Below are 288,358 nucleotides of genomic sequence, written 5' to 3' on the forward strand. Positions count from 1 at the left end.
TCACTTCCCGGTTCCCTACTGCGCATGCACGAGTCGCGTCGCGCAATAGGTAATCTCCGCGCTGTCACTGGGACCCGTGTGTGTCCCAGCAGACAGCGCGGCAGGGCAGGAAATGGCGTAGACTCCCACGGTATCTCCACCCCCCTCCCCCCTGAAAGGTGTCAATTGTGACACCGGAGGGGGGGAGGGATCCGATCAGCGGAGGTTCCACTTTATGGTGGAATCCCGCTTTAAGAACAAACCTACAGAGCCTATCTTGTTTGCAACCCGGGGACTGTCTGTATTTCTAAAACCGTTCTTCCCCTTCATCATATCTACCCAGGATATACCTTTTTTTAATCCGGACTTTTTAAAGAATAGTTTGTGTTACACACGATTGGACTTTCCGACAACAAAACCATGCACACACAGTCACACAAATTGGCCAACAAATACGAACGTAGTGACGTACAAGACGTACGTAATATCTCCATTACAAACGCTAGTTTTACAAGACCGAGCACTTCCAGCTCGTACTTGATTCCGAGCATGCGTGGACTTTTGTGCGACAGACACATGATCGGAAAGTCCGACAACAAACATTTTTTGGCGGAAAATTTTAGAACTTGCTAGCCAACATTTGTTGGCGGAAAGTCCAACAACAAATGTCCGATGGAGCGTACATGCGGTCGGACTTACCGCCAATAAGCTCACATCCAACATTTCCCGTTGGAAAATTTGATCGTGTGTACGCTATATTAGGCTTTTCTTCCAGTTTAAGTAAGCTTGTGAACTGCACAGTTTGATATTTATTTACTGTAACTGTATAAGCATAAGTAATGGCAAAAATGCCAAGCTAAATAAGATAACATATTGATGTTCATTAGATGGTTGCTAACCGTGGACAAATATGTCCCTGATTCAATACTCAGATTGGGCTATTTAGGAAATCTCTGTGTGCTGGCCATTCCTTTGCTCTTATGAAAAAAAGAAGTAGGTGCTGAACCGTGCACGCACTGCTTCCTATCACAAATTAAGTCACATAACCAGTGATGAAACAGTAACAGGTGCCAGTGCTGCAGAGAAAAGTCAAATGTCTCTCGTACTTTGAATGACCCCTGCCTGTCTATGGTCAGCTTAAATGGATCCTTTAGTAGCTATATACGGTAAGTTGGCATGAATAAATTCCAGAATTGTCAGCAATCCTTGAGCTCCAGTTAAATAACTTTGCCTTGGCTAAGAAAATGTGATCTGTCTGCTGCAGGCAAATGGAAGTATTTGCTCTGTCTCCTCTCCCAATGTGATTAGACTGTAATTCTGTAACTTTTCAAAACTAACAAAAAACGACCTTATGTACAGTGCCCAGAAAAAGTATTCACGCCCCCTGAAATGTTCCACATTTTGTCATGTTACAACCAAAAATGTAATGTATTTTATTGTATTTTATATGATAGACCAACACAAAGTGGCACATGATTGTGAAGTGGAAGAAAAATGATAGTTTTAAATTTTTTTTACAAATAAATATGTGAAAAGTGTGGCGTGCATTTGTATTCAGCCCCCCTGAGTCAAAACTTGAACCACCTTTCACTACAATTAGAGCTGCGAGTCTTTTCAGGGATGTCTCAGCTTTGCACATCTAGAGAGTGACATTTTCGCCCATTCATCTTTGCAAAATAGCTTAAGCTCTGTCAGATTGGATGGAGGAGGTCTGTGAACAGCAATTTTAAAGTCTTGCCACATATTCTCAATTGGATTTAGGTCTAGACTTTGACTGGGCCATTCTAACACATCAATATGCTTTGATCTAAACCATTCCATTGTAGCTCTGGCTGTATGTTTAGGGTCATTGTCCTGCTGGAAAGTGAAGCTTCAGCCCAGTCATGAGTCTTTTGCAGACTCTAACAAGTTTTCTTCTAATGTTGCCCTGTATTTGGCTCCATTCATCTTCCCATCACCACTGACTAGCTTTCCTGTCCCAGATGAAAAAAAGAATCCCTACAACATGATGCTGCCACCACCATGTTTCACAGTGGGGATGGTGTGTTCAGGGTGATGTGCAGTGTTAGTTTTCAGCCACACATAGCGTTTTGCTTTTAGGCCAAAAAGTTCAATTTTGGTCTCATCTGACCAGAGAACCATCTACCACATGTTTGCTGTGTCCCCACATGGCTCTTCACAACTACAAATGGGACTTCTCATTGCTTTCTTTCAACAACGGCTTTCTTCTTGCAACTCTTCCATAAAGGCCAGATTTGTGGAGTGCATGACTAATAGTTGTCCTGTGGACAGATTCTCCCACCTGAGCTGTGGATCTCAGCAGCTCCTCTAGAGTTGTGCCTCTTGGCTGCTTCTCTGATTAATGCTCTCCTTGCCTGGCCTGTCAGTTTAGGTGGACGGCCATGTCTTGGTAGGTTTGCAGTTGTGCCACATTCTTTCTGTATTCGGATGATGGATTACAGTGCTCCGTGAGATGTTCAAAGTTCGGGATATTTTTTATAACCTAACCCTGCTTTAAACTTCTCCACAACATTAACCCTGGCCTGTGTGGGGGGGGTCCCTTGGCCTTCATGATGCTGTTTGTTCACTAAGGTTCTCTAACAAACCTCTGAGGGCTTCACAGAACACCTGTATCTATACTGGGCTTACCCACTTTGCATCCAGGCCAATTCTCCTACATGTAAAAGTCAGAAATTTTTTGCTATAAAATTACATAAAACCCCCAAACTTTATATGTTTTTTTAGCAGACAACCTAGAGAATACAATGGCGGTCATTGCAACTTTTTATCTTGCACAGTATTTGCGCAGTAATTTTTATTTTTTTTAAAGCATGAAACGACTAAAAACAGTAAAGTTAGCCCAATTGCTTTGCTGTGAAAGATGAAGTTACGCCGAGTAAATAGATACCTAACATGTCACGTTTCAAAATTACACACACTTGTGGAATGGCTCCAAACTTCAGTACTTAAAAATCCCCATAGGCGATGCTTTCATTTTTTTTACTGGTTACATGTTTTGAGTTACAGAGGAGGTCTAGGGTTAGAATTATTGCTCTCGCTCTAACATTCGCAGTGACACCTCACATGTGTGGTTTGAACACTGTTTTCATATGTGGTCAGGACTTATATATGCGTTCGCGTCTGCGTGGGAGCACACGGGGACAGGGGCAATTAAAAAAATATATTTTGCTATTGTTAATTTTACTTAATAGTTTTTATTTTGACACTTAAAAAAAAAAAAAAAAAATATGTGATCACTTTTATTCCTATTACAAGGAATGTAAACATCCCTTGTAATAGGAATATGACATGACAGGTCCTCTTTACAGTGAGATATGGGGTCAATAAGACCCCGCATCTCACCTCTAGGCTGGGAAACCAAAAATAAAAAATAAATAAAAAAACAATCCTGACTCCCGAGCCAAGGCCACCATTTTTTTGAATGCAGAGGCTGGGCGTGACGTCATAACATCGCTCCCGACCTCCGACGATCATAGAGACTCCGGCGACCATCTGGTCTCCTGGAAATCTCTATGGTGGACATCAGGGGCCGGTGGATCCATCCTCCAACTCACCGATCGCTGTGGTGAGTCGGTAGATGCCGGAGGGCGGTGGGAGGGGGGGCAAATCCCCTTTTGCTACCCGTAAGAATGATCAAGAGGCAGAACAGCTGATATGATCATTCTTATGGTGTAGGGAATTTCCAGCTGAAAATGTTGATATCTGAATAATGCCTGTAGCCTCAGGCAACATTCAGATATACTACCACAAAGACGAGGCTGCCATATGACGGCCTGCCAAAGGCAAGTGGTTAAATTACACACAGATGGTCTCTATTTACTAATTAGGTGACATCTGAAGGCAATTGGTTCCACTAGATTTAAGTTAGGGGTATCAGAGTAAAGGGGGCTGAATACAAATGCACGCCACAATTTTCAGGTATTTATTTGTAAAAAAAATTTAAAACCATTTATCATTTTCCTTCTACTTTACAATTACAGTATGTGCCACTTTGTATTGGTCTATCACCTAAAATCCCAATAAAATACATTTACAGTTAATAAACCTCAACAGGAGCATGTTATACCAATGCTCCAAGCCCATTATGACCTAAAACTTCACTTTTAGTCACATCTGTCTAAAAATCTATAATATAAAAAATGAAAGGAAGTCATAAGAATGCAAGGTGTATAACTTTATAGGGCAATGTGGAATTAGTGCAAAAATACAAACTGATGGAACAGTTGCCCTCATGAGTTTGCCCTCAATATAGGGAGATAACCAGACAGCAAGTATGTCTTTAGCTGCCGTTGGTCAATCTCTCTGTCTGGAGATGTGTATAGAGTAGGGTCAGTATAGTGGCCACATAACACAACCCAAAGGCATGGATTAATATTAAGGGTTACCGTGGTTACTAAAAGGCTCAGATGCCCATCAAAATCAAATATTCCACGGTACCCTTCCAGCCTGGGAAAATAATGCACTCCTATCAATCCACTATCTCCACCAGTCCACAAATTCTCTCTTTTCCTCCTACAACTAAATCTACATTGCCCCAATAGATTTAAGTGCCCATAATGAAAAATAATTAAAAACCACAAAAAATCTCTTAACCCAACATGTTTCTCCAAAAAGCAAGGCTTCAGAGGTGTACAGTGCATAAAGTTTGTTTAATGAAAGCACATGACTTAGTGGGTTTGGTGCATGGGTATAGTGCCCCCTGCTGATTTTTCTTTATTAGCACTGTAACTTTGTAGCATGTCACAAGGTGAGGGGCAGCACCAGGGGCAGTTTCAGACATTTGTGAACCAAGATCTACACATGCACCTGGATTTACATGATTGTGTCATCTCTGAGACAGTATCTCAATGCCGAAAGTGGTTGCTGACTCTTGATGATGCCTTAACAAAGATTGCTTCCACCTTCTGGAAAGAACAGATAAAGGAATTGCCAGGGGGAGTTATTTTTATCCCTGTAAGAGGTAATAAATAACTGTAGGATTTACTTACATTTTAAAATATGTGCATTTGGCTCATGCGACACTGTCATTTGCAGGGCCATGGTGCATAACTTGGCATTTCAGTTTTTTTTTTTTGTAAGAAAAATGTTCAAGATGATTCCATATTGGTCATATCATTGATCTTGTATTCATAACATTCTGGAAATAAACCACAAAAAATTGTTATGTTGGAAGAAAAGCAAGCCCAAAGGCTGGAATGGGAAAAAAATAATGGGAGTCTGGCACCTGGAAGAAGTCCATCAACTGGCTTCTGCTTTTTCTCATCTTTTCCCCCACTGCTTCATAAATTCTGTTTATAAACTCGCTTTTGCTCTTAAGCTGCAGAATTAACTTTTTTATGTTTGCTAAGCGAGTGACTAACCACTAATTTATCATTTTGCTATTTGTGAGGAGGAACATCTGCTCTTCTCTAATTGACCTACTTCCTACATAAAATCCATGCATACAGTCAGATTGGTTAGTGGTAGGCTACTTCACAGTACAGTGACTTCATATAGATTCATCCCACCTTTTATTTTTTTTATAAAAAGCATTGCAGATTTTATTTTTATCGCTCTATTAGATGATTGTTTTTTACATAAACATCAAGTAAAGCTGAAGCTAAATTATACATGATCTTTCTTGTCTCTTGTTATTTTTTCAGTATAATTAATTGCCTAATACAATTTAAATGGAAACCATTTAAATGCTGAGAGTTATCTGCCAAGGAAAAATAAATTTAGTGCCAGTAATTGTAGTGCTTATTTAACGCAGACTGTAAAAATAGTATAATGATGGTGGTCTATTATGTGGGTATCCTATAAAAGCGTAATTCTCGATCAGTGTGTTGTACCCCAATGGGTTCCTGAATGTATATAGACAATCACAGTTTGTTGCTTCTTTCTGTTAAAGTAAACTTGTCAATTCAAACTTAATATATGATTGAAAAATACATACAGCATGCCTATAAGCAGCCCCAAAACTACACCCCACCTCTGAAGGCAGGCACAAAATAGGTGTAGAGGTGCATCCCACGATGTTAATCCCCAACAAGTGATACTATACCAATATACGTAGGTAGGCAGGGGCGGACTGACCATTCGGGCATATCGGGCTCTGTCCGGGGGCCAGCAGGAGGCCCGCCCCTGACTGTTGCCAATCATATGGAGCGGACACAGAGAGAGAGCTCTATTGTCTGTCAGCATATACCCCTGATCTGAAGGTTTCTCAGGTACTGCACACACCCTGATGACACTTCTCTCCCTCCAGCACTACTTCCTCCCTACAGCACTAAGGAGGTGAAGTCCGTTCAGGCCAGCTACTGTCTCTTCTGATCTCCCGGGAGTCCCAGCCGATGCACGTTTCTCTGTGTTCCTTCCTGTGCTCTCCCCATCCTCTTCTCTGGCTTGATAAGAGGTCATGCACTGGCTCCTTCTCAGCATTCCAGCCAGCACATCTCCCACCCCTGAGCTCCCTCAAACACCACAATAGGATTGGGGTGGGGACATTAAAGACACCTGTCTTTGCTCAGCAATAGCTTTGTCTGTCATTACAATTTCTGGCCCTGCTACCTACTGTGCTGCAGGTGAGCAGCAAGTACATCTGGCTCCCTTGCTGGCCTGGCCACATAAGGAGAGGAGAGCTGATAACCGGGTTCTGTAAAAGGGACATCTACACTGATATGTGCAGTCCCAACAGTGCCCACCAATGCTGCGAAATCAGTGCCCTCCAGTGCTTACAATCAATGCCTCCTCGTCAGTGCTGTCTCATCAGTGGAGCCTATCAGTGCCACCCATAAATGGCTATTTATTTTTCAAGTGCCCATCAGTGCCTCCTCATCAGTGCCACCTATCAGTGCAGCTTCATCAGCACACATCAGTGAAAGAGAAAAATTACCTGTTTGCTACATTTTATAGCAAACTATAAAAAAAATGTTGGCCTTTTTTCGTTTAGTAAAAAATAAAAACCCTGCGGCAATTAAATACCACCAAAAGAAAGCTATATTTGTGTGAAAAAAATTATAGAAATTTCATATGAGTACAGTGTTACATAATGGTGCAATTGTCATTCAAAGTGTGACATCGATAAGAGCTGAAAATTGGCCTGAGCAAGAAGGGGGTAAAAGTACTCAGTAGGCAAGTGCGTAAATAGGGTCACCCTGGAGGAGCAGAACATAATAGGGCACTCTGAAGGTACCAACTCCTCCAGAGATTGCCTTAGTGCTTCTAAAGTGCCCCCTTATTTCCACCAGAGTGTCCACTCCTTTCCCTTACCACTGGCAGCAGCTGCAGGTATTTGTGTCTTCTGCTTCAGTTCCTGAATGGGCAGGACTCTGTCTTCTGTTAATTCATTTGCAGTACAGCTAATGCCACGTACACACGATCAGACTTTCTGGCGGACTTAGTACACTGGACCTAGTCCGGCGGAACACCCGCCGGACTTTCCAAAATGATGGACCTGCCCACGCACACGACCAGACTTTTCCGGCGGGCTAAGTCCGGCGGACTATGGCGGGAGTCCACTGGACTTTTGAAATTAACTGACTTGCCCACACAGGGAGGAAAGTTTGTTCATTTTGAACACGGCTCCAGGTAGACGGGACTAGCGAAGGAAGTCAATGTCGCCGCCTCCATTGGCAAGAGTGACACCTCGCGAGCCCCGTCAGCTGGTATGGACTTAAAGGGGAAGCCCTACACCGAAAAAACGGTGTGGGGGCCCCCCCAAAGTCCATATCAGACCCTTATCCGAGCACGTAGCCTGGCCGGTCAGGAAAGGGGGTGGGGACGAGCAAGCGCCCCGCCTCCTGAGCCGTACCAGGCCACGTGCCCTCAACATGGGGGGTTCTTTGGGGAAGGGGGCCCTGCAGCCCCCCCACCCAAAAGCACCTTGTCCCCATGTTGAAGAGGACAAGGGCCTCTTCCTGACAACCCTGGCCGTTGGTTGTCTGGGTCTGCGGGCGGGGGCTTCCGGCCCCCCACCCTATGTGAATGAGTATGGGGTACAATGTACAACTACCCATTCACCTGGTAAAAAAAAGTAAATAAAACACAACACAAGGTTTTAAAATAATTTATTGCACAGCTCCGGGGGTCTTCTTCCGTCTTGAGGGGGTCTTCTCGCCAGACTCCGCTATCTTCTGCTAGCTCTTTTACTAGCGGAGGAGCCCGGATTTCTTCTTCGTCGCCGCCGCTGTCCAGGGGTCTTGTCCCCCTCTTCGGGGAGCTTGTCCCCCTCTTTGGTTCTTCTGCCGGGCCTTGGCTTTCTTCCTATAGCTCTTTTACTAGCGGTGGCCCGGTCTTCTGACGCCGCCGCCTCTTCTTCCGACTTCGGGGGTCTTGTCCCCCTCTTTGGTTCTTCTTGCCGGGCCTCCGCTCCTTCTTCCAGCTCTTTTACTAGTGGTGGCCCGGTCTTCTGACATCGTCGCCACCGCTGCTGTCGCCTTCTCTTCTCTTCTTTTCTTCTTCTCTTCTTCTTCCTTGAGATGTTAACTTGACGCTGTCTCTGGCCATAATGACAGGGACGAGTTGTGCGGCGACTTATATAAGGACAATGGGCGGGGTCACCGGGTGATGTCCCCGCCCCTTATGATGTCACAGACCCAGCATCCTCTGGGAATTTTGAGTCAAAACTTCTTTCTAAGTCCGCCGGACTTTTGTGAAAAAAAAAGTCCGCCGGAGCCCACACACGGGCGGATTGTCCGGCGGACTCTGGTCCGCCGGACCAAGTGAATGAATGAATGAAATACTTGTATAGCGCACAATGTGAACTGAATCGCCTCTAGGCGCTGTGGCGAGCTTTGATCATCTGCTAAAAGAGGAAGGTCTTGAGTTTTTTCCTAAAAGCCAGGTGATTTTCTTCCAGGCGGATGTTTGGTAGAGCATTCCATAGCCGAGGCCCTTGGACAGCGAATCTCCGATCACCCTTGGATTTATACTGGGCTTTGGGCACGAGGAGGAGGTTTTTGTTGGCTGATCGAAGACTGCGGTTTGGTGTGTAATGATTTATTTTCTCCATTAGGTATTGCGGAGCTTCTCTATGCACGCATTTGTGGGTGAGGCACAGGGTCTTGAACGTGATCCGATTTTTTACGGTTAGCCAATGTAAGCTCCTCAGCGAAGGAGAGATGGATTCCCAGGGTTTTTTTCCTGTTATCAGCCTTGCCGCCGTGTTTTGGATCAGTTGTAATCGCACAAGTTGATATTGTGGTAATCCTATGTAAAGCGAGTTTGCGTAGTCCAGTCGTGAATTAATGATTGTTCCAACTACCACTGCTTTGTCATTCTTTGGGATAAAAGGGATGAGTCTGCGAAGCATGCGCAGCAGATGGTGAGATCGACTGACTACAGATCCTATTTGCGCATCCATTGACATTTGTGCGTCTAAAATAACCCCGAGACTCTTCGCTTTGGTCTTTGGGGAGATAGTCTGCCCAAAGACGGTTGGTGGAGACCAGGAGGTTTTGGTTGCGGGCTTATGATTTGGGTGTAAGATAAGAAGCTCTGTCTTTGATTCGTTCAGCTGGAGGGAGTTGGTGGTCATCCAGTCCTCTATTGATTTGAGGCAGTTTTCAAGTTGTTGTTGGTGATCTTTTTTTCCATTGATCCAGAAATAAAGTTGCGTGTCGTCAGTGTAAGAGTGGAAGCAGAGATCTGAGCATCTGATGATTTGGAGAAGTGGGCGAATGTAAATGTAGAAGAGAACGGGTGACAACGGAAAGCCTTGAGGGACTCCGCAGGTGACTGCCCGAGTTTCGGAGAGGAATTTTCCTAGTTTCACTGTCAGATAGTCCAATCGTGTGTACGCGGTATAAGGCTACAGAGAAAGGGACTGTGGATTAGTCTTAAGTCCCTTTCTCTGATTCAAAAATGAGACTTGGGAGTCTATTTAGTCTATTTAGACCCCTGATACTTCATCAAAGCCCCCCCCCCCAACATCATTGTGAAAAGAATGTAAAAAAAAACATATTAAAATTAATTAAACATTAGAATAAAAAAAATTGTAAAAAAACATTTTTTTTTTTAGAAAAATCAACAAAAATTTCTAATTAGATTAAAAAGCCACACTAAATGCACAGCATAGTTTAGCCACACATACTGTGTACCACAGCACGCTATGCACACCGCAGGTCACGTTAATGTTGCGTCATAAAGATGGCTGCTGTGTGGTGGCCATCTTTAACAGCTTCAAATCTGCGCTATAGCCAAATGACTGCCACAGCACAGACCTACTTTGCCGCTCGAGCGGCCTGCATGCCCCCTGCAGGACGCACGTGGCACGCTCTGTGATCAGCAAGTCTATGGGACTCGCTGGATCACAGATCGGAGTAATGGGTCGATCCCGACCCCTTACTATGTCATCAGCTGTCAGCCAATGACAGCTGATCATGTGATGTAAACAGAGCCGGTAATCGGCTATTTTTTATCCTCATGCTGACAGTGTGAGGAGAAAAAAAAAGCTGTTCATCGGCAGCTGTCAGACATAGGTCCCGATCAAGGAGAACAGCCGCCAGCTCATCTGTGCCACCTACCAGTGCACAACAGTGCTGCCTACCAGTGCCACCCATCAGTGCCCACAGTGCCACATATCAATGTCACCAATCAGTGCCACATCAACAGTGCTTCCCATCAGTGTCACCTACCAGTGCCCATCAGTGCCACCTATCAGTGCCCATCAGGGCCCATCATTGCCATCTTATCAGTGGCCATTAGTACCGCATTATCTGTGCATATCAGTCCACATCAGCGCAGCCTATCAGTGCTGCCTCATCAGCGCATATCAATGAAGGAGAAATTTTACCTGATTGCAAAATTTTACAAACAAACTATGGAACTTTTTATTTATTTTTTTCAAAATTTTCCAGCTTTTTTTTGTTGGTTTAGCAAAAAATAACCACAATGGTGATTAAATACCACCAAAAGAAATCCCCATTTGTGTGGAAAAAAAATGATAAAATTTAATTTGGGTACAATGTTGCATGACTGCGCAATTGTCATTCAAAGAGTGACAGCGCTGAAAGCTGAAAATTGGTCTGGACAGGAGGGGGGTTTAAGTGCCCAGTAAGCAAGTGGTTAAACCTGGGGGCCCAACGATCTCCTATTGCCCGGGGGCCCCATGAGTTGTCAGTCCGCCCCTGGGTAGGTGCACACCAGACATATTTCCTTGCAAAAATATATCTTTTATTAGAACAACCGCTATAATTGCAGCAAGAGAAGCTTACATGTTCCAGCAATCAGCCTTAAAGTGGTTGTAAACCTCAGTCATGAAATCTGAACACAGCACAAATATCTGTAGTGTTTTGCTTTTCTCTCTCCTAAGCTCTAAGTGTTGTTTCTCTCTGGTGCTTCCTTCCTCTGTTATCAGCATGAGTCACTTCTGAGAAGTATTCCTGGCACATGAGATAAATTTGTGATTGGGGGGAGGAGAGCTCAGCACACAGCTTGTCTATTCACAACACAGCTCTGCATGTTCCTTCATTCCTGTGCGCTGTGTGGAGGGGGCTTCAACAACTGTAAGGTTGTCAGTCACTACTGAAAGCCAGAAACAGACCTCTAGAATCCCACACCTAACAACCGATGACCTATCCCCGCATGGCACATTTAACCATTATCCTGGGATTCCCAGCTGACAGGTGACTGTAAGGCCGGGTTCACACCGCTGCGATGCGGGAACGCCGCGAATCCGCAGCGTTTTCCCGCATCGGATTACTCCTGCCGGCAGTTCACACTGCCCTATGCGGACGGCTGGGAGTGTCAATGATATGTTAATGACACCCCCAGATCCGTCCGCATATCGCAGTGCGATCTGCCGACTCGCACAGGAATCGGATCGCATGGTGTGAACCCCCATGCGATCCGATTCTGTTGCGGACCAAAAAAAGGGTCCCGTGCGAGTTTGCTGCGGGAGCGATGCGAATTCAGCCATACTATCTGTATGGCTGAACTCGCATCGCTACGGAGATCGGATGTGATTTGCGGTGCGAATCACATCCGGATCTCCCCCCGCAGCAGTGTGAACCCAGCCTAAAGGGTAGGGACAGGAATAGAATAAAGAATAGTATGTAGTCCACAAAAAAAAAAAAAGGAAGAAGTGTGCCCCCTACCTGCCAAAATCCATACCAAACCCTTTTATCTGTCTGCAGACAATGACTTCTTCCCACAATACTGGCCCATTGGTTCTGGCTAAATGTTCGTAGCTATTCTCTCTATCAGTCAAATGTTTTTAAGGCTATCTTCTCTTAGGATCAAATGCTTGGGAATGTTATATTATGTTATGTTTTTGCTCTGTGAAAGGCAACAAACACAAAACTAAGTTACAGACATTATGGGCATCATTCATGAGTTTTGTATGACTGCTTAGATATTCACAAAGCAAATTTATATATATATATCATTTTTAAATTTAAAAATAAAGAACAAATTAATTGTATTGTCATGTTTGACAAACATTACATACTGTATTTGCTGGCGTATAAGACTACCTTTTACACTTAAAAAAAATGCCCAAAAATCGGGGGTCGTCTTATAATCCGGGTATACAGGTATACAATGCTGCCCGATGGATGTCAGCCCCCAAATGTCTGCTAATACTGTATGTGGCTTCAGCTACAAACAGTATACGCCGTTGAGTCAATCCCGGCGAGCGATGTATTCTATTAATGAATACAGAGCCTGCTTGGATTGGAGTAACAACCTCTGCCAATCCGAGCAGGCTACATAGAGTAGCCTGCTTGGATTGGCTTTGAGAGAGAGAGAGAGAGGCAAGGGCTGATGATGCTACAGCCTCTGCCAATCCAACCAGGTGTTATATTCATTACAATAATACACCGCTCACCATACTTCCCTGGGTAAATCCATTCACTGATCTCCTACTATTATACATCCTGCTATTTGCCTTTGAGGTCTCAGGCACCCAAGAGGGACAGGTAAATCTGGGACATATGACAGGGGGGTTATTAAATGCATTTTGGTGGACAATTCCCATAGAATGTAACCCAAAAGTGGTATAGGTTTGGTTAGTGAAAAATTCTACTTTCCAGAGTTGTGGCATTCAATAGTTCTCTGTTTGTTATTATTGTTTGATTTACTTTATGACATAAAACAGCATGGTGGATGAGTAGTTGGCATTCTTGCTTTGTATTTTTTAATCGTTCTAATGTTTTTTTTTTTTTAAATGGTGTTGCCTCAGAAGGGAGGTAGTCTTATACCGCGAGTATTGCCCAAAACCTGTTTTCACTTGAAAAATAGGGGGTCGTCTTATACGCCCAGTCGTCTTATACGCCGGCAAATACGGTATTTTAGAGTAATATTAATTTGTATATTTAACCACTTGCCTACCGGGCACTTACACCCCCTTCCTGCCCAGGCCATTTTTCAGCTTTCAGGGCTGACACATTTTGAATGTCAATTGCGTGGTCGTGCTACACTGTACCCAAACATTTTTTTTTTATTATTTTCTTAAAACAAATAGAACTTTCTTTTGGTGGTATTTAATCACTGCTGGGTTTTTTATTTTTTGCAAAAGAAAAAAAAAGACCAAAAATATTGAAAAAAAATTTTTTTCTTTACTTTTTTTCTGTCTGTAAATTTTGTAACTAAATCATTTTTCTCCTTCACTGATGTGCACTGATGAACACTGATAGGCTGAACTGGTGGGCATTGATGAGTTGGCGCTTTTGGGCACTGATGAGGTGGCACTTATGGCATTAATATGAGATCGGGGTCGCGTTGTGTCCTAGCGCGGCCGCAATGCGAGCCCCCTTGGGCGCACGATAGCGGCCGTTCTGGTACGCCGTCATATGAGGGCCTCCAGAATGAGAGCCGCACCGCCCCGCTGTCATTTGACGGTGGGTAGACGGCAAGCAGTTAAAGAGCCCCTGTGGGCAGGCTGTTCATTTTGGCAACTATCTTCCCATGAGATTATATATGCATTTATTTATTTTAGGCATGTTCTATAATTGTGGATGCTGAGGGACAGTCCACCACTGGAGCATTGGAGAGTGCCGTCTGCCGGGGAGTAAGTATAAGAATTTTTAGCCCTCTAGACTAAACAAGCAAAGATTTTTTAGTTTTACTGGAGATGGGCTTTGAAGTTAAAATGTTTGTTAAGTCTTGTTATACTTACCTGCTCTATTGCACCCGATCCAAATCACAGCTCCCTGTGTCCATTCAGATATGGAGCCCCGACCCAGCCTTGCACCCTCTCTCTCCTGATTGGCTAGCTGACTTTGATTGACAGCAGTGGGAGCCAATGGCACCACTGCTGTGTCTTAACCAATCAGGAGGGAAAATTTTGGAAGGCTGAGACACTTGTGGACATCACTGGACAGAGAAGGGACCTCAAGTGAGTATTGGGGGGGCTGATGGGGGGGGGGGGTGCCGCACATAGAAGGCTTTTTATCTTAATGTATAGAATGCAGTAAGATAAAAAACCTTCTGCTTTTACAATCACTTTAACCACTAGCTGACCATCCGCCGTCATTCTACGGCAGCAGGTCGGCTCTCCTGTGCAAGTCACCGTAGCTGCGCGTCTGCTCTTTAAACAGCTATAGCAGGCATGTGCCCACTACACAGTGATGTCCGCCAGCCACGCATGAGAGGAGAGACAGATCTCTGTTCCAACTAATTGGGAACAGCGATCTTCTGTCTCCTCCTCCAGTCAGTCCCATTACCATATAGTTAGAGACACACACAAGGGAACACATTAAAACCCTAGATCGCCCCCTTGTGTTAACCCCTCTCCTGTTATTGACATTTACACAGTAATCAGTGCATTTTATAGCACTGATCGCTGTATGAATGTCAATGGTCCCAAAAATGTGTCAAAAGTGTCCGATCTGTCCGCTGCAATGTCGCAGTCCTACTAAAAATCGCAGATCTCCGCCATTACTCGTAAAAAATAAAAGAAGATGCGATTTGTTTTTTTTTTATATTTTTGGGGGGCTATTTATTATAGCAAAAAGTAAAACATATTGCTTTTGTTTGAAAATTGTTGCTCTTTTCTTGTTTATAGCGCAAAAAATAAAAACCGCAGAGGTGATCAAAGACCACCAGAAGAAAACTATATTTGTGGAAAAAAAGGACATCAATTTTGTTTGGGTACAGCATTGCACGACTGCACAATTGTCAGTTAAATTGACACAGTGCCGTATCGCAAAAAAATGGCCTGGTCATTAAAGCGGTGACTCTTTTTAGAGAGGTCCAGCTCCCACTTTCTCCGTTGCTGGAAGGAAGGTCACCTCTCCCCCTTTTGGCAATTATCTGGGACACGTCACAGGTCCCAGATGATTGCCGTCCAGTCACAGCACACAGCATGGCTCGCGCATTCAGTGCCCAGCTGTGAAGCCACAGCCAGGTGCCCACAGTGCCGCAAAAAGGAGGGAGAGACGAGCAGGGCTTTGTTCCCCCGCATCGCTGGACCCAGCAGCTGCAGTATTTGTAGCTGCTGACATTAATTTTTTTTTATTAGAACTCAACTTTAAAGGGGCAAATCTTTCCGGGGCTGAAGTGGTTAAGAGCATAATGTAATCTGTTGCAGTTTACCAGCACTAATAGTCTACTTTAAATCAAAATTTTATATAGCAATATTGAGATTGATAAATTAGCCCTACTCTATGCTGTTGATCTAAGACAGGGCTGCCCAACATTTTGAAGAGCGAGGGCCACTTAGGCGTCTTGGTAATCGGTTGTGGGCCACAATGAGAGTAGTGGGCAGATGACAGGTCTGTGTCAAATCTGAATATGCAGAGTGGACACGGACATGGACACAGTCTGCACTACTTTACTCTATGGGCCCTTCGATCTGCCCATACAGAAGGGAATGGAAACGCTTCTGTTTTTTTTTTAGCTGATCAGATTGGAGGTAGGCAGGTGTAAATGGACACAAGTGCGTTTACATCTGCTGCTCCATAGAGGTGAATGGAGGGTCTGATTGGGTCAAACTGATCATGTGAAAGGGGCCTAAGGCTGCTTTCACACTGATGCTCTGTGGTTTACCCACACTGCGTGTACAGCGCAGTGCACTTGTGGCTTTCCTGAAGGTTAGCTGCACTTTGCCATAGACTTCTATTATATCCTGCAAGTGTGGTGCACTTTCTGAAAGTGTACTAAACCTGCAGGTAATAACAGAGTGCATTTGGTATCAATCCACTTGTGACAGAAGCCGGTGCTATACAGGAAGCATCTGCTCATGCGGCTCTGCTGTGCAACCGCTTGCTTCCTTTACCGCTGACTTTATTCACAACACTGATGCTCTGGGATGTCAGGTCGGCAACCATAATCTGGGCTTGCCAAACTGCCATCCCAGAAAAGGAGGTCGTGGGCCACATCAGAGGACTTGGTGGGCCACATCAGAGGACTTGGTGGGCCATATCAGAGGACTCGGTGGGCCATATCAGAGGACTCGGTAGGCCACATGTGGCCCTCCGGTCACTGGTTGGGCACCCCTGATCTAAGATATTAGCCACAGAGGGAGCACATTGGTTTCAACAAGTTAAAGAGGAAGTAAACCCTGATGAGTTTACTTCCTCTTTCATTCCCTGCAAAGGCAAAGCATAATGCATAGTAGTCCATTATGTGTCACTTACCTGACACAGGAGCCAGCGAAGTCACCGCTGTCCCCTGTAGTTCTGAGCGTCCATCTTCTTGGTGGGTCTCCGTGGGTCTCGCTGCTCCGGCGCTGTGATTCGGCATCTTCATCATCGACGATGCCCTGCTCAGTGCGCCTGCGCGCCTCTATCTAGGCCCATGCGCCGTAGATAGTGGTGCCCGTCTTCGGGCAATAATCTCCTAAACCGTATAGGCTTGGGAGATATTTCTTGGACCTACAGGTAAGCCTTAATCTAGGCTTACCTGTAGGTCAAAGTGGTTTGTAAGGGTTTACAACCACTTTAATTGTCCATACATTTACGTTGTGAGAAGAGGCCGTAAAGCACAATTGTTTCGTAGCACTAAAAGCATTGTATGTGTTGAGGAAATATGGTTGCCCCTATGAGTGTAATTATGAAATTAGTTAAAGATGATCTCTTTTACATACATACATACATATATATATATATATAATATATATATATATATATATATATATATATATATATATATATATATATATATATATATATATATATATATATATATATATATTGTAAAGACTAAACATTCCCTTTAAAACTAACAAGACGTTAAGAAATGTCTGGTAAGTTCCCTCGGCATACTTCTATTTAATTACCCCAGATTCTTTGACTGTGTGTTCTTTTTAATAGGAAATAGCAGTGTGGCAGACTGCTCAAGTCTTTTCCGTTGTTTTCATGCTGTTATGGTGGCATAGAAGCAATAAATGAGAACTGGCGAAGGAAGAGAGGGAATGAATAGAACATTTAATATTAAAGTAAAATGAAATGTCCTTAACTGCCAATTCTTGCAGGAAAATGAGTCAGATAAAAAACATCAGTGATCTATTTACAACTTGCTAGTTCATGTGCTATTTTTTTATGCCATTGAATAGACGGAGAAAAGAATTTGGCTGATGGAGACAAAAGTCTGGTAGAAAAATAATATTCAAAAGGCGTTCAGACAGAAGGACCATAACATAGCTAGGGCCATAAATTAAGATGTTCAGCTGTCCATCAAGCAAAACTCAACTTCTGTTAAAAAAAAAAAAAATGATATAACATATATAATCACTACACAATACACTTTATAATTTAGGACTGATGAAGGACATAAAGCGTAAGGTGGGGCAAATGTGAGGTCATCATGCTAGGTGCATTCCCAAGAGTTTGAGGAAGCAGGCGTGATCTGTATTAGCCCCAGATAGGGTAGTCTTTGGGAATTAGATAAGCAATCCATCTGCCTATATTAATATTCTTAATCTTTTATGATCATGTGTTTAATGGAATGCAGGATAATGTGACTTTGCTTTATGGAGCTGTGCTGGGACTATTGCTAAACCTGTGGAGAAGGTGTAACCCTTGAAAGGCTGGTGTGACTATAGTCCTGAGAGCTGTGCCTGGAGAAACTGTAATTAAACCCATTATCAAAACTGTAATATATAGCAGCTTACCAATCATTAGATGTGGTTTCTGCATTTGTTTTCTTTTTTCTTGGGCTTTTTCCTCTGTTTTCACCTAGTGATCTGGCCAGTAACACACCTCCTGTATTAAAGATCTCCCACCCCACTCTGGATGAAGGAGCACAGGGGGCACTTTTAGACAGCAGCATTGTTAACCGGGGGGGGGGGGGGGGGGGGTTGGGTTAGGTGGACTAGCAGATTTAGATACAATAAATTGAAGCCAAAACCCATCTCCCACTGTCTTTACACAAGCAGTTTAGGGATAACATTTTTACATAAATAAAAGCTGATCACTGTAAGGACCACTGTTAGTGGTAAATGGTTTGTCTCAACACTCTAATTTGCTACATTTGCAGGAAAGCTTGTTCTGTTGAAAAACAACAGACTTACTGGCCAAATCACGAGATTAAAACAAAAGAAAGACCTGAAAAGTAAACTAATCCAGCTATTACATCTTATAATTGGTCAAATTAGATATAATAAAATATTGCTTTTGGGTTTAATACCACTTTAAGGAGAGAGGAGAGAGGTTTAACCCCTGTGGGGTATATAGCTTATGTTACCTTTATGTAATTTAAGAGGTCTAATATTCCAGGTATGAGAACACACAAAAGACACAATTGGTTGAAGTGCTTCAATGTGTGGCACACATGAGGTTTGAGGTTTAACCACTTATCCAATTTCATTGAGCAGCCATGTGTCTTCCCAAAGCTCCCTGAAACAGAATGATTTCCACCTTATGGTAAAATTGGCATTAAGGTATTTGTATATTGCTATCATATCTAAATGTCATATGTCATATGTATATTGCTATCATATCAAATCGTGTAATAATATCTCCTTTCAAGCATATCTTCTCCAGAGAGAATACATTTAATGTTTGTAGTCATTCCTCGTAACTAAGGTCCTTTATTAGCTGTGTTGCCCTTCTCTCGATGCTCTCCAGTTCCAGCACATTCCTTCTGAGGACTGATGACCAGAACTGGACAACATACTCAAGATGTGGGAGGATCAAAGCCTTGTAAAGCGGTAGAATTATAGTTTTATCCCTTGAGTAAATCGTTGTGGCCGCTTGCCATTGCATGCTATTGCTGAGCCTGTGAACTATTAGGACCTCCAGATCTTTTTCCATCCTGGAATCCCCCATTGGTCACTATTGCTAATAGTGGTGGGTTGTACTATTACATTCAGGTGGAAGTAGGGACTGTGTATTTAGGATCACTGCACTTTCTTTATCCATGTGCCTAGGTGGATGAAGAAGTTTAAAGAAGGAGAAACCAGCTTTGAAGAAAAATCACACATCAATGTTAGGCAGCCTGCACTCTTCCATCAAAAACTCAATGGCAGCTTGTTGCTTCTGCTTGAAATCTATTATTTTCCTGCAATGAAAAATAAGAATAAGAATTACTATAGAGAAAGTTTCTCTACCAACATGTAAAATTCGAATGACCTATGTATCCTAGATTGTAAGCTCTAACGAGCAGGGCCCTCTGATTCCCCCTGTCTTGAATTGTATTGTATTGTAATGTCTACCCTAATGTTGTAAAGCGCTGCGTAAACTGTCAGCGCTATATAGATCCTGTATAATAAAAATAATACTAATGTAAGTAAAAAAAAAAAGATAAGACTGAAGTTACACTTTAAAAATGGTTTAACCACTTGCCGACCACTGCACGCCGATCTACATCATCAAAATGGCAGCGGTGGGCACATGGGCGTACCTGTACGTCCCCTTTAATTGGCGGGGCTAGAAGGTACCCGCCGCACACAAGGTGACCGTGCCCGTGGGACCAGTGGACTCAATGTGTCACAGAGCTGCAGAAAGGGGAAGTGCTTATGTTAGCAAGGCATTTCCCCATTCTGCCTTGTGTCATGACAGAGATCACTGCTCCCTATCATCAGGAGCAGTGATCTCTGTCATGTGAGTTGCAGCCCATCCCCCCACCGTTAGAATCACTCCCTAGGACACACTTACCCCTTCATCACCCCATTTATACAGTAATCAGTGCATTTTTATGGCACTGATCGCTGTATAAATGTCAGTGGTCCCAAAATTGTGTCAACAATGTAGGATGTGTCCGCCATAATGTCACAGTCACAATAAAAATCGCAGATCACTGCCATTACTAGTAAAAAAAAAATAATAATAAAAATGCCATAAAACTATCCCCTATTTTGTAGACACTATATCTTTTGCGCAAAAATCAATCAATATAGGCTTATTGCGTTTTTTTTTTTTTTACCAAAAATATGTAGAAGAATACATATTGGCCTAAACTGAGGAACAAAATATTTTTTTTAATATTTTTGGGGGATATTTATTATAGCAAAAAGTAAAAAATATTGTTTTTTTTTTCAAAATTGTTGCTCTTTTTTTGTTTATAGTGCAAAAAATAAAAACAGCAGAGGTGATCAAATACTACCAAAAGAAAGCCCTATTTGTGGGGAAAAAAAGTACGTTTGGGTGCAATGTCGCATCACCGCACAATTGTCAGTTAAAGCGCGCAGTGCAGAATCGCAAAAAGTGCTCTGGTCAGGAAGGGGGTAAAATCTTCCAGGGCTGAAGTGATTAAATTAGCTTTAGATTTAAGAGGGCAATGCTTGACAGAAAAGGGAAGAGCTTGTTCGCACTGAATCTGCAGAAACAAAATGCTGTGGTGACCTGTGTTGCCTGTAATGGAGGTGCATTGCCTTTAGGATATGCTGTGTTCATAGAAATGCAAAGAAAAGCAGGTCAAAGGCAACCTTAGAATTGCCATTCATACTGCACTATGGAGATTTACATGTCAACTGCGGGTAAACAATGCCCATGTACACAAGCCCTAATAGGAATTACTAGTCTTACTTTTATATTGTGACTGTGAGCCTTATGTATAAAAAAAAGAATAAAAGTATGTGCTGTTCACAGCAAGTAGAAAAGGTAGACTCGGTTGGTATGGATAAACCTCTCAGACTAAAAATTTTTTTTTTTTTTTTACGTTGACTTTGGGGTTTGAGAAGGTGTGGTTGAGAAAATAATGAAGAACATCTTGTGATGTTAATCGGTGAAAATATTTTACAGTATACTCTCTACTCACATCTCTTTTAGGCCTTGAGTAGGCAAGTCATTATCACTACTGCATTTCCAATGTTGTACCCTTATTTTATCCAATCCAGTTTTCTAAACTTTGTTAACTTCTTCTGGTATTAAATAAGATCATTCTGAGTACTCACTCTACTTTTTGATAGTTACTGCTTAGTCTATCTGTTGTAAATTGTACAGGGCTGGCTCGCAGGTGAAATCAGAGACAGAAGCAAACACTGAACAGGTGTAAAGGATTATAGTTTTAAATGGACCCTAGGGGTGACCTTACTACGTTATAAAAAAAAAAAAAGAAAAATCAGATACGCAATTTGTAGGCATAGTGTAGTCTTGTTTTTCAAGCTTGTGTAGATCATATTCTAAATGTTGCCTTTAGGCAGGAATTCTATGTGGAAGTAGCATGGAAGGTCACCACAAATAATGTAGTTAAAGAGCCACAGACCCTTCAGCCTGTATCCTCTACTACCATTACATATTATATCACACAAATTTCATTTTAAACCCCCAGCAACAATGTATTTTCTTCAGCACTCTGGCAGCATCATTATAACACCTCCCCCCCCCCATGGCATTTTAATGAACCAGGGCTATTATGTATAGTCCACTAATATACCCCTGTACTCCATTATTCTAGTTGAAGTGGAACTTTACCCGTAACAGTTTGATAACAATTATTATCCTTTAACAAAACAACATACATTTCAGATTAATAATTATGCTACCAAACTTAGTGTGTGCTATAAACTGCCTCCAGCATTGTTTCTGATTCTTTCTGCTGGAGGCAAAAAAATTTTTGAAGCCCAAAGCGGTCACTTCCTTTTTAAAAACTCTCCTCTCTCCTTGGTATCAAAAACTCTATGTCAGTTTCGTTAGTTAAAATATATGCATTTCCAGCCTTGATTGTATGTCTTGGCTCTGTTAAAGAGGAAGGCTGACATAAGCTTTAAGCCAGGCATAGGTTCAGCAGGGACCAGCTGAGATTCAAACCGTCTATTGGCAGGCAGATTATACCCAGGTCAATTCATCGATCAACCTGGGTACAACCAGCATGTCATATTTTTACATGCAGTTATTGCTGGCCACTAGCAATAATCAATGTGTTCTCCCAGCAGGGGCGGCTTCACGCACCCCCTGCTGGTAGAACATAATAGCCCGCAGGAGGGATTCCCCCCATCAATACTAACTGTGTTGATGGGGGAATAGAGCAATTTTTTCCCCCTGCAATCCATGGTTGCAGGGAAGAAAATTGCATCATCAATGGCCTGCTTTATCATGCTGAAGTTCACAAGCTGCCAATGAGGAAGAAAAAAAAGAATATCTAGGAGATAAGATAAGACATTCTCCTTGTAAAAAATATATATATATATGTGCACAATGCAAAACTATCTGCAAATAGTGCATTCTTGACATTAACCACTTAAGCCCTGGACCAATTTGCACTAAAGGACCAAGCCCCTTTTTGCGATTCGGCACTGCGTCGCTTTAACTGACAATTGCGCAGTCGTGCGACGTGACTCCCAAACAAAATTGGTGTTAAGTAGCAAGTTAACTTGACATAATGGAGCAGAGCGTCCCTCTTCACAGAAATTTCCTCACTCAGTTTACATGTGTAAACCCAGATCGCATCAGTAATATAGTGCCAAAACCATGTGTCAACATCCAAAACCTTACTAAGAAAAAATGAAAATAAAACAAAGTCCCAAACAATGTCCTATAAGTCATTCAGTGAAAAAAGTTCCTCCTGCATAAATCATGCAATAACTCTAATGGCAAACCCTAGAGGACGATAAATCCAACGTGTAAATGATACAGTGTAAATGCACACTCACCAGACGTTGTTGATTCCCTTGTCACATGGCAGGAAGGATCAAAAAGGTTTGTGGGTTTCCAGGACCTCCCGAAATCCCTCGGCCGATTCCTTAAAAATCCTCCTCCCAATATCGAAAATCGCTTCAATACGAGATGTCACCAGCTGTACCAAGGAAAGAAAAGGTAGTTTATTTAAAATCCTCAGGAGTTATGCAATACAAAAATCAGTTTTTCACTTGAGGGTTGGAACAGCAGCTGCAAATTCATCAATTATTGTATATTATTATTTATATAGTTATTCGTTTTTTTTGGCACGTGTGTAATTTTTGACACATTATCATTGTAAGTTTAACTCTTGTGTCTCCCTCGCATCTGAGTTTGTCCAGTCACTGATCCTGCTTTTCTTTTCCCCCCTCGCTAATCTGTGTTTCCTCTGCACAGTCAATTCAATTCAAATAAGCTTTATTGGCAGGACCAAATACACTTTTAGCATTAAAAATAAATAAATATACTAGTGCCAGAAATGTTAAATAAATATCACATATGAAAACTAATGCGACTTTGAAAAATTGCTAAAAAGTCCTATTCAGATAATTTACACAAATATTACATAGATATCTTTGTGGCACTCAGTGTAAATTATCTGCATAGGACTTTTTAGCGATTTTTCAAAGTCGCATTCGTTTTCTTATGTGATATTTATTTAACATTTGTGGCGCTAAGCACGGTATAATTATTTATTTTTATTACTAGTACCATTTTACGCTTGCAATGTCTTATTCACTGCAGCTTTTAATTTATATGCTATCACTTATTCCTACCAATAGTTAGATTCTTTTGGGGCTTTGGATTTTTTTTATTTTTACCTTTTTAGCTTTGCCAAAGCAGTTGAGTTTGTATGGGAAGAAGGGGGTAATGGGTAATATAAAGGGGAATGGGGATGAGTCCATGTAAAGGATTTTTAAATCCACAGTTTTTCATGTCCCTCTCAGACACGCTGTCATATATTGGGCAGCTTGTTAAATCAAATACAATTGGATTGTCCTGTTTTCATGCTATGTTGCCAGATACTATTTTTATTTTTTCTGAAATTGTTCCTCGGTTACTTTGGTTGGTATCTGCTGAAAATAATTTCTTTGAGAAAATTCGGAAACGTATTAATAGATCGTGATGAAATTTATGCCTACCATTAATGGATTTTCTTTTCGACATTTTCAACTGGAAGGTGGCTTACCGGGTCTATATAGACCTGATAAAGTTCATCTTTCAGATATTGCTTTAGATATCTTTAATATGGACGTACGTTGAGATGGCTGTGGCTTGGGGGGTAATATATGTTGTTTTTTTGAGTATTAGCTTGAGCTTATAAAGCTGAGCTATTGAGTTGTGCTAAATATATTTTATGTTATATTATATGAGTATTAGTTTTTATCTTTAATCTTAATATTTAATTTAATATTAAACCTATAATAAAGGACACAGCCTATTCAACCAACAGGTATTGAGTCTGATTATTATTTTATTAATAGTTCTTTATATGATGCCATAATAGTGGGGGATGGGGCATAAAGTGTCCCCGTCCCCACCACTTATGGGATCATGAAGAGACTAAGTAATTTTAATAAAGTTTTAATAAATATAAAAAAAAAAAAAATACTTACCTAAGATTGGTTCGAAATTTTTCAGTTATCAAAAAATGGTCCTCTAACACGAGCAGGTACCTATAAAAGCAAGAGGATGCGTCACAACAACTGCCAGAAGAAAGAAGACAACAAAAGCAGCTTGTCCCACCCTTCCTCTCCCTGTTGTGGCCCTATTTATGAGGTTTTTGTTCTTTAGTTGTTCAGGTCTTTTGTTTTGCTGTCCCATTGATATATGGGGGTAATATATGTTGTTTTTTTGAGTATTAGCTCGAGCTTATAAAGCTGAGCTATTGAGTTGTGCTAAATATATTTTATGTTATATTATATGAGTATTAGTTTTTAATTTTAATCTTAATATTTAATTTAATATTAAGCCTATAATAAAGGGCATGGCCTATTAAACCAACAGGTATTGAGTTTGATTATTATTTTATTAATAGTTCTTTATATGATCCCAATGATGATACAATGTCCAAGCTGATCTCTAGAGGGAAAACCAAATGCAACCTTTGTTAAAAAATGTCCCATGATGACACAGGCAGACTAGCCAGTGCCTGGCTACATTTCCTGTTAACTCTCCAGCGCCATCAGTATTATCCTTGCTAGTGCAGTCTGGCATATCTCTCAACATTAACATCAAAGCCACTGTAACACACCAGTAGCAGAATATTTGTTATATTGCCAGTCAGCAATGCAACCAGCAATACTGCTGCTTTGTGCTGCTTAACATCCTCCATGTCCCAAATTGCATTGCATGGACAGTGGAGTCTTCTTTGATACCAAGCCCTGTTAAGGCATAGGCATCTTTGCTACTTCTTCTTTCCTGCTTTTCAGAAGGTGCGCTATGGAGATATATGCTGGGCATTTACTGAAAAACTGTAGCAACTCTGTACCATATACACCAGTCGCTGAAGTAGAAGGACTGCCTCATGTAGTCTGGTGGACCCAATGTATCACCAGGGCTGACAGCCACAAAGGGTTAGATGCTAGAGTAAGTTGGAAAATGTTATTCAGCATATTTGTTTTTTTTACTGACACCAACTTGCTGGGCATTGTAGGGTCTAATGATAATTATGTAACAACCAGCTCGCAGACAACCAAATTAACCTGTGTAACAAAATATGGACTGCGCTAACTACCAAAACGTATCTAAATAATTATGTATATATCATTTTTACCACTGTGCTCCAATGCAATGTGCAAAACAATAATAATACCACCAGTGTTATTTAGCAAAAAAACACAATTAAATGCTTTCAATGCCCAAAACAGCTTTCAAATTAATAAACCCCACAATAGTGACAGTTCATAAATAAAATAAATTCCAAAATATAAGTGGAATCAAATTCAGTTCCTTCATTACAGTCCAAGATAAAAAGAGAATTTTGTGAATGATCAAACGCTCCTGTTTGTTTGTGTGTGATTCCTTCCTCCACAACACAATTCACCCTACGTGCCACAACCACCTTGCAAAATGGACACTCACCAGATACTAATAGAAGCTCGCCTTTGGTTCACTAAGCGGATAACCACTCCTTATACACAATCTCTCTCCAGACAGTAATCCACTGATTATTCAAGCTCATAAGAAAACATGTAGAACTATCATAGTGTAATATGTCTCAACTTATTTATTAAAAATGATTAAAAACTGATTGCACTCACATATTGCAGTGTCAATAAGCCGACACTAAGCTCAGCCATGTATGCAGGGTACACTTTAGACCAGCATGTGTTCCAAGCCTCAGTCCTCTGTTAACGGTGTTTGCGTTGTGCACAGTCCCAGCAGCCTCTACGCGTTTCGCAATCCCATTTGCTTCATCGGGAGCTTAATGAAGGAACTGCATTTGATTCCACTTATATTTTGGAATTGATTTTATTTATGAACTGTCACTATTGTGGGGTTTATTTGAAAGTATTTTGGGCATTTAAAGCATTTAATTGTGCTTTTTTACTAAATAGCACTGGTGGTATTATTATTGTTTTGCACATTGCATTGGAGCACAGTGGTAAAAATGATATATGCACAATTATTTAGATACGTTTTGGTAGTTAGCGCAGTCCATATTTTGTTACACATTTCTTAACCCCAAGTAAGAGGTTTGTTTCACTGCAGCACACCTATATGTAATATATTTTGGGCACTGGCACCTTTTTTCCTCTTTTTGAACCAAATTAACCTGTCTAACAGTACGTTAAAAACAGGGGTTTAGTCCACACGCATTTTGCTAACGCATGTGTAAGCCACAGAGCCTCGTCAAGGCACCCTGGTATCTGTGGTCCTAACATTAAAATTTGAGTGTCCCCACAGTAGAGGCTCATGCATTCTAATGGATAGATGAATAGATGAGGGAAAGTGGACTGAAGGGGAGCTCACCCCTTCTTAAAGGTACATGCAGCTCACCAAACACCCAGCATGTAGCACAATGGCTGCAATGGTGTTGGTGCATTGCTGGACCAATACAAATATGAAAAACCTCGCCACTGCCCCCATCTACAGCTGGCTACAGCAGTAAGCGGCATTGGCATTGGTGAGTTTTTTCATAATGATAATTATGGAGAGCCTAGAGAAGTGCATATAATTAAAGAATCCTTAAAGAGTGTCTGATCGTCCCCAATGGAACAGATAGTTCTACTTAAAAAGATAAGGCATGGGCTCATTTTTTTTGTCAGATGCTTCTTCTAAATGTTTGGCATACCTAGAAATACTCAGTTGTGCTTAAGTCCCATAGGCTAGTCTAGACTATAGCAAGACAAGAAACAAATTATTACAAGGCAAAGTCTGCTTCATAGGTGTGCTCAGCCTATTACATCAAGGTGTGCACCCAAAAGCTCAAACACACATGCCTTTCTCTGCAGCCTCAGCTGCACTGGACAGTGAATGAATGGGAAGTGCTCTGTGCTGAGCAGCTTCTTGTTCGTTCACAAAGTGAAGCATAGTAAACACAGTTTACTATGGGGGGAGGGGGAGGAGAGGAGGGAAGTCAGCAGCACTGCAGTAGGGGTCGGAGCAACACAGGGGGGAAGCCTGGGCAGTAGGGGGATTTGGCACTACTCAGAGAGTGATTAGAGTATTAGAGTGTGCCCAGGCACACCCTCTGCACACCCCAATGGTCTCCTTACTAAAAAAGTAACCAAACCCTATGGTTCTCCGAAAGTACTGATCAGCCACAAAATATTCAGCCATTGATTGCAATACATGTGGCCCAGTGAGGCTAAGTGATCAAGTGCTCATTTGAGCAAATGCAGCCTTATGCAATGCATAACCACTTGAGGACCGCCGTATTGCCATTGTACGTCAGCACAATGGCACAGGCAGGCATAATCACGTACATCTACGTGATTGCCTTCCAGCGGGTGGGGGGTCCCATCGGACCCCCTCCCGCTGGATACGGCGGTCCGATTCGGTCCAGGAGCGCTCCGTGAAGAGGGGATGGCCGTTCGTTTTCGGCCACCCCCTCTGGATCGCTCCTGGCCAATGAGAAGCTTCCTCCCCTGTGTATTGTTTACACAGGAAGGAGGAAGTGATGTCATTCTCCTCGGGGCGGTCTTTTTGACCGGACTACGAGGAGAAGAGTAAAAGTAAGTCTGCACGAACACTACACTGACATGTAGGTACACACAGGCACACAAACCCCCCCCCCGATCCCCCCCCCGATCGCCCCCCGATCCCCCCCCCGCCCCCCCTCCCCCCCCAGTCACAGTGTCACTGATTGCATTGATCATTTCTTTACTGATCAATGCATTCAGTGTCAGTTGTGACAGTAAAAACTGTCAGGACAGTTAGTGTTAGGTCCAGGGTAGCCCCCTATCACCCCCCAATAAAGATTTAACCCCCTGATTGCCCCTAGAGTTAACCCTTTCACCCCCTTTTGCCAGTGTCACTAAGCGATCATTTTTCTGATCGCTGCATGTGTCGCTAGTGTCGCTAGGTAGCTAGTTATTTTTTTAGGTTCACCGCCAGGTTTTTATATCGCTAGGTACCCCGATATACTACCCAATAATGTTTTTAACCCCCTGATTGCCGCTAGTTAACCCTTTCACCCCCTTTTGCCAGTGTCACTAAGCGATCGTTTTTCTGATCGCTGCATTAGTGTCGCTACAGTCGCTAGGTAGCTAGTTATTTTTTTAGGTTCACCGCCAGGTTTTTATAGCGCTAGGTACCCCGATATACTACCCAATAATGTTTTTAACCCCCTGATTGCCGCTAGTTAACCCTTTCACCCCCTTTTGCCAGTGTCACTAAGCGATCATTTTTCTGATCGCTGCATGTGTCGCTAGGTAGCTAGTTATTTTTTTAGGTTCACCGCCAGGTTTTTATATCGCTAGGTACCCCGATATACTACCCAATAATGTTTTTAACCCCCTGATTGCCGCTAGTTAACCCTTTCACCCCCTTTTGCCAGTGTCACTAAGCGATCGTTTTTCTGATCGCTGCATTAGTGTCGCTACAGTCGCTAGGTAGCTAGTTATTTTTTTAGGTTCACCGCCAGGTTTTTATAGCGCTAGGTACCCCGATATACTACCCAATAATGGTTTTAACCCCCTGATTTCCGCTAGTTAACCCTTTCACCCCCTTTTGCCAGTGTCACTAAGCGATAATTTTTCTGAACGCTGCATCAGTGTCGCTAGTGTCGCTAGGTAGCTAGTTAACTAGGCTCCCAAAAAGTCCCCCACATGTGGTATCCCCGTACTCGGGAGAAGCAGCAGAATTTATTTTGGGGTGTAATTTGACTTCTGCCCATAGCATGTGTGAACAATATATCATTTAGTGACAACTTTGTGCAAAAAAAAAAAAGTTTGTAATATTCCCGCAACTTTTGGCAAAATATAAAATATTCCATGGACTCAACATGCCTCTCAGTAAATAGCTTGGGGTGTCTACTTTCCAAAATGGGGTCATTTTGGGGGGTTTTGTGCTATTTTGGCATTTTATGGCCTTCGAAACTGTGATAGGTAGTGAGGAGTTAAATCAAAAATTTGCACCCTTAGAAATCCTGAAGGTGGTGATTGGTTTTCGGGGTGCCGTGCGCGACTAGACTCCCAAAAAGTCCCACACATGTGGTATCCCCGTACTCGGGAGAAGCAGCAGAATGTATTTTGGGGTGTCATTTCACATATAACCATGGCATGTGTGAGCAATATATCATTTAGTGACAACTTTTTGTAAAAAAAATTTTTTTTTTTTTTTTTGTCATTATTCAATCCCTTAGGACAAAAAAAATAAATATTCAATGGGCTCAACATACCCATCAGCAATTTCCTTGGGGTGTCTACTTTCCAAAATGGGGTCATTTGGGGGGGATTTCTACTGCCCTGCCATTTTAGCACCTCAAGAAATGAGATCGGCAGTCATAAATTAAAAGCTGTGTAAATTCCAGAAAATGTACTCTAGTTTGTAGACGCTATAACTTTTGCGCAAACCAAAAAATATACGCTTATTGACATTTTTTTTACTAAAGACATGTGGCTGAATAAATTTTGCCCTCAATGTATGACTAAAATTTAGTTTATTCGATTTTTCTTATAACAAAAAGAAGAAAATATCTTTTTTTTCAAAATTTTCGCTCTTTTTCCATTTATATCGCAAAAAAAAAAAATCGCAGAGGCAATCAAATACCATCAAAAGAAAGCTCTATTTGTGGGAAGAAAAGGACGCAAATTTCGTTTGGGTGCAATATTGCATGACCGCGCAATTACCAGTTAAAGCAGCGCAGTGCGAAATTGCAAAAAGACCTCTGGTCCTTAAGGTGTTTATTGGTCCGGAGCTGAAGTGGATAATCTGGTCAAAGGATGGAGGGACTCCAAAGAGGGTTTGAGTGAAATTCCAATGCATATAAACGTGGAATAATCACAGAATATCACTGCTGAACACTAGTGTTAAAATGTTAGGGCCATATTGCATAGAGTAAGCAGCAATGTAGTATGCAACAATGTAGCCAAAAGATTATATATATATTTATAATATAATATATAGTTGTGCTCATAAGTTTACATACCCTGGCAAGATTTATAATTTCTTGGCCATTTTTTAGGGAATATAAATGATACCACAAAAACTTTTCTTTCACTCATTTAGTATTTAGTATTTGGCTGAAGCCATTTACTATCAATCAACTGTAAGCTGTTTAAATCATAATCGGAACAGAAACTACCCAAATGACCCTGATCAAAAGTTTACATACCCTGGTGATTTTGGCCTGATAACATGCACACAAGTTGACACAAAGGAGTTTAAATGGCTATTAAAAGGTAACCATCGTCACCTGTGATCTGTTTGCTTGTAATTGGGCCCCTTTCACGCTGAGGCGCGAGCAGCGTCGGTTGTAAAACGGCGCTATTGTTAGTGCTACTTTACCGTCATTTTAGCGGCGTTATTCGGCCGCTAGCAGGATGGTATTACCCCCTTCTAGCGGCCGAGAAAGGGTTAAAACCACAGAAAAGCTCTGCTGCAGCAGCACTTTGCCGGTGGTATAGCCTCGCTGCCCCATTGATTTCAATGGGCAGGAGCTGTGAAGCAGCGGTGTATACACCTCTCCTTCACCACTCCAAAGATGCTGCTAGCAAGACTTTTTATACCGTCCTGCTAGCGCACCACTCCAGTGTGAAAGCTCTTGGGGCTTTCACACTGGAGACACATCAGTGGCTCTTTCGGGGAGCTTTGCGGGCTCTATTTTTAGCGCTGTAGCGTCTGCAAAGCACCGCAGTGGGAAAGGGTCTAATGCCACGTACACACGTAGTGGACTATCCGCCGGACTGGCCGCCGGACTTTCCGAACGGGCTACTTGCCCACACACGGAACTTTTTCAGCGGACTAATACGGCATCCTCTGGGACTGTGACATCATAATAGGTATGTGATGTCCCTATAAAAGTCACTGTGCGCCGCGTCTGTGCCATTGTGAGCGGAGGATGCGACGAGGCAACATCTGAAGAGAAGAAGAGAAGAGCAGAAGACGGCGAAAGCGGCAACAGCGGTGACAGAAGACCGGGCCACCGCCTGTAAAATAGCTAGAAGAAGGCGCGGTGGCCCGGCAAGAACAACCGAAGAGGGGGACAAGACCCCCGAAGTCGGAAGAAGAGGGCGGCGGCGGCGAAGAAGAAAGCCGGGCTCCTCCGCTAGCAAAAGAGCTAGTAGAAGATAGTGGAGGAGTCCGGTGAGAAGACCCCCGAAGACGGAAGACCCCTGGAGCTGTGCAATAAACTATTTTAACCCTTGTGTGTTGTGTTTTTTTTTTTTACTTTTTTCCACAGGTGAATGGGTAGGGGTACATTGTACCCCATACTCATTCACATAGGGTGGGGGGCCGGTATCCAGGGGGCGCTCTTATTAAAGGGGGTTTCCGGATTCCGATAAGCCCCCCGCCCGCAGACCCCGACAACCAACGGCCAGGGTTGTCGGGAAGAGGCCCTCGTCCTCATCAACATGGGGACAAGGTGCTTTGGGGTGGGTGAGCCGCGTGGCCCCCCTTCCCCAAGGCACCCCCCATGTTGAGGGCACGCGGCCTGGTACGGCTCAGGAGGGGGGGGGGCGCTCGCTCGTCCCCCCTTTCCTGGCCGGCTGGGTAGCGTGCCCAGACAAGGGTCTGACGTGGACCTAGGGGGGGGACCCCACGCAGATTTTTCGGCGTAGGGATTCCCCTTTAAGTCCATACCAGGTGACGGGGCCAGCGACACCTCCTTCGCTGGCCCCGGCTACCTGGACACGTGCTCAAAATGAGCGGACTTTTCTCCGGGCGGGAAAAGTCTGTTCATTTCAAAAGTACAGGGGACTGGCACACGCACGACCGGATTGTCCGCCGAAATGCGAGTCCGGCGGTAAGATTGGAGTGCAAAACTACTTTCTAAGTCTGTGGTACTTTTGGGTAAAAAAGTCTGCCGGAGGCTACACACGGGCAGATTGTCCGGCGGGCTTGAGTTTGCCGGACTTTTCCACCGGATTGTTTGATCGTGTGTACGCGGCATTAGTGTGTGTGCATAAAAAGTCAGTGAGTTTCTGGACTCCTGACAGAGCCTTGCATCCTTCATCCAGTGCTGCACTGACATTTCTGGATTCTGAGTCATGGGGAAAGCAAAAGAATTGTCATAGGATCTGTGGGAAAAGATAGTTGAACTGTATAAAACAGGAAAGGGATATAAAAAGATATCCAAGGGATTGAGAATGCCGATCAGCAGTGTACAAACTCTAATCAAGAAGTGGAAAATGTCAGGTAGACCAACTAAAATGTCAACCACAACCACCAAGAAAATAGTTTGGGATGCAAAGAAAAACTCACAAATAACTTCAGGTGAAATACAGGACTCTCTGAAAACATGTGGTGTGGCTGTTTCAAGATGCACAATAAGGAAACACTTGAAGAAAGATGGGCTGCATGGTCGAGTCGCCAGATGAAAGCCATTACTAAGCAAATGTCAGAAAGAATCCTGCTTACAATATGCCAAACAGCACAGAGACAAACCTTCTGGCACATGTCATTTGAGGGGTTCTGGGTTATGACTAAGGCCTTATAGGCTGAAATGCATCAACGGACTTTATCTGAGTTTGTTTACTGTGGCTATTCAATAAAATGAAGACATTTTAAGAGCAACCAGACTACGGATAATTTTTTCCACATTACTCTACTCAGCCAGTGACTATGGATCAAGTACCTGGGAGCTCTGCTATCTATGTGGTGTATGGGTTGTAGCACTAACTTTTCTGTTTATATAACGTCATTTGATGTGATGAGACCAACGTTGAACTTTTTGGCCACAACCATAAACGCTACATTTGGAAAGGCGTCAACAAGGCCTATGATGAAAGGTAGACCATTCCTACTGTGAAACACAGAGGTGGATCGCTGATGTTTTGGGTATGTGTGAGCTACAAAGGTACAAGAAATTTGGTCAAAATTGATGGCAATATGAATGCAGTATGTTATCAAAAAATACTGGAGGAACATTTGCATTCATCAGCCAGGAATCTGCAATTGGGACATACTTGGACATTCTAACATACAATGATCCAAAACCACAAGGCCAAGTCGACCTGTCATTGGCTACAGCAGAATAAAGTGAAGCTTCTGGAGTGGCCATCTCAGTCGCCTGACCTCAATATCATTGAGACACTTTGGTGAGATCTCAAACATGCAGTTCATGCAAGACAGCCCAAGAATTTACAGGAACTGGAGGCTTTTTGCCAAGAGGAATGGGCAGCTTTACCATCTAAGAAGATAAAGAGCCTCATCCACAAATACAACAAAAGACTTCAAGCTGTCATTATTGTTAAAGGGGGCAATACACGGTATTAAGAACTGGGGTATATAAACTTTTGATCAGGGTCATTTGGGTAGTTTCTGCTGTCATTATGATTTAAAAAGAGTAAACACAGTTGATTGATAATAAATGGCTTCAGCCAAACACTAACCATGAGTGAAAGAAAAGTTTTTGTGTTATCATTCATATTGAAAAATGGCCAAGAAATCATAAATTCTGCCAAGGTATGCAAACATTATGAGCACAACTGTATGTATCCTTATATATACATGTTTTAGATTTTGATGCAGCTTACCACTAATACAGCTATGCCATTACTTACTGATATGGGTGGATTTATTCTCTAGGGGTATTACTATGAATCTTTAAAGTTTAAATTGAAGAAATAAAAGAAAATGAAAATTGCCAATAACAGCCAGCCAGCTTTATATTTTTTCCATCAATATTTCTTTATTAAGTTTTCATCATTACAGACCAAATTACATTCTTTTGGAAAATATAGCACATTTCTTAGTATTAAACTAATGCAAAAATGCCATAATTTCCGAAACATCACATAAGGTCAAGCCATAGCTAATTCTGAAATGCTTTCTTCTTTTTCTTACACATATCATCTATACAACATAACAAGCATTATAAACATCTACAGATGGTACCAATAGACACACAAATATACAAACATACACACAAAACAAACAAAAAACCCCCCCAAAAAACCCACACAAATAAATAAATCAAGCAACTAATCCAATATTCACTAGGGATGATGTAACCGAGTGACCCCGCCCACCTCTGACTCTACGGGAAAGCCATAGTGATGTCCCTGTGCATCAGAGGGGGTCGGGGTCACCCGGCGACATCATCATGTAGCCCTGCCCTCAGTTATAAAAGAGCTGTCACCTGAGAGGCGGTCATTATGGCGGGTGATTCCCATGGAGGCAGATCGATGGCGGCGTGCGGCTTTTTTTTTCGGTCCGTCGGAGCGAGAGAAGAGGAAGATGAATGGACTTCGTGGGACTCTTTTATTTTTTAATTTTTTAATAAAGGAATTGTCTCAAGCTGTGTCTTGTGTTTTTTTTTTTTTTTACCATTTTCACACTTTTTTGTGAAATATACATTTGTACCCCATTACCATTTCATGCAGGGGGAGGCCAGGATCTGGGGGTCCCCTTGTTAAAGGGGGCTTGCAGATTCTGATAAGCCCCTAAAGGAAAAGTTGTTATTTAAAACTGACCGCGGCTGTAATGAATTGTTGAGTCTCGGCAATATAGATACAGATAATTTAGAAAAAAAGAGCGTGGGATTCCCCCCCCCCCCATCCATTACTAGACCCTTTGGATTTGGTATGAATATTAAGGGGAACCCCGGATCAAAATGTAAAAAAAAAATGCGTAGGGGTCCCTCTAAAATCCACACCAGGCCCTTCGGGTCTGATATGGAAATGAAGGGGAACCCTGCACCAAATGTAAACAAAAATGGCGTAGGGGTCCCCCCAAAATCCATACCAGACCCTTATCTAAGTAAATAACCTGGCAGGCCGCAGGAATAGAGGAATAGAGGGAGGGATGAGAGAGCGCCCCCTCTCCTGAACCGTACCAGGCCATATGCCCTCAACCCCGTCCCCCCTGACGCCACGAGGAAGCCATGGGGAAGCCCCTGTGGCATCAAAGGGGGGCAGGGTCACCTGGTTACATCCCCGGGTGTCCTCACACTCAGTTATATAAGAGCTGCCACAGCGAAGACACTTCAGTCGGTGGGAGCCTCCCATGGAGATGGGTCGGTTTTGGCTTTTTTTTTGTCAGTCCGTCGGGCGGCGTGAACATACACTATGAGACATTTTTTTTTTTAATAAAGGTCTTGTCCCAAGCTGTCTCTTGTCTTTTTTACCATTTTGACACTTTTTTGTGAAATGGTACCCCTTTACCAATTCACATGGGGGGGCCAGGATATGGGGGTCCCCAGTTAAAGGGGTCTTCCAGATTCCGATAAGCCCCCCCAACCGCAGACCTCCACAACCACTGGGCAAGGGTTGTGGGGATGAGGCCCTTGTTCCCATCAACATGGGGACAAGGTGATTTGGGGGGGCTCTTGAGGGCATGTGACCTGGAACAGCTCAGGGGGGTGCTCTCTCCTCCTCCCCTCCTTTCCTGTGGCCTGCCAGGTTGCTTGCTCGGATAAGGGTCTGGTATGGATTTTGGAGGGGACCCCTATGCCATTTTTTTCATTTTGGCACAGGGTTCTCCTTAAAATCCTTAAAAAGTGGGCACTGATTGGCATGTATTGGGCATTTGTTTTCTATGTGGATGGCCATGGGGTACATACCTGGCCATCCACATACTGGGGGCTTCCCTGTTGATCCTGGCAGCTTCCCTGTTGGTCCAGTGTGGGCATCCAAGGAGGGGCTGTGCTGATAAACAAGCAGCGCAGACCCCCCTGTCAGATGCGTGTGAGTAAAAGTCGATCAATGGCTCTTCCTGTTTACATCGTGATCAGCCATGACTGGACACGGCTGATCACATGGTAAAGAGCCCAATGGAGGCTCTCTACCAAGATCGCTGTAGCGGTGTGTCAGACTGACACACCGCATCACCGATCGCTGCGATGTGCACCCCCACGGGCGCTCGTCGGCTGTTATCCTGCAGGATGTCATATGACGTCCAGTCAGGATAACTGAAACACTGCCCGGCCATCATTCTGCTATAGGTTGGGTGGGAAGTGGTTAAAAAAAGCCTCCTTAAAGGAATAGCTGTAGACTTTGTAGGGATAAAACCAGACTGATCTGGATGAATCAAGACCTGTAGATATCTGCTTAGTCTTGTTGCCAGAACCCTGGCTAGAATCTTAGCATCCATATTCAACAATGATATTGGGCGGTAAGATTTCGGAGCCAAAGGGTCCTTTCCTGGTTTTGGTAACACAATAATACAGGCATCATTCATAGAGTCTGGAAGTGTAAATGATTCTAAAGCCTGGCTGAGGATTTTTAACAATTCTGGAAGCAAGATATCCCCATATTGTTTATATACTTCTGATGGTAAACTGTTAAGACCCGTGGTCTTATCATTTGGGGGAAATCTGCCACTGCCTTGGCAAGTTCCTCTACTGTCAGAGGGCATTAATGGGTCTAAAAATTCCTTAAGGCTTGTCTTAGAATATTCAGCTTTACATTGATATAAATTACTATAGAAAGTAACAAAAGATTGCAATATTTAATTCTTATCATAGGAAATAATACCCCCTACTGTACGAATAGAGGAGATAAGTCTGGTATTTTCTGGAGACTTTGCAATTACTGATAGCATTCTAGCCGACTTTTCCCCCTCTAAAAACCTCAGCATCTGGACAGAAAGCCAGACCGCGCAGCTTTATTCAACATTGCCTGTCTATACAATAATTGTGCATCCTTCTAGACCCCACGGTTAGAGGTGGTAGGATCCTGAATATACTGAGCTTCTTTCAGCTGCACCTCGACTGCTAACAGGGATTCCCGTTTCAACACGTTTTTTTATAAACACTTATGGCTTTAAGCAAAACCCCCCTCAAAAAAGCTTTGATAGTATCTCATACCACCTGTGGTGAAGCTGAGTTATCATTAATATGACATTTTTTTTACTAAAGCCAGACCTGTTAAGTCCCCCTGGGGCAGTACCTTAAAGTGGATGTAAACCCGATTTTTTTATTTTTTTTTGTCTGGCACAATATAGAGTATGGGATTTCAGATCAGCTGTGCCCAGTCTTGCCACAAAGAGTTAATTGAGCTCTGAGCAATCCTCATATATTTTTTCAGTGAAATAAAACAGACAAACTGTAAAATCTTTGTCTGTTCTCCCCCCTTGCTGTAATTGACAGGTGATTTACATATCTTGTGCACTAGCCTAAGATGTGCATTATTTTTTTAATTCCCACCCCCACTCCTTTATTCAGCAGCTCTGCAAGGATTGTCTGTTCCACACCTCAGCATGATTTGGCATGCTGATGTCATGTTTTCTGGGTTTTGACTGGATGTTAGTGATCATAGCAGAAGTTTAGTGTAAGAAATACACAGGAGAAAATGCATGTTGATAAGGGGAGTGTAGAGGTGGGTGGGGAGCCCTGGAAAACAGACCCACCCACAAAATCTGCAGTTTTTCAAGTCCTCATAGCAGACACAGGGGAGCCATTTGACAGATAAGTATACATGCAGGAGGCATGTATATCCTTCTAGATAACCAATATTGCAGGAGTTTAGAAAGGATGAGAGTGGGTTTACATCCACTTTAAGCCAAAAAGCAGGAACCCACCAGCTATTCCTGATTCTGGGCTTAATTTTATCTAGCGTTATTATTACTATAGGTAAATGATCTGATAAACCCCTAGTTAGATATTGAATATTAGACACCCAGGGAAGAACTGAATCTGTACCCATGGACATATTTATTCTTGAAAAGGTACTAGAACAACAGGAGTATACATTAGAAAATGGATTCTTAAGACGCCATATATCCTGTAGACCCAGCTCCCAGATATAACTATAAAAGGTAGTAGTATCTACATTAGGGCGTGCTGGATATCTATCCATACTAGAATTGCATATGCTATTAAAGTCCCCCATAATCAACAGGGGGATCCCTGGATTATCTGCCATTAACAAACCAATCTGTCGCATTACTTCACTATTATATGGTGGAGGAATATGAATAGACCCCAAAATACATTGCATAAAAAATTGTGTACATACCAACAAAACAAACCTGCCCTGTGAATCTACTGTAGCAATGCTTGCTTGCAAGAAAACTGAAGCTTGCAAGAAATCAGTATTCCTCTTGAATAGACTGAGTATACAGCATGATATTGGTCAGCTTTATATTTTAAGCAACAAATATCAATCACTAAAAACTATTGTTTTCTTCTTGTGAAAAGGTAAGTGAAGAGAGGGACGTGTGGTGATGTCTGAGGTCAGTGGCTGGTGAGGCACTGGCTAGTATCAAAGCCTAAACTAGGAGAAAAGAGAGGTAGAGCAGCGCCACTCTGAGAGTAGTATGTCTATTAGAACATGCCTTTATTTATAATTTAAAAGATGTGCTCTCACATTTGAGTAGATAAAAACAGGCATAATAGATCTCTGTGGCTATCCTCAGCTATCATCCGGTGTGTTTTGCAGGGCTGTAGTAGGGGATCAGACCACAGTCGCTTCCGGTGGTGGTGTCCGTCGCTCCGGGGTGTTTGTGTACTACAATGAGCACGTCAGCAGGTGGAGAACGTCAGCCACTTGAGATCGAGGGGCGTGGCTACAGCAAAACATTATAGAAAAAATAAAACATGTCTCTTTATTTTCTTTATTTTTCGGTGTAACATCATCTTTCACTTTATACAAAAAAGCTGGCTAACTTTAGTGTTTGTTTATTTCTTATTCATGAAACCCATTTTTTAATAAATTTCTCCAAAAAAAAATCATTTGAAAAAAATCTGTGCAAATACTGTGTGACATATCAGGTGTCCCCATCACAGTGCCCCTTTACATCAGGTGTCCCCATCAGTGTCCCTTAACATAAAATGTGCACATCAGGATTTCCCTTAACATAAAATAAGTGTCATGCTGATGGGCACATTTTATATTAAGGGGCACTCTGATGGACACAACAAAACGTGCCCCTTAACTTAAAATTTGCCCATCAAAGTGCCCCTTTTAATATAAAATGTACCCATCAGTGTTGCTCTTAAAATAAAATCTGCCCATCAGCGTGCCCCTTAACATGAAATAAGGGTCACACTGATGGGCACCTATTATGTTAGGAGGCATTCTGATGGACAAATTTAATTTTAAGGGGCATGCTGATGGGTATATTTTTAATGTGCACATCGATGGGCATATTTTGTAGGGCACATTTTGTTGTGCCCATCAGCGTGCCCCTTAACAAAATGTGCCCATTGATGTGCACATTAAAAATATACCCATCAGCGTGCCCCGCAAAATAAAATTTGTCCATTGGAGTACCCCTTAACATAAAAGGTGCCCATCAGCGTGACCCTTATTTTATGTTAAGGGGCACACTGATGGGTATATTTTTATTGTGCACACCGATGGGCATATTTTGTTAAGGGGCACCTTAACAAAACATGCCCATCAGTGTGCACATAAAAAATATACCCATGTGCTCCTTACAAAAAAAGCCCAGCATTGTGCATATTAATAATACCTATCAGTGTGCCCCTTAAAAACAGTCTCTTGAATGATCACTAATGTGCCCACATACCTTAACTGCAGGAGCGAGGGCACCTTTAAGGGGGGAACAGATACCTGTCTAATCCAGGTATATGTTCTCACTTCCAAAAAAGAGAATCGCAGAATCTGTGGCGAACTACGCCATGTCTGGCCCCTCCCCCCCCACGTTGTCTACAAGGAGACACACGGGTCCCAGAAGACAGCAGGGACCATTCAAAATGTGCATTGCGACTTGCACATGTGAAGTAGAGAATCAGGCTTCACTTCCTGATTCCCTTACTGAAGATGCCGGTGTCTCCACCTGGAGCGAAGGGACAGGTCAGCTTTGGGTGAGGACATTGCGGGCTCCCTGGACAGGTAAGTGTCCTTATTTTAAAAGTCAGCAGCTGCAGCATTTGTAGCTGCTGACTTTTATTTTATTTTTCTGGCGGAACCTCTTTAAGAGGGCTGAGCTGCAAAGGAGCATTTGTCTTTTAGACACATGCCCCCTTCTATGACACTGCAGTGAGGTGAGAGCCTCCACTGCAGCGTTTTATTGGACAGCTTGGACCAATGGTGCTTTACTGTTGGTCCAAGGCTCCAAGCTGTCCATTGAGCTCAGTCTCTCTGACATGAAGTCAGAGGCACTGTGAGCTCATTCACTCAGTTTGCTGCAAACAAGGTGTGCCAGCTTGTATTTAAACTGGCCGCTCTGTATGTATCTTCTGACGGGCTGCACAAAAAGCCCAGTAGCTCCAGAACCATAGGTGCTGGGAGCACCAAATAGTGACCAGTGGTGGGGTTACGAAGTTATGACACTTGAAGCTTGATTTTTTAATTTTTTACATTTTTTTCATGGCAGGTGCGGCTCTGCCTCACCTGCCTCCCCTGAATGAACATCCCTGGTGCAGAGTGCCCATTAGTATGTATCAATAATATAATAAATCTTGTGTACTAACTTTTCTGGACTGATATGGTTTGCTCTTTCTATTAATATTAAATATTTACCAAAGTCCAGGTTAACAGCAAATATTTCCTAGAAGCCTTATCTCTTATTGACATCTTTTGCTGATGTCATCCCTCTGGTTGTTTCCTGGATCTCTTGAGCGTTGTGTTGTGGGGATAGGCTGATTATTGTAATGTCTGCACTTTTATTTCCACTAAAGACTAAAACTGGCCATAGCAAAAGCATGGAAATCAGCTGCCCTAAGCCCCAGCAGGTTAAACAGGGTATTTTGGTTAATGTTTAATTAAAAGTTGACTGCAATATAGAATAATGATGGGATTATATAATGTGAAAAGGTGATGTCCCCAGGTAGGCAATACTATCTACCTCCAAATTTTGATTATTGTTGTAGTGGTGCCCCCATGGGTCGCTGAATGCAGTAGTTCCACACGTCACCCTGCTTGGCCAGGCATTCACTTCAGACATACATTGTCAGTAAATGAACAGTCCTTTTAGCTTGTTTTTGCTGTTTTTCTTTAGGGTATTTAACTTGAATTGGGGAAAAGGGTCATGGGATGCCCAGATAATTGATCTTGTTGAATTTAACAAACGACAGTGAATCTATATTGGCAGTCTCTAAAGTTCTCCATAATCCTCCAGCACATCACTTGAGTAAACTCCACTTTCTCTACTGCGCAATCATAGTTTCCTGATATAGCTAGCATGCATTTAGGCCTTACTCTGAATAAGTCCTAACAGCCATTTGCTGGCAGGGGTCTACAGTCCCCATTGATTTAGCAACCAATAGCAATGAAAAGAATACTTTTTGTGCCAGCTGCAAAGCTTGGTGGATATTGGTCCCAGACAGTCTTGTGCAAGTCGCGCCAACCCTCCTGGCTGCAGCAACTAGACTTAAACACCAGTGTCATCATAACCTCTCCCTCTGACTTCACATCCACTCCTGGCATGTCTCTTCCCGAATTCTCCACTGTGCCTGTCACTCACCAATAATAAATGCCTAGTAACTTGCCTGGCAATGTCCCCCGCTGTCCTCTTCCTGCTCCTGTTCCAGACACTTCTTTCTCAGTGACGTGTATGGAGAGGTTCCTTCTTAGCTCCCGAGCTCCAGAATCGGGTTAACCCACCCCAGAAAGGGGGTTCCCTCAAGGGCCACAACAGCCTAACACTCCATCCCTAGTTCTTCCACCCGACAACCCCTCCCCCAGCAGGCTGACCATGAGTATATATAGGAGGCCTGTCCCCTGCCAATTCTAGTTGGGGATTGGTCAGGGCTCCCAGATACACTCCATTCCCCTCCAACCCTCTGCCCTGCCTCTTTTTCAGTGCCCACTAGAAACAGAGGAGGCGCCAGAGAGATGAAGTACATGTCAGTCACCTACTGCTATACTCAAAACTATTCCCAGTCCCCAGATCAAAAACAAACAGGCCTAGCTCACAGCTAGGCCTGCCTAAATTCACCTGGACTGACTGTAACAACAACACAACTACTCTATCAACCTACCTACCTAAGGTAGAGGGCACTACACTCCAGGTTCCCAGCTGAGGAAAAAAAATTGAAAAATGACTCCTGGGCCCAGGAGCAAGGGAATCCCATTGATTAAGTTGGATGGGGGAAGGGAAACATCTTGGAATAAATGTCAGTACACAAATAGATATATACTATCCCTATCCCACATCCACCTAACAAGTGTCCCCGAGCCACCCCCATCAAATCATTCTCTGCAACTATTACTTTTTGTACTACCACCACCCCCTCCCTTTAGAATGTAAGCTCTATGAGCAGGGCTCTCCTGAACCTGTTGTATTTAATTGTACTGTAATTGTGTTGTCCCACCTACACATTGTAAAGCGCTGTGTAAACTGTTGGCGCTATATAAATTGTGAATAATATACATACTTAAATATACATACATATACATTTTAGGTAGATATTTATGCTGTACATCACAATTAGGACACATACAACATTTTTGACCCAGAGCATTTCTCCCTTAGGAAAAATACTCTACTCACAGCATTCTTGTCCTCTGGAATGATGGGGATGGACAGTCCACCCATCCCTGAATATCCTAAAAGAAAACACAAACCATACATCCTACAATTACATTCTACCTACACACTGTACAAATCTCCAGCAATGAAAATCAGCAACACAACATACTGTACATGTCTGCTTGTTTTGTTCTGTCAGAAGAAAACTATTAACCTAAAAATAGAACAACCACAACAAAATATATACATTACAACTTGAGAACAGTACTTCTTTTGCTCCTGATAGCAGGACCCCCTCCCCAGACAAACAGGCTCCAAAAGAGGTGAGCAAGAACAGTGCACCAAAGTGTCCATTAGGGATGGCCGAACTGTTCAACTGGCGGTCGGTTCGCGGCGAATTTGGCGTGTTCGCGATTCGCCCGATCGCCGGACTATTTCCGCTGTTCGCCTGGCGGACATATGTGTTTACAGTGTGAAAGAACTTTGGCCCATGATGACACATCCATCATGGGGTACAGGACAGCCAATTGAGACATTTCAGCACATGGACAATTGGACATTCCCCCTACCTTATAAATAGACCTGATCTGGCGGCTATTTTACATTCTGTCTTATGTCAGTTTAGGGACAGGACCCTGTGTGGAGCAGGGAGAAACTATAGTGACACAAATCACTAGCTATTAGGTCCACAAAAGTCCTTTTAAGGACTGGTATAGGTGTAGTACAGTATATAGGGTACAGTGCACTGCTGTGCTGGTGATTGCAGCAGCCTGTCTTTTGTCAGTGTAGGGAGGGACAGGACGCTGTGTGCAGCGGGGACAGTCAGTTTAATCACTAGCTAGCTATTACTATTAGGTCCACAAAGGTCCTTTTAAGGACTTGTATAGGTGTACAGTATATAGGGTTCTGGTGCACTGCTGTGCTGGTGATTGCTGAGTGCACTGCTGACTGATTCTGCAGCTGTCTTTTGTCAGTGTAGGGACAGGACGCTGTGTGGAGCAGGGACAGTCAGTTTAATCACTAGCTATTACTACTAGGTCCACAAAGGTCCTTTTAAGGACTGGTATAGGTGTACTATTTGGTGTGCAGTATATAGGTGTGTAATACATGTATAAAATACTTGCACATATAGAAAGCATAGTATCGTGCATTTCCACTGTGCAGCATTGTGACTGCTGAGCAGTTCTGCAGCGATACTACAAAGAGTGACAAACGCAATAAAAAAAAAGTATTATAACTGGTGTGATAGATCACTGGCCCCCAAAAACGACAGATTGAAGCGGGGTGTTATATACCTTCTTCCACATACATACAGCAGGGGTGATAGTGACCGATAAATGCACACCTAGCTCATGACAGTGTTGACTACCTTACATTCATAAAAATGAATGAGGCATGGATCTCGGAGGAATTCAACACATGTGACCAGTAGACCATGTATATCTCTATAAACGATTTATTTAATCAAGCACACAGACTTTTTTTCTACATTTGGCTTACTTCCTACATTTGGCTTACTTCCTTGTACAAAAAAAGCACACCGTACTATATGCCCATACCCTCCTGTTTGAAGAGGTTGAGCGGTGTCATATTTTTGGGGCCCAGCAGCGAGTTGATGGTATCAGTGCTGCTGTCAGTGCTCTCTATCTCGGTGCTGGTGTCAGTGCTCTCTATCATGGTACTGGTGTCAGTGCTCTATATCACGGTGCTGGTGTCAGTGTACTCTATCACAATGATGGTGTCAGTGCAGTCTATCACGGTGATGGTGTCAGTGCACTCTATCACGATGCTGGTGTAAGTGCTCTATATCACGGTGCTGGTGTCAGTGCACTCTATCACGGTGCTGGTGTCAGTGCTCTATATCACGGTGCTGGTGTCAGTGCACTCTATCACGGTGCTGGTGTTAGTGCTTTATATCACGGTGCTGGTGATCATCTCCTGCATCCTCTTCATAGCCTACCCTGACCTTTCCTCTCCTCCATTGCATTCATGCGCTCTTGAGTCCTGAATTGTCAAAATTTCACAGATAAAAAAAGAATACTTGTAGTTGTCGATCCCAGATTCACTTCATACATGTGTTATGTCAGTGGCCATGTGGTGGGACTATGTGTGCACAGCTAGTAAGTATTTTGTGGCTGGAAATTTGACCTTTAGGTTTTTAAAGTTCGCCTGCCATTGAAGTCAATGGGGCCTGCCGCAAACTTTGTGGTTCGCAAACTTTTGGCCACGTTCGCGAAACGTCCCGTCGGAAGTTTGTCCATCTCTAGTGTCCATGACTAGACAGTTCCTCCATCAGGTACACTGGGTGGCAGGCACAGTCTGTTCCTGCAAAAGTCTGAAAGGAAAACACACACAACATTCCTACTCATGCATAGAAGTGGGGATCCGGCAATCTCCTCCTTCCATCCCCTTCTTCTCTGATGGAGACCGAATGGCTCCTGATAGGCCGACCTGCCTTTACAACCAGGACTCGATCCCTGTAGATGGCATGCGCCAATTTCCACTGCTCATGAATATGCACAAATTGGGCCCGAAATTCACTTTTTGGTACCCGCAGGAGTTTGGAGATGTGCAGAAAATCCCAGATAAGGTCATCCTCCCACTCTCCCTGGGAGTTCTCCACAATCTCCATTATCTGGGAGGGGACATATGGATAAACCGGACCCCACTCCAGAGCAAGCCTTCACTGTACCTCCCTCTGGAAGTGAGAGAACCTGGGAAATTCCTGAGGCCTCCCCTTCCCATGCAAGACAAGCATACTGGGATCTCACCACCCACTGAATGTAGGTGAGCCCTCTGGTCTGGGTAGTGGAGGGTCTGTTAACTGCTTAAGAACCGCCTTCTGCACATATATGTTGGCAGAATGGCACGGCTGGGCACAAGCACGTACCGGTATGTTGCTCTTTAAGTGCCCAGCCGTGGGTCGGGAGCTCCATGACCGTGACCATGGCCGCGGGACCAGCGGACCCGATCGCCGCTCGTGTCCTGTGATCAGGTCACAGTGCTGAAGAACGAGGAGAGGTCTGGGTAAACAAACCTCTCCCCTTGCTTCTTACTGTGGCTGTCACCGATCGTCTGTTCCCTGTTATAGGTAAAGACGATCAGTGATGTCACATGCCAGGCCACGCCCCCTACAATAAAAAAAAACACATAACGTCACACATAACCCCTCCTCGCCCCCTAGTGGTTAACTCCTTCACTGCCAGTGTCATTTACACAGGAATCAGTGCATTTAAATAGCACTGATTGCTGTATAAATGACAATGGTCCCAAAAATGTGTCAAAAATGTCCGATGTGTCCGCCATAATGTAGTAGTCACAATAAAAATCACTGATCGCCACCATTACTAGTAAAAAAAAAAAATTAATAAAAATGCTATAAAACTATCCCATTTTGTAAACGCTATAACTTTTGCGCAAACCAATCAATAATCACTAATTGCGTTTTTTTTTTACCAAAAATATGTAGAAGAATACGTATCGGCCTAAACTGAGGAAATTTTTTTATATATATTATTGGGGGATATTTATTATAGAAAAAAGTAAAAAAAATTAAATTTTTTTCAAAATTGACGCTCTATTTTTGTTTATAGCGCAAAAAATAAAAACAGCAGAGGTGATTAAATACTACCAAAAGAAAGCTATATTTGTGGGAAAAAAAGGACGCCAAATTTGTTTGGGAGCCACGTCGCACGACTGCGCAATTGTCAGTTAAAGCGAGGCAGTGCCGAATCGCAAAAAGGGGCCTGGTCCTTTGGCTGCAAATTGGTCCGGGGCTTAAGTGGTTAATGAAGAGTTTGCTGCATTGAATAGGGGTCCATACTGTAGGCTGAGCATCTTCTCCTGCCTTTGACTGGGTCACTGGGGGATGAGAACCTCCTGTCTCCCACTCTTCCTCTGCTGAACTTTCCTCTGGGGATGACCACGCTATTAGTCTCTCCAAAGACCCAAACTTTTTCAGTATTCTGGGAGAACCCCAATCTATGACCTAGCCCTCACTTACCTCATCCAGCTAACCTGAAGGCTCACCTCCCTCTGGCAAAGGCTCCCTCCGGATAGGTACAGCAAGGGACTTAGCACTGGCTGGCTCTTCAGGGATGTCATCCGGCTCCTGCACACTAGCACATGCAGTCGCCAGACCTCTGGCCAGGCCACGGGTCGTGGCAGCCTCCTCTTCACCACATATGTCCTCTGTCTTCACGGAGGGGTTGCCAGGCTACAACACCTCTCTGGCTGGTGATCTTTGGCCCTCTCTGGCCTTCTGAGTCTTTCACGGCTGCGGTGTACAAAGTCCTAAAAGCAGGTTGACATTATAGTACCGTGGCTCCTGCCGAATGGGTCCCAGTCTAGTAAGTGGCTCCCCACAATGGCCGCACCGGGACCAAGCAATCACCTCCGCCGTCAGAATCTGACACTCCAGGCAGAGCAAACAGAGCTGCTCAGCTCCATCAATCATCCTCCAGGATGTGGCTCTGCCTAGAACCTGAGGAACTGATAAGCAGGCTCCTTTCTGCATGCACTGCTTTAACCCCTTGTTGGATAAGCTGGAGTTAGCAGGTATGCTGATGCTAGCAGGATTTGCCCAGACATGTTGCTCAGCACAGGCCGTGCCAAAGTAACTAGAGACTGATAGCAGGTGAATTGTCCAATGGTTACAACCATAAAGTCAATAGCCAATGCCACCCTGTAAAGAATTGACTTGACATAGTCCTGCCCGCAGGCACCCCCAGGCTGCTTCCTATCACCGGGGGTAACAGTAGACATTCTCAGGCACACTTTACTGTCTTTAAGCAGGAGTTTGGAGCAAAGATCAAGTTTCCTATAATCTAGTGGGAAATGCCCGCCAGATACAGACCGCTGGACATATTTGTAATCCATGGGCGTGATCGCCCACTGTGGTTGTCATGGGCACATATTTTACCTATCTCCTTGCTCATTCCCAGATGCTGCAATTGGGCAGCTAGGAAGTAGCTCCTTGGGTGTGGTACTGCCATTCCCCCTTTTCTTGTTGGTGACTGCAGGGTTTGTAGGGCAATCCTTGACACTCCCCCCCTCCATATGAGTTCTCGGAATAGTACCTCTATTTTCCTGAACCATTTTATATCTACCCATATCGGGGAGTTGTGTAGCACGTACAGTAACTGCGGCATCCATAACATTTTAATCAGATTGCATCTCCCTGCAACCGATAATGGGAGTCTCTTCCAAATTTCAATTTTATTTTTAAATTTAGCTATTAATGGGGCTATGTTATCACTTATATATTTATTGGGATCTCTTTGTATATGTATCCCCAAGTATTTTATTCATTCCACCACTTCCATCTGCGGCATTGCCGCTGGACTTTGGCTCCTCAATTTATCCACCGGCATAAGGGCTGATTTTTCCCAGTTTATAACCAATCCCGAGAACCTACCGAATTCCACTATGACTTTCATCCCCTGCCTGAGGGACTGCTCTGTGTCCCCCAAGAAGAGGAGAATATCATCCGCATACAACGCGATCCTCTCTTCCCTCAACCTCCTTTGGAAGCCAACCATATTTATATTGGATCTTATTGCAATGGCTAACGGTTCCATCGCCAGGGCGAAGATCAGGGGTGACAAAGGGCACCCCTGTCTTGTCCCCCTCTCTAAAAAAATCTTATCTGAGTACTCATTATTAACCCTGATTCTGGCACTAGGACCATTATACAGAGTTTTTACCCATGCAATGAACGTGGGACCAAATCCAAATTCACCCAGTACACGCCAGATATATCTCCATTCTAAACTGTCAAAGGCTTTAACCACATCTAAAGCCATAATTGCCTTTTTGCCTACATTTTCTGTTGGTAACTGCAGCCCCCTGCCAATCCTAGTGGGGGATTGGTCAGGGCTCCCAAATACACTACATGTCACTCCCATCCTCAGCCCTGCCTCTTTTCTGGAACCCTCTAGAAACAGAGGAGGTGCCAGAGAAATTATGTACATGTCAGTCACCTACTCTATACTCAAAACTGCTCCCAGCCCCCAGATCAAAAACAAACAGGCCTAGCTCACAGCTAGGCCTGCCTAAATTTACCTGCACTGGCTGTAACAAAAACACAACTACTCTAGCAACCTACCTACGTAAGGTAGAGGGTGCTACACTGTCTTCTAAGGCCGCGTACACACGGGCGGACTGTTCGCCCAACTTTGTCCGCTGAACAGTGTTTGGGCGGACAGTCCGCTCGTGTGTGGGCTTTTAGCGGACAGTTTCAGCGGACAGTTTGACGGACAAGGTTTTTCGGAATTTCCGAAAAACTGTCCGCTGAAACCTTGTTTCAGCGAACAGTCCGCTCGTGTGTAGGCTTGTTCGTCAAACAAAGTTGCGCGCATGCTCAGAAAGGATTTTCACGCCGAAAGCTATAATGCAGTGTATAGGACGTCGTATTTTTCGTCCCGTCGTACGTGCCGTTCACGTCATCGCGCACGGTTTCAGCAAACTGTTCGTCCGTCGTGTGTGGCCATGTCCGTCCATGCTAAGTTTGAGCGGACTGTTTGCCGAAACTGTTTGACGGACAAAGTTGGGCGAACAGTCCGCGCGTGTGTACGCGGCCTAAATCTTTAAGGCCTTATGAACAAGGAGTGTCTGAAAAATACCAGAACTCCTGGCATAAGAAATAAGACAAAAGCTGTGAATTGCACATGCGTTTATGTACGCTTACAGACCCTTTCTGGGCGGCACAGTGGTGTAGTGGTTAGCACTCTCACCTAGCAGTAAAAAGGGTCACTGGTTCAAATCTCAACCATGACACTACCTGCCTGGAGTTTGCATGTTCTCCCTGTGCCTGCATGGGTTTCCTCCAGGTACTCCGGTTTCCTCCCACACTCCAAAGACATGCAGGTAGGTTAATTGGCTTCTGTCCAAAATTGGCCCTAGTATATGAATGGGGACCTTGGACTGTGGGCTCCTTGAGGGTAGGGGCTGATGTGAGTGTGCAATGGATAGGGACAATTGTAGACACTCACTCAGGATGGACTGGTGTCTTTATGTAACTATGTAACTATGTACTATGTAACTATGTAAGTGTACATTTATAATATACTCCCCTCTGCTTATTTTTATATTCCAAATACACACAATGCATTGCAAAACATAATTTATTTAAAGCAATTGTGTAAAAGTTATATTTTTCTCTCAAAATAACAAACATGTTATACTTACCCGCTCTATGCAATGGTTTTGTGATAGCTGTATTTCTTCACTAGATTCAGCATGGATTTGTTTATTATTATTATACAAGATTTAAATAGTGCCAACAGTTTACGTGGCACTTTACAATATAAAAGGGAGACGTTACAATACAATAAAATACAAGAGGGTTAAGAGGGCCCTGCTCAGAAGAGCTTACAATCCAATGGGTTGGGGCAGGTGGTACAAAAGTTTGTAACTGTTGGGAATGAGCTGAAGGCTATGGTAAAAGATTAGTAGGAGGTGTGATAGGCTTCCCTGAAGTGAAGTCTAGTGCCTTCCTGACATTGCTTCTTCCCTACGGGCAGCCTCCAGGTGCCCAGCTGGCTTTTCTTCTCTGGGTGGGCTTGGAATAAGCTCATACCTCATTAGGTTCCTCTTCACTGGGAATGGACCCCAAACTGAGGTTTGTTGTAGACAGCCATACTTGGTCATGCCAAAATTAGGGGCTTACACGTGCACATGCACATTCACACACAGTTATGCACAGAAAAATGGTGACACGCTGCATCTGCAATGGTGGCAAGTGACATGTACGCTGCATCTGGTGACAGGCTATGGGTGGCAAGTGACAGGCTGCATCTGGTGACAGGTGATGGTGGCAAGTGACATGCTGCATCTGGTGACAGGCGACGGAGGCAAGTGACATGCTGCATCTGGTGACAGGCGATGGTGGCAAGTGACATGCTGCATCTGGTGATAGGTGATGATGGCAAGTGACACGCATGCTGCATCTGGTGACAGGCTATGGGTGGCAAGTGACATGCGGCACCTGGTGACATGCTATGGGTGGCAAGTGACATGCTGCATCTGGTGACAGGTGACGGTGGCAACTAACATGCTGCATCTGGTGACAGGTGACGGTGGCAAGTGATATGCTGCATCTGGTGGCAGGAGATGTGGCAAGTGGCATGCATGCTGCATCTGGTGACAGGCTATGGGTGACAAGTGACATGCTGTATCTGGTGACAGGCGGCAGTGTCAAGTGACATGCTGCATCTGGTGGCAGGAGATGTGGAAAGTGATATGCCCAGGGATCCCACTGATTCTGCATTATGGTGAGTTGAACTACTTCATTATATATTACAATGTAAGAAGAGAAACAATGTGCTTCAATCACCCTGACACCATATCAACCATGGTGCCATGATGATGAAGCTGCTGTCAGCTATACAGAGAGATCGGTGTTCACAGCCATCCCTCCTGCTGCACCGATCATTCCCGAGCAGCACTTGCGGGTTTCCGGGAGCCGCCCCCGAAATGTGGAAGGCTACTGTACCTCGCAGGAGACTTGGGATGTCTGCAATGAGTTCATCTGCGTGCTTGTTTTCCGTAGTCGCCCTCCTGAATTAATTTGTTACAAAAGATTCATTGACAATTTAATAATGGTGTGGGAGGGTGACCAAATTAGTCTAGACAGGTTTGTGGGTATCTTGAATGCGAATACCAAGAATATCCAGCTGTCCTGGAATTTCAGCCGGGACAAGATGGTATTCTTGGATCTTGAAATCAGAAGGGAGGGGGAGAAATTGCGTCTTAATAACTATTTCAAACCAACTGATCGCAAATCTTATATTCCTCTGGGGAGTTGCCATCACAAATTGTGGTTGTGCAACATCCCCAGAGGACAGTTTGTGAGATTGAGACGCAATTGCTCTAATGTTGAAGACTACATTGGTCAATCACAAATTCTGTCCTCTAGATTCCAAGAGAAAGGTTACATTAAATCAGAACTTGACAAGGAAATTTCTCGAATTCAACAGCTGGAAAGGTCTGTATTGGTCTCTGATAGGGTGAGAGAGTCTAATGTAGATGGGACCAATTTTAGGATGGTACTAGATTATAGTGTCCAATATAAAAAAAAAATTGGTGGCAAAAAACTGGTTCATTTTAAGACAGGATCGCATTTTGGGACCTCTCCTACCTGAACGCCCCTCTTTTGTATATAAAAAAGCCCCTTCTTTGTGGGACCGACTAGCCCCCGGTGTTGTTGACTCCCTGTACAAACTGAGAGCAGGCTATTTTCTTTTTTATCTGGGTTCTATGCATGCGGACGATGCACTGCATGCAAACATTCTAAATGTAATGTTAAAAAGAGAAAATCTTTTGTGGCCGCAGCCAATAATAGGGAATATAAGATTGACCAATTAATTACATGTGCGACCGTGGGGGTCGTATACATGCTCCAGTGTGGCTGCGGCCTTCAATATATCGGCAGGACCTCTAGGCCCCTCCACATTAGGTTGGGGGAACACGTCAACAACATTAAAAAAGGCCTCAAACACATAATGTGTCCTGGCATTTTCAATTGGTTCATGCTCAGAGTCCGAAAAGCTTAAGCTTCTGGGGTATAGAAAAAGTCAACAAACATTGGCGTGGAGGGAATTTTTTGCGACAACTTAGTCAGAGAGAATCATACTGGATCCACGAAACTAAAGTTCTTACCCCTGGGGGCCTTAATGTAGAATTTGATTTAAATTGTTTTATTTCGGATAGGTAATTATATTATTATTATATATATTTTTTGTTTTTGTTTTTGTTTTTCATGCACAGGTCGGGGGTTGCCACGGGTGACGTCTCGTGTTGTTGTTTTTTTTGTGATGTTGAGCTGAAATGTCAGTTTAGAGCATATGAGGAATTTTTATCCCTTGCATTGAATTGATATTATGTGTCAATTTGGTTGGATGAGATTGTTAGTAATCTCTACAAATTGCCTTAACCTCATTGCTTTTTAAAAATGTTATATCACCTTTTTAAGTATTATTCCCTCATTCACTTTTGGAAATATGCATATTTTGTTTTGTGATTTGGGTACAGTAGGAGATTTTGTTTTGTGATCCTATATACCCTTGTTTTGGTTTGAGGCTTGTATAGCCCTGCCCTATAGGGAGCTAGGTTTAATCTGTACCTACACCATTAATTTGGCGCATTGTTTGAATCTCTTTTTCGTTGTCTCTGATGCCAGGCTTTCTGTGAATTGCCTATTTTTGGGGCCACGTTTGTAATGTTCGTTTTATGATTCGACTTGCGCATGGGCGATCTTTTATTGCCCATCGAATTTTGGTTTTGACCATTATTTTTCGACCAATGCATGGGCGATCTCTTATTGTCCATCGAATTTTGTTTTGACCATCGAATTTTGTATTGACCATCGAATCCGTCATTGGTCATCGAAACTTATTGACTATCGAATAGCGTTATTAGTATATAAGCGGGTGCATTTCGTTACGCCGTCACCGCTGATGAAGTCCTGCCTACTTTGAGGGGAAGCAACGCGTACGGACCACGTGACTTTAGCCATGACGTCACCCGCCTGTTTACAACACTGATCCGTGCATGGATGGTCTCTGTGACTGTATTATTACTCTGTCTGCAACTTGGCACTGGAGAGCAGTGCCATACCATGTGAGTGTATTATTTTAAATTCGTTTTTTTAATAAATTTTGAAACGGAGAGCACTATTTGTTGCCCTTTTATATTTTTTATATATACTTCACGGGATTATGTTGGTATAAGGGACATGAGAAGGATTAACCCTTGGAACACCGATGTTGGAGAGCTGTTACCTGTGATTCACCCCTGGTGAGGACATGCTTGTTTGACCTGCCTGAGCTGTCAGGGGTCCATTGCCTAAGGGGAGAGTCCATCTTATCCCCCGGTGGAAGGGATCACATCATCACTTCTCAATTTTGATTGAAAGAAGACACTCTGCACTTGTGGACTCTTAATACTCCCCTTATCTATTCTGCACTCCATTTATTTATTTTATTTATTATTATTTTTTATGTTTTAGTTCTTGTATCTGCGGTGTACTGTTGTATTTTTACTTTTGATTGTGGGATTTGGTATTTTGTCCTATAGTATTCTAGCTGCAGGATTTCGCTTTGTGTATATTTTATTAGTTTAGCGCTGGTTGATCTATTTTTGACATCTGCGTGCTTACTCAACATTTTCCTCAATGTGTTCCTTGACCGGTTGTACACCTGCTTGGTCCTTCTCTTGCCCAGGAAGTTCTACTGTACAGGGAAGTACAAGAGGCTTATATTAACTCAGGATATTTCATGTTTTATTAAATACATAACCGGTAAGCTGAGTCTATTTTTATCCAGCAGGTCTATTGCACTGGATTTTTTTTACACATGCAAGTGAAAACTACCACATTTTTTAGACACAGGGGGCTCATATATTATTGGTGTTCTTGCATGTAGAGATGCAGTTTTTTGTGTCCTCCACAACACTTTGGTAAAAGGGGAAGTATATTTATAAAATGTTACTTGACATTATCCATTTTTGACTGTAGGCTGCTGAGCAAAGGAAATTACACAAGTAAAGTGTTGCTCGGTGTTTGCAACTCTCCCCCACACACTAAAGCAACAAATTAAAGCTAAATTCCAGGCAAACAGCTAAACACACAGATGAAATACATATACAGGCAGTCCCCGAGATACAAACAAGATAGGGTCTGTAAGTTTGTTCTTAAGTTGAACTCATATGCAAGTTGGAACAAGTATGTTTAACTCCAGTGTAACTCCAGCCCCAAATTTTTTTTCTTTCATTTTTTTGGGTAGCATAGGGGAGGGTTAAAACCCCTGTAACACTTGTTTTGCTGTCTTTGCCCCTTTTTGGAGATTTTACCTCACTTCCCCTGTGATAAATGGATTAACAAAATTGTGGGTTGTAGTGGAAACAGAGATTGGTGATAAAATTTCAGTGGAGACATTTTTCTCCCGTGATAACTCTTAGACCCCTTTAACACTGAGGCAGTTTTCAGGCATTTTAGCATTAGAAATAGCGCCTGTAAAGCTCCTGAAAACTGCCTCCCATGTTGCCAGAATGTGAAAGCGAAAGAGTGCTTTCACAGTGGGGTATTGCGCTTTCCAAGCAACATCTTTGGGGCAGTTCGGAAATGGAAGCGCCTGAAAAGTGCTTCTGAATTGCCACAACAAGGGCGTATTTAACACCTTCTTCGGCCGCTAGCGGAGGTTAAAAGAGCAAAAACGCCTCAGTGTTAAAGGGGTCTTAGTTGGATGTATGTAACTCGAGGACTGCGTGTATGGGGACAGTTTTACTTGCCAAAGGATTTGTAACTTTGTCTGTCCAATTCTAAGATTTACACAGAATGACAGGAGACTTGATTTTGATTTGCTGCCGTGAAAGTGGAAGAATGATTCTTGTTATCACATAAGCAATGCAGCACAATTCAGAATCAGAATCCAGTATTGGCCTCTTAGCACCGTCGCCTCCCAGCTCTTTAAGATCTTTATGATGCAGAGAGGTGGGGCACGGCTTAAGATCACGTGACCGCTGCTCATTGCGATCAGGAGCTTTTGGTTAGGCAACGGTAACTGTGGCGGGAGTGATTAGCACGCACGCTCTCGGGAACAGGTGTATTAGCAGCAATTTGTGCAAATATGCGGCCCCTCAATGCTAAGGACCAGACTCTGAGAGGCTGCATATTGGCATACGGCTGGCGCCAAGTGGTTAATACCAAAGGGAAATTATTAAGATATACTTACATTCAACATAGACAGCACAAGTCCACCAATAACGAACTGAAACAGGACACAACACAACAATAAATGTACCTATAACAGCAATTAATACCAAACAAAAATGAAATTAATACTATATTGTAAATAACCCATAACATCCTATTAATATACTACAATGAATAAATAACGCAGATTGAAAAATAACAGAAAATCAAACTACAAAATGCAAATATTACACTACTTTCTCTAATATTACTCAATAATCATAACACATAGTTAACCTAATATCAACATATTATAAAAACTACATATAAATCTGGATTATAAACCAGATTGAATCCTCACATCCAACACTCACAGAGAAGAATTATATAGTTTGATGGCCACAGGTAAAAAAAAAATTCTGCCTTGCTCTATGGTACATTGTGGTTATAACAATCTGTCACTGATGGTACTCCTCTAACTGACCACGTATTGTGGAGTTGGTGGGAGTGGTTTTTCAAGATTGAACGTACCTTGGGCAACATTCTCCTCTCTAACACAGTTGTTAAAGACTTCTACTCCAATCCTACAACATCAGTGGCCTTGCGTGCAAATCAGTTTATTGAGTATTTTGGTGTCGGCCCCTCTAAGGCCAGCAATACACGTTTCAAATCTTGTTCCTGCTGAACCGGGCCAAGATTCAAACCATTAATGGGCAGGCTGAATGTACCCAGCGGATCAATCAATCAACTTGGATACAACTAGCCTGCCAGATTCTCTTAGCCCTTGTACACACGGTCGAACATTCCGACGGAAAATGTCCGATCGGACCGTGTTGTCCGATAATCCGACCGTGTGTGGGCTCCATCGGACTGTTTCCGTCGGAATATCCGACCGACAAAGTTTTAGAGCTGGATATAAAAATTTTCCGATCGGACTTTGATCGTTTGTAGAGAATTCCGATCGGACAAAGTGCCACGCATGCTCAGATCAAATTCCTAGACCAAAGCTATTGGCTACTAGCCTGAACGTAGTCCCGTCGTAATGAAATAACGTCATCACGTTACGAACGATCGGATTTTCTGAGAACTTTGTCCGACCGTGTGTATGCAACACCAGTTTCGGACAAAATCCGATGGATTTGGTTGTAGGAATGTCCGACCGTGTGTACAAGGGCTAACGATTATCACTGCTATAGCCACTAGCGATAATTACTGCCCTCTTCTGGGAGCAGATAATTGCTTGGCAGGAGGGATTCCCCTGTCAGCACTTTCTGGGTTGGTGGGGGAATCGTGAAAATTTCTTTCCTGCAACCCGTGGTTGCAGGTAAGAAATTCACACTGTGTATGGCCTGCCTTAGTCTGCTTCCCCAGCATGCAACTGCACACAGAAGAGCACTGGCCACCAAAAACTCATAAAACATCTTTAGCATCACCCGGAAGATGTTAAAAGACCTCAGCCACCTCAAAAATTTGAGGTGGCTCTTGTCCTTGCTGTAGAGCACTTCAGTGATTCCTCTGATTACCTCTCCCTGTTTAAGTGCTGCTGTATAAGGATCTTCAAGAGGCCAAAACCAGGTCAAATTCAAGTACTAATTGCTGGTTCACACTTCTTCGCTCTGCGAGGTTGCATGTGATTTTCACCGCACTGCTGTGCAAATCACATGCGATATCCATGTAATGCGATTTCAGCCATATAGATAGTGTTAACACCCACGTGATCCGATTCATGTCCGAACTGACAGATCGCAATGCGATATGCGAGCTGAAATAGGGGTGTCATTAACAATGTATTGATACTCCCAGCAGTTTCCATTTGCAAAAGACAAATTCCATGGCATCAGAATAGCAATGGTAATATATATATATATATAGTATGAGATGAAATAACTTCATGCAAGATACAAAATCAGCAAACATAACCAAGGATATAATCTGCACAATACATGTGTGAACAATGAAAGATTAGAATTGAACATTCTGTCGATCCGTCACCTCAGGGCTGTAGAGAGTCCAGCTTATAATGAAGCATAGCAAACACCAGGAATTGGAGCGATGTTTCATTTTCCAGAGTAGAGATAAAGAGAAAGAAAAAGAAGGAAGAGACTGAAAACAAAGAAAGAGATTGGAAGAAAGAGAAAGAAGAGAATGGGGAAGGGGAGAGTGGGGGGTTAGGGAAGTGTTCAGTCAGCGGTATCATACTCAGAGTGCCTGTCCCTCTGCAGAGAAGAGAAACACATTCCATAAAGTCCAGGTTTTGGAATATCGTTCATGTTGGTGCGTAGACAATAGAATAAGGTCTTCCATTTTGTTTATTTCTTCTACTTTTTTTAGCCAAGGGCCAATGGTCGGTGGCTGTGGACTTAAAGTTGAGAGGAATGCACATTTTGGCAGCATCAAGGATATGGCGGATTACAGATTTCTTGTAGATTATTGCGGGAATATTGGAGGCCTGGCGAAGAAAAAAAGCTGGATCAACTGTTCTGGGAATTTTTGGATAATTTTTCAGACCTCCTTCCAAAATTGTCAGAGTTTGGGGCATGACCAAAATATACGCAGAAGCATCCCCCGCTCCTCATGGCATCTCCAACAGCATCTCAGAAAATAATCTATGTAACTGTGATGGAGTATGATACCGCCTTGCCAGAATTTTAAAGTTGGTTTCTTGTATCTTCGTACATATAGATGATTTATATGTGAAACTAATTATGTGATTTTGGTGCACAGAGAAAGTGCAATTTAGATCTTGTTCCCATTTAACTAGGCAAGGTGGCTGGAAATTTTCTGGGGTGATCAGTAATTTATATGTAAGAGAAGGCATGTGTAGCAATGTTCCATCCTCCAAGCAGTATTCCTCCAGCGTAGTAAGTGGTTGACGATGGTTAGTCGGAGGTGGCAAGGATTGTAAAGTGATGAAGTTGGAGGCCTCTCTAGAAGTCTAAATTAAAGTGACCTGACCTGAAGGGCTCATAATTGTAATCACCGATGGCCACCCTTCTGACGTCAGGAAATGAGAAGCTTGATATCGGCCTGAAATACATTTCGGAAAGTTCTATCCTGATACCCTGCCACAAAGTGTGGGTTCCCCAATATCGGGAATAATGGTGAGTTTGAGGAAGAAAGGGAAGCTTTCATAAAAAGCTGTGAACATATTTGTGTCATGGGGCCAATAAGGGGGTGTTGTTTCAAAGAATCTGGCCATTATTTGTAGCACCAGGGTGCCCTACAAAGAGGTATGCCACTTTGAGCTTGCTCTAATTGAGACCACAGTTTGGTGTCCTGGTGTTGACAAAAATCAACAAACCTACCAAAACGTGTTGCCTGATAGTATCTGCGTAGGTCATGAACGGCCAATCCCCCGTGATGCTTGGGTAGCGAGAGTTGTCGTCTGTGAAGTCTAGGTGGTTTTTGGGCCCATATGAAATCAGAAGAGTAGTGATTGTGTTTGTTTGAATTAATGACGTGGGATAAGTATCGGCAAAAATTTTTTGGCATTTTCTTCTACTTTCAGTTTTGATGATAAGGGGGGATGAGATAAATGGGGCACAAACAGCAATAAAAACTGGTATTCTAATCCCTCTCTACCCTATCCAAAACTAAGAAAAAAAAAGTTTTCAGTCGATTCGGTTTTCAGGTCCGATTTGCGGTGCGTTTTTATTAATTTTCATGCAGTTTTCATGCATTTTGCTATTTTTTTCCCCTCTTTAAAAAACTGTGAATAGCTAGTTGTTAAGGAGCAAGCTGGGAAGCCGGTTTCTTGTCCTTAACAACTGATGAGTCATCACCTGAATGTAAAAAAAGAATTGCCAGCGAAAAAAAAGGCGTGGGGTCCCCCCCATTAATACCAGGGAATCCTTTGCCAAAATGTTTTTAAAAAATGGTGTGGGGTCCCCCTCAAAATCCACACCAGACCCCTATCTGAGCATGCAGCCTGGTAGGTCAGGAAAGGGAGGGGATGAGCGAGCACCCCCATACTATACCAGGCCCCATGCCCTCAATATGGAGGGTGCTTAAGAGTGGGGGTGGGCTTTTCCCCCAAAGCCCCTCGTCCCCATGTTGATGTGGACAAGGGCCTCTTCCCCACAACCGTGGGTACTGGTTGTGAGGGGTTGCAGTCAGGGGGCTTATCAGAATCTGGAAGTCCCCTTTAGCAAGTATATTGAACCCCTACTCATTCACCCAAAAAAAGTGTCAAAAAATAAATAAACACACACACACAACTTTTGACAATTCCTTTATTAAATATATATAAAAAAAATGTCCCCCAATGTAGGTCCGTCATCAATTACAATGCCTGCCGCACTCTGCCAGACCCCAAAAAAAAGAAGCTCCACCTCCGATGAAGGCTAACTGCCCTCTGCCTGCTCCTCCAGCTGACAATTCTTAAATTGGTAAGGGGCAGGGCCGCCCAGTGACGTCACCTGATAAAACAAAAAACGCAGTGGAGATCAAGTACCAGAAAGCTCTATTTGTTTGGAAAATATATATATAAATTTAATTTGGGTACAGTGTTTTAACCTCTCGCCGACCGCCCCACGTACATTTATTGCGGGGCGGTGACTCCTCTGTACAAAAATCACATACAGGTACATTATTTTGCACTTCCGAGTCTGCGGTACGCATATGTGCCCCCAGAGAACCACTTTCACTGTGATTGGACACCGCAGGAAACAATCGGCAGGTTCGGCGGACATCGGAACCCACCAATGGTTCCCGACAGAGGCAGAACAGCATGTAAACAAGGCAGAATATATATTGGTACTTTTTATTTAGGTACATCACAAACAATGGGCAGGTCATTAAGAGGTTAATTCTGGAGCTCAAGTCGTTAACCACTTGACCTCTGGAAGATGTATCCCCCTTCCTGACCAGGCCACATTTTTTCGATACGGCACTGCATTACTTTAACTGATAATTGCGTAGTTGTGTGACAGTACCCAAATTAATTTACTTTTTTCCCACAAATAGAGCTTTCTTTTGGAAGTATTTGATCACCTCTGTGGTTTTTATTTTTCACACTATAAACAAAAAAATACCGTATTTATCGGCATATAACACGCACTTTTTTTCCCCTAAAATCAGGGGGAAATCGGGGGTGCGTGTTATACGCCAATCCCCCACTATTTATCCCCACTATTTTTAACCCTTTCTGCCGCTCTCTGCAGCTTCGGGGTATTTTCGGCCGCACTCGGCTGTTTTCGGCTATTTTCGGCCGTTCTCGGCTATTTTCGGCTGCACTCGGCTGAGTGTGGCCGAAAATAGCCGAGAACGGCCGAGTGCAGCCAAAAATAGCCGAAAGCCGCCGAGATACACAGGACATCCGCTCTGTATCTCGGCGGCACCATTTTTAAATGGCAAAGACACAGACAAGACTACAAATGACTGACAAGGCTAAATGCGAGGCTGCAAGTGACTGACAAGGCAAAATGCAAGGCTGAAAATGACTGACAAGGCTGCAATGGAAGGCTGCAAATGACACTGATAAGGCTGCATTGATGGGCATTTAAATGTAAGGTTTTTTCCTTAAACTTCCCTCCTAAAAGTTTTTTTCTTTTAAATTCCCTCCTAAACTTGAGGTGCGTGTTATACGCCGGCGCGTGTTATACTCCGATAAATACGATACTGACAATTTTGAAAAGAAAAAACAATATTTTTTACTTTCTGCTTTACAACATATCCAATAAAAGAATTGAAAAAAAAAAATCGAATTTCTTCATCAATTTAGGCCAATATGTATACTGCTACATAATTTTGGTGGCAAAAAATCACAATAAGCGTATATTGATTATGACACTAACTGACACTTTTTGGGGACCAGTGACACTAATACAGTGATCAGTGCTAAAAATTTTACTAATGACACTGACTGGGAAGGGGTTAACATCAGAGGCGATCAAATGGTTAACTGTGTGCCTAGCCAGCGTTTTACTACGTTGTGGGAGGTGCTTTCACTAGGAGAAGAGATGGAATTTATTCCTTGCTTTGCAGGGACACAAATTCCATTTCTTCCCTTCTGTCAAAATGGCGATCTGTCCAGCACCTGTTCAGTTTGCACTGTGTGTAATGATAGCGGAAGAGAGCCACCAGAGGCTGCATGCTCGTTCCCTACCTGGAAGTGTCGGATCACATGCCGTCCTGTAGCAATAAAACTGCTATAGGGTGGTTGGTAAGCCGTTAACCACTTGCCGACTGCTGTCGGCAAATATACATTGGCAGAATGACACGGCTGGGCTAAGTAACGTACACGTACGTTACATTGAATCGTGCCCACGGGACCAGCGGACTCGATCGCTGAGATGCCGATGTAAACAGCATCTCCCCGTTCTGCCTAATGACAGGACACTGATCGTCTGCTCCCTGTCATCGGAAGTAGCGATAAGTGTCATGTCACACAAAGCCCATCCCTCAGACAGTTAGAAACACTCCCCTAGAACACACTTAACCCCTCCCCATCCCCTAGTGGCTAACCCCTTCACTGCCATTGACATTTTTACATTAATCATTGCAATTTCATAGCATTGATCGCTGTATTAATGCCAATGGTCCCAAAAATGTGTCAAAATTGTCCGATGTGTCCGCCATAATGTCGCAGTCATGATAAAAATCGATGATCACCGTCATTACTAGTAAAAAAAAAAGAAAAAATTATTAATAAAAATGCCATAAAACTATCCCCTATTTTGTAGATGCTATAACTTTTGCGCAAACCAATCTATAAACCCCTATTGCGATTTTTTTTTTTACCAAAAAATATGAAGAAGAATACGTATAAGCCTAAACCGAGGAAAAAAAATTTTTTTTTATATATTTTTGGGGGATATTTATTATAGCAAAAAGTAAAAAATAATGCGTTTTTTTCAAAATTGTTGCCCTTTTTTTGTCAATAGAGAAAAAATAAAAACCGCAGGGGTGATCAAATACCACCAAAAGAAAGCTCTATTTGTGGGGAAAAAAAGGACGTCAATTGTGTTTGGGAGCCACGTCGCACGACCGCGCAATCGTCAGTTAAATCGATGCAGTGCCGAATTGCAAAAAGTGCTCTGGCCAGGAAGGGGGTAAATGTCTTTCATGTTTGCCTGTAATCCAGCTTTAAACAGAGATATGATAATGAGATCTTCTAGTGTCAGAAGTGCACATTATTGCACATATTTTATTCCCTTTTTGTTTCTTTTTCCTCTTTTTTTCTCAGAAATTAGCTCAGAAGTTTATGGTTGACAAAGGGTTTTCCATCCTATGCAAAACTAGAAGCTCTACAACATCTGCTATGCCAATGTGTCATGAGCCAGGTATAGACTTATTGCAATATTTAATTTGGCCCACTTATATCCTATAATCTAAATTTAAAAACAGTTTTATAGATACATCAATATTTGCCTTCCCAACTGCTGGGAACAACCCCAGGAAATCAAACGCAGCCTTTCTTTGCTGGCAACAGTTACATGAACGGCGACACAAGAAAATGACCCCTAAGGAAAATGTACTTTGTTCTTCTTACTGAATCTTATGGGTAAACAAACACCCAGGGCCAGATTTAATCTGCATGCTTCTTTTACTTGACCACAAATCTTTGAAGTCATCTGGTTCTGCGCACCTCAAATTATATACTTCCTCTATGTATGTGTATGTAGTGAGCTTAAATGTTTGTCCTTGAAGACCTACATAAAAATACATAGAAATAATAAAACAAGAGTCTGTCCATTCACACTATTGTATTGCCATAACTTGCATGTTGTTACAGCAAATAGCAATGCATGTCACATGCTTGGGTGCCATGCAGTGCCATTTATTTGGAAAAGCATCCCAACTAGGGTTGCCATGTGTCCGGGATTCACCCGGACAGTTCGGGTTTTGAATCATGTGTCCGGGTTTCAGACCACCTGAAACCCAGACACATTATTCAGACCGGACTCTGGCTTCCCAGCAGGGTTGCTGGCTGCAGTTGTCTAAGCCAAAAGTGTAATGTGCTCTCGGTGTTCCTCCTTAGATCAGGGTTCCCAGAGCATCCCTTAGGCCAGAGTCCCCAGAGTTCTCCCTTACATCAGTCTGCAGAATCTCCTTTAGGCTGGGTTCACACTGCTGCGGGGGGAGATCCGGATGTGATTCGCACAGCAAATCACATCCGATCTCCGTAGCAATGCGAGTTCAGCCATACAGATAGTATGGCTGAATTCGCAGCGCTCCCGCAGCAAACTCGCACGGGACCCTTTTTGGGTCCGCAACAGAATCAGATCGCATGGGGGTTCACACCATGCGATCCGATTCCTGTGCGAGTCGGCAGATCGCACTGCGATATGCCGACGGATCTGGGGGTGTCATTAACATAACATTGACACTCCCAGCCGTCCGCATAGGGCAGTGTGAACTGCCGGCGGGAGGTGTGCGATGCGGGAAAACGCCGCGGATTCGCGGCGTTCCCGCATCGCAGCGGTGTGAACCCGGCCTCATGGTGTAAGGAAACTCTGCAAGTTCAGTTGTAAAAGGGAAACTCTGTGGATTCAGGTTGAGTGGACTCTTCACTCATGTGATTAACTTCACATGATTATAAATGTTATTTAATCACAAAATATATGTACTGCATAGTATATGCTGTAAAAAAAAAAAAAGAATAAATTGCTGTGTGCCACTAAATTGTTTGGGTTTGACTTGAAGAAAAGGTGGCAACCCTAACCCCAATGCAACTTGCTGATTAATGTGTGTAGCGGTACCCCCGCAAGGGCTGCTGAGTATTTTGGTCCATCTGTCACCCAGCCCAGTCAGGCACACATTCACCTTCAGGCACAAATCCAGTCCTTGAACTTTGTTTATGTATTTTTATTGAGGGGTATTAAACATGGATGGGGTGATGGAGTATGGAATGCACACTTGATTGAAGAAAGTATACTGGACTCAAGCTAGATACACTTCCTATATATACCTGCTTGCAGACTATCTCTCCTTAACACCTCCAGCACATCACTTGCTTGTTCTTCCAGGACCAGCTAGCCCTGAGATTTAAGCCTGACACAGGCCTTAGCACAGAAGTCCATCTCCAGCTTCCTCCCGAACAACTCCTCCCCAGCTGGGCTGACACTGTGAACCACTTCAATACAGGGCACATACCCCCCTTCCTGCCCAAGCCAATTTTCAGCTTTCAGCGCTGTCACACTTTTAATGACAATTGCGCAGTCATGCCCAAACAAAACTTTTTATCATTTTGTTCCCACAAATAGAGCTTTCTTTTGGTGGTATTTGATCACCTCTGCACTTTTTATTTTTTGTCAAAAAGTTTGAAAAAATAAGGTTTTCTTTATTTCTGTTATAAAATTTTGTAAAAATTTGATTTTTCTCCTCCGCTGACAGGCACAGATAAGGCAGCACCAATGAGGTGGCACCAGTGAGATGACACCAATGGGCACTGCTGATGGGCACTGGCGATGGGCACTGTTATGCAACACTGATGGGCACTGAGGCGGCACTGATGGGTGGCACTGATATGCAGCACTGATAGGCATTGATAGACTGAGACTGATGAGTGCACTCATAGGTAGCACTGGTGGGCACTGATGGGCACTGATAGGCAAAACTGATGGGCACTGAAAGGCTGCACTGATGGGTACTCATGGGTGGCACTGATAGGCAGGACAGCTGGGCACTGATGGGCACAGATAGGTGGCACTGCTGGGCACTGATAGGCGGCACTGATGGCTGGCACTGATAGATTGCACTGATAGGCATCACTGATGGTACTGGCAGGCATTATTAAAAGGCCCCAATTGGCAGCTTCCTGGGCACTGCTTGGCATATCCCTGGTGGTCTAAGGTGGCATACCTGCTGGGGTTCCTTTGCAGGCATCACTGGTGGTCCTGGGCGGGCATCCGCGGGGGGGTGCTGTGCTGATAAACAATCAGCACAGACCCCCCCTGTCAGGAGAGCCTCCAATTGGCTCTCCTCTACTCATGTCTGTCAGACGCAAGTGAGGAAAAGCCAATAAACAACTCTTCCTGCTTACATCGTGATCAGACGTGATTGGACATGGCTGATCACGTGGTAAAGAGCCTCCGTCAGACGCTCTCCATCTCTAACCTGACAGAGCTTGAGCTATTTTGCACAGAAGAATGGGCAAAAAATTCACTCTCTAGATGTGCAAATCTGGTAGAGACATCCCCAAAATTGCAGCAAAAAGTGGTTCTAAAAAGTATTGCCGGGGGGGGGGGGGGGGTGGTGACTAAGGATGAGCCGAACACCCCCCTGTTCGGTTCGCACGAGAACCTGCGAACAGACCTAAACTTTGCGTGAACTTTAGAACCCTATTAAAGTCTATGGGACTCGAACGTTCACAATCTAAAGTGCTAATTTTAAAGGCTAATATGCAAGTTACTGTCCTAAAAAGTGTTTGGGGACCTGGGTCCTGCCCCAGGGGACATGTATCAATGCAAAAAAAGTTTTAAAAACGGACGTTTTTTCCAGGAGCAGTGATTTTAATAGTGATTAAAGTGAAACAATAAAAGTGTAATATTTCTTTAACCACTTACAGACCGGACCATTTTGCTGGTCAAAGACCAGACCACTTTTTGCGATTCGGTGTAATATTCCTTTAAATTACGTACCTGGGGGGTGTCTATAGTATGCCTGTGAAGGGGCGCATGTGTCCTGTGCTTAGAACTGTCCCTGCACAAAGTGTCATTTCGCAAGGAAAAAAAGTCTTTCAAAATCATTTTCCATTGTCGGCTCCCGTAATACAGAAAACACTCAATGAGTGTTCTCTGAATTAGCTGACAATTCATTCATTGATAAAAAAATAAAAATAAATAAATAAATAAAAAGCGTGGGGGTTCCCCCAAATTCAATTACCAGGCCCTTCAGGTCTGGTATGGATATTAAGGGGAACCCCGTGTCAAATTAAAAAAAAATTGACGTGGGGGTCCCCCTAAATATCCATACCAGACCCTTTATCCGAGCACGCAACCTGGCAGGCCACAGGAAAAGAGAGGGGATGAGAGAGCGCCCCCCCTCCTGAACTGTACCAGGCCACATGCCCTCAACATTGGGAGGATGCTTTGGGGGTCTGTGACCCCTCAAAGCACCATGTCCCCATGTTGATGGGGACAAGAGCCTCATCCCCACAACCCTGGCTGGTGGTTGTGGGGGCCTGCGGGCGGGGGGCTTATCAGAATCTGGAAGCCCCCTTTAACAAGGGGTCCCCCAGATCCCGAGCCCCCCCTGTTTGAAATGGTAAGGGGGTACAAAAGTACCCCTACCATTTCACAAAGAAAGTGTAAAAATAGTTAAATAAGACAAACACACTTTTGAAAAATTCCTTTATTAAAAATAAAAAAATAAAAAAAAGATTCCAGCGGTGCTAATCCACTCTTGCTATCCAGCGACGGATGATCATCTCTTCGGGGTCCAGCGATGGCTGATCTGATCCAGAGACGGGGGATCTCTCTGTCCTGCGCTGTCCATACATGCATCTATCTTCTGTCTCCACTGCAGAGACACTGCGGGGATCCCAGCGCTGATGTTTCTTATATTAGGAGGGCGGGGTCAGGTGACGGGTGGTGAGGGAAGCCATGGGGTTCCCCAGTGACATATGGGTGACCCGCCCCCTCTGATGTAACGCAGAAACCCCGTCCCCCCTCTTTTCCTGCGGCCTGCCAGGCTGCGTGCTCGGATAAAGGGTCTGGTATGGATTTTTAGGGGGACCCCCACGGCAAATTTTTTTTTACATTTGACGCGGGGTTCCCCTTAATATCCATACCAGACCTGAAGGGTCTGGTATGGATATTTAGGGGGACCCCCACGTCAATTTTTATTTTAAATTTGACACGGGGTTCCCCTTAATATCCATACCAGACCTGAAGGGCCTGGTAATTGAATTTAGGGGAACCCCCACGCTTTTTTATTTTTTATTTTTTTTATTTTTTATCAATTAATGAATTGTCGGCTAATACAGAGAACACTCATTGAGTGTTCTCTGTATTACGGGAGCCGACAATGGAAAGTGATTTTAAAAGACTTTTTTCCTTGCGAAATGACACTTTGTGCAGGGACAGTTCTAAGCACGGGAAACATGCGCCCCTTCACAGGCATACTATAGACACCCCCCAGGTACGAAATTTAACCGGTTCCCGACCAGTGCACGCCGATGTACGTCGGTAGAATGGCACGGGCAGGCATATTGGCGTACAGGTACGTCCAATCTTCAATGCCGCCCTGCCATTGCGAGCGCGCCGGCGGCGGCGCGCTCGCGTGCTGGACGGGACCCCCGTGAGTCCGGTCGCGGGTCCCGCGGACTCGATCGCCGCAGGCATACCCGCGATCGTCTCACGGGAGGGCTGAATGGAGGAAATGGCGTGTAAACATCATTTCTCCATTCTGCCTAGCAACTAGTGACGCTGATCTCTGCTCCATGTGATTGGAGCAGAGATCAGTGTTCACTAAATGAAAGCCCAACCCCCCCCACAGTTAGTAACACACCCCTAGGAACACTCAACCCCTACACTGCCACCCACTGGTTAACCCCTTCACTGCCAGTGTCATTTACACAGGAATCACTGCATTTATATAGCAATAATGTGTCAAAAATGTCCGATGTGTCCGCCACAATGTCGCAGTCACAATAAAAATCGCTGATCGCCGCCATTACTAGTAAAAAAAAAAATTATAAAAAATGATTAATAAAAATGCCATAAAACTATCCCTATTTTGTAAACGCTATAACTTTTGCGCAAACCAATCAATAATTGCTTATTGCTATTTTTTTTTTTTTTTACCAAAAATATGTAGAAGAATACGTATCGGGCCTAAACTGAGGGAAAAAATGTGTTTTTATATATTTTTGGGGGATATTTATTATAACAAAAAGTAAAAAATAATGCGTTTTTTTCAAAATTGTCGCTCTATTTTTGTTTATAGCGCAAAAAATAAAAACCACAGAGGTGATCAAATACCACCAAAAGAAAGCTCTATTTGTGGGAAAAAAAAGACGTCAATTTTGTTTGGGAGCCATGTCGCACGACCGCGCAATTGTCAGTTAAAGCGTCGCAGTGCCGAATCGCAAAAAGTGGGCTGGTCTTTGACCAGCAAAATGGTCTGGTCTGTAAATGGTTAAAGAAATAGTACACTTTTATTGTTTCACTTTAATCATTATTAAAATCACTGCTCCTGAAAAAACTGCAGTTTTTAAAACTTTTTTTTGCATTGATCCATGTCCCCCGGGGCAGGACCCGGGTCCCCAAACACTTTTTAGGACAGTAACTTGCATATTAGCCTTTAAAATGAGCACTTTAGATTTCTCTCATAGAATTGTACAGGGTGTTCCGGCTTTTCGAATTTGCCGCGAACAGCCCAAATTGTTCACTGTTCGCTGAACAGGCGAACAGACAATGTTTGAGTCGAACATGAGTTTGACTCGAACTCGAAGCTCACCCCTAGTGGTGACTACAAATGCACGCCCCATTTTTCAGATATTTATTTGTTATTTGTAAAATATTTTGAAAAGCATTTATCATTTTCCTTCCATTTCACAATTATGTGTTACTTTGTGTTGGTCTATCAATCACATAAAATCCCAATAAAATACATTTACATTTTGGTTGTTACATGACAAAATGTGGAGAATTTCAAGGTGTATGAATACTATTTCAAGTCAATGTATATCAAAATATGTTTGGATACTCTCATGAGCAGTATGCTCCAAACTCTCTTATTTTTTGTTTACAAACGGGTTTTATTATGGGTAAGGTCATATTACAGGGTATGGTCATACATAATACATACATACATTGGTATATATTCATGGTGTCATATAACGTATGGTGTATTCTTTCTGATAATTTGATGTTTGCCATACGGTTGAGAACCTGAGGCCATGGTACGTTGGATGAATGCCAATTGAAAGCGATGGTCCAGTGGATAGAGCTAAGTAGAGTATGGATTAGTCTAGAACTGGCTATAGGTATATCCTGTAAGAATAGAAGGCACATTTGGGGTGTTAATAGGATCTTTCTGCCTGAAATTCGATCAATCATTAGATTAGCATTGTGCCAAATGTCTTTTAGATGGGGCAGTCCCAAAATATGTGTAGTAGTGTCCCATGAGTGGGGCAGCCCCTGAAACAGAGTGGAGATGTTGATGGGTAGAATGAGTTGAGTTTGGCGAGGGTAAGATACCACCTATAGAGCAGTTTGATGGCAGATTCCCTAATGGTGGTAGTTTTGGTGCATTTGTGTAAGTTTTCAAATATGGTATCCCATTGTTCGGGGGAAAATTAAACGTTTAAGTCTGATTCCCATTGAAGCATTGGGTGTGATTTTTCAGGCATATTGAACTCATTAAGATTTTTATAAATTTTGGAAATTAATCCTTTATCACGTGAGGAGGAAATACAAAATTGTGAGTGGGCGGTATGTAAAGTGAGTGAGATTTCTTGGCGAGATTTCTTGACAGATTATCGGGTCAGTTAACAGGGAGCAATTTATTCGCCATTTATGCGTTGTGGATGCCTATGTGTGAGGTGTTGAAGGAAACTATGTGGTGGTCTGACCAGGGGCATGGGTGGATCTCTGCTTTTGAGGAGTTGGCTAGTAAGATTGGGGTACAAAATATATAATCCAGCCGAGCATAGCTGTCGTGTGGGTGAGAATAGAATGTGTAGGCTTTGGTACCTACATAGTGGGCTCTCCATGTATCTACTAGTTGGTGGTTGTATAATGATCGATTCAGTGATTTAGGGAAAGCTTTGGAGGATGGAACTACTCTGCTTCTAGCTAAAGCTGAATGTGCCGCTAGGTTAAAATCACCCCCTATTATTAAGTGTGTGAAGTGAAATCTATGTAAGGTTTCAAAGAATTTAGAAAAAAAGCTTGTTTGTGCGTCATCCTATAGAGCATATATTGAGGCAATGGTGACCGAGCATCCCTTAATTGAGCCTTTCAAAATAAGATATCGGCTGTCTGGGTCTTTAAAAACACTTTGGGTTTCAAAGATTGCTGTGCCCCTAGATTTAGTGTTATATGTTGTGCAATAGAATTGACTGTAACCCTTGTCAAAAAATGTAGGATGTTTATCTGTTCAAAATGAGTTTCCTGCAACAGAATAATGTCAGCCCCCAAACTCTTGTAGTGACGGAAAGCTTTTTTCCTCTTTTGAGGAGAGTTGATGCCCTGGGCATTGTGAGATATCACCCTAAGCCCCACTGAGCAGATGGGGGAAACTGTAGTAGCTATTGTGTGATAGGAAAAGCACAGGGGCCCAGGGCACAGCACACATGTATAAAGATATAGAATTGCTATTGTTGTCATCGCTGTAAATATTAGGATTTTTATAGAACCTGGGAAAGAGATCAAATATTCTTTTTTATGATAATGTGTAATTTGTCACATGTATACCACATTCTTAAAAACAAAACAAAAAAAACAACGTAACTGTAGATTTACTATGGTTGACCTTTTTATATAAGAGAACTTGTAAAAACATTTTCTATAAAGTAGGGAGTCAGGGTGTGGGTCACATCTGACAAAAAACATTTCGGTGTGGACAAAATTGTCCAAAACTCGCAAAGGGAGCCCTGTCTATAAAAATAACAGATAATATGATCAGTTGCATAAAAAACGTCTCACTGAACCATATCTTGGGAACCCATTGCAAGTAGGGGGACAAACTAACCGAGACGGAGCAGATCAGCCTAAGCGAAGAATCTGTAAAACAGAAAAAGTACATGCCGTGAAGCATATATTGAAAAAGTGAAGAACAAAATATATATATATATATATAACTTCATATAAAAGGTAATACTAGTGTCCTTCTAGATGGGTATATCAACTGTTTACTTTTCAGCTGCTATAATAACTTGCAGCTTTCTAGAATTTTAATAACCTTTCTTTTAACTTGAAAAAGTAAGTGGAAAACTTTGAATAAGACAGCTTTTTCAGGCATCAATATTTCTGAAGGATTGTCGCCATCTTCGCCATCTTCTTTGATCCCGTTGTCTTGCAGGGGTGGCCCAGATAGGTGAAGCATGGGGAGTAGCATCCAAGAGTCCCAGCTCCACCAGAAGATCTTTACCTTCGGAGACATTAAAGACGGTTTAGGTAGTGCCATTGTGGGGCACTGTTAATTTGAAGGGAAATCACCATCTGTATCTGATGTGAGCCGATTGTAACACTGAGGTTATTTCCTTCATTTTGCGCCTTCTCTCTAGGGTGGCCTGGGAAATATCAGGAAATAATTGGATTTTTGTGCATGTTTCTGGAAGCTCTTAATATGCTCTCCTTTGTGATGATGTCTTTCATGCATAGAATGATGTCCCGTGGGGGTTTGTCAGGTGGTGGTTTAGGACACAAATCCCTATGTATTCTGTCATATGCAAATGCAGACGATGGTGACTAGGGATGAGCCGAACACCCCCCAGTTCGGTTCGCACCAGAACTTTCAAACGGACCCCAAATTCGTACGAACGTTAGAACCCCATTGAAGTCTATGGGACTCGAACGTTCGAAATTAAAAGTGCTAATTTTAATGGCTAATATGCAAGATACTGTCCTAAAAAGGGTTTGGGGACCTGGCTCCTGCCCCAGGGGACATGGGTCAATGCCTAAAATGTTTTTAAAAATGGCAGTTTTGGCGGGAGCACTGATTTTAATGACGATTAAAGTGAAAAAAAAGTGAAATATTCCTTTAAATATCGTGCCTGGGGGGTGTCTATAGTATGCCTGTGAAGTGCCACGGGTTTCCCGTGTTTAGAACAGTCCCTGCACAAAATGACATTTAACGGAAATAACGTCATTTAAAACTGCTTGCGATTTTAATGTTATATCTGGTTCCTGCAATATGGTTGAAAATCATTGAGAAAAATGGCATGGATAGCCCTCCCTGCCCATTACCAGCCCCTTTGGGTCTTGTACGGATATTAAGGGGTACCCCGTACCCATATTAAAAAAAGGAAATACGTGTGGCCCCCAGGCCCTATATACTCAGAACAGCAGTATACAGGCGGTGCAAACAAGACAGGGACTGTGTAGGTTTGTTGTGTTAAGTAGAATCTGTTTGTAATTTTCAACTGGTACATTTTTAAAGTGTAGCTCCAGTCAAAAAATAAATTTTTAAGCTTTTTGGAAAACATAGGGAAGGGTTATCACCCCTGTATAATTTGTTTTGCCGTCCGTCTTTTTTCATCTCACTTGCTGTTGTCTCCTTCCGTTTGCAAGTAGGAGATGTTTGTAAGTTGGATGTTTGAAAGTAGGGGCCTGCCCTATATGCTCTGCAGAAATGGCGGAACAAGGTGTTGGTTTTGCCACAACATTGTAAGCCCTCAAAGTGACTCTTGGTGGGCGCTGGAGCGCCCTGCTGTGAACGATTATATCAAGAATTGTAATTACATGCCATTGTTGAACAGTGGTAGAAAAATTGACCTTTGGTGGTTGTGGTGCTGGTGCCACAACACTATAAGTCCTCACAGTTACTCTGGGTGGGCACAGGAACGGGCCCTCCTGTGAAATATTATATCAAGAATTGTAATTACAAGCCCCTGTTAAACAGGGGCTGAAAAATTGGGCTGCTGGCACTGGTGCTGGTGCCACAACACTGCAACCTCTCCCATATACTCTAGTTGTAGTGCAGGAATGAGCCCTGCTGCAAAGCATTGCATCAAAAATTGTAATTAAATGCCCCTGTTAAACAGGGGCAGAAAAATTGGGCTGGTGGCATCACCCAGAACCAAAAATGTTCTTCCAACATATCAGCGGAGGAGGAAGAGGATAGACAATCGACATAACAGGACAGTCACTCAGCATCAGCATAGGCAGTCTTGAAGGGATGTGATATTTCAAAAAAAATTATTCGGTTACATCAGCTTCAGGTGCTTGGTAGCTGTGGGTGATCCAAGACTGATTCATCTTGATGAAGGTCAGTCGATTAACTGATTCGGTGGACAGGCGCACCCTGTGATCGGTAACAAAGCCACCAGCAGCACTGAAGGTGCGTTCCGAAAGAACGCTGGATGCAGGACAGGCCAGTAGCTCAATTGCATACTGTGTAAGCTCTGGCCAGTGATCCATCCTCAAGACCCAGTAAGCCAGAGGATTTTCGGTGGGAAAGGTGTACAAGTCTGACCTTGCCCCCAGGTATTTCTGCACCATGTAAATCAGACGCTGGCGATGGTTGCTGGAACGATCATACCTTTGGGCTGCGGACTAAAAAATTGTCTGAAAGCATCGGCCCGTAATGGTCCCTCTCCTTGATCCGAAGAATACGAGGATCCTTCCGCAGGCTTTGCAGGATCAGGGAGGCCATGCAGTGTAAGTTAGCTGAGGCATTCGGTCCAGAGTCCTCTGGGTCACTAAGGACAACATGATCCGCAGCTACCTCCTCCCAGCCACGTACAAGTCCAGTACGTGCTTACCTCCCCTCATGTCTTCAGACTAAGAAGCCAGCCACTTCCACCTGGTGGTTTTTATAACCTCTCCTCTAAGCATGGCTCCACCCCAGGCCCTATCAGGGAGCCCTATATTAACCTGTGCACTGCAAGCCAACAGTGCTGATCAACCATTGTGTATTCCTTTGTGTGTTAGATTCCTGTTTCCTGCCGTGTGCTCTGCTACTGTTTTCCGTTACCGACTTTGGCGTGTCTTGACTATCCTTGTTTGCCTGTGATCCTGACCTTTTGGCGTGTACCCAACTATTCTTGTCTGCTTGTGGCCCCGACCTTGGCTTTGTCCCTCACCATCCCTATCCTCCTGTTGCCTACTGTGGGTGTGAGCTGGGGGACCCTGGGGGTCGCGACCTGGAGCCAGTTGCAGCCAAGTCCATCCTCACCACTCGAGGCTCTGGTGAACACCTGCTGGCTCTTAGACTCCGTGCCCCAGGGAATCTTATGCTCTAACCCCAGTGGGATCTGTCCCCCGTCTGCAGCAGTCAGCGGTAGGGTCCACAACCTTGCGGTGCACCCCTAAACTCTACGGTGTGCATCTGTCACCTGGGCTCTAGGTGACCTGACAGGGTTTCTTGGGACTGTAAATCATCCCTACATTACTGCTGCTGCTGCTGATGCTGAGTGCCAGCCTCCACCTCCATGCTGAAACAATCATCCTCCTCCTCCTCCTCCTCCTCCTCCTCATCCTCTTCCTGTGTGATGGGTGGCACAGCAGGAACACTGTCTGGATAAAGGGGGCCTTGAGAGGCAAGGGAGTCCTCCTCTTCCTGCCTCTGTTCTGCCTCAAGTGCCTTGTCCATTATTCCACGCAGCGTATGCGTGGACAAGAGGTACAGTGTCACTGATGCATGCACTGTCACTGCTCACCATCCTTGTGGCCTCCTCAAACGGTGACAGGACAGTGCATGCATCCCTGATCATGCCCCACTGGCATGGTGAGAAAAAACCGAGCTCCCCTGACCCTGTCCTGGTGCCGTAGTCACACAGGTACTCATTGATGGCCCTCTGCTGCGTGTGCAGCCGCTTCAGCATGGCCAACGTTGAGTTCCACCTGGTGGGCATGTCACATATAAGGCGGTTCAACTCCTTTTGGAGCTCAGCCAGCTGAGCACAGGCATTAAATGATCAGCGGAAATGCACACAGACTTTCCTGGCCTGCTTCAGGACATCCTGTAAGCCTGGATACCTGCCCAAGAACCGCTGCACCATCAGGTTAAGGACGTGAGCCACACAGGGCACATGGGTCAGTTGTCCCTGTCGGAGGGCGGAGAGGAGGTTGGTGCCATTGTCGCAAACCACCATTCCTGGCTTAAGCTGGCATGGCGTCAACCACCTCTCGGCCTGCCCCTGCAGAGCTGACAAAACATCTTCCCCAGTGTGGCTCCTGTCCCCCAAACAAACCAGCGCAACCACGGCATGGCATTGTTTTGCCTGCGTACTTGCGTAGCCCCTGGAACGCTTACGGAGCACCACTGGTTCTGAGGATAGAGCACTGGAAGAGGCCATGGAGGAAGAAGAAGAGGAGGGGGTGGAGGAGAGAGGTGTGTCACAACCAATAGTAGCATTTTGGAGGCGTTGTGGCGGAACAACCTCCAACACTACTGCACCTTGTCCTGCATCCTTCCCAGCTGCCAGAAGAGTGACCCAATGGGCTGTGAAAGACAGGTAACGTCCCTGTCGATGCCTGCTAGACCATGAGTCATGGGTCTTTGAGGTACGCTTGCCAACGAGCTGCATGGCAGGTCAACATATGTCTGGTCAAGCATTAGTGCCCAAGCGGCTGATGTTTTGGCCCCGTGAGATACGCTTGAGACATATGTTGCAAATAGCAGCGGTGCGATCTGATGCACTTGTCTCAAAAAAGGCCCACACCAAAGAACTTTTAGAATAACGCGCTGAGGCAGCGCCTTGCACAGGCAGAGCTCTGCGGTGTGATTCAGTCGGTGTGCTGCCCCTAAGCTGGCCCCCGTAGGGCATCTTGCCTCGTTGGACATGTGCCTCCTCCTCCTCCTCTCTCCTACCAGGCACCCACGTGGAGTCAGTGCCCTCATCATCCCCTCCCTCTTCATCGCTGGAGCAAACCTGGCAGTATGCTGCAGCTTGTGGAACATGACTGCCAGATTGCTGTCCTTCTTGAGCATCCCCTCTCTCTGCATTCACGCTACTGCCTTCCTCTAGCTGAGTATCATCATCAGAGCCTACAAAACCCTGGGCATCCTCCTGGAGCATGTACCCAACACTGTGCTCAAAGAGTTCAGGAGACTCCTCAGGAGGACGTGGTGGGTCTAGGGAAGGAGTCACCGATGATGACATTGAGAGGAGGGAAGACGATGCGTTGGCAGCTGCTTTGCTAGTACCCTGAGCCTGGGTAAGAGAGGATGAGGAGGATGAAGAGGGCTTGGTCATCCACTCTACCAAGTCATTGGCATGTTGCGGCTCAACATGTCCAGCTGCCGAAAAGAAGGACAAGCGTGTCCCATGGCCACGTGCTGATGATGACGATGTACCGCGTCCCCGACCAGCACTGTTGTCTCTAGACACAGAGCCTGCTTGCCCTCTTTTATCGGCCCACGCCTGTCTGCCTCTCCTTGCTGGCCTTCCAGACATGGTAATGGCCTGAAGGGAGATGGGAAAACCAGCAATTGGGTAGTGTATATTGTGCTGGAGGCACACACAACATCCACTAACTCCTGCAGATGGCTGATGGCTCAATTAGAGAAGAGCTATGTAGGTGGATATAACGGTGTATACTGTGGTCAGGGCACGCAGACAGCACGCACAATCTCCTACAACTGACTGCAAGCTCTATTTAAAAAGAGCAAGATAGCTAGCTATATAGATGGATATAGCGGTGTATACTGGGTTCAGGGCATGCAAAGTCTTTCCTAAGATCATTATGTGCAAGTGATAGCTCATCATGTTTGGTTTCAAGTACATCTGTGCGACCCCCGAGGGATGCTATTTCTTGTGTATGTGTGATCGTTGTTTTTTGGACCTCAAATTGTATTTTATCCACAAGTTTTTCATAGATCTTAGTTAAACTGGCATCTAAATCGGCTTTTGTATTCTGAGCGGGGTTCTCACTGTTATTTTGTGTGGAGGCAATCACCTGTGAAGGATCACTTGCTGCATTAGGTGACTGTATATTCTTTGGTGTGCCAACACCCTTTTGAGCCATTTTCCTCTGCTCCTTGTTGCGCAGAAGGTATGTGGTCAAAGAGTGTTGTGAGTGGCAACGGGGAGTCTTCTTGCCCGACGGCATGCACTGAATTGCCCTGCAGGGGAGGTAACTGAAACAGTGATGATTTGTTACAGGGTTTTTTTCTTCCTGTTATCTCCCCCTGCAGTGTGCTTTAATTCTTCGCTAATCCAATGGAGCTCCTACATACTGCAGCTGATCTGCATCTCTCCCGTATGCGCCCCCTTTTAACTAGAAGTAAGGTTTTAGTTCATCCTGTCAATTCCCCCACAGGATAAAAGGCATAAATGCTGCCCAATCAGAGTGTGGAATCAAAGTGTCTGGTTTGAAAGCTGTGGTCCCCAACTGAATGAATGAATGACTTGTATAGCGCTACCTATACGAACTGAATCGCCTCAGGGCGCTTTTTTCTTGCCACCGGTGTCCATCTGCAGCTATTTATGCGGTCCTTAACCTGTAGAGTCCCGACACACTTACAACATTGACATACACATACACATATTATGGCCAATTTTTTGGACAGGGTCTAATTAACCTACCAGCATGTCTTTTGGAGTGTGGGAGGAAACCGGAGTACCCGGAGGAAACCCACGCAGGCACAGGGAGAACATGCAAACTCCAGGCAGATAGTATCGTGGTTGGGATTTGAACCAGCAACCCTATTGCTGCTAGGTGAAAGTGCTAACCACTTCACCACTGTGCTGCCCCACTGGAGCAAGGGGCAGGCACAGAGGAACCAAAGTGAACAAATGGGGATTGCTGTGGTGTATCAATATAGCTGCTCCACTCCAGATCACCACCAGGGACTTGTTCTGTTTGCGGCGTAAAAATAGAGGGGTTCTTCTGGTGGTGATTTCAGAAATCGATTGTAGGCTAGACTATTTAAGGTTGGTTTTGGCAGGTGGTTTAACTTGCGATGCTATGGGGTCTGGACTGCCGCAGCCGCTAATTCTCCGTATAGAGGGGAAACTCCCCGGTCCTCAGCTGGAGTGCCGCCCCGTCTGGTCAGGGGGCTCTGGTGGGGGGATGGGGTCAAAATCGAACACCAAGGGGGGTGAATGGTCCCAGGTATCTGTTGAAGTGCACTAAGATGGCTGCCATATACCCACTAAGGCCAGAGAACACAGGCTAGCACTGTTATGCGGTATCACTTATGCCAAAGACAGAGATGCTACCCAAGCTGGCTGTCCCCAGTCACAGCAAGAAGGACAGGCAACCAAAGTATATAGGTAGCCCCCTTCACACAGCAGCCACACCGGCAGGGGCATAGTAGAGGTAATATATCAGGGGCTGCATATTGGAGACACCAGGCCCAGTGCAGCATAGTTCCTGACAGCACCCACCGCTGTAATAGGATCCCGAGTGGGCGATCAGGCAGATGGCCAGGGTGGGGCTACTATTCCGAAAGCGGGCCTGGACCGGCCGCAAAGCACCCCAGTGGGGTGGCAGCTCCAGGAAAGACCGGGATACACAGTCCCCACTAGGCCGCACAAGGCCGAGCCCGGCTCCACGAATGTCCCAGAAGCCTGGAACAGCCTCCGGAGTACCCGTGGCTTACGGGGGGGTTGGATGGGGATACCTTACCTCCCAAAGCCGCAACAGCACAGTCCACGAGGGAGGCCCCAGATGGTAAAGATGGCGGTGGCCGCGGGGGTCCAGAGGCCGCGATATAAGGGTGTCCAGGGACGAACTTAACACAAAATACTGGCCTGGGACTCCACAGTGTGCCAAGCTGACGTAGATGGCATGTTTATTTGAACTTTGTAGGTGGTCAAATGTATGGATGGTGATGGATTAATCCCAGGTCTCTGCAAGAACGTCCGTCGCCGTGCACGTCAGGCCACGCCCCCCAAATCCTCTTATTTTGAATTGTATTATACAGTTTGTAAAGTGCTGTGCAAACTGTTGGCACTTTATCATTCTTGAATAATAATAAAATTACTAAAAATAAGACCATGATTAAATTTTTTTTTTGCTTAAGCACTGTGTTTCATAAATAATTGTCTTTTTTCTGTAGCAATTTATTTTTCTAATTTCATTTTAGTTCTATCTTATTTTTTGTCTTTTTGCAGAAAAAAAAACAGTACTTCATGGAATAGTACAGAATATATGCTGGGTATGGACGGGTAAGCATAATACAATGTAGTATCAGTGGTTTATTCTAACATTCCTTTTTCACCAACAACATTGTCATGGAAAACATGCATATATCACACATTATTCGTTGAGACAGAGAAATAACCCAGTGTGGTTATCTTTTTTTAATTTAATTTTATGTGCACAAGAAAGTATTACATTCCTTTGTCTGGCTGGTTTATTCAGTCATAACACAAGATAATAGGAGATACAAACATTTGCACAATGTGAGTTTAGTAGGTTAAGCCAAGGGGGAGGTTTCGGGTCCAGACAAAGGTAAGATAACAATGAGTTGTTGAGTGAGTCTGAAATCTCATACTGAACAGTCAACTTTCTGGTACCATTAGGGTGTTGATTCTGAATGAACGAGAATAGTAAAGTGAAGCAAACGGCTCCCAAAGTGAGGGACATTGGTAGAGAAAGTAAAATAAAAAAGGAGGAAAGAGACACACTACTCTTGGGCAATATATTACTTCATCTCTGCCCCTGTCTACCCTCTTGAACCTAAATAAAGATTGTACATATTGTATCCAGACCTACCTGGTTTGTCCTTTAGTGTATTTGCTCATATTTCATAGAGCATGATTCAGAAGATCTTGTTTTTATTTGCTGCAGCATCAACCACAGGCAATTTCCATGCGTTGGCTATAGACATCTTCACTGCTTTTATGATATATAAGATGACACTCTGAATATGTCTGGGAATTCTCTCTGGTTCATTTAGGAGGACTGTTCAGGCATTCTAGAGAAAATTCATATTGGTAAGAGTTGGATCATTTAGTGTCCCTGCTCTGAGCTGGCAAAATTTACCATATACCTCTACTGTATTTAGCTGAGCTGTAATCATTCTTCAGATCTGATTGGGGTTTCCCCAAACCTGGTGGTTGATTGTTTCTGTCTGTTTGTGGAAGAATTTTCCAGAAATAGAATGGGGGGATCAATTACTGTAGCTATGAACAGTTGTCTGACACTATCCAATCCCTGGGAAGCTGACCCAGAATGTGTGGCTAGGAAGAAGATAAATATTTGGGAGCATCTGATCAGTCTTACTTTTACTTGGGAGGTAGTATGTGTGTGATGCAGCAGAATTACTGCTGTTAGACCTCAGCAGGTGCTATGGCTGAGGGCCTGTAGACGCTGGACTGAAGGAAATTTACTGGAGGACACTACCTGTGGAAGGAGGGTGGTAGAGGAAACCCCTTTTATTGAAAAGTGCTGCAGAGAGGAGCTGGTTGTGAGCTGTCCCCTCCACTATTAGTATTATAGGGCCCAATACCGCTAAAACAGGAATTTTCAAGGAGTCTGTCCTATAATACTTACGTGTACTTTGAGTATCCTGCATCCTCATTCCTCCTTCTGGCCTATGTTCAATATCTTCAAAAAAAATTCAAAAGAGCACACTAGCCTGAATTTTGTCTGTGTGTTTCTGGGGCTGGTATCAGGGTAGGCAGCCTCTGAACAAGTAAGGGAGGCTTGGTTTATTTCCATCAGCCCCCTTGGGGATGAGCGCTACATATATATTTGTAGCGCCGGCTCCTGAAGAGCACGCACTATGTGTTTTTTCATTTAACATTCCTGGAACCGCAGTTTGGTTTTGGGTTCAATTACACTAAATTGTGGTCTCAGTACCAGTCTAGCTGGATTGCACTGTGTTCTGCTTGGCTATAGGTGGTGCTGTCATCTCTGGCAGGTGTGAGAACGCAGTTCAGCTGGGTGCATTGAGTGCTATCTTTCTCGGAATCAACTCAGTGGGCGGGTCATCCTGCTGTGCATTCTGGGAGAGGGTACTTAAGGTACTGACATCACGTGCTTCAGGGTTTCGGCCCAGAACTTTCTGTCTGCTTTGTCCTGGTCTTCCCGACCAGCCCCCAGGGCTCTAAAGGCCTGGGGTGCGGATCCATCCAATTCCGAGTCTCGGGGCTGGCTAGCCCGGGGCAAAGTAACTGGGAGGAGGATTTGGAGGTGGTCCGGTGCTGTCTCATCTGTGGAGAGGCACAGCAACTGAAAGAGCAACCAGGAAAGGACTCTTCGGGAGAAGGCCACGTGGAAGGCTGGCTTCTCAGAAAGAGACTGGAGGCTTAGTTAAAAGACCCTCAGCGAATCTACACTTGTATGATATCGCCGGACCGGCTGCAAGATACTGGTACCATAAGAGGGTTCTCTAAGTTATCTACATCCTTCAGTTATTCAAGTGTTCTATAACAAGTCTGTGGCAGAGACTTAATTCAAGTGTTCTACAACAAGTCTGTGGTAGAGACTTTATTCAAGTGTTCTACAACAAGTCTGTGGCAGAGACTTTGTTTTATCTGAGCATTCTATCAGCTGCTAGGCCTGGGGAGAGGAGGTCTATCCGGTAAGGGTGAGGATCCAGTTGTGAATGGCTATTCTCTGGATTTCTAAAGTGAGAGACTTCCTATTTGACTAAGTTCCAAGAGCACCTGAACTTTCTACCTAAAACCCTCTAACCCTCATTGAGAGACTGTGTTTTGTCGACTCCGTTTTGCAAATAAAAATTCCTTAAGCGGATCTGGTGTCGGTCTCTGCAGTTCTTGGGCCATCAACCTTGGGAAACCCTTATGCCGCGTACACACGATCAAACAAGCGGGTGGAAAAGTCGGGCAAACTCAAGTCCGCCAAACAATCCCCCCGTGTGTAGCCTCCGGCATACTTTTTTGACCCGAAAGTACGGCGGACTTAGAATGTAGTTTTACACTCCAATCTTCCCGCCGGACTCGCATTTCGGTGGACAATCCGGCCGTGTGTATGCCAGTCCGCCGTACTTTTGAAATGAATGGACTTTTCCCGCCCGGAGAAAAGTCCGCTCATTTCAAGCGGGTCTCCAGGTAGGTGGGGCCCACGAAGGAGACGTCGCTGGCCCCGCCGCCTGGTATGGACTTAAAGGGGAACCCCAACGCCGAAAAAAATCGGCGTGGGGTCCCCCCAAAGTCCACAACAGACCCTTGTCCGAGCATGCTACCCGGCCGGCCAGGAAAGGAGGGGCGAGCGAGCGCCCCCCCCTCCTGAGCCGTACCAGGCCGCGTGCCCTCAACATGGGGGGTGCCTTGGGGAAGGGGGGGCCGCGCGGCCCCCCCACCCCAAAGCACCTTGTCCCCATGTTGATGAGGACAAGGGCCTCTTCCCGACAACCCTGGCCGTTGGTTGTCGGGGGTCTGCGGGCAGGGGGCTTATCGGAATCTGGGATCCCCCTTTAATAAGGGGGTCCCCGGATACCGGCCCCCCACCCTATGTGAATGAGTATGGGGTACAATGTACCCCTACCCATTCACCTGTAAAATAAAGTACAAAAAAAACACAACACACAAGATAAAATAATTTATTGCACAGCTCCGGGGGTTTTCGGGGGTCTTCTGCCGGACTCCTCCGCTATCTTCTTGTAGCTCTTTTACTAGCGGAGGAGCCCGGCATTCTTCTTCGTCGCTGCGGCCTCTTCTTCCGACTTCGGGGGTCTTGTCCCCCTCTTCGGTTCTTCAGTTGTTGTTGTTGTTCTTCTTCTCCTGGAGATGTTGACTCGACGTTCTCTCCGGCCGCAATGCCAGGGACGCGCTGCGCTGCGACTTATATAGGGACAAGGGGCGGTGTCACATGGGTTGATGTCACATGGGTTGGTCACATGGGTTGATGTCACATTGGGACAGTCCCAGCATCCTCCGGGACTGTGACATCATAAGGGGGCGGGGTCACCATGTGACACCAACCCATGTGACATCAACCCATGTGACACCGCCCCTTGTCCCTATATAAGTCGCAGCGCAGCGCGTCCCTGGCAGTGTGGCCGGAGAGAACCTTTGAGTCAACATCTCCAGGAGAAGAAGAAGAAGAAGAACGGAAGGCGGCGGCGGCGACAGAAGACCGGGCCACCGCCTGTAAAAGAGCTATAAGAAGGCGCGGTGGCCCGGCAGAAGAACCGAAGAGGGGGTCAAGACCCCCGAAATCGGAAGAAGAGGCCGCGGCGATGAAGAAGACTGCCGGGCTCCTCCGCTAGTAAAAGAGCTACAAGAAGATAGCGGAGGAGTCCGGCGAGAAGACTCCCGAAGACCCCCGGAGCTGTGCAATAAATTATTTTATCTTGTGTGTTGTGTTTTTTTTTGCACTTTATTTTACAGGTGAATGGGTAGGGGTACATTGTACCCCATACTCATTCACATAGGGTGGGGGGCCGGTATCCGGGGGCCCCCTTATTAAAGGGGGCTCCCGGATTCCGATAAGCCCCCCGCCCACAGACCCCGACAACCAACGGCCAGGGTTGTCGGGAAGAGGCCCTTGTCCTCATCAACATGGGGACAAGGTGCTTTGGGGTGGGGGGGCCGCGCGGCCCCCCTTCCCCAAGGCACCCCCCATGTTGAGGGCACGCGGCCTGGTACGGCTCAGGAGGGGGGCGCTTGCTCGCCCCTCCTTTCCTGGGCGGCCGGGTAGCGTGCTCGGACAAGGGTCTGTTGTGGACTTTGGGGGGACCCCCACGCCGATTTTTTTCGGCGTTGGGTTCCCCTTTAAGACCATACCAGGCGGCGGGGCCAGCGACGTCTCCTTCGCGGGCCCCGCCTACCTGGAGACGCGCTCGAAATGAGCGGACTTTCCTCCGCGTGTGTGGGCGAGTCCGTTCATTTCAAAAGTAGGGCGGATAGTACGACGGACTTAGTACGCCGTATTAGTCCGCTGGAAAAGTGCCGTGTGTGGGCAAGTAGCCCGTTCGGAAAGTCCGACTGACAGTCTGGCGGGAAGTCCGCCAGACTAAGTACGTGGGACAGACGGCTACGTGTGTACGCGGCTTTAGACATACATGAGGTGAAGAAGGTAACGGTAAGCCCAATCAAATCAGCATCTCCTTTGGGGGTCAGTGCTGCATATTCTTATCCAATATCGTTTGATTTTAGGACAAGTCCACCAGGTATGAAACAATGTTCAAACTTGTTCGCATTCACTGCAAGGAGCTTGGAAGGCATCAGGGTAGATCTTAGCAATCCCTATTTTTTTCTGATAAAATACTTTTTTTTACCTTTTCTCATCCTTTGTTGCATATTGCACTGTTGATCTTCTCTAGTCTCCTTGCAGCCACTACCTATCTACATGCATTCTAGTGATGACTACATGGCTTTTCTCAGGAAGTGTTTCCTGACAGTTATAATGGAGGAACATGACTGTGCAATGAGCATCAATGCTGATGTTTATAGTTTCTAATGTGGAAGATTGGGATGACCCAGTAAAACAATTAGGTAATAAGAACACATCATCATTGTCATGAACAATGGGTGGTGCCTGCACAACAATCTAGGACAGTGATGGGAAACCTTGGAACCCCAGATGTTTTAGAACTACAGTTCCCATTATAACTACACTGCAGATCATCATGGGAAATGTGGTTCCAAAACATCTAGGGTGCTAAGGTTCGCCATCACTGATCTGGGACATTATTACCAGGTTTTATGTTATTAAAAGCTGCAAATTTAACAGTATTGAAAATACTTTTTAAAATTAGTTCAGACTTTACACTCTTGTGCCCCCTCCACTCCCAACTAGTCACATGACCTGCAGGGTCCTCTTTTCTGGCACTACATGGTTAGCGATAATGCAGAAAACAGTGTTGAAGTGCAGCTCTCCGCATAATTGTACATGAATGCAGTTTGAGGCAGGCTCTTAGGCTGGATTCACACCTATGCATTTTTAGTGCTTTTTGCATTTTGTAGATTTGCACTACAGTCCATTTAACATGGTTTCCTATGGAACATGTTCTGTAGTACAAATCTTCAAAATGCAAAAAGCACTAAAAATGCATAAGTGTGAATCCAGCCTTAATGCCCTGCACTCACAGGATGTCCTCAATTTTCTGGGTTGAATGATGCTGAGCATCATTCAACCTGAAAGTCTGGCGATATAAAGTGACGGAAAGGAAATACTGCAGGGGACAGTGCCAACGTGGAGGTGAATGTTGTAGAGCCTCTCTTTTTTTATTCTATACCTCCTGTGGTCACATTTTTAAAAAGTGCCTGTAGTTGGGCTTTAACATGTTAAAACTAATGAGATTTTAGTGAACAAGTGTACATATACTTTAAGATTTTGTAATGATCAGCTGTACTGCTATACCTTTCAGCCCTTTGCAGCATATTGTTCCCTTTAATTTGACAAGTAAAGCAGAAATAGATGCAATTTTTACTCACTAAGTAAAATCAATAGGTCATTTGTACTTTTGACCCATCATATTAATACACAACTCTACTGACAGATCATAGGAAAACTGTCATTCCCAATAATTCTGGACAAATAAATTGATAGAAGGAAATAAATAAGTGAAGATGGACATGATTTTCCCGAAGAGGTGAGTCCAAGCAGAAACCCGATTTAAAAAGTCAATTGCACGCAATGTATTTACAGCTATATTTTTCAGCCAAGCTTGGAACATCTTGTTCTACTCTAACAAGTGCTGCTCTTCTGTTTATAGAAGACATTAATTCTCTATCATGTTCTTTACCAACGTTTGGTCGATTTACATGTATTTCAATCATTACTTTTTTCGGTTTCTGTGAGGAAGGTAATAAAACTCACTCTAAGCAGAAACAGAAAATATATTAGCCTAATAGGGGACTTTATATACTTCACTTATATATCTGTGGCTTTATTAATAAAAGAGCTGGGTTCAGCATGACTGCTGCTAAACACACACACTAAAGACCTTTCTTCTTTATTGTCAGAGAAAAGCAGAGAGATGTTGTATGTGCAGATATTACCTTGAAGTACTCAGAAAATAACATTCTACTAGATACTATATGCAATATATGATTTATATACTGTATGTAATAACATTTTAAAGAAAACGTCAACCTCAGCGAGCATTCATCTATTTTTAATGTAACCTTATTTCTTTCTCTATATTCCAAGAGGTCACACACCTTTACATGTTGTCTCTGTGTGTGGCTATTGCTTGTGTAGCCGGTGCTGCTGTACAGGTGCCCTATATAACATGGGGGGCCTATCAGGATTGCACAGAGGGATCCACATACATTACAGTACGACTGGCTTTTTTTGGATAGATTCATGAGCGATCGGAACACCTGTCAGGTTTTTATCGCTGTCTCTATCCCCCAAGAGATTCATCCTCTGTAATTGCCCTGTACCATTATCACAGAAAGTAAAAGTAAAACAAATCCCCAAATGTGTGGTTGTCTCCAGAACGGGAACAGAGTGGACACTAGTTCTGGTGGCAACCAAGGATTCCATCACTTCAAAGGGATTTCCTCTCGCTTTCTGTTTTCGTTATGAGACTGGATGTGAAAGGAAATCTCACCCAATGGGATGCAGCTAGCAAAAATAATTCTGACTGGGATTATGACCCCCCCCCTTACGCTATCTGAAATACAAAAAATGGTTTGCCTTTAGTTATATTTTAGGCAGGGAGCTCACTGCTTGTAGTCATTCATGTCCATGGTTGTGAGAAGTCATGCTGCCTTGGGCACATGTTAAAGTAGATTCAAAGCAGAACTACACTGCTTCTTAGAACTACACTGCTTCTTAGAACTACACTGCTTCTTAGAACTACACTGCTTCTTAGCACTATAAACCAACACCTATATTTAATTTATTTTTAATATTCAAAGCAAACTCATCAAACCCATCCAGTCATGTCTCCATGATTTATTGGATTGGGAAATCACTTTGAAAAACACCCCCCTAATCCTTCTGGAATATTCGACTGTTGGGTCAGATGACTTAAAGAGAGCCTATATATAGGAGAAAAAAAAAGTAGTTAGATTTGAGATCGGCGGTGACAGCTAAAGATGACACATCCTTCCTCCCAACTGTTGCAGCCTGCTGTTGTATGGTTACACTCTCTTCGACTGACAGTTTATTTGATTATTAGTATGAGCTGTGATGGCTGAATTAATTTTTGGAGTTAATAAACAATTAAGTTTAGTAAGAGTATATTGTTTAATTAATGAATGCATCAATTAATAGTTGGTATGTATAAACAATATTTATTATTATCATTAATACCAACAATAAAAGGGCTGCAGCCAGTTCATACCATTTGATATAGTTTCATAGTCTATTTAATTGCACTTATATACAATTCTGTCTCCGGTCCCATCCATCTGCATGTTAAAGGAGAGGTACAGCCAAAGCTCGTTTGACTATACCTCTCCTTCCGATCACAGGAGTGTAATTCTTTCTGCACTCCCGTAATCTGATTTCAGCAGACTGCAGGCTGAAGCCCACTGTCGGCTGACGTCACAGAGCCGGTCCAGACTTGGGAAAGATCATGACAATATGGTTGGGATCAGCCCACATGCCTGAACCAGCATCCGGCTCAAATTCTTAGCAAGTCACTGAGAGGCTGAGCCCGCCGCTTTCACCACCTCCTCAGCACAGTGATCCAGTGAGCGCTGGGAGGGGGGGGCAGAGCAGAGAAGCTCAGATAGCTGTGAGAACCGAATGATCAGTGGTGTTTGATTGCTCAGTTCTCAGCATTGGAGCCAGTGGGGGACAGATGCATCATCAAACCAATGCTGAATCCACCTAAGTATGATTCTTGAAAAAAACTAAAACATACTTCTCTTTTAAATGCAACTGCTAATGAATTGATCTCAGATGTCAAACTGAGGCCATCAACACAAGTCCAAAGGCTGTCCACACAGACCCTTAGTTTGTTAAAGCACTTTGTACAATAAACCACGTCCTTGCAACTGAATACTGCTGATCTCCCTTAGCCTCTCTCAGCCATTGTCTACAAGCACTTGCTCCAGCATCTTCTGCACATCATTTTCCCCCAGACTGGCTTTCCGATGGTGACAACAGTGTTGGCTTTTAGGTATGCATGGGAGAGGGTGACAATGCAGAAACACAACTGGGAGACAAATACCCCCCTCCCCCCATAAAAGATAACTAAATTTACAGTACATTTGTTTCTGTTCCATTTACGTCTTCTGGTTTTGCAAAATTTTGAAAAGGTTAAAAACCTGGTGAACCTTTTCAAAATTTTGCAATTACTACTATACCAGTTATAAATGTAAAAAGACCTTGGGGATTTTCTTGAGGTGGGCAGACATAGCCAATATATAAGTGGTGGTGTAAGCATATATTGGAAAGTCAGTGTGTTTTTTATAGTAATTTGCTGTGCTCATAAGTTTACACACCCTGGCAGAATGGATGATTAGTTGATCATTTTTCAGAGAATATGAATGATAACACAAAAACTTTTCTTTCACTCATGGTTAGTGTTTGGCTGAAGCATTTTATTATTAATCAACTGTGTTTACTCTTTTTCAATCTTAATGACAACAGGGACTACCCAAATGACCCTGATCAAAAGTTTACATACCCCAGTTCTTAATACCCTGTATTGCTCCCTTTAACATCAATGACAGCTTAAAGCGGAGGTCCACCCTAAAATGGACCTCCGCTCATCGGAATCCCCCCCCCTCCGGCGCCACAATCGGCACCTTTCAGGGGGGAGGGGGGTGCAGTTACCTGGATAATCCAGGTAACTGCACCCACTTCCGGGCTAGCTCTCTGCGGAAAGGGGCGTACGTTACGCCCCTTTCCGCAAGCGCCCGCCCCCTTCAGCAAGTGCCCCGCTGCCTGCTGGGAAACACACAGCTCCCAGAGGCAGCGGGGACCGTCCGGATTGCGCCGCGCGGCTCGCGCATGCGCAGTAGGGAACCAGGAAATGAAGCCGAAAGGCTCCATTTCCTGATTCCCATACCCAAGATGGCGGCGGCACGAGCGAGCGATCGGCTTCGGGTACCGACATCGCGGGCGCGCTGGACAGGTAAGTGTCACTATTTAAAAGTCAGCAGCTGCAGTATTTGTAGCTGCTGGCTTTTAAAAAAAAAAAAAACGCGGAGTCCCGGTGGACTCCTGCTTTAAAGTCTTTTGTGGCATTTGTGGATGAGGCTCTTTGTCTTCTCAGATGGTAAAAAGCCTCCAGTTCCTGTAAATGCTTGGGCTGTCTTGCATGAACTGCACGTTTGAGATCTCCCCAGAGTGGCTAAATGATATTGAGGTCAGGAGACTGAGATGGCCACTCCAGAACCCTCACTTTATTCTGCTGCAGCCAATGACAGGAGGACTTAGCCCTGTGTTTTGGATCATTGTCATGTTGGAATGTCCAAGTACGTCCCATGTGCAGCTTCCTGGCTGATGAATGCAAATGTTCCTCCAGTATTTTTTGATAACATACTGCATTCATCTTGCCATCAATTTTGACCAAATTTCCTGTGCCTTTGTAGCTCACACATCCCCAAAACATCAGCGATCCACCATTGTATTTCATAGTGGAAATGGTGTACCTTTCATCACAGGCTTTGTTGACTCCTTTCCAAATGTAGCGCTTATGGTTGTGGCCAAAAAGCTCAATTTTGGTCTCATCACTCCAAATGACTTTGAGCCAGAATGTTTAAGGCTTGTCTCTGTGCTGTTTGGTGTATTGTAAGCGGGATACTTTGTGCCATTTGCATAGTAATGGCTTTCTTCTGGCGACTCGACCATGCAGCCCATCTTTCTTCAAGTGCTTCCTTATGGTGCACTTTGAAACAGCCACATCACATGTTTTCCGAGAGTCCTGTATTTCACCTGAAGTTATTTGTGAGGTTTTTTTTGCATCCTGAACAATTTTCCTGGCAGTTGTGGCTGAAATTGTAGTTGGTCTACCTGACCGTGGTTTGGTTTCAACAGAACCCTTATTTTTCCACTTCTTGATTAGAGTTTGAACACTGCTGATTGGCATTCTCAATTCCTTGGATATCTTTTTATATCCCTTTCCTGTTTTATACAGTTAAACTACCTTTTCTTGCAGATCCTTTGACAATTCTTTTACTTTTCCCATTACTCAGAATCCGGAAATGTCAGAGCACTGGATGAAAGATGCAAGGATCTGTCAGGTGTCTAGACACTCATTGGCCTTTTATACACATACACACAAATTACAAGCAAACAGATCACAGGTGAGGATGGTTACCTTTAAAAGCCATTCAAACGCTTTTGTGTCCACTTGTGTGCATGTTATCAGGCCAAAATTAGCAAGGTATGTAAACTTGGGATCAGGGTCATTTGGGTAGTTTCTGTTGTGATTATGATTTAAAAAGATTAAACACAGTTGACTGATAATAAATGGCTTCAGCCAAACACTAACCAAGAGTGAAAGAAAGGTTTTTGTGTTATCATTCATATTCTCTGAAAAATGGCCAAGAAATCATAAATTCTGCCAGGGTATGTAAACTTATGAGCACAACTGTACATAGATATATAGATATTATCTAAAGCGACAGTAAACACATCGATTTAACATTTAAAAAAAAGAGCTGCATTTCCGGCATATGCCAGAAATGTAACTGTTACATTCTGTCAGGGCTGGGCGCAGCCCTTCCTTCTCAAAGCTGGCCGCTCAGCTGTCTGCTAATTGCCAGATCCTTTCTCTCCACACTGACTCACCTGTTGTTGATATCCTGCTCATCAGTCCTGCCTACTTAAGCTGTCCAGCGCAGATCATCTCTGCCTTCGTCTTGGTCACATCTCTAGAGGTGCTCTACTGTGTTCCTGTTAAAGAACTACTTGGTTGACATTTCTTCTGGCTCCAGAGCCTGCTTGCTGTTCTACTAAGCTCATCTCTGGCTCCCTGACGTTTTGGTGTGTCTGACTTTACCGTTTCTGAACTCTGGCTATGTTTTGACTACGTTTACTCTGTTTACCTAAGTGCCGGTTCACACAGGGGCGACTCAGATCCGACTTCAAGTTGCCCCAAGTCACCTCAGGTCGCACAACATGTAGAAATCAATGTAAGTGAATGAGAGCCGTCTTAATGCACACTACTGAAGTTGCTCCGACTTCAGAAAAGGTTCCTGTACTACTTCAATCCGACTTGTAGGCGACTGGTACCCATTGATTTCAATGAAGGTCGCCTCCAAGTCGGATCTCCGTCTATACAGAGGCGACTCTCAGAGAATTATCAGCTCTCAAAAGGAGTTCCCCCCCTGAGAGCTCATTCTCTGATTGGCCACGGCAAGTCGCCTGGCCTGGGGTGACTAAGTAGTGTTGTAAGTCGCGTCCAAGTCACGTCAAGTCACATCACATCAAGTCACGTCAAGTCACGTCCAAGTTGCCTCCAAAAGTCGTGTTGCCCCTGTGTGAACCGAGCCTCATTGTTATTATTATTATTATTATTATTAATAATAATAAACAAGTGTGATTTAACTGTACTTCTGTCTCAGTCTGATTCATGGTTTCTGACACAACCAAACTGCCAAACCATCCAATGGCTGGTGTCATAACTGATCACATGTGCAGCATCATGGCAGTTGAAGATTAAACAGAGGCCAAGATGGCAGCTTCCTTGGCTGAAAAAAAAGGAGGGTTTGCTTCGACTTCAATAGTAAATACTTAGCTATTACCTAAATAATAAGAACTTAAAGTATAACTAAATCCAAAACTTTTTTTTCTTAATTTTGGATGGCGTAGAGCAGGGTTAGGGAACCTTGGCTCTCCAGCTGTTTTGAAACTACAACTCCCATGAGACATTACAAGACCCTAGCATGACTGCTAGAGGCAGAGGCATTATGGGATTTGTAGTTTCAAAACAGCTGGAGAGCCGAGGTTCCCTACCCCTGACGTAGAGAGTAGTTAGAACACCTGTCTAGTATTTACTGCTGTCTGTATCCCCCTAAAGGGAGACTCACCCTCTCTATTTGTTTACTGTTCTCAAAAAGAATGCAAGTGAAAGAAAATCCCCAAATCTGGGTTGTCATTAGAACAGGGATTGAGGAAAAATCTCCCAAAGGGGACACTAGTTCTGGCAACCCTGTTGAAAACCAGGATTCTCTCACTTTGAACGTTTATCCTCTAACTTCCTGTTCGGGCTATGGGGCAGGATGTGAAGGGAAATCTCCCCAAAAAGACACAGATGGCAACAAAAAATCTGACCGGGGGTATGACTATTGCCTACTTAACCAAAATGAAAAGCAAAGCTTTACCTTTTGGTTCTTCTTTAGGCTGCGACATGAGACTGGATCCATTGGTGCTGGTCACACCATCACTAGAATTTATGACAGGGAAGACCCAATAGAAGCAATTAGGTGTAGTGAATGGAAACAAAAGCAGAGTGGACAAGTGTGAAGAGTGTCTGAGTTTAAGATTTTGGCCAGAGTGGTACCATGACATTAAGACATGCACGTATTCAATATAACCTCATGAACATGATTGCTCAGGGGTCCTCAGCAATTCTATCCACCAGTTGGCTTTCCAAAACATTCATTCAATAACACAAGTTGTTATATAAGGCTGCACTACAAGGGAATAGCTTGCAGAGTATTTCCATTCCCTGGTATGGTTGCAGGGGGAGCTGCAACCCAGACTATAATTGCCTAGTGCCATATTTATTCTTTTATTAGAATTAATTCATCACTTCGGGATTTTAGCTACAAATCTGGCAGCTTTGTTGAGGATGAACACTGCTCTTCTCTGCTTCCAAGTAATTGATAGTTTCATGCTGATGCGAAACACATTTCTTGTACATTTGAGTCGGTATTGAAAAAGCTGCCAGGGAAAACAAAAACTGTGGCAAGCTAAGTACATAGAATAGGTATAAGTTTGGCATTTGCAGTGTTCCGTTTCCTTGTCCTTGTGCATACACAGAACTAGAAGTGGAACATTGTGTGATTGTTTGGATAATAGCAGGGCGATCTTGTGACACTCTTAAAGGCTTTTTTTTATTTGTATGGCTTGATAAACATAATATTTAGGTTAGATAAAAAGAGGTTATAACTAAGTTACCATGCATGTAAGATAATTGATATAGGGAAAATCACAGGTCGATGTGTAATATTTAACTGTGTATGGCTCGTCTTGCTCACAGGTAATGGAGTAATTATGTATGCAAGGTGGAGATAATAAATGGGTAGACAGGTGTGTTCAGTACACTGTGTCTTATCTATATGCCATGATATTAGAGAATCATTAAGCTATAGATTATGTTGGTGTCATAAATTGCAGAAGGTGAAACAGAGATAAGAAAGGATTATAAAAGGACATTGTATAGGAAAGTACATTGCTGTACTGGATTCAACCCTATCTAAAACTAAGCCTGTCATAAAGTGAGAAATTAAAGTGTTACTAAAGTCAAAATAAAAAATGACATATATGACATATTTGTATGTAACTAGCATTAACAAAGCAGTCTTTGTTTTTTGGGTTCCCCCCCCCCCCCGTTTTATTTTATTTTTTTAATCTGTTGATCCTGCTGTTATCTTTCAACTTCCTTTAAGAGACTTTGCAGTAAAGGTGTCAGTTAGGGTGTAAAAAACTGTGAACAGGCAGCTCTTTATTGCAGAAGAGATATGCTATGTCTCTTCTGCAATAACAAACACGTGCCTGCTCGCAGTCTTCTGTTGAATGCACACTGAGCTGTACATGTACAGCTCAGTGTGCATCCCTGTCACACTCCAGCTATGTGTAAATGACCGACTCCCATGCACATGTGTGGGATAACATCAATCCCCGACCGACCAATCAAGGTGAACACCTGGCACCTGGAAGTGTCCAGGGAGAAGATGACAGCAGAAATAATAAAATGGAGCTGCGCTTAATTAGAAAATGTGTTAACCATAAATTAATACAACACAAAGATTGAAAACAATGTGCATAAATCTTGGAATTACTCCCAACACCACAAAGTAATATTATAGATTAGTTCATAAGACATAGCCACACATGTGACGTCTTGGTATAACTTGTGACACCGCCCCACAAACTCGTGCTCCTCCACCACATAGAATGTGTGCTTTCCAGAGGCAAGCTAAAACGTACTTGCGGCTGTTAACCCCCGCCAGGGCCTTGATCCAAAGAAATGGCGATGACAGCTCCCAAATGCTTGATATAATGAAGCAGGAACACACAGCAAAAAACCAAGGGGACTTGATCATTCAATGGTCTCGATTGAGGATCAGAAGATAACCCAAAATAAAGAGGAGCTCATCATAGTGTAAATCGTAATATAAACATTTATTAAAGTAAAAAATTGCACTTACACGTAGTAAAAGATAAATTTATAAAAGCCGTCCGGCAAGCAAACACCCACCTACTAGGGCGCACAGCGCGATGATGTCAGCAGGCCACTCCTCCTGACATGCTTTTTGTCAAAATCTGACTATACTATACAGACGGAACCACACCTCAATCTGAGACTTGAGTGGCGGAACCCAAACCACCATATTAGAAACTAGAAAAAACTGACCACTGCCAATATGGAAATGTATCTGTGTTAGAAATGAAATTTAAAAATGGACAACAGTCCAGAGGAAGAGAACAAGGAAAGGAGGATAACATAAAAAGTATAATCTATAAACAAACTTGACCAAATGTGTAAAAAATTATCTGAAGGATTATTCGCCGTTGGTATAAAAGAAAAAATGGCCTGATGTATTAAGACATTGCGTGCCACCAAAGGGAGCATTACCCAAACTGCCTCCCTAGCCAACCCCATCATAATGTTGCATTTAGCATTCTGAACTCACAAAAGGAGGCAGGGCACTGAGCACTATTCTCCGAATTATGGACACAAACTCCCGGATGTGGTTCAAAAGGGAGCTGAGGAGACAGGGAGCAAGACTCACGTCACCGCCCCCCAGTGGTGAAAAATGGGTATGTCAACTAGTATATCTAAACCTCCAAATCTAAAAATTAATAACAAAAATAGAAGGTACAAGAATGGTTAGATTCCAAAAATATATGAGGTCAAATTAATTATAATGCCATATATCTCAAAAAGATATATATATATATATATATATATATATATATATATATATATCAAGGAAAAGGGGGAAAAAAGTATAAAGAAAATAAATATCCCACTCAGAAGCTGACGGAAAATGTTACCAATGCCCATCTCAGAAGGTGTTGCCACTAAAGTATCACATTAAGTTCACATAATCAAGGGTAAATCTATTCACACAAACCCACATTTATGAATTATCAATAAATGCGTTCACATTTATGTTAACATTTAATCCAAATGGGACATAACTTTTAATCTTAATCTTATGTATCCATGACATCTCAAGCCCGGATATGCCTCTAACCAGAGAGCTTCCTCTCCAGTGTGGGCAATATTTGTCTATACTTAAAAATAGAGGGTCTTTGTTATGGGCCACTGAATAGAGTTTAGAAACCAAATGTTTGGAGAAGCCATTAATTATATTGGTAATATGCTCGTTTAACCTCACTGAAAGGGGTCATTTGGTCCTGCCCACATATTGAAGCTCACAAGGACGTTGGATCAGGTAGACGACCCCTTCCATCAAATATGTGATGTAAGGTCTAAATTCATACTCCATCAATGTACTAGATGAAGTAAACTTTTGAGTTCTTCTCTGTGTGCATCTTTTTAAGGAGCACACACGGCACCTAAAAACCACGGCATTTGTTAGAGTGTGTGCCTGTACTAAAAACTCTTCATTATTTGTACAGTTGCGTTTTAGCCGGATAAACTGGCTTTTTGGAACTGATCGAAGACATGACTCATGGTGGCAGCTATCGACAGGAATATGAGTGCCTATCGGTAGCTTTGAAAAAAAGTAGTAGTGGTAAACTGATCCTCCTTTACTGTAATTTTAAGGTTTAAGAAGATGACAACAGTCAGCAAAGAATTTAGTCTTCATTAAGACTTGTGGTTGCTCAAACATGCATTTTTGCCACCTGTCAATCGTGCCCCTTCCTTCAGCTGCAGTAGGCAGCAGATGGGAATATTTACATGCCATGTCTGCGATGCTTTACGGCTGGGTTTGTGGCATGTTTAAAACAGGCAGTAAGGAGCTGTTGCATCGTTTCCTCAGCACCAGTCAGTAGACTCTGGAGCACAATCTGAACACAGATCTGGCTTCAGAGGCAAGGGAGATTTAGACACATGTCTAAATCTACCCTAAATGTCTTAGCTGGAGTTTAACTTTATTATGTTATTCATTTATGTAAAGTCTGTCTTAATCTACTAGTCCATCTAACATTACTCTCTCCAGACAATGCTGCTGTCCAAAGATGTCTCCATTGCTCCTACATAGATAGAAGCACCACCCTAAATGCTAGATTACACTGGAAAGCACTTGTTCGAATGCATGTGTTCCCACACATTCTATATACAGTAGATCACTTACGTATTTATACATGTTGACCATATCCCCCCTCAATCTCCTCTTCTCAAGAGAGAATAAATTCAGTTCCTCATACTGAGTTCCTCCATGCCTCTTATCAGTTTGGTTGTCTTTCTCTGCGCTTTCTCCAGTTCCCCAGTATCCTTTTTGTTAATCAAGGCCCAAAACTGAATTGTAAATTCCAGATGAGGGCTTACTTATGATTTGTACAGGGGCAAATCATCCCTCTGGAGTCTATACCTCTCTTAATATAAGAATGGACTTCGCTGGCTTTGGAAATTACACCTTGGCATTGCATGCTGTTATTAAGCTTACCAGAACACCCAGATGCTTCTCCACCATTGACTCCCCCAGTTGTACTCCCTCTAGTATGTGTAATGCATGCATATTCTTAGCAACCAAGTACATACATTTACATTTATCAACATTAAATCCCATTTGCTACATACTTGCCCAATTAAACAGTGCATTTAGGTTGGCTTGTAAGTTGTAAGGATGTTATTCCGTTGCATAGCATGGTGTCAGCCGCAAAGACTGAAATGGTACTTTTAATCCCAGCCAATATGTAATTTATGAATATATTAAAAAGCAAGAGTCCCAACACTGAACCTTGGGCTTTTACTTTAAGGTAATATTTTTGAGGTATTGTGTTTGTACTTGGGTTTTCTGTTATCTCTGTTTTATTTGTAGATGCAGTAAATGTTACTGGGCAGACGTTACACAAGGAAAAGTTCAAGATATTCTGACCTGTCATTGGCTTCATTCTTTCAGTGGGAAGATCACATGCAAACTGGACTTCAAAGGATTTAAATCATCAAAGTTGTTTATCCAACAAATGTGTTTAATCTAGTCCCAGTATTGGGCAGTAGCCATTAAAGCTTAACTCTGGGCACAAACATGTTAATTTCAATATATTCCCTAATAGTCACAAAATATATAAACCTACTTTGTGAGCACCATGTTTTTGCAAGGCCAGAAATGACCATGTAACATTAGCAGTGACATCATTACTTTGCTGTACATGAGCATATCTGGGAGGAGTGAGCCAACAGACCCACCTACTACAGACAGCCTGCAGAAAACCATGGGAGGGGGCGGAGTGAAGACCAGTCACCCTGCACAAGGAGAGAGTGTAACAATAACCAGTTTTTAGTACAGGAAGTTCCCACACAGCAAAGTTTCACACTGGAACATTGCACAGATCTGGAAAAAATACACAAATCACATCAAGATTCAAGAAATAAATAAACATTCCCCTTACATTTAGACAATATTTTCTAAACCTGGAGTTCAGCTTTAAATTTCATTTTGTTGTAATTTTTTTTATTTATTTATCTTAATGCTGTTGTTATATTAATGTATTGTGGGGAGGTGGTGGACTGTGCATTACCATGTTGGATTAGAGTCGCAGTGGGTCCAGGAGCTGGAATGACTTGGAGAATGGGCATAAATATTTTACCTGTTTTTGTCTATTTATGGCTAGAGATGAGCAGCTCTTTATCATCTGTCTTTATTTTGTTTGTCAAAACTTTAGTAGTGCAAATAACATCTTCTTAGATATACACTTATTAGTTTGCAGTGGCGGCTGATGGTAATTTTTTTTTGGTGGGGGGGGGGCGGTGGCAAACAGTACCACCCTCCCCCCCCTCAGTCGGTTGGTGAGCAGGACTGGTGCACTTACCCCATATATGCAGCGCTTCTCTTGAGCTCTCTGCGATGGCGGCTCTCCCATTCACCTGCTCTCCACGGGCGGTGGCTTTGGCTTCTGTTTCCTCCCTCCTTCTCGGTGGCCAATTGAGAGTCTTCTCTTTTCAGCCAATCTTTTCAAAGTATGGCACCTGCTTCTGATTGGCCGGATTGAGGATCAGTGTTACAACAGGGAATATTCATTCGCTGTTGTAACACCTGGGTGGGCTCATGGCGCAATGCTTTTCGGCACAGTCCCACATATTTTGAAGTCTTATAGAGCCTATGGCTCTAATCAGGTGGTTAAAACACCCCTGCCACTGTAATTCAGGTGCTCAGCATCCTGAAAGGGGCCAGATGCCAGATGCCTAAATAGGGGGTGGCAGGGGTGGCTGTGAATAGATTCATGCTATGCATGAATCTATCTATTAGTTATATAGGGGGTTGCGTGGAAAGAGAAGAGGAGCCCGGGCGCCCCTAATGGACAGGCCGCCACTGTTAGTTTGTCCTCGGGTACAATGTATGGAAAAGGTATATTTATTTGAGGAAAAAAAGCTTTGTTTCTACTCTTTACTTTCACATATATTTTTTTCTGTTTTGTACAAATATGCTCAGTAAAGGATAAAACCTTAGAGTCAGATGAAAATAAAACAATGCACATTTCCAGAGACAAATTGCCACCACTAAGCTGCTGCACAATGGGAAACTAATTTTATTTTCGTTGGCTCTTTATGTTTAGACAGTCTGTTAAATCAAACCCCCGTATTGTGTTTATATATGGTCAACATAGCTCGCCGGAATGGTTATTTTTCCTTATACCATATTACCAATTAATATATATATTGTTAGTTAAGATGATTTTGTGCTGCACTTAGTTTCTTTCCAGTTTTAATGAAACAGAATATTTCAATCATATTCACCAGTAAAGTAATTAGAACAAAATGCATTATTAATTAAAAAAATGAGACGAAAGGATCCAAAGCTAATTTACTAAAGTTATTTGGCTCAGAGCAAAAAAGGTTGAGAACTCCTGATTGACTTTGATGCTGCTGCATAACTGTTTAATTTTTTACTTCTGGAAATATAAAATATGCTTTTTCTTAATATGGGCATGACTCTACCATTAATAAAGTCAAACTAAATGTGGATATATATATATATATATATATATATATATATATATATATATATATATATATATATATATATATATATACAGTGTAAGATTGTGGGGTGCAGAAACAGTCTTGTACTGTATTTTAGAATAAAAGCATTGTCTCAGTCTGTGTTGCTCCACAAAGACAGTTAAAATGTTTCCTTTTCTTCCAGTACAGTCTTGAATCTATTTAGTTGCTATTGGCCACTCCCGATTCCACAGTTCCTTTTACAATTAGTTAAAGGGGGGGGGCGCACTTTGGCCAGTGAGTAGGAAATGTCCTGGTGTCAGAGGGACAAAACAATGCCCCATGACTAGTATTAGGGGAGTAATAATGCCCCATCTTTGATATCATTGGGAGCAACAGTGCCCCTTCGTTGGTGTCAGTGGGAAGAATAGTGCCCCAATGTCGGTCAGTGGCAGGAACTATGCCCCACTGTTGTTGACAGTGGAGAGAATAATACCCCAAGGGCCGAATGAAAGCAAGCAAAGGGCTGAATCCAGCTCCCAGGCTTCGCACCAGAATATACCGAACAGGCAACAAAATATTCGGAAGAGCACAGGAACACTGTTAAAGTCTATGGGACACGAACATAAAAAATCAAAACTGCTCATTTTAAAGGCTTTATATGCAAGTTATTGTCATAAAAAGTGTTTGAGGACTTAGTTCTGCCCCAGGGCATATGTATCAATGCACATTTTGTAAAATTAACATTTGTTAAACAGTGTCTCGCCGTTCTGCCTAGTGACAGCACACTGATAGTCTGCTCCCTGTCATCGGGAGCAGCAATCACAGCCATGCCCCCATACAGTTAGAAACACGCCCCTAGGAACACTTAACCCCTACACTGTCACCTAGTGGTTAACCCCTTCACTGCGCTCCGTGCCCGTTTTGCCCGTTTTTTGAGAGCAGTGATTTTGTTTTATGCTTAAAGTGAAACAATAAAAATTAAATATTCCTTTAAATATCATGCCTGGGGAGTGTCTATGGTATGCCTGTAAAGTGGCGCATTTTTCCTGGGTTTAGAATAGTACCACAGCAAAATTACATTTCTAAAGGAAAAATTGTAATTTAAAACTGACCACGACTGTAATGAATTGTCAGGTCTCGGCAATATAGTTAAAACTCATTGAAAAAAGTCCATACTAGACCCTTCAGGTCTGATTGCAAATTAAGGGGAACCCTGCTCTAATTTGAAAAATATTGGCGTAGGGGTCCCCCACAAAATCCCTACCAGACCCTTATCTGAGCACGCAACCTAGCAGGCCACAGGAAAAGAGGGGGGGGGGGGCAAAAGAGCACCCCCTCCTCCTGAACTGTACCAGGCCACCTGTCTGTACAATTTTTAACATAGTTATTTGGTAATTCTATTAATTGCCAGAGCTTTGCTAGGCATTGAGTAAAAAATTCTAGGCTGCGCTATGCACAGTACAGAGTTCATGAGTATGCTATGCACAAAGTGCAGAGTTCAGGACTTTACTATGCACAGAATGCGGGGTTCAGGAGTAAGATGTACACAGAGTGCAGGTTTCTGGAGTGAGCTACACACGGAGTGCAGGGTTCAAGAGTAGTCTACGCACAGACTGCAGAGTTCAGGAGTGTGCTATGCACATCGTGTAGAGTTCAGGAGTGCGCTACACACAGAGTGCAGGATTCACGAGTGTGCTGTGCAGAGAGTGTAGAGTTCATGAGTGTGCTACACACAGAGTGCAGAGTTCACATTCCTGAAGCGTTCGGGGCTGCACTATGCATAGAGTGCAAGATTAAGGGCTGCATTCAAGAATGTGCTAAGCACGGAATACAGGGTTCATGGCTGTGTGAAGCACAGACTGCAGAGTTCAGGGCTGTGCTAAGCACAGAGTGCAGTGTTCAAGACTGCAAAGTTCAGGAATGCACTACACACAGAGTATAGAGTTCAAGAGTTTGCTAAGCACAGAATGCAGACTTTAGGGCTGTACTAAGCACAGGGTGCAGAGATCAGTGCTGTGCTATACACAGTGTGCAGAGTTCAAGGCTGTGCTATGCAGAGAGTGCAGGATTCAGGAGTGTGCTACACACAGAGTGCAGAGTTCAAGAGTGTGCTACATAAAGAGGACAGGGTTCAAAAGTGTGCTACGCACAGAGTGCAAAGTTCAGGAATGCACTACACACAGAGTGCAGTGTTCAGGGGTGCACTTCACACAGAGTGCAGAGTTCAAGGCTGCGCTATACATAAAATGCAGAGTTCAGCACATGTCGTACCTTTGCTGCCGTATAGGTTTATAAGTTGCTCCCTGAGCACTGTAGGAGCTCCGCACCTTGAACTTACAGCCAGCCACCAGGTGACATCCCCCTCCCGGCACTGCACTCAGGGCACCTGTATTTCCCTGGTCTTTGCTATGAGCACAGGACAGGGAAAGGTCTGTGCAAGCCAATTTGAGAGGTAAACTGGCACTTGTAAATACAGAAGCTGTGCTTCTGTGTTTAGAAGTGGGAGTGGTGAGTGGCGGGGAGCAGAGGGCCGAGAGCAGGAGGTGGCGGAACGGAATTCCACCATGCCCAGTCTGAAAAAAAAGCCCTGAGGAATTGTATGCATGTTATGCTTAGTGGCATTTTTATTGAATGTGTACCTACAAATGTGTGCAAAATACAGAAATATTTTTAAGCAGGTATCACTAGTTACGATTTTGGTAATTCAAAATGGTTTGAGCTACAGGTAGACACTTTTCAGAGATTTCCTCTTTCTTTATTTTGTTTCTGAGAGAGGGCATGAAGGGATAGCTCCTCAGTAGACCACAGACAGCAACCTTTCCACACTTTATCCAATTAAAAATAAATGTTTGCCTTTAAGAACTGTTTTAGTATGGTAGGTTTAGTGCTATTTGTAGCCCTGCCAAGCTTTCGAGAAACTCCAGTGTTAAAGGGTTTCCCCAAGGTCTTAGTATTTATTGCTTCTACCAGCCACTGTTGATGTGTTCCAGTAGGTTCTGCCAGATGGATTAATATTTTGAGTTACAAAAAAAATTATTAGCCAGCCAAGTCAGTGTTGGTGTGTTCCAGTGGGTTGTGCTGGTGAATTGATAAATATTTGGGATCCCCTGACATTTATGGAGTGTTCCAATATTGTAAAACGTCACTCCAATAATATGTGTCGAAAGGTAATGGCTCTGCCCACTTGGACTCAAGTGGATGCAGCTAATATACAGTGGAGAAAACAGAGAAAACGTCCTTGCCAATCTTCTCGTAAACGTAGACAAAGATTGTTACAAGAACCTTTGCTTGAGATATTGATATGCTACTGCTCTATATTTATTAGAAGGTGAGTACAGGTAAGTGACACTGTTAGCAACCTAGGGTATCCTGATCTCCTTCCATTCAAATACATTCTGAATTTTTTTTATAAAAGATATCAGAGCAAATATTAAACTGTTATTCAACCATTAAATGCTAAAAACTTGGCCTAACATTAAACATTGCTTACTAAAGTAAGAAACAAAGTGAACATGTGGCCAAGGTTTTGTTATTTAAGTTTTATGACATGGGGGATCATTAGCTCAGTGGTAGATTTTTAAAACTGAGTCCATGGCAGACAGGAACTAGTAGCCCATGTTTGTTAAAAAAAAGACAAAAACAAAACAAAAATCCAACATAAGCTTACCCACACAGGGGTTCTTCTCCAGCAAAATACAAATGAAAATGACCAAGTCATCTGTCTCTGTGGTCAACAGTACCTCTGCTTGTTTGGTCTCCCAGACCACTGGCTATTCCATGCACACAGCCTTGAGCTTTTTGGACGTGCACAGCCTTTAGCTTCTTAACGCACACAGCCTCAAGCCCTTTAACACACATAGCTTTGAACTTCTTAATGCACACAGCATCTAACTCCACACAAAGACTCTCTCTCAATGGCAGCTACTACTCAAACTCCCCACCACTCCACATGTAACTCTCGGCAGATCAACATTATAAGGGCTGTGTGCACCTGGGTCCACCCCCTGCTGGATGTCCACAAAACTCGAACATTTGGTTTGAGATTTTTTTCCCCTCCCAAGGAACTACTTTTTCAAATCAATGCGTCACGTCAATTTGAACATTTCCGACAATAGGGTGTGACTTGTCAGGCAAATCGACCTGTCAAATTGCGTGACAAGTCACTCCAATGTGAACGAGAGCTAAAGCTCATGTAATGCTTGTTAAAGCCGAGCTTCAGATGCTCTACCCTGCTCCTTGCATCCTCACCCACACCTTAATAAATGGATTGCTAATGCTCCAGATCCCAAGTTTTTTTCTCTTGTTCTTTGCGGACGAGGAGGGATCCTTCTTCAGGTGCCTATATCACTATAGGGGTTATGCAGATGATTTCTATTAGCTGGCAACAGTGACTTATGTCAAGAATACGTGACAAGATTTTCAGGTTTTTGAATTTTCATTTCATTTCTTATTTTTGGATCTTTGTTCTTTTGAATTTCGGATTTTCATTCTAAGGCCGCGTACACACGGGCGGATTGTCTGGCCAACTAAGTTCGTCAGACAATCCGACAGACAGTCCGTCCAAATTTTGAATGAACGGACTTGACCACACACGATGAACAGACAGTCCGCTGAAAACTTGCGCGATGACGTGTACAGCACGTACGACGGGACTAGAAAAACGACGTCCAATACACTGCAATGCAACCTTCGGCCGTGTAAATCCTTTCTGAGCATGCGCCATACTTAGTCCGTCCAACTTGCCTACACACGAGCGGACTGTCCGCTGAAACCAAGTTTGGACGGACAAAACCAAGTTTCAGCGGACAAAATTACGGAAATTCCGAAAGACAAAGTCCGTCAAACTGTCCGCTGAAAAAGTCAGCTGAAGCCCACACACGAGCGGATTGTCTGCTGAAACACGGTTCAGCGGACTAAGTTGGGCAGACAATCCGCCCGTGTGTACGCGGCCTTAGTTTTGGATTTCTGAATTTCCAAATTTCCAAATTTTCGAATTTCCAGACTTTCAGATTTTCGAATTTCGAATTTTCAAATTTCCAAAATTTTGAATTTTCGGATTATCGCATTTCCAAAATTTTGAATTTTCATTTCATTTCTTATTTTTGGATCTTTGTTCTTTTGAATTTCGGATTTTCATTCTAAGGCCGCGTACACACGGGCGGATTGTCTGGCCAACTAAGTTCGTCAGACAATCCGACAGACAGTCCGTCCAAATTTTGAATGAACGGACTTGACCACACACGATGAACAGACAGTCCGCTGAAAACTTGCGCGATGACGTGTACAGCACGTACGACGGGACTAGAAAAACGACGTCCAATACACTGCAATGCAACCTTCGGCCGTGTAAATCCTTTCTGAGCATGCGCCATACTTAGTCCGTCCAACTTGCCTACACACGAGCGGACTGTCTGCTGAAACCAAGTTTGGACGGACAAAACCAAGTTTCAGCGGACAAAATTACGGAAATTCCGAAAGACAAAGTCCGTCAAACTGTCCGCTGAAAAAGTCAGCTGAAGCCCACACACGAGCGGATTGTCCGCTGAAACACGGTTCAGCGGACTAAGTTGGGCAGACAATCTGCCCGTGTGTACGCGGCCTTAGTTTTGGATTTCTGAATTTCCAAATTTTCGAATTTCCAGACTTTCAGATTTTCGAATTTCGAATTTTCAAATTTCCAAAATTTTGAATTTTCGGATTATCGCATTTCCAAAATTTCGCATTTTCGGCTTTTAAATTTTTTTTATTTTGAAAATGTGGATATTTACGAAATGATGAACTTGTCTAAATTCGTTACAAAAATGAATTTGGAATTAAACGAATTGCACATGTGTAGTAAATACTTGATTGGCCATAGCTCTGCCACAAATTCACTTTAAAGAGACCCTTTTAACATCTTAAAAAAATTGTACTTGCAGGTCCCTGTAATAGAAATGTTATTATATGCACTTAGTGGGCCATGTCTCTTACCATCCCCCTGAGTCCTGTAGTGACAAAAATTTTAAAGGAGTAACCACAGCATGCACCAGAGCTGTTAGAGCTGTGGATTGGGGTGAGCAGTAGATAGGGTTGCAGAAGTGAAATGTGGAGGAGGGAATGATAAGCTGTGAAATTGGGTGCAGAGGTGATTGTGGACTGGGGGTGTAAGCTATAGATGGGGAGTTTGCAGAGGTGACATGTTGACAGAGGTTAAAAGGGGAATTGTGGATGGGGGGGGGCTGTGCATGCTAATATAAATTGTGAAATCTGGGGGTGGAGAGGGTGGCTATGGATGGGTGGGATGGGGGGTAAACTGTGGAGAGGGGGGAGGGGGTGAGCTGTAGAGGGGGAAGGGGTGAACTGTGGATGAGAGAAGAGAAGGTAACCTGTGGATGGGGGGTGAGCTGTGGAGGGGGAGAGGGTAAGCAGTGGGGGGTGAAGTATGGACGAGAGAAGAGAAGGTAACCTGTGGGTGGGGGGTGAGCTGTAGCGAGGGGGAGAGGATGAGCAGTGGGGGGTGAGCTGTAGAGAGGGGGAGAGGGTGAGCTGTGGGTGGGAGTGAGCTGTAGAGGGGGAGAGAGTGAGCTGAAGGGGTGAACTGTGGATGAGAGAAGAGGAGGTAACCTGTGGGTGGGGGGTGAGCTATGGAGGGGGAGAGGATGACCTGTAGGGGGGGTGAACTGTCAATGAGGGAATAGAAGGTAACCTGTGGGTGGGGGTTGAGCTGTGGAGGAGGAGAGGGGGAGCTGTATAGGGGAAAGTGGTGAACTGTGGAGGAGAGAAGAGATGGTAACCTGTGGGTGGGGGTGAGCTATAGAGAGGAAGGAGAGTGAGCTATGGGGGGAGGTGAGCTGTGGATGAGAGAAGAGAAGGTAACCTGTGGATGGGGGAGGGGTGAGCTGTGGGGGGGCAGGTGAACTGTGGATGAGAGAAGAGAAGGTAACCTGTGGAGGGGGAGAGGGTGAGCTGTAGGAGGGAGGAGGTGAACTGACGAGAGAAGAGAAGGTAACCTGTGTGTGGAGGGAAAGGTGAGCTGTGGACAAGGGAAGAGAAGGTGACCTGTGGATGGGAAGGTAAGCTGTGGACAGGGGTGAAGATAAAGAACACTTTACTTCTCTTTCCTGATGAATGTCAGTATTGGGGGCAGGAATAGGGGTGGGGCTGGGGGGTGTAAGCGGGTGGGGTTGGGGGCGGGGAGTTGGCTGGGGAGGGTGGGTTCCTGCACCTATTCTCTGAAAAATAAAGCCCTGAGAACATCTATCAATAGTTCTAAATAGATGAGGTTAGGGAATTTATGTGGTAATATCACTCACCTCTGTGGTCGTATTCTACTATTCTAAAATTTAGATTGTGTTCTTCTGGTTCTGTTCTTGTGGCAAAGCTGCCTTTTAGAAGCATGTCATGGAAGTCTATTGGAGGTCTTTGTGTTCATTGCAACGGGATGGTCTTTAACGGGAGATTGCTTATTATCTTTAACAGGTTCAGAATCAGGACTAATATAATAACATTATTTTTCTCTTTTAGAAATATTCAATATTTAAAGCCGAAAGGGGTGTACTAGGCTCCCTTGCACATGTTTGTCTTTAACTACTAAAAACCTGTGTTCAATAGCTCAAATTACTCAGTTGAATAAGTAACCGGAGTCATGCTATTCCCACTAGACAGTTCACCTGGACAGTTCACCTGGTTCTGTACAGACTTTTAGCTAGAGAATCTGAATGCAAACAGCTTATGCTGTCCTTTCTCTGTAACAAATATTGTAATGCTCTGTAGCCCCAAACTTTTATAGTTTACCTTGAACTACACATTCTATGAAATGTTTGCCTTGCATCCCCTGAAGGCCTTCAACAACTTGAAATAAAGATAAATTGTTGATAAAAAAGAACGTGTGAAAACTAAGCGAGAAAGGTCATCATATGTGAATGCAACATGTATTTGTCCAACCCAATACATATACTTTGATGCCATGTTATAGATTTAGAGGAAAGCAGAAAGATGTGAAATTATGTATGAAGAGGCTCCAAAAGTCTCATCTATAATAGGCTTCCTGGATATCCATCCTTAAAAACAAACTAAAATGTATTTTTATTATGTATATGTTCTCTGGCTTCTTCAAAAAACACTGCAAGGAGCACTTTACTAAATTAAGAAAATGTAGATTCTGTCTGATAGCAGTTTAGTAAATAAGCATGAGTTATTATAAAGCATTTAGATGGAATTGATATTTGGTCAAATAACTGTTTAGAAAAAAATATTCAGAATTTTAAAAGAAATCGAGTAACATTCCATATTATTAAACGGTGTAGAACATTACAATATCATCTAGCTAAATGATAGGGAGAACAAATACAGGCTGCTCAAATTATTTTTGTTGTGTCTTTTAAATGCTTGCTGCTTCACATTTCCATAGGGTATAAGGGTAATCATATACAGATTTGAGATTCTTCATCTAAACTCTTTGCGAGTCAAGTGCAATCATTATACTGCTTTACAGGTGCCCTAGTTAATATGTAGAATATATGTACTAAGGGTACATATGAATATAAAACAAATGAATATATTCTTTTTTTTTCTACAGACTATAGAAATTACAAAGGAACATCATCTGTATGTTAAGTGAGGACAGTTTTATTTAATCATATTGGAAGGGTTTATTATGCTGGGAATAAATATCATGCCCTGGTTCATTAAAGTGGTTGCAAAGGCAATATATTTTGACCTTAGGCCGCGTACACACGCGGGGACTGTCTGCCGAAACTAAGTTCGTCAAACAGTCCGCTCAAACTTTTGAATGAACGAACACGCACACACACGGCACTTTTTGAGCGGACAAATACGGCAAACTTTGTTCGTCGTACTAAGTCCGCGCAACTTTTGAAATGAACGGACTCGCCCACACACGAGGCAACAGTCTGCTCATTTCGAGCGCGTGTGCAGGTAGGCGGGGCCCGCGACGGAGACGTCGCAGGCTCCGCCGCCTGGAATGTACTTAAAGGGGAACCCCAACGCCGAAAAAAATCGGCGTGGGGGTCCCCCCAAAGTCCACAACAGACCCTTGTCCGAGCACGCTACCCGGCCGGCCAGGAAAGGGGGGCGAGCGAGCGTGCCCCCCCTCCCGAGCCGTACCAGGCCGTGTGCCCTCAACATGGGGGGTGCCTTGGGGAAGGGGGGGCCGCGCGGCCCCCCCACCCCAAAGCACCTTGTCCCCATGTTGATGAGGACAAGGGCCTCTCCCCGACAACCCTGGCCGTTGGTTGTCGGGGTCTGCGGGCGGGGGGCTTATCGGAATCCGGGAGCCCCCTTTAATAAGGGGGCCCCCGGATACCGGCCCCCCACCCTATGTGAATGAGTATGGGGTACAATGTACCCCTACCCATTCACCTGTAAAATAAAAGTACCCAAAAAAAAAACACAACACACGAGATAAAATATTTTATTGCACAGCTCCGGGGGTCTTCCGGGGTCTTCTCGCCGGACTCCTCCGCTATCTTCTTGTAGCTCTTTTGCTAGCGGAGGAGTCCGGCTTTCTTCCTCCCCGCCGCCGGCCTCTTCTCCCGACTTCGGGGGTCTTGTCCCCCTCTTCGGTTCTTCTGCCGGGCCACCGCGCCTTCTTATAGCTCTTTTACAGGCGGTGGCCCGGTCTTCTGTCGCCGCCGCCTTCCGTTCTTCTGCCGAGCCACCGCGCCTTCTTATAGCTCTTTTAGAGGCGGTGGCCCGGTCTTCTGTCGCCGCTGTCGCCTTCCGGTCGCCTTCCGGTCGCCTTCCGTTCTTCTTCTTGTTCTTCTTCTTCTCCAGGAGATGTTGACACGTCGCTCTCTCCGGCCGGAATGCCAGAGCCGCGCTGTGTGGCCACTTATATAGTGACAATGGGGCGGTGTCACATGGTATATGTCACATGGGTTGGTCACATGGTGACCCCGCCCCCTTACGATGTCATAGTCAACCCATGTGACATATACCACGTGACACCGCCCCATTGTCACTATATAAGTGGCCGCGCAGCGCGGCTCTGGCATTCCGGCCGGAGAGAGCGACGTGTCAACATCTCCTGGAGAAGAAGAAGAAGAACAAGAAGAAGAACGGAAGGCGACCGGAAGGCGACAGCGGCGACAGCGGCGACAGAAGACCGGGCCACCGCCTGTAAAAGAGCTATAAGAAGGCGCGGTGGCCCGGCAGAAGAACCGAAGAGGGGGACAAGACCCCCGAAGTCGGGAGAAGAGGCCGGCGGCGGGGAGGAAGAAAGCCGGACTCCTCCGCTAGCAAAAGAGCTACAAGAAGATAGCGGAGGAGTCCGGCGAGAAGACCCCGGAACACCCCCGGAGCTGTGCAATAAAATATTTTATCTCGTGTGTTGTGTTTTTTTTTTGGGTACTTTTATTTTACAGGTGAATGGGTAGGGGTACATTGTACCCCATACTCATTCACATAGGGTGGGGGGCCGGTATCCGGGGGCCCCCTTATTAAAGGGGGCTCCCGGATTCCGATAAGCCCCCCGCCCGCAGACCCCGACAACCAACGGCCAGGGTTGTCGGGAAGAGGCCCTTGTCCTCATCAACATGGGGACAAGGTGCTTTGGGGTGGGGGGGCCGTGCATGTTGAGGGCACGCGGCCTGGTACGGCTCGGGAGGGGGGGCGCGCTCGCTCGCCCCCCTTTCCTGGCCGGCCGGGTAGCGTGCTCGGACAAGGGTCTGTTGTGGACTTTGGGGGGACCCCCACGCCGATTTTTTTCGGCGTTGGGGTTCCCCTTTAAGTCCATACCAGGCGGCGGGGCCCGCGACGTCTCCTTCGCGGGCCCCGCCTACCTGGAGACGCGCTCGAAATAAGCAGACTTTCCTCCGAGCGGGAACAGTTTGCTCATTTCCTAAGTGGCCTACACACGGGCGGACTGTCCGCTCAAACCAAGTTTCAGCGGACAGTTTTTCGGAATTTCCGAAAAACTTTGTTCGTCAAACTGTCCGCCGAAACTGTCCGCTGAAGCCCCACACACGAGCGGACTGTCCGCTGAAACACTGTTCAGCGGACAAAGTTGAGCGAGCAGTCCGCCCGTGTGTACGCGGCCTCAATGTATTCCCTGCATTAAGGTAAAAAAAAGTCCAAGTATTTGTATTGTCTTCTCACCTCCCTATATACTTACCTGAGTCCTATATCAATCCAACGCTGTGCCCGTTTGCAAAGGTGCTTGTCTGTGTTTCTTTCTTCATAGCACACAGAGGCAGTAGCGGTAGCCATTGGCTCTTGCTGTAGTCAATCAAATCCTGTGAGGAGGAATCAGGAGGTGGGGCCAAGCCACTCTATGTGTGTCTATTGAAGAATACAGCCCAGCTTCGGAGCAAGCCCACAGTTGTACCACTATAACAAGTGGTTTGCTATGGTGGCACATGGAAGGAGCGAAGAGTGCCAGTGGAGGATCCCAGAACAGGAGGTTGGGGGGCACTCTGTGCAATACCATTCCCTGATCCACACAACTCACCACATGCTTAAAACCTGCTCTTGTGAAAATACCATAATTGCATGTGGACGACTCAGTGTCTGCTACCCCTCTCTGCCAATCCCTCCTTTTGCTGCCACTTGCCCAAGGGATTAAATTCAAAATGTACACTTAGTTCCTCCTGCACAAACTTGTAGTTACTGTATTGAAATATGACACATCCTCTTCTATTGAATAGTAGGGGCCCACTCTGAATAAGCCTTCTCTTATGGCTCTGGTTGCTCGCTGCCACTAGGCCAGAGGCCTGCAGAATCTCTCCCTGAAGACCCAGTGGGTTAAAAGCATACCTTTTAGGAAATATGGACTACTGTTGCCAGTCAGCCTAACTTGCAAATCATGTGCCCGCAGACAGCATCGACTTGACACAGAGCCCCACAGAGAGGGTGAAGCCCGGGCGCAGCCCATCCACAGCTCTCTTGCAAGGATCACTATCCTTCATGGCCAATCCATCCCCCTCTGTCACACTGACATTAAGGGCAAAACATGTTCAAAACATTTACCAGTATCATTCTTGAGGTGATTGTAGCCGTATTAGTGCACTTACATCATTTAGAATGCTGGCAGTGAGCCGTGAGGTGAGAAAAATAAGTAAGTAAGTATTGAAATCCTCCAGGATGGCTATGGCCAGAGTTTCAGTCAGTTAAGGGTGACAAGAGGCAACGTTGCCTAGTTCCCCTATAGTTCTAAATAGGCCAAGAATGACATCCATGCAACTTAACTTTAGCAATAAGTTTGGGAATATAACATCTGAAGCACATTAAGGATGTTGGGTCCAAACCTCCAGGAGTCTATGAGCATTAACAAATAAGGCAAAGAGACAGAACCAAATGCTTCTGATGGTCACTGGAGAGCAAGAATCCCTCTTGAGAGCAAAGTTTTAATGTTCACTGCATGCCTTACTTGGTCAGGCCTCTGCCTACCAGGAATAAATCAAGCAAGGAATATTCTTGAGGAGCAGATGTAATTAACCTCCTTAGCGGTAATCCCGAGTCTGGCTCGGGTTGGAATTTTAATTACAATAGCGGTAACCCCGAGCCAGACTCGGGCTTGCACCGCTCGATGCAGGGGAGGACACAGGTAACGTTACTTACCTTGTCCCCTGGATCCAGCGATGTCCGCCGCGCTGTGTGATCGAGCCGTCCTGCGCTCGATTCACAGTGCCGAATGCCGCCGAGCTCCGTTCCCTGCGACGTTACGACGCATGGGAGCGGAGAACGGCGGCAAATTCAAAAATGTAAAAAGACACAAAACACACACAGCACTGTAATCTTACAGATTACAGTGCTGTAGTAAAAAATACACACCCCCTTTGTCCCTAGTGGTTTGTGCAATGCCCTGCATGCACTTTTATATTATAAATACTGTTTTTTACTGCTTGGAATTTGGAGATTGTCCATAGCAACCAAAACATGTCCCTTTTTCATTTTTTTTTGGATTTGATTACATTATTGAATAATTTTTATTATTCTTTATTATATTATAAACTTTATCATACCCGGGATGTCCGCTAGACTCTGGTTTGAAGAGATTTCAGAGCGTTATTCCTAAGAATTACAGGACTACAAAATAAAAGCCAGATTTCCATGCAAAATAATTGTACCGCTTTCAGCACCTTATTCCAGACTGAATCATACCGCCAGGGAGGTTAACTGGGAGCGGCTGGCTTGCTCTCTTGGAGAGCGGGACTCTCTGTAGGACAGTTTGGGTGGTCTTCTTCAAGTTAACACAGTGGGCCTCTGCGGCCTAGTCGACCACCATGAAATTCCGCTCAGCAAATCTGCATTGCTGTAATGCAGATCACTGGATTGGGATCCTATCCGCTCCCCAAACACCCTATGAGCATTTGACATACATTAAAGGCATATTAAAAATGTATCCCAAGTGCCTATTTTTTAGGCCTGACACACCGGAAATGCTCCTAAAACTCCTGCTTTTAATGCCAATGGCCAATGGCTGACAGTGCTGATCAATGTGCTCTGGGGGGGGGGGGGGGTGTTATCCTCCTGTCAGAACAGAAAGGTGCAGCGGCAGATATAGCGCTACTAACATAATTTGTATTAGTACAGCATCCTCTGTCTTTTTTTGTTCAGACCATTGGGCTGAATGAAGACAAAACTGATGCAGCCACTACATCTAATGATTGAAGTTGCAACTTATTACATTTTTGGTTTTTGGTACAATAACACTTTAAAATGTAACTAACCCTCCCCCCCCCAAAAAAATATATATAGTATATTGCATCTCACTAGTCCTCAATCGGCCCGAATCTGCAAGAAACTGTCACGTGATAGCAGGCTGTCTGCCCAATCAGCTGCAGCAATGGAATTTCCCACCCCACAGCCTCACATAACAAAGAAGTGAGGATGCTGGTAACATCATTGACCTACTATGTCCATATTAGTGACAGTTTTGTGTGTGTTCAACTGAAACCTTAGCTCATCCATAGTCCTTGGGTGTGGAGCCCGCATATTCTTTTTCTATACAATTTTGCTAAAAGAATTAAAGTAATTGCTATTTTTTTTTAAATAAAATAATTTAGAAACATATCATACTTACCTGCTCTGTGCAGTGGTTTTGCACAGAGCAGCTCTGATCTTCCTCTTTTTGGGTCTCCTGTCGGTGCTCTGGGCCCCTCCCCCTTGCCAAGTGCCCCCATAGCAAGCCACTTGCTGTGGGGTCAATTGTGCAAGCACACTCTCTGCGTCCATAAGACACAGAGAGCATGGCTCAGTCCCGCCCCCTGCTCCCTTACTGGCTGCGATTAGCAGCAGCGGGAGCCAATGGCTCCCGCTGCTGCATCTCAGCCACTCAGGAGGAAGAGACATGTGAGAGCCTAGGGTCTTGTGCACATCGCTGGATCAAGATCGGGCTTAGGTAAGTATTTGGGGATGCAGAGGTGGAGCTGCACACCGAACGCATGGGGCACTTGCTGTGGGGGCAATTGTGCATGCTCGCTCCCAAGCACACTCTCTGCGTCCATAAGACACAGAGAGCTTGGCTCAGTCCCGCCCCCAGTTCCCTTACTGGCTGCGATTAGCAGCAGCGGGAGCCAATGGCTCCCACTGCTGAATCACAGCCAATCAGGAGGAGGAGACCTGTGAGAGCCTAGGGTCTCGTGCACATCGCTGGATCGAGAACAGGCTTAGGTAAGTATTTGGGGATGCAGAGGGGGAGCTGCACACTGAACGCATGAAGGTAAAAAAAGTGTTCAACCACTTACATTTTTTTTTTTACAATAGAAAAATATTTGTCATCCCTACTTTTTTATACCTTTTCTATCTTTATTGCTCTGTAAAAGTCCTCCATGGTTGGGGTACTTCTTGAGGAACATTTTTACGTTTTCTTTGAGAAGGTATAGCAGTAAATACAGGTGTGCAAAAAAATGCAAGAACAAAGGCTGCATGTATTCACCAAGTACATGACTCTGTTCATTAAGTAAATATAACCCACTGTGAGCTACTCTGTACCGGATGAAAAAATGTGCAATCTAGAAATAGCATCAAAGCTAGGCCAGACTGGAAAAAGAGAGGTAAGACCTGCCGAATAAAAGCACAGCTCTGTATAAAGAAGGGAAGTTAGTTTAGAGAAATAACATCAGGGTTTACATACTTTAGCGGTGATGAGACAACAAGGTTAGAGGACTTGTTGGCAATGAGGATTGATGTGTTAGCTGAACAAGGAAGTGATTTTTGGAGCAGAAAGTCAAGCAGTGTGTGATTCTGCACAGAGACATTATTCCTCCAGCGTAGGGAACACTTTGGAGAAAAGCCAAAACTGCTGATGAGAAGTCAGAAAAAGACTTTATAACTCAAGGGAACAGGCCTTTTGATGGAGAAGGTGACATAACATTTCTAAAAAATCTTTTTTTAATTCCCCAGATGGAGGCACATAAATTTATGTTTGCCCAGAGGAAAATAGTTCAGAAACAGAACATTGTTTAATTCTGATTCTTAATCGCCAGTTCAAATCTAGGGCAAGAAAATGAAGTTTTTCGGAAAAGCTATCAGTGTAGAAAACACCAATAAGTCAACCAGACGTTCTGTTAATCGGTCAGAAGTATAGTCAAAGGAAATCTATGGTCACAGCGTCCACTTTTATTTTTATAACATCAACTTTGTAATAACAATACAAACAATAGTTATTTTTAACAAATCCAATATAGGCTTACTTGAAAAATCTCCTTTGTTGTATATTCTGCCTGTCTATTGGCTAACTCTTTTCACAACTTCCTGGATTCCCTGCATGCTTTGCAGTATCTCTTATGATGTTTGCTTTCCATTTGTAAGGACTACATATCCCATGGTACCTTGCTGCCCTCAATCAGTGATTCCTGTACTGACACCATCTCCCAAAACTCCTCCTCTTAGCACCTCTGCAAGTCAGAAGACAGGCTCTGTGAAATGTGTGACACAGCTGTGCCTACTCACAGGGCATAGTGATTACATGTCACAGAATCTAAAGCAGAATTACACTGAAAAGCGGCCATATTTGGAATATATATATTTTTTTGGGGGGGTTACCTAGTTTTAACCACTTCAGCCCTGGACCAATTGTCAGCCTAAGGACCAGAGGTCTTATTACAATTTCTCACTGCACTGCTTTAACTGGTAATTGTGCAGTCATGCAATGTTGTACCCAAACTAATTTTGCGTCCTTTTCTTCCCACAAATAGAGCTTTCTTTTGATGGTATTTGATTGCCTCTGCGATTTTTATTTTTTGCGATATAAATGGAAAAAGACCGAAAATTTTGAGAAAAAAATATATTTTCTACTTTTTGTTATAAGAAAAATCGAATAAATTCAATTTTAGTCATACATTTAGGGCAAAATGTATTCAGCCACATGTCTTTAGTAAAAAAAATGTCAATAATAGTATATTTATTGGTTTGCGCAAAAGTTATAGCGTCTACAAACTAGAGTACATTTTCTGGAATTTACACAGCTTTTAATTTATGACTGCCTATCTCATTTCTTGAGGTGCTAAAATGGCAGGGCAGTACAAACCCCCCCCCCCAAATGACCCCATTTTGGAAAGTAGACACCCCAAGGAAATTGCTAAGGGGCATGTTGAGCCCGTTGAATATTTTTTTTTGTCCCAAGTGATTGAATAATGACACAAAAAAAAAGTTTACAAAAAGTTGTCACTAAATGATATATTGCTCACACATGCCATAGTTATATGTGGAATTGCACCCCAAAATTTATTCTGCTGCTTCTCCTGAGTACAGGGATACCACATATGTGGGACTTTTTGGGAGTCTAGTAGCATACGGCACCCCGAAAACTAATCACTGCCTTCAGGATTTCTAAGGGTGCAAATTTTTGATTTCACTCCTCACTACCTATCACAAATGGCAAAATAACACAAACCCCCCCCCCCCCAAATGCCCCTATTTTGGAAAGTAGACACCCCAAGGAAATTGCTGAGGGGCATGTTGAGCCCATTGAATATTTTTTTTTTTGTCCCAAGTGATTGAATAATGACACAAAAAAAAAAAAAGTTTACAAAAAGTTGTCTCTAAATGATATATTGCTCACACATGCCATAGTTATATGTGGAATTGCACCCCAAAATATATTCTGCTGCTTCTCCTGAGTACAGGGATACCACATATGTGGGACTTTTTGGGAGTCTAGCCGTGTACGGGACCCCGAAAACCAATCACTGCCTTCAGGATTTCTAATGCCGCGTACACAGGACCGGACTTTTCAAAGGGACTAGGTCCGACAGACTTTCGACGGAGTTCTGACGGAGTTCTGACAGAGTTCTGACGGACTTTCCGAATGAACGGACTTGGCCACACACAATCACACCAAAGTCCGACGGATTCGAACGTGATGACGTAAGACCGGACTAGAATAAGGAAGTTCATAGCCAGTAGCCAATAGCTGCCCTCGCGTCGGTTTTTATCGGTCAGACTAGCATACACACGAGCGGATTTCTCGGTAGGAACTGGGTCCGGCGGAGTTCTGGCAGAAAAATTTGAAACATGTTCCATTTCTAAAGTCTGTCAGACTTTTGCAAATCAAAAATCTGCTGCAGCCCACACACGATTGAATGGTCTGCCGGAATCGTTCCGTCGGATCTTTGATGTTGAAAAGTCCGGTCGTGTGTACGCGGCATTAGGGTGCAAATTTTTGATATCACTCCTCACTACCTATCACAGTTTCGAAGGCCAAAAAATGTCAAAATAGCACAAAACCCCCCCAAATGACCCCATTTTGGAAAGTAGACACCCCAAGCTATTTACTGAGAGGCATGTTGAGTCCATGAAATATTTTATATTTTGCCACAAGTTGCAGGAATATTACAATTTATTTTTTATTTTTTGCACAAAGTTGTCACTAAATGATATATTGCTCACACATGCTATGGGCATAAGTGAAATTACACCCCAAAATAAATTCCGCTGCTTCCCCTGAGTACGGGGATACCACATGTGGGGGACTTTTTGGGAGCCTAGCCACGTACGGGACCCCGAAAACCAAGCACCGCCTTCAGGATTTAAATATAAAACGCTACCAAAAAAACCTGTTAGCGATCGTAGGGATCAGGCCTGACTCTGCGAAACGCTGCAGTTATGTGTTTAGTGTTTTGTAAGTGACAGTGATCGATTGATACTGCACTTGGGTGGGCTGGGCGGAGGGGCAAAACGCAGGTGACAGCAGGTATCTGGGCTGATCCTGCTAACAATGCATTTTTTTGGAACCCTAAACTGCTGGGGACGCTAGTATAGATCTGATCAGATCAGATATTGATCTGTTCAGATTCTATATCACTACGGGAGGTTTATGCTTTGCGCGTGGGTGTTAGCGGTACTGCTGCCTGGGGCGACGCAGACCCTGACCCTAAAACCTAATTGATATCACCCGCCGGGTGATCAGGGGGTTAAACCTTTATTGGGTAATAAATGGTGGGTGCCCTGATGCTATAAAAAGCAAACTAACTAACCAGAGTCGCCTGTATTTTCCGCATTTACGCATTCAAACTGCAGAGAATGTAGTTTGAGAACATTTCAATTTTGTTAAATATATATACACCCCTATATATTCTATTTCTAGGGGGTTTTATCTCAATTTGCACAATGAAAGGTTTTCATCTGATGCAAATAATTCCGGTACCTAAAGAGTGTGACATAACAAAAAACTTTGGCTCAACTGACAATCAGCCATTGTTCTTCATTGTGAGTGCACAGTTATTACAGCGCCAATCCAGTTGTATAATGTACTAGACAGCAATTGTTTATGTTGGGTGAAAACAGTTATCTTCAAAGGTAGACAGACTTCTAAAACAGTCATGTGGCTAATTTCACAATAATTTAAGTCTGTTCTAATTTGGACATACATCAAATCAAATATCAACATTGGTTCACCTTGTGCAGAGAGAGATAAAACAACCCGTCACTATGTATCGGTGTGTATAAAGAATTGGGGTCCTCTCTGTACTTGTCACTCTTCTGGGAAAACAGCTGGAAATTAGAATGTTCTGTATGTTATTAGTGTGACTCTAATCCATGTTTCATCTTACACTGATTTGCCTCATTAGTGCGTGTAATGAAAAATCTGATTGTAATTCAATGCGTAACACAGGAATGGAACACTTGATATTATGCAATAAGTAAATACATCAGATCCACTTTCATTTGCCCTGGAGCCATTAGTTATACAAGCACCTTCTTTTCACATTTGCTAGTCTTTATTTATTGTTTCTAGAATCAATTGAACATTGAGATTGTTAAAACGTATTAAAACCTCAAAACAGACATGTAATATATTTAAGCTCACCAGTCCTTAAATGTTGTGGCTGCATTAGGTTTCTTTTTTTAAGCTTTTTTATCCCTTTTTTTCCACCAGGCAGTTCTGCTAGTAACAAACTTCCCGTCCCTGGGTGGCTACACTCTCTCTTCCACAGTATCTATGGAGAGGGCTTTAATAATTCTACTTAAATCTTAAAGTTACTCTACTTTTCTAGAGAAAAAAAATGCCCTCTGGGTGATCTAGGTAAATTTCAGGGATTTTAGCAAACATTGTTGCAGATTCCTACCTTTTTCTGCTCTGAAAAATTAGCTTTTTGTTTCACCCTTATCTTTGGAGACTGAATCAGAATGGGAGGATCTGGTTCACAATAATCATCTACTGCACTTTTAGTGTTTTCATGAAGCAAGTTGCAGTGACCTGCATCCTAGTGCAATTTATGAAAATGCCTTTGAAAATAAAAGCCTTAGCTATACACTTCTTCCCTGGTCTTCGGGGCAGAATTTCAAAAGTGCATAACACGTTTATACACTTTATGACAGCACATATTAAGTTGGGAGGTAAGCTTTTGTCACCTCTCCAGGTGGAGCGGGGTATGAGACAGGGCTGACCGCTATCCCCAGCATTGTTTGTCCTGATGATGGAGCTATTGGCTGTGACTCTCAGACATGCTCCAGCAGTAGCTGGTATTCGGGTAGGAGCTTTGGTTGAACATTTCACCATATATGCAGGTGACCTTATTTTATTCCTTAATGATCCAAGGCTCTCCCTTTAGGATGCTTTACATGTTCTTTCAGGTTTATCTGAATATTCTGGTTTAAAAGTCAGTTGGGAGAAATCAGAAACCATGCCCATAGACCAAGATGCACACTGTCTAGCTGATTCCACTCTCCCCTGCTCCATCCAACTACTGCACTCTAAACCTAGCTTGTTTCAAAATATGAAAAAAAATTGAAAGCTTGGGTCAATCTCCTTTTATCCCTAGTGGGACAGATTAATCATTAAAAAATTAAACTGTTGCCAGCTTTCTTTGAAAAACTGACAGTTTTATTAATTTTCAACAATAAAAACAAAAAGCTACAAAACAATATACATGACAGAAACTAGTGATGAGCTTTATGTTCAGGTCAAGCAGTTTTAAATTACTTTTATTCCTTTAGAAATGTCATTTTGTGCAGAAACTGTTCTAAACACAGGAAAAATGCGCCACTTTTCAAGCATATTATAGAAACCCCCCAGGCAGATATTTAAAGGAATATTTCACTTTTATTGTTTCACTTTAAGCATTATTAAAATCACTGCTCCCAGAAAACTGTAGTTTTTAAAACTTTTTTTTGCATTGATACATCATCCGCAGCCTTTAAAATTAGCATGTGTCCCATAGACTTTAACGGGGTTCACGTGTTCGCATACATTTTTTGCCTGTTCGCATGTTCTGCCGCAAACCAAAACCGGGGGCTGTTCGGCTCACCCCTAACAGAAACCAATAAGTGCCCACTGACATTGCAATCACTCGAAAAACTGGAATAAGACATCCTGCAGATAGAAATAATATATAAAGATATCAGGTCTATACCGCGTACACACGACTGGATTTTCAGGCAGACTAGGTCCGTCAGGATCCGTCGGACAATCCGATCATGTGAGGGCTAGTCCGATCGTTTTTCGAAAACAAATATCAGATGGGCCTAGAAATAGAACATGTTTCGAATCTATCCGACGGACTCAATTCCGATGGACTAAAAATTGGGGAAAAACGTTTGTCTGTGTGCTAGTTCGATGGACCAAATACAATGCAAGGGCAGCTATTGGCTATTGGCTACTGGCTATTGAACTTCCTTGTTTAGTCCCGTTTACATCATCACGTTCAAAACAAACGTACTTTCGAACAGACTTAGTCCGTTCACGTGTGGCCAAGTCCGTTCGTTCAGAAAGACCGTCAGAACTCCGCCAAAAGTCTGTCGGGAAGACCGTCAGACCTAGTCTGCCGGAAAGTCCGGTCGTGTGTACGCGACATAATGATCACAACCACAGCAGTAGTAATACTACAACATCACTAATGGCGTATAGCCGAGTGGGAAAAAGCACTGAAATGAGCACAATGGTAAAAATTGAGACAATACAATCAAGCAAGGAAAAGATAGAATGAAAAGGAAAGAAGAGAGGAAATAGTGAAAGCAACCATCTATACCAGGACCCCTCCAAAGTCTGAAGTCACAATCTGCACAGGGCGTCTCCAATTTAGGGAGACTTCAGGTTGAAGGGGATTCTACCAGATCCCACAGTTCCCAGACCCAGTTATAGGCATTGAGAGAGTCGTTCAGCAAAGCAGTCAGGTTTTCCATCTGTTTTACATCCTGGATCCTGGAGTGCAAATCAGAGAGGATGGTTCCTGGTACTTCCACTTAAGGGCAACCAAGCATCATGCGGCAGTTAATACATGCACATGGAGCTTCTAGTCAATTTAGAGAAAGAGGGGGCAGAAGGCGCAAAAGGAAGGTTTTAAGATTGAAAGGCACCCAGGAGCCAAAGATGGAAGGGAGTAGGGAGTGACCCATCTACCAGTAGGGGATAATTAGAGGACATGTCCAGAAAAAATGATATAAGGTACCCACATCTGCATTACAATGCCAGCATCGGCGATCGGCAGAGGGATATATGGAATGGAGCAGGTCCAGGGTTTGATACCAATGAGTATCTTGTATTGGTTAACTTTGTATAAGGTACAAATAGAGTGTCATGGTTATGCAATAGTTTGTCTGCTTACCTGTTCCCTGTGTTTATCTAGAGACCAGCCGACCCTCACCTGTCTGCTTTTGTAATCCATCCTCTGGCATGGCTCCACCCTAGCTCCTATCAGGGAGCTCTATATTAACCTGTGCACTGCAGGCCAACGCTGCTGATCAACCTTTGTGTGTTAGCTTCCTGTTACCTGCTGTGTGCTATTCTGTTGTTTTCCGTTACCGACTTTGGCATGTCCTTGACTATCCCTGTTTGCCTGTGATCCTGACCCTTTGGCGTGTCCCTGACTATTCCTGTCTGCTTGTGGCCCCGACCTTGGCTTTGTCCCTCACCATCCCTATCCTCCTGTTGCCTACTGTGGGTGTGAGCTGGGGGACCCTGGGGGTCGCGACCTGGAGCCAGTTGCAGCCAAGTCCATCCTCACCACTAGAGGCGCTGGTGAACACCTACTGGCTCTTAGACTCCGCGCCCCAGGGAATCTTACGCTCTAACCCCAGTGGGATCTGTCCCCCGTCTGCAGCAGTTAGCCGTAGGGTCCACAACCTTGCGGTGCACTCCTGATCCCTACGGTGTGCATCTGTCACCTCGCCTCAAGGTGACCTGACATAGAGCTCTTGGAGGCCTGTGACCAAATAAGTTTCCACGTTTTCAAGGGTAACTGTCATGAAGATCCTGCCAGTAAGTAACAGGCAGATTAGCACAATTGCGGGCATCTATGCGCACACACACCCGTTAGTGTCTGGCGGGTTATTTAACCCTGTCTGACATTTGCATCATTGCTGTTTGGTCTGCAGCTCTGTGTATGTGTTCCCTGAAAACCTGATATCTGCTCCTGTTTTGACCCAGCTTGCTTTGAGACTGTTCCTATTATCCGCCTGTACCTGACTCTTGGCTTGTTTGACAATTCCTCTGCCTACTCCTTTTTTACCTCTGATGCCAGCCTGATTTCCGACCCAGCCTGTCTGATGTTCCTGGACTTCCCTCCTGTCTGCTGAGCCATCCAGGCTGCTCATCTGTTTGCTGATCCATTCAGTCTGCTAAGCTTGTCTGCTGAGCCATCTAATCTGCTGGGCTTGTCTGCTGAGCCATCCAGGCTGCTCACCTGTTCGCTGATCCATCCAGTCTGCTGAGCTTGTCTGCTGATCCATCCAGTCTGCTGAGCTTGTCTGCTGAACCATCTAGTCTGCTGGGTCTGTCTGCTGAGCCTGTCTGCTGAGCCATCCAGACTGCTCACCTGTCTGCTGATCCATCCTGTCTGCTTTCCTGTCTGCTGAGTTGTCCAGTCTGCAGTTCCTGTCTACTGATCCATCCTGTCAGCTGTGCCGGACATCTGATCCTTCTGCTGTTGGTCCTGCCGGCACTCGTACCACTCCGCACTCCTGCATTCCTGTCACCACTACCAGGGGCCCTCGAGCCAGAGGCGTAAGAGAGGCCATCCTCTGCAGTTTGGGCTCACCCTTTAGGTATGTAACAGTAACTCTTCGCCCAAGGTCGGCTCCCATTTATATAGGCATGCCGAAGCCCGGACGTGGGCTAGGTCCGTAATTAGGAGTTAGTAAGTACGTGAGGTCATACCCCTATGGGATGGGCCCTCTAAGCAGGTTTTATTGAATTCCATCAGAGGGGAGAACTGGAGGTTTGTTACTAGGAACTGTGCAAAGTGTTGTATTTGTAAGTAACTATAAAAGGCCTGTCTAGGCAGGCTATAAGGTTCCTGCAAATCTTGAAAGGTCCATAATAGGGACGAGCTGGGTGTTCGAGTCAAACGCATGTTCGACTCGAACACTGGCTGTTTGCCCGTTCAGCAAAGCCAGAACTTTGTGGGCCATTCGTGCCATATTCGTGTTCATGCTTGGCCAATCACAGTGCCGGCAGCTAGGAGAGCCATAATTTGCCGTTCGCACCATATTCGTGTTCATGCTTGGCCAATCACAGCACCGGCAGTGAGGAGAGCCTTAATTGGCCACAGGCAGGATGCCTGTGCCAAATTATAACTCAGTGGGTTTAGTACACACCCCACACTATATAAGGCTGCCTGCGCGGTGGCCTTGTGTAGTGTGTTGCGCCGTTCAGAGAGATAGGATAGGCAGGGACAGTGTCTTCTTTTCTTGTGATTGAACCTAGCACAGTTAGAGTTGGTGTATTGTGCCTCCTGCACAGTATACACCTGAAGCTACCCCCAATTGCTGGTGTTGTTCTGTTTCTATACCACAGGCATTTGCAGCTGTTACAGTGGGTGTATTGTGCCTCCTGCACAGTATACACCTGAAGCTACCCCTAATTGCTAGTGTTGTTCTCTTCCTATACCACAGGCAGCTGCAGCAGTTAGAGTTGGTGTATTGTGCCTCCTGCACAGTATACACTTGAAGCTACCCCCAATTGCTGGTGTTATTCTGTTTCTATACCACAGGCATCTGCAGCAGTTACAGTGGGTGTATTGTGCCACCTACACAGTATACACCTGAAGTTACCCCAATTGCTTGTGTTCTTCAGATCCTATACCACAGGCAGGCAGCTGCAGTAATTACAGTCGTGTACTGTCATCTGCTCAGTGTGCACCTAAAGCTACCCCAATTGCTGGTGTTCTCATCTCCCTGCAGGCCATACTGCCAGGTTTGCTCCAGTGATGAAGAGGGAGGGGTTGATGAGGTCACTGACTCCATGTGGGTGCCTGATAGGAGAGAGGAGGAGGAGACACATCTCCAATGAGGCAGGATGCCCTCTGGGGGCAAGCTTAAGGGCAGCACACCGACTGTATCACACCACAGAGCTCTGCCTGTGCAGGGCACTGCCTCTGCGCGTTATTCCAAAAGTTCTTTGGTGTGGGCCTTTTTTGAGACAAGTGCATCAGATCGCTATTTGCAACATATGTCTCAAGCGTATCTCGCGTTGCCAAAGCATCAGCCGCTTGGGCCCCACATGCTTGACCAGACATACTGTATGTTGACTTGCCATGCAGCTCGTTGGCAAGCGTACCTTAAAGACCCACACCAAAGAACAAAGTGGACCTCTCCTTGCTCCTCATCAGCTGGGATCTCCAACCCCACTATACCTTCAGTCCTCTCTGAAACCTGCACTGAGAGGAATGAAGGTGTAGAATTAGGTGTGTCACAGCCAAGTACTTGCGGGCACTCTGCTAGCAGTACACCAATGCCCGATTGTACCAGGCAAATTTCCCTGCCCCAGCTGCTGGACCATCAAAAGAAGTTCACTCCCAGCCATCCACATGCCCAGCGGTTGAATGCTAGCTTGGCTAAATTCTTCAACTGCTGCCTTTTCAGTTGGTAGACTCGGCCCCCTTCCGTGAGTTTGTGCAATGTGCGGTTCCTCAGTGGCAGGTTCCCAAACGCCACTTTTTTTCACGGAAGGCGATTCCAGCTCTCTACCGGCATGTGGAAGGCAATGTCCATGCCTCGCATATTACCGCTGACTCATGGTCCAGCAGGCATGGACAGGGACATTACCTATCTTTCACGGCGCATTCGGTCACTCTTCTGGCAGCTGGGAAGGATCAGTATCTGTTTAGCTGCATTGTCAATACTGAAAATAATATAATTGTAAAAAGCTAAGTAAGCTGCATTCCTTATAGTTTCATTTATTATTATAATTCAGCTCAATCTTTGCATTTCTATACTGTAAGTTATAGATATAATAAGTAATACAGGGGATTCCTAAGATGTGAGCATTATTTCATAGACATGTGCTTTCATTTTCGTTCGAATGCATTTTCGTCCGAATTTCTGGTATTTTCGTTATCGTCTTAACAAACAATAACAAAGTGCAGAATCCGAAAAACTAAAGATCCGACATAAACAAATGCTTTATTTTCGTTTTCGTCTTCCTCCTTGGTCTCTTCCTGCGCTTTTTCCTCGGAACCAGCGGTGCTCCGTAGGCGTTCAAGGGGCTACGCAAGTACACAGGCAAAAAGATGCCATGCCGTGCTGCGCTGGTGTACTTGGGGGACAGGAGCCACACTGGGGCAGATATTTTGTCAGCTCTGCAGGGGCAGGCTGAGAGGTGGTTGACACCACGCCAGCTTAAGCCAGGAATGGTGGTTTGCGACAATGGCACCAACCTCCTCTCCGCCCTCCGACAGGGACAACTGACCCATGTGCCCTGTGTGGCTCACGTCCTTAACTTGGTGGTGCAGCGGTTCTTGGGCAGGTACCCGGGCTTACAGGATGTCCTGAGGAAGGCCAGGAAAATCTGTGTGCATTTCCGCTGATCATATAATGCCAGTGCTCGGCTGGCTGAGCTCCAAAAGGAGTTGAACCTGCCCAAGAACCGCCTTATCTGTGACATGCCCACCAGGTGGAACTCAACGTTGGCCATGCTGCAGTGGCTGCACACACAGCAGAGGACCATCAATGAGTACCTGTGAGACCACGGCACCAGGACAGAGTCAGGGTAGCTCATTTTTTTCACCACACCAATGGGGCATGATCAGGGATGCATGGACTCTCTTGTCACCATTTGAGAAGGCCACGAGGATGGTGAGCAGTGACAGTGCATGCATCAGTGACACTGTACCTCTTGTCCACCTGTTGGAGCATACGCTGCGTGGAATAATGGACAGGGCACTTGAGGCAGAACAGAGGCAGAAAGAGGAGGACTTCCATGCCTCTCAAGGCCCCCTTTATCCAGACAGTGTTCCTGCTGTCCCACCGATCACATAGGAAGAGGAGGAGGAGGAGGATTGTGTCAGCATGGAGGTGAAGCCTGGCACTCAGCATCAGCAGCAGCAGTCTTTTAGGGATGATTTACAGTCCCAAGAAACCCGTGGACTTGTACGGGGCTGGGAGGAGGTGGCTGCGGATCATTTCGTCCTTAGTAACCCAGAGGACTCCGGACCGAATGCCTCAGCTAATCTACGCTGCATGGCCTCCCTGATCCTGCAAAGCCTGCGGAAGGATCCTCGTATTCTTCGGATCAAGGAGAGGGATCATTACTGGCTGGCAACTCTCCTTGGTCCAACTCTCCACGGTGCAAAGGTAAGGTTGTGGACCTTATCTTGCCATTGCAGAGGGAGCAGAGGATGAGACATCTCCGGGAGGCCTTGCAGAAAGGTCTGTGCAACGTGTTCCCAGAGACTAGGAGGTTACAAACTCTTGGTCCTGGACAACATGTTGCTGAGTCACAGAAGGAGCGGTGGAGAAGGTGGCCGTCTGACCAATGTGTTCAGACAATTTTTAGTCCACAGCCCCAAGGTATGATCGGTTCCAGCAACCATCGCCAGCGTCTCATGGTCAGACTTGGACACCTTTCCCACCGAAAATCCTCTAGGTTACTGGGTCTTGAGGCTGGATCACTGGCCAGAGCTTGCACTGTATGCAATTGAGCTACTGGCCTGTCCTGCATCCAGCTTTCTTTCGGAACGCACATTCAGTGCTGCTGGTGTCTTTGTAACCGATCACAGGGTGCGCCTGTCCACCAACTCGGTTGAGCGGCTGACCTTCATAAAGATGAATCAGTCTCGGATCACCACCAGCTACCAAGCACCTGAAGCTGATGTAACCGAATAATTTTTTTTGAAATGTCACATCCCTTCAAGACTGCCTATGCTGATGCTGAGTGACTATCCTGTTATGTTGACTGACTATCCTCTTCCTCTTCTATGATCCTGCTGATAGCTTGGAAGAACATTTTTGGTTCTGGGCGCCGCCACCAGTGGCTAAGGCCCAATTTTTCAGCCCCTGTTTAACAGGGGCATGTAATTACAATTTTTGATGCAATGCTTTGCAGCAGGGCTCATTCCTGCTCTCCAACTAGAGTTTCTTTGAGGTGTTGCAGTGTTGTGGCACCAGTGCCTAAGGCCCAATTTTTCAGCCCCTGTTTAACAGGTGCATGTAATTAAAATTCTTGATATAATATTTCACAGCAGGGCCCATTCCAGCGGCCACCGAGAGTAACTGCGAGGGCTTACAGTGTTGTGGCACCAGCACCACCACCACTACAACCACCAAAGGCCCAATTTTTCTACCATTGTTCAACAATGGCATGTAATTACAATTATTCATATAATAGTTCACAGCAGGGTGCTCCAGCTCCCACCAAGAGTCACTTTGAGGACTTACAGTGTTAACTTGTGGCAACACCAACACCTTAGGGCCAAATTTCTGCAGAGCATATAGGGCAGGCCCCTACTTTCAAGCATCCAACTTACAAACGTCTCCTACTTGCAAACGAAAGGAGACAACAGGAAGTGAGCTAAAAAAGACGGACTGCCAAAAAAATTATACAGGGGTGATAACCTTTCCCTATGTTTTCCAAAATGCTTAAAAATATATTTTTTGACTGGAGCTACACTTTAAAAATGTACCACTTCAAAATTACAAACAGATTCTACTTAACACAACAAACCTACACAGTCCCTGTCTTGTTTGCACCGCCTGTATACTGCTGTTCTGAGTATATAGGGCCTGGGGGCCCCACGCCTTTCCTTTTTTTTGGGGTACAGGGTTCCCCTTAATATCCATACAAGACCCAAAGGGGTTGGTAATGGGTAGGGGGGGGCTACCCATGCCATTTTTCTCACAGATTTTTATCCATATTGCCGGAACCAGACATTGCATTAAAACTGCAAGCAGTTTTAAATGACTTTTTTTTCTGTTAAATGTAATTTTGTGCAGGGACTGTTCTAAACATGGGAAACACATGCCACTTCACAGGCATACTATAGACACCCCCCAGGCACGATATTTAAAGGAATATTTCATTTTTTTTCACTTTAAGCTTCATTAAAATCAGTGCTCCCGAAAAAAAATTACATTTAAAAAAAAAAAATGCATTGATCCATGTCCCCTGGGACAGGAGCCAGGTCCCCAAACACTTTTTAGGGCAATAACTTGCATATTAGCCATTAAAATTAGCACTTTTGATTTTGAATGTTCGAGTCCCATAGACTTTAATGGGGTTCTAAAGTTTGTACAAGTTTTCGGTCTGTTCGAAGGTTCTGGTGCGAACCAAACAGGGGGGGGGGGGGTGTTCGGCTCATCCCTAGTCCATAATGTTCTGGTTCTAGGATCCACTAATTGACCAACATGAAATAGGACCCTTTCCATCCAAAAATGAGACATTTTCAAGGTCAAACTGTCTGGGACATTAGGTTTGAACAAAAATGAGGTTGCCAGTGAGGCAGGAGAGGTAAGGTACACTGATTTGACACAATGCTGTTGCCTGCTTTATTATATGTACTTAGATCCCTAAGTATAGATCCCTAAGAAGTACTTTCAGCTAACCTCAATTCTAGTCTGAATTACTTTCTCTGGGGCTCGCAGCCACCAAAGTTTAAACTAGTGTTACTGTAGCGGACCTGGCAACGGGGTGGCCTTGCCTGCCCTGATTTCTACAAATATTTTTTGGCAGCCATGCTAACACATGCTCATAACTTGCTTATTGCAGATGAATCTAATGCAGCAGTGGTGTTGGAGATATCTGGCCTGGACTCCTACAAGGCTTTGAGGAAACTCTTATATCAAGGTCCCGCTTCTCCTCTCCCCTTAACATTAGCTGTTTCGAGAGTTTAGTCGATGGCTCGAGTAGGACAGCCTGTTATCCCTGTGCATGTCTCCCAATATAGTCCTTTATGGTCTTACCCAGCGTTGCCGGAATTTGTCTTGATAACTGATCCACATATCTGAGCAGCAAGGTGCATCAAATACCAAGAACAGATTTGTAAATGGGGGAGCTGAGGACCTTTGATAGCTTTAGGCAGCAGTATGACCTCCCTAACTCGTATCTATTTAGATACTTACAGCTTAACATGCCTTTCGTTCCCAGTTTGGCATGCAACTACTTTCCCTCTATGCCGTAGCCATTGAGACTCTACTCAGAGATGACACTTTAGTTATACATTAGTTAAACCCCTATTCAATAAATACAAAAAAAACGACCTCCTTTCATCCATGCGAGACACGAGGCTCTCTGGACCAAATGGCTATGGGACTTTCCAGAGCTGGATGATAAAGACTGGGAAGAAATGTGGGAATGTTTCTTTTTGCAATTGGTCTCTGCCAGAGACAGGCTAATAGAGTTTTAGATTCTCCACAGAATATACCTTAACCCTGTACGCTTACACAGAATATACTTTTCTGTCCCTGCTGATTGCTGATTGAGGTGTGTGGCAGCCTCAGCGGACTTCATCCACATTTTTTGGCTGTGTCCCCATAGCCAAACCTTCTGGACGACCATAGCCTTCCTCATTCTTTCAGTGACCACTATTCAGATGCCCCTGAGGGTGGATGTGTGTCTGCTGGGGCTGGTGGACCCTCTGACTTATCATAGAGCCTCTAGAACCCTCCTGGAGCTATTATTGTTTTATGCCAGGAAAGCGATTGTGCTCAGTTGGAAATCCCTCGACTGCCCTACTCTCGACTTTTGAAAAAGGCTAGTCAATTTGACTGTACCATTATTTAAAACCACTTACATATAAAGGGGTTGTCCAAAAAATGTCATAGAGTGTGGCATATTTGTTATACACTCCTTCCACTAATGCAGTCCCCAAATCTTCTACTTGATTTGAATTATAATAGGATTTATTGTGACCCTTGTGACTTTACTGATATTACATTACTCTGGTTTATGGGATGAATCTCGGAGAGCGCCTCTCCTATCCTATCCTTTTATAAGTTTCATCCTGGGTTTCTCTGTTTCCTTAGTATACTGTGATTGAGCCTATTTGGTAGATGAGCATACTTTTGTTTAGTTGGTTTGAGTAATACACTTTGTGTATTTTTGGTACAGTTTTGAGCCTGGTAATCCCCAACAGGCTCTATATTATACTCTAAACTTAAACTGAATAAAAAGAATTTTCCAAAGAATTAAAATAAAAGCCTTGAGTCCTTGGGTAGTCATATTAGTCATATAATTAAGTCAACTTAAAGCAAATTTTGTACTAACAAGTAGGGTCTGATTAATACATCAACGCCCTCCCAGCAAATATTAACTTTAGCATTAAAGTTAAAGTAAAGGCACAACGTTTTTTTAGTTTTGGATAGAGTGGCGAGGAGTTAGAATACTTGTCAGTATTTATTATTGTCTGACCCCTGTTTAGGAGATTTACCGTCTCTATTTGCCCTGTTTAGCATTATCATTGAAAATGAAAATCTAAAAATTTGGACTGCCCGCAGATAAGTAATAAAGGGGAAATCTTCCAATAGTGGGGACACAAGTTCTGGTGATCTGGGATGGGGGGGGGGTCCTTTAATTTGCAGGGATTTCCTTTCATTTCCTGTTTTGGCTATGGGACAGAAATTTAAGATAAATCTCCCCAATGAGACACGGATGAAAAAGGAAATCACAGCACTGTCATTTGTAAACACAGGAGCCAGCAGTGGAAGTCTTTTGCTATTCACTTCCCCTGGGACTTTGACAAAGGACTTGATCTAATGCAGAGTGCAGCAGAAGAAAGGAGTGGTGGAAGACTTCCTCTGCTAGCATCTGTGCTTACAAATGATGGGGTGAGCTGTCATATCCCATGCCACACAGCCCCATGTTGTATGCCATAATGTACGTTACCTATTCCACAATACCTCGTATGCTGCACAGTACATTTTCTTTTCTTCACTGCCTTTTTCTACATGCCATGCTAAACATTTACTATTCCACTCCACCTCATACCGCTTACTGTGCTGTACATTCCCTATTTTACACCACCTCATATTGCATGCTGTACATTTCCTATTCCACACCATATCATTCCAAGGGCCTTGCTGTTCATTCCCTATTCTGCACTGCCTCTTTCAGTATGGTGTACTGCACATTATGTATTCTGCACCACCTCACTCTGTATGCTATTCTGCATATTCCTTTTTCCATAGTGCATCATTCAATATACCATGCTGTACATTTCTTATGACCACCAACTCATTCTGTATGCAATGCTATTTGTTCCATATTGAGCAAGGCCTCATTTCATATACCATGAAGCACATTCCCTATTTGCATCTTTCATATACCATGAAGCACATTCCCTATTTGCACTCTATTTGCATTTCGTACTCCATGCTATTCCACACCAGCTCATTCTGTACACCATGCTGTAGACTTCTTATTCTGCACTACCTCATGCCATATGACATGTACTGTACATAAAGTTACTGCAGCTAAAGGGCGGTATAATAATAATGCTGTAGAATGGTCTGGACATCTGGGCATCAATGACCTCAGGTCATGAAAAGGTTGGAGTAAAGATGCTCTGTAGCCAATAAAGGCAACATAGAGAAGAGAAGAAGAAATATAATCAATCAAACATGATACACCAGGTATTAAAAAAAAATAACCCCATTAGGAGCTAATTAAAAAAAATAAGATAAATTTTGCAACAATGACTCATAGGGAGGATTTAAAAATATGGTGGTTTCTTAATATGGCACTTGCTTCGTGTGAATTACGTATGCCATAAAATTAAAACCAAACTAATCATCCAAACATATTAACACAGTGAACGCAACCTGCTCTTTTTATCTTTTCACTGTCCACATTGGGACCAGATGGCTTGCACCCAAGGGTACTTAGGGAACTCAGTCAAGTAACTGCCAGACCATTGTTCCTAATTTTTACTGACAGTCTACTGACTGAAATGGTACCAGCTGATTGGAGAAAAGCCAATGTACCATGAATATTTAAAAAGGGCCCAAAATACATCCCTGGGAATTACAGACCAGTTAGCTTAACATCAATAGTATGCAAGTTCTTGGAGGGGATGATACGGGACTATATATATGATTTTAGTAATGAGAACAGTATCATTAGCAGTAATCCGCATGGATTTATGAAGAATCATTCTTGCCAAAACAATCTATTAACCTTCTATGAGGAGGTGAATTGCCATCTAGATAAAGGAAAGCCTGTAGACGTGGTGTATCTGGATTTTGCAAAAGCATTTTACACAGTTCCCAATAAACGTTTACTGTACAAAATAAGGTCCGTTGGCTTGAACCATAGGGTGAGTACATGGATTGAAAACTGGCTACAGGGGCGAGTTCAGAGGGTAGTGATAAATATGGTGTACTTGGAATGGTCAGGGGTGGGTAGTGGGGTCCCCCAGGGTTCTGTGCTGGGACCAATCCTATTTAATTTGTTCATAAACGACCTGGAGGATGGGGTAAACAGTTCAATCTCTGTATTTGCGCACGATACTAAGCCAAGCAGAGCAATAATTTGTCAGGGCTGCCTTAGCCCTTCCTTCTCTGGGCTGGCTGCTCAGTTGTCGGCTAATTGCCTGCTCTCTTCTCTCTCCACAGTTACCAGCTGTTGCTGATGATGCTCGTCTGACCTGCCGACTTAAAGCCTTCCAGCTCACTTCATGTCTGCCTTCGCATTGGTCACATCACTGAAACCATCTCCTGCGGTTTGTTTAAGGACTGGCTTGCTGACATCCCTTCTGGCTCCTCATCCTGCTTGCTGTTGCTCTACTTGGATTCCTGACTTCTGGCCTGGCTGACTACCCGATCTGGTTACTGGACTCTGGCTTGCTTGACTACGCTTTTTTTATTTACCTATTTATTTTTATTAATAAACAAGTGTGATTTGATTGTACTTTTGTCTCAGTCTGATTCATGGTTTCTGACATCATTTCTCCGCAGGATGTAGAAACCTTGCAAAAAGATCTGAACAAATTAATGAGGTGGGCAACTTCATGGCAAATGAGATTTAATGTAGAAAAATGTAAAATAATGCATTTGGGCGGCAAAAATATGAATGCAATCTATACACTGGGGGGAGAACCTCTGGGGGAATCTAGGATGGAAAAGGACCTGGTTGTCCTAGTAGTTGATAGGCTCATCAATGGCATACAATGCCAAGCTGCTGCTAACAAAGCAAACAGAATAGTTACATAGTTACAGAATATTGGCATGCATTAAAAAAGGGAATTAATTCCAGAGATAAAACGATAATTTTCCCGCTCTACAAGACTCTTGTCCGGCTGCACCTAGAGTATGCTGTCCAGTTCTGGGCACCAGTCCTCAGGAAGGATGTACTGGAAATGGAGCGAGTACAAAGAAGGGCAACAAAGCTGATAAAGGGTCTGGAGAATGTTATTTATGGGGAAAGGTTGTGAGCACTGAACGTATTCTCTCTGGAGAAGAGATGCTTGAGAGGGGATACGATTTAAATTTACAAATACTGTACTGGTGACCCCACAATAGGGAGTTTAACAAGACACGTGGCCACTCATTAAAATTAGAAGAAAAGAGGTTCAACGTTAAACTATGTAGAGGGTCCTTTACTGTAAGCCCTTGTACACACGGTCGGAGAATCCGTCGAAATGTGTCCTATCGGACTGTGTCGTCGGATAATCCGATTGTGTGTGGTATGCATCGGACTGATTCTGTCGGAATATCCGTCGGACCCAATTTTCCAACATGTTGGAAATATTTACCAACCAACTGGGCCGATCGGACATACTCCGATCATGTGTAGAGAATTTTGATCGGACCAAGTGCCACGCATGCTCAGATCAAATTCCTACATCAAAGCTATTGGCTACTAGCCTGAATGTAGTCCCATCGTAACGAAATTACGTCATCACGTTCTGAAAGATCGGATTTTTCGCCAACTTTGTCCGACCGTGTGTATGCAACAGTTTCGGACAAGATCCGACGGACAAAATCCGACGGGCAAAATCCGATGGGCAAAATCCGATGGGCAAAATCCGACGCGCAAAATCCGACGGATTTGGTTGTGGAAATCTCCGACCGTGTGTACAGGGGCTAAGAGCGGCAAGGATGTGGAATTCCCTTCCACAGGTGGTGGTATCGATAGTTTCAAAAAACTATTAGATAAGCACCTGAACAACCACAACATAAAGGGATATACAATGTAATACTGACATAAAATCACACGCATAGACAGGACTTGATAGACTTGTGTCTTTTTTCAACCTCACCTACTATGTAACTATGTAACATTGGGGCTCTGTAATGTCATTAAAATGCCAAAATCAAGTTTATTTTTTCTAATCATTTCGCTCTTAAGAAAGTTCTGTGGAGCATGTTCTTGCTTTATGATTTCACTATGTAAAACTGTAAATAAACCTCCCTCACTGCACTGGAATGTCACATACGTATCTTGCCTGGGTGAATGTGGAACTCATAGTTAACATACTAACGTGGGCCTAATTGTCTAACTCTGTGTGTGTTTCTTAAAGTCTATACTGTAAAGCCTATCAATAAAGACTTCATCTTAAATCTGGTATGAAATGCTTTTGTTCTTGGAAGGATGGCGATGTAAAATTCTTTTTTTTTTCACCAAACAGATTAAAAAATGCTATGCAAAAATTCTTAGATTTCTGAATATAATAAACAGTGCATGACCCCAGCATCCAGCCTGGCTCTGCGGAGGCCTCTTTTTTCCTCTTGAATGGATTTCTTTGCTCTCAAGTTAACTCATGTACTGGATGTCATCCAAGAACATTTTGTTCCTTGGTAGCGAGCCAAGATTCTCTCAGCGGTGGAGCTGCTTGCTTTCCAGCTCCCTCCTCTCACCATCGCCGTTATTATACACGTCTCTCTCTCTGCGGATTTCTCTTGGAATGATAGAGTGCAAAATCCAGCACATGATTCCGATAAGCGCAACACTGGCTTGCATACATCTGTTCGTGCTTCCATACCTTCTAGTGTCCTCTACCTAATAGTAGTGTGAGCAGCTTTTAGGGAAGGAGAACTATTTGCAAATAATATGTTCCAGATGTGAAAGGCTGAGCCTCGTTTTCTGAAATTACTGAGTCGCTGCCAGTTTGCATCTGCAAATATCTTGTGAGTGGGGAACGTGAAAGATGATCTATTGAAACATCTGCTAGATTTTCCCAATCTGCTATGTCCAGCATGTCTCCCTCCATTCACCATTATTAATTGAAATAGATGGCATTTCATCATGTAGGTTCTGGATTAAGAGTACTAACTAAAAAAAAAATTAGACATTTGCTTTGGTGGGGGTGGAGGGATTGGGGTCGGGGGCTTGGGGGCTGTATAGGGCCAAAACATGGCTTTGGTTACTGTGTATGTCATTAACTTGTTGCATTCGCAAGGCTTTAATGTCTTGTTTTATGAATGTGTAAAGGTGTAAATTTGTCCGAAGTCGTATGTATAAAATTGCCCTGAAGAATTACTCTGAATGTACACTCCCAGCAGAGTCCTTCCAGACTCCCTAAATCCTAGCAGAAAGGCAGGACTTGGAGATACCTAACTGGGAGTATTTCGGCCAAGCTTCCAAGTGGGGCCAAATAGCCTCCAGGTATGACAATAAAATTAAGCAATCAGTGGCTATTTTTGACTCTGATCGCTGTATAAATGGCAATGGTCATAAAATAGTGTCAAAAATGCCCGATCTGTCCGCCACAATGTCGCAGTCCTGATAAAAAACAGAGATCATCGCCGTTACTAATAAAAAAAAATTAATAATAAAAATGCCATAAATCTATCCCCTATTTTGTAGATGCTATTACTTGTGCACAAACCAATCAATATACGCTTATTGTGATTTATTTATTTTTTTTACCAAAAATATGTAGAAGAATACACATTGGCCTAACCTGAGGAAGAAATTCGTTTTTTATATATATTTTTGGGGGATATTTTTATAGCAAAAAGTAAAAAACATTGCCTTTTTTTCAAAATTGTCAATCTTTTTTGTTTATAGCACAAAAAATAAAAACCCGAAGAGGCAATAAAATACCACCAAAAGAAAGCTCTCTTTGTGGGAAAAAAAGGACGTAAATTTTGAAAAAAAACGCATTATTTTTTACATTTTGCTATAATAAATATTCCCCAAAAATATATAAAAAAACGTTTTTTTTTCCCTCAGTTTAGGCCGATACATATTCTTCTACATATTTTTGGTAAAAAGAAATCGCAATAAGCGTTTATTGATTGGTTTGCACAAAACTTATAGTGTTTATCAAATAGGGGATAGTTTTATGGCATTTTTATTTATTTTATGATTTTTTTTTTTACTAGTAATTATGACATTATGGCGGACACATCGTACATTTTTGACACATTTTTGGGACCATTGTCATTTATACAGCAATCAGTGCTATACAAATGCACTGATTCCTGTGTAAATGACACTGGCAGTGAAGGGGTTAACCACTAGGGGGCAGTGTATAGGTTAAGTGTGCCCTGGGGGGTGTTTCTAACTGTGGGGGTGCATGGCTACGTGTGACATGTCACTGATCTCTGCTCCTAAACACAGGGAGCAGAGATCAGTGACACTGTCACTAGGCAGAACGGGAGATGCTGGTTTACATTGCCCATTCTTCCTCCCTGTGAGGCGATTGCGGGTATCCCCACGACGACCTGACTCACGGAGCTTGCCATGGGTGCGCCCGCTGGCCGCCTCTTAAAGGGCCACGTACAGGTACGTTATTTTGCCTGTACGTGCCCTTCTGCCAACGTATATCGGCATGAGGCGGTAAGCAAATGGTTAAGGGACTAAATTCTTCAGGGGTTAAATAGAGTGAAGTAGTTCAGGACCATTGTCATGTCCATTCTAATATTTTTTTCCAGTTTTTAATAGAGTAGGTATGGGTTATAAGCCATATTAGAATTTTTTCTTTCTGTGTTCTGTTGGAGAAATTTCATAATCTTTTTCAAATGCTGTTGTATACACTGACATATCTGCTTAGACCCAGTGGATTTGATATAATAAAGCTGTAGAGTGCAAAATCTAGAGCAGCACTGTATAGAAACCAATCACCTTCCATTTTTTTTTGTGAAAGCTTAATTGAACAAGCTGGAGTTAGAAGCTGTTTGGCTATCATACACAGCTGAACCAGATTTTGCACTCTTCATCTTTAGTAAATCAACCCCAGTCTGCCCTGATAGTATTTTTACCTGCCGACTAGGTGTCAGGTCTGGGCTCAGCCCTTCCTTCTCTGAGCTGCCGCTCAGCTGTCAGCTAATTGCCAGCTCTTATCTCTCCACAGTGACTCACCTGTTGATGATACCCTGCTCGTCAGTCCTGCCTACTTAAGCCGTCCAGCTCTAGAGACGCTCTCCTGTGTTCCTGTTAAAAACTTGCTTGTCTGCCATTCCTTCTGGCTCCAGATCCTGCTTGCTGTTCTACTACGCTCATCTTTGGCTCCCTGCCATTTTTTTGGCTTGTCTGACTATCCATTCCGGTTCCTGAATTCTGGCTATGTTTTGACAACATTTACTCTGTTTACCTTTTTTGATTATTATTAAAGAACAGAGATTTAACTGTACTTTTTCCAGGCTTTTTAAGTGTAAAAAGACAATGATTTTCCTAAGCCCATCCCATCATTCCTGCTTCCTCTTGAAGCATACCAGGCAAAATGCCCTTAGCATGGGGGGGGGGGGGGGGGGGAGTGTTACCTTCTTCCCATGTTGATGAGAACAAGTGCCTCTTTCCCAAAACTATGGCTCAGTGTTTGTGAGGGTATGCAGGCAGGAGGTTTATCAAAATTTGGAAGCTCCTTTTTAATAAAAAAATAAAAATGAAAGTGTAAATATACACAGAGACACTGTTTTTGACAAGGTTTTAAGTAAAACATAAATAAATAATAATGTTCCATGGTATACCCCTTACTTGCTTGCACATAACAGTTTGAGGACAGTCTTTTCCCTGACAGCTGAAGACCATGAGGTGACTTTCTGAGCAGGCTAAAATCTCATGGCTGGGGACTATATGGCATTTTTTTTTGGTATATGTGATATTCTTCTTCTTAGCACTTGTTAAAAAAGGGGACAGTCTAAGGCCTTACAGATGAAGTCCATAGGAAAAATCACAGAGCAGTCCAAATCCCCACAGCTGAAGACCATGAGGCCAGTCTCTTTAACAGGCTATCTTCTCTCATTTATTTATTTATTTCAGGTACTTATATAGCGCCATTATTTTACGCAGCATTTTACATCTACATTGTACAGTCACATCAGTCCCTGCCCTCAAGTTCTCTTTAGCAGTTGTGGATACTGAATGGTTTAAGACTTCACAGCCGGGGACCATGAGGGAAGTCTATTTGGCACCTGGTTATCCTGTAATATTGCAACCACTCTTCACTAAGCTCATAGTCCAGGACATTGCCGAGGACAGGAGAATGGTCAGTATCTGACCCTATGCAAGCAGCCTCAGACCAATCTAATTCTGGCAATTACATCCCAAAAGAACACAGTCACAATAAATCAGCACTGGGTTATTACTCACAAGTGTCCAAGGCAGCTGCCACCTTCCATACTGCCTTCCAGTTTCCAACAGACACCTTTCAGTGAGTGAGAAAATTATTTTCAAATCCCTTTGGTGATGTCCTGCAGCCAGTTACAGGTCTCTTCAGGTCTCCCCAAAGAACAGCAGCACAATCCAAGGCTTGCCTTAGAGGTGCAACAGCCTCCTCTAAGGCCGCGTACACACGGGCGGACTGTTCGCCCAACTTTGTCCGCTGAACAGTGTTTGGGCGGACAGTCCGCTCGTGTGTGGGCTTTCAGCGGACAGTTTCAGTGGACAGTTGGACGGACAAGGTTTTTCGGAATTTCCGAAAAACTGTCCGCTGAAACCTTGTTTCAGCGAACAGCCCGCTCGTGTGTAGGCTTGTTCGTCAAACAAAGTTGCGCGCATGCTCAGAAAGGATTTTCACGCCGAAAGCTATAATGCAGTGTATAGGACGTCGTATTTTTCGTCCCGTCGTACGTGCCGTTCACGTCATCGCGCACGGTTTCAGCAAACTGTTCATTCGTCGTGTGTGGCCATGTCCGTCCATGCTAATTTTGAGCGGACTGTTTGCCGAAACTGTTGGACGGACAAAGTTGGGCGAACAGTCCGCCCGTGTGTACGCGGCCTAAGGCTGGGAACTTCTCCTTGCTGGGCAAGATGACCTCTCCTGAGATTCAGACTATTTATCTTCCCTAGGAATTTGCTAGGCTTTGTTCAATATTAAGGCCTGTTATCTGAATCCACCTTCCCTAAACTCTAGAAGCTTTTTCTAGAGGCAGGGGGAAGCAATCAAATTCCCAGCCTGAAATCCTAAACAGACTAGAACAAACAATCACTGTTCCCTTGACTACAGAAGAAGCCAAAAATGTAATTTGTCTAGTAGGCTAATTAGGAGGGTGCTACATCTCATTGATGGATTAGGTTTCTCTTTTGAGTTCCCATAGCATCAATTTTGAGAGATGAAAGGAATGTTGTAGATTCTCTCAATGATAATTTTTGAAGTGTGCACACTGATTGAACTCTCATTAGAGTGTGTTAATGACCAATATTAGGATCAATAGGAAGGTCACCTGTAGGCTGTTCTTGTACCATATGTAGCCTTTTAAAACTTTAAAGTCATAGATGTATGCATTTAGGAGTAGGGATTTCCTCTCTGCCATTAGATATTTGATTGCACCCGATTAGTGTAGGAAGATGAATTTCGTCTCTTTTAGTTCTGAAATAATGCCTTCTCCATCAGTGGCAATTCCTTCTGTGTTTTTTATTGTGTCAGCATGTGTGTGCAGGGTGTAGGACTTTAACTATATCTAAGAACTCTGAAGTGACAAACAAATGACTTCTTTGGTCATCTAAAACAGCATATATCCTGACAGCTTTCCCTGGTTGTCTCTGAGGAAACACTTTCACCAGACACATTTAAAGCGGATGGCCGTTAAAAAAAAAAAAAAAAAAGTCAGCAGCTGCAAACACTGCAGCTGCTGACTTAATCAGCCCACTTACCTGTCCAGGGCGCCCGTGATGTCGGCCGCCCGAGGCCGACCCGTCCCTCGGCTCTCGGGTCCCGGCGTCGCCATTCCTTGTAAGGGAAACAGGCAGTGGAGCCTTACGGCTTCACTGCCCGTTTCCTACTGCGCATGCGCGAGTCACGCAGCGCTTTGTGAATGGGACGCGCTGTGTTCTGGAACACACAGTTCCCAGAACACAGCGCGACCCATTACCCAGAAGACGCCACACGGAGGAGAGAAGACAGAAGATCTCCGTGGAGGAGGAAGAGGAAGATTAGGATTATGTGCCTAGCAACAGGCACTTCTGGTAAGTAAGAAAAACATTTTTTTTTATTTATTTTTTTTAGATTTTTTTGTAATTTTTAATATTTTTTTTTTTCAGGGTGGCCCTCCACTTTAAGCACCAGTTTCAATTGAATGTGATATACTTCACAATATTTAGGTATAATCATTGTGACTACTTGTTGTTCTCCCTGCCCATGATCTGACCTGGGTGTAAACTCTTCAGTGGATTTAGAGTTTAAGAGCCTAACTTAATCCTAAAGCGCAACACCTGAAGAACATTGCATGGTTCCTTAGCAACTCTGTTAATTAAAGGGCTTACCTTGTTTGTTGATTTGTTGTGAATGAGACAGTAGGAGTTTGAATTGTTTCACCTGTATTCACCATGGACCTGAAACTGTACCTTAGTCTAGGGGTATCCAAACTTTCTAAATACATGTTCAGTGTGACAGACCTTATGGCGCCCCTCCTGGGGTGCCTTTGTCAAACAGTGCTTCCTGTCCTCCAAACCCTTCCAGCAGACTGATAGCTAATACCAGCCCTTTACCCCAAGCTTCGAACACAGACAAGAGGTTAATGTGAAAAACAAAGGAATGTCTTTATTGAACAGAAATACAAGTTTTTCTACACTTCAAAATTAGGGGCAGTGAACACATGAACAATAAAAGCAAACATTATACATTGGGGTAAACATCCCACAATGGCTAAGTAATGAGGTAAAGTTGAAATAAGATTATCAGACAGACAGAAACCATAGGTGACTCAATTAACTATGGGAATTCCCCTATAGGAGAAAGATACCCCACACCTAGACAGGATGGCCAAACACAGGTACATATTATAACAGTAATCACATAACACTTTAATAAACAGATTATACATAATAGCAGGAGACCCCAGCATCAGGTTGTTTTGAGACAATTATAATTTTCTGCTTTGAGTCTCTGAGTCTAGGAGGAGGTTGAAGCAGTCAACACTGGTTTGGGCTGTTGACTCTATACCTCAACAAAACACAGAGGGCAATCTGTGTCCTCCAGCTTTCAAGGCATGTGTATTTGAGGGAGACATGGACCCGAATCTGAAGCAAAATCACTCCAAAGGTCCCCCAGGCACACACATCCAAAAGAATAAAGCCCCCTCAAATGCCAGGGCCCATTGTCAGTAGGCTAGAGGCTAGCATGTAGTCCCTCAAAAAGCCCCTGTCCTGGTTGGGTTTGTCACAGCCAGGGTTACTGTCCTTCAGACATTAGGGGGGCGACATGTGGCTAGTGGGAGTAGAAAATGCATTGGCATTAATGGGAGTAAATAATACTCCATCTTTGGTATTAGTGAAGGAATAGTTCCCTATCATTGGTGTCAATGGCAGGAATAGCCCCCCATCATTGGTGTCAGTGGATGGAATAGTGCCTCATTGTTGATGTCAGTGACAGGAATAGTGCCCCATTGTTGGTGTTTGTGGGAAGGATAGTGCCCCATCTTTGGAATCACTGAAAGGAATAGTGCCCATCGTTGGCGTCAGTAGGAGGAAAAGTACCCCATCACTGATGTTATTGGAAGGAATAGTGCCCCTATGTTGGTGTTAATTGGAGAAATAGTGACTCAGTGTTTGTTTTAGTGGAAGGAACAGTTCCTCATTGTTGGTGTCAGTGAGAGGAACAGTGCCCCATTGTTGGTGTCAGTGGAAGGAATAGTGCACTATCATTGGTGCCATTTGGAGACATAGTGCCCTGTACTTGGTGTCAGTGAGAGGAATAGTATTGTTGGTTTATCCCATATATAGTATCCCGTATTGTTGGTTTCAGTGGGAGGAATAGTCTCCAAGGGCTGGAGAAAAAGCAAGGAAAGGCTGCATCCTGCCCCTGGGCCACAGTTTGGGGACCACTGCCTTAGCTAATATTAACCAAATTAGTAAATATTACTGTTTTCCTTGTACTAAAAGTGCTATTACATAATTGTTTTGTCCTGAAGCGGACATAACCAGGGAACAATGATATAGGCACCTGCAAAACACACCATTTTGTTGTGCTCCAAAATTACTCTTCGGTTGGCTCAGAAGTACTGAATGATTTTCAAAACAGATGTTATTTCTAGGCAAAACAAGATCATTGTAGTAGCTGGTCAGATGTCACTGTGCGCACTCAGAAAAAGGACTAAATAGAGTTCCAATGACAATAACTGCACTGACGACATTAATCAGGGTAATCCTCTGTTGGTTCAATCACCTACAAAAGTGATGAGCAGCTTTATAAAATATTAGAAAAACACTTGGGTTAGGCAGGTTAACAATGCGTTGCAATATGTTTAGAGCAAATATAAAGATTTTGCAAATAGCTGTATTTCCGGAACTGTACAACTAACAAGGAGTCGTTGACTTTATAAACAATATAAAAAGAGGTGAATGTATGGCATATATAAATATTTATATGATTTATAGGTTTGGATTCTATGCAACCATATGTTTGCAGTGATTTCCTGGGTTTACTCAGTTGGAGAATTGAAAAGTTTTGGCCAAGAAATTTGCAAGTTCACTGCTAGAAATAAGGAGCAACCCAAAAAGCAGTGCATTGCCTTTGCCCTGGTCAGCTGAAAATAATCAAATGCCCGCTCACTGTAAAAGTTGGGTTCACAAATTGTGATTGTTTGTTGGAGCTGTTAAAGAATGAGAACAATTCTGTATAGGAGGAGATATTAAACCACACTGTATTATTTCTTAAAGGTTTTTATTTGGGCATCAGTACATGCTCCCCTTGGCAATGCCGAGCTTCCCATTAGACTTGTGCACAATGGAAAATTTAGTTTAGTTTCAGTTCGTTGTCATTCGTAAAATACATAATTTAGTTCTGTTATATTCGTTATGTTACGTTAATACGTTTTCGGATGATTCGTTATTATTCATAGAGTGTCGAATTCATTCGTTAGTATTCATTGAAATTCGCTATTTATGTATGTATAGACATTCGTGATAATGATTCGTAGTTTGGAAAGTCGCTTGTTTATTGAATCTTTTAACACACACAATGACAACGTCTCTTCTCCTCGGCTCAAATACAATACAACACCCTTCTAACTCAGTTCTCAGGAATGCACTTTGCCAGTAATCCATCCTCCGGCACAAAATGAATTAGCTGATTGGACTATAAGATTTACTTTGAGCTGACCTTTTGTTTCATTAGATCTTTAAAGAATTACCGAATCATGTCGAATTCATTCGAATTCATTCGTTATAGTTCTTTCGTATTCGTTGTAATTCGTTATTTTTTTATTCGGATGCATTCGAATGTCCAAAAGATGCAAAATTCGGCCGAATTTCGATTCATTACGAAACGAATTGCACAAGCCTACTTCCCATGACTTTTGCTTATAAGCTCCACAAATGGCAAAACATTAACCAAGTTGTATAAGAAGATTTTTCCCCCATAGACTTATTGAGGTTTGTTACAAATTTTGGGTTTCATACCTAGGCAGATTTTCTCCGACCAGGGCTGGATTTTCCACTAGACACTGTAGGCATGTGCTTACAGGTGCCCTTCCGAGAGGGGTGCCCATCATAATAAGTTTTTTCTTCCTTTTTTTTAACCATTTTTCTGCCAGGTCCGTACATCACCTATCTGGAGGCCCAGGACTGACATGGCAGGTGCCAGAGGGTGGAGGGGAGAGAGAACAACGGACACGCGTCCGCTCTCCTCCCCTTCCTGTTGGTGACCCGGAAAGCAATGTGTATGACTTCACTTCCGAGCCACCCTGTCACTTTCCCTGGCTAGCTGGGTGAGGGATGTATTGCAATGTGATGTGCATTACAATACATCCAGTGGAGCCCAGAGGAGACCCTGTTTCACTACAGAGAACCTGGCACCTAAAAATCATCACATAGGGGACTTTTGTGAGCAGCCTAGTCTGGGCATGTGCACAGTATGTGCAGCCATGGGACGGGAAATGCCTCACTGCCTATGATTGGTGGTATGCAGTGACAGCTTCCTAGCAGGATTTCTCACGTGGGTTGGCATTATGATCCAAACACTCCTGAGCCCATAACGTTGGCAGGACCTCAACTCAGGACTCTGTCACAGATGGGATTCTCTTCCTTGGCAATTAATCATAGCTCCCATTTGTCCCTGATTTGGAGGGACTGTCCCTGATTTGGAGCAATGTCCCTCTGTCCCTACATTTTAAGAGCCAATATAAAGGAATAGTAGTGGTAAAAAAAAGTCCTTGTGGGTTTAATTAACCTATTTTTTTTGGTTGATTTCCCTTGAAGAAGGTGTGGCAGAGGGTGTGTCCTATGCCTACATACGTTTGTTAGTAGGTGTCCCTCATTCTCATCTGAAAATGTTGGGAGGTATGAATTAACCAGTAATCTAATCAATGTAAATGAGAGCTGAAGAACGACTACAGCCGGCATATAACATTTAGGCTACTTTCACATCTAGACGTCCTGGATCATAGGAGGAACCACTTTGATTCTGCCCGCGATCCCAAATCATGGAAAATCGCAGGACACCCTTGCAATCCCATCACTTCCAATGGCACCCCAATCGCGGCACAATTTTGCAGTGATTGTCGCCAGAATCACTGTAAATTCAAGCAAACAGAATTGCAAAACGTCTTTTGCGCAACAGGCATACCGCAATTATGTTTGTGTGATTTTACCGTGATTCGTCGGGTGACAATCGTGGCAAAATCGCACCATGATTGGGGTACCATTGGAAGTGACGGGGATCGTAAGGGCGTCCCGCGATTTGCCATGATTCAGGATAGTACATACATCCAAGGTACAAACAGGTAATATCAGCAAGGAACTCAACAGGAGTCCTGGTGTAATTGTGCACATATAAAATACTATATATATTGGTGTATAAGGATACCTCCAGATGAATGTGGCAGCAAAGTTCACTTGCAGAGCCCCTGAGGTTGATCGTAATGTGGCATCCGAAGTGAGAGAGCTGGAGGAAATGTGACATGTCAATAGACTATGAATGCAGAAATTGCCGCAGTTGTACTCAATTGATCAGTACAAGTCTGTCTGTCGCAATGGCAGATGGATCCTGTAGTTTAGTCATACACAGATCTCTGGAAATGAATGATGCAACTGTGCAACAAGAAGCACAACCGTACAAGACTTAAAATGACAGCTGTTGCCGGGGAAAGAACACACCGTCTTTTGGGATTTGACTTGGCTTGGCAGCATTTTACATAACTTTCAGGAGGTCAGCAATGCCAGTCTATGTATTTCTTTCAGTACAGATGTAATTTACAGGGAAATATCAAATGAATATCCGGTGCAATGTAGACAATAGGGGCAAGGTAAGCTGGACATATGTAAATGCTAACACAAATATTTTACATGTACACACATGCAAACTACACAGAAATTCTGACACTGGATGCAGCTTTGTTCAGTTTTTTATTTTATTTTTTATGTCGCTGAATAAAATATTGTGCAGCCAGGAGGAGCTCTGTGAATGGGTCCATAGGTCTTTTAGGGCTAAAAAGAGATGCGTTCATATATGACGTTATGATATATGGATTCCCTAACCTGTAAAGGATTCCCCTCTGACCAAAGCAAAACTTCAGCCAAAAGTAAACAGATAAAAATAAAGGTCCCATTAAAAGATACACTATATTGTGAAAGGTATTGTGACAGACACCTGCCTTTACATGAACTTTAATGGCATGCTAGTCTAAAACCCCATACACACTATCAGATTTTCTGATGATTTTTGTCTTCAGATTTACCAAACTCATGTAGTGCAAGGGCCTGCCTGATTGCATACAAATTGAAACTCCTAAGGTTTGACCTTATATTACATGGTTTTGGTAAATTTGAAGACAACAATCAGCAGAAAATCTGATAGTGTGTATGGGACTTTAGTCCATAGGGTTCAATATTGATGTAGCGGCCATAACCCGTTGCAGGGCGGCCTTGACTTAATGGGCTTACCGGTTACCTTCTCCTGGCCTGCTCTTCTGCGTCTAGGGGTTTCCAGGGTTGGTACCCAACGACTAGTAGACTGACACAGATAAAGTCCTTTCAAAAGGTTTTATTTTGCAGTAGAACTTTCACAAAACACAGTCTCTTTGGAAACAGAGGGCGCGGGTGAAGAACTCAGGTACCTTAAACTGCTGGTTTAACAAAGTCTCTACTTCCACCCAGAGAGTAGCCACTCGCAGCTGGGTACTTCAAGGCTGAATAGACCTCTAGCCAGAGGCCATGGCAGTCAGCACGTTGACTCAAAACATGAACAATCAACTGAAGATAAACAGGAACCTTTTTCCAACCGTACCTGGAACGTTTCCCGCTTCCTTTGAGGTACTGGAAAAGTGTGGACTCGTCAATGTCCTTCCCAACTCAGTAACCAGGCAATTCTTAGGATGCCACTTGTTGCCCTCCCCTGGTCACTTACATGAGCTGTGGTGTCCCTCCAAGCCGAGAGCACACCCGGGCACTCTGAATCCTCCCTCAGTTACAGCGCCTTGGACCAGCCGGTTCCGATCCCTACCCCAGACCAGGTGGATCTATCAGGGGCCACTGACAGGAACATGCTGCAGGATGTCAAACACCCAGTGACCGGGACCCCTCACGGAGCTACCCCAGTCCTGGAACCAGAACAGACCACACGGGTCTCTCGAACAACTCCGGAACCCTGAACACGTGACCCAAACCTGCTTAAGTACCCCCTCCCAGACTCCTCAGCGAGCCCGGCACTCCCGCTGATTGGCTCCGAGAGGGCAGATACCCAAACATCCAACCAGGCCTAGTTCTAACCTGTCATGTGCACCTCACTGCCCGAATGACCAGGCAGAACATCAATCATGGCCTGGCCAGACTGGTGTTAAGGCTTACCTACACAATTAACCATCAGTACTGTAAGGTCCTGAGGCAAAAACTAAATTTACAATGCGTGTGACATTTGATCCCAAATGTCATCTGCTACATTGAGTTGGTCCACTCTTTGCAGCTATAACAGCTTCAACTCTTTAGGGAAGGCTGTCCACAATGTATAGGAGTGTGTCTATGGGACTCACTTGGCTCGCAGTCTCCACTCTAATTCATCCTAAAGGTGTTTTATCAGGGTGTGATCAGGACTCTGTGCAGGCCAGTCAAGTTCCTCCACCCCATTACTTGAATGGTGTGCTGTATTGGATTTCTGCCAGACATATTGTTTGGTATTATTGAGGCCAAGCAATTACATTTTAGTCTCATTTGACCACCTTTAATGCACCTTCAAGATTCTGAGGCCACATGTTAAAAAGGTGTTTTAGTCAGATAAGACTAAAATTTTATTATTTGGCCAAATCCAATACAGCTCACCATCCAAATAACATCATCCCTACAGTAAAACTTGGATGGGATAATATCCTGGTATGGAGGTGTTTCTCTGCAGCAGGAACTGGAACACATGTCAGGACAGAAGGAAAAATAGATGGGGCAAAATACCATCAAATTCTTGAGAAAAATCCGCTGCCCTCTGCCAGAAAGTTGTCAATGGGAAGAAGGTTTATCTTCCTACATGACAATGACCCAAAGCACACAGCAAAAATGACCACACAGTGGTTGAAGGAGGTGAATGGCCTAGTCAGAGCCCAGATATGGAAAATCTGTGGAATGACTTGAAGACTGCAGTCCACAAACGGTCACCATCAAATTTAACTGAACTTGAGCAGTTCTGCAAAGAAGAGTGGGCAAATATTGCCAAGTCTAGATGTTCAAAGTTAGTAGAGACGTATACCAGCAGACTAAAGGCTGTAATTAAAGCAAAATAAGGTCCAACAAAATACAGACATAAGAGGGGTGATTCTTTTTTTCAACTCAGTGATTCTTTTATTTATTTATTTTTATTTTTTTCTGATATGTTGGTGTTATATCTTTCACTTGGATGTTATAAGTTGCACTAGTAAATACAGCTGGATAAAATAACAACTGTGTATGTCTTCTTTTGAGGCTGCAAAGCAATAAAATGTGATCACTTTAACCTCCCTGGCAGTATGATTATTTCAGATTTTAGGTGCTGAATGCGCTACCATTATTTAGCATAGAAATTTGGAGTTTTATATTGTAGTTCTGTAATTCTTAGGAATAACTCACTTAAATCTGTCCAAACCAGAGTCTAGCAGACATCCCGGGTATGATAAAGTTTAAAAAATGTAATCATAAATTATAATATAATAAATAACTATAAATAATTATACCAAATAATAATATAATAATAATTAAAAATTATTCAATAATGTAATCAAATCAAAAACACTGACATTTGCTCAGTTACAGAATTGTCACTGTCATTACTTTTCAATATTTGATGACGAATCTCCCCACAAATTATTATCGCTCAATTCTGCAAGTGATTCTAATTTATTATCGCTGTTTTCTAGCTGGTCTAAAACCATTTTTGATGTAAAGGGACAGTTTTGGTTGCTATGGACAATCTCCAGTTTCCAGGCAGAAAGAAGTTTTTATAATGTAAAACTGCATGCAGTACACTGGAGAAACCACTAGGGACAAAGGGGATGTGTAATAATTACATACAGGAATGCAATCTGTAAGATTACATTACACTGTATGTAATGTGTGTGTTTTACTTTTTGAATTTGGAGCTGTTCTCCATCCCCGTGCGTCACAACACTCGCTGGGAACGGAGCCCGGCTCCATGATACATCGAGCGGAGGACGAGCCGCTCACACCGCGGGTGGACATTGCTGGATCCAGAGAATAAGGTAAGTAAACTCATCCTCTATCCAGCGATGCGATCCCGAGTCTGGCTCGGGGTTACCGCTAATGGTATTGAATTTTCACCCTGAGCCAGACTCGGGAATACCGCCAGGGAGGTTAAAGGGTGATTATTTTATATATCCAGTGTATCAATCATTACAGAGCGGCATTAATTTCTTGTCTTTTATATCTGCTTAACCACCTCAATCAGGGTTGTGCCCTGTCTTAGCAACACAGCATGGCCATGATCGCCGAGCTCCCCGGTGCGCCATCACATGACTTCCACTCAGAACGAGAGCCGCACCATCCCTCTGTGATTTTTTGAAGGTATACGGGTGGCAACTGGTTAAAGTTCTGTTTTAAAGTGATTGTAAAGTCGTATATTTTTTTTATGTAAAAAATAACAAACATGTTATACTTACCTGCTCTGTGCAGTGGATTTGCACAGAGCAGCCTAGATCCTCTTCTTCTCAGGTCCATCGTCAGCACACTTGGCCATTCCCTCCTGTTTAATGCCCCCACAGCAAGCAGTTTGGGAGCACCTAAGTTGAACCGCAGCTCCGTGCATCCATTAAAACACAGAGCCACGGCCTGACTTTGACTGACAGCAGTGGGAGCCAATGGCACTGCTGCTGTGTCTCAGCCAATCAGGAGGGAGAGTCCTGGACAGTGAAGGTATCACTGGATCGAGATGGGGCTCAGGTAAGTATTAGAAGGGCTGAGGGGAGCTACACACAGAAGGCTTTTTATCTTAATGCATAGAATGCATTAAGACAAAAAAACCTTCTGCTTTTACAACCACTTTAAGGCCTGTCTTAGGACAAATGATTATTCTAAAACAATATAGTTGTCTTAAATGGTTTCAATGGTCCACAATAGTACTCAATGAATGATCAGAATACAAATTGAAATGAAATAGGCTTCATGTTCTTTCAGTCTATATTACTACTCTTTATGGCAGTATATGGTGAATATGGATATACATTATATGGTAAATGTGGCGTTACATTTAGCTTAGAGTTGCAACATTTCATTGAATATTTAAATTGGTGACATAATACTACATAAAGGATATTTGCAGATCCAAATATCAAAAAAATGCTTCTCTACTTGGAGGAATGTAAATAGAAGTTACTGACCACATAAAACAAATGATCTTGTAGCATGTTCTGCCCAGTCTTATCTCAAGATTACATCATCTGACATCTTTCATCATCCTGGAAACAGCAGTTATAATTCCGCCCTTATTATATTTACCAATTCTAAATACTGGCAACTTTACAGACATTTAAAACATTCTAAGAAAAACAATAAAACTGAACTCTAGGCAGATACAGGCAGATATGCATTCCACAAAATACATATTTTTAAAAGCAGAAACTGTAGGTGCTTTTATATAACTTGTTTTAGCTTATTCTAATACATTAGCGCTCAGATTGGGGAAAAGAGGGGTAGTACTAGCCAATCAGGGAGATGCAATCTCATGTGTTGGGGAGATACATGGAGAGAGGGATGGGTGACCATGAGATGAGCTCACCAGTCTGCTGCTTCTCCTTTCACTGTCAAATCGCAGGCTGGATGCTTGAAGAGGTAGATTACTGACACTGGAACCTTAGCTAGATATACTTCAGTACTACTGATATACAGTATATGACAAAAATGTTCTAGCGGTGTCCAAATGAGGCATCTAGGTAATAAGTGGGCTAAGTGTACCAAATGACTATAAGGCAACAACCTTGAACTGGGGAAGCATTAACAGAGTCTGAAAATCAAAGTGCCACACCAAGCTGTTAGAGACAGAGTCCAAAAAGAGATTTTATTCCAAACGTATAACTGGTGCAACAGATACAATATCTGCTAATACGGACTCAAGACAGTTTAAACTGTCAACAGGCAATAATCAGCAGCTGGTGGAAACCGAACGGCTTTCAATGGAGCCAGTTCACATATGTCCAGGATGGCCATGGTCCATATATAAAAAGGTTCAGGTGCAGTTTCAAGTAAAAATGTGCACCTGAATTACACCTGAACCGATGAGCAACATCGCTCCAGACTCCTTTTAAAAAACCGCGCTGACACCACGGCTGGATATATGTGAACCGAGTTTTGTAATGCCAATCATGTCCCTCAAATGGCAGCACTGCCTTCATCACCTTCCACTAATGCTGTGGAGGGGTAAAACATTTACAAATGTGAAAGCAAGTATTATCATTAATTTGCAATCTTTAAATGTGTGCATTAAAAAAAATGAAATACGTTGGTTCTAAAAGGACATTTTCAAAGCTAGTATAGTTAGCCACATTCTGCTGAACATGTTCACAAATGTTGAGGATGTTCCAGTACCCATCCAAGTGGTTTCTGCAGTTTCAATGAGTGTCTAAAACAGTCATGGCGAACCTTTGCACCCCAGATGTTTTGAAGCTACATTTCCCATGATACTCATGCACTCTGCAGTGTAGTTGAGCATCATGGGAAATGTAGTTCCAAAACATCTGGAGTGCCACGGTTCGTCATCACTGATCTAGAAAATACTTCAGCATTTATATCCATACCAGCATGATGACACTGATACCACCATTGCATGATGACACTGGTACCATCATCGCATGATGACACTGATACCACCATCGCATGATGACACTGATACCACCATCGCATGATGACACTGATACCACCATCGCATGATGACACTGATACCACCATCGCATGATGACACTGGTACCACCATTAAATGTAATGCAAATGTTGATTGTCCAAGAACATGAGGGAGGTTGTAAATATTTGTGAAAATGTTCTCATTATTTAAAGTGATATTAAACCTACAATTTTTATTTTATTTTCAATAAGAAACATGTTATACTTACCTGCTTTGCACAGAGCTGCCCTGATTCTCCTCTTCTTGGGTCCCCTTTCGGTGCTCTGAGCTCCTCCCCCCTGCCCAGGGGCAGCCCCCATAGCAAGCCACTTGCTCTGGAGGCACATGAGAGTGTGCTCACTCCTAAGCTGCCTCTGTGTATCTATAGCCCTCACTACTATGTCAATGAGGAGGTAGAGACCTGGGAGAGCAGTGGATCTTGTGCACATCGCTGGATCACGATCAACTCGGGTAAGTATTTAGTTGGAAGCTGCATGCAGAAGTTTTTTTTACCAACATACATAGAATGCATGAAGATACAAAAACATTCTGCCTTTAGAACCACTTTGATCCAGCCACCACAATGTCATAAAATATGAGACAGGTGTTAATTTTTAAGTTTTGAAGATGTTAAAATGCCATTATAATTGAAAGACAGATGAAGTTGAAGGCCCTGACTTCTGATTTTGGAATGGTTGTTTCAATTTGACATAGATGGCTTTTCACTACTCTTGCAAATTTGTTATTATATCTCTCTCTCTCTCCAAAATGTGCACCTCATTGTCCGTTTTTATTGAAGTGTTGTATATCTAAAGGCAAAATAAGTGGCGTTGGATGGAGTAAGGAAAGTTTACAAATTTCCCCCACCGTTTGTTTTTTCCCATTAGGGAGATTTCCCTTCACTTCCTGCCCCATAGACACCACATGAATTAAGAAGAAACTCCTTCAGAATGACAGAGGGATTTGATTCCAATATAGGAATGTTCCATCCAAATAAGGAACAATTGTGCACCAGCATGGACCCTTGTAGTCATCATTAGCAGAGAATGTGATACCGCTGGTGTACAACTAGGAAACAGGGATGTCTATCAGAAGGGACAGGGGGATTTGGTTCCAAAAGAGGGACATTCCACCCATATGAGGGGCATTTGTGGATTGTGCATTGGCATGGACTCTTGTAGTCTTCATTAGGAAAGAATGTGACAACACTGGTGTACAATTGAGAAACAGAGACAGAACATCCCAACAACACCTTCATGGCAAGATTGATAGAATTTATTTTTCTGAAAGCACAGGCTTAAATATATTGAAATTGACTTATGAAAGTTAAATGAAAAGAAAAGTATGTTTTTTTTTTGTTTTTTTGCAGAATCATACTTACCTAGGTGGATGCAGCATCGCTCTGAGGTTGCATCTGTTCCCCACCCGCTCTAAGGCTGGGAACTAATTGATCAAATACTGCTGAACAGAATGTTGGTGACTGTCAGTCATCTCTGTCTGCCCCTCCCCAGCTCACTGGAGCGCTGGGCTGTGGAGGGGGATGGGATCGGCCAGGTCAGGCTCTCACCGGCTTGCTGAGAGGCTGAGCCAGGTGCCGGTCCAGGCATGTGGGCAGATCCCGACTTCATTTTCACAATCTTGCCTAAGCCTGGACCAGCTCTGTGACATCAGCCGACAGCGGGCTTCAGCCCATTGTCTGCTGAACACGGGTCACAGGAGTGCAGAATGAATTTTGGCTGTACTCCTTTAAAATGATAAAACTAATAGATTTTGGTGGCTGGGTTTACAGATATGATTTGTACCACCCACAAAAGGTACAAATTGCAGATCACATGATGTTATATGATAAGAAACAAAAAAAATAAAAAACTGAAGCCATTTTAAAATAAGTTGTACATTTAAATAAAGTAAATGTAATAGCACATAGGAAGCATCTGATGTATTTTTTCAGCCTCTAGTGTGCCGATAAGGATTCAGTAGGCCCCTTTCTTTAATACCCAATCAGTTTGCCTGAAAGGTACCAACTAGAGAAAAGTTTGCTGGGACACTTTGCACTGTTTCTGCACCCTGACCTACATTGGGTATTTGGAACACAAACAATCCTCGTGATCCCGTTTGGTTTGCTCAGAGCGCACACACCCCAAGACAAAACGAATATATTCCACATGACATGACTGCCAGCACATTGGAGTTGTTGGAACAATCTCTCTACAAAAACCACAAATCAAACAGATCAACATTACCAAGCCAGGGACTTTGCTAAATGAAATCTCCAAATCTAAACAATAAGACTTTCTCTTGGCTGCACTGTACGAGTTATTGCATACACAAACTAAGGCTGGATTGTGATTAGTGAGGGTGATATATTTATTTTATCTCGTTTCGTGGATATAGCAACGACCAGAATGATTTCTCTGCAAGATCTCAAGCAAACCAATATACTTGTAAAAATAATATTCCTATTTTTCATTTTTCCCATGATGATGCAAAATTCATACAGTGTGGCGTGAGCACAGCTGTGTGCATAGAATTGCTAATGTTATTCCTTGCTTAGACATTTCCCCTAAAGGAAAAAAAATGTATTTTTTCCCCCTCTTAGAGCAATTAGACTGAGCTTAATGAGGATTTTTAGCCATCCTCTGAATCATCCGCAGGTTTATGTTTCAGACCATGTAACGTTTTTCTTTTTTATGTTATGTTTTTTCTTTTCTCCCTTTTTGGTTAAACTCAACGGACTTGTATTTTTTCAACTCAACTATATAATTATTTTTCTGTTTAATCAAAACGTTGCATCGAAAAATTAAAGCGGAGGTCCACCCTAAAGTGGAACCCTCCCCCCCTCCGGCGCCACAATTGGCACCTTTCAGGGGGGAGGGGGGTGTAGGTACCTGTACAGTACAGGTATCTGCACCCACCTCTCGGGATAGCTCTCTGCGGAAAGGGGCGTAGATTACGCCCCTTTCCGAAAGTGCCCCACTGCCTGCTGGGAAACACACAGATCCCAGAGGCAGCGGGTCCATTCTTATTGCGCAGCGCGACTCGCGCATGCGCAATAGGGACCCGGGAAATGAAGCCGAAAGGCTCCACTTCCTGATTCCCATACCCAAGATGGCGGCGGCAGCACCCGAGAGACGATCGAGAGATCGGCTTTGGGTGCCGACATCGCAGGCGCGCTGGACAGGTAAGTGTCACTATTTTAAAAGTCAGCAGCTGCAGTATTTGTAGCTGCTGGCTTTAAAAAAAAAAAAAAAACGCGGAGTCCCAGCGGACTCCCGCTTTAAGAGCAGACACTGTATAATAGCTACTGACTTTCCACATATCCCAGATAGCAAGTAATTGTGCTGCAAGTTTGACAATGACTTGCTAAGCTATTGCTAGACTTGCCAGTCTTCACAAGTTTACATTGCATGACTCCAGATCAACTTTCTTTGCAAACATTCTGCAAGTCTGCTGCCAGTTATGTTGTGCAATAGTCATCCCACCACTGGGGTCTCTGTGACCTGCAGAGCCATTGCTGTAGGCTCACCGCTGCAACTTTACTCTTGCTAGAGACTTGCCACGCAAATTGCTACAAATTGTAAATGTGCCAACTAGAACCAAATGGACCTTTACTACTACTTTCACTAAATCCAATACCCCACCATCTGTAAGCTAAACTGTGCTACTTCTCCTCCCCATCATCAGCTACTTTCTTGCCTTCGCTATAGTGCCACAGGCTGAGCTCCATTGACTTGAATAGGGTCATATATCAAGACAGGCAAGCTGCTGTTGGGTGGAGGGTAGTGAATTGGTGCAGTCTAGCTTAGGTGTGTGTGTGGAGGGGTATTAGCAAACATCAGTAGAGATGCTAGGGTTCTGAAATACCTGGAGGAGAGCAATGAAGCTGTGGTTAATGGTGGGTGTGGGCAAATTACATTAACAGTGGGAGTGGCTTAAATGCAGGAGTCAAGAGTGTGTAATGCATAGAGTATGGGGATCAGGAATGCATAATGCACACCGTGCAGAAGTCAGTCATATGTAATGCAAAAGTGCATAAGGCACAGAGTGTATGTGCTAGGAGTGTGCAATGTACAGAGTGTAGGTGTCAGGAATGTATAATGCACAGAGTGCAAGGGTTGAACTTCATAATGCATAGAGTGTAGGGGTCAGGAGTGTATAATGCACAGAGTGCAGGAGCTAGGAGTGTGTAACACACACAGTGCATGGGCTAGGAATCAGTAACACAGAGAGAGCAGTGTCAGGGGTGTGTAATGAACAAAGTGCAAAGGTCAGAGGTGTATAACACACAGAGTGCAGGGGTAAGAAGTGTGTAACACACAGAATGCAGGGTCAGGATTGCATAAAGCACAGTTGCCAGGAGTGTACAGGGACCAGGAGCATAAAACTGACAGAGTACAGAGGTAAAAAAATGTGTAACACACAAAGTGCATGGGTGAGGAGTCCATAGACCGCAGAGTGCAGGCATCAGGAGTGCATAATGTGCAGAGCGCAGGGGTCAGAAGTAAGTAATGCTTGTGAAGACCTTGAAGCTGAGCTGCAGCATGGTGGCCAAGACCATACAACGGTTTAACAGGACAGATTCCACTCAGAACAGACCTCACCATGGTCGACCAAAGAAGTTGAGTGCGCCTGCTCAGCGTCCTATCCAGAGGTTGTTTTTGGTAAATAGATGTATAAGTGCTGCCACCATTGCTGCAGTGGTTGAAGAGGCAGGGGGTCAGCCTGTCAGTGCTCAGACCATATGTCACACACTTCATCAAATTGGTCTGCATGGCTGTCGTCACAAGATGATCACTGCCAACTGGCAACCTGTGAAGCTCTGGTGAACTGGGTTAAGGCAGCGCTGGAAAATCATGGTGGCCACACAAAATATTGACACTTTGGGCCCAATTTGGACATTTTCACTTAGGGGTGTACTCACTTTTGTTGCCAGCGGTTTAGACATTAATGGCTGTGTGTTGAGTTATTTTGAGGGGACAGAAAATGTACACTGTTATACAAGCCGTGCACTCACTATGGTATGTGGTAGCAAAGTGTCATTATTTCAGGGTTGTCACGTGGAAAGATATAATAAAATATTTACAAAAATGTGAGGGGTGTACTTACTTTTGTCAGATACTGTATAATATATATTCACCAGCAATTATATATATATATATATATATATATATATATATATATATATATGTAGTTTTTATATCTCGCAGTGACAATGTGAGGCCTGGTAGCCCATGGAAAATCTACACCCCACCTTAAGGTGAGGTGGAGTTTTCCCACAGGCTCCATGGCCTCACATTGTCCCGCCGAGCCGCTGTGCTCTGATTACAATTTTTGGGTGAGTGGGATATACACCTTCATGAAACACTATCGTCTCTATATGTGTGTGTATATATATATTTTTACATAATTCCATAGTTGAGCATCACATATCTGGATAATTAACAACACGTAATTGACTCCCTTTGTGAAAAGCATCGCTATATACCACCAATTAGTTGAAAATGTAACTGTATTTGTTTTTTTAATGCTTTACAAATATTTTAATTTTATTGATAAATATTTATGATGACATATCATATATCTATGTAAGGATTCATGCATTAACATCTGTATACAGTGTGTATTCTGTTCTTATCTATGTAATTATATCATCTATACCAGTGATGGTGAACCTTGGCACCCCAGATATTTTGGAACTACATTTCCCATGATGCTCAACTACACTGCAGAGTGCATGAGCATCATGGGAAATGTAGTTCCAAAACATCTGGGGTGCCAAAGTTTGCCATCACTGATCTATACAGTACTAATTGATGTTTCATCTGTAGAGTTCACACAGCGTCATACTATGCTATCTTCAAGGCCCTGACGAAGTGGCACTGTCTGCAAAACGTGTAGGCTATATTTCTATTAATTGCTGGGGATCTGCAAACCCTGAATTCAAACCTAATCATACAAACTGTAATGTACTTTTTTCAACTGTTTTTATAGTAAATAAAATTGTCTATTTTTTTCATAAGTTTGTTATTGTATTTAATTTGTTTACACTTCTCAGAGGCACAATTAAAATCCCATCCAGTTCCATATATTTTTTAAAACATAGTTGTATATCTTGCCTCTGTAGATGTATTAGTATTCCACGTTCACCCCACCCCTACATAAAAACGACCCAAGCTTCTCAATGATCAGCTCAAGCATTCCTGATCTTTCACCTTCATGAAGAGAAAAACTTACCCCTAAATACAAGACTCTAGGAATGTTGAAATGACCAAAACTCCTACTGTCTATTTCATGACAAACCACATGGTCTTAGAAAGTGTCATACATGCAAAGGGTGTAAAGAATTTCTAAAGAACCATTACTTAGCACATGGATTGGGGGGGGGGGGGGGGGCTGCGCCCTGTTTGGATGGACCAATGGACCACCACTGGTACTAGGCATTAGTTCTGATCCCAACCTGGACGTTATCATGTTCTCCCTGTGCTTGTGTGGGTTACCTCCTACACTCCAAAGACACACAGGTAAGTTAATTAGACCCTGTCTAAACTGGTCCCGGTATATGTATGCATATGAGACAGAAATCTTAGCCCTTGTACACACGGTCGGACATCCCAACGGAAAATGTGTTGGACTGTGTGTGGGCTCCATCGGACTTTTTCAGTCGGAATGTCCGACCAACAAAGTTTGAGAGCTGGGTATAAAATTTTCCGACAACAAGATCCGATTGCACTTTGTCCGATCGTTTGTAGAGAATTCTGATCGGACAAAGTGCCACACATGCTCAGATCAAATTATGAGACCAAAGCTATTGGCTACTAGGCTGAACGTGGTCCAGTCGGAACGAACGAATGTCATTACGTTTTTTTTTCCCGACAACTTTGTCCGACAGTGTGTATGCAACACCAGTTTCGGACAAAATCCGTTGGATTTTGTGGTCGGAATGTCCGACTGTGTGTACAAGGGCTTAGAGTGAAAGTTCCATATGGGCAGGGACCAATGTGAATGTACAATATTTAAATGTGGTGTGTAAATTGTCAATGCTATCTAAATGTTGATGCTTGCACAACTAAAGGCCAATGGGGTATTTATTAATATAAAGTACAACCCTTTCATATGTTGTACACAGTATGTTCTCTTAACTACATGCGCATAGTGTGTTCCACACTGCAGGAGACACACCACATGCATGGATTAACATGAAACAAATGTTTTAATAGTGTATCCTTTTTGTATAAACTAGACAGAAACATAGTTTTCTTCCCGCAATTACACATTAAGTTTATAAGCCATGCATTTCTTCCAAGGATTTCTTTTTGTCAAACTAAAAATACATTTGTGGGGCTGTTTTTTACATTAGAAGATAAAATATTTCTGAGTGACCGCACTTTTTAAAAAAAAAAAACACTGAAGAATTCAAAGGGATGTGAGTGAATCTAAATGTAAAAATGTTTTCAAATGACAGAAAGAGATGCAGAATTTGGATACTAATGCCGCGTACACACGAGCGGACTGTATGGCGTACTTAGTCCGTCATACAATCCGACGGACAGTCCGTCATACTTTCGACTGAACGGACTTGACCACACACGGATGCACAAACAGTCCGTCGAAAGCTTGCGCGATGACGTGTACAGCACAAACGACGGGACTAGAAATAGGAAGTCCAATACACAGCAAAGCACCCTTCCGCCGTGTAAATCCTTTCTGAGCATGCGCCATTCTTAGTCCGTCGAACTAGCCTACTCACGAGCGGATTGTCTGCTGAAACCAAAGTACGACGGACAGAATTTAGAAAAATCCGAAATACTTAGTACGCCAGACTGCACACTGAAAAAGTCCGCTGAAGCCCACACACGAGCGGACTGTCCGCTGAAATGTGTTTCGACGGACTAAGTACGCCATACAGTCCGCCCGTGTGTATGCGGCATAAGGGTGAGTGATTCTTTGTGAAAATGGTTTGGTGAATCCTGCTTGGATTTTGTTAAAAAAAGCCATACCAACACAAATGAAAAATCAAGAGACCCCCAAAATAAATGGAAACCCCTAAAATAAATGCCTACTTTTTTCTTTAATGGAAGCCTTGCTGTAATAAAAGGCACTTTGACCTAATGAAGGTAAAAAAAAGGCCTATTGACACAAAATAAAAACAATATACCCCCAAAATAAATGGGAAAACCCCAAAATACCCCACTTTCCCAAAACAAAAGCCATTTTTTAAGGAAAGCCTTGCAGCAAAGTTAGAAAATAAAACAAACAAAATAAGCTTTGACCATACTTTTCTTTTAATCTAAATTTGTTTTACAATTAACGCTATAAAACATGTAAACTAACTAAAACAAACTAAAAATGCCTGGTTCACATTGGTGCAATGAGTTTTGAAAGCGATTTCAGGTCCAATAATGCAGTGTAGGCGCTGTGTGATTTTTATTTGAAAATGCTTTGCAATTTTATTGGTGTGCGTTTTTGTCCGCGATCTTCTGACTTAAAAAAAAAAAAAAAAGACCTAAAATTTTGAAAAAAAATGTGTTTCTTAGTTTCTGTCAGTAAATTTAGTAAATAAATAATTTTTCTCCTTCACTGATGGGCGCTGATGAGGCAGCACTTATGGGCACTGATGAGGCGGCACTTATGGGCACTGATGAGGAGGCACGAATATGCCGCACTTATGAGCACTGATATGTGGCACTGATGAGCACTGGTAGGTGGCACTGGGCACAGATGGGCGGCACTGGTGGGCACAGATAGGCAGCACTAATGGGCGGTACTGATGGGCACTGATGGGCATTGATGGGTGGCATTGATGGGCAGCAGTGATGAGCATTGATGGGCAGCACTGATAGCTAGCACTGACTGGCATCACTAATGGCCACTGATTGCTGGTACTTGTGGGCACTGATTGCTGGCACTTGTGGGCACTGATTGGTGGCAATTGTGGGCACTGGTTGGCACTTATTGCTGGCAGTGGTGGTCAATCATTGCTGGCACTGGTGGGCACTTAATTGTAATCAGGGCACTGATGATCAGTGCCCTAATTACATACCTAGCTGTCCGCTGTGAGGAGATGCCGCTGATCGGCTCTCTGCTCCACACACTCTGTCAGTGTGAGTTGAGGAGCGTCGATTACCGGCATCTCCGTATTTACATGTGACCATCTGTGATTGGACACATGGTTAAAGAGCCTAGCAACATCATGATCACAATTGGGAGGCGCGTGAGATCGGTCGTTCTGGGAGGCCATCATATGACGTCCACCCAGAACCAGAGCCACACCACCCAGCCGTCATTTGACGGTAGGTGGGTGGGTGGCAAGTGGTTAAACCTTTTTTTTTAACTGCATAAATACAAGCTTTGTTTAACAAAAAAAATATTAAATACATCACCAAAGATTCTCAAAGCACAAAAGATAAGCAACGAGAGCACAACAAAAGTTTTTCATTTTTATTTTTGTTGCCAGTGACCAAAATAAATCAAAGTATGTACAAACCCACTAAACATTCTCTTTATTCTTCATGTTGATTCTAGCAAACTAAGCCTAACATCCATTTACAATTATCCAACACCCTAAGGGCCCAATTACACTAGAAACTGCATGTGAATTGCAAAAATGTAAATGTACATGTAAAATTAATATTAATAATGTGAGAAAAGTTTTGAGGTGGTTAATGTCTAAAAGAAGGATTGTCCCTTTTTAAATAGAAATACTGTGCACTTAGAGGTCTTTAAGGTCCTCATATTTTTTTTTTAGCTCAACAATTTTTAGGGGGCTTAGGGTTAGGGTTAGGAGTTAGGGTTAGGGTTTCCCCTTGAAGAACAAGGTTGGGACTCAGGGATTGGAATAGGGACCTCCTCCAAAGGTCAAAGGTCAGCAGGTGAGTTAGGGTTTAGGGTTAGGGTAACATTCAAAAGCTCAAAAGCATACATTGTTAAACCAGTGCCCAGTATATTAATACAAACCACAATTATTCTTCAGAACATCATTTTCAGTCATGCGTCTTGTATTTCAAAATATGCTGTGTATACCTAGAAGACACATGGAATCAGCGCATGCATTGTGTGGCACTGAAGCATCTAGAGATATTCAGTTTACTGATAAAAGCATTCCTGGTGAATGACTCTTCTGTATTATGTTTCACAAGTGCCACCTTGAATCAGTGAACCACCACTGAGTCTTTAGAACTCAACACTTTCATGTGTAAGGCGTTTTATCGAGGTGTGTCTCATTTACATTTATCTCTATGTTGTGGCCTCAGTTGAATACATTCATACTGTGCTGTGATGCTCTTGAATTTATTTTGGAAATAGGAATTTATTTTACTTGTTTTTTCTTTTTGGATATTAAAATAAGGTGACCAGATATTTAAAATGAAATCCAGGGACATATTTTTTTTATTGGCAAATGGTAAACTATTTTATAAGCATATTTTCCTCAAATTATATATGCAGTGTATGTGATATGTGTTTATGGAAATTATATATACATAATTTTGCATATTTCATCCATAAATAAAGATTAAAAAAAAAAGATACTTAGAATCTTTTGAGATATGACTACCAAATGTTATGAAGATAAGATCAGGAGTGCGTTACATAAAGAATGCAGGGCTCAGGACTGGGTTACATAAAGAATGCCGGGCTCAGCTGTGCCCAGCAATGCAGCCTGACCAGTGCCCAGCAATGCAGCCTGACCAGTGCCCATCTATGCAGCCTCACCAGTGCCCAGCAATGCAACCTCACCGGTGCACATCTATGTAGCCTCACCAGTGCCCAGTAATTCAGCTTCACCTGTGCCCATCTATGCAGCCTCACCAGTGCCCAGCAATGCAGCCTTACCAGTGCCCTTCTATGCAGCCTCACCTGTGCCAGGAATGCAGCCTCACCAGTGCCCAGCAATGCAGCCTCACCAGTGCCCATCTCTGTAGCCTCACCAGTGCCCAGTTATGCAGCCTCACCAGTGCCCATCTGTGCAACCTCACCAGTGCCCAGCAATGCAGTCTTACCAGTGCCCTTCTATGCAGCCTCACCAGTGCCCATCTATGCAGCCTCGCCAGTGCCCAGCAATGCAGCCTCACCAGTGCCCAGCAATGCAGCCTTAGAAGCAGCCTCACCAGTGCCCAGGAATTCAGCCTCACCTGTGCCCAGCAATGCAGCCTTATCAGTGCCTATTAATGCAGCGTTACCCGTGCCCAGCAATACAGCCTCACCTGTGCCCAGGAATGCAGCCTTAACAGTGCCCAGGAATACAGCATCACCTGTTCCCAGCAATGCAGCCTCATCTGTGCCCAGGAATGCAGCCTCACCTGTGCCCAGAAATGCAGCCTCGTCAGTGCCCAGGAATGCAGCTTCATGCATTCCTGGGCATGCCAGTCATGCCACCAGCTGCCATGACTAAATCTCAAAAAACATATTCCCAACTGTAGACCACATGCCATGGAACACAATAAGGGCAAGAGGATGGGCTGTTGTCCCAAGCCGGGCTCTTCTCTGACTGATAACTTTCCAAAACTCTGCTACAGATCCCCTTACAGCAGCCCCACCTTCTACAGCCTTATGCCAACCCCTTTTAACCCTGTCATGCCAACCCTCCCTTCATGCTTTTTTCTTTCAACTCTGGGATTATATGAACTAGAGATGCTTCTGTTTATATTGGCCATCAGTAACATATGCCTGTACCAGAAGTGCATGTTTGGCTTAGCCATGGAATAAGAGGACAAAGTAAAGTTTTTGAAAGTTAGGGACTGATGCTGCATTACTCCCTCCATGAGTGGGTTTCCATACCATTGAAGCTTTTGGCCCCCAGACTGCTGGTGTAAATATTGCTATATTTTAATTGACGCTGCCTACAAGCTCCTTTAGGGCAGAGACTGCAAAACATATGAATGTACAATATGTAAAGTGCTGCATAAATTGTTTGTGCTATATAAATCCCTGTAATAAGTAAAGATACTGTACATTTTCACTTACAGTTAATTCCTCAATACAATTTTTGTGTGCCTACCCCTTTTCTTGATCCAATCAATTCTGATACATTTTGTTAAACCTTTGTCTATCAGTAATTAAATATGGTAGAAAACACCTGTAATAATTCCCCGAGGTGGTCAGTGCACTGGCTTGTATTGTCCTCTTAGCACCCGAGCAAAAATGTAGACAAAAGAAAGCTGGCAACTCAGTCTTCCATAAAGAATACATTTATTAATCCAGGTGTGGTACAAAATAATACAGGGCTTACACGTTTCAGTATGTAGCCCTAATCATAGCGTTGATTCTTCTACCCCTTTTCTTGATCCAATAAATCCTGATCCATTTTGTTGTTTGTGTATCAGCACTGCTTGAACTAAGAAGAGGGGGATAGACCACTGAAAGCTTGTGTCTTGAAAAAGTAACTGGTTTTGCAAGTAATAAAACGTAGCCTAGACAGTACTCAACTGTGTTAATGTTAACTTTTGAAGCCTAACTTCAATTTAGTTTTAGAAAAACATATAAGATACTCACGTTAAGAAATGCCAATTACCAGCATGTTGTTTAAGACCAGTTAGGACACCAAAATGGCACCAAGAAGCTTTCTCTGGTCTATTGGATGTCTATACAGGGGAGACTTTTACAGGTACAGTAAATAACATGTATAAAATAAAAATAAATGTACATACAATCTTATGGGAAGGTTGTTGTTAAAATGAACGGAGAGCAGGGTGCCATAGGAATACTTGTAGCAACCCGAATTTCCTGAACTATGATCATTTATTTATGAGCACATGTACTGAAAAGTTAAAATGCTATCCAGTCATTACTTCTCAAATATTAATTTGACCCATGAGTCTTTTTGACCCCATACACTAGTAGAATAATGTCAAAACTGTTTACACTCCAAAACATTCAGTAGGGTTGATTTACTAAAATTGGAGAGTGCAAAATCTGGTGCAACTGTGCATAGAAACCAATCAGCTTCTAACTTCAGCTTGTTCAGCTTAAGCTTCAGCAATTAAGCTTTGGTAAAAAAAAAAAAAGGAAGCCAATTGGTTTCTATGCAGAGCTGCACCAGATTCTGCACTCTCCAGTTTTAGTAAATCAGCAGAGTGGCAATGTTACTTCTGACATGCAGTATGTCACAGTGGAAAGTCGATGTTTGGGGTATTTATTAGACATGTGCATTCGTTTTCGTCCGAATGCATTTTCGTCCGAATTTCAGCTATTTTCGTTCTCGTTTTGACAAACGATAACGAAAGCACAGAATCTGAAAAACAAAAGATCCGACATAAATAAATGCTTTATTTTCATTTTCATTGTTACAACAGTTCGATATAGAATAGGAGATTCGACGTGACTCTGACAATAACAATCTGTGTCTATAGAACCTGTGGTCGAATGTGCCTAACCTTACCTCTATTAGTCCAAGATTATATAGAGAAAATATTCGACAGAGAAAAAAGATTTGACAGAACGAAAAGATTCTGCAAGTTACTGTCCTAAAAAGTGTTTGGGGACATGTATCAATGCAAAAAAAAAGTTTTAAAAACGGCCATTTTTTCGGAAGCAGTGATTTTAATAATGATTAAAGTGAAACAATAAAAGTGTAATATTCCTTTAAAATTCGTAGGGGGGGGGGGGGTGTCTATAGTATGCCTGTGAAGGGGCGCATGTTTCTGGGGCTTAGAACTGTCCCTGCACAAAGTGTAATTTATGCAGGAAAAAAAGTCCTTTAAAATCACTCGCAGCTATTATGAATTGTCGGCTCCATAATACAGAGAAAACTCATTGAAGGTCATTGATAAAATAAATAAATAAATAAATAAAAGCGTGGGGGTCCCCCAAATTCAATTACCAGGCCCTTCAGGTCTGGTATGGATATTAAGGGGAACCCTGCGTCAAATTAAAAAAAAATTGACATGGGGTTCCCCCTAAATATCCATACCAGACCCTTCAGGTCTGGTATGGATATTAAGGGGAACCTCGCATCAAATTAAAAAAAAAATGGACGTGGGGGTCCCCCTAAAAATCCATACCAGACCTTTTATCCGAGCACGCAACCTGGCAGGCCACAGGAAAAGAGGGGGGACGAGAGAGCGCCCCCCCTCCCTCCTGAACCGTACCAGGCCACATGCCCTCAACATTGGGAGGATGCTTTGGGGGTCTGTGACCCCTCAAAGCACCTTGTCCCCATGTTGATGCGGAGAAGGGCCTCATCCTCATAACCCTGGCCGTTGGTTGTGGGGGTCTGTGGGTGGGGGGCTTATTAGAATCTGGAAGCCCCCTTTAACAAGGGGACCCCCAGATCCTGCCCCCCCTGTTTGAAATGGTAAGGGGGTACAAAAGTACCCCTACCATTTCACAAAGAAAGTGTAAAAAATAGTTAAATAAGACAAACACACTTTTGAAAAATTCCTTTATTAAAAATAAAAAAAAATAAAAAAAAGATTCCAGCGGTGGTAATCCACTCTTGCTATCCAGCGACGGACGATCATCTCTCCGGGGTCCAGCGATGGCTCATCTGAATCAGCGCAGCGAATCCATCCATCTTCTGTCTCCACGGAGGAGACACTGCGGGGATTCCGGCGGCCTGACGTTTGTTGCATGCGGAGGGCTGGGCCACCCGTCACCTGACCCCACCCCCCTCTGACGCAAGGGGAAACCTGGGGTTCCCCGTGACGTATGGGTGACCCCGCACCCCTCTGATGTAACGGAAACCTGCCTGTGTTACATCACAGACATTCGACAGACACCATAAGCCTTCAAAGACAGATTCGACCGTAATTCATGTGGATTTTCGGACAAATGCAATTTTTGAACGAAAAACTAAATAAATAAAAACGAATTTCGGGAGTAACTAAATTAATTAATTTTTCGGACGAAAAATAAATTCCGAAACAAAATATTTTACTCTGCACATGTCTAGTATTTATACTTTTCTTACTTATACGTTACATGGAAAGATAGAAGGGGGAGAGCAAAAAAAAGACCAAGTGGTCCATCAAGTCTGACCACTATTTTCCTTTCATGCTATTTAAAAAATATATATATATCCTTTTTTTATGAGTATAGATCTATGGTTGTCCCAGGCATGTTTAAAGTGATTGTAAAGTCTTGTCTTTTTTTTTTTTATTAACTAACATGATATACTCCTCCTCTGTTGCAGAGCAGCCCAAATTCGAGGGGGCCCTCTTAAGGCTCTCCTGGCCCCTCCCTCCTGTTGGGTGCCCCCACAGCAAGCTGATTGCTATAGGGGCACCTGAGCCGAGTCACAGCTCCCTGTGTCCATTCAGACAAGGAGCTGTGGCCCACCCCCGTCCCTTTTCTATTCCCATTGGTTGGCTGACTTTGACAGCAGCAGGAACTAATGGCGCCGTGCTGCTGTCTCAGCCAATGAGGAGGGGAGTCACAGACAGTCGAGATTTTCCTACAACATAACTAGAGCCAGAGGGACTTCAGGTAAGTATTAGGGGAGCTGCTGCACACAGAAGACTTTTCATCTTAATGCATAGAATGCATTAAGATAAAAACCTTCTTACTTTACAATCTTTAAGTTCACTTATTGTCAATTGACTCCCTGCAGCTGCACAACATTATGATAATTTTAACATCTGCTTTAATGTTTAAATCTGTTCTGAAAAGCTTGTTGTTTACAGCTCAGTGTGATCAAGAATATATGGTTGTATTAACAAACAGGAGTCAGTAGTAATGAATCTACTGGATTTACATTGGAATCTGCAATACAAAATATGTTTTGTAATGTATGCATTATTGAAACTTGGAATGAGGTAACAATAATTATTGAAGGATTGCAAAAGATTTTCTTTTTGTTTATTCATTGTACCATTTTGCATTATAATTATTGCAAAGCTGGCAGAACCCTTGCATTTCTGTTTATACAGACCTAGTGGTCTTGATTGAACTTACAGGCTAAAAGCATGGACAAGCACAGGTATCTTTCACTGTCCCCGGCAGTGCCTACTTACCTTTTCTTCACACCTATGCTGCTCCATTCCGCTACCAGGAGCCCTGTTCAAGTACCCATTACTTCCAGATATGGGGAAAGAAACATTTGACCCACTTTCCTTCTTCCCACATGACAGTATTGATACTTGGTGATTGACCCAGTGCTGTCATATGTGGGTGAGGATGGAGTTCTCAACCATGCATAAGCTGCAGTTTATGACCTGCAGGTGCAGGATCATAGTCTCTTGTCATTGGTGTGAAAAGAGCATGTCATGCTTTTCACTACACCTTTGCTCTTGATGGATTGTAAACAAACTTCTTGTAAAACAACCCGTTCATTTTAAAATAGAAATGAAAGACAAAGATAAAAAAATATAAATAGCTTTTCTTCCTTCTGTTCTCAGCTGTATAAGAGAAGCAGCAGCACACTGAGCTTCCCGGTGAATGGCTGTACAGTGGGGGCGTGTCAGGACAAGTCTGATCAATGGAGGAGAGTACACTGAGTTTCCAGCATAGCTAAAGAACTGAGCACTCTGTGCTCTCCTGCTTAGTGTGGTCAGTTTTTTTATAGGACAGCAAGAGAACTGGCAGGGACACCAGGGATTCCACACAGAGGAAGCAATACAAAGAAAACAGGATACTTTCTCATACAAGTACATGGTAAAGCAGGCACATATCAAGAATATGAAGTTACATAGTTACATATTGGATGATAATAATGGGCTGATGGCGCTACCTCACTCAGTCAGAGACCCAAAGGGGTAAAGGTAGATAAATATATTAGACCCTGAGCTATACCCACAACCACATGTAGCATCCCAGACAATATTCAAATTATTTTTGTGGTATTAATTTTGGTGATCTCAAAAACATATATTGATATACTACACAGCCGACTATCTCTCAATGGTGTACAAAAACCCCTATTCGGGGGAGAAGTTACACTTATAATCGCACTGTATTTGTGCAATTCCTGTGCAGTTGCTATACCTGTGCGCAATTTGTATTACCGCTATAGTACCCTATAGGTGAAAAAATATATTATATTACAGTGAAAACCACCAAGACCATGAAAAATGCAAAGCAAAAGAAATAAAATCAAAATCAAAAAGTTGAAAAAGTCAAACGCCAGAAAAAATATAATAAAAAAGGTAAATAGATAAGTGTGCGGAGTGGTTCTCAACACCCCTTTTGCAAATGTGAAAGAAGAAAAAACCTAAAAAAAAAGTATAAATAGTATCCAAAAAATCAATAGGTTTATGTGTCTATCTATATAAAGTCCACAAAGAGTCTCTTATCAAGTGCTTTCAACCATGCGATTATTCTTTTTCAAATAACAGGAAGGTGACTTTTGTGATTAAGCCTGCTTATTGGTGACTTCCGTGCTCGTTCCCCCTCAAGGGTCCCCACTCACCGAATCCACGCACCCCCTAGGGGGTATGTTGCCCGTAATCTGTGCTCCACTGGGTTGAGGATTCTTCTGATTGTCTCTGTCTTCAGTTTCCCCAAGGTTTATTGGAAACGATGAAAGAAGGAGGCTTTATTATCCGCCAATAGGTCCTCAAGAGAGAAAAAATCTATTCATGGTGTAGTATTCTCAATGACTGACCACTTGAGAAAAAAGGGGGGGGGGGGGGGGGGGGACGGGCTGCAAAAAGGGTTTTTCAAAAACAGGATTTTTACAAAGAATATGGCTTCTGCAATATTTTATATACCTTCTAAATATGTATATAGCAGAGGGCTGATGATCATTCAAAAAATATGCTTTATTACAAAAATATTTTATAATTACAAAAAAAAAATTTTTTATAATTACAAAAAAAAAAAAGGTAGGAATAAAGAGTTTTTGCATATACTAAAACATTACAGTGCTCGGTGCAAAAGACCACTTTTTTACAGATGTCCCTTTAAGCCACGACGTGCGGTCTGCAGCAATTGCACTGTACGCCTGTATATTCAATGTATATGCATATACCAATACTACATCTCAGAAAAAACACAAAAATAAAAATAGGAATAAACTAACAACTAATTTTACTTTTATTCCTATTTTTATTTTTGTGTTTTTTCTGAGATGTAGTATTGGTATATGCATATACATTGAATATACAGGCGTACAGTGCAATTGCTGCAGACCGCACGTCGTGGCTTAAAGGGACATCTGTAAAAAAGTGGTCTTTTGCACCGAGCACTGTAATGTTTTAGTATATGCAAAAACTCTTTATTCCTACCTTTTTTTTGTAATTATAAAATATTTTTGTAATAAAGCATATTTTTTGAATGATCATCAGCCCTCTGCTATATACATATTTAGAAGGTATATAAAATATTGCAGAAGCCATATTCTTTGTAAAAATCCTGTTTTTGAAAAACCCTTTTTGCAGCCCGTCCCCCCCCCCCCCCCCTTTTTTCTCAAGTGGTCAGTCATTGAGAATACTACACCATGAATAGATTTTTTCTCTCTTGAGGACCTATTGGCGGATAATAAAGCCTCCTTCTTTCATCGTTTCCAATAAACCTTGGGGAAACTGAAGACAGAGACAATCAGAAGAATCCTCAACCCAGTGGAGCACAGATTACGGGCAACATACCCCCTAGGGGGTGCGTGGATTCGGTGAGTGGGGACCCTTGAGGGGGAACGAGCACGGAAGTCACCAATAAGCAGGCTTAATCACAAAAGTCACCTTCCTGTTATTTGAAAAAGAATAATCGCATGGTTGAAAGCACTTGATAAGAGACTCTTTGTGGACTTTATATAGATAGACACATAAACCTATTGATTTTTTGGATACTATTTATACTTTTTTTTTTAGGTTTTTTCTTCTTTCACATTTGCAAAAGGGGTGTTGAGAACCACTCCGCACACTTATCTATTTACCTTTTTTATTATATTTTTTCTGGCGTTTGACTTTTTCAACTTTTTGATTTTGATTTTATTTCTTTTGCTTTGCATTTTTCATGGTCTTGGTGGTTTTCACTGTAATATAATATATTTTTTCACCTATAGGGTACTATAGCGGTAATACAAATTGCGCACAGGTATAGCAACTGCACAGGAATTGCACAAATACAGTGCGATTATAAGTGTAACTTCTCCCCCGAATAGGGGTTTTTGTACACCATTGAGAGATAGTCGGCTGTGTAGTATATCAATATATGTTTTTGAGATCACCAAAATTAATACCACAAAAATAATTTGAATATTGTCTGGGATGCTACATGTGGCTGTGGGTATAGCTCAGGGTCTAATATATTTATCTACCTTTACCCCTTTGGGTCTCTGACTGAGTGAGGTAGCGCCATCAGCCCATTATTATCATCCAACTTTTAAACACAACCTGGACTTCAGATTGTGTTCTTAGGGAGGCAGCAACCTCAGAGTGACTAATACAAATAGGTCTAAATTTTATATATATATTGGTTATAAAGTTATACCTCAAAAAAACTACAACCAGTGAAACATTATCAAATAAAGTTAGGGGGCGATATAGGCATTCTCATACACTCCTGTTTGATTGTGACCTGATCCATAAGCGCGGCCTCTTGTGTATAGTTTGACATAGTTACATATAGCTACATAGTTTTACATAGTTAGTCAGGTATGTACGTCATACAATCCCATATGCACAATCCTTCACCCACAGTTGATCCAGAAGAAGCTGAAAAACTCCAGCAAAGCATGGTCCAATTTGCTACATCAGGGGAAAAAAATTCCTTGCTGATCCCCTGAGAGGCAATCATCTTTTTCCTGGATCAACGTTACCTATAAATGTCAGTATCCAGTTGTATTATGAACATTTAGGAAATAATCCAGGCCTTTTTTAAAGCAATCCACTGAGCTGGCCAGAACCACCTCTGGAGGGCGTCTATTCCACATTTTCAAAGCTCTTACTGTGAAGAAATCTTTCCGTATTTGGAGATGACAACTTTTTTCCTCTAGATGTAAAGAGTGCCCCCTTGTCCTCTGTGATGACCTTAAAGTGAATAACTCAATACCAAGTTCACTATATGGACCACTTATGTATTTGTACATGTCGATCATACCCCCACTTAACCCCCTCTTCTCAAGAGACAATAAATTCAGTTCCTCTAATCTTTCCTCATAGCTGAGCTCCTCCATGCCTCTTATCAGTTTGGTTGCCCTGCACTTTCTCCAGTTCCCCAATATCCCTTTTGAGAACTGGTGCCCAAAACTGAACTGCATATTTCAAATGAGGTCTTACTAAAGATTTGTGCAGTTTGGGATGTTGGAAGTGCTGGGGTAATAAACACTTTAACCACTTCCCACCCGGCCAATGCACATATACGGCCGGGTGGGAGCCGTCTACTCCTGATAGGACGTTCAGGAATGTCCATCAGGAGGAGCGGGATCGCGCGCGCGCGTGCCCGCGCAGCGGCGCGATCCCGATGCGCCCGTGTCACTGGGACACGGCGCATCTCAGATCGGCAGGAGGGCTCTGTGATTGGCCCTCCTGATCACATGACGGCCGTGTCCAATCACGGCCGTCATGTGATGTAAACAAACAGCCGGTTGCTAGGCAATCGGCTCCTCCTCTCCTCACACAGAAGTCATCGCTGAGGAGAGGAGAGCAGATTGCTGCAGCCGGCTGATGATCAGTGAGTATGAGCTGTTTTTTACAGCTTTTTACTCACTGATCTTCAGTCTAGTGTAAACACACAACACACCACACAGTGTAAACACAGTCCCCACATATGTCCCCATAACACACATGTCCCCAAAACATACATGTCCCCAAAAAATAAAAACACATGTCCCCAATAATAAAAACATGTCCCCCACATATGTCCCACTAAAATCACATGTCCCAATGATTATGTGCACACATATGTACGTGATCACCTGCACACATATGTACATGATCATTTGCGTACATATGTCCGTGATCACACAAACCAATTATTATACACTTAACGGAATTTTTTTTACCAAAAACATGTAGCAGAATACATCTTGGCTTAAATTTATGACAACATTTGATTTTATTGGATTTCTTTTAAAATAGAAAAAAGAAAATATTGTTTTTTTTCCAAATTTCCGCTTTTTTGCGCTTATATCGCAAAAAATAAAAAACGGAGTCGTGAATAAATACCACCAAAATAAAGCTCTATTTGTGCGAACAAAATGATAAAAATTTAATTTGGGTACAGTGTAGCATGACCGCGCAATTGTCACTGAAAGCGCGAGAGCGATGAAAGCTGAAAATTGGGCTGGGAAGGAAGGGGGCGAAAGTGCCCTGTATTGTAGTGGTTAAGCTGTCAATCATTGCTTAGCAAGCAGGTCTCCTCACATATAACTAATTTACTAACAGACATATCAGCCTGGATGTCACACCACTTCCTTAAACGCAGTCTTTCCAAAACCAAGCTCATAATATTTCCTCCCCCATGTGCCTCTGCCCCCAATCTCTCTGTCAAGATCAATGGCACAACTATCAGCCCGTCTCTGCATGTCAAGGTTCCAGGTGTAATCCTGAACTCTGATTTATCCTTTAGGCCCCACATCCAATCACTGTCCAAATCTTGCCGCCTCAACCTCCGCAACATCTCCAAAATACACCCTTTCTAACCAATGACACCACAAAGCTCCTAGTTCACTCCCTGGTGATCTCTCACCGCAACCATTGCAACTCCCTTCTCATTGGCTTACCTTTACATACGCTATCCCCCCTTCAACCTATCATGAATGCTGCTGCTGACTCATCCACCTTACCAACCGATCCACGTCTGCTACTGCTCTCTGTCAATCCCTCCATTGGCTTCCACTCACCCAACAAATTTAATTCAAAATACTAACAACAACTTACAAAGCCCTTCACAACTCACCCCCCAGTCATATTCTTAACCTAGTCTCAAAATACCAACCTAATCGTTCTCTTTGTTCCTCCCAAGATCTCCTGCTTTCTAGCTTTCTTGTCCCCTCCTCCCATGCTCGCCTCCAGGACTTTTCCAGAGTCTCTCTATGGAACTCCCTACCCCAATCTGTCCAAGTGTCTCCTACTCTGCTTTTAGACGATCCCTGAAAACCCTCCTCTTAAGAGAAGCTTATTCTGCTCACACCTAACAACTGTACATATATTTTCTCCATCAACTCACCAGTTATCACCTTTGGTATCATTTGACCCTCCCTCCTAGATTGTAAGCTCTAACGAGCATGGCCCTCTGATTCCTCCCATATTGAATTGTAATGTAACTGTACTGTCTTCCCTCATGTTGTAAAGCACTGTGCAAACTGTCGGCACTATATAAATCCTGTATTATAATAATAATAATAATAATAATAATTGCATTGTTTAGCAAGCAGGCCTTCCCAGAGGTTGGGATTCATTAAAGACTTGCAGAGTCATTACTAAATCCTGTTGCTTGCAAACTGGAGTCTTTTTATTCTGGTAGAAAGTTGTTTTGAATTCCCCTGTTTGATTACTAAGCTGTGGTGAGCAGCTTTACCCAAAGTAGAAAATCCCTTGAACTTTCAGCCCTTTTGACATAGCCATCAGTTGTCTTGTGGGCAATTTGGAACTTTTAGCAACCAAAAATCCCAGTGTTCTTAAATTCTTTTTGGCTTTACTATTTTCTTTCTTTGCAAAATGAATATTATTCATTTACGTAACTGCCAAATGTCCTGTAAAGATTTTTTTCTTGCACAAAGATTTTAAATAGCAAAGATGATTCATGTGAAGGAACCATATCATTATACTAATGGTAAGTCAGAGACATACAGGGTCTAATTGTAGACCTAAAGCAGGAAACCTCAAAAAAACAAAGACAACCACAGAGTGAGCAAAGCAAACCAACTTTATGGAGAATGTCAGATAATATCACAATGCATCATGTTGAATATGGTTCACATTTATGACCATGGTCAGAAGGAAACAACAAAATGGAAACCGATGGATTAAGTTACTCCTGTTCTTGTCCTGCCACAGTTGGGCGCACCAATATATGAGGATTGGACTCCAACACTTGAGCAATGTTTTACAAATTATACCGATTAACTCCAATACTATATGCTATGTTGGACTAGGGCTGCACAGTTCCCAGTTCTAATAAATATACTTATTATTTTCTGATGCTACATAAATTATTAAAATGTGCAAGGTTAAAAATGTTGGAATGAAAAAAAAGGGTGAAAAAAAGGTAAGGAAAGAATTGAGTTTACAGTGGACCTGAGCTCAAAATTTTATATTTGCTATGTTATAGGTTCAGGGGAAAAACAGACACTGGTTGAGATGCAGGAGCCTATGACATGTTCAGGCCAAACATTTTACTGCTGGGCCTTATTAGAAGTCCTTTGAGGCTTACAGATCCTCTGTGTATTGTTTATTCAACTTGATCTGCTAGTGTTGGTTATTCTGGTGTGGGGTGTTATATGTGTAGCACTAACCCCCGAAGGAGCTACTGGTTATTTCTGGGCTTACCGTTACCTTCCGTCCTCCTTTGTTGCACGTCTAGGGGATGTCCCGTGGTAGATGGCCCAGTAACTTGAGAGTGACAATAGATCCACTTGAATGGATTTTATTTGAAAACTCAGACAATTGAACAGTCTTTCAACTTGGGATCAGAGGGTTGGAAAGGAGGTTCAGGTACTCTTATGTCAAAGTCCAAAAAAAAACGCTAAAGAACTTGCTTGCTTTGACTGCATCCAGAGAATAGCCATTCGCAGCTGGATGAACACTCAGGTTGGACAGTCCCTCTCTCACAAGGCCTAGCAGCCAACATGGTGCTTACTCCGGAACAAAGTCTTTGTCACATACGTTGTTGCAGAACATGTAGGAAAACTAAGCTTTAGAACACTTGTGGGCTACCTGGATCTTTCAGCCTGCTTGGCGATATCCACAAGACCGGATTCTCTTGGTTACTTCAGCCCTTCCAGGCTCTTGTTAAGAAAACCAACCTGTACGTGGTGTTCTTCTAAAGAGTCCTCCCCTGGAATGCTCGAAGTACACTGGGTCTCTCCTAAACCGGAGACAGCACCCAACCACCTCGGAATCCTCCTTTAGTTTCCTTGCCTCGGGCTATCCAGCCCGGAGACATTAAAGTCGGGTGGATCCGCACCCCAGGCCATAGCCTTTCTGGGGGCTGGTCAGGAGGACCAGGACCATGTAATCAGCACTTCATACTGGACCCCAAACCGGAACCCCGAACCACGTGATGTCCGCATCTTAAATACCCTCTCCCAGAGGGCACAGCGAGAGGGCCACTCCTACTGACTTGGCTCTGAAAGAGAGTAATTTAAGCACCTGACCAGACCATAGTTCCACGCCTGCCAGAAGAGACAGTGTCCCCTGTGGCCAGGCTGAACATCTCACAGTCCAGTCAGACTGATGCAGAAGTCCAATTTAGACAAATAAACCCAAACCAAACTGCAGTTTAGGTAAAGTTTAACTTTGAAAAAAGCATAGCGAGTGCTCTTCAGGAGCCCGCCGCTACATATGGAACGTGTTAGCGATGACCCTAGGATACATAATTCAGTGGTTGAAGGGTTTATCGCAGACTTGCAAATTTTCAGTACAGCATATAAGTCTCAGTTTGGGGCTATCAGGGAATTATTAGACCAGACTGTGTGGACTGCACAGAGGAAACCCAAAACGCATGTAGGTGAAATAACAATAGTGTTTATTATAAATGACAAGAAAGTGAAAACAAACAGTGCACTACCAACCACAAACAACAAGTAATATATACAATAAATGGGAAATACCAGAGTCGTCAACAAAAGCCAGGCTGAGGTCATACACCGGGGAATCAGTAGATGGGTAAGGAAGGGGGACCAGCAGGAGAGGGAGAGGACGGATGGATGGGCTGCAGAGCAGGGATCTTTAGGTAACAGGAGACAAGAGGGACAGGTCCAGGATGGGCTCAGGATCAGGAAGGATCAGGTCGGGTATACAGGCTCAAGGTCCAAATACAGGCAACAAGGTCAGGGCACATGGAGAGAGCGATACCAAGGCAAGCATGTGAGGGCGTTTGCCGGGTATTTATAAGCCTACCAAGGATTAACCTCACGTAACAGCTGAGTGCAGAAGGTGCTGTCTGCTCCACACTACCGGAGTACACCTGCTGGTGGGCACCAGAACTACAGCCCAAGGATCCAACAGTGCCACCAGGAGGTAGGTCCTCTTATTACAGCCCCTGGGTGTTAGAAGACACCCGCTGGTGGACACTGGTACTGCAATCCAAGAGACCAACAGCGCCACCAACGGGTGGACCTTTTCATGACAGGGGCTCATTGGACCTCATTATTGTCACAATAGGGAATATCTAGAAATGTTAAGCCTAGAAAGCACCCCAAAAGAGTTACTTTTAGATTTGATGTTCTCCTAAAAATAGTGCTTAAGCACTCTTATGCCTACAACCTTGTAGCTTTATATCTGCAATGTGAATCTAAGACATTGATGCTTCTGACTGCTAATCTCACTGGATTTGGAATGAGTTTTAGTTATGTCACTACTGTACTACACAATGTTCTCCTTCCTGGAGAGGAAGCTGTACCTGACAACCTGCAATGCAAGGATCTATCTGCTTCATTGATTCTGTGTATGTGTCTACTTCTGGAATATCTCTTAATTTTTGTCTTAGATCTCCAGTAATTAGAGGGGCAGCAATGACATGAGAAAGCAAAGCCCTGCCTCTACCAAGATGACCACTTCCACACAGGAACACAGTGTTGAACAAGGCATGGTAAGTCAGTAATGAAAAAAAGATCAGCTGCGGTGAGACTATAGAAAATAGTGGTAACTAGTCTCTTCTTTTTTGAGCACAGCTTTAACAGTCCAGATCCTCTTTAAATGGGAACACATTTTACTAATGTAGCGGGTACCCCTTATCTCCCGCAGGCATGCCAAGCTGACCAAAGCTTGCATCTCCCTTACCATGTCAAGCTAACTAAGGATCTCACTGAAGGGAGAGAGTGCCTGTCAGCCCCTGCAGTGGAATTTTCCCCCTCCCTATCCTCTTCACTGTGGAGAGACACACACACAGACACACAGAGTTGCTCACTCAGCATCCCCCCCTGCTTCCTCATTGCCAGGGAGGAGGGAGCCAATATACAGCCACCTGGATTGCACCAAGGCATTCTGGGACATGTAGTCCCCACCAAAATTGGCCACATAGCCATGTAATGGGGACAGAACTACACAATTCAGCATGTTCTGGGGGAGAAAAGAACCAAGGACACCATCTTCTTTGTTTGAGAGAATAGTTAAAACGAGGCAGGAGAAGAGACAGGACACAGAGGAGAGGTGTAGCCTCCCAGGTCAGTCCACACCGTTGTTCCAGGTATCCATGGCCAGTTGGGGGGCATCCTGTCTGAGTGCAGGTGTATTGCAGGTGTATATCCATGTACACCTGTACCAATGGTGTTAAGCGTTCCAGTGTGAGGTGGCCAGTCAGGTGACCAGAAGAACCTGCCTGTTCCAGGACATTAGTTTGGGCCTGACCGCAGGAGAGGAGGGGGCACTTGTCCATCCGCAGGAAACAAGGACACTGCGCACAGACAGTATTACCTCACTTTTGCCCATACTCACTATAACCTGGGTCTTGTTAATGGCCTGTTAAGCAGTCAGTGTCCATCTTGCTATCTACATACTGTCAGCATACCACAGTTACACTTTGTCAAGCAGGAATTTAAGTGCACCAACTAAAGTGGCTAGCCGAAGATACAAGGCCTCATCCTTCTTCCAAGGGACTGAAGTTACTGGTGCCATACAGGCACGCACACACATATTCAGAGCTCTGTATATGCAGTGTATGAGCGTGATAGTCTGACTTGGGAGCTAAGCCACTAAACACTGAATTAGGTGCGATGTTTGTAAATGAGCTTGTGGTGTCAGATGACAGAAGAGAGAGGTCTGACATATTAAGGGGGTCTTTCTTCGACTCTGGACTCAGAGAGCCAATTTGAATAGGTAACGAACCTGGTATAGATTGCCATATTGTGATTTATTGCCATTGAAGTGCTTGCCTCTGCTCTTGCGGTTATTCACCGTTGTGGAATCCCCTGAAAGCAGCTTGATATAATATATTGAGTTATGTTGCTCGTGATCTCAGTTATTGCTCTTCAGTTAATTAATTTTGAAAATATACTGTTACTGTGTGTTACTTTGCCACAGAAACCTTACAGTAAAGATAATTTTGTGTTTTGCCATAACGTGTGTGTCTTCCATTAGTCCTCATACTTACACTATTGCCAAGTGGGCCAGAGGGGCGTAGACTATTCTTGGGGTTGAGAGGCAGAGTACGGAACCACTCATACTTAAGCGGCTCCTTCGGGGGTAGCGCTACATAAAAAAAGTGGCATCCAGTTGTGATTTGTACCCTATCTGTATATGACCTGGAAGCAGCAACTTTACTACTTTACTACATTGGTTCTCTGTCCATCGTTGCTGTGCTATACAAGGATTGTGCCTTTTACTCCTTTTCATATGCAACTCTATACTGTAAGTCAGTCGATTCAATAAAATGAATACACTCCATGTGTGGCTAATACGTAGTCTCAAGAGTTGTTACTAGAGAGTAATTGTACTGAATCCAGTGAGGGATCTTTTTAGTTACTGTTTTATTTTACTGTAATGCAATATCAAAAATACAATGCACAAGCTTGTGCACTGCAAGAAGAACTCATAATACCATAACTAAAAATACACTGGAGAGTGCAAAATCTGGTGCAACTGTACGTGTTAGCCAATCACCTCCTAACTTCAATAAAGCTTTGACAAAAAAACTGGAAGCTGATTGGTTTCTTTGCACTCTCCAGTTTTAGTAAATCAACCACACTGTCCCTTTTAAAAGCTTTTAAAATCTTTTGTATTACAATTTTAAGATATACTGTCTAAAAGAGTTCAAAGGGTCTTTGAGAACATAAAATCATATTGTTCTCTGATGTCCTACTTTCTGTTACCCTCCAGGAATGTCCTGATTAGCACATGTAAAATTGGAGACCATTTCACTGAACATAAAGTATTCAAAACCTGAACAAATGCATCTACAAATTAAGTTTATTCAAAACTGGGCTACGTTTGTTGCTGACTACGTTGTTGTAATCTGTGTTCTGGCAGATTCATTTGGATCTGTCACGATAAATTACTATTTTATGATTCAACAGAGCATCAAATCTTGTGCCAAGATTATATCTCACTCACTGGTACTAAAATCCACTTTTTAATCGGTTTTATCAATCTCCTTTCCTGGCATTTCCCTTTAATAGTCCTGGTATTCTGTGCTAATGTAAGGGGGTTTATTCAGTAGACTTTGTAATAGAGAAAGGCGTAATAGCCTGATTTTATAATTTTTCCAAGATCAATCATTTACCAGAATAAATAACTGTATTTACATTTAAATTCAGAAAATGCCTTTGTAATTTGTTAACAAGATTATTTACCAAAGTAGCTGTTTAATAGGTAGGATGTGTACCAATGGTGGTACAAGTCTTCATTTCAGGAGAATAATAATAATAATAAACTTTATTTTATATAGCATCTTAAAAGATGGCTTCTCAAAGTGCTTTACAAGGAAAACACATGAAATACACAGGATAATATAAAGGAAAAAGGGACAATTAAATGAAAGCTTGTCTAAAGAAAAATGGAAAATTGTATCAAATACTTACTGTAATTTTCCTTTGCTGGCGCCAATACATGGCAGCATATATATGATATAGCTCCGCTCCTATATCCACCCAAAGGACCTGTTTCGCTCTATAAAAGTCTGACTGAGAGCTACCTCTCCCATTCTCTGTATAAAGCACAAAGATCAGAGGTAGGGTTTATATACTGCCATGTATTGGCATCAGGAAAGGAAAATTACGGTAAGTATTTGATACAATTTTCCATTTTCCTGATGCCAAACAAGGCAGCATACACATGATACATAATGCGCTATTGAGAGGGAGGGTTTAATGCTACAAACTTAGTCTTTATTTGACAATAAACATAAAAGCTTGGGTGGTTTTTCTCTCAAACCAGGGGTGGACTGACCATTGGGCCACCCGGGCACTGCCCGAGGGCCCCATGCCACTAGGGGGCCCCATCAGGGTTGCCAGCCTCAGTAAAACCAGGGACAGTATGTAAAAATTTGTGGTTTTTTTTTACATCTGTCTCTGAAATGTCCCTTACCGACATTCTTTTGGTCTAAAAATCCTGAGATTATAGCTGCCCCACCTCTCCAGTACCTTCTCAGCCAATAGAAACATGTCTGCGTATACTGTGTGATTGTATATGTGTGTGTGTGTATTTGTGTGTACTGTGTGGCCCCATAATCTCTGATTGCCCGGGGGCCCTATAATCTCCTATTGCCCGGGGGCCCCATGAGTTGTCAGTCCACCCCTGTCTCAAACTCTACTGTAGTAAGAGCTGCTAGATCCACCCTGTAGTGTTTTAAGAACGTATGATGTGATGACCAGCTAGCCTCTTTGCAGACTGTCTACTGAGACAATGCACTGGGATGCTGAGATCACTGGTGCAGCCAATGCCTGTTGGAACTTCTCCCAGATTTTTGGGAGTTTCTGAGGTGGCAAAGAAATTGTAGCCACCTGAGTATTGAATTGGGCTCCTAGGTAGACCATATTCTGTGTAGGCTCCAGCTGGCTCTAGTAATGCCTGTCCCTTTAATGCAAATCTGAGGAACTACTGGTATGGCTGAAGGATCGGGTAGGCAAGTTCACTGAAATCCTCCAGTCTCCTGGTTGAATAACCTGGATTATGGTATGGAGAGACTCCATCTTGAGTCTATCCGGATAAATTGATTCAACCTCTTGAGGTATTTCTGGAGGCTTCAGTTTTAACAGCCAATAATGGCCTTGCACCACTGTGGACTGTATGTGCCATTTTTTGGCAGTGTTCTTGCCGGAACTGGGTCACTTTGAACCACCTGGCTCCAACTGCCTCCTGGGCGGCCCTGCCGTTAAAAGGAATTCTGAGGGAGCTCTCTGCGATCTTATGAAGATTGACTGTGTACCCCTCCAATGCCTTCTTGAGTCCTTGAATGGGCAAAAACTTCTGAAATCCCAGTACCTGTTTGGCGCTCCTCTGGATGGTTGCTCCCTGACATCTGGACCTTCAATCTTGGGGCAGAAGACCTGATTTTCCTCGTATAACCCTGGGGGTGGCAGTCTCCATTTTTTGGCCAAACAGCGCCTTCCAATTAAAAGACACTTTACAGCAATTCTGCCTTGATGGGTCAGCTGCCCAGGGTTTTAGCCACAGCACTCTTTTGGCTGTGACTGAGCTGATCATGGCTTTGGAGGACCATCGAATGATGTCTATAGCTGCCTCACCGGGAGTTTTATCTCATCAAGAGCCTTGATGATTTTTTCTTTTGGGAGCTGTTTTTTTATCGCATACCCCAAGTTCTGCGCCCACACTCACATAGTACTTGCTACAGATGTTAAAGCAACAGCAGGTTTACAAGCACCACATGCCGCAAGGTAAAACTTTCTTAAGTCCATGTCAATCAAGGATATCGTGAAAGGAGGAAGAGTCTTCCATCGGAAGTGTCACATTCTTGGCCAGTCTGGTGACTGCTGCATCCCCCATTGGTGGGTTAGATAAAGGAGTTTCACTCTCTTCCGTTTGTGGATACAACTTCTGCAACCTATTGGTTGAGGAGGATTTTCTCTCCCCCTTTTCCCATTCCTCCTGAATCAGGCCTCTTATGTCTTTCTGTCTTTAGGTTCCTCCTATGGAATCCAAAGGCTTGTTCACACCTGCAGCAGGCTTGGCTATTGCAGTGAAAAGAGATCTGTGCTTAGGTCACTTTTCAGAGGCATTTGATATTATCACATAGAGGGGACAGGTGTTTCTGCTATGCGATTTTCAAAGAGCGATTTGTACACAATGTTGCAACTCGCATGGGGAGGACCATTCCCTTGGCTGCCCTATGTGTGCAAAAAGAAGCCCCTGCTCCTAATTAGCGGCAACCAGCTTTGCACAATGTTTTTAAAGGCACGTTTTCCCATGTAACAATCACAGCAGAATTGCAACGCATTTGGGGTGCCCTGAAAGCGTGTTGTGCAGCGATTGCCACACAATTTAAAATCAGATTGTATGGTGTGTGATTATAGGTTTTCACTTTCTTTGGAGGAGGTTCCGGATCCTCTCATTTCAGTGCAGCTTATACTGCTTTATTGTATGGCGGCATTAGTGCAAAATCAAAGCCTGAACCTTCAGGATCCTCTGCCGAGAAGGAGGCAATATCTTTGACCTCTGCCTGAAAGGTTGACTGTAATACTGGGTCTGGGGAATCAGCCTGCCTAATCTGCTGGGCTAGAGTCACCCCTGAAGTGCCTGGTACCCCTCTAATTATAGAGAGTTGATTGGCTTGGTTTAGACCTGGTGCAGGGCTCACACTCTGTTCATCTACTTCTGGCCTTGGGTGCCCGAGATGACCGGAAAATTCTGCCAGGAAGTTGGGGACTACTTTCTTGAGCAAGATTGACACTTGCTGACTCTCATACTCCTGGTCTCTGGCAAACCGCCTGAAGCAGTTGCTGAAAGTAGCTTTCCAGGCATAGGCATAGGGTAATCTCCACATGACCAACATTTTCCTTTCGGATGCAGAGCCCTTGAAGGAGAAGCTGTGTGCATTCTGTTAAGCGTACATTTGCTCCCTTTGTACTGGGATCTGCCAGGACTGGAGGAGTCACTTTCTACCTCGGAAAAAATCCTGACGATCCAGAGGGCCTCTAGACCTCCTATAGTGGGAGTGTGAGCGGCCAGGACCACAATAGACAGGAAGACATGCTCGTCAGGACAGAACACACTCTTTTCCTGCATCTTCTTACTTACCCAAAGTTGGCACTTACCTGGTATTGCAGTGGTCTTTGTTATGTGGTGTTAGGCTCATGCTGGCGGAAGAACTGAAAGGTGCAAGGGGTCTGCATGGCAACAGAGAGAAACTAGGGAAACGAGAGGGAGAAAAAAAATACATACATACCCCCCCTTTTTTCTTGGCAAAGAATAAAACATTTAAATAAAATAAATCTGGGCAAACCCCCGAATCCCCTAGTAATACATTGCTCCTTAAACCCCCCCCCCCTTCTATCCCCATTACTAGGATAGCAAGACTTACCTATCATTGACTGTTCCTCAGAATGACATGCTGCCTCTCTGGATGCCTGAATAGCAAAGGCATCCATTACCTGGCCATTTGTGCTTTGTAAATAGAGCACCTGAGAGAGAGAGAGAGAGAGAGAGAGAGAGAGAGAGAGAGAGAGACTCAGCCCTCTCTCACCTCTGTTCTAATCAAAAAGCGGCTAGTACAATTGGAGGGAAGCCCATCCACACAAAAGGACACTTCTAAGCTGGCTGCACATCATACAATCCTCTGCAGATTTTTCCCTCGGATTTATAAAAACCACACAACATGAGGCCAAACCTTAAGAGCCTCTATTTGTATGCAATCAGGCAGGCCCCTGCACCACATGGTCCCGGAAAATCTAAAGGAAATCAGACAACAAAAGCTGCACATTGTGCATGGGGTCTTTAGAAATATGAGGGCAAGAAAAAGAATAAAAAGTTTTATAGAAATTGTCAGACCTGGAAAGAGTTTCATAGGAGAGAAGACATCATGCAGTCCCCGCTGCTGGATCTGGACCCCAAAACAGGCATGCCACAAGAGGATTGTCATCACTTTTTTTTTAAAGGTTAACTTTTTTATTTTTATTTTTTGTAAAACACAACAAACTACAGTTTCACAGGTGTACAATCAGAGCAAACATCTCTTCAATTATAGTACAATACAATTGTCAGGTATTCAGGTATAAACTGCAAAGTAACTCATACAAGGCGTGTCGTTAATTAGCATAATCTATTCCATTCATGGTTCAGTGACAGATAACCCACATATTATAGTAGTCACATTTTATTCTGTTTCTCAAGGGGTGGGTGGTATGGTGCTATCTGAGTTAACCCAGGAGTTCAAATGATGCCGCGTACACACGAGCGGATTGTATGGCGTACTTAGTCCGTCGAAACACATTTCAGCGGACAATCCGCTCGTGTGTGGGCTTCAGCTGACTTTTTCAGCGTGCAGTCCGGAGTACTAAGTATTTCGGTTTTTTCGAAATTCTGTCCGTCGTACTTTGGTTTCAGCGGACAATACGGTCGTCAGTATGCTAGTTCGACGGACTAAGAATGGCGCATGCCCAGAAAGGATTTACACGGCGGAAGGGTGCTTTGCTGTGTCTTGGACTTCCTATTTCTAGTCCCGTCATACGTGCTGTACACGTCATCGTGCAAGCTTTCGACGGACTGTTTGTGTATCCGTGTGTGGTCAAGTGGAAAGTACGACGGACTGTCCGTCGGATTGTGTGACGGACTAAGTACGCCATACAATCTGCTCGTGTGTATGCGGCATTAGAGACATTTTTTCGGGCATCCTCTAGCTTCATATATCAATTTGTATAGTGGTATGGCTTGATTAACAATGGTGAGCCAGAACTCTATAGAGGGTAAGAATTGGGATTTCCATTGCATAGTTTTTTTTTTTTTTGCGTAAAACATCACTATACGTATAAAGGATTGTATGGTTTTGGTAAGTCTTCGTCATCAATGTATCCCAGCAGACATCTAAGAAGATTGCAAATGTTAGGTATCTTAGCTACAGAGCTGATAAAGGCCATGACTTTTGACCAGAACTTCCTTATAGGGACATACTCCCATAGTAGGTGAAAGAATGTACCATCAGCTATTCCGCATCGAGAGCATAAGGGAGAGGGAAATCTCTGCAATCTATATAGTAAGCATGGTGTGAAATAGGATCTATATAGTAATTTGGTCTGGATCACCTTGTCCCTTGAAGAAATGACAAGAGGATACCTGTGTAGAGGAAGAACCTCCTTCCAGACATCCTCCATCAACCCAGGTATGTCAGAACACTATCTATGCTCAATGGTGGTAAGCCTGCTAGTTGTGGAGTGGAGTAAAGTCTTGTAGTATGTAGAAACAAGTTTAGTGTGAGAGGGGTCGGTCAGTAAGCGCTCAAGTCAGGAAAATTGCATCTCTACATTGTGAAGGCCGAATTGTGCAGCAGCAGTGTGTCGTATCTGTAGATATTGGAAGTAAGCCGTTGGAGGGAGACCAAAGTCTCTTTGAAATTCTGTGAAAGAGTGGAATGTGTTATCCATAAACAAGTGCAAGATTTTTTCACAACTTTTGAACCAGTAACCCCTGTCAGTTCTTTGGAAAAATTCTGGCAGACATGGATTTCCCCATAACAGGGCGTTGAGTGAGTATATGGTATGGGTAGTGGGCGGTAGCAGCTTAGAAATTCTAAAGATCCGTAAAGTCATGGCCAGGATGTTTACTCCTTCCCTCCCCCTAAGCGACATCCGGTGTATGAGATTCTGGAGAGATTCATATGACGTAAGGATGGCTGCCTCCAAGGAAGTGGCTGCATTGTTGGCCTCAGGATATTGCAGCATGTGCCAATTGAGAGGCAACATAATAATTGGAGACAGGGAAGTTCCAGGCCCCTCTCCAAAGTGGATATCTTTAAAGTGTGTTTAGCAATCCTCACCACACCTCCTCTCCAGATAAAGTTAGCGATTATGGAGTCTATATCCTTAAATTTAGCTTTGGTGATGTATCTTGGTGAAATTCTCAGGATGTATAGGAAGCGTGGGAGATAGATCATTTTGAAAATATTTATCCTTCCTAGTAGTGTTAGGGGGAGATTGTTCCATGTAGTCAGGGTATTCCTTAATCTACTAATAAGGGGGTCTAAATTAATCTTGGCATATGAGGAGATGGGGTGTTGTATCAAGACCCCTAGATAGCGAAACGTGTGTACGATTTTTAGTGGACATGACGGAGGCAACACTAGTGATGTTTCTTGGTCAATCTGAAACAGGAGGGATTTGACCTGGAACCCCAAAAAGCAGCCAAATTGCCAGATAATATCCAGCAGGGCAGGGAGAAATGACTGGGGGTCCACCAAGTATATCAGCATGTCATCCGCATATAGGGATACCTTTTCCTCCAGACCCCCAATCTCAGTTCCCTAATTTCCCCACTGGACCTTATCAGAACTGCAAGTTGTTCTATCTACAGTGCAAATAGCAGTGGCAACAGAGGGCACTCCTGTCTGGTAATAATTTTCCAAAAAGCTGCGCTATAGTGAACAAAAATAACAGAATGCATATGAATACAAAAACAAAAGATCAATTAATACCATTTGCACATATATAAAGTGAGATGCCAATCATGCAAAGTTAATTGCAACTGTAAATTAATGTGAAATAAACTCGTGCACCGCTGAGATTCAAAACTTTAACCCTTGGTGCAAACAATTAATTAGTCCGTTTCCAAAAGGGAACACTTTTCCATGTGATCTCCACCATGATAAAACACACAACACTGATGAGAAAGTGTCACCAAAGGGAGAGAAAGGATCCTTCACCACCAACAATACTGCCGCTTACCAGCTGCTTAGATCCCTTAAGTGAGATCAAGTATCACCACTGACTTGTCACCCAGTCAAGGTTTAAACTGCTTGGAGGATGTATCCTTTAAAGATGCTTCACTCTGGCAATACTATATTCCTACGGCCACATCGCTCATTTCCCACCATATGAATAAAAAGGAAGGAACCACCATAGTGTAATATTGTCAAAATAATTTAATAAACGAATAAAAGTTGCACTTACATGTCTCTTGTAAATAAAAAGTATCAATAGTAAAAACTTTCAGCCGGCCGGCTGCTATATCGCTGCCCGTTTTTGCCTGGTAGAATAGCATAAGTGTCTTTATCATCTACTATATTATGCATTTCCAAAAAGTAATCCTTACGATCAAGGACCACTATCCCCCCCCCCCTTTATCCGCGGGACATATTACCAGATTCTTATTATTACATAATGAATCCAAACCTTCCTCTCCATTTTTCTCCATCTTACAATTCGTATTTTTAATGGATTCCAAATCCCGCAAGAGAACATCCCTAAAAACCCTCAATGATGGGGTCAAAACACCCGGGGGGTTAAATGTTGATGCATTTGACAGACCCGTGTGCAAATACTCCTGTTGTACAGTATCACACTGCTTAGCAGGAATGGTTGCAAAATGCCTCTTTATGTTAATCCTACGGACAAACTTGTGGATGTCCATATAGGTTTGGAATTTATTCAATTTCTTTGGGGGTGCATACTTCAAGCCCTTATTAAGAAGTGCAGTCTCAGATTTTGTGAGAGTCTGGGAACTTAAATTAAAGATACCTTCACCGCTTACTTTTTTTAGATTGTGCTCTCCTCCCCCCTCTGGTTCCTCTTTGTTTTCTATTCCACTCTTTACGCCCTGATTGGCCCTGGGAAAACTGCAGCTTTGTTGAGCCTGACTATTTGTTATGGATCTAGGGGGGTCCACTCTAGAGTCGCCCTGTTCCTTCTCACTTTTTACATAATTATTTGGACCTTGATTGACTGGGCCATCTCTATCTTGCAAGGGAAAGAATCGGTTCTGTGTCTCACCCCATATTCAAAATCCTGGTCCCCTCTCCAATCATCATAATAAGGTCGGGAACCACCATATGGGCCCGGATTAGGTAGTATATTGGGCCCATAATAATTATAAGGTCTCTCTGGTCCTCCTCCATTAGCATAAGGGTCCCTATTAAAATAATATTGCTGACCTGGATTGGAGGGTTGTCGATAACGCCTATAGTTATAGCCCATCTGTCTCTGTGGAGGCGGATGGTTCCACCCGGGGTTTCGTGCCTGTTGTCCCATTCTCCCTGAATTTGAGGTTCTCTGTGGTGATTGGTAAGGCACCCTTCTGTCCTTTTTAATAAATTTGTTTACTTTTTTTTGGTGTTTTCTGAAAGTGATTCCCAATTGGTACATGCTGTACTTTAAGGGGATTCTGTTCCAAGGTGTCCCTCCCCTGGGCCATCATTTCTATTTGTGACTCAGACTGGACCATCTGTTCTGCTGCTAATTTCTTTTGCCATTCAAAAATGCTATTAGACTGGTAATCTTCAAAATCTCTATTATATTTTTACCTCTTTTTAATTTTCTGCTCCTTCTCCTCCTTGTCTAGCACCTTTAGTAGACTGGTGGTTCTTTCCTTATATTCTTTCTTAGCCTTATGTGGTAATAAATTATCTTTCAGAGCTTTAATCTCTCCATCTAATCTTACCAATTTACTGTTCTTTCTAGAGACCAAGAAGGGAGGAAATTGACCCCAGCCTCATTGAAGTATCAGAACCACTCCTCCAATTCTGTTTCCCCTTTTTGGGGGCATACCTCCCAACATAAACTTCTGGGGACCATACTCATTTTAATATAAGTTTCCAGAAAAGCAATATCCCATTGCGTATGTATTTCTGAAATGGTTAAATTTTTAAGTCTCATAAATAACCCACTAAGGTCTCCTTATACTTTTCAAACACACCTTCCATGTTAACTTTCTTGGATGCTCTATATTCAAAAATATCCATATTTAAAGAATACAGAGCAAATGCACAATGAACATGTCAGACTGCTGCTATATATGTGTATCTATGTGTAGAAAAAAAGAATATGGTAATACAGCGCTGTATGAAAAATAGTAAAAAAATTTACGACAAAGTGCTGAATGAAAACCATGAATAAATTAAGAGCTGCTACTCAAATGTGACATACCCACAATAATAGTAACAAGTTTCCAAAAAGCTGCGCTATAGTGAACAAAAATAACAGAATACATATGAATACAAATACAAAAGATCAATTAATACCATTTGCAAAGTTAATTGCAACTGTGAATTAATGTGAAATAAACTCGTGCACAGCTGAGATTCAAAACTTTAACCCTTGGTGCAAACAATTAATTAGTCCGTTTCCAAAAGGGAACACTTTTCCATGTGATCTCCACCATGATAAAACACACAACACTGACGAGAAAGTGTCACCAAAGGGAGAGAAAGGATCCTTCACCACCAACAATACTGACACTTACCAGCTGCTTAAATCCCTTAAGTGAGATCAAGTATCGCCACTGACTTGTCACCCAGTCAAGGTTTAAACTGCTTGGAGGATGTATCCTTTAAAGACGCTCCACTAGCAATACTATATTCCTACAGCCACACCGCTCATTTCCCACCATATGGATAAAAAGGAAGGAACCACCATAGTGTAATATTGTCAAAATAATTTAATAAACAAATAAAAGTTGCACTTACATGTCTCTTGTAAATAAAAAGCATCAATAGTAAAAACTTTTGGCCGACCGGCTGCTATATCACTGCCCGTTGCTTCTGGGATCAGTGCAGATTCGCAGTGACGTCAGCACACTGCTCCTCCCTTCGCCGTTTCGTTAAAGGTAACGTCTTCCAGAGGCACGGGCGGCGTGCTGACTCACCGCCATAAATACCATACAATACAATACCAGACTGTGCTATATAGCCTCCATGAACCAAGGGATGGCTCTGCAGGGCCTGTAGCTGTATTAGCAGCATGTGATGAAGCTGCATCAGTGTCCTCTCGGGGGTGATAAGAGGGGGTCTTCAAGGCTGCAAGCAGGGGTATTTTGTGACTCACCCTCCCATGGAGCTGCTGTGTTGGTAAGGCGCCATTTTGCTGCTGCTGACGTGATGGCGGTGGCGGAGAGAATCCTGGGGCATCCTCAATGGCTGGGCCATACTTGACCATCACCTAGTGTGCTCAGGGGTGCCGGGGATCTGGTGAGGCAGGAGAGACCCTCGGATGGTGGTCGGGCTAGGATTGCTGCAGGGTCTCAGCGGTACAGACAGAGCTCAGGCACCTCACATCCTCACATCCTGGTCGTTGGCCACGTCCCGGATTGTCATCTCTGATTAGAGAACACCTCAACCCCAAAAGACCACCAGAAGAGATTCCCCACCTTGTTTGTGCGTTTAGCAGTCTAAAATGTGAGACTGTGTACTGGGAGAGGGTGAACCCAGATGCACTCCGACGTAGTTGGCAGGTAAGAGCTTTATCCTGAGTGTAACGGTTTGTAGGTGTTGATGTTTTGTGGACAAAATGGAGAATGGGGGAGGTGGCTCTCATCCAGACTTTTATAGAACTAAATGGGGTATATGGATATAGGGGCGGAGCTATATCATATGTATGCTGCCATGTTTGGCGCTAGGGAAAACGTTTTTAGATTTCATTTGAATGAGTTTAGAGAAGATGACTCTCTGATATTTTCAGGAAGTGAATTCCAGAGTTTTGAAGCGTAACAGGAGAAGACTATGTCTCCCATTGAGAGTAGGGGGGATTCACAGTAAACCAGAATTTTGAGGATGGGGGAGTAATTTGATAAAAGTTCAGAGAGATAATGGGGTGCCAAGCCATGAAGAGCCTTATAGGTGAGCAAGAGGATCTTAAAGTCTATAAGAAACCTGACGACTAGCCAGTGCAAGGACTCCAGGGGTGTAATATGATTACTTGTATCAGACCAAGGGCAATGGTGTCTATTTTGGAGACTGCAGTTGTTTATAGAGGCTACAGACATTCTTTCGAGCTGTTATTGTAGCAGGATTACAGTAATGTGGCAGTGATAAACCATCAACCAGGGTTTCAAACACAAAAATCTAGCAAAATCTGTAGGAAATTCATATTGAAACATTAAAGACAAACAGATGTCTCCCCAAGAATGTTTGCCAGTCCAAAGTAGTGAAAGAATGGTGGGATCTAAATTTGTGAAAACAATGTATTCCCTATCTGGCTCATATCTCAACAGTTGGTAAGCAGGAGGCAGAGTGATAACACTGAGCAAATGCACTGGAAGAAATGTCAAACACATTTTTTTACTAAAAGAGAGGAGTATGTCAGTTTTATAAAGTGTTTAGTAAATGTCCACTTAGCTTAGTGAATAAGGTGATGTTGTATTACCTTCCTTCACCCAATCACGTGCAAGAATAGTCCTGTTTTTGTAATTTCCCTTTTATATTTTTAGGCATTCAAGAAAAGCCAGCTTCATCTTATTTACTAATAATAATAACTAATAATGTGTAGAACAGAATTTTTTTTTGTTTCATTTAGTTTCGGATAGATTTGTAATGTTACTACTTTTGTTTTGTTGATTCGTTTCGGAATTAGTTTAGTTTAGTTTCATTTTTAATTTAGTTTTGTTTTTATATTTTCTAATCTTTTCCCAATTTTCATAACAATTCGATTTTGGATCGGCTGAAGAATTATCGACCAGTTCAAATTCTGTGAAAAGAATAGTTGGTCGTTAAGGAGTGGGCCGGGAAGCCGGCCGCCACGTCTTTAACAACCAATGACTCATCAGCTGTCAGCGGACTTCCCCACTGACAACTGAATGTAAACAAAAGAATGCTGGCAATAGAAAAGTCAGAAAAAAAACTCCCCACCCCAAAGCACCTTGTCCCTATGTTGATGGGGACAAGGACCTCTTCCCCAAAACCCTGGGCTGTGCTTGGGGAATCTGCGGGTGGGGGCTTATCAGAATCTGGAAGCCCCCTTTAAAAAGGGGGCCCCCAGATCCTGGCCCCCCATGTGAATAAATATGGGGTACATACATAGTACCCCTACCCATTCACCAAAAAAAAGTGTAAACAGTGAATAAAGACAATACATAAGTATTTGACAATTCCTTTGTTAAAAAATAAATAAAAATGTCCACCTGTCATCATCAATCTCATCGCCTGCCACACAGCCAAATTCAAAAAATAAAAAATCTCCGGACTTGTCGAAGGCTCCCCGCCGACTGCCTGCTTCCCCGTTTGACATTTCTTAAAAAGGCAGGGGGTGGAGTCAGCTGATGATGTCAGCTGATGACCCCACACTCTTGTGACATCACCGAACCCCGCTCCAGTTTTTTTTTACATTTTTGTCAGGAGGTTCCCCTTAGAATACATACCAGAACCAAAGGGCCTGGTATGGATTGGGGGAGGGGGGCACACTGTTTTTTTCAGAATGTTTTATTGCCAGAATTCTTTTGTTTAAAGTTCAGCTGACAGCTTATGACTCATCGGTTGTTAAGGAAGCGGCGGCCAGCTTCCTGGCCCACTCCTTTACAACCAGCTATTCTTCGCACAGAATTTGAATCGGTTGATCAGTTTTTGACCAATCCAAATTTGAATCGTTAGAATGTAAAATTTGTCAGAAAACTAATAAACAAAAACAAATTTCAATGAATTTGAACTAAATTTGTTACTATTTCATTCAGAGATTCTGATGTACTAAAAATTTGTCCAAATTTGCATTTGGACCAAAACTAATTACACATTTCTATTTACTAAGCTAATTGAACATACACTTTGCTAAATGAATAGTCTTTATGCATTCAGTCTTTTTAATCCTTATTTCAGGATGTTTCATTTAGCCGAACCGCAGTCTACCAAAAGAACTATTGTCTCCGTTATAGTTTCTGGGTTATGCGGCAAACACCACCTTTCATTTATTAATTTTGAGAAGAACAAGTGGAAATAATAGAATGGAGCCAACACTAAAGAACGTTGTGGTACATTTGTAACACATAAAATGTATTAGTAAGAAATGAATTACAGACTTTAAATAAATTAGTCTATAGAAAATTAAATATTTCTGAAAGAACCGAGAAAATGTACTGAATATAGGGCAATGTGTTTTTAAGCTACATAAGAATGCAACAGAAAAGCCTTTTGTTTCCTATGAAATGTCATTCTATTTCAGTTGCTTTTGGCTCTGTTCTGATCTAATAGTCAATTCTGTGGCAAGGCGAAGATACTCAATATTTTATGTTGAGGGCCAGATATCAGTTTGCTACTACTCATACTCATGCAAGTTAAATTTTATCTAAAGCAAAAACAAAACAGCTGCTACAAGTATCAGAATTAAAGCAAAACTTAACTGTATCAGAACAAAGCAAACTGAAAACGTTATTTAATTCATTTTTAATATCCAAAGCAAACTCTCCCTTCCTGTCTCAATGCTTTATTTTATTGATAAATCATGCTTCCCTAGCATTTCTAGCCATGGCCATTTTGAGAGCAGGTGATTAATGAAGCATTTAATTCCTGAAATCCATATGCCCTTAGCTCAGGCATTCAGGCTGGAGGCTGTGCTTAGCTGAGAAAGCCCCTCCTCCAAATGAAAGGAAAAAATTCCCTTGAAGAGTCCCGGGATGTATGACATAATTTTGGCCTAGTCCGGAAACTGAAGAAAAAATGATGTAAAAGAAAAAACAAGTAAATATAATATACATTCCTATCTATGGTTAATGTTGTTGGAGAGAGTTTAGTTCCGCTTTAAGATTTAATCTTACCTCCTGTTCTAGTAACAACTGTAACATTTTGCAGAACTTTCTGTCCCAGAAACAGTGGTCAACAGGACAAATAGAGAGTGTAAATCTCACCAGTAGGGACAAAGGCAGCAATAAAACCTTAAAGCGGGATTCCACCCTAAAGTGGAACTTCCGCTGATCGGAACCCTCCCCCCCCTCCGGTGTCACAATTGGCACCTTTCAGGGGGGAGGGGGGTGAAGATACCTGTCAAAGACAGGTATTTACACCCACTTCCGGGCATAGACTCCCGTGGGAGTCTATGCCTCTTCCTGTCCTGCCGCTCTGTCTGCTGGGAGACACACGGGTCCCAGAGACTGCGCGGACAATTCCTATTGCGCCACGCGACTCGCACGTGCGCAGTAGGGAACCGGGAAGTGAAGCCGATTCGCTTTACTTCCTGATTCCCTCACCTAGAATGGTGGCGGCAGCAGCCGAGAGCCGAGCGATCGATCGGCCTCGGCTGCCGGCATCGCTGGACCCCGGGACAGGTGAGTGTCCATTTATTAAAAGTCAGCAGCTGTAGTATTTATAGCTGCTGGCTTTTAATATTTTTTCCCCAGTACAGTCCCGCTTTAACAGAGATTCTAGCCCTTCCCTACTCTATTCAAAACAGTTTTTGTATTTAGATACACTAAAATGGCATGCTTCCAAAAGAATCAGAAATGTGCCTACAGTATAGTCAAAAAGCTCATGTGACCACCATAGGTCTCATCAGTATGACGCGGTCCCCAGAGGTTAAAGAACAAGGGAATCCATAAAAGTGGGGGCTGGGGAAACAAGCTTGGGGGAAGGGGGGGCTGGTGGTCTTAATGACCCGCTTTTGTTCTTGGAACTTCCAAAAAGATTGAAAGACCCCAACTGGGATGCAGAAAGTCATGCCTAGAATTACTCTATGAACATTAAACAACCTTAAAACACACGTGCCTCAATAAATGCATGGACCGGAAATCAACAATGGAAAGTTCTGGCCATTTACCAGCAACACTATGCAACTCATAGCATTGCTCAACTCCCTTGTGCTATCAATGTCTTTAACAGCATCAGGGCATAGAGGAGACATTTCTCAGTTAGGCTTTGCAATCATTGCACATAGAAAGCATGGAGTGACCGAGCGAAATCATGGTGTCACTGGTAAGTGGCCAACAGTTTCCAATGCTGATTGCTGGACTATGGGAACACAGACAGAAGTCAAACAAGGTTCTATGCATTTAAGATACACATGCTATTTGGCTATTTAATGTTGACCCTAATTTATGATGAATTTCCCCTTTAAAGTACTGTATATCAAATGCCGAAACATTTCAAATATTGGTCACACCAGAAAACAGGAGGAAATCTATGGATTAAGGACAGCTTTTTAATAATAAATGGTGACACTCTTTTGAAAATGATACTCTTGCTGTATATTGCAACAGGTCACTTTTGTATTTTGATCAACACAGCAATTACAATATCACATACAGGACACAGTAAGGGAAGGTATATATAAATGAATACAAACTGAGATAGGTAGCTGTTCACTGTTTCTTGGTGTTGCATATATTCCACACATCTGTGTATGTGAATACTTGCTGCTCTCTCCATACAGAGTGGTTCCTCCTATCAGCTAGTACATCACTTGAGGAACTACAAGGCAATGGGAGGAACCACTGCGTTAAGCAGGAGGGACAGATATTCCTGAAGAGTTGAATACTTGCAGCAGCCAGAGAGCAGTGGAACACTGGTGTTACAAGACAAAAATAAGAATAGATGGGATTCTTTTACAGGGCTAATCTTCTTTTAGGATTGACCAACCATGTGGTGACAGGATCTCTTTAGGGCTATGTATGTACACATAATAATAATAAAAAAAAAAAACATATTTCTGTCGATAATTTAGATGTATGCATAAGTGGGCTTATGCCAGAAGAGAACGAAGGCAAGGTCTCATTGGCAAACAAAGAGCAATCACTAAAAATATACTGAAGAGGCTCCAAAAAAGGGATGTACTAGAACTTTGTGTTTCCTGAACTTAGGGGAATACTTTGCGTTTCAAATTTACAGATATACAGCACAGGTTCACGTCAACTCCGTGAGCAGAAATGAGCTTCAAAGTTTAGGTATTTAATACAGTGCCTTAAAAATGTATTCAAACCCCCTGAAATGTTCCACATTTTGTCATGTTACAACCAAAAACATAAATGTCTTTTATTGGGATTTTATGTAATAGACCAACACAAAGTGGCACATAATTGTGAAGTGGAAGGAACATTATAAATGTTTTTTTTTTTTTTTACAAATAAATATGAGAAAAGTATGCTGTGCATTTGTATTCAGTCCCCCTGAGTCAATACTTTGTAGAACCAACTTTCGCTGCAATTACAGCTGTAAGTCTTTTTGGGGATGTCTCTACCAGCTTTGCTCATCTAAAGAGTGACATTTTTGCCCATTCCTCTTTGCAAAATAGCTCAAGCTCTGTCAGATTGGATGAAGAGTGTCTGTAAACAGAAATTTTCAAGTCTTGCCACAGATTCTCAATTGGATTTAGGTTGAGACTTTGACTGGGCCATTCGAACACATGAATATGCTTTGATCCAAACCATTCCATTGTAGCTCTGGCTGTATGTTTAGGGTCGTTGCCCTGCTGGAAGGTGAACCTCCGCCCCAGTCTCAAGTCTTTTGCAGACTCTAACAGATTTTCTTCTAAGATTGCCCTGTATTTGGATCCATACATCTTCCCATCAACTCTGATCAGCTTCCATGTCCCTGCTAAAAAAAACATCCCCACAATATGATGCTGCCACCACCATGTTTTACAGTGAGAATTGTGCATTCAGGGTAATGTGCGGTGTTAGTTTTCTGCCACACATAGCATTTTGCTTTTAGGCCAAAAATTCAATTTTAGTCTCATTTGACTAGAGCAACTTCTTTCACATGTTTGCTGTGCCCCCACATGGCTTCTTACAAATTGCAAATGGGACTTCTTATGGCTTTCTTTCAACAATGGCTTGCTTCTTGGCACTCTTCCTTAAAGGCCAGATTTGTGGAGTGCATGACTAATAGTTGTCCTGTGGACAGATTCTCCCACCTGAGCTGTGGATTTCTGCAGCTCCTCCAGAGTTACCATAGGCATCTTGGCTGCTTCTCTGATGAATGCTCTCCTTACCTGGCCTGTCAGTTTAGGTGGACGGCCATGTCTTGGTAGGTTTGCAATTGTGCCATACTCTTTCCATTTTCGAATGATGGATTGAACAGTGCTCTGTAAGATGTTCAAAGCTTGGTATATTTTTTTTAGAACCTAACCCTGCATTAAACTTCCCCACAACTTTATCTCTGACCTGTCTGGTGTTTTGCTTGGCTTTCATGATGCTGTTTGTTCACTAAGGTTCTCCAACAAACCTCTGAGGGCTTCACAGAACAGCTGTATTTATCCTGAGATTAAATTACACACAGGTGGACTCTGTTTAATAATTAGGTGACTTCTGAAGGGAATTGGTTCCAATAGATTTTAGTTAGAGGTATCAGAGTAAAGGGGGCTGAATACAAATGCACGCCACACATATTTCAGATATTTATTTGTAAAAAATTTGGAAAACCATTTATCATTTTTCTTTCACTTCACAATGATGTGCCACTTTGTGTTGATCTATCAAATAAAATCCCAATAAAATACATTTATGTTTTTGGTTGTAACATACCAAAATGTGGACAATTTCAAGGGGTATTAATACTTTTTCAAGACACTGTAAATGTGCTAGAAGCTGCTGTGTGGAAAGATTTATTCACAGTACTTTATTAATAGTTTTTAAGTCACTAACAATTGATTGACCTGGAGTGTTTTATGCTATTTACTTTTTATTATTTAATGGAATTACACTATTAGAACTTATTTTAGCTCAACTTAGTCAGCTACTGAGACTGGCTTTACACTGCTGGGCTTTGGCTGTAGAACAGGTGTATTCATGTTTTCCGCACGCTTTACACACTGTTATAGCTGTGGTCCCTTAAACTTTCTACTAGGTTGCACATTTTTGGTGCATTTTCTGAAAGCACACCAAAGATGCAGGACTTTTGGCCAGTCTGCGGGTAATATTTGAGGATTGATGAAGATGAGTACATTCAATCTGGATGAAGGAGCAACAGAGACACCTTTGGACAGCAGTACTGTCAGCCTGGGGGGAGGGAAGTTATGAATGTACTAGCAGATTTAGATAAGCTAACAAATCCATACAGCGATATTTGAACAAAAAATAACTGCATGGTCGAGTTGCCAGAAAGAAGCCTTTAAAGCACCAATGCTACAAAAAAGCCCAGTTACAATATGCCCAACAACACCTTGACACGCCTCACAGCTTCTGGCACACTGTAATCCATACTGACGAGACCAAAATAGAGTTTTATGGTCACAACTATAAATGCTATGTTTGGAGAGGGACCAAAAAGGCCTAAAGCAACGAGAATACCATCCCCACTATGAAGCATTGTGGTGGCGCACTGATGTTGTAAGCTCTAAAGACATGGGGGAATCTTCTGAAAATTTATGGCAAGATGAATGCAGCATGGCAGACAATTTCCTTTCTTAAGCATTAAAGCTGAGCATGGGACGCTCTTGCACTTTCCAACACTACAATGACCCTAAGCACAAGGCCAAGTTGACCCTCCAGTGGTTACAGCAGAAAAAAGTTAAGGTTTTGAACTGGCCATCTTAGTCTCCTGACCTTAATTTCATTGAACCACTCTGGGGAGATCGTAAATGTGCGGTTCATGCAAGGCAAGCAAAGACTTTGCATGACCTGGAGGCATTTTGTCAAGATGAATGGGCAGCTATACCACCTGCAAGAGTTCAGGGCCTCATAGACAACTATTACAAAAAGACTGCATGCTATCATTGATGCTAAAGGGGGCAACACACAATCTTAGTCTTAAGAACTAAGGTTATGCAGAATTTAGGACAGGGGTCATTTATTTGTTTACTTGTTGCCATGTTTTGTATGTCGGATTGTTTTCTATTTTGATCTATAGTTGAATATGAATCCCATAACAAATAAAAGAAATGTGTTTTGCCTGCTCACTCAAGTTTTCTTTAGAAATGGTACATACGTTTACCAATTCTCCAAGAGTAAAAGAGCTCTCCTCTTACTTCTTGTCTTGGTGACCATTATTACCTTGATTGGTAGTGAAGGAAACTTGACATGGGGTTCTAATCCTTCCCCATGCTATTAAAAAATAAAAAAACATTTTGGCTGGAGTTCTACCTGAGGGTGACTTGTTCTCAGTGATACAGTAGTCATGTCATGACTAGAAGGTGAAATCATAATGTGCAGACTCCTGAGACAACAAAAAGAATCGTTAAACGCTGAAGATTCTTTGGCTGGTATAGTTTGGGAAGAAAGTGAAGATAAGAGGCTCAGGCCACAGGATAGGTATCGATACCCTTCCTTTACATGGTCATGTTTTGTTTTGTTTTTTAAACAGAGTCAAATTAAATAAATGCTTTCAGTCAGAATGCCTACAAAAAACCCCAGGAAATATAAAATTTACATACAGACACAATAAAAATTTCTGGAAATAGGCTTTCCTTTTTTACCAGGAAAGGTGACATCACCATAATTTCAGTGCCAAGACTTTACTATGCTGACTATAAATAATTAGTTTTAGGCATCTTGCCACTCAAATACCGTTGTTGGAGAAAAAAAGTATGTGTATATGTTTTGCTACAGTAGTAGAATTTCTAGGGAATGAATTAAAAAAGAACCCCATAGGCACAGCTGCCAAAGAACAAAGAAAAATCAATTATCAAGCTCATGATCTCACATCCATAACCTCGGGCAGATATTGCAAAGCAGAGGCCTTTTCAATGCTTCTAAGGAGGTTGGCAATGTACTAAACCATGCTATCTATAAACACCTATATATAAACACTATGAAAAGATCGATATGTTCTAATCTAGAGGTATGCTTCATACCTCTGCCATCTGTACTGTATTAGTAAATACCATTCTTACAAAGCTGACCTTGGTGTGACAATGTCCATCAGTGAGCATGCTCACTGGTGGCTCACTGATCAGTGGTTTACTGAGCATATTTGGCTTATGTGGCAGGACATTTATTTTTAACCCCCCACATCCATCAAAATTCAATATCAACCATAAAACTAAATACTTTACATGTGGGGGGGGGGGGGGAGGGGGTGATGTGGTAGGAGAATTGTCTCTTAAAGGCAGACACAGCCACTGTAAGTATAAATGCAATTTAGTGCACATCAATCCACCTAACATGCAGAAGCTTCCCTGCATAGTTGCAAAACATTTGAAAAGAAAAGGGTTAGGAGGAATGCCTTCACAAAAAAAAGTCAGGAAAAAGGAAAAGGTGAACTATCACCCAATACCCTCCCCACCTCCCTGCTCCCAGCTCTCTTTTTCTCCATGGGTAATTAACTGTTACTGTCCATGTAGCTTGTGTAGTGGTCTGGGGATTTGTAATCCCTTGTACTTCTTCCCCGCCTTTCTGTAGGGCTTCCAGGATGGATCAGAGCGATTCCAAATGGCCAAAGCCATCAAGTGCCTTTGCTGACCTATCAGAATGTCTCTGCCTCACCCTGAGAAACCCTAAAGAAAGAAGGGGAGGAAAAGTGGGGATTTCAAATACCCAAACCATTGCATCGGCTGCGTGGGCACAGACAAGTTATCGCCCATGGAGGCGAGTACAGTGGGGAGCAGATTGGTGGGGAGGGTCTAGGATGTTAGTTCAACTTTTATTTTTTTTTCTGGAAAGGTAAACTAACCCTTTAACAAGAATACCTGGAAGTGTGCCTGATAAAGTATGTGTTGCTTCATGGTGTATGACTTATAGTTTAGGATTAAAATGATCTTCAAATAAGTGGCAGTAATGTTACCCCCCCCCCCCCCAATATTGGTGGTCAGTGGCAGGTGGTTCAGGCTCTAAAAGTATACCATCTTCCCAACATTGGTGGTCAATAGCAGGCTGTAAAAATGCATCTAGTCCTCCCCTTGCATTGATGTTCATTGTTTACACACATGCTTCCTCTCTCCCCATTGGCTCTGACTATACTTCTACTGTTGGCTGGAGATTTGAGAGTTATGGCTTCTTTTAGTGCAGGTACTGAAATACAAAGAGCCTTCCAGCACTCCGCTCACTGCTGTCCTGCATTTCGCAGGTGGTCACACCCTCTGTGCAAAAGTACCTGGTGTGGAGCACCCTTTCCCCTAGGAATGCTACTACTTACTAATAAGCATTGCCATATAACATGTGGAAAGTATATCCTCAGCACAGGCAGATAGGTTAACTGAAAATTGAGGCCAAAGAACAATTTCTTTGTGAATGGGTATGTGATCTTTAGAATGGGGACAGTGTCAGAAACCATGAATCAGACCGAGACAGAAGTACAATTAATTCACACTTGTTTATTAAATAAAAATAAAAAGGTAAATAGAGAAAGTGTAGTCAAAGCATAGCCAGAGTCCAGTAACCGGATTGAGTAGTCAGCCAGGCCAGAGTTCAATAACCAGATCAGGTAATCAGCCAGGCCAGAAGTCAGGGATCCAAGTGGAGCAACAGCAAGCAGGATAAGGAGCCAGAAGGGATGTCAGCAAGCCAGTCTTTAAACAGAACTGCAGGAGATGGTTTCTTGGGATGTGACCAAGGCGAAGGCAGAGATGAAGTGAGCTGGACAGCTTTAAGTAGGCAGGTCAGACGAGCATGATCAGGAACAGCTGGTAACTGTGGAGAGAGATGAGAGCTGGCAATTAGCCGACAGTTGAGAAGCCAGCCCAGAGAAGGAAGGGCTAAGCCAGCCCTGACAGACAGGAATGGGGTTAAACTGTTGTCATTCTTGGTAATGCAGCACTAAAATTCAATAACTCCACACAAAACCCATTCCTTTATTTTAAGCAATGTGGGACAGGATTTACCTTCCCACAAGGTCTTTACTTTTACTGTTGTGTAAAGCTACGTTTAGCTGAAACAACAAAATCAGCTGTAACAGTTCAGGGCTAGATGGTTATGTTTCTGATGCCCCCTCCCCTCAGTAAAGTATACTCTACTGGACTGCAAAGTGTAAGGGTCCTACTTTGGGTGGGTATGTTGCTTCCTGGTGACATGGACACTTCCTATTGACTGTCCATCAGTGGGATCCATACAGGTATTGAACACTCCAAAGGTGATGTGGTGATGTCATGGCAAGGCGCAATAGCATGACTGTTCAGTGGTAGGATTGTGCTGAAGAGCTGAATTGAATTATCAGCCTGTGCTAGCAGAAGAAGTGCCATGGAGTGTCATGTGATGCCAAAATCTGGTAACAAAAAATGGAGTTTGGAAGGGTTAAAGAAATTGGTGAATGGTTGGGGGGATGTTGTGCATTTTATATTGACCTGGGTTGACTTTTAAAAATAAGTAAAACTCACTCAGTAGTTACAATTAGGGAAATCTAGACAATAATTCAAGGTCAGTGATTTACTAAAGCTGGCTAACTTGGGTCCAATTCCGAAATAATTTTCATTTGAAAATTGTAACTCAGAATTTTTGTTCAAATTTTGCATCATTAGTGGGCAGCAGCAACAGTCGATTTTCATGTGGCCATTGAATTTGAGTGATCGGGCATGTTGGAATTTTTTTTTAAAAATGAATAAATTTTCTAATAAATGATGGGAAAATAATGCGAGAAATATAATCAAAATGCGCATAAGCGCAGGAAAAGAAAATTCCCAGAAAGAAAAGAAAATTCCCAGCCACAAAAATTATTTTCTGCAGCAACATGACATGAAATTGAAGGCTTAGTTGGTCGAATTTTGAAATCAATGGTGGCACCATCAGATCACAAAATTTCTGATTTTCAAAAGACAATTTGCTTGGTAATCAACCCATGTATGGCCTGCATAAGAAGTAAATTCAGGATCAGACAGTCCGAGTCTAACCACCTGAAAACAATTCAGCAAAATCAGTTCCCATATTTATGTTCTTACATGTTCACTTTACAGCTGACATCCAGGCATATAATAAACGTAAAATTGTTTTGCGTTAAGCGAAAAAAATTGAAACATTGTTTACTTTTAAATAATGCAAGTACCCAAACTTATTTTTGCTAGGAATGTCTTGAATTTCCTGCGCAGCAGCACTCTAGAGCGTCCACGGAGCAGCAGCAGCAGGCGGTGGCGTAGGGACGGCATGACAGCTGCTTTGAATGCACTGTCGCCGTTTTAAGGGGCAAGGATAGTGGCCGCTTTAAGGATCGGAGTAGGCGGGGCGGTGGGCAGAGCCTGTCGTTTTCAGTCACGAGGCAGAGGAAGCCAGGGGCAGTCGGAGAGCGGAGGAGGAAGTGATTCCCACCCACCCTCCCTTTTTGTTTTTCGGGGATTGTTAATCGGGGTAGGATTAGGTGGGTTGGCAGTGTTTTGGGGTCAGTTGAGAAGGTCAAGTGGTGCAGGTGGAGAATAGGTGGTATCCATCCATGGTTATGGGGGTGGTTGGATTTGTACTTCATGGTTACATGGGGTTAACCGGGAAGAGTAAAAGGGGTAGGTCACTGCATTGGTTGGGTATAGCCTCCGAGACAGGGGATTCCGTCTGGAGGTCAAGAGGTTAAAGGTAATGTGCAGTGACCAGTAGGGTCTATTATACGCTATGACCCAGGATACAGTTTTAAAGGAAAGTTGTTTACATGTTAATTATGGTTATTTATTGAACGTTTATATTTTGTTATATATATATATATATATATATATATATATATATATATTTATTTATTTTTTTGGTTAAATAAATCAAGGCCTGTCGGCCATTTACTCCAAACATAGTCTGGTCTGGTTTATGGGGGTGTTGGGTTTGGAGAGAGGTGGAGGTATCTTTCGGGTAAGAATGATATTGAGGGGTGGTGTCAGACAATACAGAGGTCAAGCAGACTGAGAATGTCACCATTCTAAGACAATCAGACTCAGTTGTGCTACGCATGTACTGACCAGGAATATGCTGACAGTAGTGGAAATCAAAGTGACAATGACTGTTGCCCAATTGACCAGCTAGGGGTATGTTCTTGACCAAGTTATGTTACTTTGCTCCAGAACCTGGCTTTATTGTCTAGGAGGAGTGCTGATATTGCAAAACTTGCTGCACAGAAATGGCAAATATATTTTCTAAGTCAATGACCTGGAATGAAAATACTGCAGGTGAAATCTAAACTTCTGATTTGCATTCTTGATTCAGATTGTGACTTAAAAAGCATTGAAACAAGAAGATAAAATAAAGGGGGGAATTTGGGACTTTAAATGAAGCACATATGTAACATGCCTCCATACCTGGTTCAAGTACATAAAGAAAGAGTTTGGGATTTTAAATTAAACTAATGGCGTTGTGGAGGTAGGTTGATAGAGAAACATATTTAATAACATGCAAAGATGTAAAAATACATATAAACAAGTAAAAAGTATTGATCATGTGTGTAGACACATGCATCTGCTAGTGTATTAAACATCAAGGATATATGAAACAAGATCAGCATGACAGACAGATGACTAGTCTACATCTTTCTGAAATGCCAGAGTGATGTTCACAAAGAAAAAGGACTTTTCATTGAAAAAATAGCAGTAAAGGTTTGTGAAGCTGAAAAAGTGTAATTCACTTTACAGGAAATCAAAAAGTAATAGGGAACAATTGAATTCAATGAAGTGAATGCCCTCCATAGATGGAATGTGGAATTGTCCCCATTCACCAAACTCAGCTTATCTTTTGACATGAGTCTTTAAACTTGCTTTAATGCATCTTAAAACTGAGTGACTGTATCTGCTGGCAGGCTGTTAATATTTCATTTAGGTCAGATAGAGACATCCCAGATGAAACTGCAATTCCTATAATAGATTGGCTATACAGGATGATGGATTGGATACTTAGGCACTCCATCACTGCATTACTTACAAGAAAAGTGTCAGAAAGCGATGCGTGCCCTTAAACCTTTCTGCAAAAAAGCACGCACGCTGCATGAATTGATTGGGAAAGATGCAGTATTAAAAAAGGAGGACAAGTAATATCATTATTAATAACATTAACCTTATACTTGCTGTATAGATTTCAATACTAAAAGGATATGTTTTTCATATGTTGCGTTTGTTGAATATATTCAGGACCAAATAATTTAACATTTTTTTTCATTGTATTTTTTTCTAGTCAGCTTACTTTAAAAGGGTGTATATGACTACGGTATTTCATATTTACTCCTTGCTACCAGCCAGTGCCACTCTTGAAGCTGACATTTCTGGCTTTCTGCACACTGATATAATGCTGTGACATATTGCAAATAGCCAGCTATATCCTGTGCAGTTGACTTTAATATATCATTGTAAGAAAATCTACAGTCAAGGCATTCACTTTTGATTTAGAACATTTGCACTGTTATAACAATACAAACAATAGTTTGTTTGTTTTTTGACAATGCAATATAACCACTTAACCTTTGGAAGATTTACCCCCTTCATGACCAGGCTATTTTTACATTACTTTAACTGACAATTGTATGGTCATGCAATGCTGTGCATACATGAAATGTATATCTTTTTTTCACCACAAATAGAGTTTTCTTTTGGTGATATTTGATCACCAATGTTTTTTTTTTTTTTTGCGCTATAAATAAAAAAATACTGACGATTTAAAAAATAAATAAATATATATTATATATAGCAGGGATGTGCTGGGCTTTGTTTCCCTGCTTTGCAGCACATCCCTGCTGACAGGACAGAGCTCTGCCTTGTTTAGATAGGCAGAGCTATGTTCTGTCGTTCTCCTCATCAATCAGTGGGTGCCGGCAAACATCCTTTGGATGGCACCCGCTCATCGGCTTTTGCTGTAGTTAATCACAGCAGAAGCAGAGCGCTCCCTACCCAGAAATGCCGGACGACATACTAGGTACATGATCCAGCACAGGAGAGCCACCTTGTGGCCATATAACAGCAAGTGAATAAACTTACTTGAAAAATATCCTTTCATGTTGTGAGTGCTGCCTATCTGTTGTTTGTCTCTTTCCACAACTTATTGGATTCCCTGCATGCTTTGCAGCTTCTCCTTTGATATTTTGTTTTCGATTTCTAAAGACTACATATCCCATGGTACCTTGCTGCCTGCAAGAAGTGATTCCTGTCCTGACTCCTTTCATCACCTCTGTAGTTCAGAAGGCAGGCTCTGTGAAATGTGTGACACAGCAGTGCCAACCAACAGGACCTAATGAATATGTGTCACAGAATTTAAGGAAGCAAATGCATGGGATCTTCACAAAGTAAGTTTACAAACTTCTCTAGTTCAGATTAATAGGTTAGGCTAGAAATAAATTGATGTACAGTGTAGAAATGAAAATATGATTTTACATTTGTGGAGGTATAAAATTGTAAAATTAACAGCAGCAGGCGGCCGACAGTCTGAACTGACTCCAAATACGTAGCAGACAGTTCCATCTCCTAGATGCATAGACCCTCCTAAAGTTTTCTCACTTCCTATTGGTTAAGATAAATCACCCCCCTAACCCGTTGACTTTTGGAAACAAGCTATTTGAATATCAAAGTTTGGAATTCTCTGTAAGGTACTGATGGGAGAACTCATTTTTGTTATCTCACCTTTACCAAAAAAATGCTTATGTAAGTAAAGTGTGGCTGTAGATGAAAACAGAACTAATTATATATTCCCACTTACCTGAGGTCCCTCTCTGTCCAGCGATATCCACAAGTGTCTTAGCTGTCCGAGAATCTCCTTCCTAATTAGCTGAGACACAGCAGGGCGCCATTGGCTCCTACTGCTGTCAATCAAAGTCAGCTAGCCAATCAGGGGAAGGGGCTGAGGCCAGGTAGGGGCTCCATGTCTGAATGGACACAGGAAGCTGTGACTCAGCTCGGGTGCCCCCATAACAAGTTGCTTGCTGTGGGTGCTCTGAGCAGGAGGGAGGGGCCAGGATCACAGAAGAAGGAGCCGAGAAGAGGAGGATTCAGGCTGCTTTGTGCAAAACCAACTGTACAGAGGAGGTACGTATAACATGTTTGTTATTTCTTATTTAAGAAAAAAAAAACAAGACTTTACAATCACTTTAAAAAAATCGGTGTCTCTTTAAATAAAGTGCAAATCGCGCTCCCCTTCAGTGTCCCCACTCACCCACAAACTGGTGTGGATCCCTTTATATTGTCCTGGATATGCTGGAAATTGTAGTCCTATAACCAGCAAGGAGGACTACACCAGTCAGTAAGTGAGTGGGGACACTGAAGGGGAGCACAATTTGCACTTTATTTAAAGAGACAGCACTTGGCACACTCTGCATATATTAAGATACAAGGATATGAACTAATTTATTAATAAAACATCTTTATTTATGTATTTCCCATTCTTTATTTCACTTTTTTTTTCAATTGTTTATTGCAAAATTGTTTTAATTGCTTATTGCAAATGCATTTATCATGAGTACACAAGTGGGGATTTGTTTTTGTGTAACCAGGCAGCGCTCAAAACACCTATGTATGTAGTTCAGCCTTTCTCAACCAAGGTGCCCAGGCGCCCTGGGGGTGTCTTCAGGTTTCTTTAGGGGTGCCTTGGCAAAATGTCTAAAAATTGCTCAAAAATTGTATACAAGTCCGCTGGTTGATCAAGCCTGCCTTTTAGTTATGCAAAGCCACAGGCGTCCTTCTATCTGCTGGTGTCCTAACAACCAGACATTGGTTCATAAGGGAGATTTCAGGTGCTGGCACAACATCCATGTTTGCCCTTCCATGTGAGCACTGGAGTCACATTAGCTGAGCGTGAGAGAGAAACTGAGGGAGAAGAGAAACATTGCAATACTAGTTAGTACCCGTATACAAAGGTGTATTTGCTTTGAAAGTATAAATCATCTCAAACATTGGGTGTCCTATGAATGTGGATGTTGCTGCATTATGTAAAACTATTAGTTTAGTTTTTACATTTTAGAATGGGATGCCTCAAGATTGGCCATAATTTTAAAGGATGCCTTGACTGAAAAAAGGTTGAGAAACACTGGTGTAGATGAAAACAAATTGTGTAGTTTTGACTAAAGTTGGCTAATGCTCATGCTATAAGTGTAGGCTATTTACACACCTCCCATAACCTGACAAAAAAAAAAAAAAATGACAGAAATGGCATCATCCATCCTGTCTTGTTGTTAGAACATTGTAAAATACAGAACAGGGTGTGTGTGTGTGCAGGGGCGGATCCAGAGTCTAGTCTCGGGAGGGGCACTTCTATAAAATATGTTTTTTGGGGGGCAATTTATATGGGAAATGGCTGGTATTGGCGCTTCAATCATTACGGCACCATGGTTGTTATGGTGTCAGGATGTTTGAAGCACATAATTTCTATTAATACATTGTAATATAAAATTAAATGGTTCAACTCACCATAATGCAGAATCAATGGGAGCCCTGAGGGTGTCTTTCGCCATGTCGCCTGCCACCAAATGCGGATTGTCACTTGCCAAGTCACTTGTCACCAAATACGGATTGCTACTTGCCACGTAGCCTGCCACGCATTGCGGATTGTCACTTGCCACATAGCCTGCCACACATTGCGGATTGTCACTTGCCACGTCGCCTGCCACACATTGCAGATTGTCACTTGCCACGTAGTCTGCCACACATTGCGGATTGTCACTTGCCACGTCACCTGCCACACATTGCGGATTGTCACTTGCCACGTAGCCTGCCACACATTGCGGATTGTCACTTGCCACGTCGCCTGCCACACATTGCGGATTGTCACTTGCCACGTCACCTGCCACACATTGCGGATTGACACGTAGCCTGCCACACATTGCGGATTTTCACTTGCCACGTCACCTGCCACACATTGCTGATTGTCACTTGCCATGTAGCCTGCCACACATTGCGGATTGTCACTTGCCACGTCGCCTGCCACACATTGCGGATTGTCACTTGCCACGTCGCCTGCCACACATTGCGGATTGACACGTAGCCTGCCACACATTGCGGATTGTCACTTGCCACGTAGCCTGCCACACATTGTGGATTGTCACTTGCCACATCACCTGCCACACATTTCGGATTGACACGTAGCCTGCCACACATTGCGGATTGCCACTTGCCACATAGCCTGCCACACATTGCAGATTGTCACTTGCCACGTCATCTGCCACACATTGCGGATTGTCACTTGCCACATAGCCTGCCACACATTGCGGATTGTCACTTGCCACAGCGCCTGCCACACATTGCGGATTGCCATATGCCACGTAGTCTGCCACACATTGCGGATTGTCACTTGCCACGTCACCTGCCACACATTGCTGATTGTCACTTGCCACGTCGCCTGCCACACATTGCGGATTGCCACTTGCCACGTCACCTACCACACATTGCGGATTGCCACGTAGCCTGCTACACATTGCGGATTGCCACTTGCCACGTAGCCTGCCACACATTGCGGATTGTCACCTACTGTGTCCCTTTTCTGCTAAGGTGTTCTTTTGTTGAGTTTAGAGTGAAGATAGGCAGCAGAGAGATGATGTAATCTCTCTGCTGCACACAGCTTCCTGCACAGTGAGGGTGGAACTGGAGGGATGCAGGGCAGTGACAGATGATGTCATCTCTCTGCTCCCCTGCCCGCTGGCTTCCTGATTGGCCAGCAGCCCTCCTAAGCCGCCCAGCTGCCCCCCCTCACCCGTCCACTCTGCACAGTCACCCGCGGAAGCGGGCGCGCTGGCACCCGCAGAACCGGCCGCGCTGGCACCCGCTGAACCGGCCGCGATTGTACCCGCGGAACTGGCCGCGCTGGCACCCGCTGGGCATATTCTCGGAGGGGGCAATTGCCCCGTTGCCCCCCCCCCCTGGATCCGCCGCTGTGTGTGTGTGTGTGTGTGGGGGAGGGGGGGGGGCTGGTTCTGTTGTCCTGATACAAATTGGCAAGTGGACATTGTCCTCCAGCATGTTACTGACAGAATCACTAGGTGAAATAAAGGATACAATCTAGAAAAAAGGCTAATGAAGCTACCACATCTGAGCACTGGTAAGTTGCAATATATATATATATATATATATATATATATATATATATATATATATATATATATATATATATATATATATATATATATATATATATTTATTATGTTCAGATTTAGATATACTTTAATCTGGCTTCGGCTTAAACCAAGTGCCATTTTAAGAAGCCATATTATGGGAAGATAAATGTACCTGTTTTTTTGGTTAGACGTAAATCAGGGATTGTCCCTGAAAATGTCCCTGGTATTCAGCAATGGCTGACTATAACATATATACCACATATATGCATGGTGAATTCAGTTCTTCTCATCTAGTACTAGTTTAAATTATTTTTAAATGAGCAGCATTAAACTGTGTCTTCAAATTGAATAATTACATTGGGAGTATAGAGATAGTATTATATGTGATATTATTTCTTTATCATATATCACAGGACACAGAGCCGGTTATTATAATAATAACTACTTGGGTTATACACCACCTATAGGTGAATGGACACTGGTAGATCAATCAAACAGGAAGTCCCTCCCTATATAACCCCTCCCACACAGGAAGCACATCTTTTTTGCCAGTGTCTGTAAGGTGGTAGTCACTGATGTGATACATGTGATCTTGGAGCATACTTAGAGGTCTGGACAGTTCTATTAAGAATCATGGACTTCAATCGGATCCATTCGAAAAAGCTGTCAGAACCAAAAATGGATGGTACCTAAGCCTCATTGGAAGGAGAAAAGATTCCTCGAGGTTTGCCTGTAATGGAGCCTTATGGCACTGGACCCTGCATAATGGAACCCTGTGCAGTGTTTGCTCCGACCAAGGTGCTTTCCTACAGGGTGCTATACAGGTCCAGGGGAGTGGAGCCCAGATAAAGGGGGACTCAGTCTCTGAAGGTCTTTTTATGACAAAGCTCACAGTGATAGGTGAAGCTTGGACTCCAGTTATGTTCAGAGTCCTGCAGCAGGAATGGTAAGTCTTAATTTTTGCAGTTTCTCTTTTTTTTTAAAAAGGAAAGAAAGAAAGAGAGATCTGAATGCCTGTTCTCCCAGTGGCCACTGTGGTCAGTGTGCTGTTGAATCATGCCATTTACTTCCTAGTTGTGTGGACTGCAGTTTCTCCTCCAGCCACTAAAAGGAGCAGGCTCACTCAGTATAGCCAATTTTTATATAAGCAAGAAGTGGAAGGGGGGCCATGATGCCATGTGGTTGACAGATCAGCAGCGCCTCTGGAGACTATTTTTTCACTGTTCCGCAAAACGGCATAGAGGCTGCATTGGATGCATATGTGCTTGGCTAAATCCTGCAGGACTAATATGGGGCCAACTGCAGTTAAGCAGGCGCATGCTTGCAAACTAGCTAAAACACACTGTTGCTGAAACACATGGTTGTTGAAATGCACAGCTGCTGAAATGCACGGTTGCTAAATATACATGTTTTTACATATTCGCATAAACATACAAGGTTATACATTTTTGCATAAAGATACATGATACATGGTTGCATAAAGATACTTGGTTGCACAAAGATACGTGGTTGCACTAAGATGCATGCTTATACATGTTTTCATAAATATACATGCTTATACATGTTTGCATTAAGATACATGATTGCATAAAGATACATGATTGCATGAAGATACATGGTCGCATAAAGATACATGTTTCATAAAGATACATGGTTGCATAAAGATGCACGTTCATACATGTCTTCATAGATACATGTTGCATAATGTTGCATAAACACGTTTCTTAAACGCATGCTTGCTTATTGCATAAATGCATGTTTCCATGGGCACGTATTGCATGAATGCGTGTTTACAGGGACACACACTTTCATATTTTGCCTAAATGCAACGTTGCATAAGCATACAAGGTTATACATTTTTGCATAAAGATACATGATACATGATAAATGCATGCTTCCATAAATGCATATTGCTTAAACACATGCTGCCATGTTTTCATTTGTACTGCATACATATGTTTATTTACATTAAGCTGTATATATATGTACTTGTTTTCCTGGGACTACATAAATATGCGCTTATTTGCCTAGGACTACATAAATATGTACTTATTTGCCTAGGACTACATGTGTATGTGGTTATTTGCCTAGGACTACATGCATATGTGCTTATTTGCCTAGGACTACATACATATTTGCTTATTTACCTAGGACTACATGCATATGTGATTATTTACCTGGGACTACATGCATATGTGCTTGTTTGCCCGGGGTACATGGGTGTGTGCTTATTGGCCTTGAACTGCATACATAAATGCACAAATGGCAAGAATACTTGTATACCTGTATCTTTGCATACCTAGGTACTTGCATACAGAGGTATAGAGGTAAATCAACATTATTTTAGGCCTGCATTTTAGGAGGACTGTATATTAGGTTGGCTAATATAGTTACTGCTTTATATACCTGTTATACCAGTTAGATGGTTTCAGAAAAGAGAGGCAGCAGGGGGGAGGCTGAGGCACCACACTCAGGTTCAGGGATCTGGTGGTGTCCACATCTCACGGTGGACAGTGGTGTCGGGTTCATCAGAGCCACTGTGATGTTTGACATTGCAGTGTTTTCTTACGCATTTATTTTTTCGTCAGACTGCGGCCGCATCACCTTGATCATGTCTGATCTCGCTTTATGGAAGCCCAAGCAGGATTAAACCTGGTTTGTATATAGATGGGAGACTGCTCGGGAATAGGGATGAGCCGAACACCCCCCGGTTCGGTTCGCACCAGAACTTGCGAACGACCCCCGCGTTCGGTACGAACGTTAGAACCCCATTGAAGTCTATGGGACTCGAACGTTCGAATTGGAAAGTGCTAATTTTAACGGCTAATATGCAAGATAGTATGCTAAAAAGGGTTTGGCGATCTGCCTCCTGCCTCAGGGGACATGGGTCACTGCAAAAAAAAGTTTTAAAAACTACCGTTTTGGCGGGAGCACTGATTTTAATGACGATTAAAGTGAAAAAAAAAGTGAAATATTCCTTTAAATATGGTGCCTGGGGGGTGTCTATAGTATGCCTGTGAAGTGCCACGTGTTTCCCGTGTTTAGAACAGTCCCTGCACAAAATGACATTAAACGGAAATAACACCATTTAAAACTGCTTGCGGTTTTAATGTTATATCTGGTTCCTGCAATATGGTTGAAAATCATTCAGAAAAATGGCATGGGTAGCCCTCCCTGCCCATTACCAGCCTATTTGGGTCTTGTACGCACATTAAGGGGAACCCTGTACCCATATTAAAAAAAAGGAAATGCGTGTGGCCCCCAGGCCCTATATACTCAGAACAGCAGTATACAGGCGGTGCAAACAAGACAGGGACTGTGTAGGTTTGTTGTGTTAAGTTGAATCTGTTTGTCATTTTCAACCGGTACATTTTTAAAGTGTAGCTCCAGTCAAAAAAAATATCTTTAAGCTTTTTGGAAAACATAGGGAAGGGTTATCACCCCTGTATAATTTGTTTTGTCGTCCATCTTTTTTCATCTCACTTGCTGTTGTCTCCTTCCATTTGCAAGTAGGAGATGTTTGTAAATTGGATGTTTGAAAGTAGGGACCTGCCCTATATGCTCTGCAGAAATGGCGGAACAAGGTGTTGGTTTTGCAACAACATTGTAAGCCCTCAAAGTGACTCTTGGTGGCCGCTGGAGCGCCCTGCTGTGAACGATTATATCAAGAATTGTAATTACATGCCATTGTTGAACAGTGGTAGAAAAATTGACCTTTGGTGGTTGTGGTGCTGGTGCCACAACACTATAAGTCCTCACAGTTACTCTGGGTGGGCACAGGAAGGGGCCCTCCTGTGAAATATTATATCAAGAATTGTAATTACATGTCCCTGTTAAACAGGGGCAGAAAAATTGGGCCTTAGGCACTGGTGCCATCACACTGCAACCTCTGCCATACACTCTAGTTTTATTGCAGGAATTAGCCCTGCTGCAAAGCATTGCATCAAAAATTGTACTTAAACGCCCCTGTTAAACAGGGGCAGAAAAATTGGGCCTTAGGCACTGGTGCCATCACACTGCAACCTCTGCCATACACTCTAGTTTTTTTGCAGGAATTAGCCCTGCTGCAAAGCATTGCATCAAAAATTTTACTTAAACGCCCCTGTTAAACAGGGGCAGAAAAATTGGGCCTTAGGCACTGGTGCCATCACACTGCAACCTCTGCCATACACTCTAGTTTTATTGCAGGAATTAGCCCTGCTGCAAAGCATTGCATCAAAAATTGTACTTAAACGCCCCTGTTAAACAGGGGCAGAAAAATTGGGCCTTAGGCACTGGTGCCATCACACTGCAACCTCTGCCATACACTCTAGTTTTTTTGCAGGAATTAGCCCTGCTGCAAAGCATTGCATCAAAAATTTTACTTAAACGCCCCTGTTAAACAGGGGCAGAAAAATTGGGCCTTAGGCACTGGTGCCATCACACTGCAACCTCTGCCATATACTCTAGTTTTTTTGCAGGAATTAGCCCTGCTGCAAAGCATTGCATCAAAAATTTTACTTAAACGCCCCTGTTAAACAGGGGCAGAAAAATTGGGCCTTAGGCACTGGTGCCATCACACTGCAACCTCTGCCATATACTCTAGTTTTTTTGCAGGAATTAGCCCTGCTGCAAAGCATTGCATCAAAAATTGTACTTAAACGCCCCTGTTAAACAGGGGCAGAAAAATTGGGCTGCTGGCATCACCCAGAACCAAAAATGTTCTTCCAACATATCAGCGGAGGAGGAAGAGGATAGACAATCAACATAACAGGACAGTCACTCAGCATCAGCATAGGCAGTCTTGAAGGGATGTGGTATTTCAAAAAAAATTATTCGGTTACATCAGCTTCAGGTGCTTGGTAGCTGTGGGTGATCCAAGACTGATTCATCTTGATGAAGGTCAGTCGATCAACTGATTCGGTGGACAGGCGCACCCTGTGATCGGTAACGAAGCCACCAGCAGCACTGAAGGTGCGTTCCGAAAGAACGCTGGATGCAGGACAGGCCAGTAGCTCAATTGCATACTGTGCAAGCTCTGGCCAGTGATCCATCCTCAAGACCCAGTAAGCCAGAGGATTTTCAGTGGGAAAGGTGTCCAAGTCTGACCTTGCCCCTAGGTATTCCTGCACCATGTAAATTAGACGCTGGCGATGGGTGCTGGAACCAATCATACCTTGGGGCTGCGGACTAAAAAATTGTCTGAAAGCATCAGTCAGACGACCACCTTCTCCACCGCTCCTTCTGACTGATGCCTCAGCAACACGTTGTCCAGGACCAGGAGTTTGTGACCTCCCAGTCTCTGGGAATGCGTTGCACAGAGCTTTCTGCAAGGCCTCCCGGAGATGTCTCATCCTCTGCTCCCTCTGCGATGGCAAGATAAGGTCGGCAACCTTACCCTTGTACCGTGGATCAAGGAAAGTGGCCAGCCAGTAATGGTCCCTCTCCTTGATCCGAAGAATACGAGGATCCTTCCGCAGGCTTTGCAGGATCAGGGAGGCCATGCAGCGTAGGTTAGCTGAGGCATTCGGTCCGGAGTCCTGTGGGTCACTAAGGACAACATGATCCGCAGCTACCTCCTCCCAGCCACGTACAAGTCCACGTGTTTCTTGGGACTGTAAATCATCCCTATAAGACTGCTGCTGCTGATGCTGAGTGCCAGCCTCCACCTCCATGCTGACACAATCATCCTCCTCCTCCTCTTCCTCCTCCTCACCCTCTTCCTGTGTGATGGGTGGCACAGCAGGAACACTGTCTGGATAAAGGGGGCCTTGAGAAGCAAGGAAGTCCTCCTCTTCCTGCCTCTGTTCTGCCTCAAGTGCCCTGTCCATTATTCCACGCAGCGTATGCTCCAAGAGGTGGACAAGAGGTATAGTGTCACTGATGCATGCACTGTCACTGCTCACCATCCTTGTGGCCTCCTCAAACGGTGACAGGACAGTGCATGCATCCCTGATCATGCCCCACTGGCGTGGTGAGAAAAAACCAAGCTCTCCTGACCCTGTCCTGGTGCCGTAGTCGCACAGGTACTCATTGATGGCCCTCTGCTGCGTGTGCAGCCGCTGCAGCATGGCCAATGTTGAGTTCCATCTGGTGGGCATGTCACATATAAGGCGGTTCTTGGGCAGGTTCAACTCCTTTTGGAGCTCAGCCAGCCGAGCACAGGCATTAAATGATCGGCGGAAATGCACACATACTCTCCTGGCCTGTTTCAGGACATCCTGTAAGCCGGGGTACCTGCCCAAGAACCGCTGCACCACCAGGTTAAGGACGTGAGCTACACAGGGCACATGGGTCAGTTGTCCCTGTCGGAGGGCGGAGAGGAGGTTGGTGCCATTGTCGCAAACCACCATTCCTGGCTTAAGCTGGCGTGGCGTCAACCACCTCTCGGCCTGCCCCTGCAGAGCTGACAAAACATCCGCCCCAGTGTGGCTCCTGTCCCCCAAACAAACCAGCGCAAGCACGGCATGGCATAGTTTTGCCTGCGTACTTGCGTAGCCCCTGCAACGCCTACGGAGCACCGCTGGTTCTGAGGACAGAGCACTGGAAGAGGCCATGGAGGAAGAAGAAGAGGAGGGGGTGGAGGAGAGAGGTGTGTCACAACCAATAGTAGCATTTTGGAGGCGTGGTGGCGGAACAACCTCCAATACTACTGCACCTTGTCCTGCATCCTTCCCAGCAGCCAGAAGAGTGACCCAATGGGCCGTGAAAGACAGGTAACGTCCCTGTCCATGCCTGCTGGACCATGAGTCAGCGGTAATATGCACCTTACCGCTGACCGCCCTGTCCAGCGAGGCAAGGACATTGCCTTCCACATGCCGGTAGAGAGCCGGAATTGCCTTCCGTGAGAAAAAGTGGCGTTTGGGGACCTGCCACTGAGGAACCGCACATTGTACAAACTCACGGAAGGGGGCCGAGTCTACCAACTGAAAAGGCAGCAGTTGAAGTGCTAGCAATTTAGCCAAGCTAGCATTCAACCGCTGGGCATGTGGATGGCTGGGAGTAAATTTCTTCCGCCGGTCCAGCAGCTGGGGCAGGGACATTTGTCTGCTATAATCGGACGTGGATGTACCACTAGCAGAGTTCCCGGAAGCACTTGGCTGTGACACACCTAATTCTACACCTTCATTCCTCTCAGAGCAGGTTTCAGAGAGGACTGAAGGTCTAGTGCGGTTGGAGATGCCAGCTGATGAGGAGCAAGGAGAGGTCCGCTTTGTTCTTTGATGTGGGTCTTTGAGGTATGCTTGCCAACGAGCTGCATGGCAGGTCAACATATGTCTGGTCAAGCATGTGGTGCCCAAGCGGCTGATGTTTTGGCCACGTGAGATACGCTTGAGACATATGTTGCAAATAGCAGCGGTGCGATCTGATGCACTCGCCTCAAAAAAGGCCCACACCAAAGAACTTTTAGAATAACGCGCAGAGGAAGCGCTCTGCGCAGAGGAAGCGCTCTGCGCAGGCGGAGCTCTGCGGTGTGATTCAGTCGGTGTGCTGCCCCTAAGCTGGCCCCCGGAGGGCATCCTGCCTCGTTGGACATGTGCCTCCTCCTCCTCCTCCTCCTCCTCCCTCCTTCCAGGCACCCACGTGGAGTCAGTGCCCTCATCATCCCCTCCCTCTTCATCGCTGTAGCAAACCTGGCAGTATGCTGCAGCTTGTGGAACATGACTGCCAGATTGCTGTCCTTCTTGAGCATCCCCTCTCTCTGTGCTCACGCTACTGCCTTCCTCTAGCTGAGTGTCATCATCAGAGCCCACCAAACACTGGGCATCCTCCTGGAGCATGTACCCAACACTGTGCTCAAAGAGTTCAGGAGACTCCTCAGGAGGACGTGGTGGGTCTAGGGAAGGAGTCACTGATGATGACATTGAGAGGAGGGACGACGATGTGTTGGCAGCTGCTTTTCTACTACCCTGAGACTGGGTGAGAGAGGATGAGGAGGATGAAGAGGGCTTGGTCATCCACTCTACCAAGTCGTTGGCATGTTGCGGTTCAACATGTCCAGCTGCAGAAAAGAAGGACAAGCATGTCCCATGGCCACGTGCTGATGACAATGCACCGCGTCCCCGACCAGCACTGTTGTCTCTAGACACAGAGCCTGCTTGCCCTCTTTTATCGGCTTGCGCCTGTCTGCCTCTCCTTGCTGGCCTTCCAGACATGGTAATGGCCTGAAGGGAGTTGGGTAAAACAGTAGTTGGGTAGTTTATATTGTGCTGGAGGCACACAACACCCACTAACTCCTGCAGATGCCTTTTTTATAGAACAGCAGAGTTAAAGGGGTATATACAGATGTATACTGTGCTGTGCTGGAAGCACACACAACTTCCAATAACTCCAGCAGATGTCAATCGGGCCCAAATAGAGAACAGCTATGTAGGTGGATAATAGCGGTATGTACTGGGTACAGAGCAGGCACACAGCACGCACTATCTCCTGAGTGACACTACTGACTGCAAGCTCTATTGTTAAAGATGGACCACTAGCTATATAGGTGAGGTGAATATCACGGTGTATACTGCGGTCAGGGCACGCAGACAATAACAAGAAAACAGCAGAGTTAAAGGGGTATATACAGATGTATACTGTGCTGTGCTGGAAGCACACACAACTTCCAATAACTCCAGCAGATGTCAATCGGGCCCAAATAGAGAACAGCTATGTAGGTGGATAATAGCGGTATGTACTGGGTACAGAGCAGGCACACAGCACGCACTATCTCCTGAGTGACACTGCTGACTGCAAGCTCTATTGTTAAAGATGGACCACTAGCTATATAGGTGAGGTGAATATCACGGTGTATACTGCGGTCAGGGCACGCAGACAATAACCAGAAAACAGCAGAGTTAAAGGGGTATATACAGATGTATACTGTGCTGTGCTGGAAGCACACACAACTTCCAATAACTCCAGCAGATGTCAATCGGGCCCAAATAGAGAACAGCTATGTAGGTGGATAATAGCGGTATGTACTGGGTACAGAGCAGGCACACAGCACGCACTATCTCCTGAGTGACACTGCTGACTGCAAGCTCTATTGTTAAAGATGGACCACTAGCTATATAGGTGAGGTGAATATCACGGTGTATACTGCGGTCAGGGCACGCAGACAATAACAAGAAAACAGCAGAGTTAAAGGGGTATATACAGATGTATACTGTGCTGTGCTGGAAGCACACACAACTTCCAATAACTCCAGCAGATGTCAATCGGGCCCAAATAGAGAACAGCTATGTAGGTGGATAATAGCGGTATGTACTGGGTACAGAGCAGGCACACAGCACGCACTATCTCCTGAGTGACACTGCTGACTGCAAGCTCTATTGTTAAAGATGGACCACTAGCTATATAGGTGAGGTGAATATCACGGTGTATACTGCGGTCAGGGCACGCAGACAATAACCAGAAAACAGCAGAGTTAAAGGGGTATATACAGATGTATACTGTGCTGTGCTGGAAGCACACACAACTTCCAATAACTCCAGCAGATGTCAATCGGGCCCAAATAGAGAACAGCTATGTAGGTGGATAATAGCGGTATGTACTGGGTACAGAGCAGGCACACAGCACGCACTATCTCCTGAGTGACACTACTGACTGCAAGCTCTATTGTTAAAGATGGACCACTAGCTATATAGGTGAGGTGAATATCACGGTGTATACTGCGGTCAGGGCACGCAGACAATAACCAGAAAACAGCAGAGTTAAAGGGGTATATACAGATGTATACTGTGCTGTGCTGGAAGCACACACAACTTCCAATAACTCCAGCAGATGTCAATCGGGCCCAAATAGAGAACAGCTATGTAGGTGGATAATAGCGGTATGTACTGGGTACAGAGCAGGCACACAGCACGCACTATCTCCTGAGTGACACTGCTGACTGCAAGCTCTATTGTTAAAGATGGACCACTAGCTATATAGGTGAGGTGAATATCACGGTGTATACTGCGGTCAGGGCACGCAGACAATAACAAGAAAACAGCAGAGTTAAAGGGGTATATACAGATGTATACTGTGCTGTGCTGGAAGCACACACAACTTCCAATAACTCCAGCAGATGTCAATCGGGCCCAAATAGAGAACAGCTATGTAGGTGGATAATAGCGGTATGTACTGGGTACAGAGCAGGCACACAGCACGCACTATCTCCTGAGTGACACTGCTGACTGCAAGCTCTATTGTTAAAGATGGACCACTAGCTATATAGGTGAGGTGAATATCACGGTGTATACTGCGGTCAGGGCACGCAGACAATAACCAGAAAACAGCAGAGTTAAAGGGGTATATACAGATGTATACTGTGCTGTGCTGGAAGCACACACAACTTCCAATAACTCCAGCAGATGTCAATCGGGCCCAAATAGAGAACAGCTATGTAGGTGGATAATAGCGGTATGTACTGGGTACAGAGCAGGCACACAGCACGCACTATCTCCTGAGTGACACTGCTGACTGCAAGCTCTATTGTTAAAGATGGACCACTAGCTATATAGGTGAGGTGAATATCACGGTGTATACTGCGGTCAGGGCACGCAGACAATAACCAGAAAACAGCAGAGTTAAAGGGGTATATACAGATGTATACTGTGCTGTGCTGGAAGCACACACAACTTCCAATAACTCCAGCAGATGTCAATCGGGCCCAAATAGAGAACAGCTATGTAGGTGGACAATAGCGATATGTACTGGGTACAGAGCAGGCACACAGCACGCACTATCTCCTGAGTGACACTGCTGACTGCAAGCTCTATTGTTAAAGATGGACCACTAGCTATATAGGTGAGGTGAATATCACGGTGTATACTGCGGTCAGGGCACGCAGACAATAACCAGAAAACAGCAGAGTTAAAGGGGTATATACAGATGTATACTGTGCTGTGCTGGAAGCACACACAACTTCCAATAACTCCAGCAGATGTCAATCGGGCCCAAATAGAGAACAGCTATGTAGGTGGATAATAGCGGTATGTACTGGGTACAGAGCAGGCACACAGCACGCACTATCTCCTGAGTGACACTACTGACTGCAAGCTCTATTGTTAAAGATGGACCACTAGCTATATAGGTGAGGTGAATATCACGGTGTATACTGCGGTCAGGGCACGCAGACAATAACAAGAAAACAGCAGAGTTAAAGGGGTATATACAGATGTATACTGTGCTGTGCTGGAGGCACACACAACTTCCAATAACTCCAGCAAATGACAATCGGGCTCAAATAGAGAACAGCTATGTAGGTGTATATAGTGGTATGTACTGGGTACAGAGCACGCAGACAGCACGCACTAACACTACTGACTGCAAGCTCTATTATTAAAGCTAGATCACTAGCTATATAGGTGAGGTGAATATAGTGGTGTATACTGCGGTCAGGGCACAGACAGTAACCACTACACAAGAGCAAAATAGTAAATCAGCCAAAAACGATTGGTGTGTAACTGTGTTGAAGGTACACAGAACACCCACTGCTTCAGATGCTAACAAACACTACACGAGGCCGCCTGAAAGGCAGCTTTATATAGTGTGGGGCGTGCACTACACAGTCTGAGCTATGATTGGCCACAGGCAGGATGCCTGTGGCCAACCATTGCTCTTCCCGCTACTGGCGCTGCGATTGGCCAAGCATGCGGGGTCACAGTGCATGCTTGGCCAATCGTGAGACAGCAATGCATTGCGCCATCGCAGTGCATTGTGGGCCACACGAATTTTGCCGCGAACGGCCCAAACGTTCGGAATTCGGCGAACGCACGAACGACCGATGTTCGAGTCGAACATGCGTTCGACTCGAACACGAAGCTCATCCCTACTCGGGAATACCAGATCCTGTAAGCTTTTCCCACCTGGGTGAGGGAGGCATCTGAGGAGGCTGTGTTTTGTGAGTATGTCAGGCCAGAAGCGTCTAGCCCCAGTGCTGGGCTTGCATGAAGACCACTCAATACTCATTACCTCAATAATCTTTGCTCAGGAAGCAGTCGATTCCAGGGGTTCCTCTGATATATTTCTACAAGAGGAAGCTGTGTTTAGGTCAAAGCATGTTCCCTACATACATCTTAGTAGAGGATCATTCTCTTTGTCTGGAACTTGAAGATCCAGGCTTTGGATTACAGGAAGGCTCTGTTCCCAGGGTGTTGCAGAGCACAAATTGATGGTTGATATTCTTCCTTTTCAGGAATTTGGAAAATAATAACCACTAATGCAAGTCTCTCCAAGTTGATTTGAAGCTGGCTACAGTTCAGTGGGCTTGGCCTCCACAGGAGAGAATACTGTCCATCAATATCTTGGAATTTTTGGCCAGTACGCCTTGCTCTGCATTATGAGACAAACCAGTTGAAGGTTCAATCCAGAAATGCCTCTGCAGGCATACAGAATCTAATAAAAGTGAGTACACCCCTCACATTTTTGTAAATATTTTATTATATCTTTTCATGTGACAACATTGAACAAATTACACTTTGCTACAATGTAATGTAGTGAGTGTACAGCTTGTATAACAGTGTAAATTTGCTGTCCCTTCAAAATAATTCAACACACAACCACTTTTTTTTAACCAATCTGGGGATTCCATTGGTCCTTTTATCTTCTTTGGTTGCTATCACTTCACCAAGTGGAGTGTCAGAGTTGAAGGCTCTTTCATGCAAGGCGCCATTCTTGGTCTCGCATCATAAGGTGATGTTGCGTCCTCATCCATTTTTATTGCCTAAAGTGGTTTCTAGTTTTCCCTTGAATCAGGACAGTGTTTTGCCTTTTATTTTTCTCCTAATCCACAATCGGCAGGAGAAAGATCACTACATACTCTAGAGGTTGTTCAGGTGCTCGGGATCTACTTGTGTTGGATGCACAAGTCAGGAAATCTGGCTTGTGCTGCCAGAAGAGCCCAGGAAGGGCAGGCAGCTTCCAGGTCGAATATTTAGCAGTGGATCTGCCAGTTTATCAATGATGCCTATGGTTTCAAGGGCAAAATCCCTTTTTTTTTTCTGGGGAGAGATTCTCTACCAGGTGAGGGGGAGTATCGTGGGCCATCCATCATCAGGTGTCAGTGGCCCAGGTGTGGAAGACCACTATTTGGTCTTTGGTTTATACATCTACAGGATTTTTACCAGGTGGATGCCAGTAATGTAGAAGATACTGCCTTTGGCTTCAGCATATTACAAATTGCAGAGTAGGTCCTTCTTCTGGTGGCAGTTTCTATGATAGTGTCTCCCTCCCCTCAAGGATATTGCTCTTTTTGGGAATTTATTGCTTGCTACAAAACTGATGTGCTTCCTGTATAGGAGTGGTTATATAGGGGAGGTCTTCCTGTTTGATTGATCTACCAGTGTCCATTCACCTATAGGTAACGTATAACATAAGTAGTTATTATAATAATAACAACCGGCTCTGTGTCCTGTGATGTACTCCAAGAAAAGGATTTTACAGGTAAGCTGTAAAAAAAATCCTATTTTTACAATGTTGTCAACCATGGGAATACATCTTTTTTATACAGTTTATATGTGTGATACAATATTAATATCCTTTAAGTGCAATGCTTTGCTTTTCTCCCTGTCCGTAAAAAATCTTACTAAAATGAAAATACAACTCATTTCATAGTTCAGAAATTTAATTAGTTATAAAAAAAGATTACTTTTAAGACTCCTCCTGGTATAGAAACTAAACGTATAAAAACCTATAAAGATAATTTTTGTATATTGCAGTTTATATTTTGAGCATATATTGGTATTATGGGGCTTTTAAATGATAATTGATTTTCAGACTGTCTACTAGACTACATTAAACAGTAACTGAATTTAGAAAATATAATTTTCAGATACAACAGCAATTGTACTAATTTAAATGAAACCTGGACTGAGAGAATTAAGGAGGCAAGCATTGTGTAATTTCTTCTGAAAGGGCTAGATGCCTGGAAGTGTGCAGCAAATAAGTCAGAACTCCTGATCTGCATAACTTGTGTGACACCCAGGCAACTAGCATTTTCAGAAGGAGAAGCATATAACCTGTAATGGTTATTGTTAATGTTATCTTTTCATTACTAGAAAATCTCTATTATCTCTCTATAAAAAATCTCTATTTTTCAAAAATAATTCCCTACAGGATACATCCATGATACTCAGTTTGCAGAGCATACTTATAAGCATAACAGGTTCTCTTTGCATCAGGATGTCATGACAATGCCGCTTGAAGTCTTCAGGCCTGTGTAAAGACCAGCCCACAAAAGGTAAAGGGTAATGGGGAGCAGCTAGCTATGACTTTATATGATAAATGTGCAACAGTGTCCAAAGTTTCTCCAGAATCCTCATCCAGCTGTTCCTATAATTGGTCTCACTGCTTTTTCTAAATGTAGCCAGGTGCTTGACTAGAGGCATAGAGCGATTCAGGACAATGTACTGCAGTACTCTCTATGCTGTAAATGGGCTTCAGCTAAATGGGTTAACACTACCTCCCCCCCATCCACCAGCGGGAGCTGACAAGCAGAAGTAGCTCAAGAGACTTGATGGTTGGCAGCAATAAATCATGGGAGATGAACATTGCTGCTCCTGTGTGCATATCAACCTAGTACAAGCCTGTGGCCCCATGCTGGCTACTAGAGGCAATGCAGGCAGATCCTGAAGTGAGCTGACATCTGAACAGCAGGAGACCTGTTGCTGTATCAATAGGACTGACTGTACTGGGATTGTACTACTGCACCACTGTAAAGATTGGGTCCCAATGCTAGCAGGCTGAAGAACTAGGGCTAAATATTGCTCACTCAGATAGCTGCTTAACAAGAACTTTGTCTGTTGTCCATAGTAAGAGGTACCTTTTTAGGGAGCCCTAAATTGCATTGCTGCCAGTCATATAGAGTGCACTCTAAAATGAATATAGCCTGCTGTTTACGGAAGTTATTGTAGTATTGATTAACACTGCTGTAACTGTTTTCTAATGTCATTACTTATTGCTAATTTTGTGGATTACCGGGTTTACTCTAATTTAGCTGCATAGAACTTCATTCTATGCTGCTACAGCCTAGTGAACATATTATTGTTTAGTGAATTTCTCATGTATGTGCATACTGCTAGTTACTTTAACCTGAACATTGGACAATAAATTGGGTTAATTTACCACTAACCGGTCTGGTGTTTGCTTCTTGATACAGAGATTACTTGTGCAGGGCATCTATATGTGTGCTCCCAATAACAGTATCCATTTGCTTAAACTGCTGTGTCTGAGGGGCTGAGGTTGTTCTCAAAGTAAAGCAGAAGAACAGAGATCTACCAAGCGGCTCCTGCGGGGGTATTGCTACATACATTTTTGCACAGAACCTAAAAACCATTACAGACAGCATGTTGCTGAAATGTGTTCTTTCGTTTACTGTGCTGTTTTCATCCTTTGTAAAATAGTTCCTCAGAGTGCTATGCACCTGTGCTGGGATACTAAGGGAGTTTCTTATTAAAAAACTTGGGTTGATTATGTATTTCGTACAAATACAGAACCTGCAGTGATAATGTCAGGTCTGTTAAACTCCAATCCTTATTGGATTACAGTCTCCAGAAAGCTAATAAATGCATTAGACCTCCCTTCAGAAATATGCATAATATCTATGTCATAATTGGTGTCTAACAAATCATAGGTGTGGTTTATCCTCCCACTCTATGTTCTGGAAGCTTCTTCCAGAAGCAGACAGGATCAATCATCCACTGACCTCAGGAAAACCTGACCAGACCAAAAAACAGATCACTCTATTGAGTACAGTGAAGCCAAAAACGAACTTTAGCTTTTTGTTTGGCAAGGCGCTACATCCACCCCCCAAACATCTCCACTCTGCACTTATTATAAGCATCACTCAGCTGCAGCCTCTCAGCTCTCTCTAGAATTTGGCATGTGTGCTCCTTTTCTGCTGTTTCAGGGTCTGGTCCATGAGTGTTCTTGGCCTCTTGACGCTCTACTTTATCTCTGCATTCCAACCGGACTGATACCCCTCTGATCCCACTCTTCTATGCCCCCCCCCCCTCCTGACTTCTCTGCATCAAATATCAGTGACCCTGGATCAGGCCCTTAATCGCAGATTTTTCAGGCAGGCTCTCATTTCTCTGCTGCAACTTTAAGTTCCTCTGCAACACGGCTCACTGGAATAACAGCAGCTGCTGGCTTCTCCGTTACAGTCCCTGACACAGCATCTTTGTTACAGGCAGGTACAGGCAATTTCGGCTTCTCTGTAGTAAACTTTTGCCCACAGTCACAGGTGTAAATCATAGTCTTCAGTCTCAGCCCCGAAGACACATTAGATTCTTCCTGTTTGACAGTGGTAGTGGAGGCATCTTAAGTCTCATGTCTCACCTCAGTGAACTGGGTGAATTCCCATGCCTCCCATGTAATAGACAATTCTCCAATCTACCTGAAAGGAACTTGGTGATAAGTTTCTGGGTATCAGATCTAGAAGAACTTCCCTGCAATGTTCCCAGGAGATCTAAGCCTTGATTACAGCGGTCAGACTCTGTGGCATTCCCCACACACAAGCCCCAGGTGCTCTATCCCCATGACAAAACTTAATGCTAACTATCCTAAACAAATCAATAATTACATCTAACTTAGCTTCACAATCCAACAACCAACATATTATTTAGCAGGATATCCCTGTGGCACATCCTGCTATCGGCCATATCAACCATACCGGGCTGTAATGATGGTGGAAAGTGATGCCTCCCTGGGATGTCCTGACCAGCTATGGGGCTCTCCCTTCATCTACCGAGGCAGAGGTGATGGTAGACAAGTCCTATAGAAGTCTATGGGGTCAATTCAGTAAGAGTTAAATACAACATCTAGTTTTGTATTAAAATAACTCCTGTAGTATTTATTTCTAAAGTAGTCCATTCACTAAAAACAAAACAAAAGATCTCAAAGCGCTTCCCTGCAATGTTCCCATCAGCTCCAAGCCTTTATTACAGCAGTCAGTTTCTGGCATCTCCCAAACACAAAACCCAGGTGCTCTGCTCTTCTCACTGTGCACATGGACAGACATCAGTTGTATGCCAGAGGCACACCCATGTCTGTCAGCAGTTCTCCTTCATGCTCTGCCAACTGGTCAGGACATCCCAGGGAGGCATCACTCTCCGCCATCATTACAGTCCAGTATGGGTGCTATGGCCAACAGCAACATGTACCACAGGGGTATCCTCCTAAATAATATGCTAGTTTTTGGATTGTGAAGCTTAGTCAGATGGAAATATTGATATATTTAGGATAGTTGGCATTGAGTGTGTGTCTGCTGAGCATAATAAAACAAACACTGACACACCTCTACCACATCCCTTGGACCCTTTGTTTTTTTGTTTTGGGTAGAATTAGTTCTGTGACATCCTCTCCATCGACAACAAAATGCTGCTGCAATTACCAGCCTAAGTTCTTGTTATTACTGTCAAAACTACCATTAAGAATCCTAAGAGTCCCATTGAGAGGGCTAGTGACTCTTGCTTATCAGATTGGACTTGCTTTGCAGGTGATCTTTACTCTGCACTGAAAAATAATCTACTTTTTTCTTACTCTTTTTTTTCACTGTTAAGTGTTAAAACCTTTTTTTACCGTTGCTTATGAATGTTTTGAAATATATTTTCTGTAAACCTTTCCTGCACTATTCTTCTTTATCTTTTTTTTAACCACTTGTCGATTGTATAACTTACATACACGGTAGCAAGGTGGCACTGCTGCGTCAGATCACGTACCTAGTGCATGATCTGACACTTCCAGCATGGGGCACACACAAATGTGCTGCCGCCAACCTGCCGCCAACCTGCTCTCTCTGTGATTATAAACAGCAGGAGCTGATCTGTGGGTACCTTGGACTTGTTGATGTCCACTGGCAACCACCCATCATTCGGCACAGAATGGCAGCATTAACCGCTTGACATCCATGCTATAGCGGAATGACGGCCACAGCTTGGACTTGAATTCCCGGGAGGCCATTATATGACGCCTCCCCTGTGCACGCTCCCTGAAGGGTGCGCACGGAGTGTGCTGTGATCACCAAGTCACTGAGACTCAGTTGATCACCGATCAGAGTAAGGGGCCGCTCCCGACCCCTTACCATGTGATCAGCTGTCAGCCAATGACAGCGTGAGGAGAAAAAAAAGCTGATCACAGCTCATCTGCAAAGGACATTGGTCCCAAAGAGGAAGAGGAAGAGGTCCCGACATTGGTCCTGAAGAGGCAATTATGCCTCATCTTTGCACACCAGTACCCCCTGCCAGTGCCACCTGCCATTGCCACCTGCGAGTGCCCACCAGTGGCACCTATCAATGCTTGTGAGTGCCACCTATCAATGTCCACCAGTGGTGCCAATCATGCCGCGTACACACGATCAGACTATCCGGCGGACTTAGTCTGGCAGATAAACCACCGGAAAGTCTACTGGACTTTCCAAACGAGCGGACCTGCCCACACACAACCAGACTTTTCCGGCGGACTAGGTCCACTGGACTATGGCGGGAGTCCGCCGTACTTTTGAAAATGAATGGACTTGCCCACACACGGAGGAAAATCTGTTCATTTTGAACGCGGCTCCAGGTAGCCAGGACTAGGGAAGGAAGTCAATGTCGCTGCCTTCTGCGGCGAGATTGATACGTCGCTGGCCCCGTCACCTGGTATGGACTTAAATGGGAAGCCCTACGCCGAAAAAACGGCATGGGGGTCCCCCCCAAGGTCCATATAAGACCTTTATCCAAGCACGCAGCCCGGCCGGTCAGGAAAGGGTGTGGGAACGAGCGAGCGCCTCCCCTCCTGAGCCGTACCAGGCCATGTGCCCTCAACATGGGGGGGTGCTTTGGGGAAGGGGGGCCTTTCTCTTCATCTCTTCTCTTCTTCTTCCTTGAGATGTTGACTCGTCGCATCAGTGCCACCTAGCGGTGCTGCCTATAAGTGTAACCGATCAGTGCCCATTATTGCCACCCATCAGTGCCCATCACTGCCACCCATCAGTGCCCATCAGTACTACCTCAACAGCGTACATCAATGAAGGAGAAAAATTACCCGTTTTAAAATTTTATAACAAAATATAAAAAAATTAATAAAAATGCAGAGATGATCAAATACCACCAAAAGAAAGCTCTATTTGTGGGGAAAAATGATAAAAATTTAATTTTGGTACGGTGTTATATGACCGCGCAATTGCCACTCAAAGTGCGACAGCGCTGAAAGCTGAAAATTGGTTTGGACAGGAGGGGAGTTTAAGTGCTCAGTAAGCAAGTTGATTAAACAAGGCAGATTGCTGTTCTTTCAGTAGAGAAGGCATGGATCCAGTGTCTCTGCAAAGCAGGGACAAGGATCCTTGTCTTCCCCTAGTAAAAGCACCTCCACGCTGTACAATAACACTGGCTAGGCATACAGTTAACCCTTTGATCACCCCTGATGTAAACCCCTTCCCAGACAGTGTCATTAGTACAGTGACAGTGCATATTTTTAACACTGATCACTCTATTAGTGCCACTGGTTACTAAAAAAAGTGTCAGTTAGTGTCCAATTTGTCCGCCTCAATGTCGCAGTCTTGCTATAAGTCGCTGATCACTGCCATTACTAGTAAGAAATTAATAAAAAGTTCATGAATACATCCCATAGTTTGTAGACGCTATAACTTTTGCGCAAAACCAACCAATATATACACTTATTAAGAATTTGTTTTACCGAAAATATGTAGCAGAATACATATTGGCCTAAATTGATGAATAAATTCGATTTTTTTCAATGTTTATTGGATATATTTTATAGCAGAAAGTAAGAAATATTGTTTTTTTCAAAATTGACGGTCTTTTTTGTTTATAGCGCAAAAAAAAAAAAAAAGTATGCAGTGCATACTAGATCATTATGCCTTTTGCCTTACAGGTTAAAAAAAAAAAAATCTGTGGGTTTACTACTGCTTTAAGATAGTGTGAGGGGGGGGGGGGGGTTTGAATCGAGATCGCATTTTTTAAACGATTAATGGTGCAGCTCTACTAGACACCGATTTAAGAAATCTACCGCTCCATAACCGTAATTGTGGGTGGATTGGACCGTACGGAGAAATAGTCGACCAAAAGCAGAAAAGATGTTACAAATGTACATAATTAAAACTTCTACGCACTTTTTCTCATAATACGGCTTTATATTATATTTGATATATCGGCTGTTTATTATCTATGGCCTTGAATGTCAGTCTTTCAAAAAGGAAAACAATACAAAAACATACTTATGCCTAGAGACTCTTTCAATAAGTCAGACTCTGCTAAAAGTCTGGGAGAAAATCTAATGTGCCAGAGAAAGAAAAAAAGATTTATTGCTATTAATCCTTGGTGATAAATCATTCAAGGAATTTAATAAAAGCCCCCCATACTTTCACAAACATTCAGAGTTCCGCAACAAAGAAAGCATTATGTTTCTGAATCTGATTTTACCATGCACTTCACTTGACCTCTCTCTGCTGCTTCTGTCAGACAAAGTTGGCGGTGACAACAAGAACACAATATTCCCCGAGCCTTTATAATGCCACAACATGTGTAAAGTGTAGCTTTTGTTTTACTCCTTTTGCTATTAAATCCACTTTCCCGAACTAGGCAGAAAAAATTTATGATTGTCATTTTATTTTGTGTTGCAGAAAGAGAAGACAGTGGCATAACAGGCAAAGTTTTTTTTTTTTTTGCTAAGCCACTTAAAAGATAAGTACACTCTCAAAATGCACTTATTCTTTTTGCTGTTGCCTTGACCTAAACATTGCCACCCTCCCCACATAAGTATACTTACCAACATCTGTCAGACACGGTCTCCATGTTTTTTCTTTTACTTCCAGCATCTCAATTAGTATCTCTCTTAGCTGTGCCTGTGCATGACTGGTGTATAGCTGATGTCCCGTATGATCCACCTAAAACCATGAACCCCCAAACTATTTACCTTACCTTACTTGGATTAAATGGCCATCCAGCCCCTTTATTAACAAATAACAAATTTTATAAAATTAACTCCGTAAAAAAAAAAAAAAAAAATAAAAAAAAAATATATATATATATATATATATATATATATATATATATATATATATATATATATATATATATATATATATAATTTTTTTTAAACTGAAATATATATATACCACATATATAAAACCCCACATTTTTAAACTACTGCTCTGTTTGAGGTTCGTGAAGGAAGGTATTCTACCATAGCGGCTGCACCACCACCACCTCAGCATCCTGGACCCTAGCCATGATCCCACCAGCTCAGGGACGAACTATTGCCACCTTCTTGCCACTGCAGCACGATGACCGACAGCCCATTATTTCCAGATAGGGAAGGTACCCATACTGAGATAGGTCCAACCCATCCCCACACCATATCCTGTTTACCTTCCACCATTCCAACCTTCATGAACCAGAGACCCATGCCCACACAACCCCAAATACACACAACCGTACACCCCATACAGCCAAACAACAGGGAGGGTGGGTGGGAAAGATTCCCATGCCCACATAACCCAAAATACACACAACCGTACACCCCATACAGCCAAACAGCAGGAAGGGTGGGTGGGAAAAATTCCCTACCTATGTCCTATCCCTTCCTCTGCTCCCCATAAGTGAGTTGACCCTTCCCTCTGCAGGGGTAAAAATTAACTATGGCCACTCCACCCCATCACCAATGACCATAACCCCCCTTTTAAACTATCCCACTTCCTACAGTCATGCTGGCCCTTCAGTCATGCGGAAGTATTCTACCGCATCAGTTTCACCATGATCCCACCAGCTCAGGGATGAACTATTGCCACCTTCTTGCCACTGCAGCCCGATGACTAATAGCTCATTATTTCCAGATAGGGAGGGTACCCATACCGAGATAGGTCCAACCCGTCCCCACACTATATCCTGTTTACCTTCCACCATTCCAACCTTCACAAACCAGAGACCCATGCCCACATAACCCCAAATACACACAACCGTACACCCCATACAGCCAAACAACAGGGAGGGTGGGTGGGAAAAATTTCCATGCCCACATAACCCCAAATACACACAACCATACACCCCATACAGCCAAACAGCAGGGAGTGTGGGTGGGAAAAATTCCCTACCTATGTCCTATCACTTCCTCTGCTGCCCATAAGTGAGTTGACCCTTCCCTCTGCAGGGGTCAAAATTAACTACGGCCACTCCACCCCATCACCAATGACCATAACCCCCCTTTTAAACTATCCCACTTCCTACAGGAGCTTCCCTGTACTCACCCCACAGCTGTCCCAGCAGTCATGCTGGCCCTTCACCCAGGTTCTCTTTAGTTACCGGCCTGTTCTTTACTGAGGCAGAGATGATGGTAGACAAGTCCCATAGAAGGCTATGGGGTAAATTCAGTAAGAACTAAATACATCATAAAGTTTTGCATTAAAATAAATGTAGGGGGAACAAAATAGTGCCCCCTACATATGGGAATAGGGACAAAAATGTTACTAGTAAATTTAAAAATGTTATTCCTGCAAATTAATTGGTTACTTACCTGTCAGCTGATTTTGACATTTCTAGAATATTCTTCAGTTAAGTCGGGTGATCCAACGAACCTATAAAAACAAACAAGAGATTATAAAAAGAATTTAACCAACAAATTTCCTCAGAACAATGGTTGCAGCAGAAGAAAAAAGGCACCCTCTCCCCCCAATTTGTCACAGTCCTTTTCCCCTCCTTTCTGTTCTTTAATATTCCCTTTTGTCATAAGGGATAGTGTTTTGTCATTATTTGGTTGGTTCAAGCTTTCAAAGCTGAACCATTGGTATTTATTATCCATGTATGATTATAAATGTTATATGGTCAATATAATTGTATTCTTTATTATTATTGGTTATGTATATCGTCATATCCATAATAAAGGGCCGCGGGCCATTCATACCACATATTAAAGTCTAATAGTTTTTATTATATCTAAAGTTTAAGTTAAAAAATTTGAATGTGTCCTCTAGTCCCATAACACATTTATCTCTAAAGTAGTCAATTCAGTGAAAACAAAACTAATCACAATTTTTTTTTTTGTTAATTTAACCACAAAGTCTTTTGTTTGATTTACTCCCTTCATGACCAGTCCATTTTTTTTTTGAAGCGGCGCTGGGTTACCTTAACTGATAATTGCACAGTTGTGCGACGCTGTAACCAAATAAAATGTATGTCCTTTTTTTCCCCACAAATAGAGCTTTCTTTTGGTGGTATTTAATCAGCGCTGTGTTTTTTTCTAGTGCTATAAACAAAAAAATACAGACATTTTGAAAAAAAAACAAAAAAACAATATGGTTTACTTTCTGCTATAAAACATATACAATAAAAAAAAATGAAAAAATCGAATTACTTCATCAATTTAGGCCAATATGTATTCTACTACATTTTCTTTGTAAAAAAAAAACAATACAAAAGTGCAATAAGCATATATTAGTTGGTTTACGTAAAAGTTATAGCATCTACAAACTATGGGATGTTTTTTTTTTTTTTTATATTAACTAGTTGCTGACCGCCGGCCGTCAAATGACGGCCAGGCGGCGCAGCTATTGTGGCGGGAGGCCGTCATATGACGGCCTCCCGTTTAAACAGGGATGCGCGCGATCGTGCGCGCGCATCCCTGTTTCTTCGGTGGCGGCGTGTCACGGAGACACCGCTCGCCACCGAAGGGGGTGAACAGCCATTCGTTATGGCTGTTTACCACGTGATCGGCCGTGATGAAGTCACGGCCGATCACAGATGGTCACACCCCCTACGTGCACGGCGCATGCGCGCGATCGCGAGCGCGCTGCGCATGCACGTCGGTGGCGGCGTGTTCCCCGGGAACACTGCTCGTCACCGACACTGGTAAACAGCCATTGGCTGGCTGTTTACCCACGTGATCGGCTGTGATCCTTTCACAGCCGATCACTAAAATGTAAACAAACCGCGGTAACGGGATGTTACCGGGTTCTCCTCCTCACACACCGATCGTGTGTGAGGAGGAGATTGCGGTAACATCTCGTTACCGCATACAGTGTACACCAAACATACTGATTGCCCCCCCCCAATAAAGAGGACCTGTCACCACCCCTCATAGTACCTGTCAATCACAGTCCATCAGAGTACCTGTCACAGTCCATCAGAGTATTTGAGTACCTGTCCCAGCCCATCAGAGTACCCGAGTACCTGTCCCAGCCCATCAGAGTACCCGAGTACCTGTCCCAGCCCATCAGAGTACCCGAGTACCTGTCCCAGCCCATCAGAGTACCTGTCCCAGCCCATCAGAGTACCCGAGTACCTGTCCCAGCCCATCAGAGTACCCGAGTACCTGTCCCAGCCCATCAGAGTACCCGAGTACCTGTCCCAGCCCATTAGAGTACCCGAGTACCTGTCCCAGCCCATCAGAGTACCCGAGTACCTGTCCCAGCCCATCAGAGTACCCGAGTACCTGTCCCAGCCCATCTGAGTACCCGAGTACCTGTCCCAGCCCATCTGAGTACCCGAGTACCTGTCCCGGCCCATCAGAGTACCCGAGTACCTGTCACGGCACATCAGAGTACCCGAGTACCTGTCACCGCCCTTCAGAGTACCCAAATACCAGTCACCAAACCATCAGAGTACCTGTCACCAGGCCATCAGAGTACCCGAGTACCTGTCACCAGGCCATCAGAGTACCCGAGTACCTGTCACCAGGCCATCAGAGTACCCGAGTACCTGTCACCAGGCCATCAGAGTACCCGAGTACCTGTCACCAGGCCATCAGAGTACCCGAGTACCTGTCACCAGGCCATCAGAGTACCCGAGTACCTGTCACCAGGCCATCAGAGTACTCGAGTACCTGTCACCAGGCCATCAGAGTACCCGAGTACCTGTCACCAGGCAATCAGAGTACCCGAGTACCTGTTCCAGTCCATCTGAGTACCCGAGTACCTGTCACAGTCCACCTGAGTACCCGAGTACCTATCTCCAGCCCATCAGAGTACCCGAGTACCTATTTGCAGCCCATGTCTCATAGAATATACGTTGGGGTGTTTACTTTCCAAAATGGGGTCATTTTGTGGGTAATTTCACTGTCCTGGTGGTCCAGGGCCTTCAAAAGTGTGATGGGTAGGAATGAAATAAGATGTGTCATTTATGCTCCTAGAACGCCTGAACGTACTACTTCAATGTTTGGCCCATCTATGTGGCCAGGCTGTGTAAAAGTCCTACACATGTGGTATCGCCATACTCGGGAGGAGTAGCAGAATGTATTTTGGGGTGTAATTTTTGCTATATACATGTTATGTGTTAGAAATATCTTATAAATTGACAATTTTGTGTAAAAAAAAAATGCGTTTTAATTTTTTTCCACATATTCCAAAAACTTCTGGAAAAAAATGAACCGTTCAAAAGACTCATTATGCCTCACAGATTATACGTTGGGGTGTTTGCTTTCCAAAATGGGGTAATTTTATGGGAAATTCCATTGTGCTGGTACTCCAGGGCCTTCAAAAGTGTAATAGGTGGTTGAGAAATGAGATGCGTAATTTTTGCTCATAGAACGTCTGAAGGTACTACATCAATGTTAGTGCTCTGTATGTGGCCAGGCTGTGTAAAAGTCTCACACACGTGGTATCGCCGTACTCGGGAAGAGTAGCAGAATGTATTTTGGGGTGTAATTTTTGCTATATACATGCTATGTGTTAGAAATATCTTATAAATTGACAATTTTGTGTAAAAAAAAATGCGTTTTAATTTTTTTCCACATATTCCAAAAACTTCTGGAAAAAAATTAACCATTCAAAAGACTCAATATGCCTCACAGATTATACGTTGGGGTGTTAGCTTTCCAAAATGGGGTGATTTTATGGGAAATTCCATTGTCCTGGTACTCCAGGGCCTTCAAAAGTGTAATAGGTGGTTGAGAAATGAGATGCGTCATTTTTGCTCGTAGAACGTCTGAAGGTACTACATCGATGTTGGTGCTCTGTATGTGGCCAGGCTGTGTAAAAGTCTCACACATGTGGTATCGCCGTACTCAGGAAGAGTAGCAGAATGTATTTTGGGGTGTAATTTGTTGTATACATATGCTGTGTGTGAGAAATAACCTGATAATATGACAATTTAGTAAAAAAAAATAAAAAAAAATAAAAAATCTTCATTTTGCAAAGAATTGTGGGAAAAAATGACAACTTAAAAAACTCACCATGCTACTTACTTAATACCTTGGGATGTCTACTTTGTAAAAAGGGGTCATTTGGGGGGTATTTGTACTTTCCTGACTAGTTAGAGTCTCAAGAAATGAGATACACCTGATGTACTGAAGGCCTGATCAGAAGTGATGAATTTTCAGTGATTGGCACCATAGATTGTAGACTCTATAACTTTCACAAAGACCAAATAATATATACTAATGTGGGTTATTTTTACCAAAGATATGTAGCAGTATAAATTTTGGCCAAAATTTATGAAGAAAAATTACTAATTAGCAAAAATTTATGACAGAAACGAAGAAAAAGGCATTTTTTTCACAAAATTTACGTTTTATTTTATTTATAGCACAAAAAATAAAAAACCCACTAGTGATTAAATACCACTAAAAGAAAGCTCTATTTGTGTGGAAAAAAGGACGCAAGTTTCATATGGATACTGTGTTGGATGACTGAGTAATTGTCATTCAAAGTGTGAGAGCGCTGAAAGCTGAAAATTGGTCTGGTCAGGAAGGGGGTGTAACTGCACTGTACTGAGGTGGTTAATCATGGCGATCAGCAACTTATAGCAGGACTGCAATATTGCGGCGGACAGACGGACATTAACTGACACTTTTGACACTTTTTGGGGACCAGTGAAACTAATGCAGTGATTAGTGCTAAAACTATGCACTGTCACTGTACTACTGATACTGGCTGGGAAGGGTATAAACATCAGGGGTGATCAAAGGGTTATCTGTGTGCCTGACTAGTGTTTTACTGTACTGTGGAAGGTGATTTTACTAGGAAGGCATGAATATATGTCCATGCTTTGCAGGAACACAGGATCCATGCCTTCCCTACTGACAGAACAGCGATCTGCCTTGTTTACATAGGCAGATCTCTGTTCTGCCTCTCTGGCTGATGATCGGTGGGTGCAGGCAGACATTGAGTCCACAGCACTCGCAGATCAGCTCCCGCTGTGTATAATCACAGTGGGAGCAGGCCGGCAGTGGCACATGTGTGCACCCAATACCCAGAAGTGTCGGGTAACGTACTGAGTACATGATCTGGCACAGCAGAGCCACCTTGCCACCGTATAAGTAAGTTATATGGTAGGAAAGTGGTTAATTAAAGCTTTAGTCTATCACCCTGTATATTATCAGAGACTGAACCTCCGGCTGCAGCATGAAGCATTTAGCAGCGTTGTTACTACAGCTTATAAATGTGACCCTTCCCATTTAGGGCATATGTCATCCCCACCTAGGCCATTCAACTGTCAGATGGAGATGATAGGTAAATGAAAACAAATGGTCCTGCATTATGTTTTAACAAAAAAAAAAGCTGCCAGCTTCCCCCCAAGTTTCATACCTGGTATGAATTTTAGGGGGGAACCCCAAGCAAAAAAACAAAAAAATTGTGTATTCCACCACAAAAATCCATACCATACCCTTTTTGATCATTGAATCTGGCAAGCCAGGACAAGGGGGACAAGTGGTTGACCTTCTTCTGAATCATAAAAGGCCAGATGCCCTCAATGCTGAGGGTTAGCTTTCCAGGGGACCCGCCGGCAAAGCACCTTGTTTCTATATTGATGAGGACAAGAGCCTCTTCCCCACAACCCTGGCCTGATGGTTGAGGTGAACTGCAGGCAGGCTGGATTGGAATCTGAAATCTGACAAATATCGCCCCCCCATGTGAATGAGTAAAGCGTGAATATAAATGAACACACAGCTTTTGACAAGCCCTTGAATCATATTGTCATCAATCATGATGAATGATGCCCACCAACCTGCCAAAAGAAGAAAAAACCCACTAAGCACCAACACGATCTTGACTGTTTGCATTGGTTAACATGATCCTTGGTGCCAAATGTTAACAAATGGCAGGGTCTCCTGGTAACCTCATTAATAAAATATGGATGTGTACATACTTGGTCAATGACATCACCCAGGAAACCCTACACTTTTGTTTACATTTAGTACTGAGGACCTGGACATGTCATTCGGCGCGAACAGTTGTTGGGATGATGACTGTACTCAGCGGGTTTTTTCAGTAGGTCATCGTGTTTGATGAGTACCTGCATTGCTGGTTGGCATAATTGATGGTGGACTTGCATTATGGGACATTTATTTTTTTTGAGAGATTTTAACCATTTGCTGCCTGCCTGCTCGCCCACATTTTACTGAAGGTAGGCAACTCATGCAGGCACAATCACATACTTGTACGTCGGCAGTAACTTCCGGGTTAAAAATTGTCAACAGGTTTCAGCTGATGATGCATGGTTGAGACCTGCTGATCGGCTGTGTTCAATCACAGCCCTGAGCCCTGTGTTGTCAAACAACACAGGGTTCTGTACAGAGAGAACTACTGTATTGGTTTGTTTCTTCAACAAACAGACATTTAGTAAAAAGCAGCACACATTATACATTGTTAGGCACACTATTAACCCTTTGGTAACTTCTAGATGTTAACCTTTTCCTAGCCAGTGTCATTAGTACAGTGACGCTGTATAGTAATATCACTGATCACTATATTAGTGTCACTGTTAATGTCAGTGGCAGTTAGTGTTCCACCCAGCCATCATCAGTTAGTGTCAGACTATCACAGTCCCTCTATAAGTTGCTGATCACCGCCTTTACAAGTATAAAAAAACAACTAACATTCAAGTATATACCATATTTTGCAGATGCTATAACCTTCATACAAACCAATCAATATACACGTTGTGGGATTTTTTATTTTTTTATTTTTTACCAAAGACATGTAGCAGAATACATTTTGGCCTAAGTTTATGAAGAAATTTTATTTTTTTTATTTTTTATTATTGAATATGTTTTATAGCAGAAAGTAAAAAACATTGGATTTTTTCTAACTTTTTGGCATTTTTTCATTTATATAATAAAAACTAAAAAACCCAGTGATGATCAAATACCACTAAAAAAAGCTCTATGTGTGTGAAAAAAATGATGGGTACAGTGCTAAATAGCAAAAAAATGGCCTGGTCATGAAGGGGGTAAAACCTTCCGGAGCTCAAGTAATTAGTAGAGGACTTGTCAAAAACTGTTTATTTCCATTTTTTGCATGTGAATAAACAGGTGTGGATGAAGCAGAAGAAACCTGGATGAAGTTTTTATTTAACCTCTTATGGGCCCCTGGAGATTTTGCACATGGTTTTAATTTTTGTGATAAGGAGTAGAGAGCATATATATATATATATATATATATACAGTGCCTTGCGAAAGTATTCGGGCCCCCTTGAACTTTTCAACCTTTTGCCACATTTCAGGCTTCAAACATAAAGATATAAAATTTTTATTTTTTGTGAAGAATCACCAACAAGTGGGACACAATTGTAAAGTGGAACGAAATCTATTGGATATTTTAAACTTTTTTAGCAAATAAAAAACTGAAAAGTGGTGCGTGCAAAATTATTCGGCCCCTTTACTTTCAGTGCAGCAAACTCACTCCAGAAGTTCAGCGAGGATCTCTGAATGATCCAATGTTGTCCTAAATGACTGATGGTGATAAATAGAATCCACCTGTGTGTAATCAAGTCTCTGTATAAATGCACCTGCTCTGTGATAGTCTCAGGGTTCTGTTGAAAGCGCAGAGAGCATCATGAAGACCAAGGAACACACCAGGCAGGTCCGTAATACTGTTGTGGAGAAGTTTAAAGCCGGATTTGGATACAAAAAGATTTCCCAAGCTTTAAACATCCCAAGGAGCACTGTGCAAGCGATCATTTTGAAATGGAAGGAGTATCAGACCCCTGCAAATCTACCAAGACCTGGCCCTCCCTCTAAACTTTCAGCTCAGACAAGGAGAAGACTGATCAGAGATGCAGCCAAGAGGCCCATGATCACTCTGGATGAACTGCAGAGAACTACAGCTGAGGAGGGAGAGTCTGTCCATAGGACAACAATCAGTCATACACTGCACAAATCTGTCCTTTATGGAAGAGTGGCAAGAAGAAAGCCATTTCTCAAAGATATCCATAAAAAGTCTTGTCTAAAGTTTGCCACAAGCCACCTGGGAGACAACCAAACATGTGGAAGAAGGTGCTCTGGTCAGATGAAACCAAAATCCAACTTTTTGTCCACAATGCAAAACGATATGTTTGGCGTAAAAGCAACACAGATCATCACCCTCAACACACCAACCCCACTGTCAAACATGGTGGTGGCAGCATCATGGTTTGGGCCTGCTTTTCTTTAGCAGGGACAGGGAAGATGGTTAAAATTGAGGGGAAGATGGATGCAGCCAAATACAGGACCATTCTGGATGAAAACCTGTCTGCAAAAGACCTGAAACTGGGACGGAGATTTATCTTCCAGCAAGACAATGATCCCAAACATACAGCAAAATCTACAAAGGAATGGTTCACAAATAAACGTATCCAGGTGTTAGAATGGCCAAGTCAAAGTCCAGACCTGAATCCAATCGAGAATCTGTGGAAAGAGCTGAAAACTGCTGTTCACAAACGCTCTCCATCCAACCTCACTGAGCTCGAGCTGTTTTGCAAGGAAGAATGGGCAAGAATTTCAGTCTCTCGATGTTCAAAACTGATAGAGACATACCCCAAGCGACTTGCAGCTGTAATCGCAGCAAAAGGTGGCTCTACAAAGTATTAACGCAAGGGGGCCGAATAATTTTGCACGCCCCACTTTTCATTTTTTTATAAAAGTTTCAAAAATCCAATAGATTTTGTTCCACTTCACAATTGTGTCCCACTTGTTGGTGATTCTTCACAAAAAATAAAAATTGTATATCTTTATGTTTGAAGCCTGAAATGTGGCAAAAGGTTGAAAATTTCAAGGGGGCCGAATACATTCGCAAGGCACTATATATATATATATATATATATATATATATATATATATGTATATGTAAGAAGGCCAGTATGGTGGCCTGAATTTATGGGAGGAGCCCGGGGGGTATTTAACCAGCCCACTCGCCTGTGGTCTTTGTCGGTTTCCTGTGCGCAATACTACGTCACTAGGCCGACTGCTCGAGTTTCGTTGCCATTCGGATAACTTCTCTCTACTAGAAGTCTCGTGGTTTTCGTTCCCGTTCGTGTTTTGTACAACGTCTCTGGCTCGACTGCCGCAGGTAAGGGTCTCGATTGACCTTCCTTTACTAAAAACATTTCTATTTTTTGAGTATCGTTAAACCCTGAAATCTCGAGTCATTCGTTACGAAACCGGGTTGTTATCACTCAAACGCACCATTTTTCGCAGCGCCCTTCATTTCACGGGCCTCATTTCAGTAGAAATTACTTGAACAAAAAACTGCACTATTTTCATAACTTGTTATGTTGTCTGCCTCATCACCGTGTTCCACAGACAAATCGTTGCCAGTCGCATCACACGGCACAACGATTCATACCTCTGCCACGGCTGGCTCACGTAGGTCATTTCATCATTTCACTCATTTCTGTCACACACTGCGCCCCGATTCGAATCCAGTCGCATCCACTAAATGCGCCGATTCGTTCCGGTGTGCCCCTAGTTGCTCCTCATTTCGGTACATGCTCTAGAGCCCACTCGTTGCTAATCGATCCGGGTCTCTGTTATGGGAATCATTTCACTGTCACCTATTACGTTCCGAATCGAAACCAGTCGCATTCTCAATGCACAGGTTCGATCGACGTGTCCCAGTTGCGTTGGCCTCATTTCAGTACATGCTCTAGAGCCTGCTCGTTGACGGTCGCAGGCTGCGTCCTCTCCGAGTCGCATCTCTATCATGGGAAACATTTCATTGTCACGTAGTGCGTTCAGTTAGAATCCGGTTGCATCCCTGTGCATCGATTCGTCCGGACGGCCCTAGGTATTTTTTCAGCCTCATTTTAGTGCATGCTCCAGAGACCAATTCGGTTCCAGTCTCAGTTCGCGGCAGGCCGATCCAGGCCTCTGTAATGACAGAAGTTGTTCGTTTCATTTCACTGTCACGCTCCGCGCTCCGGTTCGAATCCAGTCGCACCTACACATGCACCGATTCGTTCCGGTTCGCCCCAGGTTTTTTCCCACATTTCAGTACATGCTCCAGAGTCCGCTTTGTTGTCAGTCGCACTTGCGACACGACCATTTCCTGCCTCTGTCATGGCAATCATACTTCATTTCACTGTCACTTACAGCGCTCCGACTCGAATCCAGTAGCATCCATGATGCATCGATTCGGTTCGGCGTGCCCCAGATGGAACGGCCACATTTCACTTTTTCCACAGGTTGCCTCATTGTACGGTCACAATTACAGCACTTATTTGCGCTCCCGCATTGGACACGGGTCATCCCACACTTTATCCTGTACGCAAATGATACGTCGGATTGGGACAGCAGAATACAAAAAAAAAAAAAAAAGAATGATAATGAATAAATGGTGGTGATAATGAAAGAAATTATGACGAAAACTATCTACTCACTGGTGCACCTCGCTCGTATTAGCCAGCCGTTTACGTCACTCTTCAGTTTACTTGTTAGGCTCCTCACCAGTTGTCATCTGTTATTTCTATCTCCAGGTCAGTCAAGTTCAGTAGGTCCACCCTGCACCAGCTTGGATGTTATCTTCCCAGGTAAAAAAAAAAGAGAAAGGGGAAGGCGTGGAAAATGTGACAGCAACCATGCTGGCATACATATATATGTATGTGAAGGCACGTGACAATATATATATATGTATACAAGTTCGCTCTCGCCTTGGCACTCAGCAACAGGTGGATTTGCTTGGTAAAATAGAAAAACAGTCTTGACTTATGTCACCCTCTATAGGTTCCGGTCGTCCATCCTTCATCCCCAGAGAGATAGGACATCACTCCTAGGGCACGATTCACCTGGAGCCATGTCCCAAGTCGGCAGCGAAGACCTTACCGCCCCCTTGTCTCCTCGCCCACCTTCAGTGAGCGACAGCATACAGTCCTACAGGGGTTGGACTATCCCCAGGCTGACAGCAGAGCTGAGACGCAAGGGCATTCCTTTCCCCGCTACCGCTAGGAAGGCAGAGCTTTTCAGGCTCCTCTCTACCCCGCCAGCTACAGCCGGGCCCAGTACCCCACCTCAGGCTTCTCTCCAGTCCATCTCAGTGGCTATTTCTCAACTGCACTCAATGGTGTCGTCCTTAACCAACACAGTCACGGACGTCCAGGCCAGAGTGACGCTTCTAGAGGCTCACCCAGCCACATCCACCCCTGTTCCAGTTTCAGTCCCGCCACCACTGCCGACAGGTAACGCAGGGACATGTCCTGTTGTCCACCCAGCACATCTGGTGCCGGCCGGCATAAGGAAGGACATCTTGGACGGCAAGGATGTCAACCTTGCCTCCCTGCTTATTTCAGTCCACGACCTTGCAGAAAACAAGGCCTACACATGGGGAGACATCTCCGTAGTCCTCAAAGCCAAGGATCCCAGGCTGAACCGCAAACTCTCCATCCCAGAGTTTGCCCTAGCCTTTGGGATGCTTAGAGACGTCATTTGTTCAGCATCCCCCGCCAGAAGGGAAGAGCTGGACTTGTACACAGTGGTGGACCTAGGTTACAAATACGGAGGCTTCGCCTTTTACGATTACCATCGTTCCTTCTCCGCCAAAGTAGCCGCTAAACTGGCACAGTTCCAATCACCCACAGACTGGAGCCTTATGGACACCGAATTGTTCTGCCGGCATTTTGCCGGCCTTCGTTCAACTCTGTGTGCCATCTGCCAGTCCTCCACCCATACCGCCTCCTGGTGCGCCAACATGACGGTTAGCCGCCCAGTAGAGTTCCCCTCCACCTCCGGTACAGGCCAAGGCTTATCAGGCCCTACACCAAAGATTCAAGTTGACAAGTTTGGACGTTCGGTCCGAACCAGGCGGGGTGCGGCCATTTGCAATAATTACAACCATGGCTCATGTCATTTTAGCCAGTGCCGCCTATTGCACATCTGTGTCATATGTCACAGAGCGCACCCCAGGAATCTGTGTGAGGTTAAAGCTCGCAAGGGCTCATGACTGAGCCGCATAGACGTCCTATGCTTGGGCTTCTACCTCACCATGCACCCCACTCCTTCACTAGCCACCTTCCTCATCGGTGGCTTCACAACAGGCTTCCATACCGGCCTCATCTCCCTGCCCCACACAACCTACGAGTGCGGAAATCTCCGCTCAGCAGCTTCCGATGAGCAGGCCATTGACCAGTTGCTGCAAACCGAGGTGGAACGAGGCTTCGTCATAGGCCCCTTCACACAGCCCCCCTTCAATATGTGGAGAGTTAGCCCTATTGGGCTTGTCAAGGGCAAATTTTCGAATAAAAATCGTTTGGTGTACGACCTGTCTGCGCCTCATTCTTCCTACATTCCCAGCCTAAATTCCCTGATTCCTTCAGAAGAATTTTCATTAAAATATGCCTCTGTGGACATGGCGATTCAGGCCATCCTTAAAGTAGGCACAGGTGCGTGGCTGTCCAAAGCCGACATATCCGATGCCTTTAAGCTGTTGCCTATTCACCCATCCCTCTGGTGCTGGCACGGCATTAAATGGAGAGACCAATATTATTTCGCCACTAAATTAACATTTGGCTCCAAAAGCAGCCCCTGGCTGTTCGACACGTTCACACAGTCTCTTGGATCCTTCGGCACAAGGCTTGTTGTCAGCAAGTTATCCATTACCTGGATAACTTTCTATTGATTGAACAGCCGGGCATACCTCCAAGGGACCTTGGTAAATTAAGGACCGTCTTTGGGAATCTCAACGTCCTCATCGCCGAACATAAGGTTGACGGGCCCGAACAATTTATCACCTTCCTCGGAGTCAATCTCGACACCAGCGCCATGCAGGCCAGCCTGCCCCTCGACAAACTTATCTAGCCTACTATGGCTTTCTACGGCCCAGCGAGTTCACCCATAACAGCACACACACTCCAGTCCTTCGCAGACGTCATCTGCTCCGTCACCAGGACCACTTCATTCTCCACCTCTCGGTAACCAAGACTCAGCAGGCAGGCACCGGCGTAGATATCAACCTCTACAAAACCAACAACGCCTGGTGCCCGGTTGCTGTGCTTTCGCAGTTACTCTCTCTACTACCCGAGCTCCCGGACTCTAGTCCTCTGTTGCCCTTCCCGGTCAAACCATTAACGAAACCGCCAGTTCATTAAGCATGTAAGGATTCTCCTCCGCAATTTGCTCCTCAATCCCAGTGAGTACTCCGGCCATTCCTTCCGCATCGGAGCAGCTTCATCCGCATCCCGGCATGGGGTCCCGGACCACGTCATCAAAAGATTGGGCAGGTCGAAATCGGCCTGCTTCGCTTGATACATCCCTAACCCACAGGTAGAAATGTCTCGGGCATTCACCCAACTGGCTCAATAAAGATAAAGCTGAAAACAATAAAACTCTCTTACCCCTACCTAAGTGTTTTTGCCCCCTTATTTTGGTATACCGTCCATTAGACCAGGGCACACTTTCAGGTCCATTTCATATAGGGTGTCTTATGATAAACTTGTATTGTTCAGATACGTATCGGCCATAGGGCTTCGGCCATAAGTAAGAAGGCCAGTATGGTGGCCTGAATTTATGGGAGGAGCCCGGGGGGTATTTAACCAGCCCACTCGCCTGTGGTCTTTGTCGGTTTCCTGTGCGCAATACCCACCCTCCCACCCCCTTTTTTAGGGCATTTCTCAAAACATTTCTCTTCAAACACATTCATTTCTAATCACTGGGTATGCCCCCTTATTTTGGTATACCGTCCATTAGACCAGGGCACACTTTCAGGTCCATTTCATATAGGGTGTCTTATGATAAACTTGTATTGTTCAGATACGTATCGGCCATAGGGCTTCGGCCATAAATAAAATTTGTTTGCTCTCAGTTACCTATTGCATATATAATTTTGCATTTTTCGCCCTTTCATTACATTTGTTTACTATACAAATAAGATAAGAAGATATGTAAACATAAGGAGCTGAGCTACCAAGCTGTGTCATTGTGGATATTTTATTGTCTAATTGCTTAAATGGCTTAATGGTGAGACACTTTGAGCACCCATATTTTGGTATTAAATTCTGTATATTTAGATATGAAATTTATACTATCAACTATATACACACACCACAGAATAAATATATCAAGGTAAAAAAGGTAAAAAGGTAGGAAGTACCGGTAGTTATTAAAGCAGCATTAAACCCAGAACCAAAAATGTAATATACTGCAGTCTGACAATCATTAAATGTGGTGGCTGCATTATTACTTTTTTTAGGCTTTTCTCTCTCTGTTTTCACCTAGTAATCTGGCCAGTAACACACCTTTTGTATTAGAGTGCCCCCCTCTACTCTAAATAAAGGATCACAGGGGCACCTTTGGACAGCAGCATTCTCATTCTGAGATTCTGAGGAGTGGTAGATGTATTAGCAGATTTATATACACTAACAAATTGAAGCTGAACTCCAGCTCATAACCAGTTACAAGAAAATGTGTTTTCCTTTTGGGATAAAGGTTTTACATAATTAAAAATAAAAACTGATCATTGTAAGCATCCCTGTCAGTGGTAAATGGTTTGTCTTATCCTTGTAAGCTGATGTATCTGGAAGAGATCTTTTTCTGTTGGAAAATAACAGACTCACTGGCCAGAACACCAGGTAAAAAAAAAAAAAAGAAAATCACCAATGCAAAAAGGAGAAAAACACCTGTAATCTACCCAAAAAGAAGCTTGTGTACTTTTTTGAGCTTCAGGCTTTTTCCTTCAAGTGACAGAAAGCTCAGATGTGAACAGGGACCATTTAAATGAATGGGATTTTGCTTGTTGGGCATTTTTTAACTTTTGAGATGAGCGTTTTACAAGCTGAAAATGCTCAGATGTGAATGGGCCTATAAAGCTTAGAGAGTTAAAAATATATTTCCAACACTTGAAACTAAAAGCATTCTATCATCTAGGTCTAGGTTAAAGGATGCTGATGAGGCTCAGATAAGGTGGAAATGATATACCGATTTATTAAACCATATAGATAAAGTAGATCAACAGAGGTTTCAGTAGGTCTGTTATGTTCAGTAACGCTTGGTAATGAGGAATGAAGATTAACGGCCTTAAAATGCTTATCAAAGAACACAGCAAAGGAAATTGATAGCATTGCTTTGAAAAAATTGCAGCAATCAGACACATCTGGTAAAATACTCTCTAGGCTTTGCCAGAAAATTAGTAAAACAGCATTATAATTAACAGACTAAAAAATAAATATATGTACTTACCATTACTGAAAAGTTTTTTTAAATGACTGTGGAAACCACACAAATTAATTCAAAAGTTGCACTTCAGTAATGGCACTCTTTAGAACTTTACCCATAAAATCAACAAATTTACATTCAGTGAAAAAGCACCTTAGGTAAGGTACTGTCTCTGCCAATTGATATAGCTAAACTAATTATATTTCATTAATAAAGTTAAGAGTCCATCAATACTTAAATGCAGATTAGAGTGTTTTGTACATTTTAAACAACATGAAAAGCTAATTCCAGCAAAAAGAAGAGGTTTCCAATAGTAGAGGCCAGTTTGAAAGTAGCAGAAGAGGATGAGACTATCCCCCATTTTGCTAGTCTCATTGTAGATATCTTAGCTGCTCTGCAAAAAAGAGTGGTAATGACTCATACTGGAAGGATAGTTCTTGATAGCTGGTTGAAAGAACAATTTGTTTTTGGTCTCCATAGTACAATTCTTAAAACCTGATAAAAGGAAACTCCTACCAGTACTCCTGATTCAAAATTTCACCAATTGCAAAGGATGTCTATATCTTTATCAAAGAGCAAGAGTTCGCTAAACATTAGGAAGGCCATATATGGTTCGAATCTTGGCTGGTTCAGTAGGAACCAGTCGAGATTAGAACCGTGTATGGGCAGGCTGAAGGTGTCAAGTTGTTTGATTCATCAACTTGGGTACAACCAGCATGCTGGGTTTGACTTGTGATTATCGCTAGCGGCTGCTATAGCCACTAGCAATAATAACTATTAAAATTTGAAATTCTTGAGAGCTACCTGTTTTAAATGTAGGTTATATGGACAGCTGCTGGCACTAATCACGTCCCATACAAGTAATAATAACTGTCTTCTCCTGGCCGGGAGGGCTTCCCCTGCCCCCCTTCCTCCAGGAGATGCCAATGGCTCGGGAGGAGGGATTCCTACATCAGCACTGTCTGTGTTGATGGGGGAATATAGCGAATTTCAACCCATCATTGCAGGAAGGAATTTCGCTCAGTGTATGGACAGGCCTTACAGGACACTATTGTTAAAACTGATTTGCAACTGTAGCACCCTGGGGTTTAGTCAGGGAGCTAACATGCCTGATTAAGGGGTTCTGCATGACTCCAAACCGTTGCATCTTTCTTGTGTTGTGATCATGCAATAAACTACCCGTTTGGACTCCACTTTGTGCCGATCCTTGGTGTGCTGGAAAATATCTACGTTGTGACTTGAACCAGTATCCAGCTGGTTGTTGCTGCAGCACCCAAACCTTGAAAGCTTATACCAGGAACGTGTGCAATGGCAATATGAAGTATTAGTCAGGGAGCTCCTCACAAATTTACTTTCCAAGAGTAGTCATCTTGGTCGATTGATAGAGGTCTATTGATTTCTAAGTTTTGCCTTGTTGCACTTTTCCCTTCTACCACTAGGTGGCTGGGAACTTGAAGTACTAGATATGAGAATAACAACCCAAGGTCAGGTTATGGGTATATGGGGTATATACCTGGACGGCTGTCTGGGTGGACATGTGTCGTACGCCTCGGGCTTCTAGGCTGAAGATTGGGCCTATCATGGGGGCATCTGGCTGCCAGGCTGTGTGAGGGCCTATCCAGAAGTAAGAGGGCAGCAAAGGGTTGGGACTGCGGCTTGCAGTCCAACCAAACGTGATGGTTCTGTTGGCCGTAGAACCTGTCAGTGGTTGGAGGTAGAAGGGAAGCTGTCACTACAAAGGGACCAACCACCTTTACCAAGGACAACACTGAGTAACTGAAGAAAGTACCAGAACCATATTTCACCAAACGGGCACGGTGGAGAATCGGGAAACTTCAGGCAGGGATCAAGACAGGGACCCAACCCGTGGAGGAGACGCTTGCAGGGCAGCCTTGTCAGTCAAGCCAAGGACCTTGCCGGTTAGCAAGGGTGAAGCTTAAGAAGTATCTGGAGTACCAAGTTAGAGACCCATGCAGGGAAGTGTGGGTGATGCTTGACGGAGATACCACCACCAACCTTGGAGGAGCTCAAGGGATTCAGAGTCAGTGAATCAGAGGGTCTAGTGAGAGACCGGGAGTTCAGTGTTGATGAACTACAAGAGGCGGATGTAGTGGAGCTGAAAGAACTGTTACATTTGAGCTATGCCGCGTACCCATCAGACTATCTGGCGGACAAGAGTCCGCCGGACAATCCACCCGTGTGTGGGCTTCTGCAGACTTTTTTCCCCCAAAAGTCCGGCGGACTTAGAAAGTAGTTTTGACTCAAAAATTGTCCGGCGGACAATCTGGTCGTCTGTGTGCTAGTCCGCCCGGACTTTTGAAATGAACGGACTTTCCCGCACACGGAGAAAAGTCCGTTCATTTTGAACGCAGCTCCAGGTAGCCGGGACTAGCAAAGGAAGTCAATGTCGGTGCCTTCGGCGGCGAGATTGACACATCGCTGGCCCCATCACCTGGTATGGACTTAAAGGGGAAGCCCTACTCCGAAAAAACGGCGTGGGGGTTCCCCCAAAGGTCCATATAAGACCCTTATGCGAGCACGCAACCCAGCCGGTCAGGAAAGAGGTTGGGGACGAGCGAGCACCCCCCTCCTGAGCTGTACCAGGCTGCGTGCCCTCAACATGGGGGGTGCTTTGGGGAAGGGGGGGCCCTGATTTTCGGGAAGGGGCCCTTGTCCTCATCAACATGGGGACAAGGTTCTTTGGGGTGGGGGGCTGGGGGGCTGCACCCCCCAAGTTGAGGGCACACGGCCTGGTATGGCTCAGGAGGGGGGCTCTCACTCGTCTCCACCCCCTTTCCTGACAGGCCGGGTTGCGTGCTCAGATAAGGGTCTTATATGGACATTTGGGGGGGACCCCACACCGTTTTTTCAGCCATTTAAGTCCATACCAGGTGACGGGGCCAGCGACGTGTCAATCTCACCGCCGGAGGCGGTGACATTGACTTCCTTCGCTAGTCCCGGCTACCTGGAGCCGCATTCAAAATGAACGGACTTTTCTCCGTGTGTGGGCAAGTCCGTTCATTTCAAAAGTCTGGCGGACTCCCGCCATAGTCTGGCGGAACTGGTCCGCCGGAAAAGTCCAGTTGTGTGTGGGCAGGTCTGCTCATTCGGAAAGTCCGGCAGACTTTCCGGCGGTTTGTCCGCCACACTAAGTCCGCCGGATAGTCTGATCGTGTGTACGCAGCATTAGGGACTGTTAAAGTGGAAGTAAACCCATCGATTTAAACAGTTAAAAAAAAAGGCATGCCGGGAATGCTAACGGCACATTGGCTGTGCTCTCAGCCAAACTATCAAACCATTCAATGGCTGGTGTCATAACGAATCACATGTGCAGCACCATAGCAGTTGAAGATTAAACAGAGGCAAAGATGGCAGCTTCCTTGGCTGAAAATGATAGGGGAGTTTACTTCCACTTTAAGCATCTAAAATCATACATATCAAAAATGTATAATACAATAATGGAAATTCCAATATATATATTTCATCTATACATATACATGCATACATGATGTCAAAATAATACCTGTGTAGCCAAGGATTTCTACTCCCTATCATAATTAAAACCTTAGATGACATGATTACAGAGTTGGACATGTAAACCAGTAGGAACATAGAACATGTAAAATAATTTATATATATATATACATCTGTAAATAGTATTGAACAAGGCATGAGGCAATAAAGTGCAGGAAAGTAGCAATAATCTAACATGTTCAGGGGAAAAAGCTATGGGGAAGGGATGTCCACACCCTCCTTTATATACTTACAAAAACAACTGTGTGTCAGGGGCATGCCACGAGAGCTGGGAGCCCACTGGGGACATAATCTAAATAAGAATGGAAGTGTGTTGTGTTGGTATATTTAGTTAGCTTTAATTTTTAGTGGCATACCCGCCATCGAGCCACATGTTCTTTCTTCCTTTCTCCCCTTCTCCCCGTGTTTCAGCAGGGGTGATTTCATTATGATGTTTTTAGCTGTCTATTGGTGGTGTGTGGTTTGGGACCCCCTGGTTGCTTGCTCTCTGATCGTCCTGGGAGCTGCAACGAGCGTCTTGCACCCCTTACATTCTCGTGTCTCGGGGTGGGTGGGGGGCTCATGTACTGCATATCAATGTCACGCTCTTCAAGCCTGATGTGTGATGTAACACCTTTGGCATGGCCAATGCCAGTGTTTTTCCATCGGGTAGCATGTGGGAGGCAGTTTTGGCGGCAATCGCTGGACGGTTTGATCTCTCAGATGATGACGCCCCCCTCCCACACTGAACGCTTGCATGATGTTAGTGTGTGTTTCATGGCTGCGCCTACTGTATATAAGCATCCTCCTCGGGTGTTTTAGCTGTTTTGCTTGCCTTCTCCTCACACGGCTACACCATGCAATGTTCTCCATCATTGCATTCACATTTCAGTATCAGGTAATCCACATACCTTTTAGTTCATTCAAGTCACCATTATATTGTTTTGGCTATACTTCTTGTTCTTCTCATTGCACCTACGGTACACGTGTTTCACTTGGTCTACATTCCTTCACTTTCTCTTTTTACTCACACATCATTCCCTTGGAGTTGGGCTGCACTCTTCTCACCACTTGCCTAGCTGCACCTTATTTCCCTACAACTGTGATTATTTGGTCAAGCTATCTATTATGAATTAGTATACATTATTTGTTATATAAAATGAATCAAAATACACTATTTAATTTTTTTATATAGAAGTCCTTCACAGTTAGCTGTGGTCCGTATTCCAATACATCAGAGGTTTCTTGATGAATGATGGATGTTCATTCAATCTGGGGGTTGCTCTGTGTGGGCCCCATGTCATGGAACACATCACCTCAGCTCCCGGAGACGATGTCCCCAGTGGGCTCCCAGCTCTGGTTTTGGTCACCCTTTCTTGGGCTGAGTTGTCCATCTAGATACAGGCTCTAATCGACTCCGGGGCTGCAGGCCTGTTCATTGATGCTACATTTGTTTCGCAGCACTCGATTCCACTGCAGCGGCGTGACACTCCACTTGCCATTGAGGCTCTTGATGGGAGACCTTTGCAGCCTGCCCATGTGACTCATGAGATGGTTCCATTGTCCATGGCCGTAGGGGCACTTCACCATGAGATAATCCAATTCCAAGTTATTTCCTCACCCAGATATCCGCTGGTTATTGGTTATCCTTGGTTACAGATGGGCTCCGTGCTGAGGTTCTCTCCTGGTCACCACAATGCAGTGAGACATGCTTTCTGAAGGTATCCAAGGTCCTGTGCACCGCTTCACTCCCCTCCCTGCCGGAGGAGTACCGTGATTTTGGTTGATGTCTTTGATAAAGGTAAAGCTGGTAGTTTGCCTCCACACCGGCCTTATGATTGCGCAATTGACCTTCAACCTGGTGCCATACCTCCTTGTGGCCGGGTTTACCCTTTGTCGGTCTTGGAGGATAAGGCCATGGAGGAGTATGTTGCTGACGCACTTTCTCGAGGTTTCATCCGCAAGTCCTCATCTCCTGATGGTGCTGGTTTCTTCTTTCTTTTCATGATTAAGAATGCCTACCCGATTCCATTGATTACAGAGTTATTTGACCGCCTCAAGGGAGCAACGGTTTTCACAAAGTTTGACCTGAGAGGGGCATACAATCTCGTGTGCATTAAGGAGGGCGACGAGTGGAAAACTGCGTTTAATACCAGAACAGGCCATTATGAATACCTGGTAATGCCTTTTGGCCTTTGTAACACCCCAGCAGTTTTCCAGGAATTTATTAACGATGTCCTCCGAGATTTGTTGCAATTGTGTGGTGGTTTATCTCGATGATATCCTCATATTTTCCAAGTCCCTGGAGAGCCACCACACAGGTGTCTGTCGTGTACTTCAGAAACTAAGTGAGAACAATCTCTATTGTAAACTGGAGAAGTGCGAGTTCCATCGTGAATATGTTACATTCCTGGGCTATGTCATTTCCACTGCTGGTTTTTCGATGGACCCAGAGAAACTGTCGGCAGTCCTACAGTGGCCTCGACCAGTGGGTTTACGTCCTCTGCAGCGTTTCCTGGGCTTTGCCAACTACTATCGGAAGTTTATTTGTAACTTCTCGTCTCTGGTCAAGCCTCTGACTGATATGACCAGAAAGGACGGTAACCCACAGAGTTGGTTTCCGGAGTCCATTAAGGCCTTTGAGACTCTCAAGGCTGCCTTTGTTTCTGCTCCTGTATTGGCACATCCTGATCTTATGTTGCCTTTTATCCTAGAAGTTGATGCTTCTGAGACTGGAGTTGGCTCCCTTCTGTCGCAACATCCTAACTCTGAGAGTGCTATGCATCCGTGTGGCTACTTTTTCAAGAAATTGTCACCTGCTGAGTGCAATTATGAGATTGGGGACAGAGAGCTGTTGGCGAGAATTTTAGCCCTTAAAGAATGGAGACATCTCCTTGAAGGTACCACTGTCCCCGTTCTTATTCTTACTGACCATAAGAATCTTACATTCTTGTCTGAGGCTAAGCGACTCTCTCCCAGAAGGGCACAATGGGCTCTATTCTTGCCTGGTACTAAGAATGTAAGGTCTGATGCCCTGTCACGACAATTTTCCTCCACTTCCAAGTCGGAGTCGGAGTGGGTTCCGGTTCCTATGATTCCTCCTGATCATATCTTGGCTATGGTTCACACCAGTCTTACTTCTCCTTTGGGTGACAAAATTCTTGCTGCTCAGGTCCATGCTCCTCCTGATAAACCTTGTGACCGCTGCTTTGTCCCAAAGAGTCTCCGTACTGCCGTGCTCCAGACTTACCATTCTCCCAAGGCAGCTGGCAATCCTGGGAAGAATCAACTCATTTGGGCCATCTCCCAACAATTCTGGTGGCCTAGTCTACGGGCTGATGTTACTGCCTTCGTAGCTGCCTGTCCCATGTGTGCTCAGTGTGCTCAGAGTAAGACTCCACGACACCTTCCAATGTATTATTTTGTCATCATGTATGCATGTATGTATATATATGAAATATATTGGAATTGCCATTATTGTATTATACTGTTATATATATATGTGATTTCAGATATTGACATATTTTCAAAATAATACATATTTATATATACTTATTTACATATTTCCAACTGGACACATCATTTAAAGTCCCACCCTCACATCTTACATTACAACAGGGGTCGAGGCATATGACCCCACCAGGTCATTGCTTCATTTAAAGTCCCAAAACATTTTTTGCTTTAGTGATGCTGCACATGTGATCAGTTATTACACCAGCCAATGGATGACTTGGCAGCTTGGTTTAGAGCATTCCGGGAATGTAACTGTTTTTTTAAACTGTTGAATCAATGGGTCTACTTCCGCTTTAAGCACCAGAGACTGGTCCCCTATCTGCTACCAGCCTAAGATTAGAAAGTGAAGGAGCAGCAGGTGGCAGCACGATGAGGTCAGATCTCTCTTCTCTATTCCTGGGCAGCACTGGTGCATCGGCATGGCCAATTGGCTCCCAGTCCTGTCCATCCCTCTCACAATCATTTCTCTGTTGAACAGGGGATTACAGAAGGCTGATACCAAGTCAAATTCAGGTAATTACCCTAGTTGCATTCCAAATAAATGTTTTTTTTCATGAGAACATAATTGTATTAATTGATTTTATAGAATCTGTCTGGCCTTTATTTATTATTTATTTATTTATTAATTAATGAATAGACACATTTTATTTCTTTCACTTTAATTTTATTGAAGTGATAGAATTTGACATAATTTGACATAATAACAGTTTAGAACAAATATTGTCCATACATAAGAGCGTAATACAAGTGTAGCCACATTGTCCTAAACAGGGGCTCCTATGTCAATTTGTTTTTTGGCTGAGCTGTAGTTAGTTTGATTGTATAGTTTTTCACCTGGGTTTTCCCTAAGCTCAACTTGGCTTGTGATTTCTCAGTGTCACCAGTATATGTCACTGTTATTACTGATCATAGTATGAGGTTTCACAAACAAAACAAAATTATGAATATTTATATTTTCTTCAGCCAGTTCAGTAAGAGGTTTAAGTCCCTGGTGCATGCTGGGGGATGATATTAATATGAGGGACAAACCATGTACTGGCTAAAGCCTAGGGTAATGCCACTGAATTGAGCTCTGTGGTTAGGCCCAATAGTCTAGTTTAGGGCCTAAGTTGTGGTGTAGTGGTCCTGAAGATGTCCTACTGAGTCTGGAGTGAAACTGTGCCAAGGAGAAGACCCAGGAGAAGCTCCTTGCTGGAGGGAGACAGGCTGGTTTCTCAGAAGTGCCTGGTGTCTCATCTGGAGGGCGTACTAAAGTTTTGGAATGTGCTTATCGTGTTGCTGGGTCAGCTTAACGGTTCTGACACTGTGAAGCTGGACATTGATTTGGATCTGTAGAAACTGTAAGTGATCTGTTACGGTATCTTGGACCCCTAACTATCATGTCCTTGACCATTCTGGAACAAACAACAAAACTGGCGCCCAATATCCTTTCTCAGTTCCCCCATTTTAGCCATGGACCCTGGCTTCTGAAGGTACTATTTTGCGTTTGGGGTGTCAGAAGGGTGCTACAAATACAAAAAATAAAAGGAAAAGAATAAGAAAGAGGGAGTGCATTCTTAAAAAATGCTAGACACAAAAGATAAAACAAGATTTATAAAGATTTATTTTGACAGCTCAGACAAGCTTTATACATTTTGTACTTTGTATAGATGTAAAGAGAATTCTGCACACAAACAGGTACAACTTATAAAGGATGATTTGTTTAATCTCTGTGTATCACATGAGGCAAGTCACTTCACTGGGTATACTGTATGTAAGGGTTTACTCTATTCTCCCTTCAGTGTTGACAACATGACCAAACGCCTAGGATTTAAAGTTCATTGCTACCCAAAAATTTTAATAAAAATAGCCATGCACCTTTATTCCCAGGTGGCTGAACATAGGAAATCAATCAACCAAGCAAAACAACATGGATGAGAGACTCCCCCTGCCATGTATTGAATTCCGCAACCAGCAGGACCAGAAGCAGCTGAATATCCAAACAGTAACTGTATTTGTTTTGATGGAGTAATTGTTCAGCCAACAGTTTTCCACTTGTCTTCTTCAACAAAAGTCAATGGAAAAATCTACTTTTTTGAGCCAGTTGCAACTGGTAGGCTACTTACAGAACAAATTTTGACCAATTAAGCTGGAATCGGCTGAAATTCAAGCAGCCTGTGCATGTTATATAAAATTTAACAACCTTTCAAAATAAAATGAGTGTAAAGTTTCATTTTTTTTCTATTAAACTAACAAAGATGTTATACTTACCTGCTCTGTGCAGTTGGTTTTGCACTGGGAAGCCGGGATCCTTCTCGTATCTGGTCCCTTGCTGGAGTTCCTGGCCCCTCCCTCCTGTGAGCGCCGACACAGCAAGCAGCTTGGTATGGGAACCCCCGAGCCACAGCTCCACATATCCATTCGGACATGGAGTTGCGGTTCGGCCCCACCCACTCTCTCTCCTGATTGGCTAACCTCTATATTTAAAGTTGTTATAAAGCCAAAGTGTTTTATGTGTTTCTGTCCTCCCACTTTCATGTGTGAAGTGGAAGGGATGGGAGAAGAGATCCAGTGATGTGCACAGCTGCATCACTTCTCCCTTATCTTTCTCTTCACATAGGGACACAGGCAGGAGCTGTCACTCAAATACAGTATGGGGAAGCTGTTGGCAGGGCTAAGCCCTGCTATGTGTATCTATGGAGTGTGGTTCCATAGACTCCATGAAGGCCAGTCAAGTTCCTCCACCCCAAACGCGCTCATCCACGTCAATGGACCTTGCGTTGTACACTGGTGTGCAGTCATATTGTAACAGGAGGGGACCATCCCCAAACTGTTCTCACAAAGTTGGGAGCATGAAATTGTCCAAAATGTCTTGGTATGCTGATGCCATAAGAGTTCCCTTCACTGGAAATAATTGACCAAGCCCAACCCCACAGAAACAACTCCCCACCATAATCCCCTTTCCACCAAATGATTTGGACCAGTGCACAAAGCAAGGTCCATAAAGACACGGATAAGCGAGCTTGGTGTAGAGGTACTTCACTCGAGTCCTGACCTCAACCCAATAGAACACCTTTGTGATGAATTAGAGCAGACTATGAGCCAGGTTTTTATGTTCACATCAGTGTCTGACCTCACAAATGTGCTTCTAGAAGAATGGTCAAACATTTCCATAGACACACTCCTGAACCTTGTGGACAGCCTTCCCAGAAAGGTTGAATCTGTTATAGCTGCAAAGGGTGAGCACACTCAATATTGAACCGTATGGACTAAGACTGGGATGCCATTAAAGTTCATGTGCATGTAAAGGCAGGCGTTCCAATACTTTCGATAGTATAGTGTATCTTAGCAAGACTATTAGCAGTGCTTTGTTAACATTTGTGTATAGGTCTACTGTAATAAATTAATCTTTTAAAATTCAGAATTTATGCCCATGATTTCTTATTCTGCACACACATTCAAGATCTGATAAACAAATCAATTTATAGTGGAAAAGCACAGCAACCCCTTGATACAGCTTCAAGACATGGAATGGTGATTGATACCTTAATGTTTATCCAGCAGCTGAAAGTTTTCACTTGCTGGCCGAGTGGACGCTCAAGTTCTTATTTATAAACCATCACAGTGTGAGAGCTAATGATGGGATATCTGGCACATTCAGATGAATTTGTCTCCCAGTAAAAGATAAAAAGTCTCATTCAAACAGTCAGCATGTGTTGTAGGAGATGTGAAATGAACTAACAGAAGAGGAAATGGCTCTTTGTGGTTAGAGTAAAAGCCTGCTTGGAGGAAGCTGCAAGAACTGTTTCCACAAGGGAAGTTACTAGCCATTTATAGAGCACAGGAATTACAGCTAAAGCGCCCGTTAATACTTGAGCTTTTCATAACATTCATAAATCTATTACTAAAACCTTGCCAATATGGTATTCATAATGGCATAAACTGCTTGAAGGTGCCATTGTCCTTCAGTGGAGTGAACAGTAAAAAGGAGTCATTGAAAAGTTATGAATTAAACAAATGTATTAATCCTAGTTCTCTAAGCCCTTGTACACACGGTCGGAAATTCCGACAACAAAATCCATCAGATTTTTTCCGACGGATTTTGTCCGAAACTGGTGTTGCATACACACGGTCGGATAAAGTTATCGGAAAATCCGATCGTTCAGAACGTGATGACGTTCGTTCGTTACGACGGGACTACGTTCAGGCTAGTAGCCAATAGCTTTGGTCTCGTAATTTGATCCGAGCATGCATGGCACTTTGTTTGATTGGAATTCTCTACAAACGATCGGACAAAGTATATCCAGCTCTCAAACTTTGTTGGTCAGACACTCTGACCGAAAAAGTCCGATGGAGCCCACACACGGTCGGATTATCCGGCAACACGGTCTGATCGGATATTTTCCGTTGGAATTTCTGACCGTGTGTACAAGGGCTAAGACACTGGTAGATTCGTTGTAGCTCCAAAAACTATTGGACTTTGGCTTATAGTATCCCATTAAAACACTTGTGTATGTACAATTGGACAGCGTTCATATTACTTAGAGGCAGGGCCGTCTTTATTATTGATTGGACCCTGGGCAAAATTCTTGGCCCCCACCATGCAATTTTGCTCTCCACCTGCTCTGAGACATACAATAAATAGCAGCTAGACTCAAAATCAGTTTACTGAATCAGATCAGGCAGCGATTGGTTGCCAGAGGTTACAGTATATCATTACCACATACTGACTGGTTGCTAGAGGTTACAGCACACATTACGGCTCCCTGATTAATTGCTAGAGGTTACAGCACATGATTTCTGCTTGTTGATTGGTTGCTAGAGATTACTGTACACTAATACTGCTCACTGATTGGTTGCTCTAGGTTATAGCACATTTTCTCCTCACTGCAGGAGGGGCATGATATATATATGAATGCCGCCTTTATTTACATATCAATGATGCCGGCCTCAGCTATTTACATGTGCATGCTGCCGTTATTTACATATGATTGACGGTTATTTACATGTAAACACAGAGTCTGCAGGTGAGTCATCTGTACACAACAATAGGGTAGAGCTGGGCAGCATTAATAGCAGTGGTTCACACTGAGATATCGGGACACAGCACAGGACTAAAACTTCAAGGGACAAGGGAATTTAAACTGGGATAGTTGGCAAGTATGAGGCAGCTGCTTTGGGCCCCACAACAATGACAGGGCCCAGGGCAGCTGCCCCTTTTGCCCTGCCTTATAGACAGCCCTGCTTAGAGGCCTGGTGTGTATATGAAATTATATTAGAATTTTGGTGATTCCTGGGTCTATTTGGTGTCCAAGCATAGAATCGGATTGTTTAATGTGGACAAGACGAGCACTTTTCTTTTTGACATTTATACGTGAGGCCTAGTGTCACTTATTACTGATTAATTAGTTTAAAAATATAAAAATGTGTCTAAAACCAAAACTTTTTTAAAAATTTGAATAGAGTAGTGAGGCACTAAAACCTCTGTCATATTTTTATAGGTGTCTGTGTCCTCGTTAGGGAGATTCACCCTCTCTGCATTTGTCCCGGTGATCATTGTCACTAGGACTTTCACACTGCTAGCGCGGCCACGTTGTCGGTAATTCACCACTAGTTTTTCCACTGTTATAGCGTTGCTTTTAATCCATGCTAGTGGCCGAATAAAGGGTTAAAAACACCCGAAAAGCACCGCTGATGAAGCGCTTTGCCTTTGGCGGTGAGATTGACACGTTGCTGGCCCCGTCACCTGGTATGGACTTAAAGGGGAAGCCCTACGCCGAAAAAACGGTGTGGGGGTCCGCCCCCAAGCTCCATATAAGACCCTTATCTGAGCACCCAACCCGGCCAGTCAGGAAAGGGGGTGGGGACAAGCGAGCGGCCCCCCTCCTGAGCCATACCAGACCATGTGCCCTCAACATGGGGGTGCTTTGGGAAGGGGGGGCCCTGCGGTCCCCCCACCCCAAAGCACCTTGTCCCCTTGTTGATGAGGACAAGGGCCTCTTGCCGATAACCCTGGCCGTTGGTTGTCGGGGTCTGCGGGTGGGGGGCTTATCGGAATCTGGGAGCCCCCTTTAATAAGAGGGCCCCCAGATACCGGCCCCCCACCCTATGTGAATGAGTATGTGGTACAATGTACCCCTACCCATTCACCTGGTGAAAAAAATGTAAAAAAAAAAACACAACACAAGGGTTTAAAATAATTTATTGCACAGCTCCGGGGCTTCTTCCTTCTTGGGGGGTCTTCTCGCCGGACTCCTCCGCTATCTTCTGCTAGCTCTTTTACTTGCGGAGGAGCCCGAATTTTTTCTTTGTCGCCACCCGGGTGTCCTCTTCCGACTTCGGTGGTCTTGTCCCCCTCTTCGGGGGGCTTGTTCCCCTCTTCGGTTCTTCTTGCTGGGCCTCCGCTTTCTTCCTTTAGCTCTTTTACTAGCGGTGGCCCGGTCTTCTGTCACCGCCGCCTCTTCTTCCGACTTGGGGGGTCTTGTCCCCCTCTTCGGTTCTTCTTGCCGGGCCTCTGCTCCTTCTTACAGCTCTTTTACTAGCGGTGGCCCGGTCTTCTGTCACCGCCGCCTTCTCTTGTTCTTGTTGTTGTTCTTCTTCTTCTTGTTCTTCTTCCTTGAGATGTTGACTCAACGCTCTCTCTCGCCGCAATGACAGGGACACGGTGTGCAGCGACTTATATAGGGACATCACCGGGTAATGTCCCCGCCCATTGTGATGTCACATTCCCAGAGGATGCTGGGACTGTGACATCATAATGGGTGGGGACATCACCGGTTATGTCCCTATATAAGTCGCTGCACACCGTGTCCCTGTCATTGCGTCCAGAGAGAGCGTTGAGTCAACATCTCAAGGAAGAAGAACAAGGACTTTCCGATCGTGTGTACACAAGTCTGTCGTACAAAAGTCCACGCATGCTTAGAATCAAGTACGAGCCGGAGATATAACTAGTGTTCATAATGGAGATATCATGTACGTGTTGTACACCACTACGTTCATAAATATTGGCTAATATTTGTGTGACCGTGTGTATGCAAGACAAGTTGGAGCCAACATCCTTCGAACAAAAATCCACAGTTTTGTTGTCGTAAAGTATGTATGGGGCATAACATGCTGCACAGCCATTCACTGGGAAGTTCAGTGTACTGCTGCTTCTCCTCCCCCCAGCTCTTATGCAGCTGAGAACAGAGGGAATGAGATCACTTATAAAAAAGTGTTTTTTATATCTATACAACGTTTTTTTCCTTTTATTTCTATTTTAAATGGAATGGGTTGTTTTACAAGTTGATTGTTTACAATCACTTTAATAATAATAATTTCACTTATCTCAGAATCTGGTTAAATTCTACTATTATAATACTAATTCTAATTCTATACCTCTGTGAGGCACCAAGGGCCTGCTCATATAATGATGACATTCTGGTTTCTGAATTTCAGGAAAAAAATTATTGTGCCAGTCTTCAGTCCATCTGCTTGGGTTTCTCTGACATGTTTCATTCATGAATGAGCTTAATTGTAAGATTAGAAGAAGGAAAGAATACAATATAGTTGCATGTGCAGTGGGTGTTGAACGTGGTTTGTAATTTTTTTTTGTATGTTTGGATGCTCAAGTATCAACGGATGGGCTGAGGTTATCCTGCTCCTAGAGTCAGTTTGAGACAAGGATGGGGCCCCAACCAAATCAACGTCCACAGTTTTGGTACACATTTCTGCAATTCCCATTTTTTTACCTTTATAAAGATGCTATAGTCTATCGATGCAAGCACATCGTCAGTCCTAACGATTTGTGTAGAACCCCCCCCCCCCCCCCTGTAATTTTTGCTGGCTATCTCAGATGACCCTGTAGGGGATCTTACCAGAGTTTGCCCCGTCTTTCTCACTGTAGTTTGCAATAAGGTCTCTGTTTGGAGGGTGTCCTTTCCCAATAAAAAAAATGGCATCTGCAGATGGGTCATTTGGCAGAGACCGTAAAAGAATTAGACCCACCCTCTTCCAGAGAAGAATGAGAGCAGTGGCCTAAATAAAAATCAGGGGTATTAGATTGGACTAGTAGGTGTTATGTTGTGTGTGTTGAGTATCTGGAAGAAAAGAGTGTTATGTTGCAGAGTGACCTATTAAATGTTATCCATATTGTTTTATTTAAATTTAAGAAAATCCCTAACAGTGTCTGCAAAGAGTTTCCTTTAACTGGGTAATGACTACAAGCACATTTAATTCACCTCTGTGAGCCTGTGCAAAAAGAAAACAGAATTATTTGACTAATTTGTTCTGTTCTTTGGGATAAAAATGTCATTCTTTAACGGCATTGCGTTGTTTCCTCTCAGCTCAGAGCTAGGATGTATATTTCACACATTCAAGGCAAAAGCGAATATACGAAGAGGAAATATCAGATACTTTTACATGTTTATTTTAGAATTGAACTGCAGGGCAATGATCTCATTAGTCCACTACATCAGCATCATCGTTTTTCATCTCTAAGGAGAAATAACATGGAAAGTTTGCAAGTACAAGATGTTGACAAGACTTCATTACAACGTTGAATACGTTTATGGGGCCCATCGAGACTGATGGGTGGATTTCTACTAATTATGTGAATTTTTGTCATACTTACTATTAAAAAAAACAAAATTGTTAACAAAATGTATGTAGAGAACATGTATTCTTTTGTGACTATCAATACAGTTTTGTGACAGCAATTTCTCATATGAAAGAGCATCCCTTAAGTGAGTTCTCATTTTAAATTATTACTGTAAAGTTTGGCTAAAAGCAGATTAATCATGTTTGCTGTTCCAGATTTACACCAAGGGGGTTATTTACTAAAGGACAATCCACTTTGCACTGCAAGTGCACTTGGAAGTAAAGTTGCTGTAAATCTGAGTGGGACATACGTGGAAAATAAAAAAACATTTTAGCTTGCACATGATTGGATGATAAAATCAGCAAAGCTTCCACTAATTTCAGATCTACCCCCTAGATTTAGAGCAACTGCACTTCCAAGTGCACTTGTAGTGCAAAGTATATTTTTTATTTCTGCTGGCAATCTGCATGTCAGATGTTAATAATGTATACTTGCAGAAAGATGACATAAGACAGGCACCTTAAACAGGACTATCCAAACCCCTTGGGGGTTATGGAAACCAAATGAGAGAAGTTTGCAATATTGAACCTGAAGTCAAATTGAAGAAATTCCTTAATGTGTCAGATATCATGTTAGTCCATTCACAAAGGAAGATGCATACAACTACTCAATGTTTTGTGCAGAGATCACAGCCCTGGGACAATTGTGCAAATATTCACAAAAACTGACCTGAACCAAGGTTTTTAATGCCTGTATAAAATAGTTATTTTACTGGATTGAGAAAACAGCAGTTCAGAAATGTAAAGTTCTTTGAAAAAACATTGCCAAAAGAACATTGTCAGCATTACCTTGATTCCATGTTTTATTTGCACCATAACAACAGCATGAATCTCACTAGTTGTAGTTAGTATTTGTAATATGCCATTTGATTAAAGTAAATGTATTTAAAAACATTTAGCCATCCATCCTAATAAGACCGGCGATGATGAGTTTGACAGTCTGGTGAAGGGGCTACATGGACATATTGGGCAATCCGCTGATAATAAATACTATTAAAAAATGTTAAGAAATGTTGACTTTGTCTCTGTGTTTTGCTATGTAACATTATAAAGACATATAAGGCTGCCCCTTTAAATGTAAGGGGCTCTCACCAGACAACTGGTGCAGGGCAGTTAGTTAGGGATCCCATTAACTGTGAGGTTGTATGGCAAATTCAGCAGCAAAGCCAATTGCCAGGTAACTAAAGTAGCTCGAACAAAAAGACGCTAGCTCAATAGTCAAAGCTGAAAATCCTTTAAATGAGCAGCATTGACTACGGTAGGTTGGAACTTGGCTGCCATGACTGGCTAGTGGTTTGAAATTCACCTTACACATTGTGGTCTGTGGCCTCCTATAGAGTGTAATAAAGCAACTCAGCAGCCGATAGCAGATGCATGGAAAGGGTTCTTTTATATTATGTTCAGCAAGAACATTACAGTGACTGATGCCCACCCTAAAGGTCATGCCCAGTTGCCCACACATGCCAAAAAAAAAAAAATGATTGAGAGATAGCTGTGACCGGCAAGGCAGCAAGAATACAGATCAGAAGAGGAGATTGATAATGTTTGAAGTTGTTTAGTCCATTTACTAAAATTTTGAAAATGGTTTCACTGGGCAGGAAGTGAGAATTACCCTGCAACAGAGATATAGCCTGAAAAAAAAATATCACAAGCGTTCTAACTTTCTTCTACTATTCTAAAGAAAAAAGATGATCAAAGAAATATATTATTCCTGATTAGCTACAATTTTCTGCCAAGCCACTGCCCCTCTACCCACAAAATAATCCAGATATTTTTGCCATAAATCTCGGGCATTTTGGGAGGGCAATCCAGTATGGGCATTTTTGAGAGACATCATCATGCCCACAGACGGCCGAGCTGCAGCCTCTTCAGCTTGGCCTGCCACTGCAGGGTCCACATCAAGTGGCACTGAGAAAAGGTAGCTGCTATCATTCTTCTGTAAAAAAGGATGGAGGATACAGCAGCACAATACCACATGGTTAATTTTTGTATAGCGCCAGTTAATTGGTGTTAAAAACAGCCTGAACCGACTGGAGAGGATACCAAAGTCATTTTCAACCACCCTTCTGGCACAAGAGAGCCTGTGATTAAATATTTTCTGCTCTGGGGTGAGGTTCGTCATAGGAAATGCTTCATAAGATGTTCCCCCACAGCAAATGCCTCATCTGCAACAAAAACAAATTTGAGGCCCTCAACATTCTCCTCAGCAGATGGCAAGTTTAAGGTGCCATTCTGGAGCTGCCTGTAGAACTAGAGTCTGCATAATGATTCCTCCATTAGAGTTGCAGCCGTTCTTCATCCAGATACAAGAACTCATCCAGATACAAGAACTCATATGTGGCAGACACTACAGCTAGTAGGACTATGCTGCAAAAGCCCTTATAATTAAAATAATAAGATCCCGAGTTGGGTGGTGGAAAATCCCACTGATGGTGGAACTGGGCTGCAATGTCCTGCCATTGATGTGGGTTTAAAGGAAACTGTGGATTAAAAAAAGAAAAAAATGATTGCTTCTGCACATAACATTGCAAGGAGATTTGACACAAACATGCTTAGCCAACATAAGGAGAAAACATAAATGCGTATTTAACAACAAAAGGGTAAGGCCAACTTATCTGATTCATCTCCCTCCCCCCCAAATTAGCAAAATTGTAGGGTGGGGGTAGAAAATAGGTAGATGTTTTGGACAGGTAACTTTCTCCACTTCCATGAGAGCTGTTTGCATAAATAATATGGGAAACTTTAGCCAGCCCCTCTTTACTTACACTATTGGCAGCCCAGTGGACAGATAAGAAGTGTCATACTCTAAAAATATAAATCCACACTGTACAAATTGCAGCATATTTTGACATTCAGAAAATACATATCAATATAATAGGAGACAAAAACTGTCTATGTTACAATTTGTAGTTAATCAGGCAGGCCCTTGCACTATATGGTTGGGTGAATTTATACAGAAATATGACCACAAAAGAGGGATAGTGTGTATGGGTTTGGCAAAGTCAGCAGATAGAGTATTTATATCTGCTGACTTAGCATTTTGGGGAGGGTTACAAATGAGTTTGTGTCCCAAAAAATGGCCTCTTGCACTCTGCCTGAATTGGAAGACAACAAGAACATTCAGACACATTTTAGGCCGTGTTTAAGGTAAACACAAAAATATAGCTGCCAAAATACATTCTTAAGTTACTAGGCTAGGTGTGTATGGGCCCAGGATAGCATGCCTGGGAGGTTAGTGAAGGAAAATATGCATGTAGGCCAAAAAAAGAGCAGGAAAAGCTTACAGCATGCATGAGGACAAAGAGGACATTCACAGCATATTACATATGTTAATGTTAATTATGGAATCAAGAAATTAATACAATACATTAGCAAACATTAAATACATAGAATGTGATGTTAAAGGCAAAACCTTACCCAAATATAGTCCTTCTGCAAGACTTGAATAATGGCTGAGCAGGTGTCAGGAATAATGAGTCCCAGAGCTTTGGGGGAGATCCCAGTGGTAAACTTGAGGTCCTGGAGACTTCTCCCCGTCACCAAGTAACGTTGACAAGTTTTTGGCCCAAAAAATCCTCCTCCTTCTGTTCCTGGACTGGACTTGGGTCAAAGCAATAACTCCAAGACCAATAATAGCACGTTCTCTCCTCCAATTCCGCAACATGTCTGGTTGACGAACAGCTGTTCAGAAACGAACTGATAAGCAAGAACCGAAAAGCGTAAATCAATACTCACCAAACTTCTACTAACATGAAATTATCAGAAGGAGCCCAAAGGGTGGTGTCTGACAATTGAACTTCCTCTTAATCGCCTCATAGTACGTCTAGTATGTCACTACGTTCGTTTTTCTTGGCCAACAATTGTGTACCATTTGTATGCAAGACAAGTTCACGGCACACGCCCTTCGGACAAAAGTCTGATGCTTTGTCTACGGAAAATTTGATCATGTGTATGAGGCTTAAGAAGCAGAACAATGAGCCAATCAGTTCATGTGCTAACAAGATTCATGCTGATAGGAAGATAAAGAGTGACAATAAGATGAGCTCATAGTTGTCATTACTTCAGCTTTTACTGTCCAGTCATAGGCTGAAGCCAGTCCAGGATGACCTGGGCTCAGAAGAAGTGGATTAAATGATGCTGGCCATCATTCAACCCTTGAAATGAGAAATAGTGACTGAAAAAAAACTGCATGGGGAAATTTCTGAACTGAATGTAAATACTACTTATGTTTGTCTTGCTATATTTGGCTTGTGTTCTGCTTTAAAGAATAAGCCCTGGACACAAATGAGTATAATTAACTGTTGTCTACTCTCCCTGCAGAGGTGACCAGAACAAGGATACACCTCATAATTACTGCAATAACTATTGCAAATGGGAAGGTTTGGGAACTCTGGCAGAAGATCCTAAAATAGATAAAAGAAACAACAGGGTGGCAGGCTCAATAACATTACTTTTCTTATATGGATTATCATTCAAAAATGATCTTATACCTTTTTGCATGAGAAGAAAGTACTCAAATATCATTTACTTTTATAGTAAATATATTTTTTTATTTGCAGAAGTCAATGTTTGAGCTGTGGTTTTTGGCTTGTGATTAATGCTAATTCAAAAAATTCCAGTAGCTGGCACTTATAGTAAAAGTATTAGTGATTCAAGAATGTTATTTATAAGCTTCTCTGCTAGTTTGTTTTTAAAGTCTTTAGATGATTTAAAGGTTTAATAACTTTGGATGCACAGTTATAAGTGCAGACATAAACGTTCTTCATTTAAATGATACATTTGTAAAATAAAGCAAACAGTTGTTAATTTTTGTAAAAATGCAGATCAGCAGAACTTTGAATTACATTTATAGTTTGCAAAAACAATTTATCAGAAGCATCGGACATTTGTTTATATAAAGTACTGTGTTTGTTTTTGTTCATCCTTTGTTTCATCTCAGTGCTGCTAATCAGGCATGAGCCAAATGTACCTGGGTTTGGTTTGGTGCGGGTTCGGCAAACATTGCTAAAGTTTGGGTGCTGAACCTGAACCCCATTCAGTGTTGCCAACCCCCCACCCCCCGAAGGGAAATTTACAGGGTACAGGAGATGGTTAGAGGCTGCGGACATGACACAGGATGTGGTTAGAGGCTGTGAACATTGTACAGGAGGTGGTTAGAGCCTGTATACATGATACAGGAGGTGGTTAGAGGCTGCGGACAGGATACAGGAGGTGGAAAGAGGCTGCAGACATGATACAGGAGTTGGTTAGAGGCTGCGAACATGACACAGGAGGTGGTTAGAGGCTGCGGACATGATACAGGAGTTGGTTACAGGCTGCAGACATGACACAGGAGGTGGTTAGAGGCTGAAGGCATGATACAGGAGATGGTTACAGGTTGCGGACAGGATACAGGGGGTGGATAGAGGCTGCGGACATAATACAAGAGATAGCCAGAGATTGTACATCTGTGAATCTCACCAGGCACTGCTGCTCTTGTCTGGTAACTGCTGTGCCTCCTCAGTCCTCAAGTGTAGACATCACATAGCAGTAATGGATAGATGGTGCAGGGGTCCGGTCTCCGGGACCCTGTATGGTTGTGCTTACAGTGGCGTGGAGGTGGGAGTCCCCACAGGCTCCAGCGATGGTGCTTGGTGCAGGCCAGGGTTCGGTCTTCTGGTCAAGAGGCGTGCCTGCTGATGTGCTGTCGAGTGCCGACTATTCAGATATGGTGCCAGATGGCACCATGACATCACTAACTCACTGCCCATTCACCAGCCCCGTGGAAAATGGCCCAGCATTTATGAGCTTACCCGAGCCTGGCTGACTTTTGAACTGTGCATGCGGTTGTGCGACGTTGTACCGAAACAAAATATATGTCCTTTTTTCCTCGCAAATATAACTTTCTTTTGGTGGTAATTGATCAGCTCTGCGGGTTTTATTTTTTATGCTATAAACAAACAAAAGCGACAATTTTGCAAAAAACACAATATTTTGTGGTTTTTGCTATAATTAATATTCAATTTTTTTTTTTTAACAATTTTTTTCCTCAGTTTAGGCTGATATGTATTCTTAAACATATTTTTGGTAAAAAAAATCACAATAAGCCTATATTGATTGGTTTGCACAAAAGTGATAGAGTCTATAAAATAGGATATGGATTTATGTAATTTTTTTTATTATAATTTTTTCGTTTTTACTAGTAATGGTGGCGATCTGTGATTTTTATCAGGACTGAGACATTGCGGTGGACAGATCGGACAATTTTGACACTATTTTGGGACCATTGACATTTATACAGCGATCAGAGCTAAAAATACTCATTGATTACTGTATAAATGTCAGTGGCAGGGAGGGGGTTAACACTAGGGGGCGATGAAGGGGTTAACTGTGTTTCCTACATGTGTTTTAACTGTAGGGGGGTGGGACTGACTAGGGGAGGAGAGAGATCAGTGTTCATACTTAGTATGAACACCGATCCATCTCTTTTCCTCTGAGAGAACCGGGATTTGTGTGTTTACACACACAGATCCCAGTTCTTACTCTGTCACAAGCGATCATGGGTGCCTTGGCTTCGGAGACACGTGGTGGGCACGTGCACCTGCCTCCGGCGATGCGCTCGTGCCTGCTGTGATTTCTTAAAGGAGTAACGTACAGCGACGCCGATTTGCCCAGCCGAGCCAACATGCTGCAGTATAACTGTGGAGGCTGGTCGGCTAGTGGTAATGCCTTCTATGCATTAAGAAAAAAAAAACTTCTGTGTGCAGCAGCCCCCCAATACTTACCAAAACCCCATCTGGATCCAACAATGTTGCATGAGAGACTTAACTGTCCAGGACTCTCCCTCCTCACTGGCTCCCGTTGCTGTCAATCAATGTCAGTGAGCCAATAAGCAGAGAGGGGGTGGGGTCGAGCCACAACTTTCTGCCTGAATGGACACACAAACAGCGACTCTGCTCGGGTGCCCCCATAGCAAGCTGCTTGCTGTGGGGGCACTCAGCAGGGGGGAGGGGTCAGGAGCACCAGAGAGGGACCCAAGAAGAGGAGGATCTGGGCTGCTCTGCACAAAACCATTACTCAGAACAGGTAATTATAACATGTCTGTTATTTTTAAATGAAGAAAACAAGACTTTAGTATCACTTTAAAAATTCTAAATTATTTTAAATGCCATGCCTGGGTGATGCCTAAACCTTGCCTGTGAAATGGTGCATCTGTGCAATGTATGACATTTACAAAGAATAAAGTGTGTTTACATTTCCAGGCAAAATGACAGCTCCCAGCTGCTTCAATCTGGGGGATTACATTTACCTATACCAGACTCTTATCCTAGATGAGAGTCTGAGATAGATGCTAATGAGGATCCTTACAGCAGTGTCCTCGCACATTCTATACCAGACCCTTAGCGGGAATTTTAAGGGGGAACCTTATGCAAAAAAAGTATGGGTCTCCCCCCCCCCACAAAAAATACATAACAGTCCCTTACCTGAGCATGCTAGGATAAGGGCTACAGCATGCACCCCTCCTGAATCATAACAGGTCACATGTCCTCAACATGGGAATACATTGCCAGGGGGCAGATAAAGCTCCTTGTTGATGAGTACAAGGGCCTTTTCCCCACAACCTTGGTCAGGTAGTTGCGAAGGTCTGTGGGCAGGAAGCTTATCAGAATCTGGAAGACATGTTTAACAATAAGGAGGTCCTCAGATACTGGCACCACCATGTGAGTAAGGGATACATACTATCTCTATTTATTAAAAAAAAAATGTAAATAAAAACAAAAAACAAAAGAAAGGAGTGAAGTCTCCTGGGAGAAGTCATTGACCATATATCCCTACTGCTGGTCTCCTGCAGTGCTGTACATGCATGCACTCTAGCAACTGCTGCATGTAATTTCACAGGACAAGTTTTTTTTATTGTGAAAACATTGCAACATTCCTGTGCAGTGTGATTTCATAATGGTCAGTGTCCATTCTATGCAGGAGGTGACTGCACATGGCAAGATCACCAGGACTTATTTTAATGAAAGCTGCAGGTTTTAAAGCCACATTCAGGGATCTATCTGATTGCAGGGAAAATTATCCCTAAGTGTTTTTTTTTTACTTACATTACGCCACAGTTAGGTAACGCTACGGTTCTGAGCTTTCTCTTCTGTTTAATTCCTGAAAGGGTCCTTCTTTACGTGTCCATGTCAGTGCCTGCTTATTGTGGACATTTCCTACTGGATGTCCAGCGGTGGGGTCCTCTTAGGATCTAGAAGAGGATAATGTCATCACAGGAGACCTAGAATTCAGGGGGGCACTGCAGTGCTAGATCAATGATCCCCTTCACCAGAAATCAGTGGCAGAGAGGAACCTGGATGGGCGGGTTTAGGTAAGTATATCTCACTTCACAAGGCATGCGGAACAAAATATATTGTAGGATGGGTTCGATTTTGGTGAAAGAGAGGAAAAGTAAAATAAATAAAAAAATACAATGTCGTTTTAGTCGAGAATGAGGAATTAAAATATTGAATTTTTTTTTGTAAAAATATTTTAATATGTTAAAGCTTACATGAGATTTTTGGTATTTGGGTTTACATATTTTACCAAACTGGACCTTCTGGGCCTAGGGAATAGTCACTTTATCTTCACCTCTGCAATTATTCTGCCCTGATTCCAGTTATTTGATGTTTCATTTTCTAGAATAATTATTTACTTTGGATATCAGAGAATTGTGAGGTGCAAGTTTATCCATGATGTACCTGAAACCTAAAATGATATAACATGGCTTTGTGAATGCTCAAATAATCAAATCAATGATTACAGTAAATCATTCTCCTCCAGGTCTGAGTTTTCTCTTCTCTTCTGTTTACTTTCTGAAAGGGTTCTTCTTTATGTGTCCATGTCGGTGCCTGCTTGTTGTGGACACTTTCTGCTGGATTTCCAGTGGCAGGGTCCTCTTAGGATCTAGAAGAGAATAATGCCATCACAGGGTACCAGTGAGTTCCGGGGGGCACTGCAGCGCTGAAACAGTGGTTCCCTCCCGACACCAGAAATCGGTGGCAGTGAAGAACCTAGAGGGGTGGGTTTAGGTAAGTATATCTCAGTTCACAAGGCAAGAGGGACAAACTGTATTGAAGGATGGGTTATGCCGTATACACACGACCGGACTTTTCGACAGCAAAGGTCCGACGGAACGAATCCGTCGAACAATTCGATTGTGCGTGGGCTCCATTGGACCTTTGCTGTCCAAAAATAATCAAATTTTTCCACCGGATCCAGTTCCTATCGAGAAATCCATTTGTGTGTATACTAGTCCGACGGACAAACAAAATTACGCTAGGGCAGCTATTGGCTACTGGCTATGAACTCCCTTATTCTAGTCCAGTCGTATATCATCATGTTCAAATCCGTCAGACTTTGGTGTGATTGTGTGTGGCTAAGTCTGTTCATTCAGAAAGTCTGTGGGAACTCAGCCGAAATTCCATCTAGAAGACCGTCGGACCTAGTCCGTCGAAAAGTCTGGTCATGTGTACGCGGCATTAGATTTTGGTGGGAGAGAGGAAAAGTAAAAAAAAAAAAAAAATACAATGTAGTTTCAGTCTGGAATGGGGCTTTAAAATATAGATTTTTTTTTGTAAAAATATTTTAATATGTTAAAGCTTACATACGATTTTTAGTATTTGGGTTTACATATTTTACCAAACAAGACCTTCTGAGCCCATGGCATAGTCACTTTATCTTCACCTCTGAAATTATTCTGCGCTGAGCCCAGTTATTTGATGTTTCATTTTCTAGAACAATTATTTACTTTGTCTGGATACAGTCTCCTCTTCTGTTTACTTCCTGAAAGGGTCCTTCTTTACGTGTCCATGTCAGTGCCTGCTTGTTGTGGACATTTCCTACTGGATGTTCAGCGGTAGGGTCCTCTTAGGATCTAGAAGAGGATAATGTCTTCACAGGGGACCCACAAGTTCAGGGGGGCACTGCAGTGCTGGATCAGCGATCCCCTTCACCAGAAATCGGTGGCAGGGAGGAAACTGGAGGGGTGAGTTTAGGTAAGTATATCTCACTTCACAAGGCATGCGGAAACAAAATATATTGTAGGATGGGTTTGATTTTGGTGAAAGAGAGGAAAAGTAAAATAAATTAAAAAATACAATGTCGTTTTAGTCGATAATGGGGCATTAAAATATAGATTTTTTTTTTTTGTAAATATAATATTATAATATGTTAAAGTTTACATGAGATTTTTGGTATTTGGGTTTACATATTTTACCAAACTAGGCCTTCTGTGCCCATGGCATAGTCACTTTATCTTCAGCTCTGCAATTATTCTGCCCTGAGACCAGTTATTTGATGTTTAATTTTCTAGAATAATTATTTACTTTGTCTGGATATCCGAGAATTGTGAGGTGCACGTTTATGCATAATGTATCTGAAACCTGAATGATATAGCATGGGTTTGTGAATGCTCAAATGATGAAATAAATGACTAGAATAAATGCAGCCTATACAAGCTGCCGTGCTTGCAAGCCAAACCGTTTCATTGACTTTGTTAATCTGCCTGCCTTGAGGTGATACACGCAAAGAAGCAGTGATATTACAGGAAGTGACAGCTGAGCAGCATAGAAATAAATAACATTGACTATGGCAGCCCACCCAGGAAATGCTACATTCGTGTGTTTGCATTTGGTTCTGGTCTTCGTGAATTATTAACCACACGCACAGTTTACTTCACGTTGAGAACACTGAACTGAATGCTCTGCACTAGCTAAATAGTACTGATTCAATCTAAAATATTTGACCTGTAAACAAACTTTACATGAGAAAAATATGAGGGCTGACATTGCTGACTTTCTGCTGAAAATGTTAATTGCCTAGCTATTATGCCAACACATTGGCTTTAGTACTTTCTAAGTCACTGATCCAAAGCGAGTATGAAGATCTAAACACCTTACCTGCTTACTTTTTATAAGGCAGAGGCACAATTTACTGAATCAAGATGATTAGTGTGTCAATCAGGACATTTTTACCCCAAATACTGTTTTGACCCTGAGAGTCATTTTAACCCCAAGGGCCCTGAAGGCCGTTTTGACAATGAGTGCCCTTTTGACCCCAAAGGCTGCTTAGACCCTGAGGGCCATTTTTACCCCAAAGGTTGGTTTGACTCTGAGGGCCATTTTAACGATTTCACCATTTGCCCTCCAGAAGATTTACCCCCCCGACCAGACCATTTTTTGCAAAACGGCACTGCATTATTTTAACTGTCAATTGCGTGGTTGAGTTCCCTAAATAAAACTGAGGTAATTTTTTTTCCCCACAAATAGAGCTTTCTTTTAGTGGCATTTGAACACCACTGCGGTTTTTATTTTTTGCGCTATAAACTAGAAAGAGACCGTCAATTTTGAAAAAAAAAAAAAACAAACAATATTTTTTACTTTCTGATATGAAATATATCCAATAAAATTTTTTTCAAAATCAATTTTTTTCATAAATTTAGGCCAATATGTATTCTGCTACATGCTTGTGGTGAAAAAAAAAAATCCCAATAAGTGTATATTGATTGGTTTACACAAACGTTATAATGCCTACTAACTATGGGATATATTTATGGATTTTTTTTTATACTAGTAATGGCACAATGCAGGAAGAAAGCCACTGTAGGGAACACTTGCTGCTGCTGCCACTTTCTTGCTGAGCAGCTGAGAGAGACACCATAAGGTTGCAGTGAAGGGGGTAAAGTGGTGTGTGGCCACAAATTTGCTGGAGCTATCTAATGTTGTGCTGCCCAGGAGAAGAAGGCTGCTGCTGCCATCACACTCTGTGCAATGCTACATGTGATGGGGACAGTCCCGGAAGCAGGCTGGTGTGTGAAAAAGAGACAGAGCTGCTGCTGAATGGATCCCTGCCATAGCTGACCACAATTGGGTGAGAACTCTGAGAAGCAAAGAGATTGAGAACCTTCTTCCTGGGAAAGTGTGATTTTTATGCCCATTGAGATTGTACTAGAGAGCACTCCCACCCCTTGTAAGGAAGGAAAAGAGGGACCATCTCAGCAGAATTGAAAACTGGGGCTCTTATACCAACTTAGGACTGTCTTTATGCCCTGTTGCTAGGTGAAATGCAGTTATGTTAATCACTCTTAGAATACTGCAGGTGTTTAAAGAGGTTGTAAAAAAAAAGAAAAAAGAAAAAAAAGAAAAACCCTGTAAGACAAAGGCATAATGAGCTAGTATGCATCGCATTACCTTAGAACGAAGCCCGCACACCACTGAGACAGCTGACATTTTCTCTGGAGTTTCTTCCAGGTTTGCAGGCTCCGCTGCTGTGATTTGCCGGAGCCACGATAACGTCACTCCCACGCGTGCGCGCAGAAGCTGACATTCGTGGCACAGGGCTCGGAAGGAACTGCACCCATGGCCCATCCTTCAGAGTGCATGTGCCAGTGATGTCACTGGCTGCATGTTACATAGTTACATAGTAGGCGAGGTTGAAAAAAGACACAAGTCCATCAAGTCCAACCTATGTGTGTGATTTTAGGTCAGTATTACATTGTATACCCCTGTATTTTGTGGTTGTTCAGGTGCTTATCTAATAGTTTTTTGAAATTATTGATGCTCCCCTCTAAAACCATTGCCTGTGGAAGGGAATTTCACATCCTAACCACTCTCACACTAAAGAACCCTCTACTCAGTTTAAGGTTATACCGCTTTTTTTTCATTTTAGTGAATGGCCGCATGTCTTATTAAATTTCTTACGCGGAAAAGTTTTATCCCTATTGTGGGGTGACAGTACGATATTTGTACATTGAAATCATATCCCCTCTCCAGCATCACCTCTCCAAAGAGAATAAGTTCAGTGCTCGTAACCTTTACTTATAACTAATGTTCTCCATACCCTTTATTCGTTTTGTTGCCCCTCTCTGGACCAGCACATCCTTCCTGAGGACTGGTGCCCAGAACTGGACAGCATACTCCAGGTACGGCCGGAACAGAGTCTTATAGCTTGGGAGAATTATTGTTTTATCTCTGGAGTTAATCCCTTTTTAATGCATGGCAGCTTGCAGCAGCTTGGGACTGCATGTCATTGCTGAGTCTATCATCTACTAGGACCCCCAGGTCCCTTTTCATCCTAGATTCCCCCAGATGTTCTCCCCCCAATTAGTAGAATGCATTGGTATTTTTTCCACCCAAATGCATTATTTTACATTTTTCTACATTATACCACATTTGCCATGTAGTTGCCCACCCCATTCATTTGTTCAGATGTTTTTGCAAGGTTTCCATATCCTGCGGAGGAGTTATTGCCCTGCTTAGCTTAGTATCCTCTGCAAATAAAGAGACTGAACTGTTTACCCCATCCTCCAGGTCGTTTATGAATAAATTAAATAGGATTGGTCCCAGGACAGAACCTTGGGGGACCCCACTTTCCACCCCTGACCATTCCAAGTATTCCCCATTTATCCCTACCCTCTGAACTCGCCCCTGTAGCCAGTTTTCAATCCATGTACTCACGCTATGGTCCATGCCATCTGACCTTACTTTGTACAGTAAGTGTTTATGGGGAACTGTATCAAATGCTTTTGCAAAATCCAGATACACCACATCTACGGGCCTTCCTTTATCTAGATGGCAGTTCACCTCTTCATAGAAGGTTAATAGATTGGTTTGGTAAGAATGATTCTTCATGAATCCATACTGATTACAGCTAATAATAAAGTTGGCATTGCTAAAATCTTGTATATAGTCCCTTATCATCCCCTCCAAGAGCTTGCATACAAGTGATGTTAGGCTAACTGGTCTGTAATTCACAGGGATGTATCTTGGCCCCTTTTAAATATTGGTGCTACATTGGCTTTTCTCCAATCAGCTGGTATCATTCCAGTCAGTAGACTGTTCGTAAAAATTAGGAACAATGGCCTGGTAATTACTTCACTGAGTTCCTTAAGGACCCTTGGGTGCAAGCCATCTGGTTCCGGTGACTTATTAATGTTTTTTAAGTCTATTTCTAATTCTGTCCTCTGTTAGCCTTGAGGGTGCTTCCTGTGTTTAAATTGAGCATCGGAATGGGGAAGAAAAGGAATTTAAGTGACTTTGAACGTTGCATGGTTGTGCCAGATGGGCTGGTCTGACTATTTCAAAAATTGCTGATCTACTGGGATTTTCACGCACAACCATCTCTAGAGTTTACAGAGAATGGTCCAAAAAAGAGAAAATATCCAGTAAGCGGCAGTTGTGTGGACAAAAATGCCTTTTTGATTTCAGTGGTCCGAGGAAAATAGGCAGATGATAGATTTAAGATGTTAGAAAGGCAACAATAACTCAAATAACCACTCGTTACAACCAAGGTATGCAGAATAACATCTCTGAACACACAACACATCGAACCTTGAAGCAGAAGGGCTACAGTAGCAGTAGACAACACTTGGCGAACAAGAAACTGATGCTACAATTCGCACAGGCTCAACAAAATTTGACAATAGAAGATTGCAAAAACATTACCTGGTCTGATCAGCTGTGACATTCAGATGGTAGGGTCAGAATTTGGCGTAAACGACAGAAAAGCATGAATCCATCCTGCTTTGTATCATTGATCCAGGCTACTGTTGGTGGTGTAATGGTGTGGGGGATATTTTTTGGCACACTTTGTACCAATTGAGTATCATTTAAATGCCACGGCCTACTTGAGTATTGTTGCTGACTATGTCCATCCCTTGATGACTACAGTGTTCGCATATTCTGATGGCTACTTCCAGCAGGATAATGCACCATGTCATAAAGCTCAAATTATCTCAAACTGGTTTCTTGAACATGACAATGAGGTCACTGTACTCCAATGGCCTCCAAATTCAACTGGATCACAATCCAATAGAGCACCTTTGGGATGTGGTGGAATGATGGGAGATTTGCATCATGAAAATCTCATCTTGTTGAAAAGGCAATAGCTGTGGGGGGACGAGCTGATGGAGAAAATAAAATACAGTTGTTAGGTGGGGAGTTTTTTTAGGAATCGCCTAAAAATGGACAGAGTAAAAGATAGACAGATTTGGGTAAGTAGTTCTAGAGGATGGGAGAAGCTCTGAGGAAGTCTTGGAGGCGGACATGGGCAGAGATGATGCAGGAGCTGTAAAGCCTGAGGTCTTGGGAGTAACGAAGAGAATGATTTGGTTGGTATTTTGAGACAAGGTTAATGATGTAGCTGGGAGTTATGGGTGGCTTTATAAGTTGTTGTTAGTATTTCAAATGTTATTTGTTGGATGAGTGGAAGCCAATGGAGGAATTGGCAGAGAGGGGTAGCAGACACTGAAGGGTAAATAAGGTTTATCATGTCTCTCCATATATTTTGGAGTGCTGGGTTGGTTCTACTCTGCTTGCACTTGACAAAAAAAGGAAGAGCTAAGTACTATCTGGTTGAAGGTCTATGTATCCTGCTTCTGTCGGAATGAAACTTTCGGGTAAACAGTATGATAGGGGATCACTTGTTAGTATGAATAATAATTTAGTACTGTGTATAAATTTTAGTTTGAGTTGGTGAGGTCTGTAAACAACAGTTTTTTTCAGCAGTCTGTACACTGTACGTCTAAGCTCCACCTGCTGGCAAAAATTACAAAATATGAACATATCATTATACTGTATAATTACCATAATTGAATTTAAAAAAAAGAATTTAAAAAAATTATTTTTTGTCATGAGAATAAAAAAAACACGATTTACAAAACCGCTATACATTTTCCTTTAAAATAATACATACTAAAAATGTTCTATGCCTTTCTCCTCTAACACTGCACATCATATCAGTGTACATTGCAAAAGTTTACAGCACATGAGAGATAGGTAAGGTGTATGCGCACAAAAAAATATTCAAAGAAAGGAAATTACAAAATGAAAAAAAAAGCCCCAGAGATAATGTAAGTAGAGATATATATGTGTACTGCAACCTACAAATGTAAAATAGAATATACAACCACAGCAGGTTTACAACGCTGAAATCAGTCATGGGTGAAATACATACACCAACATGTCACATTTTCCTGATGTATGGATGTAGTAAACCTCAAACAAAGCTCTCTATAAAGATATTACCTGTCTCTCTGCAAAACAATATGTAAAAATTATAGAGCACAACAACAGGGTTGGGGGGAAGGGGGTATTCAGCTGGTTCAGGGGATTCTTTACACAAGACATAGCTAAATATTTATAAAAAAAAATTGTGTTACATTTATTGGATTAAAAAGGATTTTAATGTAAGATCAATGATTGGATGGTTGAATGATAACCAAAGCAAGGTATAGCATGACAAAGGGTAGCTCCCCAAAGAAACCAATAATCTGATTTCTATTTATTGTAGTCAGATCTGTTAAAGAGTTATGCCTCGTACACACGATCGGACTTTCCACCAAGAAAACCCGGCAATTTTGTCTGAAGGGCATTGGCCCAAACTTGTCTTGCATACAAACGGCCACACAATTTTTGGCCAACAATTACGAACGTAGTGACATAATAGACATACTACGTGGTTTTCAGTTCTTTAGCTCCACCCTTTGGGCTCCTTCTGTTAATTTCAGGTTAGTAGAAATTTGGTGAGTGTCGATTCACGCTTTTCTTTTCGCGTTTTTAATTTAGCGCTTTTCAGTTCATGCTTTTCATTTCGTGATTTTCATTCTGTTTCTGAATGGCCGTTCGTCATCTAGACATGTTATAGAATTGGAGCAGATACCATGTTATTTATTATTGACCTTGGAATTATTGCTTTGACATAATTTTTTTGGTTGAATAATGATTTGATTTGGTGTATTTTCTATATTTTTGGATGCATAGAATGCAGTTTTTGGGTAAGTTCTACTGGCAGATAGCATCAGGGCCGTCTTTAATTTGGATTGGGCCCTGGGCAAACATTTTCTTGGGCCCCCCCCCCTCCATTCTGAGACATAAAAAAAATAGCAGGCAGACTCAAAATCAGTTTACTGTAGCAGATCACGCAGTGATTGCAATTGTTTGCCAGAGGTTACAGCCTATCCTTACTGCTCGCTGGCTGGTTGCTAGAGGTTACAACACATAATTTCTGCTTGTCGATTGGTTGCTAGAGGTTAATGCACATCATTACCACTTACTGATTGGCTACTAGAGATTAAAGCAGATCACTACTGTTCGCTGATTGGTTGCTACAGGTTAATGCATATTATTACCTCTCACTGAGCAATGGAGCAATCCTAAATAATTGAGCAAGTAAAGGGGCACATTAATACACACACATACTACAGGAGAGTGTCAGAGAGTGCAGACATATTACAGGAGAGGTTCAGAGACTGCAGACACTGCAGGAGACAATCAGAGACTGCGGACATACTGCAGGAGATTACCAAAGACTGGGGACATACTACAAGATACAATCAGAGACTACGCACATACTGCAGGAGATTACCAAAGACTGGCGACATACTGCAGGAGACAATCGGAGACTGTGGAAATACTACAGGAGACAATCAGAGACTGACGACATACTGCAGGAGACAATCAGAGACTGGCGACATACTGCAGGAGACAATCAGAGACTGGCGACATACTGCAGGAGACAATCAAAGACAGCGGACATACTGCAGGAGACAATCAAAGACAGCGGACATACTGCAGGAGACAATCAAAGACAGCGGACATACTGCAGGAGACAATCAGAGACTGGCGACATACTGCAGGAGACAATCAGAGACTGGCGACATACTGCAGGAGACAATCAGAGACTGGCGACATACTGCAGGAGACAATCAGAGACTGCGGACATACTGCAGGAGACAAAGACTGCGGACATACTGCAGGAGACAATCAGAGACTGCGGACATACTGCAAGGGACAATCAAAGACTGCGGACATACTGCAGGAGACAATCAGAGACTGCGGACATACTGCAGGAGACAATCAGAGACTGCGGACATACTGCAGGAGACAATCAGAGACTGCGGACATGCTACAGGAGATGGTCAGAGAATTTTCAGCAATGCACAGCTTGACAGTTGAATAACACAGCTCAGGGTTTAAGCAGTCAGGCATTTTATGGGTGCAAGGACATACCTGGGCAGCCAAACTCACTACATACATTTAGAGGGATTCCATTCTCTGCTCTCACTACAACAGCCGGGGGCTCCACTGATGCTTTGTAGGGGGGCCCCGTTACCCGTGAATTGGGGCCCCAATGAAGGTTTTGTAGAGTGCACAGAGGACAAGAGGACTGGAGGCTGTATTCCTGCGCTAGCCAGCTGAGGGGGCGGGGCCGGGAGCTCCACTGACGCTCTGACCCCACCCCCATGCCGCCTGTATGCTCGGAACAGAGCGGCTGTAGTGAGAGCCAGTGATAGGAGCGGGAGCGTCAGTGGAGCTCCTGGCCCCGCCCCCTCTATACTGGCTGGGGAATACAGAGGTCCGGGGGCGGGGCCACTCCCACTCCGATCACTGGCTCTCACTACAGCCGCTCTGTTCCTAGCATACAGGCTGCATGGGGGCGGGGTCAGAGCGTCAGTGGAGCTCCCGGCCCCGCCCCCTCTCAGCTGGCTAGCGCGGGAATACAGCCTTCCGTGTCCTCTGTGCACTCTGCAAAACCTTCATCGGGGCCACAATTCGTGGGTAGCAGACAGTGCGGGCCCCCCTACAAACATTGGGCCCAGGGCAGGTGCCCCGTTTGCCCTGCGCTAAAGACGGCCTTGGATAGCATGTCTAATTGTATTTGTTTTCTTTTTTTAATGCACAATAAAAAAAATTCTGTAGAATAATACTTGGTTTTGTGTTTTACTTAAAACGACAGTTTGGGAGTAGGCAGTTACCTTTAAAAAATGCAATGTAAATTTAACAAGGGACACCAACATAGTTGTATCTTTGATCATATAAAATACGGGATAATGGTGTTGTGGTAACCTCCGCCCCCCCCCCCAAAAAAAAAAGAAGCATAATAATATTATTCTTGATATCACTAGAAAAAAAAAAAGCCTTTGAAAATTAATTTGCAGTAACTCCATCAGTATCACCAGCAAAGCAACTTCATTATTATCCCATTAAAAAAGAAGAGAATGTTCGCTGCATTTCGAGATTTCATAATTTACCACGTCACAAACTTTAATTCTCCATTATGAATGCTAGTTTACAAGACCGACCGCTTCTGATTCCGAGCATGCGTGTTTGTACTTTGGATTTTTGTCTGACGGACTTGTGTACACACGATCAGAAAATCTGACAACACACATTTGTCCACGGAAAATTTGAGAAACTGCTAGCCAACATTTGTTGGTGCAAAGTCTGACAACAATTGTCCGATGGAGCATACACGCGGTCAGATTTACCATCAACAGCTTTTCGTCGAACATTTCCCGTCGGAAAGTCCGATCGTGTGTACGTGGCTTAACTTTTGTTTGAAAAAAACATTCTGGGTGATCAATGTACATTGCAAGGATTTTAACAAACTTTGTTGCAGATTCCTACCTGTTTCTGCTCTGAATTACAAGCTGTATGTTCTTGAATGTCTTTTGGATACCGATTTTTTTCTTTATTGATCAGCTGATGCACTTGCAAGGCTCGAATGAGGAGAGTAGCAGGGTCTGCATCTCTTTAGATTTGATGAATCCTTTAGGAGCATCTCACCAAAATTGAAATTTGTGTTGCAGGAGTGACTAAAATCTCACTTGTATCAGTGCAGAGTTCTGGGAAAATCAGTTAGCAAGTCACACAAGCAGGAAGTTTAATTTCTGGGGTTGTTCCATACACTACTAGCTATGTACAGAAAGCCTTTAGGCAGGGCTGTAAATAAGGGGGTACCACCAGTCCTCCTGTACGGGGCTTGGGCCAGCAGGGGGGCTCAGGCAACAAGGTGAATCAAATGCGGGCAGGAGGGCAATTGGTGCAGCAGGGGGCCATTAATGGAACCAATCCCCTGTAAGGCTCTCTCTGCGGTAGCTGAAAGCCAACAGGAGAGAGAGGAGCAGAAGCCAGCTTTCAGCTGCTGCAGAGAGAGCCATACAAAGGACTGATCCAGTAATTGATCCACCAATCACTCTCCCTGTGCACCATAAGTTTCCCCCTTCTGCCCATCCCACCCTGTGTGCCCCATATCCCTGCAGTGCTGATGGCTTTCATCTTTTCCTTCCTGGCACCAGCTGCAAGCATACAATAGGATCTTTCAATATTAAGAGTGGGGGAAAGGTCTGGTAAATATGTCATATTTATCAGCCCCTTCCATTCCCGAATGAACACAATGAGTGATCAGTACTGATCACTCACTATGTTCATTCATAACTTAAGCATTGACTGTATGAGGCCCTGTGTCAGGTTGTATGTACGGGGCCCTGTGATTTTGAACAGCAGCCCTGCCTCTATGTAGCCATATTGCATTGAATTTTACAGAAAATTACCTCACTGCAGATTGAAAAGGAAAGGTAATTTTTAATAACATTAAATTACAATATAATGTGTGTGTCACAATTGTATATGCTATATTAATTTTTTATTTGTTGTATTTTTTTCCCATGAAAGTGGAGTTGCCATTTAAAGAGAATTGTGACAAAGGATAGATTGTTTTGAAAAAGAATGTTGCTAAGGGGCACTATGAAAGTGGGTGATAAGTGCTGTCAATAGTCTAAATATAGGAAAATATAAATCCATTGCTAAAAATCAGTCAATGTACAATTTCTTTTGGTTACTATTACCTGCATCATTTGACATAACTTATTTGGATTATAGTTGAGCTGTAAATAAAGTTTCTGAAAAGCTGAAAAACTATTTTAATCCTTTCTCACTTGTTTTCCTTGACCAAGAAGCATTTTATTAAATTCAGTATTTAGTTTAGATATGGCAATTTTAAAGCTTAACCGCTTGCTGACCAGCTCACAATGATGTACATTGGCACAATGGCATGGCTGCTCAAATGGGCTTCAAATTGCAGGCTAGTGGGCGCGCGTGCACTGTGTGAGAGTGCCCGTGGGTCCCGCGGACTCGATGTCCACTGGTGGCCCACGATCGTGACACAGAGAGGCAGAATGGAGAGATGCCTGTGTAAACAAGGTATTTCCCTGTTCTGCCTAGAAACTTGATAGGGATCTATTGCTCCCAGTGATTGGGAGCAGTGATCTCTGCCATGTTCTAGTTAGTTCACCCCCCCCTACAGTTAGAACACACTGAGGGAACACAGTTAACCCCTTGATCACCCCCTTGTGTTTAACCCCTTCCTTGCCATTGTCATTTACACAGTAATCAGTGAATTTTTATAGCACTGATCGCTGTATAAATGTCACTGGTCCCAAAATAGTGTCAAAAGTGTCTGATGTGTCCGCCGCAATGTCTCAGCCATGATAAAAATTGCAAATCGCCTTTATTACTACAAAAAAAATTATAATACAAATGCCATAAAATCTATCCCCTATCTTGTAGTTGCTATAACTTTTGTGCAAACCATTTAATATACACTTATTGTGATTTGTTTTTACCAAAAATATGTAGAATAAGAATACATATCGGCCTAAACTGAGGAATACATTTAATTTTTTTATATTTTTTTGGGGGATATTTATTATACCAAAGAGTAAAAAAAAAAGACATTTTGTGGTTTTTGATTATAGGGAAAAAAATAAAAACCGCAGAGGTGATCAAATATCACCAAAAGAAAGCTCTATTTGTGGGAAAAAAAGGATGTCAATTTTGTTTGGGTGCAATGTCGCATGACCGGGCAATTGTCAGTTAAAAGTGAAGCAGTGCCGTATCGCAAAAAGTGCTCTGGTCAGGAAGAGTGTTAATCCTTCCGGGGTTAAACCAGTGTATGTAAGTATGTACCATACTTGTGACATCCCCATGGAAGCTGGAAACCACTCTAGTATGCTCCTCTACTACAGTGATTTCCACTAGCTCCCACCGGCTACCCTGCTGCATTTTAAACACAATAGGTCACTGTAAAAAATGCCATGCCTTGGATTTGTTCTGTTTCTGAATCTTTGTATTTATTTTTCAAAAATTAATCAAAATGATTTAATACAAATTTGGCATGCTGCCTAGACTTCAGCTTTAATTGCCTTTTCCTAGCATTGATTTTTATGTTAGTCGATATCCTCCTCAATACCCTCTTCGATCTATTGATATTTAGGAGCCACTTTAGGAGTACTAAATTTCAATGCAGCTATGAGTTTTCAACCACAACTGAAGGAAAAACATTCAAAGAAACACAAAGCCAAGCAGATCGAACATAGATGAAATTAACATCTGAAAACTCATCTATGCCACTCTATGTACAAAAAGGCCTTGGGACTTGCCCAATGTATTTCAAACACTACAGAACATCTACACACAGCATGTTCTTAAAGAAAAGAAATCGATGGATTGCAGCATATGGTTTGTCATACCTTTCCTCTTTGTTATAGCTTCGTTCCCCTGTATGCATTTGTTCTGTATGTTGTTGGATACTCAGCTCAAGCAGTGCTGCTGAGTCTCTTCTACATTTATTTTTAGAGTTTGTCAGAAGAAATATGGAAATCCCAAAATACAAACCCAGCACAAGTACCTGGTATATATCACCTATTTCATCTCCTGATAGCTTCATTTGCTTAACAATTTATAGATTACATAAGCGTAACCTGGAAGTTTTCTACTGTTTGAAGACAAAATAGTAGACATCTAATATCTACCAGGATATCTGGCATCTGTGTCAGGTGTCAGAAAATCATATGTGTGTCTGGGAGAGTTACAATAAAGGCATTACTAAAGTATTTTAAATGCAGCCAATCTGAAATTTCAAATTATTTTTCCTTTAACAAACAAGCTGTCCAGAGAAAGTGGTAGTTAGGGGGTTGAGAAAAACCATTTAACAATGACAGAGCTACCTACAATGGTCAGCTTTTATTTAACCACCTGACCACCAGAAGGTTTTATCCCATTCATGACCAGACCATTTTTGCTATTTAGCACTGTGCTACTTTAACTGGCAATTGCTTGGTCACGCAATACTACTGTACACAAATTAAATGTTGTGTATTACTTTTGTTTCATTTTTGTGTTTAATCACCATTGTTTGTTTGTTTGTTTTTTTTATAATTTGCTATATAAACAAAAACCAAAATACTTAACCACTTTCAGACCGGACCATTTTGCTGGTCAATGACCAGAGGTCTTTTTACAATTTGGCACTGCGCTGCTTTAACTGGTAATTGTGCGGTCATGCAATGTTGTACCCAAACAAAATTTGCGTCCTTTTTTTCCCACAAATAGAGCTTTCCTTTAAAGGTATTTGACTGACTCTGCGATTTTTATTTTTTGCGCTATAAACGTAAAAAGACCGCAAATTTTGAAAAAAAATTATATTTTCTACTTTTTGTTATTAGAAAAATCCAATAAACTCAATTTTAGTCATACATTTAGGCCAAAATGTATTCAGCCACATGTCTTTGGTAAAAAAAAAGTCAATAACTGTAAATTTATTGGTTTGTGCAAAAGTTGTCACATCTACAAACTAAGGTAATTTTTTTTTTTTTTTACACAAAGTTGTCACTAAATGATATATTGCTCACACATGCCATGGTTATATGTGGAATTGTACCCCAAAATACATTCTGCTGCTTCTCCTAAGTACGGGGATACCACATGTGGTCGACTTTTTGGAAGCCTAGCCGCGTACGGGGCCCCGAAAACCAAGCACCGCCTTCAGGATTTCTAAGGGCATACATTTGTAATTTCACTCTTCACTACCTATCACAGTTTTGAAGCCCATAAAATGCCAAGATGGCACAAAACACCCACAAATGACCCCATTTTAGAACGTAGACACCCCAAGCTATTTGCTGAGAGGCATGTTGAGTCCATGGAATATTTTATATTTTGCCACAAGTTGCGGGAAAATTACAAACTTTTATTTATTTATTTATTTATTTCACAAAGTTGTCACTAAATGATATATTGCTCACACATGCTATGGGCATATGTGAAATGACACCCCAAAATAAATTTTGCTGCTTCTCCTGAGTACGGGGATACCACATGTGTGGGATTTTTTGGGAGCCTAGCCGTGTACGGGGCCCCGAAAGCCAAGAACCGCCTTCAGGCTTTCTAAGGGCATACATTTTTTACTTCACTCCTCACTACCTATTACAGTTTTGAAGGCCATAAAATGGCAAGATGGCACAAAACCCCCACAAATTACCCCATTTTAGAAAGTAGACACCCCAAGCTATTTGCTGAGAGGCATGTTGAGTCCATGGAATATTTTATATTTTGCCACAAGTTGCGGGAATATTACAAACTTTTTTTTATTTTTATTTTTTTTTCACAAAGTTGTCACTAAATGATATATTGCTCACACATGCTATGGGCATATGTGAAATGACACCCCAAAATAAATTTTGCTGCTTCTCCTGAGTACGGGGATACCACATGTGTGGGATTTTTTGGGAGCCTAGCCGTGTACGGGGCCCCGAAAACCAAGCACTGCCTTCTGGATTTCTAAGGGTGTAAATTTTTGATTTTACTCCTCACTACCTATCACAGTTTTGAAGGCCATAAAATGCCAAGATGGCACAAACCCCCCCCAAATGACCCCATTTTGGAAAGTAGACACCCCTAAATTTAGGGGTACACTAGTGAGACTCACAGGTAAAAAAGCACCTAGGCTGTCAGCGACTGTATCAAAACGCTACAAAAAAAACTGTTAGCGATCGCAGGGATCAGGCCTGACTCTGCGAACGCTGCAGTTATGTGTGTTGTGTTTTGTAAGTGACAGTGATCGATCGATACTGCACTTGGGTGGGCTGGTCTGGGCTTGGCGGAGGGGCTAAACGCAGGTGCTAGCAGGTATCTGGGCTGATCCCGCTAACAATGCGTTTTGGGAAACCTAAACTGCTGGCGACGCTAATATAGATCTGATCAGATACTATATTACTAAGGGAGGTGTATGCTTTGTGCGTGGGTGTTAGCGGTACTGGCACTAACCTGACGCTGCCTGGGGCGACGCAGACCTTATCTGACCCTCAAACTTATATCACCCGCCGGGTGATCAGGGGGTTAAACCTTTATTAGGTAATAAATGGCGGGTGCCCTGAAACTATAAAAAAATAACTAACCAACCAGCGTCACCTGTAACAGTTATATGGTGATCACTGGTGAAAGGGTTAACTAGGGGGCAATCAGGGGGCTTTATGCGGTAGTATATGGGGGTCCCTGGTGCTATAAAAAGCTGCGGCGAACCTAAATACCTACCTGCCTAACTAGCGTCACCTGTGACACTAATACAGCGATCAGAAAAACGATCGCTTATTAGGCTGGGTTCACACTGGAGCGATGCGGGAACGCCACGAATCTGCGGCGGGTTCCCGCATCACACTGCCCTATGCGAACTGCTGGGAGTGTCAGTGAAATGTTAATGACACCCCCAGATCAGTTCGCATATCGCAGTGCGATCTGCAAACTCGGACAGGAATCGGATCGCATGGTGTGAACACCCATGCGATCCGATTCTGCTGAGGACCAAAAAAAGGGTCCCGTGCGAGTTTGCGGCGGGTGCGACGCGAATTCAGCCATACTATCTGTATGGCTGAACTCGAATCGCACAGAGATCGGATGTGATTTGCACTGCAGTGCGGTGCGAATCACATCCGTTCTCATAAACCGCTGCAATGTGAACCCAGCCTTAGTGACACTGGCGACGGGGGGTGATCACGGGGTTAAACCTTT

The 288,358-nt window shown here is 43.2% G+C and overlaps 1 long non-coding RNA gene across 1 annotated transcript; it reads left to right on the forward strand.

Moving 5' to 3' along the window:
* Positions 1-134,821: 134,821 nt before the first annotated feature.
* LOC143940018 (uncharacterized) lies at positions 134,822-137,531 on the forward strand. Its single transcript, XR_013263807.1, has 2 exons — positions 134,822-135,081; positions 137,253-137,531. It is a non-coding gene; the product is annotated as an uncharacterized LOC143940018 (long non-coding RNA).
* The last annotated feature ends 150,827 nt before the right edge of the window (positions 137,532-288,358 follow it).

Source organism: Lithobates pipiens, unplaced genomic scaffold (assembly GCF_037356315.1).
Source record: "Lithobates pipiens isolate NorthernLeopardFrog02 unplaced genomic scaffold, aLitPip1_a1.2 Scaffold_3, whole genome shotgun sequence".
In the NCBI taxonomy this organism is placed as follows: Eukaryota; Metazoa; Chordata; class Amphibia; order Anura; family Ranidae; genus Lithobates; species Lithobates pipiens.